At 35.9% G+C, this 206,454-nt stretch overlaps 2 protein-coding genes across 3 annotated transcripts; one reads left to right on the top strand and one right to left on the bottom strand.

Moving 5' to 3' along the window:
* The first annotated feature begins 12,052 nt into the window (after positions 1 to 12,052).
* RAD51C (DNA repair protein rad51c) lies at positions 12,053 to 54,865 on the top strand. The gene is made up of 20 exons (XM_035734403.2): positions 12,053 to 12,158; positions 14,841 to 14,886; positions 14,950 to 15,153; positions 15,186 to 15,248; positions 15,285 to 15,381; positions 15,419 to 15,495; positions 17,309 to 17,588; positions 19,646 to 19,704; positions 20,651 to 20,794; positions 24,313 to 24,387; positions 31,321 to 31,864; positions 33,129 to 34,491; positions 36,861 to 38,161; positions 38,994 to 39,201; positions 39,366 to 39,452; positions 49,899 to 50,056; positions 51,246 to 51,397; positions 51,881 to 52,012; positions 53,451 to 53,717; positions 54,694 to 54,865. The coding sequence occupies exons 3-12, from the start codon at positions 14,992 to 14,994 to the stop codon at positions 33,449 to 33,451; spliced, it is 1,824 nt and encodes a 607-aa protein (XP_035586197.1). The 5' UTR covers positions 12,053 to 12,158; positions 14,841 to 14,886; positions 14,950 to 14,991; the 3' UTR covers positions 33,452 to 34,491; positions 36,861 to 38,161; positions 38,994 to 39,201; positions 39,366 to 39,452; positions 49,899 to 50,056; positions 51,246 to 51,397; positions 51,881 to 52,012; positions 53,451 to 53,717; positions 54,694 to 54,865.
* On the bottom strand, positions 53,770 to 146,858 carry MS3_00007543 (uncharacterized protein). Of its 2 annotated transcripts, XM_051215834.1 has the most exons (22): positions 146,710 to 146,858; positions 146,596 to 146,669; positions 146,429 to 146,557; positions 144,600 to 144,718; positions 143,020 to 143,372; positions 136,137 to 136,159; positions 129,091 to 129,177; positions 125,849 to 125,920; positions 110,066 to 110,226; positions 103,290 to 103,377; positions 102,203 to 102,330; positions 95,334 to 95,696; positions 90,501 to 90,791; positions 77,789 to 78,009; positions 73,056 to 73,329; positions 68,456 to 68,530; positions 62,635 to 62,743; positions 61,388 to 61,589; positions 60,305 to 60,387; positions 58,722 to 59,053; positions 54,625 to 56,610; positions 53,770 to 54,166 (listed from the first exon to the last, which is right to left on the bottom strand). In XM_051215834.1, the coding sequence occupies exons 1-13, from the start codon at positions 146,747 to 146,749 to the stop codon at positions 90,668 to 90,670; spliced, it is 1,761 nt and encodes a 586-aa protein (XP_051066376.1). In that variant the 5' UTR covers positions 146,750 to 146,858; the 3' UTR covers positions 53,770 to 54,166; positions 54,625 to 56,610; positions 58,722 to 59,053; positions 60,305 to 60,387; positions 61,388 to 61,589; positions 62,635 to 62,743; positions 68,456 to 68,530; positions 73,056 to 73,329; positions 77,789 to 78,009; positions 90,501 to 90,667. The 2 variants fall into 2 exon arrangements, with proteins under 2 accessions (XP_051066376.1, XP_051066377.1); XM_051215835.1 differs by lacking the exons at positions 53,770 to 54,166; positions 60,305 to 60,387; positions 90,501 to 90,791; ... (10 more) ...; positions 146,596 to 146,669; positions 146,710 to 146,858 and adding an exon at positions 57,941 to 58,046 and having other exon boundaries at positions 62,635 to 80,417.
* Between the last annotated feature and the right edge of the window lie 59,596 nt (positions 146,859 to 206,454).

Raw genomic sequence — 206,454 nt, 5'->3', positions numbered from 1 at the left:
GCAATCTAACCACAAGGTTTCTTTGAATGTTTTGTGCATGCAAATCCACCACATACACACTGTTGTAATTTATTCTTCTTGATTCCTCCAGATGTACATTTTGTTGATATTTTGATTTCAACTGAGATAAGAGTATTTGTGTTTTACTGTAATCTTTGTTTCCCTTACTCCTTTACTGAATTTCTATTTTTCCTGAACTACATCTATGTTGTTTTAGTTGATATTTAGTTATGGCGGCTGCCTTATTGATTCACTCTCATCCTAGATTACGTTGCTTGCATTGACTGCGATTGTGCATTTTGATTGTGAATTGAAACACTTCTGAAAATAGAAATGCTCCGTGTTATTACGAAATCATATATTGTTTTTTGAATAAGATGTACGTGATCTATCCAGAAGGGATAGAATAACATTCATTTATTGCACTTGGTAATTCTCTTAGACTCTATCAATTTATCTATTTTGTGTAATTTAGACTGGGTGGTAATATATGTTCAGGTAATAATGTACATTTAAATTTTTAATGAAATTCAGAGCCGTGATTTACTCAAGTACCTTGTTTGGATTTCAACTGGGCGACAGCGCGTATCTAAACTAATCTAAACAGCTACTCATAATTACAAACGTTTTTGAGAGCTACAATAACCACTGAGATTAAAGTAGCAAATGCAGTCGTCACACGTAAATTTAATTTCGTTCCGTTTTTAAGAAGCTGTCGTATGAGTATGTCATGTCAGCTCATGATGTGTGTGTAAGTTTAACTAAATGTTCATTGTGTTTCAAATGTTTGAGACGTCAATATATTACCCTTCAACGTATTCCGGGTAATACTCCTGCAATTTTGGTTTTATCTGGAACTCGTTGCATAATATCCTATCAACGTCGAACTTCTATGGTTTTATGACACGTATGTCAGACGTCAGTAGTACGTTGTCACTGACAGCTAATGTAAGGGTTTTCTAAAATAATTTAATGACGAAGAGAGAACGCACTGGATTCCACAATGACACTTGCCTACACTAAAACTGTTGTATGAATCTACTTTGCACGAAGACTTCGTTATCTTCAAAAGTAATATATATGAAGAGTATTTGTGGACTCTATAGAAGAGATACCGGCTTAACTTATAAACGTGAGTGAAGACCATCCTAAAACATGTACCAAATTCTCACGCGCTACAGCACAATACTAAGTTCCTAACCTAATATGTTAGATTAACGGCAAATAGAGACTCACGGTCAAGACAGTGTTTAAAGTCGTCTTGTTTGCAAGTCTCAGTTATGCTCATGAGACAGTCCTCTTTTAGTATCCCAGTCCAGTTTTCATTAGAGGTTCATCCCTGTCATTTCAGTCTTCAGTAATAAGGATATGAGGTCGCTAATGGTTCAGCAACTACATCTGATATGATTTTCATAATCCTAGGATGAATATCATGAGGACCACTTGACTCATCAGCTTTGAGATGCTGAAGTAGCCTTAAGACGGCACCTTTCTCAATGACTACAGAGTCCATCAGAAAGCCGCTACGATTACAATGAATCGTCGGTCGTTCCTCACTACTCATAGAACACACTTTGCTGGAATATTCCGATAGAGCTTCAGCTTTTTCGGTATCATTTTCTGCCAAGATTAACCAATTTTCTTGTATCAAAAGCGATGGTATTCCATCGCTTCTCTGAGTTCGCCTTTTTCTATACGAGAATAACCGTTTCGGACTATATCTAGAATCTCTAACCAATTGCTTTTCATATGATTGTCTAGTCTTACTTATTAACGCTTTACAGGCATTCCTAATCTTACAATAACTGGATTTGTATTGTTCTAAGCCAACAGAGATGAACATATTCCAGTGCTTCTTCCTTTTTCTAAGAAGTTTCCTGACTGTTTTAGTTATCCATGGTGAATTTTTATTCGGTCTTCGCGGTACCAATATGGTATGAACGAGGACGTAACTAAACTAAACTTACATTTAAATACAGACCATGATTCTTCAACTGATAAGCTATTGTCTACAAACCAATCTGTCTTAGCAGCTCACTCCTGAATGGCCGATATGTTAGCTTCCCGTACATATGGGCGGGGTGTAACCTGATAGCATAACATGTCCCCAGTTCTAAACATGAATGACAAAACAGCGTGACGGTTGTTCATTAACGTTGGAAGAATATTTAGGTCGACAATATCCTCAGTATCATGAGTGATTACCAAGTTCAACAGAGAAGAACCTTGGTTAACACCAAAATGTGTGGGTTTCGATACATGCTGCTCCATTATTGTTATCAGGAACCTACTATCAAAGGAGTTTATGGATCCTTCCGTGGTCATCTCAGTCCAACTAATATCAGGTGCATTAAAGTCTCCTATTATCAAGCATCTGGTATATGCACTCCAAAGATGAATGTGCTCTAAAATAAAGTCATCAGCTAAGCAGATTGGGCTGCGATAGATGACACCTAGCATAAATGTACTGCATCCTATAGCCAACTTAAAGCTAATGACTTTACAAGTGCCGCTATCATGGGATTCGCTAGTAGAGGATCGGATATTTATGCCATTGGCTATATATAACAGGACGTCGACTCCTTTTCTACATCTATGTCTATCACTCCTTAGGTAATGATATACGGATGATAGTAATAATGATAATATATTTCTGCATGAGCAGATACACGCCATTTTCACAGTCATGATCTACAAATTACAACATTTGTTGGCTCACAGCGTGCTTCCCAACTTACTAAGTTTATAGTAGTTATAAAGTAGACTCGTAGAGCGCTCGCTGTAAACCCTGACCTTAACGAGACGCGTACGTCAAGTTTGTTCCAGACGTCAGAAGTTCCATAGCTGTGCCCTCAGAGCAAGATTCTGAAGAAGATAAAAAGGAGAAACAGAAGAGCAGCTAGACACTTGGATATGAATGCCAAACGTTGCTTAACATTGTGTAGTAGAACAGACAGAGGTATAATGAATTAGATTAAGTTCATATTATCTCTTGCAAGAGTGATATGAAGACAGAGGCTCCATATAAGAGGATATAGTAATAAAGAACAATGAGTTGTGATGTTTAACAAGTTGGAGTAAGCTCACATGAAGGAAGAGAAGTCAAGGTTGGTACAAGGAAAGCAGTTTACTAGAAGGGAGTGTGCATATAGAGGGTAAAGTGTTAAAAATACTAATGACTATATCCTATATTGTCTAATTTTTTCTTTCTTTTTTTTTTTTTGTCCATCCGATGCCAGCCACACAACCCTAGTGTAAAAGCCCGAGTTAGCATGTCATAGGTTTTCTTAGTAGAATAGCTTATCCAGCATAAAATTGAAAACATGAGTCTGAGTGGTGAGCGTAGGAAGACAATCTATATCACAGATTGATTGACTTATCCTCAACCATAAAGATCTTGATACATACAAAATGTTCTGCCCCACAAACACGGGTGGATTGAAGTTATCGCCCTCACCATCAATGCTTGCTGGTCAGTAACTCCACCCTCCCTCCTTTTGTGATGTTAGGCTCATTTAAGCTTATTTTTGTACATATGTCATACCTCACACAATCCTCTGTGTTTCACATCCTGTTGGAAAGCACTATTTCTATAAGTACCATTTTACAAGCTTACAAGGCAGTTACAAGTTATGGATTGTGGGTAAGGCATCGATGCAGTGCTTTTGTTGACTATAGTAAAGTATAGTTTGCCAATCAGCGTATAAGCATTAAGAAGGGTATAATGTAGGATGATTGTTTATTAAAGCAGGCGGAAAAGTAAATGAGTTGTAGATAAGGTAACGAGTGGAGAAATAATATTAATTGCTAGTCAACATAGTGTGCAGAAGAGTAAAAAGTTAATACAGGATAAACAGGAAGGAACTCACAGCAACTTGCTGCTGATGTTATTTTGTGTTGTCCTAACCAGTTGATTGGTAACAGGCTCCATAGATGCAAGACCACTGATCGTAGGCAGCCGATTGTGCGGTTCTCTCGACTTTTTTAGGGTGGTAGTGAATGTTCCTTAGCGACCGAGTTTGGTTGAACAGTATCGATATGTCCAGCGAGTTACCTGTCTACTTTAAGTGAAGAAATAGGGTGGAAAAAGTAACTAATACAACTGCAAAGTAAAAAATAAGGCAAACTGAACTTGAAGTCCATTTTGGTCTAGACATGGAGAGAGCCTATGATGTTTGAGTGGGGCGCAGATATGTTCATACGTACTAGATCAGTCTAAGTGAGGGCTTGATCAAGCAGTTTTACAAACGTATGTAATTCATCTGCCATGTGTATTTCGGAGGGAAAACTGTTCCATGTTATTGCATACTTGATGATAGTTTTCCCGAGTTTTCGATCTGTATTACTTAAATTTGACGGTAGATGCTTTATTTCGAACGTCGTATTAATGTGAATCTCGAGGAAGAACTATCTTACATTTTAAATAAGTAAGGTTTTTGAGTAGTTTGAAGTAGAGAATCAAATTAGGAATAGCTCCTAAGATTTGGCATCGGGAACCGTAGTCAATGACTGAGTCAATCTAAAGCATTTTTCAGGTAACGTCTTGTTGTATTCCTTCCACATTTAGTATATCAGACAGGCGTAGGTTGGAAAATAAGAACGAACAGTATTCAACGATAGGTCTTACACAAACTTTACAAAGAAGGATTTTAGATTCACTTTGATAGAAATTACGAGGAATGAAGCCAAGAAATTTCCGCATTTTAGATACTTTGGCTGAGATGTGTTCAGAGAAATTAAGACTGTGTGAGTAATGTACCCCTAGGTCAGTTACTGATGCCAGTCTGGGCAGTGTGTGGTTGTTAAGTGTTAGTTTTATTTTAAGAGACGCGTCTCCAATACATAGCCAGCCGCATTTCTGTGTTGAGCTCTAACCTCCAGCGCTTGCACCAGTCGTCTACCATGTTGAGTTCATGTTGGATTGTTTGCATGGTACTACGCACATCGCAAATGTCAGTTTTATAGATGACTTTTAAGTCATCGACATAGAGGTAGGTCTTACCTGTGCTAAAGCACTTGCATATATTGTTGATGCAGATTATAAAGAGCAATGGACCCAAGACACTACCCTGCATAATATCACTGGTTATTGGCCGAGGTGTAGATATTGTATAGTTAATCTTGGTTATTTGGTATCTGTTCGTAAGAAAAGACGATCCATTGCAAAAGGGGATTTATGATTTCAACTGACTTAAGTCTGTTGATTAGAAGACTATGAGGTACTTTATCAAAGGCTTTCTTAATTTCGAAATATAGTATAACCACTAGTTTCTTCTGGTCACGTATGAGAGTAACCTCGTTAAAGAAGTCTATCAGGCCTGTACTGCACGACCTTGTTCTAATGAAGCCGTGTTGTGATGGATCTATTAGATCTTCCTTAAGTAGGTGATCAGATAGTTGATTTTGTATCACTTTTTCCATTATGCGTAATATAACTGGAGTGATATTTATAGGTCTGTAGTTTTCAACCAGGTTTCTCGGTTCGGATTTGTGTTTGGGAATAACATACGTTACCTTCCAGGTTTCTGGATATGTACCTGTCTATAAAGATATTGTGTATATTTTGAGTAGTAGCGTCTGTATGTCCGGCCTTGACATTTTATAAAGGATTGAAGGGATGTCATCGGCACCAGAACTCGCATTTGGCTTAGGGGTTTTAATGAAGGTATGTATACTCCTAATGTCGAAGTTTATGGTACTAAGGTAGCTTTTGCCGATGCACTTAATGTCGATATCCGGAGCATAAGATGTATTCCCATTGTGGGAAAACCATTCACCTAATAGTTCACATATGACGGTATGGTCATTATGCGTCACTCCATCGTGCAGTAAGGAGTGAATGTTGTGGTCTGCGTTCTTCCTTATGCGTTTCGTGAGGAGACGACATGGGGCTTGAGCTTTAGATGCAGCAGCGAGCGCAGTACGTTCCTCTACCTGTTTATGCTTATTGTGTTGACTTTGTACTCCGTCAAGTACAGAGTATATCTGGTTCAGGGCACTGAAGTCTTTTGATATATAGTACGTCCTTCTCAGTTTTCTCAGTTTTGACCTAGTCTTTTGGTTTATATAGGGTGTAATTGTTTTAAAAGCGATTTTAGAGAGTATAGTAGTGTTTAGTGCAGATTTAGCTGTGGTATTTAATATTTCTAATGTTTCTAAGAGGTTATCACTAGTAAAGAAACTGCTCCAGTCAGAGTGCTTTATTAGAAATCCAAAGTTTTCCCAGTCAGCGTTTGCATAGTCTCTATATTGGAAACGCATATTTAATGTCTTTAATTTGTTGCAAATGGCAAGAATCGGAAGGGTGCAGAGGACTATTTTATGATCGCTGTTGTGAAACTTTCCTCCAACCACCATTGATGTTGGTGTGACATTATGACAGAATATCAAGTCAAGAATGTTGTGATTTCGTGTAGGCATGTGTACATGTTGTTGCCAGCCGTGTATGTCTAAGGACCTAAGTATGCTTTTAAAGCACAATGGGCCAGAATGTGTCGTCCAGTTGATGGTGGGAAGGTTGAAATCACCACGTACAATTTTGTAAGTGAAGTCAAGCGAGGCAGCCTGGGCAAATGACTCACTTGTAATAGTGTCAGTTGAACTAGGAGTGTTAGATGCTCGATATTTGCATCCGATTAGTATTTTACATTCATTAGCGTGCCCAGTAAGCCATACCGAATCAGGAAGTTTGCTGAGAACATGGTCGGCATAGATTTCCGCTCTCAAATTTTTTGATACATAGACAAGATAACAACCACCCTTCTTGGTGACTCGATTACAGAGAAGAGCTCATAGGTGTCTATCTGTAGATATATGTCTGTGCTATCGGAGGACAGCCATTTTTCCATTATCAAAACAAGTGAGGGGTTGTTTAAAAGTAATAGGGTGCGTGGGTGAGTCATCTTACCTTGTACAGATCGAGCGCTGATTACCATAAGTGTCAGGTACGGCGAGTGTTTGTCTAGTAGAAGGGTATGATGTAAACCCAGCGGATTTTCTGTTTTGCCATGAGAAAAGGGAGAACTGGGAGTGTTGACTCCATATTAATGAGCGCTTAGTTTATTACCAATAGGGTTAATGCGAAAAAGGTAGTTGGAGGTTAGTTTGGTAAAAGAAGTATGTTTAAGAGTGAAAGGTAGAGTTGAATAGTTAGGTAGTGTGTTCGGGGAGTGGTCAGGAGGTTTAGTCGAGGAGATTTTAAGACCAGAGACAACTATCGACGTTGAGAAAGATGTGCCACTCCCCATTAGGTCAGAGTATATAGATGGTCTCAGAATAGTGGGATTGTCGCTTTCAATATTTGGAGACCCTATAGCAACACTGTTGAGGGGGGAGATAAAAAAGGATGAGGTGGTGTATATGTCAAATTAGGAGGGCTTAAAGAGTTGTATAGGATGGCTTGACTTAGATTGTATCTAGAATCAGTAGGTCGGTTCTCAAGTAGGCCAACGTTATGGCTTCCTTGTGTGCGATGGGCAATTTAGTCCTATTATGGGTAGTTGGGGGGTGTGGGTGTTTCTGGTAAGGAATGAAGGATTGCCTGATATTGTTGCCAAGAGAGGTGTTCCTGCCGTGTGTAGTTGTGTGTGGATCATGGAGATTGCAAGATTCACACTATATGACTTACGGGTATCACGTGTAGATGTGGTTCCTGTCGAGCGTCGTTTCGCGTTAGGATAAGTGGGTACTGCCAGTTCTCTATGTTTGTTGTAGGGCATTCTACTGCTATGAAAAGGTGCATTTTTGGGTTAAGGGTGTTGGAGTGCTGATGGTTTTTTACAGAGAGTTTAGTATTATTTCATACAGCGGCATCTGAGCGTCTATAGCTGTTAGCGCAATTCCTGGGAGGATCATTTTTAGGCTTTTTATCGTGGCCGCTAGGACAATACTCGGACGCTATTGAGGCATAAGTGGATTGGCATTTTGGGGTAGCTGAAAGTTTGGGCTGAGGGTGAGTGGTTGCAGCTGCTTTATGTGCGGTCTTGTCCTTAGGACTAATAGCAGCACCCGATGTGCCTACGTTTTTGGGCGAGGCAGTGTATGGTGTTTTAGGATTTGTGCAGTGACAAGCGCTGTAACTGCCGCGGCTACGTAGGCTGGGGTGATTAGTTTGCGTTCCATTGAAGATTCGACGCTGGATAGCAGTCCTGTCATGGATGATTCTAATCTTTCAAATAATGGAATATGCCTCAGTAATGACTGACTATTGAGGAGGTGATTAGCTTCAGTGGTACTACCGAACTGAAATAGAATGGGTCAGGAGGCTTTAGTGTGTGCTTTACGTAGTCTTCTTGTTACGCACCAAGATTGCGACAATCCACATTCTTGTAGTAGAGTATTTTCAGCAATCTTTACGTTCGCACTATCAGGTATATTATACACAATGACATTCTGCATACACTGAAGTCTTTTCAACACTTCAGTTGATATATGGTCAGTTACTTTTTCAGTGTATTTTATAATTTCCAGATCGGGATTTTCTGGAACAGTGAATAAATATTTGTACGGTAATAAGTCCTGGATAGTTTGGGTGAGACTAAGTTCTGTTTGGCTGCTTTTAGATCTACCAGTGGTGAGATTATTGGAGTTTATATCAAAGTTTATAAGGTCGATGTGGTTACATACAGACCTGTTGCAGGTGTCTACCGGGTGGTCACTTTGTGCATACTTAGTTGGGAGATGGGGTATATGTCTGGGTGAGTAGTCGAGATCTACATCGTCGGGCTGGCTATTGTAGGTAGGCTTACGTGTACTCCGTGTGCCGCTACTCAGCATGGCCGATTGCGAAATTGTTTGGTGTTTGGGGTCAGCCGTACTGTCTAAATACTGCTCACAACATGTGATGCTATTGTTTGGACTGACAAACGATGTTGACTTTAACGGTATGTGACTGCTCTCATTTATATCTACAAGCGAGATACAAGGTAGTGGTATGTCTTGTCCATGTAAACGGTGCACGTGTAGGGCCAGCAAAATGTCACTAAGCCCTAGCCAAATCATCCGGCAGTTGAGTCATTGAATATCGAGCAAACCATCGATCCACGCCAAGGTCAGGGACAACCAACGCGCATCAGTTAATCGCATGCCATGGACTGGCCCATGCGGCAGTGGTCTTACTTTCGCTTGTATCTACTTTAACTAATATATTTCTGTAATAACGTCCTCTGTGTTGTACAGTCTGCAAAGTATCCATGGTACCTTGATACGTCAATAGCGTAGTCCACGTAAGGTGCTGATCACGAGGTGTGACTTCGATGTTAGCTAGCTTGTCACACCATTCACGTCTTACTGGAGTAGGCCTCCAATCGTTTTCGACATAGATCATCTGCGTTGGTGATCTACACACGTTGAGTGTAGCTGAGGGAAGATCAGTGTAGGATGCAGACTGATCAGTGTGTTTATAAGGTTTTGACAGGCCAAGTCTCCCAGTAGTGCTGAGAATTTACCCAAAAATGTTTAGAAGTCAGAACACCAGCTTTCAGGGAAGTGTGTTGCTAACACTTAATGAAATCCATTAACATGAAAGAAGAAATCAGACTATGTGAGGGAGCGTGTAAGTAAAATGTCGAAATATCTGTATGTATTTTATGATTGTTAACCGATTGCGGGTATGATATTGATTTTCTGTGTTTACAGTCAAAGGGGGGTAGAAAAAATTGAATTACATATATGCTTTCGATCCGACTTACATATACGTTTACATAGCAAGTGGACAGTAAAAAATTCAGTGGGCTTACTTTAAATCTATGTAGTCTGATTACCTCACTTATGTTTCTAGACCGCTTAAAGACTTGTACTGGCATCAGGCTCAAAACACAATCCTCAAAGCTGAACATTAAACAATTAGTAAAACAGATATTCAAAATTTAATGCGGAGAGAAGCCTCACGATAGAGAATGCGGGAAGAATGAATTCAACTAATTCGGATGGCATGGCTTAGCCTCTCGGACGTGGTTATTCTGTAGAAGTTATCCATACTCACATTTAAAATATTCTATCGTTAGCCTGAAAGTGTTATCAACAAACTACAGACATCGCAATTTTAATTGTTACGATACGACGAATTAGAGTAGACGATGATGCGACATCCCCGTATGATCTTATGGATCTGACGGTCACTAATACTAATAGAAAATTAGACCGTGATTCTACATACTTACAGAGTAGTTTCAGTTTGAAATGGACGATAGGCTAAATGATCCGCGTTATTCTTGGCAACGTGCTCTTTCAGTTGTTCCAACTTTCTTTTTACAGAGTTGACAGATGAGGCTTTAATCATGTGTTGAGGTATGAATTCCATTCGCTGATGATTCGATGTGTAAGTCAATAGTCATTTGAAAAGTAATTTGTTCTATGCTTATGAACTTTTTTGGAGCGTCCACATACATTCTCTGTCTTGAGAGACAAGAAAATTGAGGGCATATTAGATACCAAATTACCACTAAGTTAGTTGAAAACTGTAATCAAGTCACCTCCAGTTCTTCGATATGACAAAGGGAATAGGTTTAGTGCAGCCAGTCGAGCATCATACAGTAGCTTCACTATTCCGTAAACCAGCTTAGTTGCTGTTCTATGAACCTTTACCAAGAACTCACTGTCTACTTTAAGCAGGGGCTGGCTGCCTGTATGCAGTACTCAAGGTTAGGACGAACGAATACTGCATACAAAATCAAAAAGTTGTTAGCGTTGACATGACCAAAGACCCTACGTATTGATTATAAAGTTCTAAAACCCTTGGTGGCTGTTTCATAGCAGTGTGCAGTAGTTTTTAAGTCTTCGACGCCGATGACTCCTAAGGCATTCTGTATCTGGACAACAGGTAGCTCACTGTTATTCACCGTGTATGTATATGTACTTTGATGACCAACATGCATCACAATGCACTTGAAATCACTGACCGGCAACTGTCAAATTTTAGGCCATTCAGATAATTTCTCCACGTCATTTTGAGTTATAAGCTATCCCATTTACTTCTTATCTCTCTCTTTTTATATCCTGACATCGTCAATATATAGCAGGGTCGATGATGATATTAGACGACAAAGGTCGTTTACATACAAAAGGAATAACATTGGCCTGAAAAATGTACCCTGAGACACAGTTTTCCGGCTAGACATCTTTGAGTTCCTCCGCACGCTTTGTTGGCACCCAACCAGGAAGTCTTTTATCCACATTATTACCTAACTGATATAACAGCCGGTGAAACTTTGAAAATAAAGTTCCTTACTGTCTACAGACGGAGTCGGCCAAGTTTCTGTGACTTCAGTTACAACCTGCTTGGTAGAGTCTACCTCTACAATTCAGAATTATGTGACAGCACTGCATCACTAATGATGTATTTGTGATATTAATGTGATGACTAGTGTGGATCAACACATCCCTACTAAAATTGATTTCTAGCACCAGTTAACCACTTTAATAGTTAACAATTAGCATTATGCTGAAACTCATAAACATCACCGGATATTATTCTCTAGACAGCTGCATGATGTGAATGTAAGTGTTGACGATCTAGATCTCTTCAGAAACTCATCAACATAGAGTAGGAATCTGAAATGGTATAGCACGATGTCATGGATTTTCAGGATTTGACAACTCATTCGTCCGTAACGCCTGTACAGTTGAAGGAGTTCAAAAACAACTTTCGAAGATAGTTGGTATGTCTGGAAATATGTGAACTAAACTGGCTAGTTGTTGCGTAGCACTGCATACCCAATGGTGACCTAGTGAGGATGAGTTGCCGAGCACCTTCAGCTAGGGTGCACCCAGTAAAATTAGTGAGGTCGAAATAAATAACAAAGCCTTATAGAACTACTTTTCTGGGGGTTTATGAACCTCTATAATATCACAACTTGAGATTATTTTTCACAAGCTTTCATCCAAATAGTGCCCAACTTATTCTCATTATGTTTTCGACACCACGACAAAAATGTGTGTCTCAGATTATCCCTTACCATTTAAAGCTCTTGAAATAGGGAATAAAAGATATCTCATTTGTCACATCCAATTAAGTGAGATTGAGTGTTGAAGGTTGTTACATACAGTCGTTAGTTGCTCGGAAGAGAACCGGCAATTTTTCAAACAGTTGGTTGGTGTCGTTATTTTGTGCCTAATTCTGAACTAACCTATCTCACACATATTAATGTTTCGTGATTACAGTAAGCATGATTATTTCTGTCTTAATGTTGCGTTATTAGTATCACGCACTATATAAAAAGAACAGTGGTATTTTCCCTCACTGAGTTAATTTTATTTTGATCGTTTATTGCGCATCAAGACTACTGTTTTCTCTCTAATTTAATTAATTTCAGTTAAAGTATACTCCAGGAGTATCGTTTTTTTAAATAACTTATGGCAGATACTTTTGAGTACGTTGGTTTGTTCTGCATTTGTTTGCACATTTGGTTCTAACAATTCACAGTTTTTCACTTTTTGGTCATCAGTTTCTCTTGTCTCTGGGTATTGTTTGTGTCTAGTTTTTTTGTGAAAACTCTGTATTGATGATTAGACAGTGCGGAAAAGCAATTGCTAACGCCCAGGTTGTCAACACCCTGCAGAAAGTGGTATGCAGTGCGATGAGTGCAATGGATGGTGCCACGCAGTTTGCACGAATCTAACGCCTGCTGCTTTCACGCAGCTTAGTAAAAATGGTTGTGTCAGCAGTGCTGCTCGGATGCAAATAGCTTGCTATCCGAAGCCAGTGAAATGGTGAATGCTGCTAAAAGGAGTGTAAGTAAGTGTAATTGAGACACATGAAATGGTACTCGCTCGGTGGATAAACAACTCGGTATGAAGTTGCCTTAAATAAGCTCAGAGTCGACTGACTTACGTGGGCCAATGGACGAACAATGGCCTATAGAGAGGTCTGCTAGAAATAAAAGCTGAAGAAAGGAAGTTCCCTCTGTCTTTCGCCCTTCCAAACGGCAGCGAGCAGGGAACACCTAGAAAACCTAGTCGCAAGGTCAGGTCTGTTTCTGTTAGGATGGACAACAACCTGATTACTCAAGTGACCGACAATCATTCAGGATCTCATAGCATGTGAAACCAATGGTGCACATGGGCTCCAGTATCCTGAGGGAACAAATGGCGTATGAACCAATTGTTGGTCACCGGCTTCCATGGGACTGCATCTCCTTACGATGCTCCACTGCCTTGTGGATCAGACCTTCAGGTCGAAGGCTCAGGGGGTGGCCCCCTAAGAAAACCACTTGCTTCGGTTTGGGCATCCGGGCAGTATCACAGCCCTCACACATATCGAATGAGATTTGTGTGGCGCATATGTATTTGGTGTCTCCTTGTACCAATATATATGTGTTAAAATAAAATAAAATAAAAATGAGTGTGTGTAACGTGACTGTTATTGCTACTACAATGAATGTTTATGGATGAATAGTGATCAAGGATAAGAAACGACCTAATGTTGCTAAAGAAGAGCCGGCCCCCAAAAGAGCAGCTGATAAATTAAAGACTGATCATACTGGCAGGTCAGTTGTATCCCATCGAGTCAAGGCTCAAAACTCATTTTAGGCATGAAATTGAGTTGATAGGAGAGCTACTAAACCGGCCAATGCCTCAGAATATCTCTGGAGTCACTTTGCTATAGGTTTATAGACTAGTTAGCCAAAAGGGCCTGAAACAAAATCAGACCAGGCTGTTTAAGATAGTATAGTACAGAATAAACACAAAGTAAAGGGGTCAGGAGTTCTTGTCCATAAACACTTGTCGTTCGTGAACCATTTAAGAAGACGAGGATCAGAAGAAGAACTAAAACTAGGGTTAGATGCTGGCGAGGACCTTAGAATTGTAAACTTGTGAGTGGTGAGGCTTCGGTGGAGATAGACTCAACGAAGCCGGATGTAATCGCAGTCACAGAAACTTGGTTGACGCAGTCTATAGACAATACGCAACTTGATTTTGAAGGTTTAGTATTAGTGAGAACCGACAGAATCCAGAAGCGTGAAGAAGGAGTAGCTCTATTCATTAGAAATGCTATCCAATTTGCTGTTATTGGTAACATATCCCATGAAAGTGGGACGTGTGGATTAGTTAGTTGCCGCTTGTAATGCAAATGACATGAGCTGTTGATTGATATGGTCTATCGCAGTCCAAGCTGTGAGGTAAACGAGGTCTTGCTAGATGGTCTCAATACTTGGTCACAAATTGGTTGATGTTTAGTACTAGGAGACTTTAATGCACCTACGGTAGACTGGAAAAATCAGAACTGAATTGTCAGAAAATTCCTCCGAGCAGCAACTAGTTGATGCGGTTATCACATGTGCCCTAGTGTAAAATTTGAAAGAAGCAGCTAGGTAAGACCCGAACTCAGCATCATCCTAACTCAATGTCATATTGACCCGTCATGAGGATGATGTCACAAACTTCCATTATATGCCACCCTTAGGTAAAAGTGACCATGCAGTTATAGTCTTTTATTTCCATATAGTTGTCAATGACGAGGATGTGTCAGCACAGCCCAGACCAAACTTCTGGAAAGCAAATATGAAATGTATTATACACTTAACATCCTTAGTAGATTGGTCAATAGAACTGGGGTCTCCCATAGAAACGGCTTGGGATGGATACAGAAATTTGTACTGTATCTAATAATCGAAATGACACTTAGAGTCATGACCTTTATGTGTATACTTGCTTTTTTGCCTTTGTTGTTCTGTTACCTGGGTTACTACAGATTAAGGTCTCTTAGAGAATTTGTTCAGGGAGGTTGGATTCTATATTCATTATTAGTGATTGGTGATGCAGCTCCGAGTTTATACAAAACGTATTTGTGAGCTATCGACTTAGATGGTTTCTTTTTTCATTTGTATTTTGTCTTCTTCCAGTCTGTGTACATAATTCATGTCTTGACCAAGTATCAAATATGTTGTGGTAAGGTATAAACCAAAGCTATATATGCTTTAAAAAATTGTGCTATACTTTCGATCCCTGCAGCAAGTTAGCGTAATCCCTTGTTTCGAAACTATTCTTTGGACAATGACCATTCAAAATGAAGCTTTTTGCCAGTCCTATGGTTGTCTCGATCTTAACCAGAACCTGTCTGAAGGAGGATGCCACGAATCACCGTTTCAATCCTCTAAGCACCGTTCCACACCAAACCTATTAGCTCTATCTAGAAGTCAGATGGAGAGGATTCAGGTAATTTTTCCAATCAGTATTCCAATTATTAGATCATATCTGAGTTCCATGATGGTGAAGAAGTACTTGTAAGTGATCTGAAAACTGTCGTTAAGGTAGAAGTCGAACATATTTTATCCAATTGGATCTAGGTGTACAAATATCCATTAGAAAAATTGGGTATACTTACTTCAACGGAAATATGTAATCTGTTCTATTCAATTGAAGCTATTATACCAGTTTTTGAAGGTTAGTCAGTTTTCATCTTGTGATTCTTATATTTTAGGATTAGCAAATAGTCTTTCATCAGAAGTGAATAAATATTTCAGCATACCATGCATAGGAATGATCTTATATCTGTGGGTAAGCTTATTACGTTTTTGTAGTTTTGATAAAAGCAACGTGTCGATCATACCAGATGATTCTTCTCTATGACTTCTATTATCCTACTTTGCTAATCTTAAAATACTTTAGCTCATTCTTTCAGTTTTTATGTTAGCGGGGGATAGTTTTGTATGTTTGTGGTGAATAGCATGGAGAGGGGATGATACTTTATGTAAAGTTAGGTGTTATTTAGTCGTTTTGGTTTGTTGACAATTTTCATTGTAGTTTCTTAAAGTAAGAATCAAAGCATTCACTCAATATCTTCGACTTCGGTATCTGTGAACATCTATAGGGAAATATGAAATAAAACATTTCCACCACTCTTACTCTTGTTACTAGAAATATGCTACAGATCCGTTGTGGCAGTACTTAGTTCTTTTGACTAGGAAGCTATATATCAGTAAAAGCTACCAATAATTTTTATGGGAATAGTTATTCAGTGATCAACCACTTGTTTTAAGCGTATATGATTGGTTAATCGGTCCTATTAAATCTTTCATATACTGGGACATTTGTGGCTACAACAATTAGCATGTCTAAATTAGAATATTTTAGCAAGATCATAAACCTCTTCCATCACTTCTCAACCTTCATACCTGTAAGCCATTAATATATGCATTCGTAAGTCACGAAGTGATCTTCCTGTATGGTTATAAATTACTCACTGTAAACGTCTTGTCTACCGTCTTGTATGATTTAATTCCTTTCCAGTTACATGATAACGTTTATCTTGAAGACTCGGCAGTAAGAGGAGGAAAGTGAAAGCCTTAGGAGTCTTCTTGATGACCGAATGACAGAGCACAAAGTACTAAGCTGTTAGTGTATATCGCGTACTATTTTGAGGTCGTAAAATTTTCAACTTTCAATATCTGCTTAAGGTTAACTTTGACCTATACTTGTTTTATTATTCACAACTCTCTTTGTTCAAATGACTTTAGCAATTCCAAAAAAGCAATATAAAGTGCAAACCTTTTTGATTGTCATATGAATCGAAGGGATTCCATGCAAACGTTTAGGAAAAGACAAACAGAGCAAAGAAATGTTCGTCACAATTAATTTTTGTTCATTGCTCTTCATCAACATGTTTAACAATGATAAAATATACCAGTTAAGTGGTAGTGTTTTAGATCATTAAAATGAGATTATAAATGAATTAGTGGTTACCAGGTTTGAAATTCGTATAAAATAGACGGCAAAATCAAGTTTTATTGAAAGAGTTTCTTTCTTATGGATTTGGATTACATTTTAGTTGTGTTTAACTGAACTATAAGAATAGAGTTTACTTGAGTCATTACTTTAGAGTTTTTCTAACATGTTTAATTAAACAATGTTGTTTGCGAAATGACTATTGAAAATGAGGGTCGATTTTAAGTCAGTTGTAGGTCTTACGTAAAGAGAAGACATACCGACTAAAATGTTTAGATATAGTTGTTGGAAGAAAAAGGAGGTACTAGAACTTTTTGTAGGTCGATTGATGGAGTAGGACATTACTGCCTTTTAATCATTATTTTTAGTTTTCCATAAACAACTATTTCCCGTATAACAATTGTACATGTTATGCTCTATTTGGTGTTCTTATCTTTTGTTAATCATCATAATTGTAATTAATGGATTTCGATGTGATAGACTTTGCGTATGCTTCAAACTGATACTTTTGCACAAATCCTGAACTAGATAGAATAGGACATTAGCTAGGTGAATGATATATGTTGAAGTATCTCACCCAGTTTTTTGAATTGTATATTCTGTAGAAACTGATATTATTGTTCTACTATATATTTTCTCGTATTAGTTGGGTCTTGAAGTAATAACAAAGCCACAACCTGATTACCTTAATTATGGACGTAAATGTTATCCATATCCAACACAGAATTATGTTCAGTCTATCTGTGAGAGTTACATCGAGATGATGCCTTCATCAATAAAACTTCTCTTGGATTATTCAGCCCACTTATATGAAGCACGTAAATATTTTGAGGCTTTACGCGAACAAAAGCCTGCTTTTACTGATTTTCTTTCACGTTGTTCACATACACATTTCAGTAAACGTTTGGATTTGTGGCATTTCTTGGGTAATTCATTCTTGTAGTATTTTTGTATAAGATTGTTTTATGAGTAAAGTTCTACGCTTTTTTTCTTCTTATAGTTGAAAATTATTCCTATTTATCATATCAATATTTCTAATATATTGTTCAATTGGTTGACTACATCATTGTTATATATATATATATATATATATATATATATATATATATATATATATGGTTGGGTAGTTTTCAATCTTACATAGGGGCTTAGAACATTAACTTGAATAAAGTCCTAAAGCTGGTTTAATACTGGGGCAAGATCCTGTAGCCACAATAACATAGTTTCTTTATCACCAAATGAAAATTTGGAGTTTAGGTTATTAATACAGTAGATAATTATCTTACTTGTGGGGTATCTATATCTAGTAAGTGCTCGTAAACCTTGATAAACGACAAAGTTATATATTACCAAGAGTATGTATATGGTACTGGAGAAAGAGGGGAACATTCGGTTTGACGACTAAATTATGGAAATTTGTATTATTTTTACTGATTACTATCTAGCATCCAAATACCCTGGTATTGTCGAGAGTGAGGAGAGTCCATTCCCATGCAGTTTATAACCCCTGTCAGGTAAGTCCTGCCTATTATTACCTTCACGGAACAGGAGTTATGTTTCTGTATATGAAGTGTCATGTCCGAACAAAGAATAAATGAATGGTAACTGCTGGGAATTGTTTATGGACTATTACTACGTATATTCTTATCAGATAATTATTATGTAACTAGATTACACATATATTCATATTCTTTTTATCATAAGCTTTCATTTGACCCATTAGCTACCATTGTACGATTTACCATCCTTAATTTATTCCCGATCTTCTGTCCACAATCTTTTATACTGAACCTCTTTTGGCTTGATCTTGTATAATTATTATTTTTCACTTGATGGTGTGATGCGGTCTAGTTTGCTTGTATATAAACCACGTATGTCTGAAGCATATGATTCATACAGCGGAGGGGGATATTGCGTTCTGGACTCAACGAGCAGGGTCAAGCGAGTTGACTGAAGACTGCTAGTGCTGGTTGGCGTGTCACTGGTTTAGCACAAGGACAATGCCATAGAAGTCGGTATTCCGATTATCGATTTTGTGACGTGATGTTTGACGGGCCATAGAACATAACAGAAAGGACGAAAAGCAAAATCCCAGGTGCAGAGAGTCCACCTTGGGGGAGTTGAAAAACCCCTATTTCAAACTAATGGTGTGCATGGGCCCCGGGATCTCAAGGGGACGAATGATGTTCAAACCATGAGACGGTAACTACTACTATTACTTCTCCACCTTATGGATCAGATTTTTAATCCTAGTGCTCGAGGAGTGGGTGCCTATGAAACTACCTATTTCTGTTTAGGTGCTCGGGCGGTATTCCAGCCCGCGCACAAGTATTTGTATTGTGTCTATTATTTTTGGTGCTCATTTTTACCAAGTTTCACGTGGCTTTACCGCGCTTATTCTTTAAAAGTATAATAAGCAAATGATCGGTCTTAAATATTCACCTTTTAAGCTTGTTTCAGACTATGCTTAATCGATATTGGTGGATATCTTATCAAAACCTTTTTGAATGCAACGACCAATAGGTTTTGAAGGCTTTTACTTGTTTTTTTAGAGAATATAGTAAAAAAAACTTCTGGAAATAGGTCTGTCACTAAAAAATTATGTAACTTCACGTTTGAGGTGATTCTACTTTGTATAAATTTATTTGCTTACTTCTAATTATTTTTTGAATTGCATAAAACGTGACATACTTCAGTAATAAGCCCAGTTTTCTGTACTTGGTGTCATCATCCTGTTTTGTGAAAACGTTGCAGTGTTTGCTAAACGAGCAAAAGAGATGTTTGTCTAGTTCTCATCAACAAACTATGCGTAATTGTTTTCGCCGAGTTTGCACTCTGTCATTGTTTTTTATGTCTCCATCTGTTGTATGTACGTAGATAACTATGAATGTGTGCCTTAATGCTCATATTTTCTTGTAAAAAATGTTCTTTTTATTATCATTCTTTTGTATTTTGAGTCTGTTTCTACTTTCCTTTTCTATAGAATGTCCCAAAAGCAGACTGACTAGGTATCCTTTATTACTGAATCGACTGATCGAATTGGTGAGTTTTCCTGATACTTTCATTGTTTGTTCATGATTTCCAAGATATTCTTTCGTCAGACTACCACTAATAATGTGTTGAGGAATAAAAGCTCGTAAGACTTAACAGATCTCTAATGTAGTGGTCAAGTATGCATACTTTTACGCTGTTTATAATTAATTTTTTACTGTTGAAATTGTTATTGAAAATCTGACCAGTAACTACCTTCATTTTATCTTCGGGTTTGTTGAGAATAGTGTTTCCTTCTTTGCTTCCTTTTACATTTTTTTTAGTTGGTTTGAAATCGAGACAGAAGGTGCTCGAAGAACATAGTACTGTTGGCTGTGATATCTTGCTTTATGTAACATTCTGTACATTTTATCCCATGATAATGCACAAACAATTGTTAAGTTTGCAAGTGATGATGTAAAATAATTTCTTCTTCGGAATAATGAAGAATATGAGATTATATTTAAATTAATCAATAACCTAATGGTTTGGTATGATTGTAATTGTATCACCATTGTGGTTACCGTGTCGGTCAGTGTTTGGTAACCGCCTAAACGGGTTGTAATAATCTTAGGGTTGTTCACTTTATAACTTGGGATCACGATGTGAATTATAGTTAGTTGTGTTGGATTAGCTGTTATCAATACAACATGTCTCTCTAACTGAATACTTAGAAGCCGTTCAAAGTAATGTTTTGGGAATTTATGTGATGTCAACTGTGATCAAAATTAGGGTTCTCGTATTACTCTTAAGCAACTATATAACACATTATTAACCTCTTACCTGTGACTTCACTTCTTGTCTTTTGTTGTTTTATCGTCTAGTCAAGATATACGGTTTTATGTATTTTAACGTGTGACTTTTTTGTGTGCCTAGCTTGAATTTGAATAAATCTATTATGCATAATCGTAGAATTCATATTATAATGGTAATATAGTAATTTTTATTTACTTTTCAGACACCTTCAACCGATCCAGAACTCAGTCATTTACTCGTTGTCCGGTCTGCCTTCACCTTTATAATTGACGAGTTAAACCGTCGAGTTGGTGAAGCTATGCGTAATTTGTACTTAAAATGCATAAGATTCCACGGCAACTTAGAAGTACGTCCTCCACTTGTCTAATGAAGGGTTTTTGTTAGTTTTTGTTTTGTTGTAAGTGTTTGCTTTCTCTGGAAGCCAAAATATTATCTATTTTGTAAGTATTGTCAATCCGAAGTATGAAAACATCAGGCTTGACAATTAGTAATCTTAAACAAGTAAAGCATCGGTGTAAATATATAAATTTGTAGATGCTGCTGTACTCTGGTCACAAAGAAGAAAATGCTTCGCACACTCAGGGGTTTGTTCTGATGTCTAAAGAAGCACATAATACACTTATAGTATGGTAATTTCATGGACCCAGGATCATCAAAGCATCTTTCAAAACAAAGAATGAGGGAATCACAATGAAAGTTATTCAGTGTTATGCACCCACCAATGATAGCAATGACGACGATAAAGGTCAGTTTTATGAGAGGCTGCAGTCGATCATAGAGAATTGTCAAAGAAATGACGTGACCATCTTGATGGGAGACCTAAACGCCAAAGTTGGAATGGACAACACCGGATATGGAGATATCATGGGACGACATGGACTGGGAGAAAGGAACGAAAATTTAGGGAGGTTTTCAGATTTATGTGCATTCACCAAAATTATTATAGGCAGCACTATATTCCCCAACAAACGTATACATAAAGCTACATGGGCTTCACGAGACTACACTACAGATCGTATTTACATCACTAAAAATGCAGAAGATCAATGGAAGACTTGAGAACCAAGAGAGGAGCTGACATAACTTCAGATCACCACCTTGTGGCTGTCAAGATGAAAATGAGGCTAGAAAAGTACTGGACAACTGGGAAACAGCATTACAAAGGTTCAATATAGCTTTCCTTCGAGATACTGACAAACTCAATGAATTCAAGATAGGTCTCAATAACAGGTTCCAAGCCTTACAAGATCTACTAAAAGAAGAATCTGTTATGGAGAGCATTTGGAAGGCGTTCAAAAAATCACTAACTTCAACATATCACGAGGTTCTGATCTTCAAGAAGCACTATCATAAGGAGTGGATCTCTATGGGAACTCTGGACAAGATTCAAGTAAGGAAGAGCGAAAAGCCAGCAATTAACAACAGCCGAACAGGAGCAGAGAAAGTCAAGGCACAAGTTGAGTACACAGAAGCAAACAAGCAAGTGAAGAAGAGCGTTAAAGCCGACAAGCAGAAATACGTGGAAGAACTAGCAACGACGGCGGAATAAGCTGCAAGAGAATGAAATCTGAAACAAATATATGGTACAACGAAGAAACTAGCAGGGAAATATAGTAAACTTGAGAGACCGGTCAAGGACAATGAAGGTAAGCCAATCACTGAGGTCCAAGAATAGAAAAACAGATAGGTAAAACACTTTGAAGAACTCTTGAATAGTCAATCTCCATTGAACCCACTGGCACCTACAAACCTCCCTATAGATGTCACTCCACCAACGATCGAAGAAATCAGGATGTCCATCAGTTAAATCAAGGGTGGGAAAGCAGCAGGACCTGACAGTCTACTAGCTTAAGCACTGAAATCAGACATAGAAGGAACTGCAAAAATGCTTCATACTTTACTCAGGAAGATTTGGGAGGAAGGACAAGTGCCGATGAATTGGAAAGAAGAATACCAAAAAAGGGGATCTGAGCAAATGTAAGAACTCTAGAGGCATCACACTTCTATCAGTACCAGGAAAGGTTTTCATCAGAGCGTTGCTGAACCGAATAAAAGACTCAGTAGATGCCCAGCTTCGAGATTAACAGTCAGAATCCCGTAAGGATCTGTCGTGCACAGACCAAATTGCGACACTACAGATGATCGTTGGGAAATCAATTGGATGGAACTCGTCACTATACATAAACTTCTTTGACTATGAGAAAGCATTTGACAGTGTGGACAGGACGACTTTATGGGAATTTCTTCGACACTATGGTGTACCTGAGAAAATCATCAACATCATCCGGAATTCATACGACGGGCTACGCTGCAAAGTGGTGCATGGAGGACAGTTGCATTCCAAGTGAGGACCGGAGTCAGACAAGGCTGCTTACTCCCCCTTTCTCTTTCTTGCAGTGGTTGACTGGATTATGAAGAACTCGACGTCTGAGGGTAAGCACGGGATACAATGGACATTTTGGATGCAACTGGACGAGTTGGACTTGGCAGATGTCTTAGCTGTTCTATCCCATACACACGAACAAATGCAGATAAAGACAACTAGTGTAGCAGCAGTCTGCATCAGTAGGCCTCAACATATACAAGGGAAAAAGCAAGATCCCCAAATACAACGGAGAGAACACCAATCCAATCACACTTGACGGAGAAACTCTAGAAGAGGTGGAAGCTTCTACGTACCTGAACAGCATCATCGATGAAGTGGGAGGATCCGTTACAGACATAAAGACCATTGTTGGCAAAACAAGGGCAGCACTCCAACATTTGACGAACATATGGAACTCAAGACAACTGTCAACCAATATCAAAGTCACAGTCTTAAATACGAACGTCAAGACAGTTCTGTACGGAGCTGAAACTTAGAGAACTACCACAACCATAATCAAAAAGTACAAGTATTTCTGAACAGTTGTCTTCGTAAGATACTGAATATCCTTTGGACGAATACTACCAGCATCAGCCCATTGTGGGAGAGGAGAAAACAGCTTTGATCTGAAGAGGAAATTAGGAAAAGATGCTGGACATACAGTGCGGAAATCATCAAATCATCACGAGGGAAGTGCCAACTCGGAATCCTGAAAGGAAACAGAAAAGAGGAAGACCAAAGGACATATTGCGCCGGGAATTGGAAGCAGACATGAAAAGGATAAATAGCAATTGGAAAGGATTGAAGAGAACTGAGTTGGATGGAGAATGCTGATGAGCGGCCTATGTTCCTCCATGAGGGGTATCCAGAGTCGTATAGGAACGTTGAACGTCTTAGTACTCATTCTATGAAGCTATTAAAGTAGCTTTTTAGCTTATAAGATTGATGACTAAGATAACTTTTTTTTGGCGTTATTGTGTTCATATGTTGATTTCGTTAAAAAATGCATATCCCAGCTTGTATTTATGAAAGTGTATTTTCATTACTGATATCATTTACTGATCTTAGAGTACCATTGGAAAGCAAAGCCGATTGGACATCTGTTTTGTCCTATCATGGGACTCCTCAGAAGTTTGCACCCACAACCCAACAGGGATAGAACTCAGGAGCTCCAGATATCTCAGCGAACCCTGAAGCTTTAGACTTCTGACCTGACCTTTAGTGTTGTACATGTCTAGCTTTTCACCCGATCTCTTGAAATTTCCTTTAAAAATTAGTAACCAGTAAGTACTTGATTAATATTAGTACAGAGGAATTTGTTTAGATGGTTGAATTTTCATATCTTACGTCACGGTTTCCAACTCTGTCAACACATTAATTTCATAAAACTTTGTAACCTCTTATCAAGATAATGATGTAATTGATAAATTCATTTTTCTTCCCGTCTCTGTATAAATGCCACTAAACTTTGTATTACCAAATGTTTTTATTTAACACAGTTACAGTACAAAGATATGGTATGTCATCAGAAATCACTGTTATTGAAAGGCAATCTGCATACTGATATTGGGGAAGTAAGTGATGCGTACATTTATAACTATTGTCGCTTTATGAACTGAATACCTCATGAGTACTAGTCAATTAGATTGAAATAAATATCATATTTGTTGAAATCTATGGAAAAAACGATCACTAAATTATTAAATTTTAGTTGGATATTTTCAAAAAATAACATTGTCTTTTCTTTAACCGTGGTTACATATGTCATGGATTTTTCTTATTTCCCCATAACATTTTGATAAAATACAGTTTATATTCTAACAGATGAGCAGTTCTTTTTTTGTCTATATGAATCATTAGTACTGACGTTTTAAGGGTCTTTAGTGAGTTGTGGCTAAATTTCATGATATTCATGTTATTGACATTAAAGGGCTTAGACATTGCTTATCAGATGCCGAATGCAATGAAAATGCTTTTACACTTAATAGCCTTGATTGAACTAAGCAGTTTGGAGGTAATGTGTAGTTTCTGTCACATGAAGTTGTTAATTGTGTTGGTTTTTGTAATTATTGAAATGTCTGCATTACTATCTAATTAGTCGTCATTATTATTTCGTCATTTCACTCATTATTTAACTTGACTACTCGAAGCGTTAGTGAATGAGGTAGACTATGAATTGAGTTTCGTAAAGATCCAACAGATGAAACAGTATGGCTTGTTTGAAATAATAAGTACTAAATACTCTGAGATCCGTAGATTGGGGATTATAATATTCGACTATCAACAACCGAGTGTCAGGTTAGAAACCGGTTCTACTTATTTCAGTACACAAAACCGTTTACTGTCACCAGTTGTCACTAAAAAATATGTAGCTTAAAGTCAAGTGCAGAAAAGTGCTTCGTAAATAAAGTGCATTCAAACATGTAATGATCCAATTGCACTTAAGAAAAGTAACTTTTGTTAGGTTCATCTAGTCGTCTTACGACACATACTTTGATGATTTGAACATAATATTTGACGTGGAAATTACTAGAATTGCTGATTATCTTTCATAGGTGAACAATGAGGTGAAATGGATTTGAAGAAATAATGTTACACCCTTATGTAATTGTTTCATTTTTTCATGCGTGTCATCTGCACTTTGATTTCATTCTCTGTCGTCATTGGAGGTTCAAAATCGTTTTTCCTTCATTTTGTTGTTGTGATCTTACTTGGGTAAGTTGGATAGGTGGAATTCAACTGTGCCTGTTGTGAGGCAGTTATTCTCCGAAGGCAATGGTGGACGGCGGCGCAATATTGTGAGCTGGTTGAGGGTAGACATTAACACCGTTGGATGCTGGCTAAGTAGTCTACAGGTTAAGGGCTCGTGCGCGAGACTGACAGACCCCAGGCTTGAATCACGCGAGCGAGATCGTGGATGCGCACTGCTGAGGAGTCCAGTAATAGGGCGAAATGACAGTCCAGTGCTTCCAGGTTTTCGATTGTGCTCTAGCTTTAGTCGACTCATGAATTCAACTATTAAATGGGAATTAGCATAAAATCAAAACTTTATCTTGGATTTTCTAATCTTATTGGTTTAATGGTATCTACAGCATTCGTGACTACTCTGGTACTGGATGTTTTTCGATATGATTGTTTTCAGTTAAGTAGTTGAATTAACAAAACCTGTTCATTACTCGTTACCACCGATCAGTAAAATATTTTTTGTGGATAGAAAGAATTATTGTTAATCTCACTCATATTTCAGTTGAATTAAGTATTCAGATTTTATTTTCAAACTTTAATTTTCAAGCAGCCAAATAACTTCAATCTTGTCTCTGAATCAAATCAAAACATACTTTTAATAAATTACATATCTTTTTCGATTTATCATCATATTTTATGGTTATGGATTTTATCAATATATTGAAATAAAATCTTTGATAAGCATGTGTATGTAGATATTACATTTTGCTTGTGTAAAAAGTGCAGGTCTTTTTCTTAATTATTATTTTTATTCTTTCTTTTGAAATTGTTAAAAATTAAAGAACACATTTTATTCACGTGTATACATCCTCTGCCAGGGGAGTCCTACTCACTGCCTTCTCGTGGCGGGGGTGTTGTTTACGAAAATGAGTGGACGAAAAGCGAATGTCCGGCGCTTTAACCGGATCCCAAACCAATGGTGCACATGGGCTCCAGTATCCTGCGGGAACAAATGGCGTATGAACCAATCGTTGGTCGCCGACTACCATAGGACTGAATCTCCTTATGATGCTCCACTGCCTTGTGGATTAGACCTTTAGGTCAAAGGCTCGGGGTGTGGCCCCTAAGAAAACCACCTGCTTCAGTCTGGGCACCCGGGCAATATCACAGCTCACACACAAATAAAATGAAAATGACTATATTTACTGAAAATCCTATTCACGCTTCGATTAACAGTCAAACAATTCACATTATTATTTACTACGTCACTTATTCACTCTCTCTTATCCCCACTTTGTGTATCCTTATTTCTCGACTTAAACAGCAGCTCGCTTATGGTGGAAATTCGGTTCTATCTAAACGTTTTCGAGTCACTGCCTGGTTGAAAATTTTATGCTACCACCGAATACGAATACCGAAGCAGTTTTCCTGAAACAACATGCACCATTCAAACTGGCTGCCTTCAACGTTCGCACACTTATGCAGGTCGGACAACAGATAGGGCTGACTATGTCTTTGGAAAGTCTTAATATCGACGTCTGTTGTCTATCCGAGACCCGTATTCAAGACTGGTGAAGTACTACAAATCCGCTCTCCACCTGTCGCTTCGAAAAGCTTGTTTTACGTACGTTTATCCCGGGACCCTGCGGCATCTTCGTCTGGTCTTGCTAGCATTGGTGTCTCACTAAGCGCTAGAGCTGAGGCAGCACTAATCGATTGGATCCCCAATAACAGTCGGTCATGTGCTGTTAGATTAGAAAGTTCCATCAAAGTGAGAAGAAATCGGCATGAGAAACGATGTCTTTTCGTCATCTCCGCCTATGCCCCGACAGATTGTAGCCCGTATGCAAGACTGCCGCTCCTTTTGGAGTACCTATCTGGACTCTGATCATGCCCTGGTCTGCACCAATTTTACCTTACTTTTCAGTGGCCAACGAAGTGATCGTCACTAAAGGATTGATGTCAGCAAGTTGGTCGCAACTTCTGTTGCAACTACGTATCGAACCGAGCTAGCTTCGAGGCTAGCTACCATTCCACCGAAAAGTATAGATGAGCATTGGTTGCAACTTCATAACGCCATGAAAATGGCGAATAAAGACGCTTGCGGCTTTGCGAAACGTCCCGTTTGTGAGCACTGGGTTTCTTCAGGCTCCTTACAAGTCGTCGAAGCCCGTCGGTCTACTCCGGGTGACCGTGAGTTTGACCATAAACGAAGGCTGTTACGTAATGAACTTGGGCAAAGCTTGCGTAAGGACCGAAAAGCCTGGTGGTCGGAGCGTGCTAATGAGCTGGAAGCAGCAGCTGCATCTGGTAACTACCGGAAGCTCTTCCGACTCATCCGAGCCACTGGCAGCAAGAAGTCTGGTGTGAGCGAAACAATCTGTGAGGTTGACGGGATGCCAATCACTAACATTCATCAACGTCTTGGACGATGGGCAACATCGGTCGGACTGTCCTGCCCTCCATGGCCGGTGACGACTGATCCATCAAATGAGGCGGAAGTCCTCAAGGAACTCCAACTCTTGAAGCACTACAGATCACCAGGCCCAGATGACTTACCCCCGGCTCTTTTTAAAGATGGTAGTGACTTTCTGGCTAAGGAACTGACTGTGTTTACAAAGGTCTGAAAACTTGAGAGTGTACCAACGTCATGGAATGAGTCGATAGTCGTCCCTATCTTTAAAAAGGGCTCATGTCACTCCTGTAACAACTATCGGGGGATAAGTTTACTCCCCATTGCGTCCAAGCTATTGGCTTCCGTCATACTTCGTAGGTTGTTTAAAACCCGAGAAAGATTGACTCGCGAGGAGTAGGCTGGTTTTTTTCCGGTCGAGGATGTATTGATCATATCTTCACCCTCCGCCAAATGTTAGAACACCTTCATACTTATCAAAGGCCAACAATCGTAGTGTTTCTTGACACCAGGGCTGCCTTCGATTCGTCGAACAGGACTGTTCTCTGGGATTGTCTGTTGAAGAAGGGTGTGCCTGAGAAGTTTATTAACATCCTAAAGGCCCTATATACAAGCACCTCGGGTAGAGTGAGGGCATACAACCACCTCTCTCCATTGTTCCATTCGAGCAGTGGGGTTAGATAGGGTTACCCAATCCCACCATTCCTGTTCAACTTTGTCATCGATGACACTTTGGAAACAGCTCTGATGGATATAAGTAATGGTGGTGTGGATCTGTTGCCTGGAGAAAGACTGTGCGATAATGCCCAAGGCATGCAATGCGCACTTAATCAGTTGGCAATCAGTGTCCGTAGGTATGGTATGTGCTTTGCATCTTCGAAGTGCAAAGTACTTCTACAAGACTGGCAGGATTCCAATTCTGTACTCACCCTGGATGGTGAGCAGATAGAAGTAGTCGAGAAGTTCGTGTATCTAGGTAGCTGCATAAGTGCTGGTGGTGGTGTGAGTGATGAGATCAATGCACGAATAGTGAAAGCCAGAGCATTTTATGCCAGTCTGGGCCATCTTTGACGCCTTTGTGATGTTAGTCTGGCTGTAAAAGGTTGGATCTACAACGCGTCGGTGAGAGCAGTTTTGCTCTATGCTTGTGAAACCTGGCCTCTCCGAGTTGAGGATGTTAGACGACTCTCTGAGTTCGATCATCGCTGTCTTCGAAGGATTGCTGACATCCAGTGGCAGCATCACGTTAGTAATGCAGAGGTTCGGCATCGTGTGTTCGGGCAAAGAGATGATAATGCAATTGGTGTCACCATCTTGAAACACCGACTTCGGTGACTTGGACATGTTCTCCGAATGTCGTCCCAGAGAATTCCACGTCTTGCATTATTTGCCGACTCTGGGACTGGTTGGAAGAAGCGGAGAGGTGGTCAGTGCTTGGCGTGGTGTCGTGGTATGAAAGAAAGCTGCAAAGGACTGGCTTGTGTTGGTCCTTCACGACTCTCTGGCTGGGGTCCGAGAGATGGTGCTACACAGTGGCTAGAGACGTTATTATATATGGCTCAGAATAGAAGCCAGTGGCGATCCTGCTGTAACCTTTTAATTTCTTCATAAACAGTGGTTGTATCTTCCTTAACTGAAAGATTTTTTCTGATTGCTCCTTCCCATCTCCTCCATTATTGTTATTATTATTACACACTACCTTACACTAATCTGGTCGTTGTTCTTTTTTTTGTTTTACGCTCCTCACCTTCCTTTTTTTCTCTTCCCATTCTCACTTTTATGTGGCGCATATATATTTGGTGCCCTCTTGTACCAATATTTATGTGTTCAAATAAATAAATTGGTGTTTCTAGGGGCAAGTTGTTTGTTGTTATACGCTCCTATAATACGCGTTTTCATAATGGATTAAGATATATCCATTTGTCTTCTCCAACTACCCTATACATTACCTGACCCAGCCTTCGTTTCACACTTCCCTCTATCCTCGTATCGTGTCTCTTTCTGTTATCCCGGACGAACACAGGAGCTCTGATTTCAAATGCTGATATTTTCACTGGTATTGATTTTTTTTACAAGTAATCCTATTTGGTAACATCAGGTGGTGAGTTGTTATAAATCTGTGGCCCTCGAAGACTTCAGCTGAAGATTCCCGATTCGCTAAGCTTCGTTTGGTATAGTTCTATACAATAACATGAGATTGTGCAATTTATCGCTGGGGTCCGTTTTCTGTTTGATTTTAGCAATGCTCTTTTGAAAGTGTCAATAAACCGCTCTGCTTGTCCATTTGAATGGGGATGGTATGGTAGTGAGTGAATGTTTGATGGGTTTACGGTATCAGAACTTTTGGAAATGTTCTAAAGTAAATTGTAATTGATTTTCTGACACTGATATCTGGAACTTCGTTGCGAGAAAAGATCTCTGCCAGTATCTGGAGGGTTTCTGTTGTTGTAGGTGGAACCACTCGAAGAATCTCTTGCCATTTTGAAAATGTGTCGACGAATGCCAAATATGCGATGTCACTGACTGGTCCTGGAAAGTTTATGTGGATTCTGGACTATGGATCTTCGAGTAGTTGCCGTAAAACTGGGGGCACCGGTCTGTTGAGTTTTGTTGCTTGTTGACACAGCGCAGCCGTTCACAAATTTCCCAATATATATGCTCATCATTGTAATAACATTTGATGGCTTTTATTTCTTGTCAGTGGCTTTTTTGAAACTTAAGTTTTTAACGCTCACTCAGTCATAATAAACATGGCGCCTGGTGCAAATGTGTTTTGGTCCAAGTTGCCATATCACTTCAACACGAGATAAAATCAACATAATAAGTATCAAAGAAGTCGAAATTATTATTGTACCAATGATACTATGAAAGACTAAACATTCAAAACCAAGTCATTAGCTAATTGAATGTGTTGAAATCTTTCTTCAATATGATAATCATATTAATCAGATCCTCTTAGTCTGGTATTTACATCCTTAACCGAGAACTCATTATTTGGTGCTTCAACATAAACTAGCTGACATCAGGTGTATCATTGAAATTCATGCTAATTATTCATTATCGGAACAGTTCATTATTAGTCGATCCTGCTTTATTGCATTTTTTGAAACATAATTTAATGACTGTTTGTATATAATAAGCTTCGATTGAAACGCTGTTTTGTAACATGTTTAAAAATTGTTTAATGTCTCGGAAAATAAATACGTCAGGCAATCCACCTGAAATGGTTTCCAGTTATATATATATATATATATAACTACATAATTTCTCCTACCTTTTATTTGCGATCTGTTAACTTATACCGGTCTCGATCGCTATCATTATAATTTTAACAATGTTCATCATCAAAATACTCTGAAGTACTTTTAAAACCTTCTCATATTAATTTATTGAAATCTTTATATTTCAGGTAACCGTTTTTGTTTTTCCTCAGTTAATGCTTATAACAATAAGTTCTGAACCCGATAATAATAGTCGCTTAATATCACGTTGCTATTATGGTAAATTATCACGTCAAATCACCAAGCCGCATGTTACTACTTCATCTAAAAACTCACCAACTTCACTTGTCTCTCCACTACCGTCTATAATATGCTCTGCGAGTACACGAGTTTATAGTCACCGATGGTCTTTGTTATCCATTTTAAGGACTCGTTCACCATCTGATTCGGGAAATGCTACCCATATATCTTTTAACTCAGGAAATCGACCTTCCAAGTATGCACGATTATTTCGACGTTTATCATCAATTATGACATCATCGTCGACAAAGTTGGACATTTCCAGACCTACAGAAACAACGTCTTTCACACCAGCCGGTGAAACTGTCAGTCTTGAACGATTTCGTATTTGCTATCCGCCTTTAATATTAAAAGATTATATTTTGGAAGATATAAGTGATGATAGTATTCCTTCAACTATATTGAAATTTCCTTTTTCCACAGAAAAAGCTCGTGAGTTTTTTTATTTTCGTAGTTTGTTTCTTGTTTTGCTATACTCTGTAACTGCTAACAGCATAATGTTGAATAAAAAGGACTAGAATCAAATCGACTAATAGGTAGTCAATCATTCTAACTATGTAATCTAAATTCATAATTTGTAATCATAGTATTCTGAATAGAAAGATCCTTATTTACTTCATTTTAAATCACCTGAAACTACTATTTACCATCAGATCAGTGGTGTAATTCTTATGGATTGAATCAAGCTGTTTTTAGTTAACAAATTCACGTTTTTTGGATAATAACAATGTATTCAGTAAGCAACAAATTGATGTTGAATATTTCAGGGAATGAAGAACTTTTTTATGTTGGCTGCAAATGTTCAGTTCGTCTGAAATATTTCTGTAGTTATTTTGAATTGATCATGTATACTATTCTGTACGATAAATCCACGAAATTGTCATAAATTCCTTATTTGAAAAAAACTTGAGATATAATAATATTATCCCCTTTAAAATATTTTTGATTTTTGGCAATATATTTGTCCCATTTTCGTTTCCATTGTTTAAAAGACACAGAAGTTAGGCTGTTCAATCTCATAATTCTTTCACATTGTATTAGAATCGTGTGTACTGACGAAATTCTCAATGTCAGTTCGTTAATAATCAGGCTTATTAGAAGGAATAACAGATTGTATATGTTCAGTATTCTCATCAACATGGTTGGTCGACAGCTGTTTTGACTGTAAATTATTTCTGAGCTCTTTAGATCCCTTACTAAAATGCTTGGTCCAAATAAAAGGAACTTCGTACTTCAATGATTTTATCCTTGTGGATAGCCGCAACATTCCATAAATTTCTTGTCACTTAAGTTTCACCGAAATCGGCAGTAACATAGCTCGTGTACTTATTAGACAGTTCGCTAATACCAATGAATATATATTTAAACAGTATTTGTTAAACCGTCTAATTTCTTCCTGACCAAATATCATGTATATGGGTTAGTAGTTAAATTGTAAAAAAACACAGCTTATTTACTATTACATTTCTGAACATTCAAGAGTTTTCTCCCAAAGGAAATTAATATATCTATCGATCTACTTCAGAGCAACTTATTATCTATACCTTTAGCTGATAATTTAACTTTTGATCTAGTTCGTGATAACTGTTTAGTGTTCATTTAAGTTTTTCATAGTTTTTGTTTATAATAACTTAATGGTTATACTATATATATATATATATATATATATATATATATATATATATATCTTTTTCAGATCAAAATTTATTCAAACTCTCTCCCTATGAACATAGTGTAAAACGAAAATCTGGAAGAACTTCAGCCAAACAATCCGATTTATTACATTCATACGAAAAGATTATATCGAGAACATCTCGTGAAACAAAATGGTTTTCTTCGTCATCATTGACTAGTAATAGAACTTCATCGTTGTTACGAAAATCTCGAAAAAAAATATCTAGAGAGTTTCTATTTCAAGCATCTAGTCTGCAGGATAAAAAATTTTGGATAACTACACTGACACCGCTTGTTCGCAGTTATTATCAAAGTGAATCATGCAACGACTTGGTTTTAATTTAATTTCAAAGAGACGTGAATTGTTTGACTGGTTATTGATTTTTTCTTCTTTTTATTTGAGTATTTGTATCCTCATTTTATCATCGTCATTTTAGAGACTGAGTATAGTATTCGTGGGATGTTATTCCCTTTTATATTTTTATTTTCTATTTTTGTGCAATCGGTCCTCTCTCGCACGCACCTACACTTTATTCCTTTCAAAAATAGAACATAATACTGATTCATTTTGTCTTCAGTGATTTTCTTCTTAGTAGTGTGTATGCACAGTCTTTTTGTTGAAAATACGAAATACAATCAAAGTGTTTATCTTTCGCTCAAAAAAAACTAATTAATATGTTAATCATATCATTTCTCTTGTAGTCTTTCATATTCTTAAATTCAGGTACGATTTCACTTTATCTATTTGTCAATTTTAATAATTGAATATTTTCTAATAGAACACTGTAATTATTGTTATTATTCGTAATAATAATCATAATAATATACATCTTATTTTCTGCTTCACTCATTTTCCTAATTATCCTCAGTTTGTTGATGAAAGATATGGTGATGGCGATGAAATGGAAGATACAAGTTGTCCTCTATGTGTTCAGTGTGTGTTTACGTCTGTATGTACCTACTATATATGTTACCACTAGATAATGTTAAACAGTTGGCAAGCACAGTACTATAAAGTGAGGTACTGAAAGAATCCAAACAAAATTATATAATTGTATTGTAAACAGTTCATATGTCATTTTGTTAATGACATTTTTTGTAGACAGTTCATCCTTAATTTTTAGAATTTTATAACTGTTGTAATCTTTTGTGAAAATACGAGGTTGATTTAATGAGTTACCAAATTTACAAATGAGCAACAGTTCTCTCGTCAAACGAAGGATATATAAATCAATGTGTGCTAGAAAGTCACGCACTTCTGGTGATAATAAGCTTTTTACAGACTACTTGATCTGTACATTCACTTATAACTCGTGTTTTATACAGTAGATCCAATAAATTATTACGAAAAATGAAATGAATATGTTGTTCGAGATATAGAAGAGGTAAAGTCAAATAAATTAACAAGAATAGTACTTGTTAAAAAGATTTATTTCACTTAAGAATGTAAATGAATTGGATTTTATTCAGTCGAAAAATGTCATTTTCTCATTATGATGACATAGAATTATCTTCTCCAATCCTGAACAGACTGCTGGATTTTTGCATTGATTGCACCATGTTTTAACTAAACGTCGAATACACACACTATCAAGTGTACAAGTTTGTGTTATTTTTTAGTGCTTAGTTGTGGCAGATAGTTTGAAATTAGTTTATGACAGAAATTAGACCAATTGTGGGAATTAAACACTTCAAGTACTCACATCTGTCAGTTAGTTCATTTGAGCAAGTACATGAAAATATGTATATTCGGAACGAGTGATGGGAAAAATGTTGGAATGAGAAAATCAGTGAGGTGAGCGCTGGTTGAGTAAACATTACCTTCAAATCTCTTACACGAATGCTGGAACTTTGGTGTATTGTTGTATACCATTTTTACTCACTATGTCAATATGATCTGTTTATTTGTTAGTGACACATCTGTTATATTGTGGATGCTATGTTTCTAAATATATCATATGAAAAATGAAGTCTTAATTTTTCATATAGTGATTTTCATTCAGTCAACATTAACGTGTTTCGTTGTATCATTCAGAGTAAACCCTATTCATTAACATTTTAGTGTACTTCAATTGTGATTGGTTTTTTTATTTTCAATGCATTTCCCGTGTATTGATTACCTCACTATAGTTTTGTGTCCAGCGTTAACTATTTCATCAATAATGCTCAGTAATCAAAGATTATTGAATTGATACATAACTGAATTAAATTGGTTGTAAATCTTAGTCTACCGTGATCTCTTTCAATAAATCTTAACATTATTTGTCTTTTTGAGTGGCTAGAACATGGAAAATGTTGTTGTGTACGGTATAGTAGTTGTCGTTAGAGCTATCGCAGCATATCTCGCTCCGTAGCCGTACATTTAATGTATCAATGTTTTAACAAGGAACTAGCATTTAGAAACTAATAGTTTCTTTTCAAGTTTGCAGTTTATTGTAATACAGTGTTCCCTTTTACTATCTGCCTACATATTAACATATTTCCATTACGTTTAGTTGTGTACTATCGAATAGATATCAACAAGTTATGTGACTTCTGTAAGTCCATAAGTATCTCAGTAGCCAAAAGAATTAAAACACGACATTAATTATTCACTAGTAATCACTTATTATTTAAAATAATGCACGAACTAAAACTTAAAGAAGCACAGAAAAGAATAAGATTTTGTGTTGCTTTTAAATTGCAAACAAAACAAGGTTCATAAAGTCTAAAATGTACAATAAAATTAAAGTTTTAAACCTAAATGTTAATGACTTTTGTCTATTTCTTACTCTACTGTCAAATTAAATTTGCGAAAAAATTTTTCCTGATGTAACCATTTTGGCTGATTATTTTGCCATTGTACTTTATTTTAAAAATAAAACCCTACATTTAATAATAATGTGTTAACATATAACATCTTCAAATTGATTAATACATGCCTTTTTTTGCCTTTGTAAAATATCACAATAATGATAGACTTATAACTGTAAAGCCTGATGATGAAGTTATTGAAAAACAATTGTTCGTTCAAATATTCTTCATTTTTTGAATAATGTGTTAATATAAACCTGTGGACTAATTTAATTAATTAACTAAGTAATAGATAATAATTATGAATTTATCATTGTTACTACTTTTAACTATTCAATTTTTATTATTTCCTCCCTTATTGTTTTATTTTCTTCGTTAATTTGTGTTAATCGGTTTAATAAATTAGATTGTGAAAATAAATATTAACAACTATTAATTATTATTTACAATTTCATGAATTTATTATCATAAATTATTATTACTACTATGATTATAATTATTCATATTATTATCAGAATGGGTTTTGTGGAGATTTTTAGAAATTTCACTTGTTGAAATCATGAGTCAGTTGAAGCTAGACCACCATGGAAAACCTGGAAGCACTGGACAGCCGTTTCGTCCCAGCATGGGACTCCTCCGCAGTGCGCATCCACGACCCCGCACCTCGCGGGATTCGAACCCAGGACCTACTGGTTCAACGCGCGAGCACTTAACCATTAGACCACTGAGTTATACATTAACACCGTTGGATGCCGGACTCATGATTTCAACTTGTGAAATTATTCATATTATTGAATTCTGTAATTCTATACGTGTATGTACATGTTTCATGACTTACGTATTTATGTAAGTATATATTAATGTAAGATTATATAATGGTTAGGTTAATCCTAATATTGTTGTTGGGAGAATCATATTTATTTATTGTTTTCTTTTTTTCCCATTGTATTTTCATATCTAGGGTGTGATTACCACCTCTAATTAAACGCTGGTCAAGAAATATCACCAATTGTTATTACAGAAATGTATTTATATTCATGTATATGTATATTCATTTCATTGATGCATACAATAAGAGAGTTCAAATTACAAGATAATTTGACTTTCATTTATTATTCTTTTTGTGCAGAAGTATTAATGGATGAATATCACGTTTATTTATTGTCGAGATTTCAATTTAATTCAATGTTTTTGTTTTGGGAAATTGTTCTCGTATATTACATTCCATAGGCAATGGTTACGTCAATAGGCAGATAGGGGTGGGGCTACGTAGATATTAAGAAAACAAATGAACTAATGTTTCACATCATCGATTGGTATTAACTAGAGAAACAGTGAAAACCAGAAAGCCCTGGACATCTTGGTATATGACTCCTCAACGGTGAATGGAGTTCAGTCATATAGAGTGTAAAATAACTACTCACCACTGGGAGTGGAAGATGATGATTATACAGTAATGTGAGTTGACTAAAGTTAGAAACCTAAACCATTGGATGCCTAGTCAGTGGCCTAAATGTTGGGCATTCGTCGCGAGATCTGAACGCTTTGAGCTCTATTGTCGGTGAGGTTGTGAATGAACACTGCTGAGGAGTCCCATGTTAGAATGAAACAGCCGCTCAATGCTTTTCAGTTTTCACTGGTTGTATAACTGCTGTCAGTTCGTGGTGTCGACTATAAAATTCAATAATCTACACAAATTTGTACAAACCACAATAATTAACAAGGGCAAAACATTATAATCATGTGTTATATTCAGTGATTAGTTAAAATAGTGTTTTTGAAAATATCAGAATAACGTCTATTCAGATAAACCGATAACACTTATGGATGGACGTTTGAATTCTATCATAAACTGTGTCATCCTTCTAAGAAGGAGATATCTATCATATTTATGTAGAACTCATAATTATGACTATTTGCCTAAGGCTCTAAATTATGGCGTTTATTTTTCAGTGTCATTTAGATCTATCATATATGTATTCTTTCTTACAAACTGTACTTTTTAGTAATATATTCCTACTACTGAATATTGTTTTATTTTACTACATACGTTTCTATTGTATTCGTATTATTTGATAGTACTTTTTTAATGAATTTATTTGTTTAGAAAAAAGTTATTTTTTCCATGAATGTTATCTGATCCGGGATTCCGTGAACTTATCTCTTTACCATTATCTCCAGCTATATTACATGGACTGACACGTGCTGGATATAATTGTGTTTCAGAAGTTGTTGGATTGAGTGTGGATCGTTTAGCTACTAGTAAGCTTTGGTTGTTTTCTTCATTTATATTTTCAAAAAAAAGTAAATCAAATTTACTAATTATCCTTGCAATATAAATGATTTGATCTTAGTTAATTGATTCACCTAGTTTATAGATTAGGTGTATATTCTTAAGTTCATTTGATCTATCAAACTTCTGTGAATCATATCATTTATAAAAGTTTTTAGAAGGGAGGTATCCTCATCAGATGCTGAAGATTAAATTGCTTCATGTACATTAGTTAAATCAGTCAAATATCCCTACTCATACATTAAGCATAGGTCATAACCTGATATTAATATGTGTCTACTAGTTGGATTACATTATTACTGTTGTACTATCATTCGTACGCTTACATTTTTGCTATTGACTTCATCACTAATATTACCAGCGATAAATTGTCCGATATTGACATTATAAGTCCTAATAATATTGATTATTAGAGTAAAACTTTTATCTGCCGTTAAGTCCCTCTCTATTCGACCCTAGATACCATTTATTGTTTGGTATTCTTCGGACACTTCACTTGAATCGAATAGTCCACAAAATCAGAACATGGCATGGACAGGTATGTAATTTTATTCCAAATAGAATAAGTTGAATCAGAGTGAATCCCTGTGAGTAGAACGTCAGTTTATTTATAACTTTATACAAGAAAATTTTAGAGTCTTCTCCAATTATTTCCTGACGCTGATTGGCTAAGGATGGGCCAGTCAACGTGCTCCAACATAATCCTTCATGGAACATCTTTTACTGCAATCTATACCATGTTAGCATCTTCATAGTTTTTAAGGTCTGCCTTACACTTTTGTTTGTTCTATTTTTTAAAAGTATGTGGAGTAAACACTAAAGCTGCCCGTAGTGCATTGGACATTGTTCATCGTTATAATCAATCATCTATTGAATGTATGGATATGAATAGTATTGGTCTATTCGGTTTATGCACAGCATGGGATTTGCTTGGTGCATTACAAACAGTTGATGAGAATAGTCCAGTTAAAGGAAAGCGATATAATTATATCGTAAGTATGTGTCGAAGGTGAGTATGTGATCTGATCTGTTGTTTATTCCGGATAGAATATTGAGTTTGAATTTACTGTTTTTGCTTGTCTCAAATTAATTTTGAAATGAAGTAGTTTCAAAACATGAAAACGAATTGTTGATAATATTTTTTATTTGCATGATCTATCTTTTTTGACATAGTTTCGATGATCTTCTTGGCGGAGGTTTCCCAACTGGACGATTAACTGAGTTGTGCGGTGAACCAGGCGTTGGAAAAACCCAGTTCTGGTTAGTCCGTGGTTCATTTGACCTTCATGTTCTATTCAACTGCATAAAACTTTTTCTCAGAAAATGAATAAAAATTGTGAAGTTTATTCACGTTTTGATGATTTCATTTTATGGCAGTCAGTTGTTCTAGCACTTCCTTAATTGCTTAACATTTTCTAAGCTTTGATATTTGGTCATGCATGTTTCATCAATCAAGCTTGTTGAATTTCTTGGATGTTGATAAATAGTGTAATAAGAAGACATCATCACATATATAAAAACTAAATTTCATAGTTCTGATACTCTTCATTTTCTTATTACACTATCTAAATTGATTGAAGGAACTAATTGCTTCAGGTTAAAAAGTAACTTCAATCCACTGTCTATACTCACTTAAAGGTACAGATCTTATATAACCAACCCATAAAAGGTGCCGTGGTTTAGTAGTCCTTAAAGAGAAACAGAAAAAAGTAAATCACAGAAAGTACGTTTTGACTATAGTTTATGGGCTTTTTTCCATTATGTATGTATAGGTTTGGGGTAATGGTTTTAGCTGAAGTAAATGTTAAGACATATAACTAGTCATAAGGATCTTTAATAAACCAAGTGGTATATTCTACGAATTAACAATAATTTTAAATGATGAAACAGAAATTCTCATTATTACTTAACTCAAAACTGACTACAGTGGAATGGATCCCGTTTCTTTTTATTTCTTTAAATAATCCTATACTTCTTATTCGGATTACCTTTGTTATTTTTAGACTTCATAAGTTTCTCCAATTTTATGTTTCTTTATTTTTTTTCCTCTTATACAATTATGCAGACAATCTGAGTAAATTTAATTTTGTCTAAGGACTTTACAGCATTTATTTTGAGTCGTTTTATCATAAAAGAGCGTTACACTTTTTTAATGACAAAATTTTATTTTACTGAACTGTTCTAGAGTACTACCGTACTTCTAATATCTTTGAAAATGAATATTATGAAGTTCTTTGTTCGTTTTGAGGTCTTTTGTATGTATTGGCTAAATGTTAGTCTTAAGATGAAATTAGAAGTCAGTTTGTTTATGATGCATAAAATTCGTTATAAGTATAATAATTTGTCATTTCTGTTTTTAATCACTTTGAAAATATCATAAAAAGTTTCTATTACATTATAAAATTGATTTTCCTTGACCAGCTTTTCCGATGTTAGTTTACTTTCTTATTTTCGGTGTAACTTCAAGTAGTTGAAGTGATTTAGTCCTTCGTCAATATTAACAAGGTTAACTTGTATTTCCAGATAATTAAAATAACCCATTGTGTCATTGAATAAAAATAAGGAGGATTCAGCGAAGGAAATTTTCTTTTCGACGAAATCATTTACTTATGCTGTACATTCGTATTTATAGTAATATTTATGTGACATTGGCAATCCACTAACTCAAGCCCGAACTTTGCGTGCAAAAACAACTCGTTCAACCTCTCATCCTTCCTTGACCCTAATTCCCTTTAGTAGTATGTTTCGAATTTTATCCTTCTTGTTTGATTATTATTGGTTTTTTAAATTACTGTTGTGTAATTTTAAATTGTAATCCGTTATTATTATTACTACCTTAAACAAGTTTTCTTGATTGTTATTCAGTTTTTATTATTATGACCTTTGTGTTTGTTGTTTTTCTTCATATCTGTCAAGTGGACAATTATCTGATCCGTAAATTATTTTCATCTGGATATTATTTTCTTACCCCTTGATTACTTCGTAATCCCATTTGATGATAAGAGTCTGGAATCAATTTATGATGCAATCTTTCTATCCTTTTTTAGACATATTTTCTATATAACTATAAATATGAATGTACAGCCTAAGTGAATTATTTCGTCAAAAGGAAATTTTTCTTTGCTGAATTCTTTTTTTCACTCAATGACTTGTCTGGTTACAACTCAACTCCTCTTTCGTGATTAGTCTATCGATTGACACCTAACTTACTTGACCTCTGATACTTGGATTTGTTCCTAAACATTTTTTCACTATCCATCCATATGATACAGTAGCTAGGTAGATAGTGCGATGGTGTTTGAAGCGAACGTTACTGAGTTAGAGTCTCGGAGTAAAAATCAACTTTAAGTTGCAGGTACAGCTAACTGACAAGTCCCACATAGGACGAAACGCGCTTCCTAGATTCCACTGCTAGCCACCTTCCATCTGTTTTCTATCCTTATGTTAGGATGGTCATTGTCATGTATATTCATATTCAGTTGAATTCAGTCTAACATTTGTCTTTTTTGTTTGATAGACATGACTTTTCTTTCAATGGAATAATTATAACCGTGTTTTTTTATTTAATGGGTATTTGTTCTGATCTGGATTCTATTGCTTTTGTTTATTTGAATACCTTCCAACTTCTCTTGTTCTTCTTTTCCCAATGTATTATAAATTATTGTCAACTGGACTGATTCAATTTTGTCTTAGGTTATTATATTCATACTTTTACTTTAACTGACCTGACCTCTGTCTACAGACTTAGAGGAACGAGTTCTATTTACAAATGAATTTCACGTATGTCGTCAGACTTGTTAGGAACAAGATATTCTCTATTCATTATAAATCGTTTTCAAACCACTCAAAACGTAACAGGTAGGACAACACTTAGGCTATATTCAACATTTCTCTTTACACCTTGAGAAACTCAATTTCCAAATTGTAATTTCTTAAAACAATATACATGCAACGCAAACGTTCAAGAAAGAAGGTGAATTCATTTTGTTTTTAAGTAAATTTAGATAATACCCTGAAAGTGGATTCCAGAATGCGTGTTTCTTCCTCTTCTAGACTCATCAGTTCGGTGTGGACTTTGTTTATGTTACATATTTCTGTAGTAGGTATCTAAAAGAGATGTAGTTCAATTCATGACTACTATTTATATGAAATATAGTTATCGGATTACAAATTATCCATTGTTTATAAAATATAAGATTAATTCTACTGAAATGTTGCTTAATTTTCTTTTTCTAATGTTATATTAATTCAGTTTAGTCTAGTTATTTATTTGTTTATCTCTTGAAAAAATAATAAAAACATCCTTAATAAAAGCTTAGTTGTTATATCACTACTTAAATTGTATGTATAAGTAGTATTTTTGTTTTCTGGAAAATTAATTGTTTCGATTAGTAATTTTCAAAAAAGTAATCTGTTGCTTCCTATCTGTATTTTATTTAATATGCATATTAGTATATTTTGTTAATTTGAAAAATTTAAATTTAAAATGATATCAGAATAGGTTTTGTGGAGATTTTTAGAAAAATCACTTGTTGAAATCATGAGTCAATTGAAGCTAGACCACCATGGAAAACCTGGAAGCACTGAACAGCCGTTTCGTCCCAGTACGGGACTCCTCAGCAGTGCGCACTCACGATCCCGCAACCCACGGGATTCGGACCCAGGACCTATCAGTTTCGCGCCAGGCGCTTAACCAACTAGACCACTGAGCCGGCATCCGACGGTGTTAATGTCTAACTTCAACCAATCTACGAAGTTGCGCCACCGTACACCATTGTCTTCAGTGAGCTGATATCTCATAACAGACCTGGTTGAAATCCACTGGTAACGACTTCTCACTAGAACTCCAGGATTATCTCCTGAAGTTGGACATTAACACCGTTGAATGCCTGCTCAGTGGTCTAGTTGGTTAAGCGCCTGGCGCGAGACTGATAGGTCCTGGGTCCGAATCCCTCGGGGTGTGGGATCGTGGATGCTCACTGCTCGGGAGTCCCATACTAGGACGAAACGGCTGTCCAGTGCTTCCAGGTTTTCCATGGTGGTCTAACTTCAATTGACTCATGATTTCGATAAGTAAAATAATATTGTTTATTTTTACATGTTTTGTTGTCTAACTGTAATAATGCTAGAAGTTTTTCTTGAATATTCAATATTTACGAATATATATTTAATAATGCATAATTGAAATATTTATTGACCAAACATTTTAATGAGATAATATTTGGACAATTTACTAAATCTGTCTATCTCTGTAATATTTAAATAATATATTTTGGGGTTTTATAGTTTAAAGCAATTAGTCCTTTTGATAAATTTCGTTATTGTAATAAGAAGACATAAATTATCAGAACTATGTGACATATTGGTGCAATAGATTTCGAACAATCTGATCATTTATATACATGTTAAGAACATTTATATATCCTTTTGTTGAAGCAAAGGCTTAAATTAGTCATTAACAAAACGTATTGAGCAGCAAGGTCGTTATCAAAGAAAGAACAAGGTGCATGCTTCATCCAAAACCTAAACGACATGAAAACGATTGTGTCACATCCTACTGAGGATCTAATCGAAAACAATATTGTTCGCTTATATGTGTTGTTCTAAACATCCCACTGTGTTTACCAATTTAAATGTGTGTGTGCGATTACAAATACATAGGGAGTAGCAATCTTGATCTCAAAATTCGGGTATGTGAACATGTACCAAAATGGTTGCAGAAACAAATAGAATCAAGTGACCCATTAAGAGTAGAGGATAAACATCCGTCATCCTCTATTGCTAAACATATAATCGAAACAGGTCATAAGATTGATCTTAACTCGGCTTTTGTGGTGTTGTGTAAAGGTGTAAAAGAGCGTATACTAAGGTTTATTGAAGCCTTAGCCATACGAAAATTCAAACCCCTTTTGTGTATTCAAAAACAGTTTGTTCTCACCTTAAACCCGGTGATATTAGCTTATTATCCAGTGATTGGGTTTCAAATAGTGTCCACATTATTATTATTATTATTATCCCTCTTACCCCGTTTCCAGTCTAGTTGAGCTTTTATTTTTATATATAAATGTTCTTGTCAAGTATGTGTGATCAGATTGTTCGAAATGTATTGCGGTAATATATCACATATTTCTGATAATCTTCGTCTTATTACATTATCGAAATTTTATAGTTTATAAGACGGAGTTAAATTGTTTTGACACTTATTTAAAACCGAGAAGCGATGGATAACTGTTTTTTTCTTAGTATTATACTCTTCATCAGTATATATTCACATCACTGAGGATCGAACCAAGGATCTTTCAGGATTCATGGCGATCATTTAACTTTTAGACTACTAATTTGACATCTAACGCTCTACATTTCTAATTTCAATCAGTTTTACTCACAACTTTTAGCATGTAATAATAATTAACGGATTATGGAAGAATGTTAAGTGTGAATATTTTAATGATGATTTTCAACACAAATTAACATCAATTAAGGAAATAGTAAGAATCAGGGAGTATTGGAAATAATGACACTTTTAGACTTTTTGTTTATTTTCTAGTAGTAATCAAGCCTAAAATATGTTTTTTTCTTTAATGTCTATATATATATATATATATATATATGATTCAATTACAATTAATATATTTTACGTGTTCCGAATCGATATTATGTGTATCCAAACAAGTATGTCAACCTACTAACTCCTTCTAGATGACACAAAACGATGTAATGAGAGAAATAAAAAATTGGTAATAGACTAAGGACTATACACAAGATCGGACACTGAATTTAAAAGTCTCAGTATGATCACTACAAGCTTTAATTGTCGAAATCATAGTCAAGTAGCTGAAATTTTCAAACTCTTTCTTTTAGTAATATGCCTCGATCTTGAGTCAATATCATAGATAACTTACTATCTTTCTGTAGACTTGTCTGACTTAGTTGTTCACGAATAATTTCGTTATTTTGGGGACAGAAATCATCTCCCTCACTCCACAAAACACTTTAAAATGAAATAGTGTATTTATATGCAAATGTGGCATTTCGTAGCTTTTACTTCCCCTTCTCAGAGAAATTTATTCTATTCTAAATGTAACGGTAAAAATTGGAATGGTTTTATAATATTTTTCAATTTCATAGTAGTACTTTCTCTGTTATTTATTTATATGTTCATTAGTACTCGGTTCAGATTTGCATAATTTCCTTTCTAACTCTATTCTTCGACTTTTGTCTATTAGTATTATTATCTTTGATGCTTTATTAAGCATGTATTTGATTTTTGCAATGTTCTTTTTTGATGAATTAAAACAAAGAAAAGCAATATTGTTTGGGTTTTTATTTAACGATCATCGATAGTTTGACAGCATGAATTTCTTTAAGTGTTATTAGTAATTGAATATGAAAATTTAGAGTTAACTATACCGACGAGAGATATGATGAGTATGTGGTTAATAAGTGTACAGAATTTTTCAAAGTTTCTCGTGTAGTGTTAGCGGTTTAGTATATAGTAATATTTATCAGTAAGGTTGTTCGATAGTTTTAGGGAAAGTCATGATTCCTACGAGCTGTCAACCCTTGCCAATTAATTAAGCACGCTATATTTATGCGTTCTAAACCTTGGATGAAGCATTCTGGAACTAAATTATATTCATGAACGGGTTGTTTATGTAAGAATGTTAGCGCCTAACTCTCTGTAGTGATCGATTCGTCTTACTCAAGTTTTCCTGTTTGGTTTTTGATCCAAGTAATTTGATATAAACACTAACAACCAATCGTTGAAATGGTCTACGAAGTTCAGCTAACCATCCATTCATGCACACGATAAATTAGTTCTATTTCATCTCGTTAAGGTGCTTTGTTGTCCAGCTTATTCGTCAAGATTGACCACTTAAGTCATTGACTAGTGACTGGTTCTTGAGTTTTTTACAAACTTTCTACAACCCTGTAAAACATATTCATGTGATTAGGTTATCTATAAGTAATTTATCGATATTATTCACTTCTAGGGACGAATGAGGTAAGATATCACACTAGTCCATTAATTTATTTACTGTTGTTGTGAGTCGTGCGTAAAAGTCCATAATGCCTGAATAAAGTTCATGCAATAATTTCGATCACTTGTTGGTGACTTTAGGTGATATAACTTAAAATTAGTTGAATTCAGTTAAAATTAGTTCCTCTTATTATATCCTCATCGATTCTGACTCTCGATTTTATTCATTATTTTCCAACCACTCTATGTACTCAGTTTTTTAGCTATCATCGATTCTACTGTTATTTCGAATTCTTCTCTACATATAATATCAACTTAATCTCACCGTCTTGGTGTGATGTGATGATTTGGGTCGGTGTACATTTGCATTCAGGTTGTACGCTGGTTAATCCCTGACAGACTGATATTTAGTCTACTTTTTCAGTTTCTGTGATGTATAATTAAAATCACTATATTACGCCCTTCAAAATCCTTCCACTGCATTTTCATCTCATATCTAGATAAAATTTGGAAGCTTCTCGTAATAGAGTATTCAGATTGTACGAATCACTACAAGTGGATCCACTGTAATTAATAGGTGTCAATATAAGGTTACAAATATAAATATTTTGTGTTCAGTTGGTCATAAGTAATTTAAAATCTGATTGGATCAAGTTCCCACACATTATTAGTACACCGAGATGAAATTATAAAAAAAAATGCCAGTTTAGTAGAAGTAGTAATAGTATTTGTAGTACTAGAAAAGGTTAGTCACAGATAATATGATTAGAAAAGACAGAGTGAATTAGCAGAATAGCAAGTATAAGTATTTTAAAACATAGTAAATTCATCTACTCCATTGCGACTGATTCTAAGCCGTGTTACTCAATGTCTCCAACCATTTGTTACGATAATTACTCGAACCCAAACAATGTAGCCTTCACCTACCTACAAAGCTTACTCCATCACTTAGTGACCTCATGATCTAATACCAATTTTGGCTTCGTCACTTATACAAGAATTGATCAGTTACTTGTATATAAACTATTGAATTATATGTTCCCTACTTTTTTAACCAAATAACTTTTAGTTTCAAGTTATCCTAAAATACCGTTGCACTATTAAAGAAAATAAATACAAGTCCAATATTTTGAATTCGTGTTCACAAACATAAGTAACTGTTTAGTAATGAGCAATAACCCTTTACTTCGGCTCCCAGTACCAATCTAAATCTACTAGTATAGAGGAGTAAACCATAGAATTCAGTGTCCTAGTAGTACACAATGCTGATTTATTCATAGAAAGAACGAATCAATAGACTTTGAATTTACGTGTCTAATTTTTCATTGTGACTGACGTTTATTATATTGTTAAAGCTATTCATTAGAAGTTAGATTTCCTTTATTTTTTTACACAAATAACCAGTGGAAAATTATTTTTTTCTCTCTTTACACTAAATTGATCTACTCCAACAACAACAAAAACTGGTCTTTATTGTACAGACAGATAGATACTATGAATACGCTTAAGAAAACTGGAAAAAAAGATATTCTTCTCATAAACAAGTATTAATTAAAATTAAATTACAGGTCTATTGAATTATTTCAAGCGATTAACACCAATCATATTTAGCTTTATATTAAATATAAAGTAAAATTGAATTGTAAATTCTATATTAGTTTTGTGAAAAAGAATAATAAATAAATTATTTTATACATAGATTATGAATTGATGGATGTAATGTTATTAATCTAATGTAATTATTCCTTTTTAAATATTGTTGCTGGGTACAGGTTTTGTAGATCTATTCTCTTGAAGATTATTCATTGCATTTATTGGAAACTATTTCTTTTTCATTTAAATATGTAATACTAATATCAGGCTTTATGTTTAAATAATAATACGTCAAATATTGATAAATAATATAGAAAGAAAATTCTTTATTTTTTACACTAATCCACTACCAGAGGTTACATAGAATGCTATTGATTTCATAATGAATTTAGATTAAGTATACTTTTCTTTAGACTAAACGTGATTAATCAATATAAAGTCAGTTAAGTTCTCAACGTTGGGGACGTTAGATCCCCAGAACTCACTTGGGAAAGGACCTAATTTTGTCATTTTATTTAGAAAATTTGAATTTCTTTGTTTTCGCTCCAAAGGCGCTCTTGTCACCTTCATGTCGTATTTCTCACTGGGAAATATCTTAAATGCTATTGGTCCGTTGCGTCTTTTATTATGCTATTTGGTAACTCTCCCCAAGGACGGTTTTGCACTGTATATGTACGTTTTGAATTGTGTTTGTTGTTATCTCTCGTTTCTGGCTGTTTTGCAGAATATACTTCCCATTCCAAGCTTGGGCTTCTCCCTCTAGTTAGCGGGGCTGAGACGCATCAATAGCTAGCTTACTGGTCTTTGGTCACCGAGTCTTGTTCTCGTTCGCCGATTAAGGGAACTCGTGATAGCTTCAAACCTAGCACTCAATAACTGTGTTGGTATATTTGATTTATTATTGTAAGAGGTTGGTAGATCATGGATGGAGTAACACAATGATAACGTATGTAATATTTATCATCTGGTAAATAATATCAATGTTATCAGAAAGCTTTTCAATGACTGTCAGTTTGTGTGGTGTATACATAGTTTCATGAAACAATCGTAAAAATATCCTTATCAAACTATATTGAACTGGTGGCATCCTGTAATCGTTTATGTTACAGGATTTTCCTTACTTCATTTATGAGTTTCCAGTACAGAAGTCCTGGATTAGGACAAAATGACTATCTAGTAATTCATTATTTCTGTTTTTACTTTAGATGACATTTTCAAAACAGGAAAAAATACATCAAAATGTTTTTTTCATAACTAAATGACATTACTTTAATTGAATAACTGATACAATTGTAGTCGATTTCGATTAAAAACTCTGGTGTTTTTTACTATTGTAGAAAATCTTGGTTTGCTATTCAGTCAGTCAGTCAGTAACAACGTGGAACTTCGTACGTACGTACATCAGTTCGAGTTGCCACACCACATTAGCACAGAGATGCAATTGTCGATTCAAATCCTGCAGTGGTAGAGGGGCTAATAATATAAGCAGTAATCGGAAACATTAGGGTTTGAAGATGTGATTTAAAGAGTATAATCCAGTGAAACAAACTTGGAAAGAGAAAAAAAGAGATAAGGAGGATTCAGGAGATTAGAATTTGGGAGAACACAAAGAGTGGATGCACCTGCGCCATTGCAAACGATTTTGAGCCATGTAATTCAGAGTCTCTAATGGTTTGCTATTATTTCTTATGGAATAATAAATTTAGAAATATAAGCCAGCTTATTGGTCTAAAATTTGTGTATTCACTGCGATATATATGAAGATTTGGGGCTCGACTCTGTGCGGTTGTGGATTCGAACTCCTGAGGAGTTCTATGCTAGAAAGAAGCATATGTACGGTGCTTCTTAGCTCAAATGGTTGTCTAATTATTGTCGATTCGTAATTCAGGGTACAAATTTCAGCAGTCTCCACAATCCCTCTGTGCTAACCATTAAAGTATCAAATATTGTAATATCTTTTCCGTTATATTTTCAATAAAACATTCTCTCCTATCATATCACTTGAAAGTAAATCAATATTATATTATACATTTATCATGTTTAATTAATGCAACTTCTATATTAATTAAAAGAATATTTCAAATTATTTTCGAAATTAATGTATTTATTTCTTAAATTTACGATCTTGACAGTCTTCAAGCTTGTGTTAATGTACAAATTCCCAAATGGTTCAGTGGTCTCAATGGACAAGCTTTGTTTCTAGATACTGAAGGAAACTTCATACCTGAACGTGTTCGGCAAATAGCTTCTGCATTGGCAGATCATTGTAAACATCATTATATTGAATCAAGTGAGATGGCATTTTATTACTCATTTCATTTTTAGTTAGTATTCATCATATATTGATATCATTTGAGGTACTATTGAAAATCACGGAGCACTGAGTAGTTTTTTGTACGGGATCGAACCCCTTTCGGCCTCACAATGAACCCTGAGCTACTATGTTAGCGTCTGATGGTACAATTTCATCAAGGAGATTCATACTTGATTAAGGCAGTTGTACGTGCTCCTTGGTTTTCAACAGTATCCTGGATGAAATCAGTCTATGATGAAAATTGACTGCACAGTAAACCAATTTACACGAAACCTTTTCATATCCACATTTTTATTTTTCGTGATCGATTATGCTTTTCGATGGTTTGTTTTACCAGACCCTTCAGCATTTATAGATCACAGTTAAGTTGTATTTCGAAAGATGTAATATTTAGTTGAATATTATTCAGAAATTAATCTATAGGAATAACAAAAACAATAAAATTGACTATTATAACTAATAATAAACAGTCGGTAATGTTATGACTTTATGTCCGGCTTTTTATCACGTGATTTACCCACCAATCAAAATAAGACATATACAATCTTAGCACCGTGCCAAGCCAATGACGTTCGACCGGTAAGGGCAGCTTAACGTCCTTATTGGTCTTACGTCCGCCTATTCCGTCCACTTGAGTCCAGAACACCAATACCAGCTTCCACTATGCGAATCGAATATTTTATTTTAGACATACTGGGTTTATATATCAACCAAACAGACCGCAACGCACCATAAAATAGGAAATAACATTTGTACACAATAAAGCCAAAAAGTGACTGTGAACGTGGGAGGCAGTAGTTGATAAACTGAGCATAATTTAGGGACAGTAAATCGTATAATAATAAATTATAGGTCAAAATGAAGCTTATTATAAGAGGAATATAAATATACATAATCTAATTATTGAATAGTTACACCATAAGAATATATAGATAATATTAGTCAATTATTATGTCTCAGAAGTTACTCGTGATTTAATCTTTGCTCGGATATAACACGTAAACTTTTATGTTATTTTACACAACTTTCGCTAAGTTAACTGTTATTTTATGCATGCTAAAATTATCTTCATTCATCTGTTTTTCACTGACTCAATTCTCTTAACTTATGTAAACCCCTCAAATATTTCATAACTGTTAGTATTATTACGTTGATTTATTAATAGATCCGGAAAGAACAGATGAATCTTTCATTAAAAAATATTGTCCAACTGTTGAAAGTCTAATGTCTGGAATTCACTACATACGAATAACTGATCATTTGAAGTTATTAGCTGTTTGTCGACATTTAGAACAATTTTGTGACCAACATCCTTTGGTAAATTATTATTATTATGTATATGATCTTAAATGCGTTGAATTTATTCTATTATCTATGGATGAAAGTGATTTATCTCACAAGTAAAGGTAGTCTAGACTACTTTTGTATTGGAATATGCCGATGGATTCTCATGTGTCAAACGTTAAACTCAGTGCGAAACAACAACCGATTATAGTTGGTATTTTAATATTTTTTGAATAGTATATGTAGTAAATCGTGCTGACAGTTTGGTTCGTATTACTACTTCTATGTGAAGTGAATAATTCTTTCCAGTTACATACTAAGTATTATTTTAATATTTCTTTAGTTCAGTGGGATTTAAAACATTGAAGTTATTCGTATTTAAATTAGGGGAAATTACCAGTTGAAATATCAAGAGAGAAAAATTTATTCGGTGAAGAGGTCCTTTACTTTTTAAGGAAATTCATCAACTCTGATATAGCTGATTTTAGCCACAAATGTTTATTGATCTTAATTCAGATTCGACTGATTGTGGTTGACAGTATCGCTCTCCCATTTCGTTACGATTTTGATGATATTCCTCAACGTAATAGATTATTGGCAAGTGTAACACAAATGTTACTCTGCGTTGCTGGGCGTCAACAGGCTGCGGTAAGTCATCTCAATATTTATTGTATATCCTTGACGAATTTGTTATTCTAGTTTCATCCCAGTAAATAAATATACACTATGGTATATTGGATTATTTTATATGGTTTTTTTTAATTTTCAATATTTTGATTATCGTTTTAATTATCAGTCTAGTTGGGAAGAGTAAATACTCAACTTTCAGTGAGTGAGTAACACATATTCAGATACTGCTTCACTTATTCTTACAAATCATTCCCACAATAAGATATTATTCATGCCTTAATCACCTTGTTCTGTTAAAGTGAGGTTTAATTAAAATATAATAAGTCCATGATCACCATTCGTTAGTGTTTCTTCACTATTATACATTTATTTGTTTGAACTACGGAAGGGTACTTTTCTCTACCATTTGTTATGCTAGAGAAGACGGCAATTACGTGAAATGTTGATATGCGTGATTTATGTGTCATAATTGTGCTACTCATGAGTAACTACGTTTTTACCAAACAATTTTCATCCTTGCATTTCTTTGTTTAGTAAACTAACTTCCCTTATTGATTGACATTTTTTTCTGTCCGGTTATATTAAACCAGCTAGCTTTGTGCCTATCTATGCTGAGAGTTGAATGTTGTTGCTGAGTAAGTCACCTTCAGTGGGAGTTTTAACATAAGCTAATTACTGTAGAACCACTTATTGTTTATGTGTGTTCATACACAAACATCTTGAAAAATTAAGAGTTTTCTATCTGTGATCGACCTCAAGGAGAACTGATTGTCTGAATTAATATGCATAGTTTAGCCTGGTGGTGATTACTCACAAAAAAACACTTACGACTCGTAGCATCCGCTTGATGAACGTATTTGAGAAGAAAAAAAAGAACTGACTAGCGAAGGAAGTAGTTTCCCAGTGAAATGGAAAAATGACACAAAATATAGAGTACGAATAGCATTTATAGGTAATTGTCACTTTAAACGTAAACAATTGTAATGTACAGGTTTACTTTATGTCGTTTAGCAACGAGTAGAATTTAAATACCCGATTACTAGGCTAAATTTGTACTCGCCATATCGAGTCCTTATTTGGTTGACTGGCCCGGTTTCGTAACTAAAACTAATTTTCGGAGATCTTTTTGCTTTTGAATTCCTCCCAATAAGTTATACATCTTTTTCACATACAAAAGATTGACAATTAATATTTGGACTTCTCAGCTGTTTAACGCATTACTCGTTTGATTTATCGTGTATTATAGTGCATTTCATCTATGTTGATGTGGATGGATTCATATGTAACAATCATGTTTGACTGTTGGCTTTAGGTGAACATCAATATCAAATGTTTGGAAATACAACGCTTTACTAGCGTATTTTTGTTTCTCAAATAAAAATGACTTACAAAAATATTAGGATTTCTACTTAGTTTATTTAATTCACTCTGATTACATTTAGTTTATGATTTTCAGGTTATTCTTACAAATCAAATTACAACTAAATTCGATGCGAAAAATCTGAATTCAGAACAATTTGATTGTGTTATAGAAGAAGAGAAAGTTGTAAAAGAGCAATGCAGAATCGATCAAAATTCATGTCTAGTACCGGCACTTGGAGATAGTTGGGGGCATATTTGTTCTCTCCGTGTTTTCTTGACACGTCTAACTACAGGTATTCGTCAAGTAAAACTGCTGAAACATCCTGGAAGACCATATGGTGTTGGATATTATCAAATTACAGTAGGTTAACACAATATTTTCTTGGGTTATTAGTGCTTGTAGTGTTGAGACATAATTTTGTAGATGTAACGGAACTTTGTATTTATTAACAAACAAACACCGGTATAAGGTTATGCTACACTTATTCTTATAATCTATAAATACTTTTTTATACCAAACACTTTTGTGATGGCTTCCTCCGTGATGATTGGTATTTATTGATCAAGGAAGAAATGTGATAAAGTAACCGAATAAAAACTTTTTATTCACCAACATCAAATATGTAGCGTCATTATATGGTATTGTTGTTTCTTCCAACAGTCGAATCTCACTTCATCTTGCTGTTCACATTAAGAATTATTACTCCTCTTTTTGATGTAACTCATTCATGAAGTATACGTTTGAGTATTTTGCTTTGAGTTACACTTTTTCGTGAGAGCTAGTAATAGTGCGTGTTGTGGGATTCAAATCTAAAAAGTAGTTGAAAGACGAATGCTATGATCACACTAAAGCTACTGTTTCGCTATAATTTTAAGAAGTGATAGATTAAAACTAAATCGCGCACTATACATGAAAAAATCACATAATGAGAATATTTAAAAAAAACGACTAAGCTAGAGATCGAAGTGTGGAAAACTCAATTTATTTTGCGTATCTGTTCTCAGTATAGCAAAATTATATTCATTGGATAATTTCTAAATGCTTAAAGGTTTATGTACAGTTACTAACTAGTTTTTACATAGAGGGTAACGTGATGTAACGACATGAACATATATATCTTTGCGAATCGAATTTCATATTGATGCTTTTTTATCAAACAACGATTACATCATAATTAGAAATGTTCTTTATCTCTTGTTATTAATTAAAATAACAAATAGTTACTATTCAACAATAAAAACATAACATTTCTGAATAATCTACGTACTGTGTTTATTTTTCTATAAATACACTTTAATACAACATCCTCATTGTATTTTTTTCCTTCTGTTTTCAGACTGGTGGTATTCGTGATCTTGTTCAAAACAATAAATGTAATAAACACTTGCCAGAGTAATCAGTTTTGTTTTAAAGGATACAAATAGCTAAAAAAACAATAGACAATATTTCATTTTTGCTTCCCAAATCACACAATGTTGACAACAAAGACACTTATTTGAGAAAAAGGTATAAAATATTTTCTATTTCTACTCTCGAGGGTCTATGCGTTTAGTTTGGTGGTAGTGAAGAAAAAAAAACCAAAACACGATTTCACACTATATATATATTTTTAATCTGCTGATTGATGAAGGCGACTAAAGAGGTAAATTAATTCCGCTTACACATAAATATAAGATTAAAAAACAAAACCTGAGCATGAAGTACGTATCATCATCATAATTAAAAAGAATAAATAAACAAATATGGTAGCTGAACTTTTTTACATCACTAGTTATGTGTTATATAACGATAGTTGACTTATAACTTCTACCATTTCACTCAGTACACATGTAATAACTCATTGAATTGCTTGAAAATATTTTATTAAATATATTATAATAAATATTTTTGTAACAAAAAAGGCAATTAGGGAATATTTGAAAAGTAGGGAGGCAAGAATTTAATCGACATTTTTACTAATTTTTATATGTAGCATGTCACAGATCGTTAATTTTGACATTCAAATTAAGTAGGAATTCAAGAGTAGTCATCTATAAAAGCGGAAAGTTCTAAGATAAATACAATAACGACATACATAAGCAAATATATAAATGTCTATATCACTGATAACCAATTGATTATTGTTTCCATTAGTTCTATAAGTAAAGTGGACTTTAAAATGAACATGAAGGTTATTTCACACCAGAATAATATTATTATAATGAATGTTGGTTGGAAGATAAGTAGAACAATTAGTTGTATACAACCGAATTGTGTTAGATATATAAGAACAAGAAAGTGAAATTCATCACATCAGCAAATACACACACAAAAACAAGAGGTTATTTTTTATAAAAACAAAATCACTTACATAATAATCTCTATCAGCCTGAGTTGAATTCGGCCTGGAATATCCAACTATACGTCAACTTTTCAAGAGATTCAAGAGAGTTCATCGATTAATATTGATAAATGAATCATTACTATTTAAATAAATACGATCCAAATCGAATAAAGATAAAACCACAAAAAAAAGCAACACGACTAGATTATCACATTTATTGAAAATAATAACTATATTGGTGTATTTCTTACAATGTAAATGTTTAATTCTCATAGTAGATATTTCCCTTATTATTAATATATTCATTTCCTATTGGAATGAATTGCGAGAGAACAACATTTAATGGAAATAGATCAGAATTCTAAACAATAAATGTGAGAAACCCATCAACGGACAGACGACTAACGGAAAATAATAATCAAAGTTCAAATTCTTTCTGTGATAATCTCAATCTAGCTGTTTTTAGATCCGATAAACTTTCGTTATATGTAGTTGCTTGTAATAATGGCTCAGATATATCTTTCGATGAAAGTGGTTGACGTCCACCTGTTACAACTGTTGTTGTCAGTGGTTGCGTTGTAAGGGGTTGATTAGTGATTGTTTTCTGTTGACAATTTTGTTTATTAATAGATGATTGAGAATTAGTAAATGAAGCAGGTTTTGATTGATTATCAAGTGTGTTTTTAGATTTACGTTGTAATGTATTAATTATAATTGGATCATTTAAAGAACACATTGGTCCTTCATAAGTCATTGTTTCAAGTCGGGGTTCTGAAATGAATGTAGTTGGCTTTATAGATGTACTGTTCGAGTGTAATTGTTGGTGATGTTCAAAAGCGGTGGAGAGATGTTGACTATAGAATTTAGTAAACTTCAGGTGACTAGTTGGGATTGTTTCTTTATTATCTTCCTTGATGATGCAGTTTTTATCTAAATAAAAGTATTAGAATACTAGCGTCAGAAATTAATTAAGTAATTTAATTACACGCAGGAGAATATTATCATATGTTCCGTCCGGTAACACATAAGATGGAAAAAGATCAAGCATAAGTTTTGAGTTAGTAATCCATTTTAGTCCCCCGAATCCCTGATACGGCCGAGAGTGGGGAAAATCCGCTCTCCCTCTTAAAACGCTCTCATTAGGTTGCGGGCATAAAGTCATTAGCAGGGAAATCTTACTCATTGCCTTTTCGTGGTGGGGGTGCTGTTTACTAAATTGAGAGGATGAAAAGGGGATGTCCGGAGCTTTAACCGGGTTGGTGGATACGGACGCCTACCTAGCGGCGTCGGAAAACTCTGATTCCAAACCAATGGTGCACATCGGCTCCAGGATCTTAAGGGAACAAATGGTGTATGAACCTACTCCTGGTCACCGGATACCATCGGGATGCATCCCGAACGTTGCTACACTACCTTATGGATTAGGCCTCTAGGTCAGGATCAGGGAGTGCCCCTTAAAAAAACTACATGCTTCAATTTGGGGACCCGGATAGTATCCAAGCCTATACACATTCAAAGATTTGTATGAGGCATGGATATTGTGGTTCCACTTTATGCTAATTTTTGTGTTTAAAATATATAAAAAGTGATCCATTTGAAATTAATTTACATTATGAAGTGAAGTTTAATGATAGACCATGGGAAGTTTTTCGTTACCTAGATTAAAAGTTATTCAGATGTAAACTGATACCTCAGACTCGAGACATTCGCCAGTTTAAACAAGAATCTATGTAGCGTTGAAGAATAAATACTCAAGACCAATCGAGTTTGTTGTGACAGATAAATAAATAGTCAGTGGGAAACAAAAATATAAGGACCCTGAGCCTTAATGTTTGGAGGAGAAAATCTCATGAGAAGTAAAATAAGTTTATCAAGTAAGGGTAAACTAATGGATTATCTAATAAGAAATTCTAAAGAAACCACTTGCGGTCTGATAATGATAAACAACAAGTAGAATTTGTTGATTACTATTGGATATATTTACAGCTTGTTTCACCGTACTGTCTTAATCTTTGCATATAATATTTTAATGTATCGCATTGTGACACAAAATATAAGTATCAACTTATTAAAAAAAATTAAATGATCATTAGGTGAGACGTTATCTTTTTGAACAGACTGAGTTAAATAGTCAACTTATATGTCTAGCAATTGAGAGTCCTTTAGAAAAATCTGAGTTACTGATTAAAAAAACAGGTTTCTTTTAACTGAATGTAGTTCACTCCCTTGTTGTACAGTGTTTTTAAACAAATTAATGTACCTTTTCTCTCCCATTTGAAAAGTGTAAAACCATACGCTTTGGATTTTTCTACTCTGTAATCGAATACGTGTTCCAAGCCATATTTTGTTATTTTACCTTTCATCAGCTACAGAATTATTTTACGTCATGAATTAAAGGAAAGAAAAAGGGTAGTAAGTAAGAACCAATATCTCCTTTTATTCTACTGAATTTCAATGTGTTTTTTTTAATTAGACAAGATGTTGTTGCTAATGTACATGTTCATCATTTCTTTCCTCTTTTGGTTGCTATTATACAAAAGAACGTTTCATGTCACTCATTCTTGAAAGGAGTGCTTTTTTGTATTTTGAAGCTTAAAATCTAATTTAACTTTATTTCCTCGAAAGAAGAATGGTTCTCATCATCAGCATAGTTTAAAAATGTATTTCTTTTTAATTATTTGGAAGTGCTGTTTACTATGGTAACTTGTTTTTATTTGAAATCAAAGTGACATTTTTGGAAGTGTCAAGTAAACCTTATGTGTCTCATAATTAATATAATATGTTTCCCCATAAGTTTAGATCTAGACTTTTTCCGTCTTATTTTAACTACTGTGTTTATTGAGTGCGATTATTTCAGTCTGAGAGTTGCACACTGCGAGGTATATATAATCGGAGATTGACCATGGAATACTATGTGATAAATATTACTCTTCTGGATATATTAATTTAAACAATATGGGATTCTCGCAGTATTTATCTTATTATATACTTCACAATTGTACCATTTCTAGAAATCAAAGTTAGAATTTCTCTTTTCGAACCTGTGCGGTGATATTTGTTTGCTGCTTTTGTGCTATTTTCTGTTGATAAATTAGTGAACAAGGTGTTTTGTGAGCAAGTTGTTTTGACTCCACTGAAATTGGAAGTTGTTTTCTTAGAGGGCACTGGTTCAAAGCTGACTGTTTTTGGTTTAACTGGTCTGTAAGAACCGTTTGATAGTTTACCATTGGATGTGACATTGCAGTAACCATTGGTTTGACCGTTGATGAATCCCTTATTCTCTGTGACTTTTGAATCGAAGGCTGCGAATGCAAGTAAGGGGTACGGCTTTTCGAGTCTATCACTTTGTTTTGAATTTTTGGCTTTGTCATTTCTAAGCAGAGAAAAAAACGGAATGATAGTAATTATTATTCCTATAAGTTTTCAAAAAGAACATCCAATACAACGTTTTCCCATGCAATCACGGTTGGATACTAATGCTTTATAAATTATTAAATTAAACCAATACCTTGAAATTACAGTATAATGACAAAATTAATGTTTAAATCGAATCACATGAGAAAGTCGGGTAATAAACCGTGATATTTTAAAATTGAAAATTACAAATTAGGTCAGATTTTCAATAATAAACCAGTTTTAATGTTGTAGGATGTTTTAAATAAGGAATAGAAAACAATATTTGCAATTAGGGAACATTCAAAAGACGATTTACTCATTTCTTGGTTGAAAGTAATGTGTTGTCTAATTATAAAATACGTTTTATATCTGGTAATAATATATTTAGCACTGGTTGATAGTTAAAATGGCGAAATGAAATCAAAATTTTAAGGTTTCTCATATTTTTAAATGTAAAAAGGAAAAAATAGGTTTCTTTTAAAACCGGAACCCTAGGAAAATTGATTCAGTCAATATTGATTTCTATTTTCCTATGTTTATTGTATGCTACTGAAAAATAAGAAAGGATGGCTTAATGACCAAAGTATAACTCGTAAGTGCTCAAACTCTACTCAATCCACGTTAGAGGCAGTCACAATGAAGCAGTTTCACGCATTCTTTATCTTTCTCCAGATTTTGAGTTTTAACCTTTTTGAACATAATTTTCAGTCTTTTCTATTATTAATGGTACATTATTTCGATGTCGTTTGCTATTCATCTTGCCATGTTAATAAGGCATGTCAACTTGGGCTGACACATCTGTGCCAGGTCCTAAGTTGATTATGATTTACTGAATAGATCCATCAGAAAATTGTGTAGATACAAAAATTTTGTCTAGCAGAAAAACATTATGAAAAAGTAATATTTCGAAGTGAATTTCTAAAAAGGTATGAGAAGAAATTTCATACATATATAATCAATCATTAATGAATGAACAGAAAAAATAAATTCATCAGTGAATTATTTCAGCATGCAAATCATGGATGATGAACAGAAAGAAAAATGTGTATAGGATAAATTATTTTTGTATATTCACTAAAATACAATCATTGTTTGTCTGAATAAGAGAAAGAACTGTTAATTCTAACTCGATATTATCATGGAATAAATCGATCAATATATCAATGTGAATTTTATAGATGAAAATTAACCCTACTAAACAATAATTTGTTGTTATGATGATGATTACTTGATACAATGATTGTATTACTACCATCGATTACTGTTGTACGACTAGATCTTGTGAATAGTTCTGTGAAAGATGCTAGGAAACTGGAAAATATTTTTTTTCAAATATGTAAATGGATGAGAAAAAACAAGTTACAAAAAGGAGTACCAAAATAGTTATTTAAAACAACAACAGTAGAATATAATATTCAAGTATGTATGAATAAAGGTTATACACCTAAGTGGATTTATTGTTGTTGGAAATGTGTAATAACTCAGTATTCGGTGGCAGTGTGGGAACTGCGAGATATGAAAGGTCATGGATTCGACCCATGATGGGTTTATTAGTGTGTACTTCCTGGGAATCCCAACGAAAAGTCCGTCCGATAAGCTATGATTTCCAACAGTTATCCATATAGTATCAGTCCCAAATTCTACAGGAATTAATTTTTGATTGTTGTGTGAAGACTTTCAAATAGGGTGAGTGAATTGATGAGGCCGATAGTCTTAATCGGTAAAGGTAACTGGCACATGTCTTGCACATCACCAGTGAACACCTAGCTATAATTGTAAAGTTGGTTAGCCTAGGAATGGTGTTGTAAGAAAACTATAGATAGAAAAAACTAAGATATGAGATAGATCTATGAAGTTATTGACCATTTAAAAGAGCCATACTTATAGGTGTAGCCTACCTGGTTGAAGTCCATGGGCTACCCATGACCAGTGGTTGGATATAGTGGGTGCTATCGGTCAGAATCGATCACTGTAGCGTAAATTTTTATCTTACTTTCATTCTTGACTATCACTATCATTTCATATTTTTCACTTCTAGAATTCATCCCTTCCTTTTTAACAGTATTCTCTAATGCTCAGTCCTTCTCATTATCACTCATACAACTATTATTTCGATTTTGTTCAATTCTTTCTGTCAATTTTACCCAGCCGCGTTGATATGGTATGGGAACAACTTAGGCTAACAAACATTTGTACCGGGCTCTGTGTTGATTAAAACTGATTGACTTTCCAATGGGATATGTATATATTTGAGTCTATTAATTATTAGTCAGAGGAATAACACTATTAGATAAATAAACAAAACATTCACCTGAATAGTTGACAAAAGCATTCTGTACAATTTTTATCACATGGTTTACGTAAACCACTACTTGTATGAATAAACTCCTTTGATGTGCTCACTAAACATCTACCAGAACGTATAAATACATAGTATACGCCAAATCCAATGAGAGGTAAAATCACAAAGAAAAGGATGCATATTACAACAAGTAATGTGTTATCCTTGATCCCTTGAAAGTAAAAAAAGGAAATATGTAAGATGAGTTTAGATAGTGGATATATAAGTGATTTCACAAAATCGGTAGTCGCCCAATTCTTACACTAATGAACAATTAATATAAGTGTATTAATGGAAGAAATTACTAAATTAAGGTGGGGGAATTGTGCGGTTTAGTTTATTCAAAACACTTCCTCTAATTTTTATCGTCCAAGAAAATTGCATTTGCCAAGATTAGGTCTACGCTATTAACAGTCTAATGATACTACTTCGTTTCTCAAAAGATAACTGGATAGAGAGAGATTATAAGCTCTTGATTTTTTTTTAAAAAAAGAGGACTTTATCTATTAAGCAGTTTCTCTAGTATACAAGAGTGTCTAATATAGATAGCCACTTGCAAACTGTTAGCTCGACTCTACGACACATTTCCAATATCTTTCAGCTACTTAAATGGACACAAGTAGTTAGATGGAATATAATCAATTATTTGTGTAAATGCACAAAAAGATTAAACTATTGTGAAAAGTAAGTTTCCGACCAGTTACCACTTTGTTTTACTTTTTCAGCATTCTGATGCATAACTGTTTGAAACTTTAAGATGATCAGTATTCAAACGTATTAAAGTTTACTGTATCCTGCTTAAGGTAATGGAAATAGATGATTTATATCAAGCTTATACAGTCAAATAAATGACAAATATATTTTCAGATATCCCAACGAGTAGAAAACTGAATTTCTGACGTTTCGTGATTTAACGTGAGTCACTTCTTCAAAGTGAACAACCATACTGATCGAGCGTTAGTGGTAGAGCAAGGTGATGTGGACATTTATTTTATGTTGTTGACAAGTGACCGGCTGATTTATAATTGTGTTGTTTGTCTTCATTTAGTTATCTGTCTACTTAAATAACTGACAAAATATTTCATTTTTCACAGATTTGTCGTTGTTAGTGTTTTTCAAAATCACGGATTATTTTCAGTTAACGCTGGACGAAACGAAAAATGGGTTATTTTCTCCTTCAGATTAATATTATCGTTTTTTTGAACTAATAAACTTACTACTTATTGGAGGCGGCCCACTGTCTACACTGCCACCATCTCCATCTTCTTCACAGTAAGGTGGTTTATAACCGGGTGAACAATGACAATGTCCTAAATTATTACAAATCTGTAATAAAGGTATTTGAAAATGAAAAAAAATATAGGGGAATTTAAACACACAATTCAATGGTAAAAGATGGATAAAGGTGAACCGAAGTGCGAGAGGAAATCACTAATAACACCCAATGCTAGAATAGTAAATAAAACAAGCACATTGACTGATCACTAAGATATGGCTAGTGTGTCATGTTTGTTTAATCATTAGTACCGACAGAAGCTTATGCATGAAAATGTAGATCAAATGGCTCAATAGTAACGCCTCAGGATTGTGAAACTAAATGATCCAGGTTTGAATCCCTAATGATTTTCTCAAGGTTGTGTGCGTGCCTTCTTGACGAATGGCAACCAGTATGAAACTAAGGTCTATGGATCCCTACCAACTGCCTACAACCATCTAACAATAGAATAAATGGTGTCAAATTTTCTTAATACAGTATAAACATATAAATTAAATGTTTTGAGTTATACAGACTATTTAAAAGCTAGAGGTACTTAGTAATCGACTGTTTAAACTAAAAGGTAAACGAAAAGGTTGCTAAACAAATGCAAGTCCAATGTTGAAACTATCAAAAAAGACTCAAAACTGATGACGATGATAGATAATTATCACCATTATATTAACAAAATAATAATTTTATGTAACAAGCATTTTGTAACCGACACAGAAATTAATTAAGATTATTTTGAGCCGTTAATATTTATTTTATTACAGCCAAAAACATCTGTGATGCAACAGAATACATGAAGATGAACGAATGAATCGATGTTGACTAAAGTAAAAGTAAAGCTTGTAAATAAAACATTGTTTCCGAATTGATTTTAATGGCGCAGATGTATTTACTATTCATATTCACTTAGAGTCTAAAGTTTTAAAATTATTTTGTACTTTTTATTCCATGAAGTTATAATTCTCAAGTCACAGGCATTCATATAAATGTCACTCCACCAACGATCGAAGAAATCAGGATGACCATCAGACAAATCAAGGGTGGGAAAGCAGCAGGACCTGACAACATACTAGCTTAAGCACTGAAGTCAGACATCGAAGCAATTGCAAAGATGCTTCACAATCTATTCAGGAAGATTTGAGATGAAGAGCAAGTGCCGATGGATTGGAAAGGAGACTTCAGCAAATGAGAGAACTATAGAGTATCACACTACTGTCGGTACAAGGAAAAGTTTTCAACAAAGTACCACTGAACCGAATGAAAGATTCAACAGAGGCTCAGCTTCAAGATCAACAGGTTAAATTCCGTAAGGATCGGTCGTGCACAAACCAAATCGCGACATTACAGATCATCATTGAACAATCAATTGGGTGGAACTCGTCACTATACATCACCTTCCTTTGTATTCCTGAGAAGATCGTCAACCACATCCGAAATTCATATGACGGACTACAATACAAAGTGGTGCATGGAGAACAGCTAACAACTGTATTTCAAGTGAGAACCGGAGTCAAAAATAGCTGCCTACTCGCTCCTTTTCTATTTCTTCTGGTGGTTGACTGGACTATGAAGACCTCGATATCTGATGGGAAGCACGGAATACGATGGCTATTTTGGATGTAACTAGACGATTTGGAATTGGCAGATGACCTAGCTGTTCTATCTCATACACAGCAACAAATGCAGGTGAAGACAACCAGTGTAGCAGTAGCATCTACAGTAGTAGGCCTCAACAGACACAAAGGAAAAAGGAAGATACTGAAATACAACACAGAGGGCATCAAACCCAATCACACCTGATGGGGAAACTCTAGAAGAGGTGAAACTTTAACGTGTTTAGCCTCAGTAATATTTCGGCATCTAACCAGAGCTCATGAAGAGCCTGCTCGAGAAAACTAGTCTGATTTTAAACCTAGACGTGGACGTATAGACGAAAAAATTATTCCTTTGGCAAGATATAGAACACAGACATACTTTTCGACGTCCAACTATGGGTGGGTTCCTTGACCTTAAGACGACGTTCGACTCTGTTAGTTGTGAGTTTCTATGTCAGTGTCTACCACTGAAGGGTGTACCTGAGAAGTAAATAACCCTTGTACAGGCTCTCCACTCGTAAACTGGAGGAGTCGGAGTTTATGGTGAACTGTCATCGGCACCGGTTACTTCAAGTGGTGTTCGTCAGGGTTGTTCGCTTTTCCCATCTTTATTTAACTTTTTCATAGATGTGATTTTAGAGATAACACTTTCATCATCTGATTTTTCAATGATCGATCTTATATCAAGAGATTCACTTGTTGACTTGGAGTACGCAGATGAAATAGTTCTGTTTGGTGAAGAAGCTGACGAAATGCAGATTCTTCTGACCACCTTAAGCAATAATGCAAGCATTTTCGGGATGTGGTTCTCTCCCTCCTAATGCAAAATATTGCTTCATGATTGGTTTACGTTATCACCTGAATTAATGATAGAGAATGAAGTAGTCGAACGCATCAACCGCTCCACTTATTTTGGGAGTCTCATCAGTACTGATGGTCTTAGTCAGTCACAACGTAGGACCACGCACATATATGCATCGGTCCAGGTTGCCATACCGCATTAGCACAGCAAGATGAACACCGGATTCATAGGAGTGGTTAGGTCAAAGGTGGTAATATATAGGAGAAAGATTGCATATAAGGATATAGTACAGGAAGAAAGAATTAGTTCGTAGAAAGAAAGATATGAAGTAATTTTAATCTCTTAGTTTAAGGGAAGACAGGGAGTGTATACACCTACGCTATTGTGATCGATTCCGAGCCATGTCACCAAGAGTCTCCAACCATTGGTTACGATAGTCACGCGAACCCCAACCAAGTAGTCTGCATCTACCAACATGGCTCAGACCTGAAGTTAGTGATTCCAAACACTGATGCCACGTTTTGGTTTGGCCGCCCCTAACTTTCTTCCAACCATCCCCAACATCGATTAGCATTGCACATCGTGGTAATCGGTGCTCAGGCATACGCAATAGGTGGCTTAACCATCTCAGTCGATGAAGATTCACAACCTCATCAACTGATTTACCATCATTCCATAATACCCTGCGTCTAACCTCACTATTACTTACCCGGTGATCCCAGTAGATGCCAGCAATATTTCTAAGGCATCTGTGGTCAAATACTAGTAGCTTACGAGTGTCTTCTACTCTTAATGGCCATGTTTCGCTGCCGTAAATTAAAACAGAACGGACTGCCGCGCAGTATACTCGTCCTTTTATTGATAGACGGATATCTCGCCTCCGCCAAAGGTGACGCAAGTTGGCAAAAGCCAAGCGAGCTTTTCGAATCCGTGTTGAGATTTCGTCAGACACCAACTCATTAGGGCTGATCAGACTTCCAAGATAAGTGAAGTTGTCAACGCGTTCGACTACTTCACTCCCTATCCTTAGTTCAGGTGTTGATGCAGACCAGTCCTGAAGCAACAACTTGCATTTAAGGGGGGGGGAGAAGCGCATTCCAAACATTCTGACATTGTTGCTCGGTGCTATCAAAAGACTCTGCATTTTATCAGCGTCCTCACCAAACAGGACTATGTCATCTGCGTATTCCAAGTCGATAAGTGGACCTCCTGGAAGGAGATTAATACACGAGAACTCAGTAGACGAGAATGTTATTTCCACCAATAGGTCTATGATGAAGTTAAACGAAAATGGAGAAAGTGGACAGCCTTGACGGACACCACTTGAGGTTGCAAAAGCAGATGACAGTTCGCCATAAGCCCTGACTCGACTAGTAGTGTTCGAGTAAAGAGCCTTCACAAGGTTTATGTACTTCTGAGGTACGCCTCTCAATGACGGACACTGCCACAGAATCTCGCGGTCTACCGAGTCAAATGATGCTTTTAAGTCAAGAAAGACCACCATTGTCGGACGCCGATAAGTATGCCTATGTTCTAGAACCTGACGAATGGTGAATATGTGGTCGATGCAGCCACGACCAGGTATGAAGCCAGCTTGATTCTCTCATGTTTGCAATTCACGAGTCTTAGTTAGGCGCCCAATAATTATTGAAGCTAGTATTTTAGATGCTATATTAGTTAAACTAATTCCTCTATGGTTGTCATAGGACGATTTTGACCCCTTCTCATATATCGGGATAATAAGTGTTGCGACCAGCCAGATGAGATTACGTCCAACTCCCAGATCTTAGCTAAAATATTAGTCAACCTAATCGCTAAAATTGGACCACCATCCTTAAAGACCTCTGGAGCCAATCCATCTGGACCAGCTGCCATTCCTCTTTTCAGACTAACTATAGTCTTTTGAGCTTCAGCTAGAGTTGAGGGACCTACTTCAATGTTCCATTCACACTGTCTGGAAATGGAGGGTAGTTGTAGAGTAGCTGAAGGCCAGTTGAACTGTTCTCTGAAATGTTCTGCCCATCGTTCTAAATGTCTGGAGTGGGAGCAGATGAGAGTATGGTCTTTATCCGAAATAATCTCACTTACACTTGACTTATTAATTCCAGTTTCTTTTATTAGTCTGTGGAGCAGTCTTGTGTTCCCTACAGTCGCCGCCTTTTCCATCTCTTTTGCTTTCGTTGCTCATCACTGCTCACGGTCGTTCCTTAAACTTTTGGTTAACCTAGATCAGATTTGTTTTAGCTCTTCATCGTGTTCAGGGCCCGATGGGATGAGTTTGCGAGAATCCATCAATGTGATAGACCTTGAAGAAATCCACTGGTTCTTTGTAACTCTGTGGTTTCAATCACTGATAGATGTCACTGCTGTTTCCACAGCTGTTTGTACATCTTTCCAAGCAACATCTGGGTCAGCCTCGTTTTCAGAACTACCTAATTGTGACCTCAGTTGTTCCTGGAACCTACTTTTGGTTTTCTCGTTACTTAGTTCACTTCTGACTAAATCTCGAAACCGATTCAGAAGGCTCTATTGGCTTTTATCAACTTGCTTCACTTATGGCGTAGGTGAGAAATACGTCTCCTGACCAAAGGGGGGGGGAGTTTACTGTGCAACAGTTTGTTCTGTTTTACTTTATTATTTTGTTAAACGCCATTTAGAATAGAGGATAATCGTATGTTACTGGTATTCGATCATAGGCGTCTACGAAGCGTTGCTCATGTACTTTGAGACCATGGAGGCAGACATGAAAATAATAAGTAGCAATTGAAGACAACTGGAAAGGAGAGCTTAAGACAGAGTTAGCTGGAGAATCCTGGTTGGCGGCCTATGCTCCACGAGTGGTAACAGGCGTAAGTAAGCATTGTTTTCGAAAACAGACGGCACCTGTCGTTAGATAATGGAAAATTACTGCTCTTACTTGAATAATTTGAAACATGGATATCATGAGCTTTACCGAATTGAAAAATTGTGGTTAACTGTGAAATCGAGAACGAGTGTTTTGTCCTATTTGAGGCTGGTAGGCTGATTGTATGTGCCTGCATCCTATTGTTGATGTTCACATTAGGATTTAAACCCAGTGTCTTTTTCCCGATATACATATCACGAGAAAATCAACAACACAATAAAGAAATGATTACATGATGTTTTTTACTTAGTCCAATGTGAAATAATATTTTAGGATCTCATTTGTTTGTCTACAAGAAAGCGAATATTTTTTATGACATGACTAAAGAAAGTTTTAAAATAATCGCAATAATATTATTACTAATAATAATGAATTTCGATATTGAATTTATTTATCTACAAGCAATGATCCATGTTGTATAATATTTTCTTTTCAAAAAAGAGTAATATTTAAATAACGATAAACTTACGCCATGACCATTGCAATAACATGAATACAGTGGACGAACATTATCGATTGTTTTACAAGTACCATTGTAACAAAACTAGAAAAGAACAATCAAAGGATGAGATATCTGGTCAATACTTCTGAGAAAATAAACATAAGATATGATGTATATTATTATTCGAGTATTGAACTTACGAAGTTTCTCAACTGTATCACCAATCAGAAAAGAATTTGGAAAAAACCAATACACTTTTCGATACATTTGTTAAATATGATTTCAATGTACTTTACATCACCATAAAATGATGTCAACTCAGATTAATTGTTTACTTACTTGATACACAAAAGCAAGTATAAATGGGCACCAAAATAGTAGATAAGGGTCACAACAAATAAGGAAATGACATCGTAAAGAAATGAATTGGAAATGAATACAATAAATGAACAAGAAAACTGTGTAATAGAAGTCACAGTTCAGCTAAAAATACAAACAAGAAACACTTCTCCTGGTTAAGAGAGTTCCACTTTTATAAAGAGTGTAGAGGAAAAGTAAAACAGCATCGTCAATGTCTTCTCTTGTGAAGTATGTCTCATAACATCTTAAGCCATTTGGTTGTACCATTTGTAGGACACTAAATAGGTATTACTTTCATATCATGGTGCTATGTCGAGAACTGATCACTTCTTCACATTTTCCACCTCCTCTAAGCGTTACCAAATAATCCTTTATATTGAAGCTGCTGTGATTATATTCGTACAACAGGTGGTCACCGAAGATGGTGCTTCAGAGCGGAATGTGTTGAATAAGTTAGTCTATGCATATCAATAACAATATGTATGGAAAGGAATATATATATATATCGGGCTATGTAATGTAGAAAGCTTATACTTGACTTTGGAAATGCCCGATCCCATCGGATCATCAAATTTGAGCAACGTTGGACTTGATTAGCGCTTGAATGGGTGACCGGCTGGGAGTGCCGAGTGTTGCGTGATTTTAAAAAGCTGAGCGATGGCTCAGTGGTTGAGAGGTTTTGAGTTTCAGCTACTTATTTCCAAGTTCGAACCCCACTCAGTCTTGAGCTGTGTGTGACACAAAGCTAATTACGTAAGGCTTTAATCTGGTACGTGAGTTGACTACATATTACTTAGCATGGTTGCAACCGACAGTTCCTTGGTAAAACGAACTTATGTATTAATTTAATGAAATTCATTGTTTTCAGTAATTTGAAAAAAAAACCCTATGAAATATTGCAAAAAACAGGAAATATTTCAGTGTACAATGGTTTTTGATAACTTATTCATTATGCTCTACAGTTATAAATCTAAAAATATTGTTACATTAAACAGAGTATTAAGGTATGTATCTAAATGTTCTAGTCAAATTAGTCAGTGTTATAAATTGGAAATATCCGAATTCACATCGATTAGCTATTAAATGCTAATGAAACGCATTTTATTAAAAATAGAAATAACTTTTTAAAATACTTGGACAATAACTTATATTTTTCTTCCTTTTAGCTTTTTTTTTTATACATAACAGTTCAGTTTTAAACATCTTGATAAACAATGGCTCAATACAAATTTACACAACATGGATACATACATCCTAACCAGTTAAAGTAAGATTTTCAGTGCCTCGAGATTTGACTCCAATTTGGACGAACGAATAAATATTCCATGAACATAAATCTTCCGTTTAACTCCGTATATTAGACCTAGGATAACTCCGTTTGAGAGATGGTGTAAATAAGAAGATAAATACGGATGTATTTATTTCAGACTTTTGTTCACTCAGACATTAAAATAAGAAGCAGGAAGACAGGGGGAAAGAAGCCGATAAGGGAAGTATACCAAATCCATTTGGTGTAGCTTGACTCACTATTTTTAGCCAGACAAAAATAAGCTAAAGACATGTGATGAAAAGGGTAGGCGATAAACACACATACGCCCTTATATAAGAACAGTTAAGGTTATAAGAGAGTAATCGATATGGTAAAAATATGACTCCCGTATATAGATTGATCTGTCTAGAAGCTTGAATAACTCAAGTAGGCTTGACAGAGAACTGGACACTACATATTCATCAAGTTTACAGGCTGACTTAGATACGCAGGTGAAAACGTTAAGGTTTTAGTTGCACTAACCATTTGAAATATAATATATAATGTATGTAACAAAGCAATTGCTTATCATTGTATACCAACATGGTGTAAAAAACATCATTACTTTTTCTATTGGGTTTGATGAATTCTTTTTATTCACCTCTTACCCAAGTTATCAATATCATGCTCATTTTTATATTTTTGGTTTATACCTCTTACAAAACCGTAATATTCAAGTTTAAATCAGGCAAAACGTTGAAATTACATAAGATATAGTTTTGTGGCTGAGATTTTAACCTATGGGCGACCTTTGGCGAAGATAAAGTGATCTTGAGAAAACTCACCAACTTAATAGGATCAAAAGTGGATTATCGATTAGTGTAAGGAATCAGAAATAGAATGCAGAGTTAGAAATTGGGTTGTAAATTAGGATTAGGGTTTTCACTGCGAACTGGCATTAGCTATAACATCAAAATGTTGTTTAACCATATTGATAAATGAACTTGGCACCAAAATCCAAGACTTGCTATCTTTAATTTCATTTGTTAGTCTACAAATTATGGTTTTGCCGAAACATCTGTTAGAATATAGTCATATCGTGGTAATGAATCTTGAGCTGAGATAACGTAACATAAATAAGGGCATAACAAAATCTTAGAATGAAATGTTCCAAGTAAATATGTATATATGAAGGTATTTAACTGAGTGATTAAAAAAAAACACATCTCTGAGTGTTTAGGTTCAAATTTTTCGGTCAGTTACAATCAACGTAGAAACTGGCACATATGCGGGTTGACCTAAGTTTCAATACTATATAAGCACAACGCGATGAAATTAACAAAATAAGTAGGAAAGGAGGGTAAATCACGTCGTAGTAATAGTAATAAGAAAGAATAACAACTGAGAATATCGTACGAAAATGTGGAAATAAAAATATGTACGAAAGAGTAGTAAAATTTATGATTTAGAGAAATGTTAAGACGAATACATCAGGGTTGTTTTGATAGGTTTTAAATAAAAGGTCACAAAACGTCTCCAATCTGATAGTGTACACTTGTAAACATGGCTCAGACCAATGACTATGTGGGCTGATCTCACATCTTAGATTGATGTCCCCTCGGCTTTCGTCTAAAGTACTTCTACAACAGCCAGGATTGCACGAAGAGGTAGGAGTCAATGAGAATTCCCAACCTTACCAACTAACTTAATTTTGATGTATCGAAAGTGGATGTAAAGAATACTGTAAAATACAGAAATAAGATTATGTTTGCACGTTCACAACATTGATTTAAAAAACGCACTAAAACGTTTACTCTTATTTCACTCAAAAGTTTTCTATACACCTAATTCTTTCTCGATAAAAATTGTTTCGATCCATACAAATATATTGATATATGGGCTGAAAACTGTTATATCCTGAAGTACGTCAAACATCATGTCAAAATCGATATTCAAAATACCAACTTCTATGGCATTGTTTCTGTGCTAAACCAGTCACACGCCAACCAGCACTAGCAGTCTTCAGTCAACTCGCTTGACCCTGCTCGTTGAGTCCAGAACACAATATCTCCCTCCGCTGTATGAATCATATGCTTCAGACATACGTGGTTTATATACAAGAAGACTAGACCGCATCGCACCATCAAGTGAAAAATAATAATTATACAAGATCAAGCCAAAAGAGGCTCAGTATAAAAGATTGTGGACAGAAGATCGGGAATAAATTAAGGATGGTAAATCGTACAATGGTAGCTAATGGGTCAAATGAAAGCTTATGATAAAAAGAATATGAATATATGTGTAATCTAGTTACATAATAATTATCTGATAAGAATATACGTAGTAATAGTCCATAAACAATTCCCAGCAGTTACAATTCATTTATTCTTTGTTCGGACATGACACTTCATATACAGAAACATAACTCCTGTTCCGTGAAGGTAATAATAGGTAGGACTTACCTGATAGAGGTTATAAACTGCATGCGAATGGAATCTCCTCACTCTCGACAATACCAAGGTATTTGGATGCTAAATAGTAATCAGTAAAAATAATACAAATTTCCATAATTTAGTCGTCAAACCGAATGTTCCCCTCTTTCTCCAGTACCATATACATACTCTTGGTAATATATAGCTTTGTAGTCTATCAAGGTTTACGAGTACTTACTAGATATAGATACCCCACAAGTAAGATAATTATCTACTGTATTAATAATCTGAACTCCAAATTTTCATTTGGTGATAGAGAAACTACGTTATTGAGGCTACAGGATCTTGCCCCAGCATTAAACCAGCTTTAGAACTTTATTCAAGTTAAGGAGTTTGTTGCATTCATTTAAGATAAAGTCAATTTACGTGTAGGCACCCAAACCTGAAGGTCAGTGATGTTGCACAAGAAAGGTTAACTTTTGAATCAATAACATTCAAACAACTGAATGTGTAAATCTATGGATAACTTCAGTTAATAGTAATAATTGTATTTTGAAAGATATTATTATAACGTTATTAAACTTACGCCTCGAGAACAAGGTGTCCCATCAGGAACCATCCCAGCATCTTGTGTATTTGCTGAATAAAGTCCAACACCTGCACCATTCGCATTAATTTGAACTAATTTGTTCTCGTCCCAAGTGGTAGGATCTGAAGCTGGCCAAACTGGATCATAAACTAGTGCAGAACATGATCGACCAGATGAGTGAATAACACGTGTTTGTGACTGAATCCAACCAAGAAGCATAGCTTTTTCATTTTGATGATGACACCATAATCGTCCACAGGACGTATCATGCCTGAATGAAAGAAAAAATTCTCTAACTTGGTGGAGAAATGAAATAAGCTAAAATTAACATTGAATATGAAATAAGTACAAGTTAACGAAGAATTTTTTTCGACATCACTTATTGATACTATACGATCGTGCCTACAGTGATGAAACAAATATATCGGTCTAAAGAAAAATAGAACGTGATTAAATCATAGTTTTCTAGGATTTCAAGCCTTGAATGACTTTGGACACAAAACTTAATGTAGTAATAGTAGTAGCAGTACACAAAATGCCAAGATACATATTGAAAGCTTGATCTGGTGACCGTTGTACTATTCTTCTTATAACAATATAGCCTCAATGATTTACATATATCTTATTGCAAAACTAAGGAAACAAGGTGGATATAGACAAATTGGTATGACTCATAGTTTTCGACACAAACACTTAGCGAGAAAAACAATTCACCACTACATTCATTGTTTGACCTGCACGGAGATGAATAACGCTTCGTTCTGTAGAGAATGGTATTTCCACTATAGGGGTGGGCCAATTCGAATCCAAAAGCTTACTTTCTAGTTTTAACATGGAATTCAAAAATAGATGACTTTTATCGGTTTGAGTATACTTTGAAGGCAAATTAATCATGATTGAGAACATGACTTCTAGGTTTTTGTGTGAAATTCAAAAATCATGAATAACGAGAAGCAGAAATACTTTTGTATACTGCTCAGAATGATAATGAGAAGTGATTCTTTGGAACTAAAGAGTGAAATTAGCATTGTTAAACGTATCAAATAATTGATTCTGTCTCTTGAGATTGTACAGAACAGGGAAGTCGGCACTAAGCCTAAATTTTGACTCCAAACCCAATCTTGAAACAGACCTTAACCAATTGGAATAACAGTTGATAAAAGAACTAATCAAATAAGGCCTCTTGAATTCTTGGACGAAATTCACCAATCCATATGGCTATAGAGCATGTTTTCATAATAACTGATGTCAATTTACGATGAGAGTTCTAACCCTTACCCCTTGATCCTATTGATAAATACCTGACCATTAAACTCTAATAGATTTAATTCCTTCCGTTGTGTTATAGTTTGATCAATACAAACAATCCGGCTTTTGGTTGAAAAGTGGCTTCAAAATCACGCTGTCATTTTAAGATCCTGTTAAGTTCGTCTACATACTCTTATATCTTTACAGAACATTCTAACATTTATTTCATACCTATTATAACTTGTGATCGCCGATTAGAGGGCAGTGACTTATCGATTGGACCAATGACACGTAAAACACCTGCGAGCAGTCTAGAGTCTTGATTGGTCCCGCTTTCCGCCTAGCCCAGCCAGTTAAGTCCACATTACTAATCCGAGCCTCTGTGATATGAATCATTATATATTTCAAACATACTGAGTTTATATCCCAATCAAACAGACCACAACGTACCAATAAAATATGAAACAACATTTGTACAAGAATTAGCCAGAGGTGGCTGTGAATGAGGGAGGCAGTGACTAATAGACAGGGAATAATTCAAGAATGGAAAATCGTATAATAACAGTTCATAGGTTAAAATGAAGCTTATGATAAGAGAGACATGAATATGAATAGTTTAGTTAATTAACAATTATACGATAAAAAATATACGTGTAGTACTGGTCTACAAATGAATCCCAAAATTACCATTCATCGTTCTTTTCGGGACATAACAATACCCAACCAAATTTTTATCCATGTTAGAGAAGAAAATGAACATCCCTAACAGATAAAAATAGCCTGTACCAATCGAAATATATCATTATTAATAATCTATATCACAGATACGGTAGAGATTTGTAGTTCAGGTGGGCGAACTGCGTACATACTTTATTCAACAAGGCGAGGACACACTGCAACACAGTTGTAAAGAGGGAAAATGAAGAGAAATATCTAAAGCCTATCTTTCAAAAGAACGGCTAACCAATCAACTTAATCAAAAAATATCAACCAAATGCATAAGCAAAACGAAATCAAGTACAAAAACCAATAAACGCATCATGCTGCCATATATAAAGAATATGGCAGAAATTGAAATGAGATTGTAGAAGCCTTTTGGAATAGATGTAGCACACAAACCAACAAAATCGCCTCAATCAATCCTATGCAAACCAAAGGACGAAATGACAAAAGAAGAAAGACCGAACATCGTCTGCGAAATGAGTTGCCCCAACTGCGAAAAACACTACATCGGACAAAGTGGACACCTCCTTCATCTTCGCCTGCACGAACATCAATTATTGGAGAAAAGCCATGACGTATCCTCGCTTATATCAATGAATGTGGACATACATTCGACTAGAAAACATATTGAGATATTGGATAGAGGAATTTCTATAAACGCCAGAGAACTTTTATAAGCTTGCCACTTAGGTCGATGAGCAATCGACAAACACAGTGAAATCAATCCATTCTATCAACCAATCAAAAAAATTATAGATAAATGTAGGACCAAGAATCAAATCACTGAGAAATACAATCAAAACAAAGAAGTGAAAATGATAGGTTAAACGTCAAAAATAACCAATCAAGGTCGAGGTCTGCAGGGCAAGATGTGAGTCATATGTGGAGAAATTCGAACACTTCACTTTTACCTGAAGTTTGTTCTGATAATGTTGTTCAGAAGAACGATGAAAGTTCCACGACCAGACCATCCAGCTCTGAGAACAGAGCTTCACCAAAATCTTAGGCATCTAACAATTGTGAATTATTTAGATGGTTAAACCACTCACTTCAATCAAACAGTAGTTTATGCTAGTTACGTCATGCATTTTTTAGAAATTTCTTTTCGAGAAATTGGAAATGAGCGACACACAAATACAACAGGAAGAAAAGTGGTAAAAAGTACAAATGAAATAATATGCCTTTTAAGGATATATAGAATTTTTTAGCTGATATTAATGATTAAATTTCAATGAAGACTTTAATAATAACAATAATTGTTAGTATTATTATATTCCGAACGATACAAAACAAATAAAATTTCTTCACTTAAAATTTCGATTGAATGATACACACTGTTAAATGAAGAAAGGGGAATTCAACACTTTTTACATGTCATCCATCGACCAGATTTCTGTTCGAAAACTTGTTAAGTTCATTTTCTCCGTAGGTTTGCTCCTAAAACAAGTTCTGTTATATTATCGAAGCACACAGTCTAGATGTATTAACTGAAGTCAAAACCAGTAAAACTACTTTTTAATACTTTATCTGCTTCCCATATGTGAATCACTGTAATCAGTACAAAACAAATATAGTTCGTCAGAAAATGAGAGCCAAATACACACACCAAATAGCAATTGGAAATGCAAAGATGAATAATTACGAAAAGCAAAATATTTATAAGAGTAAAATTTTTATTGATTGATAGCTAAATAAAAGGGTGATCAGAACGAGGTAGTACTGAGTAAAAATGGTGGGGGCTCAAAGTAACATATTATTGGTTACTTTGGTTACGGACATTACTGACACTTGGTTCATTGTATATCACCATACAAAAAGAGAAAATCAATCATATAAATAAATAAATATTCGAAATAATTGTGGTATCAATGATTGTGAAAATGATAAAGCATAAGGGATAAGTTTGTGAAGAGTTGTATTATCCTCATGTTATGATTTAGGACTATTATCTTATGACTCTGTTGGAATATGTAAATCGAGTGAGGATGACTTGATTTCATGTACAAATAAAAACTTTTGGTATATATTAACATTCAAGTTAGAAAAGAAATCCAAAACATAGATATGAAGGGATGGGTAGGGAGATTGAGTTTCAATGTGAAACGCAAGCACATTCAACTGATGACCTTCCGAATAGTGTCAAAAATACGTATCCTATATTATGCTACTATCTAAAATTGTAATATATACCAAAAATGAAGAATATATTCATTTATACCACTGAAAACAGTTTCCAAATATCTCACGCAGCATTTCATTTACATCAATTAGAAGTTTGTCGGCTTATGCATTCTCACTTTGAGTCACAAAGTGACTCAAAAGATGAAGATTGGACTATATCACGCAATAGATGAACTTGTCATTGTTTAGTTCAGGGACAAATTCATAGAAATCGGTACTCTGATGGGTGGTTTTGTCACGTGATAATTTTTGAGAGGACATAAGTCATAAAATAATGTGGTAATCCTAAAAGACACCACAGTACTCCCCACCTTGCTTATGTATAAAGTTACAATTAAAACCGAAATCGAGACATTCTTATAAGTAGTCATTAGTAGCGAAGCGACGAAAACTGATCAAATGGAATCTGGAACTTAATAAATGATATTCATATCCGTAGGAATAAACGACCTACAAGTTTGTTCTAAATCTCTGACATATATTTTTTAAGACCAATCTACTCTTAAATTACAGCAAAACCAATTAAAAAGAATAACGAATTATAAGAAAAAAGGAATATGATGAACTACCAAAATTACCATGTTTCACAAGCTATTCCTGTCCACGTTTTTACATCTTCCCATCGATTTTTAGATAATGGTCGGTGTACGCCACAATTTGCTACAGAATCGACATTAGATTTTTTACTCTTTACTTCATTTTCATAAAAGCAATATTTATCAGCAAGTCTGGCAGTTTTACCCCATAATACACGACACCAACCATCTGCTTCACGACAACCACCACGAATACAATGAGCCTTTGATAATGAAAAGAAATCGACAGAAAATAATTATATTTTTTTAAAAAAAATCAAGCATTGTATTCTTCTGGAATAACGATTAAGTAATGGCAAAGGAGAAATCCAAAATACTTTGTTAACATTTTTGTCAGTTCACACATTAGGTACGTATGTGATGTAATGTAGATTTTTTGGTAAACAAGGTAAAGGTGTAGTGAAATGTTGTTTTACTACCAAAATACTGAAAATACCTTAATTAGTGGCTAAGATGCTTGATAGAAAACAAAGTAGCAACCAATTTACACTCAGAAACAATCATATAATGAGAATGATGACAACAGTGGGGCATCGATTGATTTCAATGAGAATTCCTTCAGAAAATTATTTCATAATGACGATGGTTAGATTTGTAGAGTAGAAAAAAGAAGGAATAACGGCCTAAGGCGACTTGCCAGCCAATCAGGATTGTTTAAAAAACAATTAACAATAAAAAAGCAATAAAATAACGGTGAAATAACATCTTTTATCCAAATAATTAACCCAAACATCCCAAGTTATTCTTTGCAGTAAAGGATAGTATTCCGAGTTATGGTTATCACCCTATAGAATTTTCATTGCTACAAAACATTGGTTACACTCTACGATAACAACGACCCAATGACTCATAAAAACACCTGTAGACAAATTCCTGAAGAGCGAAAACGCTGCACGGAAAAATACTTGATGATTGCTTTTGAAAAGGACGGCTACCCACCCAACTCGAAAAAATATCAATCGAACCCAACAGCAAAAACCAAATGGAATGAAAAAAACCAACAAACGGATCATCCCACGATATATAAAGAACAAATCAGAAGTTACAACAAGATTATTGATGGAACTCAGATCATCAGTATGGGGGTTGTGGAGATTGTTAAGTTTTTGGTTGAGATCATGAATTAATTGATGTTAGACCACCATTGGAAACCTGGAAGCACTGGACAGCCGTTTCGTCCTAGTATGGGACTCCTCAGCAGTGCGCACCCACGATCCCGCGGGGTGCGGGATGGGGTCAAAGAGGGAGACAATCAAAATAAAGATTCAATAACAGGATACAGATTAATAATAACCAATCAAACTCAGGGTCTGCAGCATAAGCTGTGAGTTATATGTGCAGAAATTCGAAAAGCTCATTTCTACCTGAAGTATGCGCTAACGACGTTATTCAGAAGAACAACGAAAGTTTATCAATTAAATCATGTAGCTCAGAGAATGAAACCCTGTCAACAAATTGTTAAGTGAAATCTATCTTTACTGTGTAACTCAGTTTTTTACCTAATAGTTTTCTGTCAAAGCATGAACCTTTCACCAATTTGTGAGGAATTAAAATCATACATAAAATCTACATGATTAATCGAACGAATAACTAAATTCTATTAAAATGAACTGATTCTTATTCATTTGGATATTATCTTGTTTTTAAACCAAATAATATCTAACATTCAATTAAAACCGAGTATCTGTGTATTTCATGTGAATAGCATCATCCGTTCTAAAACTAATGGATTTCTACAAACTAAATTTTGTACAGCTATTTTCGACACCACGATTATTCTAAGAGAAATTTGATTGGTTGTTTATTTTCTTGTAGGGATTTTGAGTGGTCAGTGCTACTAAGGACCGTAATTGAGGAATTTTCCACAACTTCTCTGACGCCATACTCATAATTAAAGGTTACAGAAAGAAAAGCTTTTTTAAATATTGTTTTGGTGAATAACCACTTTGAGTTTAATCTCCTTGTTTAAACAACTCAAAACTGCAAGGTATATTAATTAACTTAATTGAAACAGCACACCTAGTAGTAAATGTAATCAATTACCCACTAAAATTTATGAAATCGGTTCAGATTCTCAACCTTAGTTTAGTTTTTAATCAAACACGTCACCCATTTTTTCGCGATGGTGATTGAAAGGAAAAAAACAGAATTATATCCATACATATAATGACTAAAACACTTTTTATTAATAGGAAATTCTGAAAAAATACGTTTGAGGAAACAAGTTAGAAACATGCAAATGTACGACGTGATCCATATGTATTCTAAAATAACCGGTATGCCAATAAGGACTGTATGGACAGCGTATTATCGATCGAACTAAAGATGCGTAAACACGTAAGAACGGCCTAGAGTCCTGATTGATCCCGCTTTCCTGTCTAGCCCAGCCAGTTGAGTCCAGAACGTAAGTCTCAGCCTCTGAGATATAAATCATTGTATTTCAAGCATACTCTGTTTATATACCAATCAACCCGACCACAACGTATCAACAAAATAGAAAATAACATTTGTACAATAATTAGCCAGAAATGGCTGTGAATGAGGGAGGTAGCGATTAACAGATAGGGAACAATTCATGAATGGTAAATCGTACAATAATAGTTCATAGGTCAACATAAAGCTCATAATAAGAGGAGCATGAATATGAATAGTTTAGTTACATAACAATTATACGATAAAAATATACTCATAATATTGGTCCATAAATGGATCCCAAAAATTACCATTCATTATTCTCATCGGGATACAACACTGATAAATACCGAACCTGCACTTTTCAATCAAACTCCGTTAAAATTTGATACTCTATTTGTCTATGAGAAGGAATTATCAATCACTAATTCATTAAATTGACTAAGTTTCAAACAAAAAATATCACTGCTTCACTAAAGTAATTCATTTACTAAATGTTTTTCCTTGTAATTGGTGGGGCTTTAGGGTATACTGTTTATATGATGGCTATTGATACTACTACTACTACTGTTACCACAACTATTACTATGCGGTTGTGGAAACTGAATAGGGTATAATAAGGTTCAAATTAGCGACATATATGTTAAAATTTGAGTGGTCTAATCACTAAACAATTAATGCCTAACTCTTAGAGGATAAATTTTACCACAGGAGACTAGGAAAAACATACATAAACAAATAAATGATTGATTGAATGATCAGTTTGAAATACTTTGTTTTCTTTACCCCCCCCTCACAAAAAACATAAAGTTCTGCTAATAACAGAAACCAATTGGTATGAAAAGTTAGCACTGATATGACCATTCATTGTGTATCAGCAGGGACTACGCTTTTGTTGTTAATGCTTAAAGTACAAAATAGTTTAACCATCGATCAGGTTAATTATTATGCAGATAAACATAAATAGAGAGAAAGAATAAAAATAGGACACAAGTCAGTTCTTGTTTGTGTTACTGTGATTATATTACTGTTATCATCCTTGTTATGACAAATGTTGTTGTTTCTTTTCATTTAGATAGAGAAGTGGACCAGGAAAAATATCACATAACAAGCATACCTGGTTTAACATTGATGGCTAAATTTGTAGTAGGTAATTTGTCGAAGATTGATGTCAGTTGAGACATTATTAAAAAACAGGAAGTACCAACACGGTATAAAATTAATCAGATAAAGTTTTTAGAATCCATACATCGATAATAAATTACTGTGCCTACCATGAGACGAGTTGTTGAAGTTTAAGTAAGAAGCTGTGGCCGGTAAAGTTCAGATATATTACGAGCGAAACAGTAACCAACAATGATATTGGATGATTGTCGCACGATATTATGAATTGATTGGAGTTGGATATGCGTATCGTTGAATGTCGATTCAATAACATAATGGTTGAGGGCTTTCAACGAAAACTGTGAGTTAGACCCTTGAGAGGAGCTGTGGGTGTTTATGCTTGAGATGTCCAACACTAAGATCATATAACTGACTAGTACACATTGGTTCTTATTAATAACCTAGTTGATATTAGTCTGTGACAAAACTCCTTCAACAGTTATTAGGACAAGAAATAAAACGGAATGGATAACTGAATATAGAGAGAAGCAAAAAAGACAAACATAAAAAAACACGATTGGAAAAATAACGAAGAAAGCATTAAATTATGTAGATTTCCTGTAATAATAATTTTTGGCAAACAGTTCAACTGCATTGTCAAAAAAAAGAAATCAAGTCAGCGTGTTACATATTCACTGTAATTTATAATTTCAAGTTATAGATAAAACTCATAGCATATAGAAAATAAATTCATCAAACAGAATAAACTGTTTTATTGAGCATTCATTTCTTAATAGAATTCTATAATTAATTTTAAACTGTTCGAAATATTGATGAACGAACATTGTTCACTGTTAGAGATTTGAAAATACTATGACATAAATGTAATTCAATTATAGTTATTTAAATTATTACTATTATGTTGAAAAAGTAGTTACAAAAGGCGAAACTTTGATAATGATCAGTCAAAAAAGCTTCAATTTGCAGAGGGATTAAGATATCACCTAGGACTGACGAACGGAACGAAAGTCAGCGATACAACAATACGACAAGCTAAGCGACTCCTCTGAGCGCCAGCCCGGCTAACGAGATGAAGAAAACCACATTTAACCAGAAAAATATATAACTGTACAAGCACATCGGAAGAACGAACGAACAAGTGGGGGACCATGAAAGCTCGCTGCTAAAGAGTCACATACCAGGACGAAACAGTCGTGCAGTGCTTCCAGGTTTTCAATAGTGGTCTATATTAGATCGACTCGTGAATTCAACTTTGAAAATACTACAATATCCAAAACAAGCACACAACTCATGCGTGTATGTACAATACAACAATGTTGAAAAATGTCACAAAATAGCGTACTGAAAGAGAAAATGAACCAGTGAAATTTAGTTTCCTTCTAGGTGGGAAACACAAGCTGATTGTAGAAATGGGCACTTTTGGTGCGAAAATGAGAAATTCCGATTTCTACAATAAAATTACAGAAATGAGAAGTTTACCAAGTGATTTCTGGAGATCTAGCATCTACAACACTTTTTTATTAAGAAATTCTTTGAAAGTTCAACAAGAACGCCACAGAATTTAAATCAATCAATAACAACAAGACAGGACGAGTGAAAGCGTGGCAAATAACATAATAATAACGATAGATTTTTACACTCAATTGGCCCAATAACGAATGAAATGATTTAACACTATAGTTTAAGTTCGTGTTATTTGTGAAACCAATCAAAACACTCAATCATACAGTAAATTATTAAGGCCATTAAGAAATGGATAGTTTAAATATAATGCCAATAACTTATGAGGATAAATAAGATATACATCTACGGCAATTTCAGAGAAAGGATAGTAACAAAGATGGAACATAGGCCATTCATTTCATAATATGTACAGATATAAAATCGAGTTATTTTCTGTATGGGGTTGTGAAGACTTAAATTTTATTGAAATCAAACCAAGTACCAAGTAGTAGTTATATTCATAAGATGCAAAACACTGGGAAACTGTTTATAACTAGGTTGATAATACCAACACTATTATTTAAATTAACCCAATCAATGCAAAATTCGTATAATCACTCTGATAACCCGAACCTCAAACACTAATACAAAATTATCCAAAGTGCAAACAACACCTCATGGACACTATCTAAGACGCATAAAATGTAGATTTCCAGTTGCCACCACATATTATTTAACCTGATTTCCTATGCGCATACAATGTAACTGACAAGCAAACTTAGTTTGTCATTATTATTTCCAACTCCTATAGTCACATTTATTCTGTCTCTTTATTCTCATGAGCCATTTTCTATTGTAGAGTTTGTGATAACTGGTCTAATGATTGATTATTGTCTCAATTTTTCTTACAAATGGCCTACACTTAATAATAAAATTTAGTAATTTCATGCGTTGACAACTTGTCACTTACTGCATCATTTGTATTGCATTAATTCATTTGAAGAGTGTATGAGTTTGTACATATTTTTGAATAGCTTTCGGTACATGAATATTTAACATTAGAGTATTGAAACAACTGTGTATGATTTAGAAAAATGTTAATTCCTGTTTACATTAATCTTAACTGTTTCTTTCATTTGTAACAACAACAATAAAAACAACACTAACACGGTCGAAATGGAAATAAATATAATTACAAATGTGAACAACAGCGATGAATAGAAATACGTATTTATTTTTAGCAGTGGTGGTAATAGCAGACATGTATTTATAATTTTATGTTGGAGGCAACAAGATGAAAGTATCTTTCACTGTTCAATTGTAAGAATTACAATAATAACAATCGGTAAAAAGTGTAAACAAATTCAATAATTTATATCGGCTCCATTTACAATCGAATATTATTTCTCCTACCACTTAATAATCTATGTTTACTTAAATAATTAGCAAACGCTAGTTTATTTGAAGGAGTTTTCTGAGGAGTACTTTAATTTGCAGGTTATTTCAGTTGCAGAGTGATCCTAGCTGGGATATGATTGAGAATTAGAGAGCAGTGAACAGCTGTATAAGGGACATTACTATCAAGCAGCGGGGTTGCCAGATCCCTTTAATAATCGAATTCAGATTATTCAGGTCTCGAGAAGAATGATGAATTATTAGAACCAGTAAGTCAGTATCCCATCATACAATTTCAACCAATTTAGGAAATCATATGACACGATTTGCCAGAAAGTTCCCAACCTATTGATCATAAAGATATCATTAATTATTTGATTAATTTTTTGTGAGCAATATAGTCATTGTTGTTTCTTTTCGTTACTAATGGTTTATTTACGAATACATTGATTTATCTGAAAGGTAAAAACAATAAATGAGTGAAACAATTGTTTTCTGATGATGGAACATGCAAGAGGAACTGGTAGTGAACTATAAAAAGAAGTTTTAAGTCGTACCGAATTACTCAATCAAATATACATATACATTTAAGTGGGTGTGGATTTCCTTGTTCAGATATGAAATTAATGAACTCAACTAAGGTAAATTATACGAATACTCGTCAATATTAAAATGAATAGTTCGACAAAAATTGGATGCCGAGTGTATAAAGGCCATTATATGTGAAACATTTTTGAAATAATCTCAGTAATTGAAATTGAAATAATTCCAACGTTCCCTCCAGCAAACTTGTCTAGACTTCTTCACGGTAATAATCAAAATCAATATCCATTAAAGAAACATATCATGTTTAACAAACAAATCCTTACTGTGCTTATCAAATCATATTTAGATGTTGATTTTAGTAAGTAGGATAATTTTCACAATGTGCATCATTAATATTCTAAGTAGGATAACACGGGCCACTCATATGGGAATCATTTGAAAGGTTTACAATATGAAATTTAATGAATGAATGTGTGTGTAATATTGAGTTAATAATAATTGATATTAGATGTTAATTTGTTTTCATATGAAAAAAAGTATAAGTTGAAGTTGTTTCAGAATCATCGATGCGCATGTAAAATGAGAGTAATCAAATACACAATTTTAATCGTTGAGTTCATGAATTGATCTATGATAGACCACCATTGAAAACCTGGAAGCACTGGACCGTCATTTCGTCCTGGTATGCGACTCCTCAGCAGTGCACATCCATGGTCCCCCGGGCATGGGACCCGAACTCGGGACCTTCGATCTCGCGCGCGAACGATAAACCTTTAGACCAGTGAGCCGGCATTCAGCGGTGTTAATGTCCAACTTCAACCGATCCATGATCTTGTGCAACACTTCATCCGTTGGATTCCGGTTGTGTTTGAAAGGTTAAACATTCTTGCGCGAGACCGAAGGTCCTGGGTTCGAGTCCCACGTGCAGAGGATCATGAATGTGCACTGCTGAGTCACATACTAAAACGAAATGGCCATCCATTACTTCCAATTTTTTAACGGCGGTCTCCACAAATCTCTGCTCTGATAAATACATAATTGTAGTGCTAAAATATCCCGGATTAATATCTGTCAGAATAGCAATCGATGTAAAATAAACAGATTGGATAGAGGAAGGGTCCAACGATTTTTTGAGAATCTTGATTATTACGCTGAAGAAGCGAAAACAAGTTTATTGGACGAAACATTAGAATCACTTAAATTTTAATCGCTGGGATTATTTCAGATATAATTTTCGCATTTAGTGGCTTACGTCAGGTAATATTTAGTAAGATATTTTACGAGTACAGTATCTTTTTGTATTATGACTAATCAGTGAATGGTAGGTGTTTCAACTATTTTGTCTTTGGTTCTTATGGGGCCGAAGTGAGTGAATAAAAAAGGAACAAATGACTTTTTTTATGTGTCAATACCAAAATACATAGCGTATACATGCGGCACCTTGGTGTAATTGTAGTTCACTGTTCAAGGACAATAATAATGCTAGTGGTATGTGTACTTACTTGTCCTATTCGCTACTAGGATCTAAGCTCAAAACGAAACCCATACACTTTAGTAGGAGGGGTTCAATGATATCTCCGACCCTTAGATAGTAAGTATACTTCAAAGACTGGTGCATATAACTTTCGCTTATTAATTAAATGTATCACAATACTTTCTACAGCAACAGTTTCTGGTTTGGACTTCTAATACAAACATTACTCACATATACCGTACTCTTCTGTTAGTCAAATTAAGCCGGGACATAGAAACCCTAAGGTATATATTGTTATGGCAGGGTTGACAGAATGCAAAACAATCAGAAGCTCTATACAGGAGCACCTTATCAACTCTGAGCACATGGCCTAAAACAAATCGTCCTTCAGAATAATCTACATGGTCGAAGAAATGAAATCAAAGTGAGATCGAATAAAAAAATTTATGCACTACTGAGAAGTTGGCCATCCACTAATTCAGGCTTGACCTCTTAGTGTAAAAGCAATACATCCAACCTAATCTTTCCATAGCCCAAATTCTCTTTTCCAGAATGTTTTGGTTTTGTTTTTATTACTATTTTATACTTTTTTTTCCTCTAACAATTTTTCATAACTAGTATTCAATTGTTATTATGACCTTTCATTTTTCTTTAATATTTATTAAGTGAACAATTATCTCTCAAATTTCTGACTTGCGAATTATTTTTATCTTCCTATTCTTCTCTAGCCTTTTGATTATTACACTATCTTCTTTTCAACACTTTATGACATAATCTTCTATTCTTCTATAAACGCATATATTTATTGAGCAATTATAAATACAAATGCATAGCTTCATTAAATGATTTCATAAAACAAAAAAACATCTGTTTTATTCTCGTTATTTTCACTCAATAATAATAAATTGAGTTACTTCAATAAATATTGTTAGGTTGATTTATCACTATTTATTTGGAATAAATTTTATGCTTCATTTAAGAAAAAATTATATGTTAACCGGTGTAGAGACATAACGAGGAACTCTTCATCCATAGATCATGACATCTCACTAGAACTCCATAAGTTACATCTTGAATCTAATCGCTAGTGAGCATATGATTATTATTAGTTTAGGGGATTTGTGGACATTGTAATGTTACAATAATATTAAAACTTACGAAATGATCTCAGCTAGATCAAAATCGAAAAACCTGGAAGCGCTGGATGGTTAACTTGACAGTTAACTTATATCAGTGTGGGATTGTAGAGATTAAGTTTTTGATTGACATCATGAATCAATGTACGTTAGACCACCACTGAAACAGCGGTCCAGTGCTTCCAGGTTTTCAACGGCGGTCTAACATCGATCGATTCATGATCTCAATCAAAGACTTAACTTATATATTTCATATCTTTACGGGAACATTAAATACAATAAATTTAATGGTTAGCGCAAATGAACTTGACACCATGTTGTAGTAGTTACTTAGTTGAAATGTTGATTTTTTCTCACACTAAACTATGTCAATTATTACCTAGTAATATGTATATTGTTTGAAATAATTTCTTGTATTTAAAATCAGTCATAAAATTAAAGTACGACAGCATGACAAGTTTTACATGCCATTAATTAAGTAATATGATAGTCGGAGTAATCATTTTCAATAACGACTAACAATCTATTTAAATCTATCCAGAATAAAAGACAATAAACATTTTGGAAAAACAGTCGATGCATTTATTTATTCATACAATTAGATATATAATAAACATTAGTACACAACTAGTGAAGAAAAGAGTAGATAATGAAATAGGTAGATAGATATATAGAGAGGAAGTGAAAACCCCTATTTCTTTTCCATGTTCATCATATCACGCACTTTTCGTACAATCTCGTTGACTATTAAGTGCGTGTGTGTACGTGTTTGTTGATACAGGTTTACTATTATTCACGTGCATACAACATACAGTGATTGTCACAGGACAAAACAACAATTCATTTATTTAAATAATTGAGTTGTTCACTATATTTTTAGAATTTATCGGTTTACTGACAAAATTCTCAGTGACAAGGGATTTCACTAACTAAAAATTTATTTTTAAGGATTTTGTGTAATGATGCAAATGTTGTAGATCACCAGAGTTTGTGTAATACATAAATGAGGTCAACAATATAACCTTAACAAACTTATTGTGTGAAAAATAATCACGTTCACATAACTGACTAATTTCCAAAGGTAATTCTTAGAATTCTAGTGAGAAGTTGGAACCAGTGAAGTTCAGCCGTGTTGACGAGTGAGACAGTATTGAAAAGATAGTTGTGCAATATCACAAGTTGACTAAAGTCAAAAGCATAAACCATTAAGACGCTACCCAAATGGTCCAAATGTTACTTAAGTGCTTATTATGAGACTTAAAGGTCCAGAGTTCAATCCCCGATAGGGTCGTCGACACCCACCATTAATGGGATCCATACTAGGATGAAGAGACTGTCCAGTTCATCCTGGTTTCCAATGATTTCACTGGTTGAAATCATGAGTCAGTAGAAGCTAGACCACCATGGAAAACCTGGAAGCACTGGACAGCCGTTTCGTCCTAGTATGGGACTCTTCGGCAGTGCGCATCCACGATCCCGCCCTCCGCGAGATTCGAACCCAAGACCTATCAGTCTCGCGCCAGGCGCTTAACCAACTAAACCACTGAGCCGGTGTCCAACGGTGTTAATGTCTAACTTCAACCAATCCACGAAGTTGCGCCACCGTACACCATTGTCTTCAGTGAGTTGATATCTAACAACAAATCTGGTTGAACTCCACTGGTAACGGCTTCTCACTAGAACTCCAGGATTATCTCTTGAAGTCAGTGATTGTTGAAATAAGATTAGTCAGTAACACCAGTTCTAAAATTTAAAAAGCATTACTTTTCGAATGTTTACTATGATATTAGTTCATTATAAAACGTATGTAATTAAACTAATCAACTACCTAGCAAAATAAAACCGACTACTAGAATAACCAATCAGTACTGCTCATTAATAACCCACTTCAATCATAGAAAGGAGTGATCAGAGAAGTCATTTAAATACGAAAATAACTACAGATAAAAATCGATAGCATAAGATAGGGAATAACTAAAAAAAAGACAAGCATAGCCAGTAACAAAATGATAACCTGTTATCCATAACATGATAAAAATATTTGGATTCGGTCACATCTAAATTGATATAAAACTAGAACAAAACAATCGCCTGAATATTTGCGGTTTCAAGAAAGTATTCAGTCTAAGGTTATCTTCAGATTATGCGTTTTCTCCGTAAGCAAAATAAATAACGTTTAAAAGTGAGTTAAATTTGAATAACTACTTGTGCAAATTTAACAAATATCAATGTTACATAACACCCAATAAACCGGCTAGTAGCCCGATGTGCCTAAATTTGTTTTGATTTTTTCACCGCCTCCTAAATACAGTACATTTTACTCCAAGCGTAAAATGCGCTATCCACTAAGCTACTTTGCCCAGATAGTTACTAAACCAAACCCTTTCTAATAATGATATAAACAGTTATATATTAAACTTAATATTTAAGGGGATGGAACCTATCAGCTATTTGATGAACATTAGTTTACATCCTAATTGATTTAACTTGTTTACAAGGTACAATTTATGTATTGAGAGATTTGAATCATATCGTTTGATAGGAAGGTCAATGATACTACCTGGTTGAACAAACCGGAGTGGGACAAAACTCGAACCTATTACCGAAAAGATGAGTGCTCTAGACATTAAGCCGCCGCTCACACTCATAATTTCTATTGTGTCAAATACGAATTATATCTTTTTCAGACTACATATTTCGCAAATGTTATATTTCACAGAAATTGAAAAGATTAAAATAAAGAGATTTGTAGTGTGTTCTCGTATAGCTTCGTGATGAATTTTCATTATAAGTCTGGCATTAATAAAATGACCACTGACAACCAAGATGCATTACATAGCATTTTCATCCTAGTTCAGGACACCTCAACAGTATATACATTTAAGACATTACGCTGAATTAAACTTAAGAGGGCTTTAAGTTTCCTGGTAAAGATGACATTATCACTCGATATCAAGACTGTGTAATATAAATGTATATATCCTTCAAAGTCTATAAAATATTTTTAAAAGGTGCATTTAACTTAAATTTAGCTACTTATTTTTATTAATAGACTGTATGTTGATGACGCTTGTATCTGTCTTAAATACTAACCTTCGTATAAAATTTTTTAATTGAATGGATATACTTAAAATAATGAATTTTTGAAGATGATAACACTTACACGACGACCTTCATCGGTATAGCATAATTCACCGTCGATTTTGTATACATCGGCTGGGCACCATTGACTATGACCATCACAATATTCCGGTAAATCACAAGTACCAGATTCATTACGACAGATAGTTCCGGAAGGTTTTAATTTACAATAAAAAGATGCTGATCGATTTACATTTTCCAGGGAATTTTTTTAATAATATCACAACATGGACCACCAGCGCACTGAGAATTACCACGTAATCGACAACGTACTGGGTCACAACAGGCTTGCCACTTTTCTGGACATGAAGTTCTAAAGTATAGTTTATTTTAAGAAAGTTAAGAAGAGTGATACAAATTGATGTAAAATAACAAAATTAATTCCATGAATTTATGCATATTGAAGAAATAATGCATGTGAGCTAAAATGAATTAACGTCATCTGGGGTACAACTACGTTACGTTCTGCGGTTGTTCTAGTACATACGGATATATACGATTTTTATACTGGGACCCAACCAGGTAGTGAGTATTGAAACTAGAAATGAATGGGATGCTCCATATGAAGAAGGAATCTATTTTGCATACAACTCACTATTGTATATATATATATATATATATATATATATATATATATATATATATATATATATATATATATATATATATATATATATATATATACCTTTCATATGACCGACTGATGAACTTTAGATTATCACCATTTCTTAAACTTTAACAATTAAAAAATAATGGTTGACATCTATTTTTAAGTTCAGTTATTATATTATGCTTATACTGACAATTTTATTGGTTTTCTAAGTGTCATTTACCGTGATAAATAACACCAAGCACTTTATTTTACCGGAGGATTTTTATAAATTTCCGGATTTCATCAGATAATCTACGTAGGCAGATATTTATAAATTTGTCTTCACTGAAGAAAATCGAAATAACTGGTTCTCATCCAGTAACTATAGTACAAATCGAAAAACTGTTAAAGACGACGGATAGTAAGCTTTAGTGGTATACATAAGTCACGAAGAATTATTGACAGGCTTCAATCAAAATAATTGTCGTGATTAGTTTTATGACATGATTCAGTAAACCGAAAAAATAAGTAGGAGTGAATTAAATTCACGTATTTTGAAAAGTAGCGTTTGGTTTGGATAAGCCTATGGAGGTTCCAAAAGAGATCTACTTTAAAAAAATACATTCTTACATATTTTAAATTAAGTTATACAATGGTAATATTAAAAAAATAATTGTTCCTTATTATGTGCAGAAGGTAATCATAACTGCATTAAAATCGATTTTGTGTAATATTTACAATTAACGATTGGTTTCACTGACGAATTGATAGCATGACGACATGACCTCTACTGGGTCCCTCCTATTAGCAGACTGTTTCTTGGATAACTTAGAAAACATTATTATTTTGAAAACGAAATTATTCTAAAGTCTATCAATTCATAACTATAATTCAAATGTCATACACAGGTAAGGCTTTAAATCTTTATTTTATATTAAATAGTTGAATGGTATTAATTTCATTTTCCAAAATAATCTTGATTCGACTAGACTATAAACAATAACATTTGATTGATTAATAGACAGAGCTAGCAACAAAATAAACCGATATAAAAATGTATTCACTAAGAGAATTCTCAAACTCTTGCACACTGATAAAGGTTTATTGTTTTGGTTTAATCCTATCGCCTCAATAAGAAATTACCTTCCTATTATTGTCGAAATACAAGTAGACTATTTTTAAAATTGGTTGGGTGAGTCATTCTGTTGAAGGTAAATTCACACACAGGGTTAATATTTGATTTTAAAAAATACATACACAAATGTCGACAGTACAATAATAACATACAAGTCAAAACGATTAAGCATCTGACTATGATTAATGATGAATTTTCATTCTCTATCTGTTTTCTTCTATACTGTTAATCTTACATATACAGCAGAATATGCATACACAAGGATAGCCATTGGGATGATGTTTACACTCTGTCGAAACAAGTGATACAACTAATATCATCACGACCAACTATCCAAACCTGGAGAAAATTGCACTACGTTCATAAAGTATTCTGATAACTGTATATTCGGTAATGTGGCTAGTAATGGGATCTAGAACGTGTGTTCTGTCACATTTTGCAACCCTCAGTTTGATGCATATTAAATTTAATGATGATATCCTCAATGAGATTCGATAGTATTCCTTATCACTCCCATCTACAATTCGTTATCTACTAAGCTGCTGACTGAGTTGAAAACCTGTTTGAAATCTTGATCAATAGTATGTATTGTAAACACAAAGTTAATGAGTTGTCAAGACGTTGCGACCCTTAAATTATTAAGATACTTGGATTTGTGTTAGATATTTTCAATAACACTTAGCATATGTAATAAACTTAACCTTGGTAAGATTCTTTCTATAAAAAGGATTAATTCTATTAAAAACAAAGAAATGTAGGAAATTGAAGCTAGACCACCATGGAAAATTGAGAAGCCCTGAAGTACTGATGGTCTAGCTTCAATTGACTCATGATCTCTACCACTGAAACTACTATAATATCCACAAAAACGCTTCTAATGTGAAATTGTTGGGAAGTAGACAGTGACGAGCGAAAATAAGAATTAAGGAAATTGAGACAATACTAATTCAAATAAGTGAGTTAAATTATTTTCTGTCCCAAATCTCGCTCTCCACTATCGATTGTTTTTTATCTGTCTATCCTTTTTCGTTTCTTTTCTTACTCATCATAGGTTAGGACTCTGGTTTCAACTGTTTGTCACTAAAGTCAGTGGTTTCAAAGACAACACTCAATTATGACTATCATTTAGATAGATTGGTAGACAGACAAACAAGAAGAAAAGTGTATCGATTTCAAAATGTCACATGTTTCATTACATTGTAGACTAGTAGTGTTGACGTCTAGGTAACGAAACATTTCAAGTTTCTATGGTGATGGCTCTTAGAAAAGTAACTTCGCTAAAGGCTTCTCGTGGAATTTGTATCGTGCATAAAAAATTTCTAAAACTCACTAAATATCACGAATTCACATCTTTTATTCTTAGTTAGTCTTTTCCGTTCACTGTGATATTGATGGAAAATTAATATTAGTTGTGTTAAAAAGTGTATGCGGATAATTACAGGGATTATACATGGTGACTATTCTACGAATGATAGGCATTACTAAAAGACCAAATAATTGATCGGTGGATAAACCAAGTATATTGAATTGTTGGCTGAAATGTGTTTCACACTCGCCAGTTATTCCATTTCCCATTGGATTACTCATTGGTGTCTGAAGTTTTGTCAGGCTATATAAATAAATAATCCAACAATAAAATCCAATGAAGTTCACTCTAAGCAATAATTGCTACATTCCTTTGAAGTATGGATTATTAAAATTAATCGAATTACTATTTTGATTTCTTTAATATAAATTATTTTTCTATCCAATTATGAGTGATGATATTTTAGCTAATATATACACAGACATGCGCGTTCCTACACTGTTTCTACTTGTTCATCGATTTAAACAATTTATATAAACAAAAGGGGAACAGATCAAACTATTGAGTCATTTAAAGTATACTAGAGTTTAAAACAATTCAGTCCTTCAGGTTTTTTCTTATTTATTTGTTGTTGGATGGTTTGAAGTGCTAAACACATAGTGGCCTATGCGAAGGAATTTCATTCCTTTTAAGTATCCATTTGTAAAGTGTAAAATTAAAAAGACGAAATTATTGGTTAACTTGAAAAGATTTGGTGTAAATATGCAACTAACCACTCGATTTCCAGTGCATAGTATAAAAGACAAAACTGAAAAGTATTTTTTGGAGATCAGAGGAATTACAGATCTAGAATATTTATTAATTCACTGCACGTTAGTAACTTGTTTTAAGATAAACAATCCGAAAATTCAACGAAACAACGTGGGTTGTGGAGGTAAATCAGTTTAGGATCGATGATGATCATGTTACATCAAGAATTAAAAAATGCAGAACATTGCATTCGAACTTAGGGATTGAGTCCTATCACAATCACCAGTCTTAGCCTCGATATAATATAATATGGAAGATCTATGCTGATGGGTACTTTCGAAATGGGATGAAGGAAGTATATAATGTTTTCTGATTTTTAAAGGTTTCGTTAAACAGCTTCCAGTCTATTATGAAACAACTATCAAACTATTTAATAAAAAAAATATCCAAACAAACACTCAGCGTTCGTTATAAGTCTGAATACAAATGCATGCAATCATTGTACAATCACAAAACACTACACGACTCAATTTATACATCAAAAAATATTTTACTAAAAAAGAAAAGTGGTATGATTCTAACTGAATAAAGTTATCACAATTAAATAGCATTGTTAACTAATACTGATATATTTGCATCCACTGAAGTGAGCAATGTTGAAGTTGGGTTAATGAGGATGTGAATCTTCATTGACCAAGTTGAATAGAACATCTGTAATGATTGTCAAACTACCGTTTACCTTGACTAACAATGTTTGATGGTGTAGAAGTAGGTTTAAAGAAAGTTAGGGGAGGCCATATCAAGACTTGGTATCACTCCGTAAAGTCAGTGATGGCTAAACTGAGTTATGCTGGTACGTAAAGACTACCTTGACTGGTGTGTGTGTGAATTAACTCTTTTAGAAACTCAACTCGCTATGCTGATTCGATGTGACGAATTGAACATGTGAATATATGTGCCAAGTTTTACCTTTATTAAGACTGATTAATGTATCTGCATTAAATAACAATATAGATAATTTTTTACGAAATGAAAAGAACAATAATATACAAAATGACCTGGCTTAACTTACTGTGTACCACAATCACATTCTTCACCAGGATCCAACACCCCATTTCCACATAATCCATTTGCATATTTCTCAACAGATGAGGCAGAATGACGTTGTCTTATAGTTAATACACGACTAACTGGAATTCGTTTCGCTTCACTTTGCCAATCATAAATATGTACAACACTTGGAATACTTATATTATTATTATCATTATTGTTATTCTTTCTATGTGTAGATGTTTTAGAGTTTGGTACGAAAGAATTAATTGTTACACTCCCACTAGCAGGCAAATCATGTAAACAAACACCCATTCCATGGTTTAGTAGACCTGGTAAATCTCTTATAGAACATGGTGACCATTTCATAACTGTTGTGCCAAATCTTTGAGGTGAGAAGCGAAAAAAAACAATAATAATGTTGAGTGATATCATAAATTGGAGAGATTTATTTTTACGTAATCCAGTGTGATGGGAAAAAAATGTAAACAACAGATTCAGGAGTGGAGTGGCTGTAACTGAGTAAATGAGAGATTCATACTATGTTTGGACATAATGTTCTAGGTAGAGGTGGCGAATGGGTTGTTGAGACCTTGCATTACCGTCGGCGAAGTTGGAGGGAATATGAGTAACATAAAGCTGATCACTGCCTACCTTGACGTCTATTACTGATTATTGTAGGGGTACATGGCATGGGGTTAGCGTCCCCATCCCGTAGAAAACTAACTCGCTAAAAAAACGCTTACCAGAAAAAATAATTCAAACCATTTTAACTCTGCCCTGAGAGTTACAAGGTCTTCATTTAGAAGAATTATGACGCTTCATGGTGAAAGCCGAGTTCCTTCGGAAGCCACGAGGCCGATGCCCCTTCTAACAACCAGAGAAAATTTTTTTATAGGTACATGGAACGTCCGAACAATGTGGGAAACCGGGAAGACCAGTCAAATAGCAATGGAAATGAGGAGATACAACTTAGCAGTACTGGGGATCAGCGAAACTCACTGGACCCAAGCTGGACAGAAAAGGCTAGCTACGGGAGAGATGCTTTTATACTCCGGTCACGAAGAGGAAAATGCTCCACACACTCAGGGAGTTGCTCTAATGCTGTCCAAAGTAGCACGAAATGCACTTGTAGGATGGGAACCTCACGGATCCAGAATCATCAAAGCATCATTCAAAACAAAGAAGGAGGGGATCACAATGAATATTATCCAATGCTATGCACCCACCAATGATAGCAACGACGACATTAAAGATCAATTCTACGGGCGGCTGCAGTCAATCATTGAGAAATGCCCAAGAAAGGACCTCACCATTCTAATGGGAGATCTAAATGCCAAAGTCGGAATAGACAACATCGGATATGAAGATATCATGGGACAACATGGACTGGGAGAAAGAAACGAAAATGGAGAAAGATTTGCAAATTTGTGTGCATTCAACAAATTAGTCATAGGAGGCACAATATTTCCACACAAGCGTATACACAAGGCTACATGGATCTCACCGGACCACACTACAGAGAACCAGATAGACCATATTTGCATCAACAAAAAATTCCGAAGGACAATGGAAGATGTGAGAACCAGGAGAGGAGCTGACGTAGCTTCAGATCACCACCTAGTTGTAGCCAATTTAAAAGTGAAGCTAAAAAAGAACTGGACAAGTGGACAAACAGCACTACAAAGGTTCAATACAGCCTTCCTTCGAGATACTGACAAACTCAATGAATTCAAGATAGCTCTCAACAACAGGTTCCAAGCCTTTCAAAATCTACTGAAGGAAGAAGAAACTAGTATGGAGGACAACTGGAAAGGCACCAAAGAAACATTGACTTCAACGTGTCAAGAGGTTCTGGGCCTAAAGAAACACCAGCATAAGGAATGGATCTCTATAGAAACACTGGACAAGATCAAAGAAAGGAAGAACAAAAAGGCAGCAATTAACAATAGCCGAACACGAGCAGAAAAAATCCAAGCACAAGCTGAATACATAGAAGCAAACAAGCAAGTGAAGAGGAGCATTAGAGCCGACAAGAAGAAATACGTGGAAGAATTAGCAACGACGGCAGAAAAAGCTGCTAGAGAAGGAAATATGAGACAACTTTACGATACAACGAAGAAACTAGCAGGGAAATACAGTAAACCAGAGAGGCCGGTCAGAGACAAGGAAGGCAAGCCAATCACTGAAATTCAACAACAGCGAAACAGATGGGTAGAATACTTCGAGGAACTCCTGAATAGGCCGGCTCCAAGGAATCCACCGAACATCGAAGCAGCACACACAGATCTTCCTATAGATGTCAACCCACCAACGACGGAAGAAATTAGAGTGGCCGTCAGACAAATCAAGAACGGGAAAGCAGCAGGACCCGACAACATACCAGCTGAAGCACTGAAATCAGACGTCGAAGTAACCACAAGCATGCTTTACCCTCTATTCAAAAAGATTTGGGAGGAGGAACAAGTGCCAATGGACTGGAAAGAAGGGCACCTCGTCAAGATTCCAAAGAAAGGAGATCTGAGCAAATGTGAAAACTACAGAGGCATAACACTACTGTCAATACCAGGGAAGGTCTTCAACAGAGTTTTGCTGAACCGGATGAAGGATGCAGTAGACGCTCAACTTCGAGATCAACAAGCTGGATTCCGTAAAGATCGGTCGTGCACAGACCAAATTGCAACACTACGGATCATCGTCGAACAATCAGTTGAGTGGAACTCGTCACTATACATCAACTTCATTGATTATGAAAAGGCATTTGACAGTGTAGATAGGAGGACATTATGGAAACTTCTTCGACACTACGCAGTTCCTGAGAAGATTGTCAATATTATCCGGAACTCATACGACGGACTACAGTGCAAGGTCGTGCATGGAGGACAGCTGACAGATGCATTCCAAGTAAGGACCGGGGTCAGAAAAGGCTGTTTACTCTCTCCCTTTCTCTTTCTTCTGGTGGTCGACTGGATTATGAAGACCTCGACATCTGAGGGAAAACACGGAATACAATGGACAGCTCAGAACCAATTAGACGATCTGGACTTCGCAGATGACCTAGCCCTCCTATCACGTACACACGAACAGATGCAGATGAAGACAGCCAGTGTAGCAGCAGTCTCTGCATCAGTAGGCCTCAGTATACACAAAGGGAAAACCAAGGTCCTCAAATTCAAAGCGGAGAACAGCAATCCAATCACTCTTGATGGCGAAACTCTGGAAGATGTAGAATCCTTCACATACCTGGGAAGCATCGTCGATGGACAAGGAGGTTCAGATGCAGACGTAAAGGCGAGGATTGGCAAAGCAAGGGCCGCATTCCTACAATTGAAGAACATATGGAATTCAAAACAACTTTCAACCAATATCAAAGTGAGAATCTTCAATACGAACGTCAAGGCAGTTCTACTGTATGGAGCTGAAACTTGGAGAACTACAACAACCACAGTCAGGAAAGTACAAGTATTTATAAATAGCTGTCTACGCAAGATACTCAACATCCATTGGCCAGATACCATCAGCAATAGCCTTCTGTAGGAGAGAACAAACCAACTTCCAGCTGAAGAGGAAATTAGGAAAAGACGATGGAAATGGATAGGACATACATTACGCAAATCGTCAAACTGTATCACGAGACAAGCCCTAACTTGGAATCCTGAAGGGAAGCGGAAAAGAGGAAGGCCAAAGAACACATTACGTCGGATAATAGAAGCAGATATGAAAAGGATGAATTACAACTGGAAGGAGCTGGAAAGGATTTCCCAGGACAGGGTTGGATGGAGAATGCTGGTGAGCGGCCTATGCTCCTTCACGAGGAGTAACAGGCGTAAGTAAATAAGTAAGTAAGTAAGTACATGTAAAGAACGAAGAAGGCAGTTTAACTGGGAAATGGAATCAATCGATGAAGTCGGTGACTGTTAATCTGAGCTGTAATGGCAGATATACATTGGATTGTCGAGGATAGAGTGAAAATCATGATCAGTGGTAGTAAAAACTTAGGGTGAAATGAATTAAAATAAGCAAATCGACATTTCCATCAAGGTCCTAATTTTGGACACGTTTAAGATGTAGATTTCAATCGGTAAACTTAGATTTGGATGATTATCAACTACTAGCAGCCTGTCACATATATAAAAATCTGTATTACAAATAGAATTTGTAAAAATGAAGCCAATCAAAAGTCAACGTAAACATGTATCGGTAGGGTTTTAGCAAAACTATAACAACCCAATAAAAATTACGAAGACCGGATACAGTGTAACAATAATAAATGTCATATTTAAATGACATTTTCTGAAAAATCGATTACTGTAGTAACAATAGTAACATACAACTTAATACAAGACGTTGCGTAATTCCATAAATGTGAACAAAAGTTGATGATAGATAAGTACAGAATAGGTCATGATATAACCGGGTCAAAAGTCAAAATTACATTCTTTTACTCATTATGATTTTTGTTCAACGTTACTTCCGTTTTAATTAAATATGAAGATTACTCAGTGTAGTATTTGTTTCTGTTTTCCCGTATGACATTTCATTCTGTATAACATACGACATTCTTGCAATAAAAATTGACATGAACTATGAATCGGCATGACATATAGCACATGATTTGTTATAACAATGAGTATTTTTCATATGTGTGATTTCATCCTAATTATTAATCGAAATGGGTGTACAAACCAATATATAGATTAGTGTATTTTCGACTAGGGTCGTCGTCGCGTTTGGGGCTAAAAAAATTCATTTGTACCAGTCTTCTTGTTTTAACTTTCGCGTCGTAATAGGTGATTCCGACGTAACAATCAGCGACGACCAGAGATAACAAGTAGCGTTCAATCAGAAGACGTATCAGGTACAATATTCATTCATTTATCTGCGAGATCATTTATTTAAAATCCTTTGCCTCTATTATAATCAATTTTTCAGAAAATTCAAATGGATACGATATTCAATTGTGATATCTTACACAACTTCGTATGATTTCTATAATCCAAGCTTAGGTATATAAATTCATGTTTGAATCAATCAGAAATTGATTTTAGAGGTATAGGGTTTTGCAGACTGTTGACTGTTGAGTTACAATGAAATAATGAGCCAATTAATGTTCGATTCTTGAGTGGGAAGTAAATGTGAACTACTGAGGAATCCTATACCAGGACGAAGCGGCAATCCGGTGTTTCTGGATTTTCAATGGTAATGTAATATTGATCGACTCAAGGTTTCTTTGAAACTGAACAATCTCCATAACCATATATTTACATATTGTCAAGTGGATCTCGAAGTGGAAACTATTAACAATTTGTTCATAACGAACAACAAAAAGCAACTTCAGGATGAGCGTAATGACTACTGGTGGTTGTGTTCTTAGTTTCAATAAATACCTCTAAATTCCTACTCTTGAATAATATATCGGCCTAATGTTCGTTTATTTTCAGATATATTACAATGGATATCAGTCCATGATAAAAAGAATATATCCTCGAAAGTGTCTCTATCTAGCAAATGATCAAAATGAACTAATAATGAGTCGATATACTTCACAAAGGAACTATCAAATCGAAGCAAATAACACCTTTAGCGTTATTTATTTCACCAAAAACATAAACCGAACTTAGCCAATACAAAGAATGTTTGTAATCTCTCTATCATGATCATAATCATGGACATTGTTGTCAGAAAAAGTAACCTTGGAAACCACGTGATACTTACATGTTTGTGAAAATATGATTATTATGACTTAAGAGCGTCATAATAGGTAAACAATTACAACCAACCATCATTTAGGCATTCATATTTAGACTTCATATATGGGCATGCTAATAGTGAATTTGGAAAGCACACACATGCATAAGTAAGGGTCTATAAGAAATTTCTTTCTTTTTCTCTGAAGATAACAAGAAGGGACGATATTTTTGTGGTGGTATAAAAACCTAAGATATACTAAGTTGTCTAATAAGACAGTTATTCATTCGAACAACCAAATAAGTCGATGGACATTAAGGAGGAAATCAAATACAATATGAAAACAAGTATGTCTGTGATCTTGACAAGAAATAGCGCAATGTAAATAAAACGCAAATCTGTAAACAAAATACGTTATTAAGAAAAGTTGACAGTTTATAATTATGTCAAAATACTGATTTTTAATTCCTGTAAATTAACTTATCAAAGAAAAAAAATCAACGAAAAAGTTTTCTGAGACAATGATACGAAAGACAGTGACAACGATCAGCATAGTGTTGACACTTTGAATTGTTGACTTGGGAATCTTTCAAGTAGTAAGGTTGTGTAATTTCCTATTGTTTATATTCAGGACTTCCATTAACTAATTTCTACATTGTCATATGGGTTGTTTGATAACTCAGGACTATTGCTTTCGTTTATCAAACGTTATCGGTTAGGCTACTGAGCTCAGATAGTCACAAACTGTTTTGTATATTAAAAACGCACTCTTACATATAAATTCATACCCAACGAACCAGTTAGTAGACTCAGTAGCCTAGTGGATAACGCGTTGATGTTTGCAGACGTAAGTAGTGGTTTCAAGTTATAATATGAACATCGACGCTGACAAACAGACATGGGCACGACGAGACAAAAACAACAAAATTGATGGAAATAATGTAGTAGCAATGATAAAATGAAAGATAAGCCTTGAGAATATGACTTGAAAAGACATGGTGAAAAGTATGTATGATGGGATACTGGAATTCAAAATGGAAAGAAAGATAAGGGCTGAATGGCATCTGTTCTATCGCTAGCGATTTTTGAGCCATATCAGACGAAGTTTTCAACAACCGACAACAGCTGTCAAGTGGAGGAACTTCAAGTGCAATTTATTAATCAAAAATAGACAAATATAATTCACCAATGAATAGTACTTACTCTACACCAGTAGCCATTATACAACCTTGACATTCACATTCTTCAGTATCATGTCTTAAACCGAAATTATGTCCAAGTTCATGTGCGATAGTGCGAGCTGTTTCAATAATATCAAGTGTTGGTGATACCTAAATAAATACATACAACAACAACGAAAAATAAGTAGATAAAATATCCATATTTTTATTTCTAGATAAAATATTTTATTTATTTACTTTTGGTCACAATCAACACAATTGTCAGTTTTTTTTTGTTTTGCAAACGTATTATCATGATGGAACTTTCAAGGTTCTAATAAGAAGCTGTAAACTGTGAAGAAATAAAGTGGGGCAGTAATTAATTAACTATGAAATCGGTTAGTTAACTCTTCTTTAGAAGTATTGCGATGGTTGAGAGACTAAAAAATTATGGGTACAATCTCTTATAAGATTGTGAGCTTTACCAAAGTAAACTAAAACAGCTTCATTCTTTTTATAATGAGAACATTATCTCTAAGCTGCATAAAATCTCCTTGAAAAAGTAAGGTAATAAATAAAGGCAATTTTAGTGGTTTTGATAAGTTTATATTATAATGTAATTGGTCTAAAAAGATTTTGGAATTTCGCAGTCTACATTATGCATCTACATTCTCTAGCGACCCGTTGAAAATCAAGAAGCTCTTTAGTGGGATTTTAAATACTCATTGCTGAAGAGTCTCGTACTAAGACGAAACAACTTTTCAATATTTCCTCATTTTCAAGGGTTGTCTAACTATGATCATTTCGTGTGATTCAAATTACAAAATGTTCAAAGACATACATATAAATACTACAGACCATATGATGAGAATGAGTCATTGAAAGAAGGTCGAGGACATAAAATAACCTAGTTGTAAGGATTAGTGAACTTGTTAATCAATTGAATGCATCACGATAGATCATCATGTCTAATAACAGCAGCAAATACCAGTACATTATATGACTCAGTCAGCAAACATGACTAATATGATAACCAACTGATGAACTGAAAATTCAGAGAATTACTCAGTTAATTAATCATTAATTAAACAATTATTAGAAGAATAATGAAAAATTTTGTCCAAACTTACTCTACTGTAACCAACACAACGCGAATAAATACACATGGTCATATGATTAGCTTTTCCACGTGTTCGTGAGCCTTGTTCTTTTGTACCTCTATGTTGTCAGGTCATTTTTTGTTTGTATAAGGAAAAGAAGAAACCAGAAATGAAAAGATTTTTAAAGGAAAAATGTGAATTCACGTCAAAGTTTAAACAAATAAGTTAACTCGTATTTATACTATTAGATTGTAAAGAGATATAACAACAACATGTGTCATAGATGACACATTAGTTTGGGCGGTTTCTAATTAATCAATAGATAAAACTCCTCGTACGTTGAAGTTATGCAAAGTGGTTGTAGTCATTATCGTTTAGGCATTAATTACTATTGTACTACACGACAATGGACACGAAGAATATACTTATTGTAAGAAGTTACAAAGTATTTAATTAATACATTATAAATTTGCATCATTCAGTGTGTTCTCTTATGTGTTATGTCTTCTCATCTGGTCTTCAAGTGTTCTGCCAACGCCATGCTTTCGCCGCTCCGAAACTCTTCACTTCATCTGATAATTATAACAACTTCGACGTTCTGTTCCGCTACACAATACTTACAGACAGTCTTGTGAGTAGCGTCCACTACACTATTACCATAATGGGATTTAGTATTAGTAGTAATAATAATGATAATAGCATTAGACGATAGTTTCATTAGCATCTTACTGACACATATTCACTTCGGCAAACTTTATCTACACTTATTTAGGCTGAATGAAACAGGTATGAACGTGTGTTTATTTTGTTCAATAATCAATAACAATTGTATTTTAAATTGTAATAAGGTCAAATGGTTATTTGTTTAACCAGTAATGTGTGATGTTAATTAGATTGAATATTGATTCTCATCATTCACTAAAAAAGAACTGATTAGTTGAGACGAATTTGTATTATTTAAATAAGGAGGGTTTGATGACTGACATTGTATCTGAATAAGATTAAATTATGGATAATTTCTAAATTTATTTATTATTTGAACACATAAATATTGGAACAAGAGAACGCCAATATATACGCGCCACACAAAACAATGAGAATTCGAAGAGAAATAGAAAAAAAAAAACTAAGGAGCGCAAAAAAGGAGAACAATAACGAAGAGATTGGTGTAAGGTAGTGTGGTAGTAATGAGGGAACGGAAAGGTACAATCGGAAGAAATCTTTCAGGTAAGGAAGACACAACACTTTTTATGAAGAAAGTAAAAGAAGGTTACAGCAGGATCGCCACTGGCTTCTATTCTGAGCCATATCTGATAACGTTTCTAGCCACTGTGTAGCACCATCTCTAGAACCTCAACCAGGGAGTCGTGAAGGACCGACACAAGCCAGTCCTTTGCAGCTTTCTTTCATGCCACGACACCATGTCATGCACTGACCACCTCTCCGCTTCTCCCAACCAGTCCCAGAGTCGGCAAATAATGCACGACGTGGAATTCTCTGGGACGACATTCGGAGAACATGTCCAAGCTACCGAAGTCGGTGTTTCAAGGTGGTGACACCAATTGCATTATCGTCTCTGTGCCCGAACACACGATGCTGAACCTCTGCATTACTGACATGGTGTTGCCACTGGATGTCAGCAATCCTTCTCAGACAACGATGACCAAACACAGAGTCGTCGAACATCCTCAACTCGGAGAGGCCAGGTTTTAAAGCATAGAACAAAACTGCTCTCACCGACGTATTGTAGACAGCCAACATAACATCACGAAGGCGTCAAAGATGGCCTAGATTGGCATAAGCTGCTCTGGCTTAAACTATACGTGCATTGATCTCACTCACACCACCACCAGCACTTATGCAGCTACCTAGATACACGAACTTCTCGACTACTTCTATCTGCTCACCATCCAGGGTGAGTACAGTATTAAGATCCTGCCAGTCTTGTTGAAGTACTTTGCATTTCGAAGGTGCAAAGCACATACCATATCTACGGACACTGATTGCCAACTGATTAAGTGCGGATTGCATGCCTTGGGCATTATCGCACAGTAAGACAATATCGTCCGCATACTCAAGGTCAAGAAGTCTTTCTCCAGGCAACAGATCCACACCACCATTACTTACACCCATCAGAGCTGTTTCCAGAATGTCATCGATGGCAAAGTTGAAGAGGAATGGTGAGATTGGGCAACCCTGCCTAACCCCACCACTCGAATGGAACAATGGAGAAAGGTGGTTGTATGCCCTCACTCTGCCTGAGGTGTTTTTATATAGGGCTTTTAGGATGTTAATAAACTTCTCAGGCACACCCTTCTTCAATAGACAATCCCAGAGAACAGTCCTATCCAACGAATCGAAGGCAGCCCTGATGTCAAGAAACACTACGATTGTTGGCCTTTGATAAGTATAGCGGTGTTCTAACATTTGGCGGAGGGTGAAGATATGATCAATACATCCTCGACCAGAACGAAACCCAGCCTACTCCTCGCGAGTCAATCTTTCTCGGGATTTGAACAACCTACGAAGTATGACGGAAGCCAATAGCTTGGACGCAATCGGAAGTAGACTTATCCCTCGATAGTTGTTACAGAAACGACGTGAGCGCTTTTTAAAGATAGGGACAACTATCGACTCATTCCATGAAGTTGGTACACTCTCTAGTTCCCAGAATTTTTTAAACAACGTCATCAGTTCCTTAGTCAGAAAGTCACCACCATCTTTAAAAAGAGCCGGAGGTAAGTCATCTGGGCCCGGAGATTTGCAGCGCTTCAAGAGTTGGAGTTCCTTGCAGACTTCCTCCTCGTTTGGTGGGTCAGTCGTCACCGGCCATGGAGGGCAGGACAGTCCGACCGATGTTGCCGGAGCAGCAGGCCAGTTGAACTGCCCTTCGAAAAATTCTGCCCATCGTCCAAGACGTCGATGGATGTTAGTGATTGGCATCCCATCATCCTCGCAGATTGTTTCACTCACACCAGACTTCTTGTTGCCAGTGGCTCAGATGAGTTGGAAGAGCTTCCGGTAATTACCAGATGCAGCTGTTGCCTCCAGCTCATTAGCACGCTCCGACCACCAGGCTTCTTGGTCCTTACGCAAGCTTTGCCCGATTTCATTGCGTAACATACCTCGTTTATGGTCAAACTCACGGTCACCCGGCTTCGATAACTTGTAAGTAGCCTGAAGAAACTCAGTGCTTATAAGCGAGACGTTTCGCAAACCCACAACTGACTGTACCCGCCATTTTCATGGCGTCATGCAATTGCAACCGATGCTCATCTATACTTTTCGGTGGAATAGTAGCTAGCCTAGAACCTAGCTCGGTTCGATACCTACTTGCAACCAACTTGCTGACATCAATCCGTTGGTGGCGGTCACTTCGTTCTCCACTGAAAAGTAAGGTAAGATTTGCGCAGACAAGGGCATGATCAGAGTCCAGATAGGTACTCCAAAAGGAGCGGCAGTTTTGTACACAACCACGCCAGCGGTAGCTGATCGCGATGTGATCAATCTGAGTCAAGGCTTGAGATGCAGAGGGAGGACGCCAGGTGGCACATCGGCGATGACTGTGCCGAAAGTTAGTGCTAGCCAGAAACAGGTTGTGGTCTGTGCAAAGTTGCAGTAGACGGCTCCCGTTATCTGTCCTGCGACCAACGAGTCCCCATCGGCCACCTAAACGACCCTCTTCTGTGCCTAGACGCCCGACCTGAGCATTCAAGTCTCCGGCTAGTAATACAGTATCTGTCGAACGCACTTCTGGAGAAGAACAGATAACTGGTGGTAGAATTCATCCTTGATTGCATCCGGGCTGCAATCTGTCGCGGCATAGGCGGAGATGAGGAAAAGACATCGTTTCTCACGCCGATTTCTTCTCACTTTGATGGAACTTTCTAATCTAACAGCACATAACCGACTGTTAATGAGGATCCAATCGATTAGTGCTGCCTCAGCTCTAGCGCTTAGTGCGACACCAACGCCAGAGAGTCCAGACGAAGATGCCACAGGGTCCCCGGATAAGCGCACGTGAAACAAGCTTTTCGAAGCGACAGATGGAGATCGAATTTGTAGTACTTCGCCAGAGTCTCGAATACGGGTCTCGGATAGACAGCAAACATCAATATTAAGACTTTCTAAAGACATAGACAGCCCTATCTGTTGTCCAACCTGCATAAGTGTGCGAACGTTGAAGGCAGCCAGTTTGAATGGTGCACGTGGTTTCAGAAAAACTGCTTCAGTACTCATATACAGTGGAAACATACAATTTTCAACCGGACAGTGACTCGAGAACGTTTAGATACAGTCGAATTTCCACCAAAGACGAGCCGCTGTATAAGTATAAAAGAGGGTGAATAATGTGGTAAATAATAATAATAATAATAATAATAATAATAATAATAATAATAATAATAGTAATAATAATAATAATGACAATAATAGTAATGACAATACTTTGAATCATTTGACTGTTTTTCGAAGCGAGAAAAGTAGTTTCCATAGATATAGAGAGCTCATCATTTGCGTGTGGGCTGTGATACTGCCCGGGTGCCCAGACCGAAGCAGGGATAATTTCTAAAACCTATTTATGGATTGTCATTCTATATATATACCTCTTGTTATAAGCTTTTATTTGATTTATTGGCTACTATTAGACGGTTTACCATTAGTTACAGTCACTCACACTCAGACACTTTTAATTTGATCTAGTATAACTATTCTTCATTTTATGGTGTGATGCAGTCTGGCCTGCTTGCATATTTCGCGTAATTGAAATATACGATTCACACAGCGGAGGCTGATATTTGTGTTCTGGACTGAGCGGGCTAGGCTAGGCAAGAAGTTACTAATACAGAGGATCAATAAGGATTCAGAGTTGACGCAAGACTGCTAGTGCTGGTTGACGTGTCATTGATTTAGCACAGAGACAAGGTCATATAAATCGGTATACTGATTGGAAGTTTCATCACGTGATAATTGACAGGGCCATAGGCCATAGGACATAACAGAAATTTTGTATTCAGTCTAGAAAGCATATTTAAGGAATGTATAACTTAGAGACATCTGTTAAATGAATAATTTTCACGGAAGTATTCAAACCTTATCATTTTTACTAATATCAAGTCGTATGGGATTTTGAAAAGCTTATCAAAATGAGTGGTTAGTTTAAAAGTATTATCACGTTATAATTATTTGAATAATACGACATAATGGTCAAGTGGTTTGAGAGTGTAATCGACGTTCAACTATTGTAATGTCAGTTTGAAACACAAGTCATTAACTATGGTGCAAGAAATCGGAAGTCCTATTTGATGTCATAAAATAGTACGTCAAAGTTTACATTTTTTATTCTAGACAACATCTACTGATTAAACGAGTTGAATAGAAGTATTTTTTTTATAGGTACTTATAATTAGCAACAATAATAATAATGTGCTGTAGTGTTTGTTGTTTAGTCTGTCTTGCAATAAAATAGTTCATTTCAGATAGATATATATAAGTATGATTGGATTTTTAGAAATAAATGCTAAAATTTCGAATAATAATAATAATAGTAATAATAATAATAATAATAATAAGTGTTACTGATAACGCACTACTGAGATGACTCATCTGTACAGATAAAGCTTTAATGAACAAAAATATTCACATATAAATTGGTTGATAAAATTATGCATACATGTGATGAAAAATTACATTACCATTTGGATATTAGAATTAATCATGTCACAGTAGTAACTACTATTTATCAATACATCAGATTGATCTGTATAAAACTATAAGCAAAGATGGATAGTAGTTAGTGGTGGAATCCAGGATGCGCGTCTCGTCTTACCTGGGGCTCGTCAGATGGATGTACCTGCATCCCAAAGTTGATGTTCACTCCTGGACTCGAACCCAGAACCGTCCGCTTCAAACGCCATCGCTTTATCCACTTAGCTACCAAGTCCTGACAACCAATTGCTTGTGTAATGGGGATGCAGGTACATCCAGCTGACGAGCCCCAAGTGGGATGAAACACGCATCCTGGATCCCGCTGCTAGCCACCATCCATGTTTATTTATAATGCTTGTGACTTAAGGCAATATTGAGGCAACCAAATGTGCAAAACTAGTTTTCAATGACTAACAGATATGGTCAAAGTTTTTTTAGCTTAGGGTGGAATTTCCCGTTCAGATTTATTCAATGCTACGAATAAAAAAAGACGTTACAGATCCTGGTGAATGTATGAGCTTCAAGTAATTCGAGCGATAATTTTAACTAATTATTGGAGATTTTCGTGTGAGATGACTGAGAATCTGTCACAATGACTTAGATGTATGAATTAGTAGTTTTCTCTTAGATTTCGAGCTTTGAAACCATTTTATATTTGTTTTATTAAACAAATCCACTCTTCTTTCTAAACTGTATTGTAAATACTTAGTCTCTTTTACTACTAGTGATATTGTAACTGTAATGAACGAGAACACAACCAATGGATTTTATTACAAAATTACAGAATATCCCGGTAGAATGTAAGAACCATATATAAAATACTTCACTTGTAAATTTTCCACACTTATGTCTGTCGACACAAGTAGCATACACTACATAACTAATTCACCTACTCTGGAATTGGTCATGATAATTTCATCTAGTTATTATGACAAAGTGATGGAAACTTGAACTGAAGTACATACGTGTCAGGTTCTACATTGCCTATTGATTGATTGGCTGACTAACTGATATTTTACATAAATATTTAATAATCATTGCATTGGTCACCATATGAAACAGTAACAAAAACACAACTAAATGTTAGAATACTAACTTACAATAGAGCATGCAAGCAATCATGACGCACATTAGCATACATTCGTTTAAATTGAGCTAATGCAGTGAGCAGATGATGTTCTTCAACTTTTAAACTAACACGATCCTGTTCCCAAATTTCTAAACGAACAATAACTGTTACAATGTTGAATGGAGCAAACAACTAGAATCGAGAAAAACAAACAAGAAATTATTTGAAAAGAAAATAATTAACCATAAGATATGCGTGTACAAGCATTAGTCGGATAAATCTTATGTTGTCCATCACAAATTGAGTATAGGTTTATGTATTCGGTCACGTACTTAGTTTGAGATTTATTATTATTATTATTATTATTATTATTATTATTATAAGCTTTATTCAATATTATATTATTGGTACAATATAGGATTCTCAGCACAAAGTATTTAAACAAGTTTCTGTTTCGTACTTCTTGGTCGATCCTGACGATAAATATTGAGTGATCGCCAGTTAGATGTTAGCAGTCCAGTAAATGAACATCTGAATAATGTATATTCTTTTATCTGCATATTGCCAGTGACCACATTATCTCTTATTGGGCTTTTCTAACTTTGACAACGAAAGGTTGTACACTTTTCAGAAATGCACCAGGATAGCTTATGCGATTAATAGACATAATGATATATTAAAACAAACAAAAATAGATAACTTGTTGAAATGTCTAGATGGCAGGAACAGGTAGTCCAGATGCTCAAGCAGGCCGCCTCAAGATACTCTGACTGCCTAGAAGTAGATGAAGAGGGGAGTGTAAATAAAAGACCTATCATTGAATTACTACTTATGATATAAATTACTAGATCACTACCCGAGTGCTTTAATCGACAAAGGACTATTTTTAAAATGAACTAACTATGGTAGGTTATTGAGTAATCAAATATATGTTTATTAGACTCATATATATTGGATAAAAGATAGATGTATCACTATAATGTTCAAAGCAAATTACATGGGGTAAGATTCGAGATTATAACTGATTGGTTCAATAATAAATAGTTCTAAGAATTGGTTTTGTAGTGAACGAAAAAAAGGCGGGGACGACTAAATGCATTTTAATACAAAATTACAGCGTATCCCAGTAGAACAAAAAAAACCATACATAAAATACTACATTTACAAATATTCCATCAACTATTCTTTACATTCTGTATGATTCTTCCAATTCACAATTCCTTTCTAACTCCGTTTCTGTTTTATTCACTTCGATTGTCTTAGCTTTCTGCTGCCATGCGTCTCACTTCCGAATGGTGTTATATACTACTTATATCTGTCGACACAAGTAGCGTACACCACAATTTATGTATTATTTTAAGTGATATTTAACTGATTTCGTATTCAAATAATAAACAGAATAATTAAACAAACTCAACTGAAAAAATCTGTGTTATCTATTTAATGTCGCAATACTAATATTGATAAGATAGATCTAATAACGATAAAACTATTTATTTGGAGTACTCTTAATGAACGAATTGTGATGATGAAATGATTTCGTTTAATACAATTTATTCTAGCATTTTAAAAAATAAGAAAAACAATTATGCAAAATGAAATTATTGCATCTAGACGATCTAAGTTGTGGTTGTATATTGAGAGAACAATATGTGTATTGTGCATCTAACCTTAACATTGCCAATAGTATGTAATCATCATACATAAGAAATGCTTTAAAGATACTATTCCAATACTTATTTATCTAAAGTCAAACCCAAGACACGAACTATTTTCAGTTTGAAAATTATTTGAACCGAATGTTAAAAGATGAAACAAAACACTACATACATCTTGTGGTCAAAAATTGATTATTGAATTAGCTATACATAACAACCGGTTAACACAAACTTCATTATCCAGAAAAGAAACAATGTAGACAAAAATCGTCTGAATTTCCTGCAACAAACTCGAACTCAAGTGAATAACAAGCCGTGTTTTTATTTTAATGAACTGATTGTGTGAAAAGTGGGGGGGGGAAAGTAGATAATAAAACATGTAAATATCGTTTACAAGAAAAAAGCATTAATGTATTCTGAAATTAATGAAAAGCACTTCAGAGCATTTGTCAAAATGAAATACAGAAATAAATCGATAAGGAACAACGCATAAAATTTCCCTTCTATAGTTTACAGTCTAATTTTAAGTAAAAATTAAACTATACAAATTACATAAGTTTTTTTTTACTTGAAATGTCAACTTGCATTGAAGCTGAAGTGAAACTTATGCATTGTTATATTGCTTTGTTGTTTCATTTCGATAACAAATTGAAATAAACCGAGAATGAATTAAAGTTTTTATGAATAAATGGTGTATGAAACAATTATCGGTCACCAGCTAACATGGGACTGCATCTCCTGACGTTGCTCCAGTACCTTGTGGACCAGATCTTTAAGTCGAAGGCTCCGGGTGTGGCCCTCTAAGGAAGCCATCTGCTTCGATCAGGGCACCCGGGCAGTATCACAGCCCATACACAAATCAAGTAACTTGGGTGATGCATATGTATTCAGTGGCCCTTTTTACCAATATTTATGCATCCGAATAAATAATAACTTCATTGATTGAAAAATAAAATGATCGAACTGTATTATTGGTTTTTTGAAAATGACCGAGTAATACATTGCCTTTTCTTAAAAAAATCAACAATATCATTCACATTTAGTTTGAATGTCAACTGAGATAAACATTACCTATATCAGTAAAAGGAGAACCTTATGGAACTTTCTTCGACACCATAGTGTACCTGAGACAATCGTCAACATCATTCTAGACCTTCCATAACAAACGCACAAGGCAGCCAATGTGGCGGAATCCTCTGTACCAGTAAGCCTCAACATACACAAAGGAAAAAGCAAGATCTTCAAACACAACACGGAGAACGCCAACCCAAGCCCACATGATAGAGAAATTCTGAAAGAGGTGGAATGTTTCACGTATCTGGGTAGCATCATCAATGAACAGGGAGGATCCGATGCATATATAAGGACAATGGTTGTCAAAACAAGGACAGCACTCCTACAGTTGAAGAACACATGGGACTCTAAACAATTGTCAACCAATATCAAAGTCACAATCTTCGATGCGAACGTGGAGACAGTTCCATTGCACAGAGCTGAAACTTGGAGAACTATCATAACCATCATCAAAAACGCACAAGTATTTATAAGCAGTTATCTACGCAAGATACTCAATGTCCGTTGATCGCATACTGTCAGCAACAGCCTACTATGTGAGGGAACAAACCAGCTTCCAACTGAAGAGGAAATTAGAAAAAGACGTTAGGAATGGATAGGAAATTACCAAACTGTATTAAGAGGCAAGCCCTAACTTGGAATCTTGAAGGGGAACATAAAGATGGAAGGTCAAAGGATACAATGCGTCGAGAATCGGAAGCAGACATCAGAATGATGAATACCGACTGAAAAAGGTTGCCCAGGACAGAGTTCCGTGGAGAATGCCCCCCACGAGGGGTAACAGGTGTAAGTAAGTACTACCAGTAGACTCGAAATGAAATTAGCACACTAAGTACAACACGCGTTGATACAATTGTAGTAGCAATGATACTAAGGAAGATTAAACATTAAAAATATAGTTTGAGAATGAAATGAAACGTAAAGACATGCGTAATGGAATACTGTAAGTCATCAGCAAGAGGAGGGTGAAAAATGAATGCATTTTGATCATAAGTATGACTGATTCTTTGGTCATGTCACTCAATCTCTCCAATCAATGATCACAGTTATTGAACAATGGGTTCGAATCCCGCGGGGGGCGGGATCGTGGGTGCACACTGCTGAGGAGTCCCATACTAGGACGAAACGCCGTCCAGTGCTTCCAGGTTTTCCATGGTAGTCTAGCTTCAACTGACTCATGATTTCAACAATTGAAATTCCCCCAATATTTATTGACTGTTTATTAAAACTTAAGTAGACAGTATTACTTAATGTGCAAAATTAATGAGCAACTAGACAAGAAAGTATTGCTAAATATATTCCCTAGAGAATTGCACCGCTTATAATGAAAGAATAATTATGAAAAAATACACTGTGATCATATGACATCTTGATAATTAAAATTTTATGGCATCAAAATATTAACTGCAACTATCTCACAAATATTTAAAAAATCGGCAGTGTGTGTAATTAAAGTTAGTTCAGATATGCAAATTATCACGTAAATATCTTTGCTCAAAGTTTCAGTTATACATAATGAGGCGATTTTAGTAAGTGTAATATGAACTACGAAATCTGCTGTAATTTTCACAATCAAAGGATACTTTATCTTTTTTAAATATTATAGTGAATGAAAACTGAAAATTACTATATTCGCAGATAAGCTTTTCAGCTGAATTATGTAAACTTTGACAACCGTTAGAAAGTGCTTTCAAAAAAATATATTATGATGGATTTTCGGTCACCCGTAAAATGTAGAATGGTTGAAGGTTTTGAGGAATTACTGAACTAGAATGAAGGTTATTGTTGTTCAATTTAGCTCGGTATTTATTTACTTTGATTTCTACACAGAGTCCTTCAAAATGTTTCTTGGAGAGACTGAGAAAAAAAGACCAAACAAAAGAATGGATTAACGTAGTAATTACCTCATATTACCACAAAAGAGCTTTGAAACAACTTAGAAGGATCCTAAACCTAACATTAATAACAGAGCATTTTTCCGAACGTACAATAGATACTCTTAGTTCTATGTTCATAGCGGTCAAAGACACAGTACTAAGAAAACAGAAGTGTGTCAGTGAAACCAAACACACTAAGTACAGTGCTGTATACTGTAGATAAGGCTTCGTAACAGTTAAATGTGAGGATGAAGGAGGGAAAACTATGTTCGAAGCATATTCCTAGATTTTAGGGAAACGTGAAAATAAATCGGTGACAGAGTTAAATGTTGTGGAAACATGACACATAATTGAACTTGGATGTAATGAAATACTTCAAGACTTTTGGTTCTCATAGGCAAAAAATAACAGCCGTAGCCTGGCATATTTGAGCAGACTCAAATAATTTAAATAGACGGGATAGAGTCTAATTAGCTACATGGTAGTATGTACTGATTGATGAGTAAACAGAAATTTAACCTAGTACTATTTCTTCATCGAATTTCATGTAGAAAACAACTATGTAGACGAATCCATTTTAGCCAGTCGCGCATCGAACAACCAGCTAGTTTAACATGACGGCACATTTATCTATTCTCAGCACACGTATTTACTCCAAAAATTTGATTTGTGAGTATCAGTCAGACTAATTTATCAGTATGAGGCTGTGAACATTGTTGACTTTCAGTGAAATTATGATCCTATCTAGGTTAAATCACTATTCAAGAAATGGAACCAATGGACGACCGTTTCGTCCTAGTATGAGACTCCTCAGCAGTGCGCATCTGCGAAGACAATGGAAGATGGTCGAACAAAATCGTCGAATGATCGAGGTTCATGATTTTAATGAATGACTAATTTTCGCTCGAGAATGGCATGAGGATATGTATGATCGATGGTTTTCTCATATTAGATCTGCATACAAATGCATTCATCACTTCAGTCATTAAAATTTGAAAAGTGACCTATTCACACGTTAAAAATGGATAATCATCACCTACACACGATCAGACAATCTGTTTAGTGCATGATTGTTTTGTGAATAATATTTACATTCGGTAATTTTGATTTTTTACTACTTCGTTAAAGAAGTTCCAACCAGACTGCCATTCAAAACGTTTGAGTTATTTACATCTTAGTAGCTGAGATTTTCAATTTAATATCCTTTAAACAAAATCTGTGATCCATTTGAATCAGGATATCTACGACAGTTTATCTCAAATTTTTGGCAAATTGTTAAGCCTTTAGAATATAATGGGATTTGTTTGAATCATAATTTAGTCATGTACAGCGAATATTTTTTCATTATCTTGGCAACGATTACTGTTAACAAATAATTTTATGGTGGAATGTCATTTTCCGAACCACTCATAATATTTACTTGAGCTTGATATAAGAATCAGTAAAACAACATACTAAAATGAATGTGACCAAATTACAGTCTTTTAGTATACATTTTTAATATGAGTAGATAACAAGGCACTCATGACCTATCGGTTTATGGTTATTGGCATTCGTCAGTAAGATATACTTGCAACCAATGTCGAAGGAGCTAGTGATCCCGGTAGGATTCGAACATACATTATCCAGCTTTAGAGTCTGAGACATTAACTACTGAGCTTTTCGAGTTGTGACTGACCTCAAGAAGGTTTGGGATATTAATTGAGTTCCGATCCAACCTGTTCTTTTCTAAATAGCGGATATTATAGAAATGAATATTATATAGCCTTGATTTATAATGTCAAAAAAAGTTTGTATAGTCCCTTAATTCCCTCTATGCACTTATCTAAGCAAATGAACATTTACACTAATGTACTTGTGCAATTACCTTCAATAATTAACTGATTGATTAATTTTTCCATTCGTCTTATAATGAACTGGCAGATAATTCCCATTTAAACATTAAAAATTAAAAACACGAAGTTCAGCGAAGGGATCTCTTTACTTATTTCTTATATTCTCATTATTTTATTCATAAATACTCATCACATAACCATAATTATTTTTACACCTCTATGACCTTTAATTATTGTAACAAAAACATTTTAGTATCAGATGGGGTTTTGTGAAGATTGTAGTAGTTTCGATAGTTGGGATCATGAGTCAGTCAGTCAGTCAATCAGCTACAACGTAGGACCAGGCACATGTATGCATCGGTCCAGGTTGCCATACCTCAATAGCACAGCAAGATGAACACTGGATTCATAGGAGTGGTTAGGTCAAAGGTGGTAATATATAGGAGAAAGATTGCAATAAGGATATAGTATAGGAAGAAAGAATTAGTTCGTAGAAAGAAAGATGTGAAGTGATCTTAATCTCTTAGTTTAAGAGAAGACAGAGAGTGTATACACCGACGCCATTGTGATCGATTCTGAGCCATGTCACCAAGGGTCTCCAACCATTGGTTACGAAAGTCACGCGGACCCCAACCAAGTAGTCTGCATCTACCAACATGGCTCAGACTAGAAGTTAGTGACTTCAGGCACTGATGCCACGTTTTGGTTTGGCCGCCCCTAACTTTCTTCCAACCATCCCCTACACCGGTTAGCATTGCACGTCGCGGTAATCGGTGTTCAGGCATACGTAATACGTGGCCCAACCATCTCAGTCGATGAAGATTCATAACCTCATCAACTGATTTACCATCATTCCCTAATACCCTGCGTCTAACCTCACTATTACTTACCCGGTGATCCCAGTAGATGCCAGCAATATTTCTAAGGCATCTGTGGTCAAATACTAGTAGCTTACGAGTGTCTTCTACTCTTAATGGCCATGTTTCGCTGCCGTAAATTAAAACAGAACGGACAGCCGCGCAGTATACTCGTCCTTTTATTGATAGACGGATATCTCGCCTCCGCCAAAGGTGACGTAAGTTGGCAAAAGCCAAACGAGCTTTACGAATCCGTGCTGAGATTTCGTCAGACACCAACCCATTAGGGCTGATCAGACTTCCAAGATAAGTGAAGTTGTCAACACGTTCGACTACTTCACTCCCTATCCTTAGTTCAGGTGTTGACGCAGACCAGTCCTGAAGCAACAACTTGCATTTAGAGGATCATGAGTCAATTGAAGCTAGACTACCATGGAAAACCAGTAAGTACTGGACGGCCATTTTGTCCTATTGTGGGACTCCACTACTAGCTAGCATCCATTTCTGGTTACAATTTCATAAAAATATTTAGAGATAATGAAAAACAAATGCTCCGCGCAATTAATATCTTTTAAAAAACTGCAGATTATTGATTGCATAAAGGGAACAACACTGAACATATTCAGTAGTTTTTCTTTATTCTTAACAGTAAATTCCCTTCAAATGTTCATGACAACGCATAATTTGTAGGAGAAATGTATGGTATATAAATTATTTGAAAACCTGATAGCTATTGATCCTAATTCTGAAAAATAAAGATATGATTAAGACATTTTAATGAAAATCGGTGAAGCAAGTCAGTAGATGAGAATGTTGTGAGAAGTAAACATTTCATGGGTGACCCTGGAACAAAATTAAGTATATTATGAAGTGATTACACAAGAATAAATACAGCCAGGCAACTCTTCTTTGAAAGTATAATAGTGATATAACACATTGTAAAGTTATCGAATTTTATAACATACACATTGTAATCAATAAACGAAAAATGTATCTTGAATAATTTTCTCAATAATTAACATTCAATGATGATAGTCAATCTTGTACACAGCATACTGATGATTCATTGAAAATAAAAAACGAGAATTACACGTTTACACCGATTGTAATTCAAGGCACATAACACCGTCTACTGATATGACTAAAGTATAGTTCCAACTGTCTTCTTGGTTATTTCCGTAACTATATTGATGGTTTAACTGTATAACGAATAATCACCTAGATAGTATTTAATGTGCGTTGCAAATTTATACAGTCGCACTCTTATAATTGATTTTATTCATTGAATAATCAAAATAATATTATCTCAGTTCTACAGGACGTAAATCTCCTCTCAAACACATCAATAATCAGTGATATATAATGCAAAGTGGCCAAACATTGAATCTTATGGGTAACAAATTAGTTTCGTTCAATATTGTAGATAATCATAGTTGGCGAGTTGCAACTAGTGTTAGACTATAGGTCCAATGATTCCTACTGATTACCCCCTAAGTGTTCAACATTAAACAGAATTTTAACAACGTAGTCATTTAGATTTTTTTAATAAGTTTTTTATATAAATTGAAATGGTTGTAATTACGATCACTTCACAGTTGTAATTAGTAATGTTAAAGTTATAATTGGGAAATATATAATCATCAGTATGGAGATTTTAGGAGATTGCAGCGTTATAACAGTTGAATTCACGAATCGATCTAAGCTAGACCACCATTGGAAACCTGAAAGCACTGGATGACCGTTTCGTCCTAGTATGAGACTCCACAAGTCCCGCGTGAGGGATCGTGGATGTGCACTGCTGAGGAGTCCCATACTAAAAAGAAACAGCTCCCAGGTTTTCAATGGTAGTCCAGCTTCGATAGACTCGTCAACTATTAAAATATACAACCAATATTTTTTGGATGCTTTAATACTATGACTATTACTATTTAGTAAAAGAAATGCATCACTGAAATCATATGGAGTAAAATCATGAGATAAATCATGAATGTATTCGACTTGTTTTTTAGTGTGTTTTGTGTACACAAAAAGTATGAGGTGAATACGATTTTCATATCATGTTGATGTAAATACACTTAGAATTGACAAAAAACAACTCCAGTTGATTTGTTGAGCCATTTGAATAAAAGCACATTATATTTTTAATCGTATTATATCAATTAACAAGAAAATCTTTATAGTGTTCTTATAATGTAGTCACTGTTCAATTTGGCAGTGACAGTTTATTTGAATTATCAATAGTAATGGAGCTATCAAGTAACTGAATAGTAATAGTAGATATAATGTTCAGAGATAAAATCAACATTTTTATCTACTTGAAAGTATAAAGTTGTAGAGATTGTCGAACTTCATTGAAATCTTGAACAGACCTATGTTAGATACCTAACAGGACTCCTCAGTAATGCAGGAATGTAGATGTGCACCACTGAAGAGTCCTATACTAGGACAAAATGGTCGTTCAGTCTTTACATGTTTTCAATAATAATCTACCTAAGGTCAGATCGTGGTTTCAATGGTGAAAATATCACATTATCATTATTATTAATGACTTCATTCAATATTATTTAACTTAGATCGGTTCACGATTTCAATCAATTTTCATCTAGATTATATTTTAATCAAGGATACAGAGGAAGTTCTTCAATAACCTGATAAAAATAAATTCGTTTAATAACACACAATTACGTAACAGGTTCTGAGCCAGAAATATATCCAATTGATTGAATGAAACTGGTGTACGAGTGCATATAATAATAAATATGAATAGGTAAATTTAGTTTGTCCGACAACCGAAGTCAGAAAAAATTTACCTTACAAAATTTTCGATTCATCAGTCTAATCCCTACGCCTGAAAATACTTTTGAGTTGTGCTGATACACTAACCCTGTTCCTACTGATCAACAAATCCGTGAAAAGCTTTAGAAGTCAAGCTTTTGAGATGACACATCTAATGATCTCCATATCGTCCAAAGCATATTCGCCTGATCATTTTGCTTCTTTATACAAAAAGTAATCTCAGGAATCGACATCTGGTGATTACAGATGATAATCTTGCTTGGTATTTTCGAATCACAGATCAGAAACGTAGGAACGTTTAAAAATATGATTATCATTAATTAGTAGCTGAATAAAGAGACAACTAGGATCACAATGATTTACACTGTTGGGTATTTAAGTTTAGGGAGGCTGGTTGTTGTTTTAGTTACACAGTCAACAACTTCAGTAGCTCAATCCCGGGATTTGCTGAACAGATTATATTTTTAAATTGTTCTTTTTAACTACGTCACACTGACAAGTTCCTGAATTTTTGACCTGGAACACATAACAAGGCAATACTATCAGTGGAAGCTTACTCTCAGGACGGTTTAGTTACAGAAATGGAGAACTATTGACATGTTTATAAAGAACTTTAAGATTTTAGAAATTCCTCGATGAGATGCTAAAGGTGTCTTACAACTTACAAGTGTGATGGTTCGGATAAATAAGGAACATAAATTTATCGACTTGTAAAATTCACTAGATGACTTGCTAAACATATTTGGGATCTAATGAATAGAAAAATAAATAAACTAAAAACAATCAATTTTTATGCAATCATTTCAATCACCAAATAAACACCAAGAAAATATTATGAAACTGACAATATTCAATTTTTTTTCATACTCAACGGAAATATTAATATGGTATTTATGTACACATGTGAATATGACTATTATACTGTATCGGATATGAATGTCACTGTTGCGAAATTTACAGAAAAAAGTATTTGTCAGATTGAGTGTAAGGTACTATTCAGAATTGTTAATGTAGAAAAAAAAAGACCAAGACAAGTTACATAATTAACTTTACAATTTTCAACATTGAAAAATAATTTTATAACATCACTTAACATTTTCATTATTTAAAATCATATTGTTTAGTCTAGTTTAAAGGATAAAAGAAAAGTTATTTCAAAAAACAAATTTAAGTATTGATAAAAACATTTCTTGATAAAAAAATACTGTGAAATCCAGATATAGAAGTCATAAACTGTATTTGACATAGATTGATTTCAGAGGAGATACCATTGGAAACTAAATAACAATGGATAGCTGATTCCGTAGTGTTTTATGGAAATTGTTTTTGTGAAAAGCCACGACCAATGGAATTCAAGCGTTTCTGGTAAGGGGAAGTGCTCGCTGAAAACAATTAAAGCTGATCACGCATTATCATCCACTGATTGAACTTAGACATTAATATCGCTGGATTTTGATTCGGCGCTCTATAGGTTAAGGGTTTGCCCGCAAGGCCGAAGGTACTGGAACCGTCTCCCGCCTGGAGTCGTGGATACCTGCTGTCCAAAGGTCTGATACTGGTTATCTAACCTAGATCGGTTCATGATTCCAGTGAAATTTGACAACCTCGGCAACTTCATACTAGATTGTGAAAGCCATACTAATCTAAAAAGTCTAACTATTTCTTTCAACCCAAGATGTCAAACGGTATGGACTAGGTTTTCTAACGATTTTCAGAATTAAACCAATGTTTAAAACTGCTAGTTATCTGTTCAAAATTCATTTATTTCACAGCTAGTTCTATTTCATAATCCAACATAACATTTTATTAATTAATTTAGATAAAGAAAAAATCCCACTTCAAAATAAGTAACGAAAATTGGAAATAAATGAGTTTAACAGATTAGCAGGTAGTGAAAGCGATATTAACTTGACTTTAACAATGAATAAATTTTAGTTAGTGTATACGCAAGTTCCTAATTAATAATAATAATAATAATAATAATAATAATAATAATAATAAATCAATGAGCAAACTTAGTAAATAGAATAAATGACTTTACAAGATGAAAATTAATCTATTAAACAATTAAACTGTCATTACTTATCACTTGGTTTCAGATATCATCATCATTAGCATGAGAAAAACGATCAGTTGGATAAATAGAAATAATTAGCATTCCATGAATTGAATTCTCATTCAGATAGTATCACTTCATAATGAGATATCGACCTATAGCAACTGTCTATTTCGGTAAGGATTTACAGTTTTAGCAAAAAGTTTATCACCGTCATTTATTACGCCCCACATAACACATTCAGTAATTTCACTATGAAACATTCAGCACAACAGTTAGTCTCAGACTGTGACGCGGGTGTGAATCCCACGGAGAGCTCTAGTCATGTCAAGGAAGCAGGTACAACTTAACTATGAGTGTGAGATTTTAAGCCAACCAATTACAACCAACTATCATATGTGTATGCAAATAAATAGAATTCCAACCCAGTGGCTAATAATAAGTATTTTTTTGTTATATCCCAATGAGTAGAAAAATTGTATCTCTGACGTTTCATGACTGAATAAAGGCCATTTCTACTCTGAAGAAGTGGATTACATTAAGTCATGAAACGTCAGAAATACAATTTTCCTACTCAATGGGATATAACAAAAAAATATGTTTATTATTAACTTTCTAACCAATTTTCAATTTCTTTGGAAGTATCAAGTTTAACCAGTAGATAGTGTTCTATTTTATGGTGAAACCAATGTGCGTGAATTCTTAACTGGATACATTCTCACGATTGCTTTTGTTGGTAAAATGAAGTTAAAAATCATAATACAAGAACCGTCCAAAAACTCTAAATGTCATAATAAGACACTGGGAAAAAATGAATAAAAAATGTTAGACCGTTACGATATCTTGTTGCATTATTCAAGTAACACTTCAACAGTAGGAATAATTAATTGTATTTAATTTTAAACACTAAAATTATTGTGATCAGTTCGATTTCATTCATAGATGTGTTCTAAACAAGTAATGATGGCTATTACTTTCCATGTATCTGTCTAGAAATGACTATGATTTGACCAAAACGCATATAAAACATGATAACATATCTGACCATGACATTAGTAAAATAATAAGAGATCAAACTAGCCAGTTGTTGTTTAACACTAGATAACTAACACTTCATTGAATTCAAATTCACAAAAGACTCACAGTAATTATGTCATCAGAGATCAACTAAAACATTTTTAAGAAGTCTCATAGAAACTAAATTCACTCACAAGTCAAGAGAATTTGTTTTTCTCATTGTACGTAAAAACAATGAAGAAAAAGACAAATGAAATATTAAGTGTAATCAAATAAAGTAAACAGACTGAGATAGGTATCAGAACAAAGTGGACGCTTTTATCATCTACCCATATAAGCTAACAGTAAAACAACATAACATATTATCACTCATTTCTATACACACAGGTAAACTGACAGCATGAGTTTGGTAGGAAGAACATTAAAAATTCTGGATCGACGGAATTCAATGAATGATAGAGAAATTTCGGGAGGAGGTTGATTTAGGTCAACTTGAAATCAGTATTTGAATCAATATAAATTCCACTTACCAATCTATACAGAAAAAGATAGCCGTTTACATGCTTAAAAGTTTATCACAATCCTAAATTCACATGCTTTAAACGATGTACTTTACCCTTAACCTGGCCATTTTTCAGATTATTAATTTGGATATATGAATTGTAGAACCTGAAGAGAATTTATCGAAAAGAATATTCTTCGTTCAAATACTAGTCTTTATAAAACACTTATTAAATGAGACAACGAATGTTTGACTAGGCTCATAATTTTAATTCAAACTACGGCAATACGTAATAAATAGATCATATTGTTTTTTTATCAAAGCAGTAACTATGTTGTCTGAATGTTATTCTTTCCAAAATATTTTTGACGATTGGTTTGATTAATTAATACAATTTACTAGAGATAATTTTAATAATTAAGTTACTTGAGAAAATGGCCAGTATTTCATGCGAATATGTATGGGAATAAAACATGTACAGTTAATAAGTAACCTGCCAAATTTAAATTACTGATGCAATCAGTCAGCTACAACGAAGGACCAGGCACATATATGCATCGGTCCAGGTTGCCATACCGCATTAGCACAGCAAGATGAACACCGGATTCATAGCAGTGGTTAGGTCAAAGGTGGTAATATATAGGAGGAAGATTGCATATAAGGATATAGTACAGGAAGAAAGAATTAGTTCGTAGAAAGATATGAAGTAATTTTAATCTCTTAGTTTAAGGGAAGACAGAGAGTGTATACACCTACGCTATTGTGATCGATTCTGAACCATGTCACCAAGAGTCTCCAACCATTGGTTACGATAGTCACGCGAACCCCAACCAAGTAGTCTGCATCTATCAACATGGCTCAGACTAGAAGTTAGTGATTCCAAACACTGATGCCACGTTTTGGTTTGGCCGCCCCTAACTTTCTTCCAACAATCCCCAACATCGATTAGCATTGCACATCGTGGTAATCGGTGCTCAGGCATACGCAATAGGTGGCTTAACCATCTCAGTCGATGAAGATTCACAACCTCATCAACTGATTTACCATCATTCCATAATACCCTGCATCTAACCTCACTATTACTTACCCAGTAATCCCAGTAGATGCCAGCAATATTTCTAAGGCATCTGTGGTCAAATACTAGTAGCTTACGAGTGTCTTCTACTCTTAATGGCCATGTTTCGCTGCCGTAAAGTAAAACAAAACGGACTGCCGCGCAGTATACTCGTCCTTTTATTGATAGACGGATATCTTGCCTTCGCCATAGGTGACGTAAGTTGGCAAAAGCCAAGCGAGCTTTTCGAATCCGTGCTGATACACAAATGACTTGTTCATACCACTTGTTTTATAGCAGCATCTCTTAACCCTTCAATGTATCTATTACTAAGAATTTTGTAGGCGATGATGACACTTCTACACAACTTTTTATGATTATGGAAAAGAATCGAAAAGAAATCTTCGATGTGAATATATTCTTATTCCGATTAAAACGATTATGCAGCAATATTTCTCCATTACTAACAGTGAAAAAACTTATAATAAGCCTTGAGAAACTAATAAGCTGATTGAAACCACTACACTCTGGAAAGTTTTATTAGTTCTATTGGTTAACGCATCACAAAGTCATTCAAATATTGTTACTGGCTTGTCTCTATATTACAGTTACACTACGTCCAATATACATTTATCTGAAATATTATTCATTACACTGAATGATACTCTTTTTCTTGTAATGAAACACCATTTAAATGAAGAATAGATATATACTTAATAAAATATAAGGAAGTTTAGAAAACTGTCAAGTATAATTCACAAAACTGTTGCCCCTCTCGCTATATATCACAATGAGCAAAAGAATAGTATTACAGACGTCATAAAGTAATGTATCTCAAAGCAGAATCAAAGAATTTATAGTTCATTACTGAGATTATGACCAGTTTTTATGTTGAATACTTAAATGATCATTGTTACATGTAAAACTGTTGGGATTGCTCATATACATTTTACACTATAAACGCAGATCAATACCCATAGGATTATTATTTTGAATCTTTTTTCTGTGTAAAGTAAAATACAACCATGTACGCATCGAAATAATAGTCAGAATAAATTAGTAATATAGTGAAATCATGGACAAATTACCTTATTTACAAGTGCAATAATCATATTAATACGAGAAATCAATTGATGATATTGTCCACGAAATTCTGCAACCTGTTTACGAAGAAATAAAATGAGATGGTTCTGATAAAAGTAATCTATTGAAACAGACAACACTGAAGCAAATTTAACAGAGAGTTAAATAAATTTAAAACAATAGTTAATTGTAAGTTATTGAAAGAGCTGGGTATGGAATTTCTCGGTTTTTGTCGTTAAATCAGTAGGAAAAAACAAATTATGTAACCTAACGAAAACTATTAAGATTTCAGAGACTTGTACTAATGATTTTCAATATTATGATAAGATTCCATATGTGATCGATTTGGACAGAGATCAACTCCTTATGGAACTATAACAAATGTACTGGGGTAAAATAAATTTTTCTTGGTATTAAAAACGTCTAAAGAATAGTAACGGTAAGTAAATTACAGCTCATTCGACATCGACACTGAATGTTAGTATTAGCAGACACTACAAACTGAAAGCAATTAGTTGATCCACGTGACCGTATCTCTGTGCAATTCACATAAGACGCTTATCTTGCTCCTCTGAATAAATAACTAATTGGTTTTACGCTCATCTATCTCTGTACATGAATATACACATTGTTTTTTCTGATCACCATCATCTCACACAGCTGTTTCCTTATTACACTAATTAAAAAATGTCAGTATCGACACCGTCCGATTCTGTCATGCCAAGACAACTCTAGATTGATGAATAAATAAATGGAAATCATGCGAACTCAAGAAATCAAAATGTTTTTGATGATGAGCGAAGTTTATCAATGGAGAAATAGAATATGACTAGATTTACTATACATATTTACCAAACCATGAAATACTCAAATTACGTTTATTTAAATAACACCAAACATCGAGTTCCAGTATATCCCATAAACTGGTGTATTTTGTTCTTTTCTAATCAGACTGGCAAGACTATTGCAGTATTATTTTAATAGGTGAATTCATGGGTCAATCTAAGCTAAACTACCACCGAAAACATGGAAGCACTGGATGTCCGTTGCCTCTAAGTATGGGACTCATCAGCAGTGCGCACCCATAATCTCACACGTGGAACTCGAACCCAAGATCTTTGGTCACGCGCGCAAACCACTGAGCCGGCGTTCAACGGTGTTAATGTCTAGCTCCAATCAAGCAATGATTATTATTGTCGAAAAAGTCTCCAAAAACTTTAGGAACTCAAAGTTTATGTATAATCTTTGATTTCTAGAAATCAAATAATCATAAATAAGAGCTTTAATTATATTATTAACTACTGGGTTGTTGGAGGCTCAGAATGCAGATGGATCATGAGAATCGAGAAGTCAGTTGGGAAGTCATTGTCACAGGTATTAGGCTGTAAACTTTACATTCATACTTTACATGAAATTACTGAAATCTTATAATCGAATTGTCTGAGTCGAAACTAAACCTTTCATCGCCTAGTATTATAACCAACTTATCACTAGATACAGATCCGTGTACTTGGTCTCAAACCATGCTTTAGGTGTGAAAATTAGTAATAGTAATCATTTGCCCAAACTAAAGTAGGTGGGCCACAGTTCGAATCTGTAATCTATTGGCTGAAAGTTCAATGCCTTAACCACTGATCCATCGCTTACACAAATCAAAATGAAAAAAAACATGAGATAAAACAAAATCAAAGTAAAATGATAACCCATTTCCTTTATATCATAACAGTGGAACATGTAAATAAATAAAGGGAAACATATGCGGAAAGAATAAGGTTCACAAACAAAATGTAAACAATTCAAAGTACCACTAATCAGCTTTAATGTATGATAAATGAAATAAAAATTAATAATACAATTAACTAGTCGCCAACTCATGTATATTATAACTGTGATGAGTAAAACAATGGTTTGTGCTACCTGTACGACAGTGCAAACAATTCGTATAGGACTGAAATATCACTTACATTTTTGTTTTTTTAACAGTCTATAATTAAACGATATTACAAAGTTACTTCAGTCTAACAACTAGGTGTTCACTTCTTATATGTTGACAAAAATAAATCGCTTCAGTTATACACAACTGACTGGTTTGGGGACATGTCTAGGGTAGCCTAAACAAACATCCTGGACAAAAAAATGCCAAGATAGTAAAAGTTAGATTTATGAAAATTACAGTCGGTCAGCTACAACGTAGGACCAGACACACATATGCATCGGTCCAAGATGTCATACTTCATTAGCACAAGAAGATGAACGCCAAATTCATAGAAGCAGTTACTCCGATGTTAGCAATATATAGAAAAAAGATTGCATATAAGGATATAATACAGGGAGAAAAAATTAGATCATAGTAAGAAAGGTATAAAGTAATTTTAATCTCACGATTTAAGGAAACTTGAAGAGCGTATACACCTAAGCCATTGTGATCAATTCTGAGCCATGTCACCAAGAGTCCCTAACCATTGGTTACGATAGTCGCACAAACCTCAACCAAGTAGTCTGCATCTGCCAACATGGATCATACCTGAAGTTAGTGAATTTATGGGTTAATGACACGTCTCGGTTTGACCACTCTTAACTTTCTTCCAGCCATCCCCAACACTAGTCAGTATTGTGCGTCGTGGTAATCGGTGTTCAGGCATGCGCATAACACGTGTCTCAACCATCTCAGTCGATGAAGATTCACAACCTCATCAACTGATTTATCACCATTTCTTAATACCCTGTGTTTAACCTCACTATTACTTACCCAGTAATCCCAGCAGACGCCAGCAATATTTCTCAGGCATTTGTGATCGAATACTAGTAGCTTACGTGCATTTTCTACTCTTAAGGGCCACGTTTCGCACCTGTAAAGTAAAAAAAAAACGAACTGCTGCGCAGTATACTCATCCTTTAATTGCTAGACGGATATCTCTCCTTTGCCATAGATGACGTAAGTTGGCAGAAACATGTGAAGACTGCTAACGGTTCTGTGAAGAAAAATATTGTACGACAGAAAAAGATGGATTGAAAATTTAAAAGTTACATCTAAGGAGGCAGCCATATTTGAATTTTGTACTAGGAAGAAAACAAGAAGCTTATTATTAGGGGGAAACAATGGAACTAAATTTCATCATGGAACACACACCAGTATGAATAAGTTATTTTGTTAAAAAATTTCTCACTAATTAAATATCACTGAACCATTTATTTTATCTGAAACTGTATTCAGGTAATCATTTAGTGAAAATATCCATTATCTTACCATAGTTTCATCCACAACCATAAACAACTCCACCACATATGGCTGCGATTCACCGGGATGGAAAACATGTAATGTATCCAAAATTGACTGGAATTTATAAAGAGAAACAAATCGTAGCAAAGAATGTGAACAACCCTCATTGTAGTGAATAGATTTACATATCGTCAAGTACACAAGGTTGCTTTTAAATCTTTGATGTATCAAATTCCTAGAGATTCTAAAATGCATGTATAGAGGGTTGAGAACAATCACGGTAAATCGTTACCTATTATTTTCAAACCGATAAAAACTGATTGTACCGATTGTCATTCGAATAAATATACCAGGGAAATATGCTTTTTTAATGAGCATACTATTGCATAGTTGTTTTAACTAAATGATATCTCTTAAATATATTTTATGAAAGTGACGTTACATCTACTATGGGAAAGTTTTATACTTTCAATCCAAACGTAACTATTTCAAGTAAAATACTCTGATCTCTTGTAGGCGCAATCTATCACGATTACGCACTATTCAGTTTTCTGACCACATCATATTATTGACATTTATAGAAATTCATCTACTTCATTCAGCAGTGTATACTACAATGCTCTAAAATAATTACAATAGTTCATTATTAATAAATTTTGAAATTTAATATTGTTTTATGCTTTTTATTCATTGATGATATTGGTTATTTTTGGACTGTTCTTCTACTGTGGTGTGTGCTACTGATGTCGACAGACAGTCAGTCAGCTACAACGAAGGACCAGGCACATATATGCATCGGTCCAGGTTGCCATACCGCATTAGCACAGCAAGATGAACACCGGATTCATAGCAGTGGTTAGGTCAAAGGTGGTAATATATAGGAGGAAGATTGCATATAAGGATATAGTACAGGAAGAAAGAATTAGTTCGTAGAAAGAAAGATATGAAGTAATTTTAATCTCTTAGTTTAAGGGAAGACAGAGAGTGTATACACCTACGCTATTGTGATCGATTCTGAACCATGTCACCAAGAGTCTCCAACCATTGGTTACGATAGTCACGCGAACCCCAACCAAGTAGTCTGCATCTATCAACATGGCTCAGACTAGAAGTTAGTGATTCCAAACACTGATGCCACGTTTTGGTTTGGCCGCCCCTAACTTTCTTCCAACAATCCCCAACATCGATTAGCATTGCACATCGTGGTAATCGGTGCTCAGGCATACGCAATAGGTGGCTTAACCATCTCAGTCGATGAAGATTCACAACCTCATCAACTGATTTACCATCATTCCATAATACCCTGCATCTAACCTCACTATTACTTACCCAGTAATCCCAGTAGATGCCAGCAATATTTCTAAGGCATCTGTGGTCAAATACTAGTAGCTTACGAGTGTCTTCTACTCTTAATGGCCATGTTTCGCTGCCGTAAAGTAAAACAAAACGGACTGCCGCGCAGTATACTCGCCCTTTTATTGATAGACGGATATCTTGCCTTCGCCATAGGTGACGTAAGTTGGCAAAAGCCAAGCGAGCTTTTCGAATCCGTGTTGAGATTTCGTCAGACACCAACTCATTAGGGCTGATCAGACTTCCAAGATAAGTGAGGTTGTCAACGCGTTCGACTACTTCACTCCCTATCCTTAGTTCAGGTGTTGATGCAGACCAGTCCTGAAGTAACAACTTGCATTTGAGGGGGGGAGGAGCGCATTCCAAACATTCTGGCATTGTCGCTCGGTGCTACCAAAAGACTCTGCATTTTACCAGCGTCCTCACCAAACAGGACTATGTCATCTGCGTATTCTAAGTCGATAAGTGGACCTCCTGGTAGGAGATCAATACACGAGAACTCAGTCGACGAGAAGGTTATTTCCATCAATAGGTCTATGATGAAGTTAAACAAAAATGGAGAAAATGGACAGCCTTGACGGACACCACTTGAGGTTGCAAAAGTAGATGACAGTTCTCCATAAGCCCTGACTCGACTAGTAGTGTTCGAGTAAAGAGCCTTGTTATGTCTCAAAGAGACAGCCGATTATATGACAGTGACTTATCGATCGGATCAAGGATTCAGAATCTCGATAGTCTATTCTGGTCCGTTGTCCCCAACTCTGCTAACTCGATCAAGAAGTCTGGGTAAGGTGTAGAAAGTGTATTCTACAGACAAACAGCAGATAACAAGTCAGGCAGGCAGATCAGATCAAGCATACAAGTCAAGCGTATTTATACAATTATTTACAATCGATATTGTCATAGAGGATTTTTGAACATTAATCAACAATTGACTGCTATTTGAACATTTAATCGATAGTTCATCAATTGACCTATTTGTACATTTAATCGATAGTTCATCAATTGACCTATCTGCACATTTAATCGATAAGTAAATTACAAAAATTTGAGTTTTGGGGATCTATCGTCCCCAACACTCCTCCCCTTTTTAGAAGATCCGGAGTTGATATCCGGATTTTAAGTTTTCCAGGTCCATCCTCCCCCACGAAACAGTGTTGGATCCTCATGTGCTCACGTTATAATTAACTTGAATTTATTTAAGACATATTTATCGCACTGAACAGAGAATTGACTGAAAGTGACTAAGTCTTGAGGCTGAACGACACTTGATATGAGGTGTTCGAAGTTTAATTCTTCTGAAATATTGTGACCAAATTTATTTGGAATCTTATTTGTAGATAATGGATCATCAAGGTAATTAGCATCTATCAAAATTGTATTAAGTTTTTGATCATCATTTGATGCATCTGACATATTTTCTGGTAAAAGAGAATCTTGATAATATGATTTGTCAAAAACATCCGTCGCAGACTGATGAGAACCATTTGAAGCAGTTGTATTCAGTGTACTGCTCGATTTGTTTTGTGTTTCATGGGTGGTTATTGCGACAATTCTATGAGCATTTACCAGGGAGTGTGTTTGTGAGCTGGATAAGTCACCGTCTGCACATGATGTTTTGGAGATAATGGAGTTCGAGTCCATTACCGAGCATGTTTCTGGAATGGAGAGGACTGGACCACTGGGCGAATCTTGAGTGACTGTTGTACCGTTTGAAATACGGTTTATCGGGGATTCATTGGGGCTGCAAACATTTTCCAGCTCTGTGTGCAGTTGAGAGATCAATCCATCCACTTCCGTTGCATCTCCAAAGCATGAGTGATTTAACAGCTGCGTGCGTAATTTGACTAAAAACTCCAACTGTCTTTCAAATAGCAGCTGTACTCGATCGGAAGGGAGAGTCATTTTTTTTATTCAGCACCGGTAATGTAAATTACTGTTTGATTAATGACCAATGTTGCTGAAGGACACTGATGACAAATCTGGACGCTGAAGGCTGACTTTGGATTGTTCTTTTTTTTTTACCCCGTCGCCAATTGTTATGGCTCAAAGTGACATGCGATTATATGACAGTGACTTATCGATCGGATCAAGGATTCAGAATCCCGATAGTCTATTCTGGTCCGTTGTCCCCAACTCTGCTAACTCGATCAAGAAGTCTGGGTAAGGTGTAGAAAGTGTATTCTACAGACAAACAGCAGATAACAAGTCAGGCAGTCAGATCAGATCAAGCATACAAGTCAAGCGTATTTATACAATTATTTACAATCGATATTGTCATAGAGGATTTTTGAACATTAATCAACAATTGACTGCTATTTGAACATTTAATCGATAGTTCATCAATTGACCTATTTGTACATTTAATCGATAGTTCATCAATTGACCTATCTGCACATTTAATCGATAAGTAAATTACAAAAATTTGAGTTTTGGGGATCTATCGTCCCCAACAAGCCTTCACAAGGTTTATGTACTTCTGAGGTACACCTTTCAATGACAGACACTGCCACAGAATCTCGCGGTCTACAGAGTCAAATGCTGATTTTAAGTCAAGAAAGACCACCACTGTCAGACGCCGATAAGTATGCCTATGTTCTAGAACCTGACGAATGGTGAATATGTGGTCGACGCAGCCACAACCAGGTCTGAAGCCAGCTTGATTCTCTCGTGTTTGCAATTCACGAGTCTTAGTTAGGCGCCCAATAATTATTGAAGCTAGTATTTTAGATGCTATATTAGTTAAACTAATCCCTCTGTGGTTGTCACAGGATGATTTTACTCTCTCTTATATATTGGAACGATAAGTGATTGTGACCAGCCAGATGGGATAACGTCTAACTCCCAGATCTTAGCTAAAATATTAGTCAACCTAATCGCTAAAATTGGACCACCATCCTTAAAGACCTCTGGAGCCAATCCATCTGGACCAGCTGCCATTCCTCGTTTCAGACTAACTATAGCATTTTGAACTTCAGCTAGAGTTGGGGGACGTACTTCAATGTTCCATTCACATTGTCTGGGGATGGAGGGTAGTTGTAGAGTCGCTGAAGGCCAGCTGAACTGTTCCCTAAAGTGTTCCGCCCATCGTTCTAAACGTCTGGACTGGGAGTAGATGAGAGTATCGTCTTTTTCCGAAATAATCTCACTTACGCTTGACTTATTAATTCCAGTTTCTTTTATTAGTCTGTAAAGCTGTCTTGTGTTCCCTACAGTCGCCGCCTTTTCCATCTTTTTTGCTTTCGTTGTCCACCACTGCTCACGGTCGTTTCTTAGACTTTTTCTTAACCTAGATCTGATTTGTTGTCGCTCTTCATCATGTTCGGAACCTGTTGGGACGAGTTTGCGAGAATCCATCAATGTGATAGACTTTGAAGAAATCCACTGGTTCTTTGTAATTCTGTGGTTTAAGTCACTAATAGATGTCACTGCTGTTTCCACAACTGCTTGTATGTCTTTCCAAGCAACATCTGGGTCAGCCTCTATTTCAGAACTACCTAATTGTGAACTCAGTTGTTCTTGGAACCTATTTTTGGTTTTCTCGTTACTCAATTCAGTTCTAATAGGTCTTTTTAATGTGGCTTTTTTGCGTCCAGTGAGGCGCAAGCAGATGCGTGCCCGTATTAGGGTATGGTCGGAGTCCAAGCAGGTACTCCAGAATGAGCGACAATCTTCTACCGACCCTCTCCAACGATGACTGATGGCAATATGGTCTATTTGAGTCCATCGTTGGTTTGGTGTAGGGGGTCGCCATCTTAGACGATGTCTCTCCTTATGCTTAAAATTTGTGTTTGCTAAAAATAAACGATTGTCTGAGCACAGTTGCAGCAGACGATCACCATTATATGTTTGCTGTGCTGGAATACTAAAATATTCACCTAAATGCCTTACTGTTTGGTTTAAACTACCTATCTGGGCATTAAAGTCACCCCCTACGAGTACTATGTCTGAACGTTTAGCTTCCTGAAGAAGTTCGGACAGCTTTCTGTAAAATTCATCTTTCACTTCATCTAAGCTGCAGTCAGTGGGAGCGTAGGCAGAAACGACGAAAAGGCAACGACGTGTTTCTCTATCCTTCCGAGTTCTTACGGAGCCGTTTAGCCGAACAGTACATAGACGACTGTTGACGGGGATCCACTCTAGCAGTGCTTGTTCCGCCCTCATGCTCAGTGCTATGCCTACACCTGCCAGTCCACGATAACTGGCCATCGGGTCACCAGATACACGGAGGGTGTATCTCGTTGGCCCTCCGTTTTGCCGAGGTGAGGTCGAGTGAATGACCACACTGAGATCCTGTATGCGTGTTTCAGAGACACAGCATACATCAATGGTACGAGATTCTAGGGTTTTAGCCAAGGAAGCCTCCTGACCGATTTGACATAGGGCTCCAATGTGTAGTTTGGAGCGAGGTTTCAGTAGACCTGGAACAGTGTTTTGAGCACTAGAATCGTTGGCTACGGTGACACTTGAGGGGGAAGCCGAAAGAGGAAGTTTAGAGTTGAAAGTCGATGTAGGAGGAATAATAGGAATTGAAGAGTGAGGTTGATTATGAATGCAGTGGTCTTGAGTGCTGTTAGAGGCATGAAGGTAGTTATCACTTCCCGGTTGCCCACACCGTGGAAGGGTTCTTCTGGAGGTACCTGAAAAGGAAATTGGATTAGAGGTGGTCTTAGTGACCTGAGAGCGTGACCGCAGTGCCCAAGAGACAACTGCTTGAGGTCGGTCACACACGACCTTTTTATGGGTAATTTTTGTGTTGGCTCCGTACTTGTTGAGACATTACCGCCGGAGACGGATATCCGTGGGATCAGGCGAGGTGTGCATTTTTAGGGTCGACCTTTTCTAACCCCACCCCTCCTTGTGGGAAGGCAGCATCGCTGTCATGCTGGTTGTCTGAAGGAAACACCTTACTGCTGTCACACCTCTGTACAGTCAGCAGTACGACTTCGCCTTCGGACCTTGGGTTTGTTGCTTTTAGTCTTACCGCTCTTCAACCGACCTGTCTGACATGGTAGGACCTTAAGGAACGGTTGTTCCAGCCAGTATAGTTCGGTTGCTTCACCACAATAGGCAAGCCCGACCACCACGTCAAGGTAGCAACAACGGTCGGGACTGATGTCGACAGATATAAATAGTATATATTATCAGTTCAAAGTTGAATGCCTCACGGTAGAACGTTGAAAAAATCGAAGAGGAGGGAAAGATAACAGAGAGTGATTGGCATGGAAACGAAGGAACAACAAAGTTCGACACAATTGTTGGATGTTTTGCAGATGAAGTCTTACTGTATGGTTGTCAGATTTTACCAAGATATTCCGTAATATTTGGTTGTCCCCACTGGTGTTCTCGTTCACTACAATACTTACTGCCAATGGTATTTCAACTCAGTTCTCTTCGATCATATTCATATGCTTCAACCGTATTGCTGGTAATGTAGTATGAGAAATGAGATTGATGAATATCTGACTGATCGCATAAATACAATCACCTAATATATATTGATTATATCGTCTATAATCAAATGGCGGAGCAAGCGATTATGTAAGTAAAAACATATGAATATATTATATGTTATATTTTTGAACACGTGAGGACTGATTACTTCATATGTTGTACAACATGTGAATTACTTGATAATTATAACCAAATATTAGCGAGTTTTTTTTTAAACACACAATACTACACAGATACACCATACATATAAATATTAGAGTACTTACGGTATTTGTCATTGATATAGAGGCTGTAATGAGAAAAGATTTTATGAAGAAACAAAAAGTACACGTTTGATTAGCAACACTTCACTTTAAGTGATAGTAAATTACTTTTAAGTGAGAAAGTAATATTAACACTTATGAAAAGGTTAAACACTTATGGAAATATCTCATAAACTTATTTTCCCATTATATTATTACAAGGAAGTGATTACTTCTTTTAATTGTTAAATCGTCACAGATAAAAATAAGAGCTTCTCGTAACACGTTAAAAAATCAACATTTACTAAGTACAAGTTTATTTAAACTGAGCTTCAATTGCATAAGAGTTATTAATCGGTTTTTTCAGCACAATCAGATGAAACGGAGTTTGAACTAGCAAACTACTACTGATTGTAAGCTGATCACCACCATAAATTAACTTGAAAATTAGTAGATGAGCTGCGGATAGACGATAAATAGCTAACAACATAACTGTATTATTCGCCTTGGTCGATCGCCCTAGTCAGTTTGTCCCGAACTATCTGGGAGTAAACTCAGTGAATCGAATAGTCGAAAGACTTACACAATTATTCTTTTATTCTTGTGGTTAAATGTACGTGTTTCAGATTTTCTAAGTTATCTCTGAAATTTTACTTCTAGCTGTTTATTAATATAGGCAAAAACATACTGGTTTTCTAATAAGTCTTCTAATTGAAGGCTATATTCGGTTCCTAAGCTCTTCTAGTAGCCCCCTGTTGTGGACGTTAGATCCCCAGAACTCACTTAGAAAAGGTCCTAATTTTGCAATTTTATTCTCAAAATTTGGATTTTATGTTTTCGCGCCAAGAGACGCTAAGTTGACCTACAGCTTACATTTCGCGCTCGGAAATCCTTAACTGTCATTGATTGACGGACTTTTTAGTAAGCTTATTGTGGCTCTTCCAAGGGCGTTTCTATCATCGTATAAATAAGCTTGATTTGTGTGCTTAGTGACCTCGTATTTTCTGGGTGCTTATAGAATACATTCTCTATGTCTCATCAAGACTTCTTGATCTAGTTAGCAGGGCCGGGGACAACGGATTAGAATAGCCTATCGTGTCACTGTATGTTTGAACTTCGTTCCGTTTAACCGAGTAAGGTGAACTCGTAATAGCATTCAAGCATATCAACCCCAGGCTAAATCTACACAGCGATCTGAACACGAGATGAAAGGCGCGAAATATGAGAGAAACGCTTTACCCCAAGATTCGTTTATGTATAGAAAATTTAGGGTTTCCACGGTATTTTAGATGACCTTGAGTTTCTGGTATATTCTGGAACGCTATTAAACATAGTAGCAGTGTAGGTAATCATCCAATCAGAAACTCGACACGTGAATTTTCATTTTTTTAGATTTTTCTGGCAAAACGTCTAGTGAATGCTGATTGAATAAGATGCTTTTCAGAGTTCTCTGAGCCTTTGTTGACTTTTTTCGAGGAGTTTTCTGGATCTCCCGAATATTTTCTTGTTAATTATTCCTTGTAGTTTTTTTGTGAAACTTGGAATTATTTTAAGTCGTAAGTGGTCTCTGCGAGTTTCCCTTGAGTTCGAAAAAATTACCTTGTATTTTTTCCTTCCACAAATTCATTATGTCTCCTTAAGTTACGTTTTTTATACCCAATCTTTTCTGCTAACACTAATGCTGTTACCGTATGTACTACCCTGGTATCTTACCGTATTACTGAATTAGTGGGATCTAGAACCAACACACATATATCCCAGATTCTACGTTGCATATGACTAACTGATTTAATTCAGTATTTAAATGTTATGATACTACACATGGTGTATTTAAGTAACTGTGTTAGCTGATTATTTATAAGCGATAATATCTTGGTTTGTAAGATAAATAAATTTTAATATCACAATATGTAAATGATTTTAACGATTGGCAATGAATTCAGATCTTATTTGACTATAAATCTAAGGTAAATAAAAAATTAACTGATCATTATTTATCACGAGTAAAATAAGTCAAAACATATCTTCAATATATGCCACAATCTAAAAATTTGTTATTATCATTATTACTTTGATTGTAAATAGTTTCATAAACAAAGTATAGTAAGGTAGTTTTTCTCAGACATTTTCTCAAATCAACAATATTGTTATGCCCCAGTGTAGTAAACACATGATAAGTGACAATGTTGCATAAATCATGTTACCGATAGAATTAATTACATTTATTAACGTGAAATTATGAATATTGTATACTTAGAGAGATGTAACTCAACAACTATGTTACAAGTCCTCACATTTTATACACCAATAAATCTAAATGTATGTGTTCAACTTGGAGTTGTATTGTTTAGGTGACGGTTAGTGTGATAATATTCGGTTGTTGAAATCAAAGTATGTGGAGCGAAATCCAAATTTACCACACAACAGATGAAGTTTAAGTAAGATGAACGCTTAGCCGCTGTATGATCAGTCACTACATTATGGACTACACAGCTATTTTATAAGAGTTAATGGTAGCTCACTTCTGTTATTCAAAGCTCATGAGGAACTACTGTAGTGGATGCTACTCATAAGAATGTTTGTAAGTAGTATGTAGCGGGACGCGATGTCGGCGTTGCAACAATTGTCGGATAGAGTGAAGGATTTCAGTGCATCAAAAGCACAGTGTTGGCAGGACACTTGGAGGCCAGTAAAGAGAAAACTCCAGACCGCAGAAAACACCACAAGATCCAGATGGACGACTAAAGGCTACACATATGTATTACGTAAAAACTTCAAGCGGTGGACATACATACCTTTTACCTGTTGTCTCATTTTACATTACATCGAATTAGGACGTATAAGCAATATGTTGAACCGTTCAATATGACCATAATATTTATATTCATGACTTGTAATTGATTTTAAAATATTATTTCACTGATAAAACTTGTCTGCATCTGGCAATACATAAACGGATTTAGTTTCCTTTGAGCTGGATGATATAATCGTAAAGGTTTTATTGTAATTCTAAGCAGCATCAGATAATAAAAGCTTCACGACTGAACAACCGACCTCAGAGAGAACACAATATTTCATAAATCCTTCTTATTCCAAACTACAGATCTTGTAGAGTGCATTAATATTATGAATGGGTGAAAATTAATAGTATTGGTCATATAATTACTCTTGCAAAACTATTGTTATTTCTGTTCATAGATGAATTGAGTCTTTTAAGCATTGAATCCGTGAGGAAATATAAATACATCTTGTAGAAATAAACAATTATTTGCTGTTACTAGTTACACTACACACTTGATATTATAATCTCCCTATTACAGTGTATTGTTCATTCACTGTTCGTATTTCCTCACGTAAGTAGATTAATCTGACTGGTCTCAATCACTGATTATGCCAGTCTATAAGAAAGGACAAAAGTCCTCTTGTGACAATCACAGAAAAACCAGTTTGACTAATATAGTGTCTAAAGTATTAGCTTCAATAATACTTCGACGCCTAACTAAAGCTCGTGAAGAATAGACTAGGGAAAACCAGGCTGGTTTCCGATCTGGACGTGGCTGTATAGACCAGACATTCACACTACGTCAGGTCCTAGAACATAGACACACATTCAGACGCCCTACAATCGTAGTATTTCTCGACCTTAAGGCGGCATTTGACTCTGTTGATCGTGAGGTTCTATGGCAGTGTTTGTCATTGAAAGGAGTACCAAAGAAGTATATTAACCTTATAAAGGATCTCTATTCGAACAAAACTGGCCGAGTGAGAGCTTATGGCGAACTGTCATCAGAATAGATTACATCAAGTGGTGTTCGTCAGGGCTTTCCACTTTCCCCATTCTTGTTCAACTTTGTCGTTGACGTGCTTTTGGAGATAACACTCTCCTCATCTAAATTTCCAGGGGTTGAACTTCTACCAGGAGACTCACTTTTTGACCTAGAATATGCCGATGACATAGTTCTATTTGGTGTCTCTTTGGTCTCCTGACCACTATAAGCTGCAAGAGAAGGAAACATGAGAGAACCGTATGACACAACAAAGAAACTCTCTGGAAATCACCGTAAACCAGAACGACCAGTGAAAAGCAAGGAAGGCAAGGTAATCACCAACATTGAACAGCAACGAAGCAGGTGGGTAGAACACTTCAAAGAACTCTTGAACCAACCAGCCCCACTGAACCCACCCAACATCGAAGCAGCACTCACGGACCTCCCAATCGATGTTGTCTCGCCAACAATTGAAGAGGTAAGCATGGCCATCAGGCAAATCAAGAGCGGCAAAGCAGCAGGACCAGACAACATTCCAGCAGAGGCACTAAAATCAGACGTAGCGGCAACTGCAAGGATACTCCACATTCTCTTCAATAAGATTTGGTCAGTCAGTCAGTAACAACGTAGAACTTCGTACGTACGTACACCAGTTCGAGTTGCCACACCACATTAGCACAGAGATGCAGTTGTCGATTCAAATCCCGTAGTTGTAGAGGTAATAAGAGTATGAGCAGTAATCGGGAAGATTAGTGTTTGGAGATGTTATTCAAAGAGTATAATCCAGTGAAATAAATTTGGAAAGAGAAAAAAGAAAGGGACATGAAGAATTCAGAAGATTAGAATTTGGTAGAACATAAAGAATGGATGCACCTGCACCATTGCAAACGATTTTGAGCCATTCCATTCAGGGTCTCTAACCATCGGTTGCTATCATCTCGTGGTCCCCAACCAGGTAGTCTACACCTACCAACATGGCTCAGTCCACTTGGCAGTGACTTCATGGACTTGTGCCATGTTTTGGTCTGGCCACCCCTAGCTTTCTTCCAACCTACTCCAATACCATTGAACATCGCTCGTCGAGGCAGTCGGTGGTTGGGCATACGTAACACGTGTCCCAGCCATCTCAACTGATGAAGTTTCACTACTTCATCAATTGATTTGTCATCCTTACCTAGTACCCGTTTCCTAACAACTGTGTTACTTACTCGATGGTCCCATGATATACGAGCAATGTTTCGAAGACACCTATGATCAAATACTAGTAACCTACGAATATCCTCTACTCTTACCGGTCATGTTTCACTGCCATAAAGTAGGACGGGACGAACTGCTGCGCAGTAAACACGTCCTTTGGTTGATAGACGGATATCTCGCCTACGCCACAAATGACGCAAGTTGGCAAAAGCTAGTCGAGCCTTCTGTATCCGTGCTGAGATTTCGTCACACACCAGACCACAAGGGCTGATGAGACTTCCAAGATAAGTGAAGCGATCGAGACGCTCAGTTACTTCACTCTCTATCATTAGTTCGGGTGTCAAAGCAACCCAATCCTGAAGCAACATTTTGCATTTCGAGGGGGAGAATCGCATCCCGAACATGCTTGCATTGTTGCATAGGGTGGTCATAAGACTGCATTTTGTCAGCATCTTTACCAAATAAAACTATGTCATCAGCATATTCTAAGTCAACAAGTGAACCTCCCGGTACAAGTTCAACCCCTGGAAATTTAGATGAGGAGAGTGTTATCTCTAAATGTACGTCGACCACAAAGTTGAACAAGAATGGGGAGAGTGGGCAGCCCTGACGAACACCACTTGATGTAATCAATTCTGATGACAGTTCGCCATAAGCTCTCACTCTACCAGTTGTGTTCGAGTAGAGAGCCTTTATAAGGTTAAGATTTGGGATGAGGAACAAGTACCCAAAGACTGGAAAGAAGAACTTCTGATCAAAATACCGAAGAAAGGCGATCTCAGCAACTGTGATAACTACAGGGACATCACTCTTCTCTCAATACCGGGAAAAGTCTTCAACAGGGTATTGTTAAACAGAATGAAGGACTGCGTAGACGCCCAACTTCGAGACCAACAGGCAGGATTCCGTAAGGATAGATCGTGTACAAACCAAATCGCAACACTACGGACCATTGTGGAACAATCAATTGAATAGAATTCATCACTCTACATCAACTTAATTGACTACGAAAAGGCATTTGATAGCGTGGACAGAACACTATGGAAGCTTCCTCGATACTACGGCGTGCTTCAGAAGATAGTCAACATCATACGGAATTCCTACGATGGATTAAACTGCAGAATCGTGCATGGCGGACAGTTGACAAAGTCGTTCGAAGTAAAGACCGGTGTCAGACAAGGTTGCTTACTCTCACCCAATGAACGAAAATTTCAGATAATATGAAATTCAGTAAAACCAACAACTTCAGTATTTGTTGTGCATACCAAAAACTCTTGCTATATTTTATTTTATACATTTTTCGAAATAAGATGAGCCTACGAAGATTGCGTGACGACACAAAATGATGTTAGTATACCAGTAGTGACAGATACAACGTTACAAGACCATATCTATTTACATAAACTAGGTGTATATGTCTAGATCAAAGTCGACAAAACACACGTAATGTTTAGCCTAAAAGCACAAGCCAGCTTTCCAAACTATATAAAACCGATTTATTGTTTTGATTTGTATAAATTTTCATACAATCAAATCCTGTGTTGAGTCATGCAAACACTAAGTTGTTACTCTCTTATTTTCCCACTTTCATATTTACCATCATTCAATGAATTGGTAGGTTATTAATTGAATGTGTCGACTTTCAAACGGTGGGTTTATTTGTGGGGTGTTCTAACTATGTCTGGGTAACTATGGAGTATCATTACTCCACCTAATTTCACCGTAATTTATGTAAATTAAAGGAAGTTATAAAAACTTGATGAATTGCAAGCTTTTTCGAGTACATAGTGTAACTAGTTTTCATAATACCATGAAACAGATAAGCTAGGTTGATTCAGTCTAATTAAAGTCAACTACACAGATAAATGTTGTATTTTATGTTTAGAAATAAGTCAAATAAAAATTCTCTAAGAATAAACTAGAACCAGTAAATGATGACTTACAGCGTTTCACTCTTCTGGCTATGTTGTTGTTACGATAATGTGAATCAAATAATTGAACATTGGTAGATGATGTTGAGTTAATAGTATAATTGAAAGAATGAAATGTCGAATTATTTCTACTTGGTGAAATTTGACTCCATCTTTGAACATTTGAAGATGCTTTAGTACCGTTTTCGAAGATCGTAACCTTTAAAGGAAAAATAGTGGAGTTGTACGTGGCACTGAATAAATGGCACATAGTAGTAGAGTGAACTGAATTAGTGTCGTTTTGTCCTAATTCTTGATTTATGGATTCGATGAGAATAGTAAAACCTGATGGATATATTTCTGAAGATGAAATATTTACATAACCCCTGTAGAGACAGAAAAAAACAACAATTAGTACACATCAAACTAAAATGTGACCGAGTTTTTTTATACAAAATTCCTTTTAAATAATTAACTATTTATTTTTTTATCAAGCTACAAAAATAGATAAAATTGGTTCTACTGATAATAAACACCACTAAAGGACAAGAGACTTAGGACAGATGTAGGTGCAAGTTACAATAATGAATTACTAAATGGGCATCTCTTGAATAAAAGTGAAAATATACCTAGCATCGAATTTAAGATGTACTACTGTTGCTTATTCAAGGTATACAAACTAATTGCAAAAAAGGAGCTATATAATATGTCACTTCGGTTTAACCTAGTTATAGTTGAAAATCAGTCCGTCAGCCCCCAAATGCCCTGGCACGACCGAGAATGGAGAACAAATAAATAAATAATAGTGATAATAATAAACAAAAGTACAGTCAGTCAGCTACAACGTAGGACCAGGCACATATATGCATCGGTCCAAAATGCCCAACCTTAATAACAGCAATCCGAACACCAGATTCATAGAACTCAGACTGAATCAGTTCTAATACCTAGTAAACACTAGTCGTCACTAAATGTCCCTATTTTGTCCAAATAAATACTTCTTCAAAAGGAAAGAGTGATTCGCGTTAAGAAAATGTACAGTAGAACATTGGCTATGGGACAAAGGTAATCAGATATTCATATTTTAAACGATACCTCAGTAGTAGTAGTAGGAGGAGGAGGAGGAGGAGGAGATACATATACTCAGGTTTCCGTAACAAACCTTATGGTATATTTCATCAAAACTGTTTGCTTTTATGAAGATTATCTTCTTTGTTGTAAAGAATTGGAACAAAATATACAATTCAATCGGTTTATCTCTCACAGGTGCTTAACGCTCTTCAGAAGTGGTTTCTTCAGTAATTTGGGACATTGTCGATAAATTATAGTCAGGTGTTGTAACTTACAAATGAGAAAGCACAAATGCACAAAGTCTGCATTTTCCAGAAATTATTGAAAGATGTAAGATACTAACTAAGCAAGGACTGTCAGTTGCGCTCCTCATGAAGAGAACCTTCACAATTGTTCTGAACTTTAATAAATTGAATAAACTCTTAACTAGCACACACTTTAAAATGAAGTTTTGAGGGTTAAATCTACAGTGCTAATTACCATTACTGGAAATGGATTAGTGATATTTACACAGATCGTTCAAAAGTTATCAAAAGACGTACTTTAATTTATTTTCGGAAAGAAAGAAAAACCCATAGACATCATTCTTCGAGGTTTTGCTAGTGAAATTGAGGTCGCCTACTTGTAGGCTGTATCCCGTAACACATAGGTTTTCATAAAACTAAAATGAAATAATATTGGAGGTAAGAGTATTAAGTATCCAAAAATTCTGCTTTTTAAAGCTTTATAATTAAACGTACAGCTATCTAGGCTGGACTTACTGACGAAACACTGGGTAGGAAACTATAAACTTGTAAAAGTTGACTACCTCATGTGACACTTTTCTAGGGAGAAGTCAAAAACAAGAGTCACAGGTATGAACAACGGGGATACAGTAGTAAACGTGACGATTCAACGTTACTACTCTAACAATGGATGGACTTACTCCATAGTAAGATTCGATAATTGAATGTATTTTAGATCATAGTACGGATGGACCACGGTTACTATTGAAGTCTTAGATGTGAATTTCGTCTAACTTGAAACTCCTCAGGTTATTGCATCTGTACCCCACAACTTATGTCTACACCAAGATCCAGACAGTATATTTCACTTCAAACGCTTCGCTGCTAGCCACAGTCACTACTAAAAACTTTTGAATGCGGCAGTACCGAGGTAATCCGCACAGATGTACATATGCTAAAAAAACTGACTAGTTGCAGTGCCTGATATGTCAACGTACATAGATGCAATTGAAAATTGACTTGTAGTTTATCAAAATTTTCCCACTTATTTGTCGCTAATATTTGGTTTTTCAATACAAGCATTGTGGAGCTTGGTAAAAATATGAAATGAATCGATTTGGACACGACATTCGAGTCTGAGTTCCCGAGTGAGATTAGACAACATTTGGTAGCTCAATGTATTCACCAAACTTGGAGTCAAGGAAACCGTTTATAACGGCTTTTATTTTAATACTTCTAAATCTTCATGTTGTCATTCAGATAGCAGAGCTGAATGTATTCACTATCAGAAGTTATTTCTGCCGTTGGAATTACAAATATCCTTGAACATGTGTGACTGACCAATTTACACCGAGTATCCCGGTACTTAAGGGATAAACTACTTTTCTTCACAACCATGGTTATCTAGGGTCAATTGGATAACCGCATTTGAGTCCTAAGCACAGACCTCTGAAAATATATCACATGTCCATGGGAAGGAATCCTCAAGTTTTGTTGGAGACATATTTTGGAATTTAAGAGCACCGAAATGCAGTTGTAGGAATGCACTTATACTGTTTTGTAAGCTCGAATTTCTAGCACCGATTACAGAATATAAGTGAATGACAAATAAAACCCTCTACTTTTTTGTCAGGACCCTGGTTTTTTCCCACTAAAGAACATTATACAAACTGGCCTAACAGTTGGGAGTCAAGTTGAGATGAATAAGCTTATTTTTCTCTATAGATACATATATACACAATCAATATCGTTAGAACAAACAAAGCATCTGGATGTTTTATAATACATCTTCAACAGTATAGAACAGGAACTAATCAGATCTGACTTCCAACCACTTTATTTCTAGATACTTCAATCAAGTATTACATCAGTGCAAATAGCCGAACACATGATTTCAGCACTAACATATATCCTGAGTTAATTTTCCCTTGCAATGTTGATGGTTTTAATTACTCAACGACAGACTCATCAAAGTTTTGTTAATAAGCCATGTTTTTCGAGAACTCTTAGCCAGAGAAAGAGGAGGAGAATGACTGAGTTTGAGTGACGAATACATGTATGAACCACATATTATTGATGTAACTTTTATCACAGTAATCACTGACGTATACGCAACAACTAGTATTCAACAGAAAAAGGAGAATTACCTGACCAAATTTATTACCCGTTAACTGATCAAAACCATGACCATAGAGTGGTTGCGAACATTTTTTAAGGGATGTAACCACGTTACTCGAGAATAATCTACACAGGATGACAATATTTCTTGAGCTGACCTAACAGAAACTTAATTTATTGAAATGTGAGGATTAACTTCATTATATTTAAATAAACTTGGGTTATTGAAGGTCATCAAATGTATCTGGTCTCCCACATTTATTAAAAGCGCTGTAATTGCCAAATGAGGTTGGCTGAGAGTAACGATTACCTATATTTCCCAAAAACAAACATAGTTGAAATATATGCATTTCAACATCTTCTACTGCCCTCCATAAAAGTGGACGTCCGAATCCTTAAAATTTTATAAGTCCACATTCATGTTAAATCCGTGTCAAGGTGATGACCTAGAGAAACAATCGTCATGTTCAAATGTTAAACCAATCCTAGTTCTCATACTTCAGTCTTCAAATAGTTCAAATGGTTGTGGACGGAATAGAAGAAGCTTCCGCTTAAAGGACTTCCGTGTCTAGTAACAACGGATCACCAATAATTTCAGGCATGAACCTAGGTACATTAACGATAATAGAGGAAAAAAATTGGTAAATCATAATGAGATGTTATCCTTAGTTCTTAGGAATAGGTCAAGTTTCCTCTTAAAAGACTCCTAAAAAGTCGCTTGGACTAGTCCAGTTGGCAGCGAATTCTGGCATTTGACAACTCTTAATGAGTAGAAATTGTGTCTATAGTCCGTTCTGCTATGTTGTGTCTCCAATTTCTGGATGTTACCCCTTAGGTTTGTATTGGGACTGAGCTTAAGAAGGTGTCTGAAGAGATATCCCGAGGTGTTAAAAATATTGTAAGCCATAAGGCCACCTCTAAGACGCTTATACTCTAATGGGTAACGGTTAAGTGATTTGAAGCTCTCTTCATAAGGTTTGAATTTGAGTTCCGTAACTGGTAAGAGTTAAAGTTTTATTGACCTTTAACAGTCCTTGAAAGTTTTAGTGCTGTGCATGTCCGTTTTTGCTTTCAAGGCATCAAGAGAAGGCACCGAAACCATGTGTTTTGATGGTGAGTTCCAGTCGTTCACTACTCAGTGAGAAAAGAAACTACAGGTGTAAAACATTTGATCTGTTTTTTTAACTTTCATACGATGTCCTCTCAGATGATCATTTCTGGATTCAAAGGAAAAATTGTATATATTACTACCAAAATCATCGTTCACTTCACGATAAGCCAATATTAGACCACTCCGTAGCCAGCAGTTTTATAACGGAATTAGGCTGATGCGTTTCAGTCTTTCTTTATAAGGTAAGTCAGAAAAAACTTTAAACCTTTTAACCCCTTTTCATTGAGTTCATTCTAGCATTCTTGCCCAATACCTAAAACAATGATTCGGTGCTTGAGTCCGATATTCCAAATGCAGCCTCACAAATGTTGAGTGTAATACCTTAGATATTTCTTCCGCCAGGTACTGTTGTGGCTTACAACTACCTTATAAAGCCCTGAAGCTTTTGTCAGCGGTAGCCATTCAGTCACTCAAGTTTTCGATGTTGCTGCTCCTAGATCTTTACTGCCCATTACTTTAAGTGACGCAACTCCATATATTTAGTGTTGATATGAATCGTCCCAGTTATTTGTTTGCATCATCACAATCTTGATAGAGATAACTTCTAATAACCACCTACATATCCACGTAACCAGTGTAGTTGGGTTATCTTCTAGCGTCATTCTACCTGAAATACTATGCATTTCTCTCCAAATCTATATGTCACCTGCAGAGAGTGGAACGGATGACTTTGCTGCCGTTGATAAGTCATTGACACAAATTTAAAAAAGAATAGGGCTGAGAATTTCACCTTGAGAAACTCCACACTTTACAGATTCCTACGGTGACAAAGTCACGCTTCCCCGAAGTCTCTGGTTTCTATAGTCGAAAAAGTCACTTACCAGTTTATGATTTAATAGTGGATCGCGAAACTTACAAGTTTTAGTTTAAGACCCATGTAAGATACCTTGTCAAAGGCTTTGCTTTGAAATATGACGACTTCATCCACCGGAACATTTCTAAATTTCGCCACAACAAAATTGTCTCATGCAATGAGCAGATTTGTCAAGCGTGATGGGTCTTTGCAAAAGGCACGTTTCTCTTGGATAAAAGATTATGTCCTTCCATATAGTTTAAAGTAACCATCTGAATAATTTTTTACATCAATTTGACAACTACATTTGTTCGACTAACGGGTAGATAGTTACTAAGTCCCTACCCCCGCTTTATGAACCAGACTGATAATTATGTCAACCCAGTCTCTTGGCAGTTTGGATAGCCTCGAAGATATATCCAACAATATGGTGAGAGTTTCAGCAATTAAGCCCATCAAGGTTTCATTATTCTAGGACAAATGTGGTCAGGACCACTAAACCTTTCTAGTATGAGATGTTGGAGTAATCATATGAAAGTTCCTTTATCTATAACCACAGACTTCATCAACAAGTTGCCATTATCACGATTAATTATTGGTTTTTCACTATCTTCTATGGGAAACACTTTACTAAAATTTTCTAATCAGGCTTCAGCTTTTGCAACATCATTTCTTTCTAGTATCAACGAGCTTTCTTGTACCTAAACTTGCGAGATCCCATTACTTCTCTCAGTTCACATCTTCATACGCTAGAACAACGTTTTTGGACTATTCTCACAATTCAAAACCAATTATTTTTCATGTAAATGTCTACCCTTACGTACTAATGCTTTGCAGGCCTTTCTAGCTCGACCAGGAATGTTTCTATGCTGCTCGAAGCCCTAATATGCGAACATAATCCAATGCTTCTTCCTACGTTTAACGAAATTCGTGGCGAACAGTCATTCCATTTACTTGTAACTTACCATGGTAAATACGAGGACGTGACTAAATGAAGCATATCTTTAAATGTAGACCATGTTTCTTAAAGTGATGACCTATTATTTGTTGAACAGTCTGTTGCTGCAACGCACTTCTGAATGGCTGGTATGTTTTCTCTATAAAATTGAGCGGGGTTTACCCAGATCACATATTACGTTACGAGCTGTAGACATGGATGACAAAGTAGAATAATCGTTATTTGCCAAAGTTGGGTGATTATTTAGATATACATTATACGCGGTCACATGATCGATTAATAAGTCGAGCGAAGGAGTTCCCTGTTTTGAACCAAAAAGTATGGATCGGGGTACATGTTGTACTAAAGCATGCTCCATCACCGTCATAAGGAGCCTATTATTGAAAGAGCTTACAGATTCTACGGTGTCCATCTATATCCAAGTAATATCAAATGCATTGAAACCTCTTAATATCAGGCATCTATTATTTTTACTTAGCTTAATGCGCTTTAAAATAAAGTCATCGGCTAAGCAGATTTGGCTAAGATAGATAACACCAATTATAATTGTACAACATTCAATGGTGAGCACACAGCAGATGAATTCAGAGGTTCCCCTATCATGAGATCCACAAACATAGGAACGGATGTTCATATTATTAGCTACATATATATGACGACCAGATCTTTAATGCATTTATCAATATTATATCTTAGGTATCCGGATAACTCTGGAGTGGCGTCAAAGCCATGGACTAATCGAGTCTTGGTCATAGCTACGCTGACTTTCTCGAATTCCTTCATCAGTACCCCTTGTCCAGAAAATTTATTTCTAATACTACGAGCATTTGAGTATAAAACTCCTGAGATGAACGACCTATTAATTCAGATCTTGACAGCATCCACCTTCACTTAATGCATATGACTAGTGAGGACTAGCTAAGATTGATTTATTATACTACTGATTTAGATTTCAAGGTTACAAAGATCATAAAAAAGAGAGCTCATCATGATCAACAGTGAGTACGAAGCTTGGTTCAGAAACAAACAATGAAATTCGGAGTTGTTTCTCTCAGTGCCACGAGAATTGACGTGGGTACCGAAATTATTTTAAAAGGATCAGATGCCGTAATTTACAGACTCCAAATAATTGGAGGTCCTTATGTACTTTCGTGTGATCTATCCTCAAATGATTCCTTATAAGGTGTGGTTTAGTATTAAAATTCTCAGGTACTCTGTCAAGAAGCAGGTTATCACTAGTAATATGGTGTTTTGTCATTCTACACTAATTCATTGTATTTTCAAAATAGGTCTTAAGTTTAATCCCTTGAGCAGGGATGAGAACATACAATTTCTAAACCTCAAACAAGTTTTGGAACAAGTCTCTTACCATTTTGCAGGATATGAATATTTTCTGTGAAATCGTGGATACGTTTAAAGAAGTTAATTTGATCAAGTGAATTATTCACGCTATTCGTGCTGGACACTGACACACAGTACTGTTTCTAGTGATTTGTAATGATCAGTCACATGTGCCCAACTTGGATGGAAGACAGATTCAAATCTTCACGCTTTATTTCAGTGTTATATTTATCTTTCATCAGTATGAAGCTATGCGAAGCTCTGTCTGCGTTCGTTTACGGCCAAGGTGCTAAATAGCCAGTCGGCCATTTCCCTCCAGTTCTAAGTAAAATATGAAGTATTAAAATAATTTATACCATTTTGGTTGACGGAAGATTTGAACAAAAAAGCAGTTAATGGCTTGAATATTAAGTGAACTGGATAGAACCGTATTATATTATCACAAAAGATTAATTTACAACACAAAATGTTTGCATAAGTTGGGGAGCTTCCTAGAAACACAATGAAACATTCAGAGGCTCCAGAGGAGTCGAAGAGTATCGGTCCAATCAGAGCCTGATAAAACTTACTGGAACTTGGCATGCTACGTCAAGACTGTAGTATAAATTGTCTCCTTAAGGTTTGGCTGAGTTATACGGAGGTTATATTCAACTCTACTAACCATAAATACACATGTTTTTCTGTACGTTTTTGACTTTTACCCAACAATCGCTTCTCCTACTTCTTCTTTCTTCTGATTTGTGACTGTTTGAGCGTTGTACAGTCGACTTCCGTCATTTGTATATTGTTTTTCTGAGTTAACCAAGTAGTGAAACCAAACCAGCCAAACCCTTGTGTGACAATGAGTTTTCAATCTAAACCTTTGTTTATTCATTAGTTCTACCGAATCTTATTAACTAATCAGCATTGAGTTTCACGTTACTTTTCAACTCAATGTTCAAAGTTACTTAATGAGTCAAGAATTAAAGTTGGAAATGTCTATCCAAAGTTCAGAAAATTTTACACAGTTAGGATTATTTGGGCAATGACCATAATATAAATAAAAGTCACTGACTTTATTAAACTTCGTAACATATGACTGATAACTTGCAACAGAATCTTCACTGTTTGACTACAGGATCATTTTTGGAAATGTTTAGTTGAACGTGTTTGAAAATCCGTCATATCTGCTCACCTTCGTGCTGTGAGTTGTGACTTTAATTTTAGATGAAATCATCTAAATCGTTGATGAAAAGTGTATAGTTAAGTTCTTCCAACGAGTGACCATGTCTAAATATTTTAGCTTTCCATATTTATATACACTGACTAACTTGTATCGAGATTTCACCGTTTTGTTCACTCCTCATTTAACAACATATAAATTTTCGAGGCAACGATTATGCTTTCGTTTATCCGTTATGTTGCAGTGTCGTAAATGGAGCGATTCAGTACAACGTTCAAAGACACCATTACGAATACAAGGGTGTTGCAATTAAGCTTTGCGATACATTTTGTCATTCAGGTGATCGGGTATTGATTGGGTGAATAGTCGGGACATAACAGATGAAAATCATCACACATATATACGTTTCCAAATCATGCGAGGCTGCTAGTACTGAGAGGATTTCTGGAAGAAAGCTTTTGTGGCAGTGGACCTTAACCACAAAGTCCTCCAAGCTGAACACGAGTCAACTGGGAAAGTAGATATTCAATACTTAAGGCGGAGAAAAACACAAAGATTGAGAAGGCGTGTACAATGAATTCAGTTAGATAGAAATTATTGGATAGCATGGCTCGACCATGCAGGCATGGTCATACTGCTGCGTCCAAGTTTTGCTCGTTCCAGTTATTGAAGTACGGACTATCGATCTACTTGCAAATTACGAACGCAAATTGACAACAGAACCAAAACTCCAATTCAGATACCAAATTTATCCGCAATTCACTAATAGTCGATTAAACGTCCTTCTTCAATTTTGTAGGTTCCCGGAGCAAAACACCCAAATACCAAACCAAAGACAACCCGAAATTTCCGAAAATAATATAAACAAACAAGTCCAAAGGTTAAGTAAAACAAATACATCCCAAAACACCGTGAAATTAATAAGATTCAATATAAAGGTTTCAATCAGCCAAATGTCTTCAGTTCTCCCGCAACACATATATATATAAAATAACTTGCATCCGTATTAAAGATATTGTTCTATTTCCAGCCTAAATATGTTCTTCACCAGATATTGATGACTGGTGCGATACGATGATTCGGGGTAGCTACTGATGTGATCTCCACGTAAGATCTTATAGATTAGCCATTTATGTCATGACAAAACTACAATTTTAGGATTGAGTCCACTATAAGAGCAGTACTAATATCGAAGTGGACCATAATTTCTACACGTCTATAGGAGGATATAGTGTATGAAAACAGATTGTCTCAATGCTGCATCGATTTAAATTGAGTGGCCGATTAGTTAGCTCCAATATTCATTCATGATAAATCACAGCTAGTTGTTTAGTGCCTAGATGTAATAGCGCGGTGAAAATTCCAGCACAACTCGCAAGCGAGTTTGATTAACGAAGTGCTCCCGTTGTTTCAGTGTTTGGTTATGATAATAAACATGATAAAAGGAAGTTTGAAAACCTTGAAAATTAGACGAAGACACGGATTTTGACAAGATATAAATATTGAGCATGTAATTTATAGAACTTCACGTCAAATTGCCACGTTCGCTCCATGTCGCCTAAATAAGCCTCCAGAAAACATCTCAAAATCATTTTAAACACACTTGAAAACACCCTGAATTGATTTTCATTCAAACCTCCTGATCTAATGCGGATGTTTGAATGGGCGCCTCCGGCCCCGTTTTTTGTCCGGTAAAGCCGATAAGGTCAACCTTAAAATTGAAGACCTACAGAGTCGTCTATCTAAAGAACTTTCTGTTGTAACAGTTAACCTTCATCGGTCTGAACTTTGATTGTGCCAAAACGCGGCCGGCTAACATTTAAACATTAAGATCTTGCCAGTAACCAGCACTGTTCCGTCAGGTTGCTATGTCAAAACGCGTCTGGTTTTGATTTTTTACCAAAGGGAGTCACATTTCATTAGTGATAAAAAAGGCACGACAAAAACTTCAGTTCAACGGATTTATTTTCGCTTTTTAAAACCCTCTCTTAATTTTCCTACAAAAAGGATGAAAATGTGTATGCATGTGAAAGTGTACTTGAACTTCATTTCACTCCAACAAAAGATAATATGAATTTAATCTAATTTATTATACCTCTGTCTGTTCTGTTACACAATGTTAAGCAACGTTTTGCGTTCATATCCAAGTGCATTGCTGCTCTTCTGTTTCTCTTTCTTTCTTCAGAATTTTGCTCTGAGGGCACAGCTATGGAACTTCTGATGTCTGGAACAAACTTGACGTGCGCGTCTCCTCAAGGTCGTGGTTTACAGCAAGCGCTCTATGAGTCTACTTTATAACAACTATAAACTTAATAAGGTGGGAAGCATGCTGTGAGCCAACAAATGTTGTAATTTATAGATTATGTCTGTAAAAATGGCGTGTACCTGCTCATGCGGAAATATATTATTATTATAAGCGTTTATACACTATGCAACAGAGGAGAAAAACAGTTATAGTTGATTAAATTTTCCTCTCGGAATATAATGCAAGATGTAAATCCACTGGAAAGCTCATTGAAGTGCTTGGCTTTTTTCGCCATTTAAAAAAAACGGTTTCTGAACAAATTGTAAAAGATAAATGTTTTGTTTTTTCGCTTTATAAAGAATGAAAACCTGAAGTTTAGTTGGATGATTATAGAACATGGCTAACGAAATAAAAAAAAATTAATGAGCTAAAAAAGTTTTTCACACGCAGTATTTATTTCAGTGTTCTAGGAACCACATGATACTTTCAGATTAGGTCGTTTTAGGCGTGATACGGAATATCGGCGAAGTTTATTCCTCATCGCTAACTATTATGGAGATGGTGTGGCTCATTTTTCAGCAGAAAAGTGATAAGGAATTCAGTCTTGCGCGCAAACGCTCAACCTACTAGACCAATGAGCTGGCATCTAACTGTGTAAATGTCTAGCTTCAACCAATCCACAAAATTGCTCGACCATCTTCTATTGAACTGAGACTGAAGGCCCTGAGTTTTAACCTCGCGAGTGGGATCGCGGATACGCAATGTTGAGTCCCACAATAGGACGAAATGTCTTTCCAGTGTTTTCAGGCTTTTAATAGCGGTCTAACATCAATCGGTTCTTGATCTCAATCAATAACGTAATAATCTCCACATCTCTATACTGATGATAGGGAATAGGTTACTTTCCGTAAAGCGACCTTTAGCCGACCACTGCTCTTGTCGTCCTTAGTTTCGTTTTAGTCAGTGTTATATTACATAGGAGCATGACGAATGAAGCTTTGGAAGGTTGGGGTAATAAATCATGATGTTCAAAATAGTATGTACCGAGTCGCTAGGTAGTTTGAATGCGAATATCGCATCCGTAAGTCGGCCCACTTTCATTGAAGAAGATGACGAATCCGTGAATTTCCCAGGAACTCAAAGAGTCGTGCTGTAAACGATTTAGGTTGCAATGTATATAACATTGCCTTTCACTGCACTACGAATTTAACGTAAAAAGAGTTAAAGTGTGTCAGTTTATCGTGATTTGTTTCTGTTTGAAAGTAAAGTCTCTGAATCGGCAATAGTGTCCTTAATAGGTACAGCTTCTGAATATCATGTGCAACTGTCCACACACATTATGAGATAAAAAATATTCATTATTCTTACCGAATTAAGATGGACATAGTCGAAACAAGCATCAGGTGTTATAAGAGAGCCTAAAAATACCTGTGTACCAAATCAGCTTGGATTTCCGGGAGCTTACACAAGAAAACTAACGTCATTCAGAGAGTCCTATGGAAGTAAGACCTACCTTGACACTAAGAACTACCTTTACGCTGATGACTCATAAGTTATCTATAAAACTAACATTTGCGATGTACAGAGTACTATGCAAGCAATACAACGTGAACTGAACAAGGTAGACAACTGGGGCAAGCGATGGAGGTTGGAGCCCGATACAGAGAAATACGACTGGCTATACATTGGAGGCACGCTTCTTAAGACAAAACTAACACCCAACGATAACACACTGCCTAAACTCACACCGGTAACCAACCTAGGTGTACGTCACCCACACGGTCTTAACACCTCTGAACACAACTCAACCAAAAAATCTAAATCGCTTGGCCTCATTCTTCGTCCTTTTCTTCAAAATGAACAGAAAATCATTCTTTACAAGATATGTATAAGACCTATCGTTGATTACAGTTCGTTCTTACTTTCCAACTTACGCCTAGCCAATATACCTAATTTAGAAGGAATACAACGAAATTTCACAAGCGAAATACTTAAGACCGACCCACACATTGAGCATAGTTCCTGATGCCATACCTTGGGACTAGAACCCTTTTGGAAAGGAGGGCTTAGGCCCAATTTTATTCTCTACTTCAAACACCCGATAAAATTCACTTAGTCCACATGTAATGTAGTTCCTGCCCAAGGCACACGTGAATACGACCTTCAAGACAGTTGCTACAGTCGAAATTGAGAAACACAGATCAGAAACCCAGGTAAACGTCTTCTTCATCAAGTAAGCATTAATTCAGAACAGTCCTCTCTCTGAAATACACATAGCAGATGAATCACGTACGTATGTAAGACTTCTAGATCAAGCCCTCGCTTGCAATGTTCTGGCAAAATCGGCCACATCTGCGCTCCCCTCAGGCATTATAGGCCTTTTATTTGCATAGACTGAATTAGACTCTGAGTCCAGTTTACATTACTCTCCTACGTTGCAGCAGTATTCCTTCCTTGACAGTTTGCTTGAAGTAGACAGGTGACTCACTGGACCTGTCGATGCTGCTCAACCTAACTCGGTCGCCAAGGCATGTTCACGGCTAGTCTAAAAAGTAAAGAGAACCTCACAATCGACCGCCTACTAACATCGGCCTTGCATCTGTGAAACCTGTAACCCGTCAACCACTTAAGATATCACAAAATAATATCAGCACCAAGTTAATGTGAGTTTCTTCCTGTTTATTCCTTATCGGCTTTCTTCTCTATTTTGACATACCTCTGATTTTAGTTCACCGATAGTAAGCTTATCTATACCTCATATATATCTATGCTTTCCCTACTAATTTTCTGTATAATACCCTTGCTAATGCCTATAATTTGAATGGCAACCTAAACTTTATACTATACTTAATCAGGTTACTGTATCGATGTCTTACACACAGTCCACAATTTGTAACTTTTAATATGTATTTATAGAAACAGTGTTTTCAAATAGTATGTGAAACACAGAGCATCGTGTGATGTATAATATGTATTCTTGTTGTTCCATTGTACTATTTAAACTTAGATTATTTTTGATTTGGTCACTTGGTCTCTGAAGAAGTGGCTTACACTGAGTCACGAAACGTCAGAAAATTGAATTTTTCTGCTCACTGGGATATTAAAAATACATTAATTAATTTATAATTATCTACCCAACGCTCAATTTCTTCAAAATTATCATGTTAAACCTTGGCAATGATGCCTATCCAAAAATAAGCATAGATGAGCATAACATCACGGAAGTAGAGAGGGTGGAGTTAATGACTAGCAAGCACTGATGTTGAGGGTGATGACTTCAATCCACCTATGTTTGTGGGACAAGACAATAAAATATATGGTAATCAGTTTTCTTATCTCTTTACTTTCTTGGTGCACAACCAGAATTCTAATACAATTATGCCGAATTCGGATCTGATGTGTAACGTGGACGCGATGCCACTTTGCAAAATATTTTAAAGACTGTACTCATTGTAATACTGAGGCATAAACCCTACCAATAACACTAGAAGACATCTGCACGAATGCACTGTTATTTACTTTTATTGATTTCATCTACTTGATGACCCTATTTCGGAAGCGTACTGTTAGCAACCTGATGTTGTAATTTGTAGACCATGCCTGTAAAAGTGTCGCGTACTTGAACTGGCACAAATATATCATTAATACTCAAGTCACTTGTTTTGGCCATGTCAAAGCAGATTGTACATAAATTTTCAGTGAATTATTCAGTGTGCTCTTGATTCTAAAATTTTGAAAGTTTTCTCTTTTTCTACATTATGTTGACTTACATAGTATCATATAATGTTTTACCCGGGATTTTGTTCAGCTGCGGTTGCTCATCTTATCATAAAACTCAAAAAGAAGTTAATCTATTACTTTAAATAATATTTTCAACGGAATCTCACATCACAGATTTTATCTTGTACAATATAGCGTGAAAATATTTTCAATCTAAAACGAACAGTTTTATTATGGGATCAGTTTCAAATACCATTCAACAAGTAAGTGAGTAGAAGTTAGTTTTCTTAGTAACGTTTAAAATTATTAGTTTTATTGTTCAGAATACAAAACCGTTTTTCAATTGTATGAGATTTTGTTCACAGCACAACCTAAATACATGAGTGTTCACTATATATATGTTTAAGTCTTAGTAGAAAATATATAGATTGATTATTTTGTTGCTGAATGTTATTACACTCTGGCCAGATGTATTTGTCTAAATTAAAATTTGTCCTTTATTTAATAAATGTTCTGAGTTGCTATTGCCTGTAACAGTGCAGTCATAAATCGTTCTACCACCAGTTGATTAAATGGCAAACAGTGCTAATTACGTGCATGTAGTATGACGAAATACTTTTCATTCAGTAAGAATGCAGTCTGCGTAATTAGAACTGGTAGAGATAATTGTCATTTTTACCGAGTAATAACTACGAGTCAACCCATTTAATCAATAAGCGAAATCCACGAATCCCCAATCTGATAATAGTCATCATGTACCCATTAGTGACTAGGTTCAAGATGGATTCCCTGGAGTGCCAGTGAGAAGTAGAATGCAATCCATGTCTGAGTGACTGTTACGGGAGAACTGAAGACATTTGACTGATTAAAATCTTTGTATCGTATATCAATAATTTCACTGTGTTTTTAGATGCATTTGTTTTACTCAACTTCTGAACTCACTTGTTGACATCATAATTTTCGGACATTTTTGGTTTCTCTTTGTCTTTGGTTCGGTATTTGAGAGGTTTTGCTCCGGGAACCTACTAAATTGAGTGTTCGTTTTGTAATTGTTATAATTATTGTTGTTAGAACCATACTTGGATCGACTATATGTAAATTGCTAATAAACTTCGGTACCTAAATTGGAGCTCGGTTCTATTGTCAATTTGGGTCCGTAAGTTGCAAATAGATACGTATACCATACTTCAATAGCGAAAGCGAGCAGATTTTGCACGTAGCAACCATCATACTGGGTCAACGTCCTAAGTGACTCATGCATCGAACGCCTGATTTGAATGTAAGAAATATTTTTATTTACATAATATCACTATTCGCGCTGTCAGTTACTCGCCTTCAAAACTATTTCAGAAATGCGGATAGGAATCTATGAATCGAAAGGTATTAGTGACTATATGTAATTTTCTTCCATCACTTCAATTTAGGTCAAATAATTGCACACCGAAATTCACTTCATCACTAGTTATTTTTATTTGACTAGTCTAAAGCTTGCAAACATACGAGATTGTTATGCACAGAAGTCATAAATAACTACTTTTGTAATAACACGTCTCATGACAAAATCAATATGACTTTTATTTCACGAAGTAGACGCGCTACATGCTGAAATAAATTAAACTTATTCAACACCGGTTTCTGACACCGTAATATCCGGTTAATCTTATTTGGCAGATATAAGAGTGATAGTCAAGACAGGTCCAAGTTATGTTTCGCTTATACTGAAAACCGCAAGGCCCTAGGCAGCTGCTTTGTCATACTACTAGCATTCGTGGACGTGCAATGATGTTATTGACGTTGGACAACCTCCACGAAGCTTTCTACTAATAAGATGTAATTCATTGAAATCTCACTGACACCTCAAGGCTAAATTTGACGAAGAAAAAATCACAGAAAATCGTGAATGAAAACTACATTCAAGTTACTGGTACATACCCGATACTACAGCTGTAAAAGAGCTTTTACTATGTGATAATATAATGTTTCGAATTATTTGAACTATAGTACGAACTAAGAGTCCCGGAAATAAGGCAACTGAATCAAAAAGTACTAGATAAGCACAAACGAATGTACGGTATTTAGAATTCGAAACCCAGCATTCAACAAGTACAAAGGTATCATTAGTTCATTCGAACATCACATCCGCCACAGCTTAAATTGGAATTTAAGTGTCTGTAATTAACTGTACGTCTTATTCTTAAGTTCATCCTGAGTCTGTCCGACATTGTATTGAATAAAAACTTTGTATTATCTAGGATTCACTCATTAGTATTAGAATTAACAACCGAAATCGGAACACACTAACCTGATTCCTGGGATTGGGTAATCAGCATGTCGATTGTGTACTGAGACCGCTGCTACCTAGGATTTGAACCATAGACTTTTAGATTACCCTCCCCTACGAAATAATGTTTGATCTCTTTATCTCCAATTTATGAAAGATGTGGCTCCATTTAAAACATATTTTTCACATTGGTTAGAGTAAACATTGAAAGTGTTTTTGTGATAAGGATAAACAGCATTTGATATGAAATCATCCGAATTGTAATCAAAATCGAGGTCATTTAGTACTCGTGCTTCGCAATGAACAAGTTTTTCACAAGAAACAAATGCATTATGAGGACAAATAATATTTGGTATGGCATCAAGCTTTGACTATTCTGAAATAGTTTCCTCGAATTTATTAAGAATGTCATTGCAGAGTACAGGATCATTAGAAAAATTAGCATCTATCAAGGCTGCATCAGGTTTTCGATCATGACTAGGATAATTCGAAATATTTTCCTCAGATTTGCAAGGAATTTCGTCAGAACTAAGTGAATCATTAGGAAAAGCCATATCTGGTACAATAACATGAGAAATCTGATAAGTCGATTGATTAGAAACTGTTGTCTCGCAAGAATTCTGAGTTTCATTTAACTCTGAACTGCTAATATGACTCAACACTGTCTTTTGAGATCGTTGATGAAGATAAATGATCGTTAGGAACACCGGACTTAATAGTGTCAGAATTACAAGACTTAATATTCGTTGCAGAAAGATGTACCGTATTAATACAAACCGACTGAATATGTCCAATATCACCACATTTAATGTACTTAGAATTACGAAATTTACATGAATTAAAAGAGTGGAACTTGCCACAAGACAAGCATTGACCAAACTTGTGCCCATCTTCACGAACTGCATCGCCACTCCTCAATGAATTATCTGCGTAACTTTGAGTATGGACTGGGTTGGAGTGACGTAATCTAGTGGAAGTTTTCATATCCTCATGAGTCATTTTACGAGACCTTCCACCTTTACCACATCCGAAATCTGTATAATTAACATAGTCTAGCAGTAGTTCCTTGAGAGCTGTGTAAGGAAGTGAAATGGGATTTTCCGGCATAGCCAGAGTTTTCAATAAGCTATATGCTTTTCCGATGAATGTGAGGAAGTGCGCCACAATACAAACATCCTCGTCATCTTCCTTGGTCATATCCCAGATTACGAACCTTTCCAAATAATCCCCAAAAGCTTCATAAGTTGAATGAATATCTAACTTTTCCATCGCAAGCTACATCGCGACACCAATATGGTTTTTCGAGTAATTCTAATTATAGAACGAACTACGAGTTCAGGAAATAACGCAACTGAATCAAAAAGTACTAGATAAGCACAAACGAATGTACGGTATTTAGAATTCGAAACCCAGCATTCAACAAGTACAAAGGTATCATTAGTTCATTCGAACATCACATCCGCCACAGCTTAAATTGGAATTTAAGTGTCTGTAATTAACTGTACGTCTTATTCTTAAGTTCATCCTGAGTCTGTCCGACATTGTATTGAATAAAAACTTTGTATTATCTAGGATTCACTCATTAGTATTAGAATTAACAACCGAAATCGGAACACACTAACCTGATTCCTGGGATTGGGTAATCAGCATGTCGATTGTGTACTGAGACCGCTGCTACCTAGGATTTGAACCATAGACTTTTAGATTACCCTCCCCTACGAAATAATGTTTGATCTCTTTATCTCCAATTTATGAAAGATGTGGCTCCATTTAAAACATATTTTTCACATTGGTTAGAGTAAACATTGAAAGTGTTTTTGTGATAAGGATAAACAGCATTTGATATGAAATCATCCGAATTGTAATCAAAATCGAGGTCATTTAGTACTCGTGCTTCGCAATGAACAAGTTTTTCACAAGAAACAAATGCATTATGAGGACAAATAATATTTGGTATGGCATCAAGCTTTGACTATTCTGAAATAGTTTCCTCGAATTTATTAAGAATGTCATTGCAGAGTACAGGATCATTAGAAAAATTAGCATCTATCAAGGCTGCATCAGGTTTTCGATCATGACTAGGATAATTCGAAATATTTTCCTCAGATTTGCAAGGAATTTCGTCAGAACTAAGTGAATCATTAGGAAAAGCCATATCTGGTACAATAACATGAGAAATCTGATAAGTCGATTGATTAGAAACTGTTGTCTCGCAAGAATTCTGAGTTTCATTTAACTCTGAACTGCTAATATGACTCAACACTGTCTTTTGAGATCGTTGATAAAGATAAATGATCGTTAGGAACACCGGACTTAATAGTGTCAGAATTACAAGACTTAATATTCGTTGCAGAAAGATGTACCGTATTAATACAAACCGACTGAATATGTCCAATATCACCACATTTAATGTACTTAGAATTACGAAATTTACATGAATTAAAAGAGTGGAACTTGCCACAAGACAAGCATTGACCAAACTTGTGCCCATCTTCACGAACTGCATCGCCACTCCTCAATGAATTATCTGCGTAACTTTGAGTATGGACTGGGTTGGAGTGACGTAATCTAGTGGAAGTTTTCATATCCTCATGAGTCATTTTACGAGACCTTCCACCTTTACCACATCCGAAATCTGTATAATTAACATAGTCTAGCAGTAGTTCCTTGAGAGCTGTGTAAGGAAGTGAAATGGGATTTTCCGGCATAGCCAGAGTTTTCAATAAGCTATATGCTTTTCCGATGAATGTGAGGAAGTGCGCCACAATACAAACATCCTCGTCATCTTCCTTGGTCATATCCCAGATTACGAACCTTTCCAAATAATCCCCAAAAGCTTCATAAGTTGAATGAATATCTAACTTTTCCATCGCAAGCTACATCGCGACACCAATATGGTTTTTCGAGTAATTCTAATTATAGAACGAACTACGAGTTCAGGAAATAACGCAACTGAATCAAAAAGTACTAGATAAGCACAAACGAATGTACGGTATTTAGAATTCGAAACCCAGCATTCAACAAGTACAAAGGTATCATTAGTTCATTCGAACATCACATCCGCCACAGCTTAAATGGGAATTTAAGTGTCTGTAATTAACTATACGTCTTATTCTTAAGTTCATCCTGAGTCTGTCCGACATTGTATTGAATAAAAACTTTGTATTATCTAGGATGCACTCATTAGTATTAGAATTAACAACCGAAATCGGAACACACTAACCTGATTCCTGGGATTGGGTAATCAGCATGTCGATTGTGTACTGAGACCGCTGCTACCTAGGATTTGAACCATAGACTTTTAGATTACCCTCCCCTACGAAATAATGTTTGATCTCTTTATCTCCAATTTATGAAAGATGTGGCTCCATTTAAAACATATTTTTCACATTGGTTAGAGTAAACATTGAAAGTGTTTTTGTGATAAGGATAAACAGCATTTGATATGAAATCATCCGAATTGTAATCAAAATCGAGGTCATTTAGTACTCGTGCTTCGCAATGAACAAGTTTTTCACAAGAAACAAATGCATTATGAGGACAAATAATATTTGGTATGGCATCAAGCTTTGACTATTCTGAAATAGTTTCCTCGAATTTATTAAGAATGTCATTGCAGAGTACAGGATCATTAGAAAAATTAGCATCTATCAAGGCTGCATCAGGTTTTCGATCATGACTAGGATAATTCGAAATATTTTCCTCAGATTTGCAAGGAATTTCGTCAGAACTAAGTGAATCATTAGGAAAAGCCATATCTGGTACAATAACATGAGAAATCTGATAAGTCGATTGATTAGAAACTGTTGTCTCGCAAGAATTCTGAGTTTCATTTAACTCTGAACTGCTAATATGACTCAACACTGTCTTTTGAGATCGTTGATAAAGATAAATGATCGTTAGGAACACCGGACTTAATAGTGTCAGAATTACAAGACTTAATATTCGTTGCAGAAAGATGTACCGTATTAATACAAACCGACTGAATATGTCCAATATCACCACATTTAATGTACTTAGAATTACGAAATTTACATGAATTAAAAGAGTGGAACTTGCCACAAGACAAGCATTGACCAAACTTGTGCCCATCTTCACGAACTGCATCGCCACTCCTCAATGAATTATCTGCGTAACTTTGAGTATGGACTGGGTTGGAGTGACGTAATCTAGTGGAAGTTTTCATATCCTCATGAGTCATTTTACGAGACCTTCCACCTTTACCACATCCGAAATCTGTATAATTAACATAGTCTAGCAGTAGTTCCTTGAGAGCTGTGTAAGGAAGTGAAATGGGATTTTCCGGCATAGCCAGAGTTTTCAATAAGCTATATGCTTTTCCGATGAATGTGAGGAAGTGCGCCACAATACAAACATCCTCGTCATCTTCCTTGGTCATATCCCAGATTACGAACCTTTCCAAATAATCCCCAAAAGCTTCATAAGTTGAATGAATATCTAACTTTTCCATCGCAAGCTACATCGCGACACCAATATGGTTTTTCGAGTAATTCTAATTATAGAACGAACTACGAGTTCAGGAAATAACGCAACTGAATCAAAAAGTACTAGATAAGCACAAACGAATGTACGGTATTTAGAATTCGAAACCCAGCATTCAACAAGTACAAAGGTATCATTAGTTCATTCGAACATCACATCCGCCACAGCTTAAATTGGAATTTAAGTGTCTGTAATTAACTGTACGTCTTATTCTTAAGTTCATCCTGAGTCTGTCCGACATTGTATTGAATAAAAACTTTGTATTATCTAGGATTCACTCATTAGTATTAGAATTAACAACCGAAATCGGAACACACTAACCTGATTCCTGGGATTGGGTAATCAGCATGTCGATTGTGTACTGAGACCGCTGCTACCTAGGATTTGAACCATAGACTTTTAGATTACCCTCCCCTACGAAATAATGTTTGATCTCTTTATCTCCAATTTATGAAAGATGTGGCTCCATTTAAAACATATTTTTCACATTGGTTAGAGTAAACATTGAAAGTGTTTTTGTGATAAGGATAAACAGCATTTGATATGAAATCATCCGAATTGTAATCAAAATCGAGGTCATTTAGTACTCGTGCTTCGCAATGAACAAGTTTTTCACAAGAAACAAATGCATTATGAGGACAAATAATATTTGGTATGGCATCAAGCTTTGACTATTCTGAAATAGTTTCCTCGAATTTATTAAGAATGTCATTGCAGAGTACAGGATCATTAGAAAAATTAGCATCTATCAAGGCTGCATCAGGTTTTCGATCATGACTAGGATAATTCGAAATATTTTCCTCAGATTTGCAAGGAATTTCGTCAGAACTAAGTGAATCATTAGGAAAAGCCATATCTGGTACAATAACATGAGAAATCTGATAAGTCGATTGATTAGAAACTGTTGTCTCGCAAGAATTCTGAGTTTCATTTAACTCTGAACTGCTAATATGACTCAACACTGTCTTTTGAGATCGTTGATGAAGATAAATGATCGTTAGGAACACCGGACTTAATAGTGTCAGAATTACAAGACTTAATATTCGTTGCAGAAAGATGTACCGTATTAATACAAACCGACTGAATATGTCCAATATCACCACATTTAATGTACTTAGAATTACGAAATTTACATGAATTAAAAGAGTGGAACTTGCCACAAGACAAGCATTGACCAAACTTGTGCCCATCTTCACGAACTGCATCGCCACTCCTCAATGAATTATCTGCGTAACTTTGAGTATGGACTGGGTTGGAGTGACGTAATCTAGTGGAAGTTTTCATATCCTCATGAGTCATTTTACGAGACCTTCCACCTTTACCACATCCGAAATCTGTATAATTAACATAGTCTAGCAGTAGTTCCTTGAGAGCTGTGTAAGGAAGTGAAATGGGATTTTCCGGCATAGCCAGAGTTTTCAATAAGCTATATGCTTTTCCGATGAATGTGAGGAAGTGTGCCACAATACAAACATCCTCGTCATCTTCCTTGGTCATATCCCAGATTACGAACCTTTCCAAATAATCCCCAAAAGCTTCATAAGTTGAATGAATATCTAACTTTTCCATCGCAAGCTACATCGCGACACCAATATGGTTTTTCGAGTAATTCTAATTATAGAACGAACTACGAGTTCAGGAAATAACGCAACTGAATCAAAAAGTACTAGATAAGCACAAACGAATGTACGGTATTTAGAATTCGAAACCCAGCATTCAACAAGTACAAAGGTATCATTAGTTCATTCGAACATCACATCCGCCACAGCTTAAATGGGAATTTAAGTGTCTGTAATTAACTGTACGTCTTATTCTTAAGTTCATCCTGAGTCTGTCCGACATTGTATTGAATAAAAACTTTGTATTATCTAGGATTCACTCATTAGTATTAGAATTAACAACCGAAATCGGAACACACTAACCTGATTCCTGGGATTGGGTAATCAGCATGTCGATTGTGTACTGAGACCGCTGCTACCTAGGATTTGAACCATAGACTTTTAGATTACCCTCCCCTACGAAATAATGTTTGATCTCTTTATCTCCAATTTATGAAAGATGTGGCTCCATTTAAAACATATTTTTCACATTGGTTAGAGTAATCATTGAAAGTGTTTTTGTGATAAGGATAAACAGCATTTGATATGAAATCATCCGAATTGTAATCAAAATCGAGGTCATTTAGTACTCGTGCTTCGCAATGAACAAGTTTTTCACAAGAAACAAATGCATTATGAGGACAAATAATATTTGGTATGGCATCAAGCTTTGACTATTCTGAAATAGTTTCCTCGAATTTATTAAGAATGTCATTGCAGAGTACAGGATCATTAGAAAAATTAGCATCTATCAAGGCTGCATCAGGTTTTCGATCATGACTAGGATAATTCGAAATATTTTCCTCAGATTTGCAAGGAATTTCGTCAGAACTAAGTGAATCATTAGGAAAAGCCATATCTGGTACAATAACATGAGAAATCTGATAAGTCGATTGATTAGAAACTGTTGTCTCGCAAGAATTCTGAGTTTCATTTAACTCTGAACTGCTAATATGACTCAACACTGTCTTTTGAGATCGTTGATGAAGATAAATGATCGTTAGGAACACCGGACTTAATAGTGTCAGAATTACAAGACTTAATATTCGTTGCAGAAAGATGTACCGTATTAATACAAACCGACTGAATATGTCCAATATCACCACATTTAATGTACTTAGAATTACGAAATTTACATGAATTAAAAGAGTGGAACTTGCCACAAGACAAGCATTGACCAAACTTGTGCCCATCTTCACGAACTGCATCGCCACTCCTCAATGAATTATCTGCGTAACTTTGAGTATGGACTGGGTTGGAGTGACGTAATCTAGTGGAAGTTTTCATATCCTCATGAGTCATTTTACGAGACCTTCCACCTTTACCACATCCGAAGTCTGTATAATTAACATAGTCTAGCAGTAGTTCCTTGAGAGCTGTGTAAGGAAGTGAAATGGGATTTTCCGGCATAGCCAGAGTTTTCAATAAGCTATATGCTTTTCCGATGAATGTGAGGAAGTGCGCCACAATACAAACATCCTCGTCATCTTCCTTGGTCATATCCCAGATTACGAACCTTTCCAAATAATCCCCAAAAGCTTCATAAGTTGAATGAATATCTAACTTTTCCATCGCAAGCTACATCGCGACACCAATATGGTTTTTCGAGTAATTCTAATTATAGAACGAACTACGAGTTCAGGAAATAACGCAACTGAATCAAAAAGTACTAGATAAGCACAAACGAATGTACGGTATTTAGAATTCGAAACCCAGCATTCAACAAGTACAAAGGTATCATTAGTTCATTCGAACATCACATCCGCCACAGCTTAAATGGGAATTTAAGTGTCTGTAATTAACTGTACGTCTTATTCTTAAGTTCATCCTGAGTCTGTCCGACATTGTATTGAATAAAAACTTTGTATTATCTAGGATGCACTCATTAGTATTAGAATTAACAACCGAAATCGGAACACACTAACCTGATTCCTGGGATTGGGTAATCAGCATGTCGATTGTGTACTGAGACCGCTGCTACCTAGGATTTGAACCATAGACTTTTAGATTACCCTCCCCTACGAAATAATGTTTGATCTCTTTATCTCCAATTTATGAAAGATGTGGCTCCATTTAAAACATATTTTTCACATTGGTTAGAGTAAACATTGAAAGTGTTTTTGTGATAAGGATAAACAGCATTTGATATGAAATCATCCGAATTGTAATCAAAATCGAGGTCATTTAGTACTCGTGCTTCGCAATGAACAAGTTTTTCACAAGAAACAAATGCATTATGAGGACAAATAATATTTGGTATGGCATCAAGCTTTGACTATTCTGAAATAGTTTCCTCGAATTTATTAAGAATGTCATTGCAGAGTACAGGATCATTAGAAAAATTAGCATCTATCAAGGCTGCATCAGGTTTTCGATCATGACTAGGATAATTCGAAATATTTTCCTCAGATTTGCAAGGAATTTCGTCAGAACTAAGTGAATCATTAGGAAAAGCCATATCTGGTACAATAACATGAGAAATCTGATAAGTCGATTGATTAGAAACTGTTGTCTCGCAAGAATTCTGAGTTTCATTTAACTCTGAACTGCTAATATGACTCAACACTGTCTTTTGAGATCGTTGATGAAGATAAATGATCGTTAGGAACACCGGACTTAATAGTGTCAGAATTACAAGACTTAATATTCGTTGCAGAAAGATGTACCGTATTAATACAAACCGACTGAATATGTCCAATATCACCACATTTAATGTACTTAGAATTACGAAATTTACATGAATTAAAAGAGTGGAACTTGCCACAAGACAAGCATTGACCAAACTTGTGCCCATCTTCACGAACTGCATCGCCACTCCTCAATGAATTATCTGCGTAACTTTGAGTATGGACTGGGTTGGAGTGACGTAATCTAGTGGAAGTTTTCATATCCTCATGAGTCATTTTACGAGACCTTCCACCTTTACCACATCCGAAATCTGTATAATTAACATAGTCTAGCAGTAGTTCCTTGAGAGCTGTGTAAGGAAGTGAAATGGGATTTTCCGGCATAGCCAGAGTTTTCAATAAGCTATATGCTTTTCCGATGAATGTGAGGAAGTGCGCCACAATACAAACATCCTCGTCATCTTCCTTGGTCATATCCCAGATTACGAACCTTTCCAAATAATCCCCAAAAGCTTCATAAGTTGAATGAATATCTAACTTTTCCATCGCAAGCTACATCGCGACACCAATATGGTTTTTCGAGTAATTCTAATTATAGAACGAACTACGAGTTCAGGAAATAACGCAACTGAATCAAAAAGTACTAGATAAGCACAAACGAATGTACGGTATTTAGAATTCGAAACCCAGCATTCAACAAGTACAAAGGTATCATTAGTTCATTCGAACATCACATCCGCCACAGCTTAAATGGGAATTTAAGTGTCTGTAATTAACTGTACGTCTTATTCTTAAGTTCATCCTGAGTCTGTCCGACATTGTATTGAATAAAAACTTTGTATTATCTAGGATTCACTCATTAGTATTAGAATTAACAACCGAAATCGGAACACACTAACCTGATTCCTGGGATTGGGTAATCAGCATGTCGATTGTGTACTGAGACCGCTGCTACCTAGGATTTGAACCATAGACTTTTAGATTACCCTCCCCTACGAAATAATGTTTGATCTCTTTATCTCCAATTTATGAAAGATGTGGCTCCATTTAAAACATATTTTTCACATTGGTTAGAGTAAACATTGAAAGTGTTTTTGTGATAAGGATAAACAGCATTTGATATGAAATCATCCGAATTGTAATCAAAATCGAGGTCATTTAGTACTCGTGCTTCGCAATGAACAAGTTTTTCACAAGAAACAAATGCATTATGAGGACAAATAATATTTGGTATGGCATCAAGCTTTGACTATTCTGAAATAGTTTCCTCGAATTTATTAAGAATGTCATTGCAGAGTACAGGATCATTAGAAAAATTAGCATCTATCAAGGCTGCATCAGGTTTTCGATCATGACTAGGATAATTCGAAATATTTTCCTCAGATTTGCAAGGAATTTCGTCAGAACTAAGTGAATCATTAGGAAAAGCCATATCTGGTACAATAACATGAGAAATCTGATAAGTCGATTGATTAGAAACTGTTGTCTCGCAAGAATTCTGAGTTTCATTTAACTCTGAACTGCTAATATGACTCAACACTGTCTTTTGAGATCGTTGATGAAGATAAATGATCGTTAGGAACACCGGACTTAATAGTGTCAGAATTACAAGACTTAATATTCGTTGCAGAAAGATGTACCGTATTAATACAAACCGACTGAATATGTCCAATATCACCACATTTAATGTACTTAGAATTACGAAATTTACATGAATTAAAAGAGTGGAACTTGCCACAAGACAAGCATTGACCAAACTTGTGCCCATCTTCACGAACTGCATCGCCACTCCTCAATGAATTATCTGCGTAACTTTGAGTATGGACTGGGTTGGAGTGACGTAATCTAGTGGAAGTTTTCATATCCTCATGAGTCATTTTACGAGACCTTCCACCTTTACCACATCCGAAATCTGTATAATTAACATAGTCTAGCAGTAGTTCCTTGAGAGCTGTGTAAGGAAGTGAAATGGGATTTTCCGGCATAGCCAGAGTTTTCAATAAGCTATATGCTTTTCCGATGAATGTGAGGAAGTGCGCCACAATACAAACATCCTCGTCATCTTCCTTGGTCATATCCCAGATTACGAACCTTTCCAAATAATCCCCAAAAGCTTCATAAGTTGAATGAATATCTAACTTTTCCATCGCAAGCTACATCGCGACACCAATATGGTTTTTCGAGTAATTCTAATTATAGAACGAACTACGAGTTCAGGAAATAACGCAACTGAATCAAAAAGTACTAGATAAGCACAAACGAATGTACGGTATTTAGAATTCGAAACCCAGCATTCAACAAGTACAAAGGTATCATTAGTTCATTCGAACATCACATCCGCCACAGCTTAAATTGGAATTTAAGTGTCTGTAATTAACTGTACGTCTTATTCTTAAGTTCATCCTGAGTCTGTCCGACATTGTATTGAATAAAAACTTTGTATTATCTAGGATGCACTCATTAGTATTAGAATTAACAACCGAAATCGGAACACACTAACCTGATTCCTGGGATTGGGTAATCAGCATGTCGATTGTGTACTGAGACCGCTGCTACCTAGGATTTGAACCATAGACTTTTAGATTACCCTCCCCTACGAAATAATGTTTGATCTCTTTATCTCCAATTTATGAAAGATGTGGCTCCATTTAAAACATATTTTTCACATTGGTTAGAGTAAACATTGAAAGTGTTTTTGTGATAAGGATAAACAGCATTTGATATGAAATCATCCGAATTGTAATCAAAATCGAGGTCATTTAGTACTCGTGCTTCGCAATGAACAAGTTTTTCACAAGAAACAAATGCATTATGAGGACAAATAATATTTGGTATGGCATCAAGCTTTGACTATTCTGAAATAGTTTCCTCGAATTCATTAAGAATGTCATTGCAGAGTACAGGATCATTAGAAAAATTAGCATCTATCAAGGCTGCATCAGGTTTTCGATCATGACTAGGATAATTCGAAATATTTTCCTCAGATTTGCAAGGAATTTCGTCAGAACTAAGTGAATCATTAGGAAAAGCCATATCTGGTACAATAACATGAGAAATCTGATAAGTCGATTGATTAGAAACTGTTGTCTCGCAAGAATTCTGAGTTTCATTTAACTCTGAACTGCTAATATGACTCAACACTGTCTTTTGAGATCGTTGATAAAGATAAATGATCGTTAGGAACACCGGACTTAATAGTGTCAGAATTACAAGACTTAATATTCGTTGCAGAAAGATGTACCGTATTAATACAAACCGACTGAATATGTCCAATATCACCACATTTAATGTACTTAGAATTACGAAATTTACATGAATTAAAAGAGTGGAACTTGCCACAAGACAAGCATTGACCAAACTTGTGCCCATCTTCACGAACTGCATCGCCACTCCTCAATGAATTATCTGCGTAACTTTGAGTATGGACTGGGTTGGAGTGACGTAATCTAGTGGAAGTTTTTATATCCTCATGAGTCATTTTACGAGACCTTCCACCTTTACCACATCCGAAATCTGTATAATTAACATAGTCTAGCAGTAGTTCCTTGAGAGCTGTGTAAGGAAGTGAAATGGGATTTTCCGGCATAGCCAGAGTTTTCAATAAGCTATATGCTTTTCCGATGAATGTGAGGAAGTGCGCCACAATACAAACATCCTCGTCATCTTCCTTGGTCATATCCCAGATTACGAACCTTTCCAAATAATCCCCAAAAGCTTCATAAGTTGAATGAATATCTAACCTTTCCATCGCAAGCTACATCGCGACACCAATATGGTTTTTCGAGTAATTCTAATTATAGAACGAACTACGAGTTCAGGAAATAACGCAACTGAATCAAAAAGTACTAGATAAGCACAAACGAATGTACGGTATTTAGAATTCGAAACCCAGCATTCAACAAGTACAAAGGTATCATTAGTTCATTCGAACATCACATCCGCCACAGCTTAAATGGGAATTTAAGTGTCTGTAATTAACTGTACGTCTTATTCTTAAGTTCATCCTGAGTCTGTCCGACATTGTATTGAATAAAAACTTTGTATTATCTAGGATGCACTCATTAGTATTAGAATTAACAACCGAAATCGGAACACACTAACCTGATTCCTGGGATTGGGTAATCAGCATGTCGATTGTGTACTGAGACCGCTGCTACCTAGGATTTGAACCATAGACTTTTAGATTACCCTCCCTACGAAATAATGTTTGATCTCTTTATCTCCAATTTATGAAAGATGTGGCTCCATTTAAAACATATTTTTCACATTGGTTAGAGTAAACATTGAAAGTGTTTTTGTGATAAGGATAAACAGCATTTGATATGAAATCATCCGAATTGTAATCAAAATCGAGGTCATTTAGTACTCGTGCTTCGCAATGAACAAGTTTTTCACAAGAAACAAATGCATTATGAGGACAAATAATATTTGGTATGGCATCAAGCTTTGACTATTCTGAAATAGTTTCCTCGAATTTATTAAGAATGTCATTGCAGAGTACAGGATCATTAGAAAAATTAGCATCTATCAAGGCTGCATCAGGTTTTCGATCATGACTAGGATAATTCGAAATATTTTCCTCAGATTTGCAAGGAATTTCGTCAGAACTAAGTGAATCATTAGGAAAAGCCATATCTGGTACAATAACATGAGAAATCTGATAAGTCGATTGATTAGAAACTGTTGTCTCGCAAGAATTCTGAGTTTCATTTAACTCTGAACTGCTAATATGACTCAACACTGTCTTTTGAGATCGTTGATGAAGATAAATGATCGTTAGGAACACCGGACTTAATAGTGTCAGAATTACAAGACTTAATATTCGTTGCAGAAAGATGTACCGTATTAATACAAACCGACTGAATATGTCCAATATCACCACATTTAATGTACTTAGAATTACGAAATTTACATGAATTAAAAGAGTGGAACTTGCCACAAGACAAGCATTGACCAAACTTGTGCCCATCTTCACGAACTGCATCGCCACTCCTCAATGAATTATCTGCGTAACTTTGAGTATGGACTGGGTTGGAGTGACGTAATCTAGTGGAAGTTTTCATATCCTCATGAGTCATTTTACGAGACCTTCCACCTTTACCACATCCGAAATCTGTATAATTAACATAGTCTAGCAGTAGTTCCTTGAGAGCTGTGTAAGGAAGTGAAATGGGATTTTCCGGCATAGCCAGAGTTTTCAATAAGCTATATGCTTTTCCGATGAATGTGAGGAAGTGCGCCACAATACAAACATCCTCGTCATCTTCCTTGGTCATATCCCAGATTACGAACCTTTCCAAATAATCCCCAAAAGCTTCATAAGTTGAATGAATATCTAACTTTTCCATCGCAAGCTACATCGCGACACCAATATGGTTTTTCGAGTAATTCTAATTATAGAACGAACTACGAGTTCAGGAAATAACGCAACTGAATCAAAAAGTACTAGATAAGCACAAACGAATGTACGGTATTTAGAATTCGAAACCCAGCATTCAACAAGTACAAAGGTATCATTAGTTCATTCGAACATCACATCCGCCACAGCTTAAATGGGAATTTAAGTGTCTGTAATTAACTGTACGTCTTATTCTTAAGTTCATCCTGAGTCTGTCCGACATTGTATTGAATAAAAACTTTGTATTATCTAGGATGCACTCATTAGTATTAGAATTAACAACCGAAATCGGAACACACTAACCTGATTCCTGGGATTGGGTAATCAGCATGTCGATTGTGTACTGAGACCGCTGCTACCTAGGATTTGAACCATAGACTTTTAGATTACCCTCCCCTACGAAATAATGTTTGATCTCTTTATCTCCAATTTATGAAAGATGTGGCTCCATTTAAAACATATTTTTCACATTGGTTAGAGTAAACATTGAAAGTGTTTTTGTGATAAGGATAAACAGCATTTGATATGAAATCATCCGAATTGTAATCAAAATCGAGGTCATTTAGTACTCGTGCTTCGCAATGAACAAGTTTTTCACAAGAAACAAATGCATTATGAGGACAAATAATATTTGGTATGGCATCAAGCTTTGACTATTCTGAAATAGTTTCCTCGAATTTATTAAGAATGTCATTGCAGAGTACAGGATCATTAGAAAAATTAGCATCTATCAAGGCTGCATCAGGTTTTCGATCATGACTAGGATAATTCGAAATATTTTCCTCAGATTTGCAAGGAATTTCGTCAGAACTAAGTGAATCATTAGGAAAAGCCATATCTGGTACAATAACATGAGAAATCTGATAAGTCGATTGATTAGAAACTGTTGTCTCGCAAGAATTCTGAGTTTCATTTAACTCTGAACTGCTAATATGACTCAACACTGTCTTTTGAGATCGTTGATGAAGATAAATGATCGTTAGGAACACCGGACTTAATAGTGTCAGAATTACAAGACTTAATATTCGTTGCAGAAAGATGTACCGTATTAATACAAACCGACTGAATATGTCCAATATCACCACATTTAATGTACTTAGAATTACGAAATTTACATGAATTAAAAGAGTGGAACTTGCCACAAGACAAGCATTGACCAAACTTGTGCCCATCTTCACGAACTGCATCGCCACTCCTCAATGAATTATCTGCGTAACTTTGAGTATGGACTGGGTTGGAGTGACGTAATCTAGTGGAAGTTTTCATATCCTCATGAGTCATTTTACGAGACCTTCCACCTTTACCACATCCGAAATCTGTATAATTAACATAGTCTAGCAGTAGTTCCTTGAGAGCTGTGTAAGGAAGTGAAATGGGATTTTCCGGCATAGCCAGAGTTTTCAATAAGCTATATGCTTTTCCGATGAATGTGAGGAAGTGCGCCACAATACAAACATCCTCGTCATCTTCCTTGGTCATATCCCAGATTACGAACCTTTCCAAATAATCCCCAAAAGCTTCATAAGTTGAATGAATATCTAACTTTTCCATCGCAAGCTACATCGCGACACCAATATGGTTTTTCGAGTAATTCTAATTATAGAACGAACTACGAGTTCAGGAAATAACGCAACTGAATCAAAAAGTACTAGATAAGCACAAACGAATGTACGGTATTTAGAATTCGAAACCCAGCATTCAACAAGTACAAAGGTATCATTAGTTCATTCGAACATCACATCCGCCACAGCTTAAATGGGAATTTAAGTGTCTGTAATTAACTGTACGTCTTATTCTTAAGTTCATCCTGAGTCTGTCCGACATTGTATTGAATAAAAACTTTGTATTATCTAGGATTCACTCATTAGTATTAGAATTAACAACCGAAATCGGAACACACTAACCTGATTCCTGGGATTGGGTAATCAGCATGTCGATTGTGTACTGAGACCGCTGCTACCTAGGATTTGAACCATAGACTTTTAGATTACCCTCCCCTACGAAATAATGTTTGATCTCTTTATCTCCAATTTATGAAAGATGTGGCTCCATTTAAAACATATTTTTCACATTGGTTAGAGTAAACATTGAAAGTGTTTTTGTGATAAGGATAAACAGCATTTGATATGAAATCATCCGAATTGTAATCAAAATCGAGGTCATTTAGTACTCGTGCTTCGCAATGAACAAGTTTTTCACAAGAAACAAATGCATTATGAGGACAAATAATATTTGGTATGGCATCAAGCTTTGACTATTCTGAAATAGTTTCCTCGAATTTATTAAGAATGTCATTGCAGAGTACAGGATCATTAGAAAAATTAGCATCTATCAAGGCTGCATCAGGTTTTCGATCATGACTAGGATAATTCGAAATATTTTCCTCAGATTTGCAAGGAATTTCGTCAGAACTAAGTGAATCATTAGGAAAAGCCATATCTGGTACAATAACATGAGAAATCTGATAAGTCGATTGATTAGAAACTGTTGTCTCGCAAGAATTCTGAGTTTCATTTAACTCTGAACTGCTAATATGACTCAACACTGTCTTTTGAGATCGTTGATAAAGATAAATGATCGTTAGGAACACCGGACTTAATAGTGTCAGAATTACAAGACTTAATATTCGTTGCAGAAAGATGTACCGTATTAATACAAACCGACTGAATATGTCCAATATCACCACATTTAATGTACTTAGAATTACGAAATTTACATGAATTAAAAGAGTGGAACTTGCCACAAGACAAGCATTGACCAAACTTGTGCCCATCTTCACGAACTGCATCGCCACTCCTCAATGAATTATCTGCGTAACTTTGAGTATGGACTGGGTTGGAGTGACGTAATCTAGTGGAAGTTTTCATATCCTCATGAGTCATTTTACGAGACCTTCCACCTTTACCACATCCGAAATCTGTATAATTAACATAGTCTAGCAGTAGTTCCTTGAGAGCTGTGTAAGGAAGTGAAATGGGATTTTCCGGCATAGCCAGAGTTTTCAATAAGCTATATGCTTTTCCGATGAATGTGAGGAAGTGCGCCACAATACAAACATCCTCGTCATCTTCCTTGGTCATATCCCAGATTACGAACCTTTCCAAATAATCCCCAAAAGCTTCATAAGTTGAATGAATATCTAACCTTTCCATCGCAAGCTACATCGCGACACCAATATGGTTTTTCGAGTAATTCTAATTATAGAACGAACTACGAGTTCAGGAAATAACGCAACTGAATCAAAAAGTACTAGATAAGCACAAACGAATGTACGGTATTTAGAATTCGAAACCCAGCATTCAACAAGTACAAAGGTATCATTAGTTCATTCGAACATCACATCCGCCACAGCTTAAATTGGAATTTAAGTGTCTGTAATTAACTGTACGTCTTATTCTTAAGTTCATCCTGAGTCTGTCCGACATTGTATTGAATAAAAACTTTGTATTATCTAGGATTCACTCATTAGTATTAGAATTAACAACCGAAATCGGAACACACTAACCTGATTCCTGGGATTGGGTAATCAGCATGTCGATTGTGTACTGAGACCGCTGCTACCTAGGATTTGAACCATAGACTTTTAGATTACCCTCCCCTACGAAATAATGTTTGATCTCTTTATCTCCAATTTATGAAAGATGTGGCTCCATTTAAAACATATTTTTCACATTGGTTAGAGTAAACATTGAAAGTGTTTTTGTGATAAGGATAAACAGCATTTGATATGAAATCATCCGAATTGTAATCAAAATCGAGGTCATTTAGTACTCGTGCTTCGCAATGAACAAGTTTTTCACAAGAAACAAATGCATTATGAGGACAAATAATATTTGGTATGGCATCAAGCTTTGACTATTCTGAAATAGTTTCCTCGAATTTATTAAGAATGTCATTGCAGAGTACAGGATCATTAGAAAAATTAGCATCTATCAAGGCTGCATCAGGTTTTCGATCATGACTAGGATAATTCGAAATATTTTCCTCAGATTTGCAAGGAATTTCGTCAGAACTAAGTGAATCATTAGGAAAAGCCATATCTGGTACAATAACATGAGAAATCTGATAAGTCGATTGATTAGAAACTGTTGTCTCGCAAGAATTCTGAGTTTCATTTAACTCTGAACTGCTAATATGACTCAACACTGTCTTTTGAGATCGTTGATAAAGATAAATGATCGTTAGGAACACCGGACTTAATAGTGTCAGAATTACAAGACTTAATATTCGTTGCAGAAAGATGTACCGTATTAATACAAACCGACTGAATATGTCCAATATCACCACATTTAATGTACTTAGAATTACGAAATTTACATGAATTAAAAGAGTGGAACTTGCCACAAGACAAGCATTGACCAAACTTGTGCCCATCTTCACGAACTGCATCGCCACTCCTCAATGAATTATCTGCGTAACTTTGAGTATGGACTGGGTTGGAGTGACGTAATCTAGTGGAAGTTTTCATATCCTCATGAGTCATTTTACGAGACCTTCCACCTTTACCACATCCGAAATCTGTATAATTAACATAGTCTAGCAGTAGTTCCTTGAGAGCTGTGTAAGGAAGTGAAATGGGATTTTCCGGCATAGCCAGAGTTTTCAATAAGCTATATGCTTTTCCGATGAATGTGAGGAAGTGCGCCACAATACAAACATCCTCGTCATCTTCCTTGGTCATATCCCAGATTACGAACCTTTCCAAATAATCCCCAAAAGCTTCATAAGTTGAATGAATATCTAACCTTTCCATCGCAAGCTACATCGCGACACCAATATGGTTTTTCGAGTAATTCTAATTATAGAACGAACTACGAGTTCAGGAAATAACGCAACTGAATCAAAAAGTACTAGATAAGCACAAACGAATGTACGGTATTTAGAATTCGAAACCCAGCATTCAACAAGTACAAAGGTATCATTAGTTCATTCGAACATCACATCCGCCACAGCTTAAATTGGAATTTAAGTGTCTGTAATTAACTGTACGTCTTATTCTTAAGTTCATCCTGAGTCTGTCCGACATTGTATTGAATAAAAACTTTGTATTATCTAGGATGCACTCATTAGTATTAGAATTAACAACCGAAATCGGAACACACTAACCTGATTCCTGGGATTGGGTAATCAGCATGTCGATTGTGTACTGAGACCGCTGCTACCTAGGATTTGAACCATAGACTTTTAGATTACCCTCCCCTACGAAATAATGTTTGATCTCTTTATCTCCAATTTATGAAAGATGTGGCTCCATTTAAAACATATTTTTCACATTGGTTAGAGTAAACATTGAAAGTGTTTTTGTGATAAGGATAAACAGCATTTGATATGAAATCATCCGAATTGTAATCAAAATCGAGGTCATTTAGTACTCGTGCTTCGCAATGAACAAGTTTTTCACAAGAAACAAATGCATTATGAGGACAAATAATATTTGGTATGGCATCAAGCTTTGACTATTCTGAAATAGTTTCCTCGAATTTATTAAGAATGTCATTGCAGAGTACAGGATCATTAGAAAAATTAGCATCTATCAAGGCTGCATCAGGTTTTCGATCATGACTAGGATAATTCGAAATATTTTCCTCAGATTTGCAAGGAATTTCGTCAGAACTAAGTGAATCATTAGGAAAAGCCATATCTGGTACAATAACATGAGAAATCTGATAAGTCGATTGATTAGAAACTGTTGTCTCGCAAGAATTCTGAGTTTCATTTGACTCTGAACTGCTAATATGACTCAACACTGTCTTTTGAGATCGTTGATAAAGATAAATGATCGTTAGGAACACCGGACTTAATAGTGTCAGAATTACAAGACTTAATATTCGTTGCAGAAAGATGTACCGTATTAATACAAACCGACTGAATATGTCCAATATCACCACATTTAATGTACTTAGAATTACGAAATTTACATGAATTAAAAGAGTGGAACTTGCCACAAGACAAGCATTGACCAAACTTGTGCCCATCTTCACGAACTGCATCGCCACTCCTCAATGAATTATCTGCGTAACTTTGAGTATGGACTGGGTTGGAGTGACGTAATCTAGTGGAAGTTTTCATATCCTCATGAGTCATTTTACGAGACCTTCCACCTTTACCACATCCGAAATCTGTATAATTAACATAGTCTAGCAGTAGTTCCTTGAGAGCTGTGTAAGGAAGTGAAATGGGATTTTCCGGCATAGCCAGAGTTTTCAATAAGCTATATGCTTTTCCGATGAATGTGAGGAAGTGCGCCACAATACAAACATCCTCGTCATCTTCCTTGGTCATATCCCAGATTACGAACCTTTCCAAATAATCCCCAAAAGCTTCATAAGTTGAATGAATATCTAACCTTTCCATCGCAAGCTACATCGCGACACCAATATGGTTTTTCGAGTAATTCTAATTATAGAACGAACTACGAGTTCAGGAAATAACGCAACTGAATCAAAAAGTACTAGATAAGCACAAACGAATGTACGGTATTTAGAATTCGAAACCCAGCATTCAACAAGTACAAAGGTATCATTAGTTCATTCGAACATCACATCCGCCACAGCTTAAATTGGAATTTAAGTGTCTGTAATTAACTGTACGTCTTATTCTTAAGTTCATCCTGAGTCTGTCCGACATTGTATTGAATAAAAACTTTGTATTATCTAGGATGCACTCATTAGTATTAGAATTAACAACCGAAATCGGAACACACTAACCTGATTCCTGGGATTGGGTAATCAGCATGTCGATTGTGTACTGAGACCGCTGCTACCTAGGATTTGAACCATAGACTTTTAGATTACCCTCCCCTACGAAATAATGTTTGATCTCTTTATCTCCAATTTATGAAAGATGTGGCTCCATTTAAAACATATTTTTCACATTGGTTAGAGTAAACATTGAAAGTGTTTTTGTGATAAGGATAAACAGCATTTGATATGAAATCATCCGAATTGTAATCAAAATCGAGGTCATTTAGTACTCGTGCTTCGCAATGAACAAGTTTTTCACAAGAAACAAATGCATTATGAGGACAAATAATATTTGGTATGGCATCAAGCTTTGACTATTCTGAAATAGTTTCCTCGAATTTATTAAGAATGTCATTGCAGAGTACAGGATCATTAGAAAAATTAGCATCTATCAAGGCTGCATCAGGTTTTCGATCATGACTAGGATAATTCGAAATATTTTCCTCAGATTTGCAAGGAATTTCGTCAGAACTAAGTGAATCATTAGGAAAAGCCATATCTGGTACAATAACATGAGAAATCTGATAAGTCGATTGATTAGAAACTGTTGTCTCGCAAGAATTCTGAGTTTCATTTGACTCTGAACTGCTAATATGACTCAACACTGTCTTTTGAGATCGTTGATAAAGATAAATGATCGTTAGGAACACCGGACTTAATAGTGTCAGAATTACAAGACTTAATATTCGTTGCAGAAAGATGTACCGTATTAATACAAACCGACTGAATATGTCCAATATCACCACATTTAATGTACTTAGAATTACGAAATTTACATGAATTAAAAGAGTGGAACTTGCCACAAGACAAGCATTGACCAAACTTGTGCCCATCTTCACGAACTGCATCGCCACTCCTCAATGAATTATCTGCGTAACTTTGAGTATGGACTGGGTTGGAGTGACGTAATCTAGTGGAAGTTTTCATATCCTCATGAGTCATTTTACGAGACCTTCCACCTTTACCACATCCGAAATCTGTATAATTAACATAGTCTAGCAGTAGTTCCTTGAGAGCTGTGTAAGGAAGTGAAATGGGATTTTCCGGCATAGCCAGAGTTTTCAATAAGCTATATGCTTTTCCGATGAATGTGAGGAAGTGCGCCACAATACAAACATCCTCGTCATCTTCCTTGGTCATATCCCAGATTACGAACCTTTCCAAATAATCCCCAAAAGCTTCATAAGTTGAATGAATATCTAACCTTTCCATCGCAAGCTACATCGCGACACCAATATGGTTTTTCGAGTAATTCTAATTATAGAACGAACTACGAGTTCAGGAAATAACGCAACTGAATCAAAAAGTACTAGATAAGCACAAACGAATGTACGGTATTTAGAATTCGAAACCCAGCATTCAACAAGTACAAAGGTATCATTAGTTCATTCGAACATCACATCCGCCACAGCTTAAATTGGAATTTAAGTGTCTGTAATTAACTGTACGTCTTATTCTTAAGTTCATCCTGAGTCTGTCCGACATTGTATTGAATAAAAACTTTGTATTATCTAGGATGCACTCATTAGTATTAGAATTAACAACCGAAATCGGAACACACTAACCTGATTCCTGGGATTGGGTAATCAGCATGTCGATTGTGTACTGAGACCGCTGCTACCTAGGATTTGAACCATAGACTTTTAGATTACCCTCCCCTACGAAATAATGTTTGATCTCTTTATCTCCAATTTATGAAACATGTGGCTCCATTTAAAACATATTTTTCACATTGGTTAGAGTAAACATTGAAAGTGTTTTTGTGATAAGGATAAACAGCATTTGATATGAAATCATCCGAATTGTAATCAAAATCGAGGTCATTTAGTACTCGTGCTTCGCAATGAACAAGTTTTTCACAAGAAACAAATGCATTATGAGGACAAATAATATTTGGTATGGCATCAAGCTTTGACTATTCTGAAATAGTTTCCTCGAATTTATTAAGAATGTCATTGCAGAGTACAGGATCATTAGAAAAATTAGCATCTATCAAGGCTGCATCAGGTTTTCGATCATGACTAGGATAATTCGAAATATTTTCCTCAGATTTGCAAGGAATTTCGTCAGAACTAAGTGAATCATTAGGAAAAGCCATATCTGGTACAATAACATGAGAAATCTGATAAGTCGATTGATTAGAAACTGTTGTCTCGCAAGAATTCTGAGTTTCATTTGACTCTGAACTGCTAATATGACTCAACACTGTCTTTTGAGATCGTTGATAAAGATAAATGATCGTTAGGAACACCGGACTTAATAGTGTCAGAATTACAAGACTTAATATTCGTTGCAGAAAGATGTACCGTATTAATACAAACCGACTGAATATGTCCAATATCACCACATTTAATGTACTTAGAATTACGAAATTTACATGAATTAAAAGAGTGGAACTTGCCACAAGACAAGCATTGACCAAACTTGTGCCCATCTTCACGAACTGCATCGCCACTCCTCAATGAATTATCTGCGTAACTTTGAGTATGGACTGGGTTGGAGTGACGTAATCTAGTGGAAGTTTTCATATCCTCATGAGTCATTTTACGAGACCTTCCACCTTTACCACATCCGAAATCTGTATAATTAACATAGTCTAGCAGTAGTTCCTTGAGAGCTGTGTAAGGAAGTGAAATGGGATTTTCCGGCATAGCCAGAGTTTTCAATAAGCTATATGCTTTTCCGATGAATGTGAGGAAGTGCGCCACAATACAAACATCCTCGTCATCTTCCTTGGTCATATCCCAGATTACGAACCTTTCCAAATAATCCCCAAAAGCTTCATAAGTTGAATGAATATCTAACCTTTCCATCGCAAGCTACATCGCGACACCAATATGGTTTTTCGAGTAATTCTAATTATAGAACGAACTACGAGTTCAGGAAATAACGCAACTGAATCAAAAAGTACTAGATAAGCACAAACGAATGTACGGTATTTAGAATTCGAAACCCAGCATTCAACAAGTACAAAGGTATCATTAGTTCATTCGAACATCACATCCGCCACAGCTTAAATTGGAATTTAAGTGTCTGTAATTAACTGTACGTCTTATTCTTAAGTTCATCCTGAGTCTGTCCGACATTGTATTGAATAAAAACTTTGTATTATCTAGGATGCACTCATTAGTATTAGAATTAACAACCGAAATCGGAACACACTAACCTGATTCCTGGGATTGGGTAATCAGCATGTCGATTGTGTACTGAGACCGCTGCTACCTAGGATTTGAACCATAGACTTTTAGATTACCCTCCCCTACGAAATAATGTTTGATCTCTTTATCTCCAATTTATGAAAGATGTGGCTCCATTTAAAACATATTTTTCACATTGGTTAGAGTAAACATTGAAAGTGTTTTTGTGATAAGGATAAACAGCATTTGATATGAAATCATCCGAATTGTAATCAAAATCGAGGTCATTTAGTACTCGTGCTTCGCAATGAACAAGTTTTTCACAAGAAACAAATGCATTATGAGGACAAATAATATTTGGTATGGCATCAAGCTTTGACTATTCTGAAATAGTTTCCTCGAATTTATTAAGAATGTCATTGCAGAGTACAGGATCATTAGAAAAATTAGCATCTATCAAGGCTGCATCAGGTTTTCGATCATGACTAGGATAATTCGAAATATTTTCCTCAGATTTGCAAGGAATTTCGTCAGAACTAAGTGAATCATTAGGAAAAGCCATATCTGGTACAATAACATGAGAAATCTGATAAGTCGATTGATTAGAAACTGTTGTCTCGCAAGAATTCTGAGTTTCATTTGACTCTGAACTGCTAATATGACTCAACACTGTCTTTTGAGATCGTTGATAAAGATAAATGATCGTTAGGAACACCGGACTTAATAGTGTCAGAATTACAAGACTTAATATTCGTTGCAGAAAGATGTACCGTATTAATACAAACCGACTGAATATGTCCAATATCACCACATTTAATGTACTTAGAATTACGAAATTTACATGAATTAAAAGAGTGGAACTTGCCACAAGACAAGCATTGACCAAACTTGTGCCCATCTTCACGAACTGCATCGCCACTCCTCAATGAATTATCTGCGTAACTTTGAGTATGGACTGGGTTGGAGTGACGTAATCTAGTGGAAGTTTTCATATCCTCATGAGTCATTTTACGAGACCTTCCACCTTTACCACATCCGAAATCTGTATAATTAACATAGTCTAGCAGTAGTTCCTTGAGAGCTGTGTAAGGAAGTGAAATGGGATTTTCCGGCATAGCCAGAGTTTTCAATAAGCTATATGCTTTTCCGATGAATGTGAGGAAGTGCGCCACAATACAAACATCCTCGTCATCTTCCTTGGTCATATCCCAGATTACGAACCTTTCCAAATAATCCCCAAAAGCTTCATAAGTTGAATGAATATCTAACCTTTCCATCGCAAGCTACATCGCGACACCAATATGGTTTTTCGAGTAATTCTAATTATAGAACGAACTACGAGTTCAGGAAATAACGCAACTGAATCAAAAAGTACTAGATAAGCACAAACGAATGTACGGTATTTAGAATTCGAAACCCAGCATTCAACAAGTACAAAGGTATCATTAGTTCATTCGAACATCACATCCGCCACAGCTTAAATTGGAATTTAAGTGTCTGTAATTAACTGTACGTCTTATTCTTAAGTTCATCCTGAGTCTGTCCGACATTGTATTGAATAAAAACTTTGTATTATCTAGGATGCACTCATTAGTATTAGAATTAACAACCGAAATCGGAACACACTAACCTGATTCCTGGGATTGGGTAATCAGCATGTCGATTGTGTACTGAGACCGCTGCTACCTAGGATTTGAACCATAGACTTTTAGATTACCCTCCCTACGAAATAATGTTTGATCTCTTTATCTCCAATTTATGAAAGATGTGGCTCCATTTAAAACATATTTTTCACATTGGTTAGAGTAAACATTGAAAGTGTTTTTGTGATAAGGATAAACAGCATTTGATATGAAATCATCCGAATTGTAATCAAAATCGAGGTCATTTAGTACTCGTGCTTCGCAATGAACAAGTTTTTCACAAGAAACAAATGCATTATGAGGACAAATAATATTTGGTATGGCATCAAGCTTTGACTATTCTGAAATAGTTTCCTCGAATTTATTAAGAATGTCATTGCAGAGTACAGGATCATTAGAAAAATTAGCATCTATCAAGGCTGCATCAGGTTTTCGATCATGACTAGGATAATTCGAAATATTTTCCTCAGATTTGCAAGGAATTTCGTCAGAACTAAGTGAATCATTAGGAAAAGCCATATCTGGTACAATAACATGAGAAATCTGATAAGTCGATTGATTAGAAACTGTTGTCTCGCAAGAATTCTGAGTTTCATTTAACTCTGAACTGCTAATATGACTCAACACTGTCTTTTGAGATCGTTGATAAAGATAAATGATCGTTAGGAACACCGGACTTAATAGTGTCAGAATTACAAGACTTAATATTCGTTGCAGAAAGATGTACCGTATTAATACAAACCGACTGAATATGTCCAATATCACCACATTTAATGTACTTAGAATTACGAAATTTACATGAATTAAAAGAGTGGAACTTGCCACAAGACAAGCATTGACCAAACTTGTGCCCATCTTCACGAACTGCATCGCCACTCCTCAATGAATTATCTGCGTAACTTTGAGTATGGACTGGGTTGGAGTGACGTAATCTAGTGGAAGTTTTTATATCCTCATGAGTCATTTTACGAGACCTTCCACCTTTACCACATCCGAAATCTGTATAATTAACATAGTCTAGCAGTAGTTCCTTGAGAGCTGTGTAAGGAAGTGAAATGGGATTTTCCGGCATAGCCAGAGTTTTCAATAAGCTATATGCTTTTCCGATGAATGTGAGGAAGTGCGCCACAATACAAACATCCTCGTCATCTTCCTTGGTCATATCCCAGATTACGAACCTTTCCAAATAATCCCCAAAAGCTTCATAAGTTGAATGAATATCTAACCTTTCCATCGCAAGCTACATCGCGACACCAATATGGTTTTTCGAGTAATTCTAATTATAGAACGAACTACGAGTTCAGGAAATAACGCAACTGAATCAAAAAGTACTAGATAAGCACAAACGAATGTACGGTATTTAGAATTCGAAACCCAGCATTCAACAAGTACAAAGGTATCATTAGTTCATTCGAACATCACATCCGCCACAGCTTAAATTGGAATTTAAGTGTCTGTAATTAACTGTACGTCTTATTCTTAAGTTCATCCTGAGTCTGTCCGACATTGTATTGAATAAAAACTTTGTATTATCTAGGATGCACTCATTAGTATTAGAATTAACAACCGAAATCGGAACACACTAACCTGATTCCTGGGATTGGGTAATCAGCATGTCGATTGTGTACTGAGACCGCTGCTACCTAGGATTTGAACCATAGACTTTTAGATTACCCTCCCCTACGAAATAATGTTTGATCTCTTTATCTCCAATTTATGAAACATGTGGCTCCATTTAAAACATATTTTTCACATTGGTTAGAGTAAACATTGAAAGTGTTTTTGTGATAAGGATAAACAGCATTTGATATGAAATCATCCGAATTGTAATCAAAATCGAGGTCATTTAGTACTCGTGCTTCGCAATGAACAAGTTTTTCACAAGAAACAAATGCATTATGAGGACAAATAATATTTGGTATGGCATCAAGCTTTGACTATTCTGAAATAGTTTCCTCGAATTTATTAAGAATGTCATTGCAGAGTACAGGATCATTAGAAAAATTAGCATCTATCAAGGCTGCATCAGGTTTTCGATCATGACTAGGATAATTCGAAATATTTTCCTCAGATTTGCAAGGAATTTCGTCAGAACTAAGTGAATCATTAGGAAAAGCCATATCTGGTACAATAACATGAGAAATCTGATAAGTCGATTGATTAGAAACTGTTGTCTCGCAAGAATTCTGAGTTTCATTTAACTCTGAACTGCTAATATGACTCAACACTGTCTTTTGAGATCGTTGATAAAGATAAATGATCGTTAGGAACACCGGACTTAATAGTGTCAGAATTACAAGACTTAATATTCGTTGCAGAAAGATGTACCGTATTAATACAAACCGACTGAATATGTCCAATATCACCACATTTAATGTACTTAGAATTACGAAATTTACATGAATTAAAAGAGTGGAACTTGCCACAAGACAAGCATTGACCAAACTTGTGCCCATCTTCACGAACTGCATCGCCACTCCTCAATGAATTATCTGCGTAACTTTGAGTATGGACTGGGTTGGAGTGACGTAATCTAGTGGAAGTTTTTATATCCTCATGAGTCATTTTACGAGACCTTCCACCTTTACCACATCCGAAATCTGTATAATTAACATAGTCTAGCAGTAGTTCCTTGAGAGCTGTGTAAGGAAGTGAAATGGGATTTTCCGGCATAGCCAGAGTTTTCAATAAGCTATATGCTTTTCCGATGAATGTGAGGAAGTGCGCCACAATACAAACATCCTCGTCATCTTCCTTGGTCATATCCCAGATTACGAACCTTTCCAAATAATCCCCAAAAGCTTCATAAGTTGAATGAATATCTAACCTTTCCATCGCAAGCTACATCGCGACACCAATATGGTTTTTCGAGTAATTCTAATTATAGAACGAACTACGAGTTCAGGAAATAACGCAACTGAATCAAAAAGTACTAGATAAGCACAAACGAATGTACGGTATTTAGAATTCGAAACCCAGCATTCAACAAGTACAAAGGTATCATTAGTTCATTCGAACATCACATCCGCCACAGCTTAAATTGGAATTTAAGTGTCTGTAATTAACTGTACGTCTTATTCTTAAGTTCATCCTGAGTCTGTCCGACATTGTATTGAATAAAAACTTTGTATTATCTAGGATGCACTCATTAGTATTAGAATTAACAACCGAAATCGGAACACACTAACCTGATTCCTGGGATTGGGTAATCAGCATGTCGATTGTGTACTGAGACCGCTGCTACCTAGGATTTGAACCATAGACTTTTAGATTACCCTCCCCTACGAAATAATGTTTGATCTCTTTATCTCCAATTTATGAAAGATGTGGCTCCATTTAAAACATATTTTTCACATTGGTTAGAGTAAACATTGAAAGTGTTTTTGTGATAAGGATAAACAGCATTTGATATGAAATCATCCGAATTGTAATCAAAATCGAGGTCATTTAGTACTCGTGCTTCGCAATGAACAAGTTTTTCACAAGAAACAAATGCATTATGAGGACAAATAATATTTGGTATGGCATCAAGCTTTGACTATTCTGAAATAGTTTCCTCGAATTTATTAAGAATGTCATTGCAGAGTACAGGATCATTAGAAAAATTAGCATCTATCAAGGCTGCATCAGGTTTTCGATCATGACTAGGATAATTCGAAATATTTTCCTCAGATTTGCAAGGAATTTCGTCAGAACTAAGTGAATCATTAGGAAAAGCCATATCTGGTACAATAACATGAGAAATCTGATAAGTCGATTGATTAGAAACTGTTGTCTCGCAAGAATTCTGAGTTTCATTTGACTCTGAACTGCTAATATGACTCAACACTGTCTTTTGAGATCGTTGATAAAGATAAATGATCGTTAGGAACACCGGACTTAATAGTGTCAGAATTACAAGACTTAATATTCGTTGCAGAAAGATGTACCGTATTAATACAAACCGACTGAATATGTCCAATATCACCACATTTAATGTACTTAGAATTACGAAATTTACATGAATTAAAAGAGTGGAACTTGCCACAAGACAAGCATTGACCAAACTTGTGCCCATCTTCACGAACTGCATCGCCACTCCTCAATGAATTATCTGCGTAACTTTGAGTATGGACTGGGTTGGAGTGACGTAATCTAGTGGAAGTTTTCATATCCTCATGAGTCATTTTACGAGACCTTCCACCTTTACCACATCCGAAATCTGTATAATTAACATAGTCTAGCAGTAGTTCCTTGAGAGCTGTGTAAGGAAGTGAAATGGGATTTTCCGGCATAGCCAGAGTTTTCAATAAGCTATATGCTTTTCCGATGAATGTGAGGAAGTGCGCCACAATACAAACATCCTCGTCATCTTCCTTGGTCATATCCCAGATTACGAACCTTTCCAAATAATCCCCAAAAGCTTCATAAGTTGAATGAATATCTAACTTTTCCATCGCAAGCTACATCGCGACACCAATATGGTTTTTCGAGTAATTCTAATTATAGAACGAACTACGAGTTCAGGAAATAACGCAACTGAATCAAAAAGTACTAGATAAGCACAAACGAATGTACGGTATTTAGAATTCGAAACCCAGCATTCAACAAGTACAAAGGTATTATTAGTTCATTCATACATCTTGTATAAGCAGGTCATATGATCTGACTTGCTCAAAGTCTTCCACTCTTGAATCTGTTGGCGATTTAATGTTTTATGAGTTCTTACTTTCTAATGAAGATTTCACTCAATTTTATATATATTGATATGTGTATATAAATTGACGGCTTACCTGATTATCTGGACATTCCGCAGTGTTAGTCTCTGACTTCAGTCTATCCATGATTTTGCACAATTTTCCATCCATTTTCTGAAGTAAGTAGCTGCCTCTGTTACATTCAAGCTTTCTGCTCATTCACGTTATTGAAGTGAGGTATACCTATCTATTTGCAACTTACGAACCCAAAATAACAATAGAACCGAGCTCCAATTCAGGTACCGAAGTTTATTAGCAATTTACAAATAGTCGATCCAAGTATGGTTCTAACAACAATAATTATAACAATTACAAAACGAACACTCAATTTAGTAGGTTCCCGGAGCAAAACCTCTCAAATACCGAACCAAAGACAAAGAGAAACCAAAAATGTCCGAAAATTATGATGTCAACAAGTGAGTTCAGAAGTTGAGTAAAACAAATGCATCTAAAAACACAGTGAAATTATTGATATACGATACAAAGATTTTAATCAGTCAAATGTCTTCATTTCCATTGTAACACTCCCGACCAAAAGAACCTTGGTTCTCTTCATAGACATTTAAATAGGCACCAAGAATCCAAGTAAACACATCGCGAACAGTCAACCACAAACATTCAGTATGACAACAATCTCGTGATCCCTAGGACTTAAACTAGTACGCCTCGGGATGGAAGCAGCTAACTACCATCTTCAGCCTCAAGAAGGCACAGTTTTCGAATATCTCTTACTAGGATTCCTTCACTTGTCCTCAGCTCTACATGTCTTTCTAATCTATTTTTATTAAGTATCACTCTCTGTATTAGACCCAAGGGATACTTGTTTTTCTCTGAGAAGTCAGAACATATCATTACTAAGTCAGTCTTCCTTATGTTCCTCTCTGGTTGAGTTCATTTATATATACGATGCAACAGCGAAAAATATTCCTTAGACCAACGTTTCTAAAATACTTGTGACAAGTAATTGGCTTGCTTCAATCTCTCAGTATACCTGTCGTTATGTAGAGTATTGTTGGATTCTGCTACCTTCTCTCTCAATAGTAACAGTTTTACTGGTATATTGTTTCGAGAACATTTGATTTGTTCATAATTCAAATCAAAGGTGGATTATTAACAAAACGTTCAGCGTCCATCATGAAAGTTTCAAGGCATTCATTTGTTAAAGATTGTTATTTTACAAGAGCACTCAATACCCTACGTACAGAGCGAATCATGCGCTCCCATACTCTTTCCTAATGACTAGCAGCTGGAGGATTGTAATGTCAGTTAATCTTCTTTTTTAACAAATCGTCGTGTATTCGCTCCTGTAACCAACCTTGAAGACGTTTTCTTAGTTCACGTTCAGCCCCCACCAGATGTGATCCATTATCACTGTATATTTCTTTTGGGCAGCCTTTTCTACCCATAAATCTTATTAGTGCCATGATAAATGAGTCCGTGGCACAACTAAATGCTACCTCCAGATACACAGCTCTCAACCTTAAACAAGTGAATACACAACCATATCGGTTCTCAATACTTCTATCACGTTTAACCATGATGGATGCGAAATAATCTACCCCAACTGATAAAAATGGATAATCACCATCTTCTATCCTGATCACCGGTAATGGTGCCATTATGTACTGAATAGGATGGGCGTACCTCCATTTACAATAAACACAAACTTTTATCACCCTGCTCATGGTTACACCACCTTTCAATACCCAAAACCTTTCTCGGACCGTTGCCATTACCTGTTTAGCTCCAACATATCCCTTCAAAATATGATAACACTATAAAATCAGATTCGTAATTATACGCTCTAGTGGTAAAATTTTGTGATGTTTTCTCGACTCAGACTCATCATACTTCCAGGGTAAACCAACTTAGAACTGACCACCTACCAATCTAACGGAACTACTGACTATTTTAAGAGCTCTTTTGCCTTCGATCGAATGTTCTTTACTAAACATATCTCCATTCTCAAACTCATGAATATATAGTCTTTCCAAATCCTGCAAAAGATGGTTTGTAGAACAATGACTCCACTGAACGTGATACTCATCTAGAACCCATAATAATCCAACCAATATGAATACGCAAATCGAACGGATGTTTTCGATCTCCTAAACGTTGTTTCAGAACCAAATGTGTATCTGGAGCATAGAGCTCAATTATTATTCCTACAAGATTACTTTGCAGCGTCGGTAGGGTTATGCACTTTAAATGTTTCCACCGTCCCAACTGGAGTTCGGTTGAAGGTTCTGCACAATCGATCGGAAACTTCTTGGTCGTTTAAGCCTTCCTGATCTCTATAGAACCCTGTTCATCCAACGAAAGTATCTCTAACTTTGCTTCCAAACATTCACAAGTAGTAGTTTCATTCACGGTTGACACTTTTATCGCAGTCTCCTTACCTTTGAAACTCAACTGATTAATTGATTCTTCACATACAAAGGAATTATTTGAACTATTATCTAGAAGAGCGTATGTTTTCAATTTTTTTCGGGACCATATAGTTCGATCAGAATGATACCCGAACAAACACTTGATGGGTACCAATCCTTAAATAAATTCACTTCATACCATCAATATGTAGCAACTAATTATGCCAAACCTTGGCTATGTGACCCTTCCTCAAACAAAAATAACATAAACACATCTCCTTACCTCCTGTCTCCTTTCTCCTATATTCATTTTTGATAACTTTGGACAGTCTGTCTCCTTGTGATCACCTAAGCAAGTTTCGCAACTTAAAACCTTGACTAGGTTGCTTGGGTCTCAATTGACTGCATTAAAACCTGATCTCTTATCTGCTTGGCTTTCATAATTTCTTTTACCAAACCTTGAGTTACACTGTACCAATCGACTATAACGTGTTCGAGCAATATTGGCCTTCATAGCTCGACTCCGCCTTGGCCATCATGATTTTATCGGCGAATTCCACGCACTTATTCTGTAATTCCAGTAGCAGGCATGAAACCATTGTTTACAACAAAGCCGTAAAATTCACGCCGGACATTTACTTCATTTCCTTGAACGTTATACACACAGTGCTTAGCTTAATCACAAAGTCGGTTAAAACGTCAGCTGATCCTCAAACAGATTTGCGGTTGGGCAACTCACTGTCGCCCCTAAAGGCTCTGGTATGGCCGAGAGTGGGTTGGGCTCGCCCTCTCTCTCGAAACGCTCTCACACTGCCACGCGTACACAGCCTCCTCCAGGAAAATCCTGTTCACTACCTTCTCGTGGCGGAGTGTTGTTTACGAAGATAAGAGAACGAAAAGCGAATGTCCGGCGCTTTAACCGGATCCCAAACCAATGGCGCACGTGGGCTCCAGTATCCTGCGGGAACAAACGGCGTATGAACCAATTTTTGGTCACCAGATACCATGGGACTGCATCTCCTCACGATGCCCCACCGCCTTGTGGGTCAGATATTTAGGTCAAAGATTCGGGGTGTGACCCCCCAAGAAAGCCACCTACTTCGGTGTGGGCACCCGGGCAGTATCACAGCCCACACACAAATATGATGAACTGACGATAATTATGGAAAATACTTTTCTTGCTTCGATTAGTAATCAAACGATTCACGTTATTATTGTTATTATTTCATACACATAGTTCCCTTTATTATCTTAAATAGAGCAAGAACAAAGATTGGTGCAGAATAATATGAATTCATTTTATTTCGTTAGGTTCTCATCAGCTGCTTACAACCTAAAATATTTGAAATTCAACGTTATTATAGATATTGACATACTTATACAACAGAGGGCGATGAAGGATGAATATATGTGACATAATGTGGTAAAGATTTCGTTAGAGTTAATGAGGTCATAAAATTTTGTTTCGAATATATAGAGTTTGGGAGGGAAGGTTCCAGAAAATTGAAATAGTGATTAGAAATCATGGAATTAAAACACACTAGACGATTACGTAATGAAGTAACTGAAGATAGATTAATGTTAATAAAGAGAGATATGAACTGAAATTGGTGAGTTATGAATGATGTAATTATAAAATTCAGAAAGAGTTGAAATGACGTAATAAAAATAAATAAAATAAAAGGAGTGGGGTGAATGTTACCAGGGCAAGGAATGATTTATTACTGTTTCTTTTTGTATACAAAGATCTGGTTTTAAACGTTTGATTGCTATTGCTTCCGCGAATTTCAAAAGGTTTGAATTTGATTGTTTGTTGATCACCTTGAAGGACTTCAGTATATCGGCTTCGTGTCCTGTGTCAAGGAGATGTCTTGCGACAGCGCTGCTAAATGCTTTTAATCCATTTGATCTCAAACTGTTCGGAATATGTTCTTTGAATCGGACGTAGGCTCTCCTTTCTGTTCTACCAATGTAACTGCTTTGGCAGATACATGTAAATTTGTATACACAGTTGGTGGTAACATGAAAGGGATACCTGTCGACCTTTGATTGTGTCAAAGAACATGTCGTTTTGGACAGGACAATCAATCTAGCTGCAGGATATGTTTTTGTCAGTGCAGTTTTTAGTCTCATATTGATTGACCCTGTGACAATATCGCCTTTGAACTTGAGTTGAATAAAAACAGGTTTTTTATTTACTATTTATTTACTATTTCAATTTTCTGGAACCTTCCCTCCCAAACTCTATATATTCGAAACAAAATTTTATGACCTCATTAACTCTAACGAAATCTTTACCACATTATGTCACATATATTCATCCTTCATCGCCCTCTGTTGTATAAGTATGTCAATATCTATAATAACGTTGAATTTCAAATATTTTAGGTTGTAAGCAGCTGATGAGAACCTAACGAAATAAAATGAATTCATATTATTCTGCACCAATCTTTGTTCGTGCTCTATTGTTATTATTATTATTTACTACGTCATTTATTCACACTTTTATTCCCGCCCCGTCTTTCCTTATTTTTCGACTTATGCAGCGGCTCGACTATGGTGGAAATCCGGCTCTGTCTAAACGTTCTGGAGTCACTGCCTGGTTGAAAATTGTATGCTACCACGAAATACGAATACTGAATCAGTTTTTCTGAAACCAAGTGCACCATTCAAACTGTCTGCCTACCAACGGATTGATGTCAGCAAGTTGGTTGCAACTTCGGTTGCAAGTGGGTATCGAACCGAGCTAGCCTCTAGGTTAGCTACCATTCCACCGAAAAGTATAGATGAGCATTGGTTGCAATTGCATGACGCCATGAAAATGGCGGGAACAGTCAGTTGTGGGTTTGCGAAACGTCCCGCTTTTAAGCACTGGGTTTCTGCAGGTTCCTTACAACTCATTGAAGCCCGTCGGTCTACTCCGGGTGACCGTGAGTTTGACCACAAACGAAGGTTGTTACGTAAGGAAATCGAGCAAAGCTTGCGTAAGGACCGAGAAGCCTGGTGGTCGATGCGTGCTATTGAGCTGGAGGCAGCAGCTGCATCTGGTAACTACCGGAAGCTCTTCCAACTCATCTGAGCCACTGGCAGCAAGAAGTCTGGTATGAGCGAAACAATCTGTGAGGATGATAGGATGCCAATCACTAACATCCATCGACGTCTTGGACGATGGGCAGGATTCTTCGAAGGGCAGTTAAACTGGCCAGACTGTCCTGCCCTCCATGGCCGGTGACGACTGATCAACCAAATGAGGCGGAAGTCCGCAAGGAACTCCAACTTTTGAAGCGCTGCAAATCACCTGGTCCAGATGACTTACCTCCGGCTCTTCTTAAAGATGGTGGCGACTTTCTGACAAAGAAACTGACTGTGTTTTCAAGGGTTTGGGAGCTAGAGAGTGTACCAACTTCATGGAATGAGTCGATAGTCGTCCCTATCTTTAAAAAGGGTTCACGTCGTTCCTGTAACAACTATCGGGGGATAAGTCTACTTCCGATTGCGTCCAAGCTATTGGCTTCTGTCATACTTCGTAGGTTGTTCAAAAGATTGACTCGGGTGGAGCAGGCCGGGTTTCGTTCTGGTCGAGGATGTATTGATCATATCTTCACCCTCCGCTAAATGTTAGAACACCGCTATACTTATCAAAGGCCAACAATCGTAGTGTTTCTTGACATCAGGGCTGCCTTCGATTCGTTGGATAGGACTGTTTTCTGGGATTGTCTATTGAAGAAGGGTGTGCCTGAGAAGTTTATTAACATCCTGAAAGCCCTATATACAAACACCTCAGGCAGAGTGAGGGGATACAACCACCTTTCTCCATTGTTCTATTCGAGCAGTGGGGTTAGGCAGGGTTGCCAAATCTCACCATTCCTCTTCAACTTTGCCATCGATGACATTCTGGAAACAGCTCTGATGGATGTAAGTAATGGCGGTGTGGATCTGTTGCCTGGAGAAAGACTTCTCGACCTTGAGTGTGCGGATGATATTGTCTTACTGTGCGATAATGCCCAAGGCATGCAATGCGCACTTAATCAGTTGGCAATCAGTGTCCGTAGGTATGGTATGTGCTTTGCATCTTCGAAGTGCAAAGTACTTCTACAAGACTGGCATGATTCTAATCCTGTACTCACCCTGGATGGTGAGCAGATAGAAGTAGTCGAGAAGTTCGTGTATCTAGGTAGCTGCATAAGTGCTGGTGGTGGTGTGAGTGAGATCAATGCACGTATAGTGAAAGTCAGAGCGGCTTATGCCAATCTGGACCATCTTTGGCGCTTTCGTGATGTTAGTCTGACCGTAAAACGTCGGACCTTCAATACGTCGGTGAGAGCAGTTTTGCTCTATGCTTGTGAAACCTGGCCTCTCCGAGTTGAGGATATTAAATGACTCTCTGTGTTCGATCATCGTTGTCTCCGAAGTATTGCTGACATCCAGTTGCACTACCTTAAACTCACACGTTCCTTTTTACGCTGCTTACCTTCTTCTTTGTTCTTTTCGAATTCTCAATGTTTTGTGTGGCGCATATATATTCGGTGCCCTCTTGTACCAATATTTACGTGTTCAAACAAATGAATAAATGAAACTCAGTAATCACTTTGCGAGCAACAAGATGTTTCTTATCAAATTGATTGTGTAAAATGTGTCTAGCTCTATCATGTCCAGACGACTTTGCAAAGAAATACATGCTTCAATAGCCGTTCTGGCCTCATATTTACAACAGTATAGCAGATACGACAACATTTGGCCGTTATCCGACCTCTGACTTTCGATAATGCTGGTAGACTGACTAACAAAACAGTGATACTGACCCGGTTGTCCATCAAAATATATCATGTCAGTCTTAGGTAAAGCCATATTATTAACCATTAACTCACCAACTCAATCGCCCTTATAAATACTGAATATCCCCTTTGAATTAATATTACAACCAGTATCACAATCCGGATACTTCTTCACCTTAACATTTGTTTCACCTTTTTCCACGGATAGCTTGTTATAATTATCCATGACCTAACATTCTCATATAGCAATATCAACCTGTTCTTGAACATCTAACATCTTAATCTGCCTTCCTAACTCTAGTCTCTTTTCTAAATTTTTCTTCCTTAGTAATGCCAAATCTTACTTCAGTCTAGAAGAATTACGTCGATCAGAACACCTACCTTTAACACTAACATCATCACGTTTATAATCATTCACATCAGACATACCACTAACATTTTTAGAAATGTTACCTTCCGTTTTATAGTTTTCCTTCGACCTTTTTGCTTCACATTTCCATCATGTGCGATTGTTCAAAAGAGTCGATTACCAAAACAAATCTGAATCAATCCAAACGACATCAACCAACAGAACCCGAAAATTGGGTCCAAAATGAATGTCCAGACAAATCCAAGGTATGAAGAAAACGGAACCAATAATTGAAGAACTTTATGTTACGTTAATAAAGTACGGTATATCGATCTATTTGCAACTTACGAACCCAAATTAACAATAGAACCGAGCTCCAATTCAGGTACCGAAGTTTATTAGCAATTTACATATAGTCGATCCAAGTATGGTTCTAACAACAATAATTATAACAATTACAAAACGAACACTCAATTTAGTAGGTTCCCGGAGCAAAACCTCTCAAATACCGAACCAAAGACAAAGAGAAACCAAAAATGTCCGAAAATTATGATGTCAACAAGTGAGTTCAGAAGTTGAGTAAAACAAATGCATCTAAAAACACAGTGAAATTATTGATATACGATACAAAGATTTTAATCAGTCAAATGTCTTCAGTTCTCCTCTAACAATGGTGATAACTTTGATTTAGGCAATACTAACAGCGATGAACATATATTATAAATATGTAAACCTAGATAGCGTATTTCACTGATTTTTACTGTTTAAATTATGGAGGTAAATAGTTGTATTTACGAATGATTGATCACTGGGTGGTCAACAATAACGTGTATGTCAGGTCGTCTTTAATGGAGACCGAATACTATTGACCAAGCTGCATTATAGTCACCAGTCCGAGCGAATCGGCATTGCGTACCCTTTGTTGATCTTAGATGGTTGTTGGAGGTCGTCGAAAGGACCCTAAACCCAGGTTTCGTGCTACTTGGCACCCGTCAGCAAGGTGTGCTTGTAGTCTTGATGGAGCTGATGCTCTCTGTCGAATTCGATCCCGTGTCACCCAGCTTCAAATTTAGAAGCGTCACCAGTGAGCTATCCGGGTCGTGACTGTGCTCTTGTAGGACTGAGATGTATAGTTACTAAATCATGAGATTTCAATTCTTGCCAATATTTGAGATATGACTGTTTGTTACATTTGAACGATATTTAACCCATCTATAACAAACATATGCATGGTAGTATTTACTGGGTGTCATAAAATTTGATTATGAAATAGTCGATAATTCGAAATGACAGACTTAATGAAGTGAAAATGATTCTTGACTTTGCATTTATAAAGCCTTCGATTAACAACAAATTGAAGTTATATTCTCTATAACTATTCACACTATGTATGTCATGCAGTATAATGAATAAACTACAGTAATAACATAACGGTGCTATTGGAATCAAAGAGGATTTTTTGGAAGGAGAATCCTTTGTTCATAAATACACGTTTCAATAGGAAGTAAGGTCTTATATAATTGTCTTATGTAGAAATGAAAAGTAGCGTTTTGATTCTCATCGGGATTGTGGAAAACAATCAATGAAAAGCCATCATTCTTGTTGTTTTTGTCCTTATAATGTTTAAAGTACAGAAACTTCCTGGATCATTAGTAACTCACTTCTTTCCAGCTTACCAATTATTACTTTGGATCTATTTTTTACCAGTCCTGGGGATATTTTTTCAAATAAAATGAATACGTGGTGTCAGGATATTTTGCATGCACGATCTCTGTACTTACCAACAACTGGTTTCATTGTACTTACTTACTTACGCTTGTTACTCCTAATGGAGCATAGGCCACCGACCAGCATTCTCCAACCCACTCTGTCCTAGGCCTTCTATTCTAATCCTATCAAATTGTTGTTCATTTTTCTCATGTCTGTCTCCATTTTCCGGAGTAATGTGTTCTTTGGTCTTCCTCTTCTCCTTTGACCTTGAAGAATCCAAGTGAGGGCTTGTCTTGTGACGCAGTAAGGTGCTTTCCTCAATGTGTGTCCTATCCACTTCCAGCGCTTCGTACTGAATTCCTTCTCTGTTGAGATCTGGTTTATTCTTTCCCACAATACATTGTTGCTAATAGTGTCTGGCCAATGGATCTGAAGTATTTTGCGTAGACAACTGTTAATAAACACCTGTATTTTCTGGATGATGGCTTTCGTAGTTCTCCAGGTTTCCGCCCCATACAGTAGAACTGTCTTGACATTCGTATTGAAAATCCTGACCTTGGTGTTGGTTGACAGTTGCCTTGAGTTCCGATGTTTCTAAGTTGTAAATATACTGCTCTTGCTTTGCCGATCCGCGCCTTCACATCTGCATCAGATCCACCCTGTTCATCAATGGTGCTGCCTAAATATGTAAAGGATTTTACATCTTCCAAATCTTCTCCATCAAGTGTGACTCGGTTGTTGCATGTTGTGTTTTATCGGAGAATCTTGCTTTTCCCTTTGTGTATGTTGAGACCTACTGCTGCTGAGGCTGCTGCTACACTGGTCGTCTTCTCCTGCATCCTAGATGTCCACTTTATCCCGTACTTCCCCCTTCAGATGTTGACGTCTTCATAATTCAGTCGATCACCAGGAGAAAGAGAAAGGGTGAGAGTAAGCAACCTTGCCTGACACCGGTCTTTACTTCGAACGACTTTGTCAACTGTCCTCCATGCACGATTTTACAGTTTAATCCATCGTAGGAATTCCGTATGATGTTGACTATCTTCTGAAGCACGCCGTAGTATCGAGGAAGCTTCCATAGTGTTCTGTCCACGCTATCAAATGCCTTTTCGTAGTCAATTAAGTTGATGTAGAGTGATGAATTCTATTCAATTGATTGTTCCACAATGGTCCGTAGTGTTGCGATTTGGTTTGTACACGATCTATCCTTACGGAATCCTGCCTGTTGGTCTCGAAGTTGGGCGTCTACGCAGTCCTTCATTCTGTTTAACAATACCCTGTTGAAGACTTTTCCCGGTATTGAGAGAAGAGTGATGTCCCTGTAGTTATCACAGTTGCTGAGATCGCCTTTCTTCGGTATTTTGATCAGAAGTTCTTCTTTCCAGTCTTTGGGTACTTGTTCCTCATCCCAAATCTTATTGAAGAGAATGTGGAGTATCCTTGCAGTTGCCGCTACGTCTGCTTTTAGTGCCTCTGCTGGAATGTTGTCTGGTCCTGATGCTCTACCGCTCTTGATTTGCCTGATGGCCATGCTTATCTCTTCAACTGTTGGCGAGACATCATCGGTTGGGAGGTCCGTGGGTGCCGCTTCGATGTTGGGTGGGTTCAGTGGAGCTGGTCGATTCAAGAGTTCTTTGACGTGTTCTACCCACCTGCTTCGTTGCTGTTCAATGTTGGTGATTACCTTGCCTTCCTTGCTTTTCATTGGTCGTTCTGGTTTGCGGCGATTTCCAGAGAGTTTCTCTGTCGTGTCATACAATTGTCTCATGTTCCCTTCTCCTGCAGCCTTTTCCGCTGTCGTTGCTAGATCTTCCACATATTTACGTTTGTCAGTTCTGATGCTCCTCTTCACTTGCTTGTTTACTTCCGTGTATTCAGCTTGTGCCTTGGCTTTTTCTGCTCTTGTACGGCTGGTATCCTGAACGTTTTGTTGATGCAGATATTGTCGATTTGGTTTTGTGTAGTGTGATCCGGTGAAGTCCATGTGCTTTTGTGTATGCGTTTATGTGGGAATATGGTGCCGCCTATGACCGGTTTATTGAAGGCACATAGGTTTGCAAATCTCTCACCATTTTCATTCCTTTCTCCCAGTCCGTGTCGTCCCATGATGTCTTCATATCCAGTGTTGTCCGTTCCAACCTTGGCATTGAAATCTCTCATCAGAATGGTCGGGTCCTTTGTTGGGCACTTCTGGACGATTGACTGCAGCTCATTGTAGAATTGATCTTTAGCGTCTTTATTGTAGTCGTTGGTAGGCGCATAGCATTGGATGTTGTTCATTGAAATGCTCTCTTTCTTTGTTTTGAAGGAGGCTTTGATGATTCTTGGTCCATGAGATTCCCATCCTATAAGTGCATTTTGTGCTTGTTTGGACAGCATCAATGCAACTCCTTGTGAATGTTGGGCACTTTCTTATTGATGGCCGGAGTATAACAGAAGCTCTCCTGAGGTTAGTCGTTGTTGTCCGACTTGCGCCCAATGTGTTTCACTGATCCCAAGTACCTCTAGGTTGTATCTCCTCATTTCTGCAGCAATTTGGAAGGCTCTCCCGGTGTCCCACATTGTACGAACATTCCATGTACCTAAGTAAATGGTTGCTCTGGTTGTCAGAAGGGTCATCGGCCTCGTAACTTCCGAAGGAATTCGGCTTTCGTCATGAGGCGTCATAGTTCTTCTAAATGAAGACCTTCTGACTCCCAGAGCAGAGCTTAAAAGGTTCGAATAATTTTTTCTGGTTAGCGTTTTTTTAGCGAGTTAGTTCTGTACGGGATGAGGACGCTAACCCTATGCCTAACCCTCCTCCGTCATCCGGGCTTGGGACCGGCAGTATCCCGCGGAGGGACTCCAGACGAGGTTACATTCATTATTAACTGTCTACCTAATTTTCAATGTATTTGAATCTATCATGTTCACAACTTGGTTTTGATACGTAGAAACTAATCTTATTTATTTATGTAATTTTTTGGTACAAATGTATTTAAGTACGTATAGTGGTAGGAAAATAAAATTATTCGAGTCATACAAACTTTAAAAAAAGTAGGCTAGAATTTCATTATTGCAAAAACATTTCAACATTTCTTTTTACTCACAATAAAACATTTATCAAACAATTATTTCATTTACTTTATTTCGTCGAATATGGTTCATTTGAGAAAGAATACTTGACTAGTTTTATGTTGATATTGAGTTCAGAAAATCTCCAACGATTTCACGATAAAAAAACACTAAATGGATGATAAATAGACTTTATTTATTCATCATACATTTTCATTAAAATAATTAATCTAAAGTGTTTAGTAAATTAAAACCAGTTTCTGTTTCGTATCTAATTTAAGTTCATTTGTAATTAGCTGTGGCAAACAAGAGATACACTTGTAAAATGACCTGGTTAATAATTAGGAATGAAACCTTGTCAATTGTCGTGTTCCATAGCTGAACATGGGGACTGGAAACACACCACTAAACTGAATATTTTCTAATCGGTTTCATTGTGCAATACACGAAGTCCTAGCAACCAAATTTTACAGCTGCTTCGAAAGTATTTTTGCGATCATCCATCAACTAATGTGATTTCATTATGTTGTTGTGCTTCTTATTTGACTTGATATTTGATTTCAATTTACGTGGCGATAACCAGATCAAACGTGCTCATCAACTGTGATTGGCGTGTATATAGATATATCTTTGAACTGTATAATTGTCTACGTCTGGTTTTGTTCATGATTAGACTTGTTTGTTGGGTGGAGGAAACCTAATGAACGTTCTGGTGGTGACACAATGGTTTTACGGGGTATTTGGAATCTTGACGTATCAATATTTCAAACGTATATATTTTATTAGGAAGATGGAACATTTTGAGATGGCCTGAACAATAATAATGCTCACATACATTTGTGATATGACAACGAGTGTAAAATTGTATTTCAGACGTTTCGTGACCTAATGTAAGTCACATTTTCAGAGTAAATAAATCTTGTTACTCTTTTGACTACATTTTGCCTGGCATTGATGGTGTTTCATCGAGATCATGTTGTTATAACACATAAAATGAAATGAATTGAAAGAACGTGCTTATGCGTATTATTTATTAAAGAAAACAATTCACACAGAAAACCATTAACGTTCCAAAACATTTCTGTCCGTAACACAAATGAACACAGCGGTTTAACCGAAAACATTATCATTTTCCTGAAACACAACAATAGAAAATGGGGTAAATTTTCAAGGAAATAAGTTTGCGAATTCTAGTGTTTAAACAAGATATTTGAATGCATTTCCGAAAAGCCACTAATAAAGTGATATTACTGAATAAAATGTGAAACGATGTGATGTAAGATATTAAGCGATAGAACATTCACAACGCTAATCGAGCAGTGAAATTTGCATTCATATAAAAAACCAGAGAAGAAATGCATCATATGAACATGGCAAAAGTACAATCTGACGTCGAATATGTTCATAATTTGTGATTTGGCAAATAGTTTTATCAGTTTTTTATCTTCCAATTTATAATCACGAGTTATCATATTTGATTATTGTCATATTGCTGCGTCCATTGAAAAATGATATTTCTACTTACTTTACTTACGCCTGTTACTCCTAATGGAGCGTAGGCCGCAGAACAGCATTCTCCAACACACTCTGACTTTCGTAATTCTCCAAGTTTCCGCCGCATACAGTAGAACTGTCTTGACGGTCGTATTGAAAATTTTAACCTTGGTGTTGGTTGACAGTTGTTTTGAGTTCCAGATGCTCTTCAGTTGTAGATATGCTGCTCTAGCTTCACCGATCCGCGGCTCCACAATGGCATCAGATCCACCGTGCTGATCGATGATGCTGTCAAGATATATGGAGGTTTGCGCATTCTCCAAAGCTTCGTGGTCAAGTGTGGTTCGATTGGTGCGTGTTGTGTTGTGACCTAATGCTACTGAGGCTGCTGCTACACTAGTCGTCTTCTCTTGCATTTGCTGCTGCGTGAGCGATAGGAGAGCCAGATCATCTGTGAAGTCAAGGTCATCTAGCTGCATTCTACCTAACCAATGTATCCCATGCTTTTCACTAGATGTTGACGTCTTCATAATCCTATCAATCATCAGGAGAAAAGGAAAGGGTTAGGTTAACCATCCTTGCCTGACACCAGTCTTTATTTCGGACGAGTCTGGCAACCGTCCTCCATGCATGATTGTGCAATTAATTCCGTCATATGAATTCCGTATGATGTTGACTATCTTCTCAGGAGCGCCGTAGTGTCGAAGGAGCCTCCATAGTGTTGTCCTGTCCACACTCTCAAATGCTTTCTCGTAGTCAGCGAAGTTGATGTAGAGTGGCAAAGTCCATCCAATTGATCGTTCCCTAATGATCCATAGTGTTGCGATTTGGTCGGTACACGATCGATCCTTACAGAATCCAGCTTGTTGGTGTCGAAGTTTGGCGTCTACACAGTCCTCAATCCTGTTTAACAACGCCCTGTTGTAGACTTTTCCTAGTATTGAGAGAAGACTGATGCATTTGTGGTTCTCACGCTTACTGAGATCGCCCTTCTTTTGTATATTGATCAGGTGTCTTTCTTTCCAGTCTCTTGACACTTGTTCTTCATCCCAGATCTTGCTCAAGAGAATGTGGATTATCTTTGCAGTTACTGATAGAACCACCTCCAGTGCCTCTGCCGGAATGTTGTCTGGTCCCGCTGCTTTGCCACTCTTAATTGGTCTGATGGCCACTCTGATTTTCTCAATTATTGGTGGGCCAACATTAATTGAGAGGTCCATGGATGCCGTTTCAGTGTTACGTGGGTTCAGTGTAGCTGGTTGATTCAAGAGTTTATTGAGGTGCTCCGCATATCTATTTCTCTGTCATTCAATGTTGGTGATTACTTTGCTTTCCTTGTTGTTCACTGGCCGTTCTGGTTTACGATCATTTCTAGCGAGCTTCTTTGTTGTGTCATGCAATAGTCTCATGTTTCCTTCTCCTGAGAGATCAGTGACGCATTATTTCAAAATATCACAGGGAACGTTTCTGACTAAAATGTATAGGAATATGGCATAATAAATTCTGACTGAGCATTCATTCTATTAGTAATTAATAACTATGATTTTGTATTTTTAATTCACGTAGAACAGCATCAGATAATCAATATGGATTACAAATATTTTAGAAGCCGAGAATATGAGAATACTGTCCGATGTTTTGCGACCTCGTGTGTTAATGTTGACTTTTGAGAAACGTTTGTGGTGTATGCTTTGAAACTTACAGCTGCAATTGTTTGAATCTTTATCCATCACTTGCATAATCATATTTATTTGTTCATCTTTGGGTAGTGCTAGGAAAAATAAAGTTAGAAATTTTTCAAGCATACTTTTTATTAATGGAATCCTTTGGAATTCAGCCATTTCCATCAAACTGGCCAGTGCACCTATGGGAAGAAAAATATATATTGTGTATCAGCCAACCCATATCAATTAGAAAGTAAACACTAATTTATAAAACCAGTCGTTGATATATATTTTCTATGAAGATGAAAGTTTTAAATTTGAATGATAACAATTATTATGATATGTAAACGTGATTACGTAATTCCTCGGATAGTGTTGAATAAGTTTCATAATGTTTTTCTTCAAGTGACCTATCACCTAGGGTGAGAAAAATAAATGTGAGCTTCTAATGATCTAGGATACTAACGATTACTGGGAAGGTTGTAATCAAATACTTAAGTGACATTAAGTAACATGCGGTTGTTCTTCTGCCGGAATTTATCAACTCATCAACTAAAATCATCTAGTACAGAAATAGAAACGAA

Source organism: Schistosoma haematobium, chromosome 4 (assembly GCF_000699445.3).
Source record: "Schistosoma haematobium chromosome 4, whole genome shotgun sequence".
NCBI classification, from domain to species: Eukaryota; Metazoa; Platyhelminthes; class Trematoda; order Strigeidida; family Schistosomatidae; genus Schistosoma; species Schistosoma haematobium.
Note: the sequence above shows the minus strand (reverse complement) of the source record. Positions and strands in the feature narration are given on the sequence as shown.

Excerpts from the sequence above, each read along its gene's own strand:
- RAD51C (XM_035734403.2), top strand. The coding sequence starts at position 14,992 with ATGACCATTCAAAATGAAGCTTTTTGCCAGTCCTATGGTTGTCTCGAT. Across the intron at positions 15,154-15,185 it reads GTCAGATGGAGAGGATTCAG|ATCATATCTGAGTTCCATGA; the intron begins GTAATTTTTCCA and ends TCCAATTATTAG. Across the intron at positions 17,589-19,645 it reads GGATTTGTGGCATTTCTTGG|AATGTCCCAAAAGCAGACTG; the intron begins GTAATTCATTCT and ends CCTTTTCTATAG.
- MS3_00007543 (XM_051215834.1), bottom strand. The coding sequence starts at position 146,749 with ATGCATATATTTCAACTATGTTTGTTTTTGGGAAATATAG. Across the intron at positions 146,670-146,709 it reads TTTGTTTTTGGGAAATATAG|CGCTTTTAATAAATGTGGGA; the intron begins GTAATCGTTACT and ends TGGCAATTACAG. Across the intron at positions 125,921-129,090 it reads TGGTTGTGGATGAAACTATG|GTTGCAGAATTTCGTGGACA; the intron begins GTAAGATAATGG and ends CTTCGTAAACAG.